At 33.2% G+C, this 265,862-nt stretch overlaps 6 protein-coding genes across 26 annotated transcripts; 2 read left to right on the top strand and 4 right to left on the bottom strand.

Moving 5' to 3' along the window:
• Positions 1 to 33,665: 33,665 nt before the first annotated feature.
• LOC148600678 (microfibril-associated glycoprotein 4-like) lies at positions 33,666 to 42,285 on the bottom strand. Of its 4 annotated transcripts, XM_088556012.1 has the most exons (9): positions 42,210 to 42,285; positions 41,754 to 41,804; positions 40,777 to 40,859; positions 39,466 to 39,537; positions 38,868 to 39,003; positions 36,599 to 36,741; positions 35,167 to 35,263; positions 34,505 to 34,672; positions 33,666 to 33,941 (listed from the first exon to the last, which is right to left on the bottom strand). In XM_088556012.1, the coding sequence occupies exons 1-9, from the start codon at positions 42,214 to 42,216 to the stop codon at positions 33,682 to 33,684; spliced, it is 1,017 nt and encodes a 338-aa protein (XP_088412138.1). In that variant the 5' UTR covers positions 42,217 to 42,285; the 3' UTR covers positions 33,666 to 33,681. The 4 variants fall into 4 exon arrangements, with proteins under 4 accessions (XP_088412138.1, XP_088412139.1, XP_088412140.1 ...); XM_088556013.1 differs by lacking the exon at positions 41,754 to 41,804 and having other exon boundaries at positions 42,210 to 42,252; XM_088556014.1 differs by lacking the exon at positions 40,777 to 40,859 and having other exon boundaries at positions 42,210 to 42,224.
• Positions 42,286 to 45,184: 2,899 nt separating this feature from the next.
• Positions 45,185 to 79,872, bottom strand: LOC148600677 (protein kinase C iota type-like). Of its 6 annotated transcripts, XM_088554187.1 has the most exons (20): positions 79,726 to 79,791; positions 77,339 to 77,496; positions 76,723 to 76,791; positions 68,886 to 69,007; positions 66,653 to 66,742; positions 66,029 to 66,079; positions 64,374 to 64,459; positions 63,476 to 63,610; positions 62,934 to 63,042; positions 62,056 to 62,087; positions 61,495 to 61,521; positions 59,326 to 59,490; positions 57,889 to 57,986; positions 56,734 to 56,870; positions 56,154 to 56,239; positions 55,296 to 55,383; positions 51,640 to 51,765; positions 50,994 to 51,073; positions 50,264 to 50,469; positions 45,185 to 49,798 (listed from the first exon to the last, which is right to left on the bottom strand). In XM_088554187.1, the coding sequence occupies exons 3-20, from the start codon at positions 76,782 to 76,784 to the stop codon at positions 49,711 to 49,713; spliced, it is 1,788 nt and encodes a 595-aa protein (XP_088410313.1). In that variant the 5' UTR covers positions 76,785 to 76,791; positions 77,339 to 77,496; positions 79,726 to 79,791; the 3' UTR covers positions 45,185 to 49,710. The 6 variants fall into 6 exon arrangements, with proteins under 6 accessions (XP_088410313.1, XP_088410310.1, XP_088410311.1 ...); XM_088554184.1 differs by lacking the exon at positions 77,339 to 77,496 and having other exon boundaries at positions 79,726 to 79,872; XM_088554185.1 differs by lacking the exons at positions 55,296 to 55,383; positions 77,339 to 77,496 and adding an exon at positions 53,995 to 54,082 and having other exon boundaries at positions 79,726 to 79,872.
• A 3,124-nt stretch (positions 79,873 to 82,996) lies between these two features.
• On the top strand, positions 82,997 to 96,084 carry LOC148600676 (F-actin-capping protein subunit beta-like). The gene is made up of 7 exons (XM_088554875.1): positions 82,997 to 83,077; positions 87,444 to 87,533; positions 88,055 to 88,176; positions 89,540 to 89,653; positions 92,531 to 92,672; positions 93,476 to 93,658; positions 94,264 to 96,084. Exons 1-7 carry the CDS (start codon positions 83,075 to 83,077, stop codon positions 94,429 to 94,431), a joined length of 822 nt encoding a protein of 273 aa, XP_088411001.1. The 5' UTR covers positions 82,997 to 83,074; the 3' UTR covers positions 94,432 to 96,084.
• Positions 96,085 to 100,491: 4,407 nt separating this feature from the next.
• LOC148600674 (ATP-dependent translocase ABCB1-like) lies at positions 100,492 to 177,910 on the bottom strand. Of its 2 annotated transcripts, none has more exons than XM_088554865.1 (28): positions 177,553 to 177,910; positions 166,368 to 166,407; positions 163,334 to 163,460; positions 161,190 to 161,335; positions 159,679 to 159,812; positions 158,711 to 158,882; positions 158,172 to 158,296; positions 156,219 to 156,335; positions 155,026 to 155,101; positions 152,966 to 153,079; positions 152,346 to 152,456; positions 151,555 to 151,680; positions 150,707 to 150,910; positions 148,883 to 149,053; positions 148,420 to 148,609; positions 147,135 to 147,328; positions 143,613 to 143,759; positions 142,864 to 142,953; positions 141,621 to 141,782; positions 137,613 to 137,745; positions 137,079 to 137,149; positions 134,776 to 134,876; positions 133,175 to 133,315; positions 105,970 to 106,126; positions 104,934 to 105,131; positions 103,549 to 103,752; positions 102,487 to 102,633; positions 100,492 to 102,243 (listed from the first exon to the last, which is right to left on the bottom strand). In XM_088554865.1, the coding sequence occupies exons 1-28, from the start codon at positions 177,654 to 177,656 to the stop codon at positions 102,043 to 102,045; spliced, it is 3,903 nt and encodes a 1,300-aa protein (XP_088410991.1). In that variant the 5' UTR covers positions 177,657 to 177,910; the 3' UTR covers positions 100,492 to 102,042. The 2 variants fall into 2 exon arrangements, with proteins under 2 accessions (XP_088410991.1, XP_088410990.1); XM_088554864.1 differs by lacking the exon at positions 177,553 to 177,910 and adding an exon at positions 166,941 to 167,455.
• Positions 111,099 to 131,918, top strand: LOC148600675 (uncharacterized). Of its 8 annotated transcripts, none has more exons than XM_088554867.1 (3): positions 111,099 to 111,373; positions 127,807 to 128,161; positions 128,559 to 131,918. In XM_088554867.1, the coding sequence occupies exons 2-3, from the start codon at positions 127,879 to 127,881 to the stop codon at positions 129,740 to 129,742; spliced, it is 1,467 nt and encodes a 488-aa protein (XP_088410993.1). In that variant the 5' UTR covers positions 111,099 to 111,373; positions 127,807 to 127,878; the 3' UTR covers positions 129,743 to 131,918. The 8 variants fall into 8 exon arrangements, with proteins under 8 accessions (XP_088410993.1, XP_088410999.1, XP_088410996.1 ...); XM_088554873.1 differs by lacking the exon at positions 111,099 to 111,373 and adding an exon at positions 116,952 to 117,083; XM_088554870.1 differs by lacking the exon at positions 111,099 to 111,373 and adding an exon at positions 119,848 to 120,044.
• Positions 177,911 to 211,386: 33,476 nt separating the features above from the next.
• On the bottom strand, positions 211,387 to 264,373 carry LOC148600673 (tripartite motif-containing protein 2-like). 5 transcript variants are annotated; one of them, XM_088556661.1, is made up of 7 exons: positions 264,292 to 264,373; positions 264,054 to 264,110; positions 249,132 to 249,299; positions 232,032 to 232,197; positions 228,871 to 229,171; positions 215,884 to 217,920; positions 211,387 to 215,024 (listed from the first exon to the last, which is right to left on the bottom strand). In XM_088556661.1, the coding sequence occupies exon 6, from the start codon at positions 217,916 to 217,918 to the stop codon at positions 215,885 to 215,887; it is 2,034 nt and encodes a 677-aa protein (XP_088412787.1). In that variant the 5' UTR covers positions 217,919 to 217,920; positions 228,871 to 229,171; positions 232,032 to 232,197; positions 249,132 to 249,299; positions 264,054 to 264,110; positions 264,292 to 264,373; the 3' UTR covers positions 211,387 to 215,024; position 215,884. The 5 variants fall into 5 exon arrangements, with proteins under 5 accessions (XP_088412787.1, XP_088412786.1, XP_088412785.1 ...); XM_088556660.1 differs by lacking the exon at positions 228,871 to 229,171 and adding an exon at positions 220,913 to 220,932; XM_088556659.1 differs by lacking the exon at positions 228,871 to 229,171.
• Between the last annotated feature and the right edge of the window lie 1,489 nt (positions 264,374 to 265,862).

The following is a 265,862-nucleotide window of genomic DNA, read 5'->3' as shown; positions in this document are numbered from 1 at the left end:
AATATTTATTTTGCTAACTATTATTATTTTAGGCTATACAATCTCTTGCTTTTTTTTATACAAACATGATTTAAAGAAACTAGAATAAAAACACTCTCAGGACACACCATCTGTTTCTTAAAGTATTTTCTTAAAACATTGTATAAAATTGTATTGTTTAGTAGTTGAAGAAATAAGCGTTTTGCACACATTCACCACTGGTAAATATTTTTGTCAGACTCTGAACAGTATTAACTGTATGTTTGGCTGATATAATACAATTAATCCATGCAATTAACCAAGTAACAGTCCGTCCATTAGGAAATGTCCACATAAACATCTAGATAGTGTTTTTGTAATAGGAAGATACGTCCCTGTTGTGGATAATTATTCTATATAAACCCAATTATTTATCTTCTAAAACATTCTGGTGACCATATAATAATAATGGGGTTCCAAGACGGGTTTTTATCAAGCTTTCTGTTCCTTCGTTTACTGTCAATGTGCAACAAAACTATAGCTTAATTACGCATTTTATGAAACTAAGTCAAATATCATGTTAGAGAAGATTACAAACCAGATGGAAAACATAATATATATATACTTCAAGAACCTCTTTTTGATAACCCCATAGGATATTGCAGTGTGAGTGACCATAAAAATATAGCGAGTAATTCGAAATTAATCCGTTACGATGTTATATTAGTTTACCAAGGAGAATAACATATTCTAGACCCATGGTGTAAAGACGGACGAGTCCAGAGAAATAATCAATAATTAACATCATATCGTTAATCCCATGATGTCATATTTCATTACAATATGAGACACCTTACTATGGATGTGATCACTTATACATGTATCATTTGTAGTTTTTGTTAAGGAGAGGTTCTTACGCTTTTTTTTTTAATAGATTTGGGCTTACCTTATATAATTTGATGAATTTGTTATTTAAGTCCTGAAATTTATGTTCTATTTCAAATGAGATTTAAGAGTTTTATTTTGGCAACAATTTGTGTGTAAATGCATTGCTTCGCATCAACCTTGCAAAATAACTAGTGTGCAAGAAGTGGCTACAAATTATGGGGTAAAAGAGAATCAGCCATTCAATGGACAAAGAATCTTAAAACCTAAGCTACACATGCAAAACATTTTCACTTCACGTGAAATTCATGTTAACTGCACTTCATATGAAATTAATGTGAACTTCATATGAAACTAACATGATTATCACATGAAATTCACTAAACACGAATTTCCTTTGAACAATCCATGTGAACTTCACGTGAAGGCTCGATTTACCCGAATTTCACGAGAACTCTGTCGCAAAGTTTATTTGCTCAATTCAGGTGAAAATCACATGGAATTCATATGAAAATTATGTGAAAAATTTGGCCGTGTAAGTGATAGAGTTCACGATTTTTACGGTCTGCACAATATATTTCAAAATGTAAAGAAAGAAATTTAAAGGATTAAATAGAAAATTCATGATTTTGTAACCACACATTTATAATTAAGAAATCAATTGCAAAACTAAAAGATTTTTTAAACAAAACAAACAAAAACAAAACTAAACTAAACAAAAAACAAAAAAACAAAAACAAAAAAAAAACAAAACTAAACAGAAGGAGAGTTAATGTTGAGATCAGTTTGACATTTAATGTAAGGGGAAAAATGTCAATGCTTTATGAGATGTATTCTGATAAAGTGTCATCAAACGTGTGTCAGTTTTTAGTGGAGTCCGAGTTGCCCATTTGCTTATATTACTGAGAGGACGCTTACTCTACCGGTGCACCTGGTCCATGCTTCCAGTTTTTAGCGGAGTCCGAGTTGCTCATTTGCATTTGTTACTTTGTATGTATGATTTTAGTTACTTTATGTTCTTTGTTGTGTATGTCTGTTTTCCATGTCTGGTCTTTGTCCCTGGATTACATTCTATTGATTACCGCAAGACTCTTGGTTCCATTGATTACTTTTTCAGAATGGCGGACATGTACACACATAAATAAGATATATAATATTTAGACATAGAGACAAATACCAATGATACAATGTTTTTTTTATGTGTTCCGGAAGAAAGAAGTTAGACTTTAATTTCTAAATAAGCCCGTTGTAGCCTAGTTATTTCGTGGCGACCATTTCTTTCGACAGGAAACGGAGTTTCAACTTCGGCGAACAAAAGAAACGAAGAACATCGTTTCAGTAAAATTTGATTTCCTTATCAAGTCAATTTGGTGAATTAAATTATATTGACGAGATAAAAAGACATAACATGGCCCCTTAGCACTTGGGAAATTCACACGTAAATGGAGAATTTGAATGATTTCTTTTAAATACATTTTCTGATAATTCTTTCGCCATAGTTATCTTGGATTTTAACATTAACCACCGGATAAATTGATTAGATTTCCGAGGAAACCATCTAAACGTTCGAAATGCTTTTAGAGCTCGTGCAGGTATAATATATGCTAGTGGTGAAAACGAGCAATTTGTCAGTTAAATATGTGTTCCTATCTGGATTACAAATTTGATAAAAATGTATTTGTTTTCTCCAATTCTATTCCAATTTGTGATTGATGAGAAAGCGTAATCTAAGAAAATCGGATTCTAAAAATAAATTATTTTCTTTTCGTTTTTCAAGAATGCCATTTTAAAATCTCAATTAGAAGATTGATTGTAAAATCGATGTAATACCTTAATAGAAGAAAACTTGTCGTGAGCCTAGAAAGTAGCTTATGTCTGTTGAAAGAACGTCTCCCCTGATGTTCAAATCTTTTACACAGCGGTGTTCTTTAGGACAAATAAAAAGGCATTAAGACAATACAGTGGTATAGAATATCAATAAGAAATTTATCTTTAATGAGTTTCTTTAACTTTTGTGTAATGAAACGTATTTTTCTAAAGGCAAAAGGAAATCGAGTGTGTTCTATGGAATTTTCATCATAAGAAATCCCCAGGCAATAATTTATTGTCTAAAAAGAAAAAGGAAGATTCTTTATAGTCTTTCATTTCAATATTGGATTTAATTTCTCGGTCTTTCATGGAAACATCGCAGACTTATCTATCAACTTGATCTTCTATAAACTGCTCAGGTGTTTGTGAGAAATTGATTGCTTGCTCCAGTCTAGCGTATATTATTGTCGTAAATAAGAAATTAATAAGAGCATAACTATATTTTAAAAAAAAATAACTGTTAAAAAGTCTTATTACTCTACTACCCCTTTTTGTTTCAATTATATGAAAATATTAAGCCACGTGTTTATGATGCGAAGGATCATATGACAATATATGGACCGGTCGGTCGCACAAAAATATCTTGACAAAAGCGTAGCTCAGCTTCATATATTTTATTTTATTTTTATTTATTTGAAGCTGAACCGGTTAGTATACTTCAATTTAAAATGAAGTATTATGACATATTCGTTATAATATACTTTTCTTATGTAGTTAACTCTTATGTGAGAGAAGGGAAAAATCAAATACCACTATTCAAACTCTGCTGTCACGTTCTAAACAGCTAGGCGGTGTATATATTTACCATTATACAGACAGGAAGATACATATAAGAAAGTGTGCAAAACGGTCTTGAAATATAATATTTATCCATTTAGTTTTTACAAAAATAAAGAAAATCAATTTATCGAACACCAGATGTTTCCAAATTGATGATAAATTACAACAATACCGAAATGAAATGTCCTTTATGATAAAAAATCGAAACTAATCTACGAGGTGAAGTTTGAACTGCAATTTAATCGTTTGGTTTCTCTTCTTTACCATTAGGTACGGTTTTCTTTCTGTTAAAGACACAATGCCGACAAGCTGCTATCTTTATGTTGGTATTTTTGTTTGCGTCAATTTCAACATTTGTGTGTTAAATAGTGGCAAAAATACCGAAGGCTGAAATAGAAAAATGATTCAGAGACATAGAAAGGAAAATATAAGACCAAAATGGTGAAAACAGAAATGAAAAATTATTTACATACACAATATAGATAATATAGATAATAGAATAAAATACAATTACATATATAAACTGACAGAAAAGACTGAAACAGCACACAAAAATATAATACATTCAGCTACCACCAATCAACAAAAACAGAACAAGAACAAAAAGAAAAACCAAAACAATACGAAGACAAAAACAGAAATAACCAAATAGAACAAACAAAAACAAAAAACAAAAAGGAAGAGTCATCAAGGACCAGCAAGTCAGAACAAATCGCTTGTTGTAAATCCGGTAAAACGCGAAATCTTATTGAAGATACGTCACTTATTTGTGAGATTAAAAACTTGATATCGTTCATCATCAAATTGTGATTGCGATAGTCTACTGTAGTTATGATATAATTAAAGGCTGAACATACTCAAAATTATCATTTGAATTAACTATCATGTGAGTTAAAGCACCATATGATTTAAATCATGGGATGATTATATATATTTTTAATTAACTGGTATTAAATTACTGGCAGTAATTGTTGAACCACACAGACAGTGCATAGAAGAAAATATCCAAGAACATAAAAACACAGACCCCCCCCTCCCCAGTCCCACATAAAACGGCATATAAAAACAAAACACGATCAACCGAAAAAAAACATACATAACGGTACACACAGAAAACCAACAGCATAGACCGTGCATAAATGGTGTACTCTAACTCGCGTGTTCTGGAAGGGTGAATAGTTTCTGTTTTGAAAGAAATCTGCTATGCAGCTCGGTAAAGGTTAAGCAAATGCAATTTGGTTACAGATTTCAAACGAAACTCATGCGAGTTAAGCTTTTACGTGAAATTGAGTGATTTTAATGAGTTCTATGTGAAAAACCTATTAACTGCATGTGGAGCTCGAAGTACATGAATTTCACGTGACAATATTTGCCTGTGTAACAGTCACTGATAAAAAGGTCAGTTTTTTTTAACTGTCTCCGTAGTATTTTAACTATATGTGACTCATTTAGAAATTGTTACAATGATTCGTATATAAAATTATTTCAATTCTCTGTATACTCATCGTTTTAGAAACTGCGAAAAAGTGGCCTTTCAAAAGGAATAGAAACGAAACCTTTCTAATTAATATTTATATTAATACATGCTAAACATTGACAATACCTGTAACAGATGTTCACTGAAGAAGTTGATATGCCATTTAATGTATTGAAATGACTGTTAAGTGAGTTATTAGCCGTAACTATGAGGCATAGAACTTTATGATAGATTTCATTGATCATCTATTTTTTATGTTTACTTATTTTTTGTGACATCCCTCAGTTATAACGGTATCTATTTTCCGTGTAACAATGATTTCAATGTCATCTTAACAACTAATAATACAATGTCACGTCTTCTTTTAAAACCTTGTACTTTTATTTTAAGATAGCTTCATAATAATGTTTCAGTAATTTCAGCAATGTGGTATAGCATCCCAATGTTAAGTTGAGACAGCCCGGCGAGTAGATTTAAAAACAGTTTGGATTTTGTGATTTGACTTAAATACTATGACAATCTATACATTTTTACTACAGAAAAGTCATATTAACAATTGCATATTGTTTCAATTAAAACGAAACATTTTTATATCATTATCTGTCAAACGACTTGCCGGACAGCCAAATTGGCGGTAAAATAACAAAAAATCAATTTACATAAGTTGGATGACGCCTGACAACAAGAATGACTTCTTTCGAGAACATGAAACATATATTTTACCTAAACTAATTCTATTGTATTGATACTTACAATCGAAAACATCTGCTGGATAAAAGATACAGTTATCTCCTAATTTACTGTAGTTAGAAGTTTGAATACGTATGTGCTTGCGTAAGAGATCTCCATACTAATATAATGTTGACCGGTGATATATTTAACCATTTACCATACATCTATAAGGAGAAAAAGCGATATGGAGTAATACGTCTTAATTGTTCAATATAATATTATAAGACAAAAAAGGAAAATAAAACAACAAACAATATACATCAATTTAAGGCCAGAATTTACAATCAAATTTCTAATTCGAGCTAAAACTGATTCGGCATGATAAGCGTCCTCTGTCTGTGACACTATAGACGACACTCTTGGATGTGATTATGTTACGTCTTTAAATATACATTCTAAAGCTTACATGGGGCACCAAGATAAATGATATAAACCCACAATAAAACATTTCTCCTACTACAATGGAATCCTGTCGTATCAGATCACGTACAATGAAAGTAGCAATCAATAATTTGATGAAATTAAACGTAATTGATATGATCCAGGAGTTGTCAGAGCTAAGTTGTTTCAGCATTGTACAATAACGGATGAGTTATTCCAAAGGGACGGATTACATCAACCGGGGCATGCTTGATTAATTAGCGGCACATCCGTTCCGTACTTCTGAGAAGAAACGCAATAACTTCATCCGACATCCTCAACACAATAGGGAGCGATAATGCCATTTTGATGGGAATCGTGAAACCAAATGAAATTCATCGTAAAATTAATTTATGTTTCCTTTTACTATTTTATACAATAAAGTGACATAAAATCTATAACACCAATATCGTATAGAACGTTCTCATATTGTAATGCAATTGTGTTGATGTTGTTATTTATTGCCAGGACTTAGGGTATCTGTGTTAATTGCAAACTGATACATAGTCAAGTTTGTCTCAAAGAAGATATATTATCGAACCTACACAACAACGATTATCACAGAGCGGGGTTTGTTTCCAGAGGGATATGTATATAAGTTAGCCTACTTAATCAGTAAAACTGAATGTCAAAGCTAATACTGACTTTGAAATTAAATATACATAGGGCAAGTTATTAGCACTTTGTGTGTTTCCTATTAAGAGTTTACACTGCGGCTAGGTTTTATAATGGATACAAACTTAAAATACTATTATAAAGTCGGCGAGGATTGGAAAAATTGATTGATTGATTGATTGTTGGGTTTAACGCCCGAGCAACAATATTTCAGCATATTCAGGCGATGAACATGAAATGGGATGGTAAAATGAACATTAAATGTTGGAAACATTGAAGCTTGCTGAAACCATTGGTCGGTCCTCCTTCGATGACGTAATCAAAATAATTAAATCAATAAGCCATACTTATTTAGAACATATATAAATTCTTACAAAATATTTTAAAAAGACTGATAGTCAGATATCACTTGCTTAAAGTTTAAGTAGAAAGACTCCTGATCTGTCTTTCGGCTACGCTTCAATTAGATAGAATAACAGGTGATTTCTTTAAACACTTATTGATAAAATTGCAAACGTCTAATTAAATGAAAAATATATAGGTCTATCTCGAGCCCTTATCGATAAACCGATAACAGGGTGGTTATCATTCACGTAAGAAGCAAATTTACAGATCAGATCGACCTCAACTGAGATAGTGGAGTAGAGCTAAAGCACTGTTCTTAGATGTATTGACCCCGTCTGATAAGTGTACGTTTGTGTTGGAGATGGAAAGTAATGATAAGCAATGAATCAGTTTAAAAAGTTACCCAATGACGCTAATGAAAGAAATGGGGATTTAAGTACATTAGAATAATCTATAATGTAGCTCAACAGTCAGAAGTACAATTCAAGGGACACGATAAATCATATTATAGCCACATTAAAAGGAAGAATTTTAAACGAAAGTCATATATTGAAGTGGAAAAAGGTAAAAATGATTATCAGATAACCATCTAATATGTACTAGTATATAAAAAACAACCAAAGCGTGTAACCTCAGGAGTTAACCAAGAAGCAGCGTGTAGCCTAAGGAGTCAACCAAGAAGCAGCGTGTAGCCTAAGGAGTCAACCAAGAAGCAGCGTGTCACCTAAAGAGTCAACCAAAAGGCAGGGTGAAGCCACAGGAGTCAACCAAGAAGCAGTGTATAGCCTCAGGAGTTAACCAAGAAGCATCGTGTAGCCTCAGGAGTATTCAAGCAGGGAAACCAGGAAAAACACTGGCAATATATATGAAATATGAAATTGTCAAAGTATGAAATCGGTATCTGTCCTTCAAAAATGCAAAGCAAAACAAAACGATAAGTAGATTTAACCAAATTTTATGTCGCGCGTCTTAAATGTTTATAAGAAAACCCGACAGGAAATTAAGTCTTAGTTTATCTTTTACTGAAAGCGCAACAAACTATCATACCCTACATTCGAATAATAATTCAGAATCAAGTTTCGAATGAACTTATTTAAATCTATATCCTACTCATAGAAAACATTTGTAGAGAGAAATGAGACAAATGCATAGATGCAGATTAAATTAAGTTAAAATGTAAGAACATCAATAAAATTCCATCGTGCGATGATCATGCTGGTGGTCTGTTATCAAGATGTTTCTTAACAAAAAATACTTTATTGGCATCCAAAACAAACACCTATCTTTACATTTATTTCCTATCTTTTCTTACCCAATCCATTTTACTGTTCCTTATCTGCTAGCATGCATTCCTAATTGGCCCCATGTTATAATGAATCTTTGTAACGTATGCATGTGATCTGCCAATATAAAGACGCCAAGTCATGGACGGAGACATAAAAAATATTATAAATTTTGTAAGACAGGGTTGAACAATATTGATTAATGGAACTTAAACTCGAAAAATGCTATTTCTATCAGAAAGGTCATCGACTTTTGAAAAACGCTGTTTCTGTTTCAACAAAAAATATTTGCGTAATCTTATACTTAGATACTTTTTCTGCTAGTTTATTTTAGTTATCTTTGAGGTATGAGCAGAAGAAAAAAAGCATGAATACAGAAGTGTAAAGAAAGAATTAATAGTTTGATGGTTCAATAAAAATCTGAGACGGCAAAACAAGAACAAATCCTAAATAACATAGACATGAGCTTTAATAAAACGATTGGATATAAGATGCTTTCCAAAGAATAATTACTCCATATTGGTCAGTAAAACTGTCGAAGTCTTTATTTTCTTTGTTCAGATATTAACGATCACGACGAATGATGGGGTAGAATTAGAACTACACAAAACAAAACACAAAACAAAAATATGGTGAATATGTCTAAGAGACAATAACCCCAAAGGGATGAAAACTTTCAGCTGTATATTTCACAAGGTGGGATTTGGGTCGGTCTTTTAATAATTACATATGTACATATACTCATGCTCATGTCATATGTAAAATGGTTAGTTTTAGTTAGCAGCTGATGCTGAATAGCAATAGAAAGAGGAAAACAATATTGTTTGTGTTCATTGTTTGTATCTCAATTATCGTCGAAATACAATTTCATATCGGTTTTTCTATGATAAAATTGTAATTGCTACCTTTTCTTATGTTTTTTTTATAAATAAAAGTCATGTATGTAGCAATTCAGCTAAAACAAAAATAGATCAGTAATTACTATTATAAGAACAAAACATTGGTTTATTTGATTTTTGAAATCAAACCTAAACTGCGAGTCTCATCTTCGAATGCGACTACATTAATGATTCACTGTTTTGCTAATTAATACATGTATCATGTTAAAATTCTGATTTCTGAAGTGAATTGTATAGAGCAGTTACTCAAATTGATCAGATAAAAAAATAGAAATACAAAATTTAATTAAGTGTGATTTGTGAAGTATCAATACTCAACTCATTTTATTTATTATTATGCCATTGTGTGAGTGAGTTCAGAGAGGTATACATGTTACTTCTTTTGAAATCTTCAAGTAAATTTATATTTGGCTCTGTGTTATTTTTAAAGTATCATAAAGTCCTAATTCGGGCTGTTTTACAAAGAAAAAAATTATAATGGTGTATGTTTATTATCTTTTGTTACCTTAATCTATTTTTTTTCAATTTCGAATATTTCCACCCAAAATCCAAGTTATTTACTTCGTTGACATCAATACTTAGTTGAAATGAACGATTTTGCCCTAATGTGATTAGTGTTTGACACATGTCTGGAGTTGCATTATTGTTGCTAATTTATATATTGCGGATGCTACCAGCTCAGTGGGACATGCTTACCCTAATAGAGCACCAGAAGCCAATCCCGGTTTTTTTTTTTTTTTTTTTTTTTTTTTTTTGTGGAAGTTCATATTGCTACAGATATTATTTTTGGATATTGGCGTATTTGAATCATCTCACTGCTGACTTTTTATTCTTTTTGCTGGCTATTCCAGCTTTTAAATCTTAATATATTTTGCATTGCATTAATATTCACTTTAGCATGTCTTTAATTAGAAGATGTGAAACACAAACTTAAATATTCAGTAGCGGTGTTTTATGTGCCATTATACCAGAAATTCTCTGTTTTCGTTATAAAAGAAAATCGGTTATCACCGTCATTGTACTTCTTACGCATACTACATATTTTTAAGTTTTGCGGTCATGCACACGCGAGAGAGAATTTCTACCGTTATTCTTTACGCAAAAACTACGATTTTCGTGCATATAAGTACCCGTGAATATATAAATAGGCCAAACATCGCGAAATAAGTACAATTACGGTATTTTTAGTACAGTGTACACATGGCTTTTTAAGAGGAACTGTTTATTTGTTCAGGACGTGTGAGTTTACTATTGTTTTACTTAGATTCTTGGTATTCAGTGTTGTTAGGATGCTTTTTTTTGTTATTTTGTATTATAATTTTTTATCCTTTGAATGTTGTATTTCTATTGCTTTGGCTTTGTTTTGTGGATGGTTTCCCTTTGTGTTTACATTATTATAAGATTATTTAATGGTTTTTCAACGAGAGGGAGTTTTTAAAAATATTTAATAATCTGTTTATCGTTGTTTTGCTGAATTGTAAGGTATTAGTTTTCTTTTATTTTTAGTTTCATGATCAATATGTAAGTTTTATAAGCGCTGCAAATTTCCTTTCTGGTCTATTTTTCGGTGACGTGCTACGTGACGTCACGTGTGTAGGGCAGCTGTGGTACACATCATTTGAAAAAAAATCGGTTAACTATGACGATCGCGTTTAAAATTTGTGGAATAATTTTGGAATTTATTCATTTTAATCGTTTTAAAAATTTTAAAAGTTACTGTATTTAATCATTATCCATTGTAGACTAGAAACTATTGCCACAAATTAGCCATTACCTCAAACGCAGTATACAAACGGCGGTTATTTAGGTCGTCAAATATTGCTACGCTGTTGCTTGTATGTCACACGACGACATTGAAACTGGAGATAATTTTCATTCAAACTCGACTGGTGTGAGATTGAAAATTATCGTATAGCAAGATCAAATAGTTTCACTTCGTAACAAACAATCACGCCCTAATTTTAAGACCTCTGATTTAGATGTCGGTAAACATATTGAATTAATGTTTTTTAAGATATATTTATACATAGATACCTCTGCAGAAATGGTGGGTAAATTATGTCTTTGCTGTATACCTGTCAGGAAGTTAAAAAATAATTGATATTAATGCACATTTAAACATATATACATATGCCTTCAAAGTAAGTTTTATCATTCTATTGCCGGCTTCTTAATCTGTAAAATGAAAATTTGAATACCTGTAATTAACATTCACCTGTTTATCAGCTGTTGTTAGTCTGAAAATGAATGTAAAAGTAATAAACTAACACTATGTTTTTGCTCACGTTTATATCATAATGCTCTTATTAACTTAGGCGTACATGTGATTTGGTTTTTGGAACAGAAAGTGATGGTTTAGTTTTATAAACCAATGACCTTACAAGTGCATTAAGTTTGTTAAGGTAAATTAAATTTTTTTAAGAAAAGATGAGACAAATAAAAAAAAAGGTATTTAGACAAGGGCAGTGAACAATTAAAAGAGACAACCAGTAAATCCCAGACAGTAATGGCAAATTTTAAATATGATATTATCATCTACACAGACAAAATAGACAGCTGCTAAGACAACTCGGCGGGTGTTTCTAGAAAAGCAGAGTACGCTTACCCTACCTGGTCCATGCTCCCGGTTTTGGTGGAGTCCGGGTTGCTCGTTTGCTTTTATTGCTTTGTGTGTTTTGTTTTGGTTGCTTTGTGTTCTTTGTTGTGTGTGTCTGTTTTCCATGTCTGGTCTTTGTCCCTTGGTTGCATTCTTTTGATTACCGCTATAACCTTGCTTTCCTTGATTACTCTTAGACTAGGGAAATTAGTCAAAAAGTATAAACAATGACTATGATTGCTTATACAGAGAAAAGGCGTAATTTACGTGTTCAAAACGGATGTCTAACCACACTTGTCCTATTATTAGGAGAAATGAAATGTGATTCTCGTGACCAAAGACAGGATATAATGCTTATTTCAAAACCTGACGATGCATACCATTACACACTCTTATCCAGTAACTTCTTTTAATATGAATGAAGTGAGAGTAATTAAAGGAACCAAGATTCTAGAGGACATAAAAAAACGCAACCCAAGGCTAAGTTCTGACAGGGAAGATAGACACACACAACAAAGAACATAAATGAATCAAAATAATACGTACAAAGCAACAAAAGTAAATGAGCAACTCAGATTTCACTAAACAAATTTGTTCTGATGGTGTAGATGGATACACCGCAACCATCCACGAGTTCATGATGACGAACTTAACAATTCTGTAGTAATAATTTCAATCTTGTAGCAACATAATCCTGTTCAAGAAGTCTAATTGTAAGAATTCTAGAGCGATACAAAAGGTCTTCGCAGTAACGGTAAGCCCTGGCATAATGTATTAGTTGTGATATGAAAACTCCATACGCAGGTGCTGAAGGGATGTTGCCCCAAATAACTTTAAATAATAGAGATGAAGGATACAACAGACAATGTTAAGTCAGCCTATTATATTGACCTACATTTATAGATTGATGGTGGAGGAAAAGTATTGACCAAACTATACAACAAACGCGATGACTTCATTCTGTATTGTCAGTTTTCCTTTTAACTTTGGTAACATTCCTTCAGCATCTGCGTATGAAAATGTTTCAGAATCAACATTGAGTTAATACCACCATGTTAGTAACAAGGGTTGTGGTAGGCAGCCGTGAGTATAGAAGTTAAAATCTTCGAAAGGGGTCATTTTGCAGAATCATCTATGTATCGTTGTTTTGTTTTTGTTGTTTTTTTAGTCTAGGAATCCAGTACGTAGACGGTAGATCACAACCGTCATCTTTAGTAAAGAGATCAAAAGAGGACAGCACTGAATTATGGTTTTCCACCCTCTATCTCTTCTTTGGACAGTGTTGTAGCAGTATAGATCTTAAAACTGTTATTATTTCTCACGTTTACCTCCTATGATAAGCATTAGATGTCCAAAACTATGTTGTTGGGGTTTTGACTGCTAATACGACTATATAGTCATGTATACTAGACAGTTTTGACTACATTGGGTTCCTTGAAAAATGATGTAGCATTGACACTACTTAAAACTTTCATTCGTTTTCAAATCAAAGACATCACAGCCTTTACACACTCTGACAGTGAAACAATGTCTTCTTATTTTCGTTTTATCTATTTTCTAGCATAGTCCTCCACAGCATCCATAAGAATGTTAAAGTTATAATTCCTATTTATGGAGAGCGGTTCACGGTAATTGGACCTTTAGGAAGGACCTTACGGAAAGATGTCTATGATTTTAAAATTAAAATTGATTTCACCATTTCTAGCGTTTGTTTGATATAAGAAGTACATATATATATTTCTAACAAATTATCATGAATTTTTAATATACAAACTAATTTTGTATTTTTCTTAATATTTCTTCTTATTAGATCCCAGTAAATACCAATTGTCTGGTTACCTTTGGTTTATGTCATATCAATTCTTTTTATATTATATTAAGAAAGATATCTGAACCGTTACAATCAGTTGAAGCCATAGTTAAATGTTATGTGAAACAATGTCTTGAGAGGATTTGCATATTAACCTAAATAAGATACTTCGAGGGTCGCAACTATATACGCTTGCGGAGGTTGAACTCTAAACAAAATGGGCAAATATTGACACAGAATTCAAGCTTGATACGTCTATGAATTTCATGAATGATTAAATATTTAAGACTGTACCATTAAAATCGCTTGAAAATAAATGGAGCAAATATGGGAACTCCCCTCCTTATACAAATAAAATATCAGAACTTGAGAATTGATAATAAGAATTTAAAACAATTCAAAGAAGCTTACAACAATACAAATCAACTAAAGGTAATTCTGCTATAGACTCCGCTTCTTAATGAATTTATTCCACATAATAGAATCGTAAATTGACAACTATTGATTATTTCATTAATATAGATAAACAATACACCTAAGGTTCATTGTCACTGCTGTAGTTACTTTTATAAAAAACAGAAAGATCAGAAATACATTCTAAAAATCGAAAAAGATCTCGCATCAACAACAATTAATAGGTAACCTGCTGTTATCTTTCGAGGATTGTCCCCCTTTTTAAAAGTGTTGAATGATATGATGTGTTCATTTACACACAGAGGAATTTCTGTTTACTGGTCAGTTTCAGGGTTATGGTGCTACAAGATTGAAGTCATCACTACAGAGGTTTTATGGTCGTCATCATGAACTCGTGGATCGTTATTGTGTATCCATCAGTACCATGAAAACTGATTTATTCAACGGGTCATAGTTTTCCTTTCCTCGTTTGTCTACCCCGGACTTGACTTTTTATGAGCAACTCGGCGGGTGTTTCTAGAAAAGCAGAGGACGCTTACCCTACCGGTGCACCTGATCCATGCTCCCAGTTTTTAGTGGAGTCCGAGTTGCTCATTTACTTTTGTTACTTTGTATGTATGATTTTAGTTACTTTATGTTCTTTGTTGTGTATGTCTGTTTTCCATGTCTGGTCTTTGTCCCTGGATTACATTCTTTTGATTACCGCTATAACCTTGGTTCCCTTGATTACTCTTCTACATGTACTTTGTTCGGGGAATAGTGGTGTTGTTCTTCCTTTGGATTGAATAATTCATATTTGACCGATTATTTGTTAAGTTGGAATTTAAATTTTGGTAACAAATGTCTATGTCATGGATTTCGCTTAATGGTTGTAGTCCAAATGAGCCGATTCATTTGTTAAGTTTGAACTTCAATGTTTAAAACAAATGTCTTTGTCATTTCGCTCATTGGCTAAAATCTAATACAATAAAACATCACACATAGTATAACTGTTCAATAAGTCTGACGAGCAAACGAACAGTTTAGTGTACTCTGTTCAAACTTGTTCAAACTTGACCAAAATAATGTTTTATCTTTAAAACCGTGATTTTGGAATTTTCATTTCATAAATAAATCTTTTATTACAATGGTTGCAAAGGAAGTCTGATTGTTTTAAATTTGAAATGTGAAACAATGAATCTTTGTAATATCACGTGCCTTTCTTGCAAAATGCTAAAATATTTACCGGAATTACTATTTGTTATTTATTCTAAAGTTTTAATTTAATGTGATTCTAAATACTTTATTGATTAGGAACATATGTGTAACTGTATACTCCATTGGTAATAAAACAAATGTGCATTAAAATATAAATTTATTTAATTCTGAGATGATGTTTATTTCAAATGAATTTATAGGTAAAATAACAAAAAAAACTGGATATTTGGCAACGTCGATGTATTTTAAACACCCTTGATTAGTTTTCATCTGGTAGTCATCTGTTTTGTATGCAAAAATTACATTTTTTCTTATTGTAATATTAAGTACTTCTCTGTCTAAGAATCAAACAAATCGTGTTTAAGGTATGGTGCATTATCCTGAAAAAATTATACCAATTAATGTTTTGATCAATAACAATCAAAATGTTTGTAAAGATTGCCTTTTTAAGATATTTAAATCAAGTAGAAATGTACTATTGAAAAATGGCGGGAAAATATACCACACTTTCCCCTACATCGGCACTCAAAAATATCTACGTCACAGATACTTCAGGATAGATTCAAATAGCTTTTTGGTTGTTTGCACCATTACAATTGATATTTTCAATGTGTTTTCCTTTCCTCTTTCGTCCATCATGGACTTTTTAGGAGATACTCAGTGGGTGTTACTAGAAAGGTAGAGAGGACGCTTACCCTACCGGTGCACCTGTCCATGCTCCAAGTTTGTAGCTAGAATCTTTGTTCCCTTAATTACTCCTTCTAAATGTATTTAATATATTTGAGGAAAAAAACTAAATTGAGACTAGATGATGTGCCACCCATTGCCTGATTCTTACACAGAATGGTACTTAAATATGTGTTGCCTTTTCTGTACTTAGTCGTCGCTTTAATTATTTTAAGCGATGCGATGAATTTGATAACATTTGAGCTGTGAAAATTCGTTTTCTTTTAGTCCTAGTATAAAATTGTGGGGATATCAGAAGATGTTTATACTTTACTCATAATGTTATAATGATCATAAAGACATACAAATATTGATTGTCAGAAGAGTTCTGAATTTCTTTATACCCCTAGATTGTCCATTATATACACAGTCCGTCTGACGTCTAGACGATAATAATAAAATCTTTGTTTACATATAGATCTGTAAAACTTCTCCATCTGCAAGTATCTGAAACCACATCACGAACTAATTATAAGATTTTAAAAAGACGAACACTTGCTAATAGGTACTCGCTATACAGAGGCAAGATCATTTCACACGAATTTCTCATAATTCTATACGAATCGATAGTTAATGACATTATTCACATCAAGGCTCCAAATAAATTACATGTCAAATCTTCACAACAATGCTTTCTGTATACATTATGGATGTAACTTACTACATGTTTTATATAATGTTCATTTATTTATTTGTCTTAATTATGTTTTACATGATAAATGTACAGTCGATACAATAGATCTCAATTAAAATCCAAATAAAAATTACATCTTTAAATAGAAAAAAAGACATCCGGTGTATTTTGTCATTGTTTTTTTCTTTACAAATTTCTTAGCCAATAATCTTTTATTTTCTTTGTGACGCCGAACAAAGGAATTCCTCATAAACTAGAATGTTGTGTAGAATTCTATTTCCTTTTATCAATTACCAACTCATCAAATATTCATAAAGACAATTGGCCAATAATGCAGTAAATTCCACTCAATCATAGCCACATCAGAGATAATTATTAGAGATACTGTGTTGTAATACTTATAGACCAATTTCGTGAACCTCATTTAGAATCTGTTAGTGCAGTCTAATGATTAATTATTTAGGAATACAATTGTAATACTGTCTTCTTTTGTTGTGAACATGGAATATTGGTTTCGTAAAATCAGTTATATATTAGTTTCGTAAAATCTATCATATGTTCGGACTGATCAGTCAGCAAGCGTTGTGCTAATATGAAGTTCTTGGACTCGCGATTCCCTCCCTTTGATTAGTGTCAAAATAATATAAGTCAAGAAAAAACTACACATAAAAGTCGCAAACTAAAAATATGTTTCTTTTAAATGGCATGACTTAACTGTACCGTCATTTCAACCGGAATATACTTAAATTGTCCTCAGCAATAAACGGAGTAATATGAACCCAAAAATGTCGTCAGTTTATGATACAAAAAATACCATACAATTTTGAATCAAATTTAAAGTTAATTTTGATATGCTGAACACGTGTTTCAAGGACTAATCTCTCATTAGCAGCATTAGAATCAAATATGCATGAAGCTCTTGAGTACTCAAAACAAATACTTTAGAAATAGGAAGCCAAATCCATCACCGAGTAATTCTACCATGCGCAATACAAGGAATGAAGCCTCAGTGTTTTTTTTATATTTTTAAATGTTTAATGCTGGACATGTTGATGAATATGATATATAAAAGGAACTTGTAGCTACATACCCCCCACCGCCGCAGAAGTCCTATAACCCCCTTAAAATTTGCTAAATCAGAATAAAGGTGCAATATGATCAAGTACTAATTGTGACTAACAATCCCAAAAAATTTAAACAAAATCAGTCTGGCGGTTTTCTATATTTGAATACAACGATGATTAACCACATTGTACTATATCAAAAAGTTGTATTAAAAATTGCAAGAGTAATCAAGGGAACCAAGGTTATAGCGGTAATCAAAAGAATGTAATCCAGGGACAAAGACCAGACATGGAAAACAGACATACACAACAAAGAACATAAAGTAACTAAAATCATACTTACAAAGTGACAAAAGTAAATGAGCAACTCGGACTCCACTAAAAACTGGGAGCATGGACCAGGTGCACTTGTAGGGTAAGCGTCCTCTGCTTTTCTAGAAACACCCGCCGAGTTGCTCATAAAAAGTCAAGTCCGGGGTAGACAAACGAGGAAAGGAAAACTATGACCCGTTGAATAAATCAGTTTTCATGGTGCTGATGGATACACCATAACGATCCACGAGTTCATTATAACGGCCATAAAACTTCTTTAGTGATGACTTCAATCTTGTAGCAGCATAACCCTGTTCCAGAAGCCTTTATGTTAGAGTTCTAGCGCGATACAAAAAGTCTGCGTAGTTTTGGCAAGCTCTGGCATAACGTATGAGTTGTGATATGAACACTCCATACGCAGGAGCCGAAGGGATGTTGCCACAGATGAAAGGAAAGTTGACAATTCTGAATGAAAAGTCATCACGTTTGTCGTAAAGTTTGGTCAATAGTTTTCCTTTACCATCGGTTTCAAAGTGTAGGTCAAGATATGATGCTGACTTCACAGTGTCTGTAGTATCCTTTATCTCAAGTTCATTTGGGTGGATGCAAAGTATCAAATCCCCGAAATTAGGATTGTTTAAAGATAATACGTCATCTATATAGCGGAAACTGAGATTGAAGGATCTAGCTTAACAATATTCTTTCTTTATGATCAGATCAGCTATAAAGTCAGCCTCATAAGAGTGAAGGAATAGTACAGCTAGTAAAGGGGCACAATTTGTTCCCATTGGAATGCCGACCGTTTGTTGAAAAACACGTCCACCACACTGGACAAATATTTTGTCGATTAAAAATTCCAGCATTTTGTAAACATCTTCCTCTGTATATTTGGAAGATGATTTGGAATTATTTCTTACAAAGTATGAGGAATCTCTACCAAGAACTATATATTTGTATCTAGGTGTACCATCTTTTTTGGAAAAACAACGATGTATAATGTTTTTAAGTCGGGATTTTAACTGAGTATGGGGAAAAGAAGTATACAGTGTTGAAAAATCATAGGTTTTAATGCTATTATATTCAGATAATAGTTTTGAACTGATTGTCTCCAAAAGATCTTTCGAATTTTTCAGGATCCACATTGAATTAATACCACTACGGGAGTAACAAGTGTTGTGGTAGGACTGTAGACCCTCTTTGACAGTTGTGAGTATAAAAACATGCAACATAATTATAAACGAATCTTACTTCTCTAGTTCTCTTACAAACAAAACCTTTCATGTAAGAAGTCACGATGACTTAAGTTGCAAATCAACAAACTTAATATATGGATTAGAATCCAACTTATGTGTTTTAGTATATGTCGGTGAAACACGAGAAAGATTAAAAATGAATGTGCGGTCATCGTTCGGGAATTAATACCACAAAATTCCCGACAGTTTATGACCATTATAATCAATAAGATCATTCAATCCTCTCAATGAAAGTTCGTATTTTAGAAAAAAAAATATCATCCAACGAACAGTCCCGTTCTAAGTAAAAACTATCGTAGGGAAAGAGAGGAGTACTGGATATGCAGACTAGGTACTGCAATATCTTAGGGATGCAATGACAATATCAAAAGTATAGGAAACCTTTCAAGCCAATATAACAATAGCATAACTGTGATGAATTTATTTGACAAAAATCCAAGACTGGAAAGGAGTCATGGCCATCGCCACTATACGTCACCGAAGTTATATGATGTCTCCATAGACGGTCTCCTTCCTTTCATACAAAAACCTCTTGGACTTCATCAAATTAGAAGCAAACTCTATTCTATACCTCTCACTCCACTACACTCCCTTCACAAAACAAGTCTTGACACTCCTGTTTCTGACCCCACCTCATCATTGTACAGACTTGTTGCCATCATTTTAGATATTGGTTTCCACAGACTCTTTAAACCAGTTTGTGTGAAAAGTCAAGATGAGGAAAAACGATTATTTCTTCCACTACCGTTTGTCAATAAAGCTATAGATGCAATTGATTTGGCTAAATTCCTCCATCACTAAAATGTTACCAACAAAATTCCTCCATATTTCATAGACAAATCCATACCAATTATTTCATATTCCTATACTTCACCCATTGCATTTGATGATGCTTCCCAACTTTATGTATATTGTCTTCATTGCAGATGTCTTTGAAAATCGGATATAAAACATTCGCAGTCTAGTTGGTATCAAGTTTGAATAGTTCTGCATTCAAGTTGTCGCTGCCTGGTGCTTTATCTTTCTTCAAACTTATTATGCGTAATATTATTTCAAGAATTTTAATGTTGATTTCATGAATGTTTGGTTCTTCAGGAGGTGTTGCTCTATTTAAAACTTCATTGAAGTGCTCCACTGAGCGTCTTTCCTGTTCATTCTCAAATGTTACCCAGGAAAATAATATAAGATACATAAATGTCAGTTTACATTTACAAGTGATGCTTTATTGTTTCGCTCACTGGGAATTAGAGCAAATCTAAACGGAGGCGGCAGGAACTATAACTGGGTTACAAAAATTGAAAAGATATAAAAAAAAATTATAAAATTTGGAGACACTAGAAAAACGTAAAAAAAACATGGGCTTGTTCAAATGCTCTTTAATATCGAACAAAAGTATGAGCCTGAATATTCAATTTGTGTAATCTTGTTCCTCCTAAGGTACACTCTATTTCCAACTAGGGGAGAGGACATTTTTTGCTGACCTGTAGATCGTTTGTTATGAGAGAATCTTTCATTCCAGCTCTACTTTTAAAGAATGGAATAATCTCGATATTTCAGTAAGAAAGATAGATTTAATATCCAGATTTTAGTCAGTTTTAACTAAGAATAAAGATCGATCCATCGCACCAAAATATTGTTCACACGGCTCTAGAAAGCGTACTATACTGATAACCCAAATACGATGTTCTGCATCTTTTCTAAATTATGACTTGCACAGAATAAACATCATCACAGATCCGATAAAAAGATATTGACCTCTACCTCTTCCTTGTCCTTTATATGTAATTGAAAGACAAACTTTGTTCAATAATTTAGGCCGGATCTGTGATACTTACAATGTACCCACTAACGAAAACATTTAAATAACTGAAGGCCCATAATTAACATATGAAGAAAATATTTATATTTTTCAGCGCGTTTTTTCAGAGGTTACTCTTTAAAACACGAGCAAAGTATATAGAAATTTGCAATATTATACGAATGGTACCTTTATATTTAAAAATCACCGGGTCGATCCCACTGCTTCTGGTCCAAAGGTCACAGAGGAATTCCACCAATTTAGTGGTCTAATTTGTCTGGCAACAAATTATTTAATGTAATATTTATTAATATTTGCAGTATTACAAACTTTAAAATGCATAAAACATTCAAGTCTTCATTCATTGTATTGCACAAAGAAGAGCTTCGTATTGATGTGTGTGGCTTTCTTTTTCGATACTTTTGGATTTGAGAACTTTATATACTTTTTCTTGGATTCAGATCTTTCTAAGTTTTTGATTCAAATGCTGCTGTTTAGAGGTAACTCATTGAAACACGTTTACATGTACAGCATATCAAAATTTTAAAAACTACATGATTTGTACTCTTTTATTTGTTAAAGCATGCTCTCTTGTTGTATTCTTCTGTATATTTATATATTGTATATAAGAAAGGACTAAATAAACATGATTTAGTTTTGGCCAATCCACTCTGTTTTGAGCATGTAAAACATTACTGAATCTAAAAACTAAATCTAAACCAACTGACAGTAGGAGTAACAAGTGTCGTTGTAAGACTTGAGACCATCTTTGACCAGTTGTGAGTATAGAAGTTAAAATTTCGAAAGAGGTTGGTTAGTACATTTTGCAAATCCAGCTATGAAGAGATTTTTTGTATGGATGCTTGTGGAGTTTTGAAATCCAGTACATAAATGGTAGATCAAAAGCATCATCCTTACTAGAGAGCACGGAATTATGGTTTTCCACTATCTCTTCTTTGAAAAGTCTAGTAACAGAATAGGTCTTTTATTTTCTACGTCTACCTGCATTTACAAGCAAATCAAATAAGGCTTTGTTACCAGAGCGGCCGGATCAAGCCTTGTACCAGTCGGAATTTTTCACCCTCTTTTTATAGCGGTGATTAATTTACCTGGTGTAAGATCTTGGTGTCTGTTTATAGGTATCGAACAGGGGAACTTTCGTTCTTGCACTTCCTAGCCGGATGTATGCTTATGTCAATTCACTTCTCGGTTGCAACCACCTTGGCAGATTTATCTCGTCTTTTGGCAAGGAAAACTATGACACGTTGAACAAATCAGTTTTCATGGCGCAGATGGGTACACCTTAACGATTCACGAGTTCATGATGACGACCATAAAACTTCTGTAGTGATGACTTCAATCTTGTAGAGTTGTGATATGAAAACTCCATACGCAGGTGCTGAAGTGATGTTGCCACAGATGAAAGGAAAGTTGACGATTCTGAATGAAAAGTCATCATGTTTGTCGTAAAGTTTGGTCCCTTACCATCGATTTCTAAGTGTAAGTCAAGATATGAGGCTGACTTCACAGTGTCTGTAGTATACTTTATCTTTATTTCGTTGGGTAGATGCGATGTGTCAAATCCTCGAAACTAGAATTGTTTAACGATAATACGTCATCTATATAGCGGAAACTGAGATTAGAGGATCTTGCTAAAGCATATTCTTTCTTTGTTTCGGATCAGATCAGCTATAAAGTCAGCCTCATAAAAGTGAAGGAATAAGTCAGCAGCAAGTAGAGAAGCACAATTTGTTCCCATTGGAATGACACTGCGTCCGCCACACAGGACAAGAAAACATCTTCTTCTGTATACTTGGAAGATGATTTGGTATTATTTCTACAAAGTATGAGGAATCTCTACCAAAAAGTACATATTTGTATCTAGGTGTAGCAACGAATAATATTACAAGGAAGTTTGTCGTTCATCGTAGCTTACCAGTGACCTGTAAGAAAGTGTCATCATTTGGGGTTTATGCTACTTTACCAATGTGTTTCAAACATATAAAGAGCTTTTCAGTTATCAGATGGCAGTCGTGTATACTCTCAAAATGAAACTGCTTCTCATAATTATAACATTTAGTCTCCAATTTACAACTGTGCAAAGTCATTGTGATTCCGAAAATGGACCTAGTGGAAGTATTGACTGTTTTCCTAGTGGATCAAAATATTATCATATGCATCAATGAGGGGACGTGTTTAACAGATAGCTATACACAGGCAAAAACAAGGGGCAAATAGCGTTGCTCGTACAGATCACGAACATTTTGCCACTTCCAGTGCATGGCAGATCATTTTGATTTGAATTCCGGTTTGGTAAAAGTTGATTGTATTTGCAGAGGTGGACAAAACATTCCCGAAAAAAACTTACTTTTCCCGGGCACTGTTATAGTCCTTCTGGAACTGACTGTGGATGGTACAAGGAATGTTTAGAAAAAAATCAGTGCATTGGAAAAGATGACGATTATGCAATAAATTTTGCAACACAATTTGGCAACTTAAATAAAGATAATTATCAAAACTTTACTTCTGAAGCACAGGCGTGGATCGGTGCATTTCGTAAATGCCTACAAGTATCGCTCGTTCCACTACTGAGGTCCTGGAGAACGCATACATGTGCCGAAGTGAAGTCAGCTGCGTTTGCTTCACATGTACCATGCTATATTTATCCTGATAAAACAAACATGTCAATCTCCATTTGCAGTTTAGATCTGTTTCAATGGATGAAGATATTTTGGACTATAAAAGTCTAGGTTCATTCAGCGAAGCAATTACAGATTTGTCAAAGCGTCGAAACTGTAACTCCTTCCAGTTATTTACATTCAATGAAACTAAGCAAATATGATTTAATGTTTCTCGACAGCAATCAACGAGAAAACGACGTTCGGCAATTCCAATGGCAAAGCTTTCTACTGAATATGTTGACCACATTGCCAAGGAATTAGATTGGAATTCAAAAGGTGTTATCTGGTATGCTGATTTGGCTGACAAAACGACTTCCATTGAAAATAACTTCGAAATAACGGTACGTCACACCAATAAGAACACATTCGATATATATGCAGTAAATTCTCACACAGCCGACATGAACCAGGTAATAGATGATTTTAAGGATAAATTCGCACACAGCCGACATGAACCAGGGACAATATTTTGAATGTTTATTTTAATAGTTATGGCGAACTCTTGACTTAAAACCTCGACGGTCGTCTTTTTATTTTTGGCATTTTATTTGAAACAGATGCTTATACCAGTCCCCATAAAAATGCCGAATAAGAGTATTTCAAAACACATTGTAAAAAGCAAATTAGCAAAGATTCACAAATAACAAAGAGTAATCAAGGGAACCAAGGTTATAGCGGTAATCAAAAGAATGTAATCCAGGGACAGATGGATACACCATAACGATCCACGAGTTCATGATGACGACCATAAAACTTCTGTAGTGATGACTTCAAAACATATATTAAAATCCATTGACGGAGATTCTTCATTCATGTTAGTTATTGGATACGTAAAGAAGCATGACTAGAATACATTTGCATACAGACTGGAGTAAGAATATAATTGTCTCCATCCAAACAAAATAAACAATCTTTGAAAGAAACTAACCTATCATTTCACCTTCTAAACATGTAATGATAAACCGAGCGCTCGATAGATTTTATCAACAAAATAAAAGTCGCGTTTAAAGTAAACCGATACTTCTGAATGAAATAAAACGGTTTTGAATTAAAACCAAACAGTCATGTACTATGAAGGTAGTTTTAATCCCAAAGACGGTAGTGAGAAGATAGTCGTTGATACAAGCCCTCACTGAAGCAACTTCAGTCCAAAACATTTACTATACACCTAAACTCAATACATTTTAGTAAAGCAGATCTTCTGTTCAAGACTATGCGGCTAGCACAGAAACACTTCAATCAAAAATATGCTGTTCTCCTTTCCTCACTATGATGTAATTGATCATTACAATTTATCACTCTATGACCTATGAACAGTATTTGTCATCGATTTTCTTCCACAACCAGAGCTGACCTTTATCTAGTAGCATGGTGGGTGTCTTGATCACCTTTGTCCATCCCCGATGTTTGTGTTCTTGCAGCTTATCTACATGTTTACTTTTTTGTCTTTTAGTTGTTTTCTTTGTCGAAATACTTACTTAAACGCGTTTATTGCCTCGTTTTAATTGGCAGTTCTGTATTTTCGATTTAATTTCCTTACAAAGGGTTGAAGCCCTTTTTAATGTGCATCTCGAGTCAACGTTAATCAATGTTAATCATAAGTTTAATACTGTACTACACCATTTTTTTAATTCTTTGATACCATTCTATTTATGGAGAGGACTGAAATCATTTTAAAAACGGTGGCGTTTTATGTTCTTAAACATAAGCTAAAGTCTAGAGGAACATTATACAATCATACAGATCGATCAATGCATTTATCAATAATGAAAATTCAGTTATAACTTGCTGGTTTGATCTGTAAATAGTTTCCTTCAGAGTCAAGTAATATGTTTATCTTAGTAAATTACCTTCTGATTAACATATTAGATAGTTATATAAATTATTAAATAATTTATTCAATTTCAGCAGTAGCATGCTTTCTAATTGGATAAAAGGAGTCATAATCGTCCTTGTACAGATATTAAATTTCAGGGAGAACGGTTAATATTTTCGTCTTCCTGATATAACATCTATAATAAAAACCTTTTAATCTACTTGACATTATATATAGTGTGCACCACGTGAATGTGGTTATTTCGTCGAAGCATAATTCTTTAAATGTACCCGTAAATAAATAATGGTAATGGAAAATTGGTGACCAACTATACGACAAACACGATGATTTTTCATTCCGTATTGTCAATTTTTCTTTCACCTGTGGCAAGATCCCTCTTGATCCTGCGTATGTAGTTTTCATATCACTACTCATACATCATGCCCGAGCATGGCGTATCTACGCAGACTTCTTGTACTGCGCTAGACTTCTTTCAATTAGGTTTCTGGAACAGGATTATGTTGCTATAATTTAGAAGACATCACTGCAGACGTTTTATTGACGTCATCATGAACTATTTGCTGTAATAATGCCCTGTTTTAATAATAATTTTTTAGTGTTTGAACTTTATGAATAGTGAAATGATGATTTCTATTCCTTTTTTTGTAGTAAAATGTACTTCACTTCATTCATTTAGTTCCTTTCATGTCATTGTAAAATTACTTTGGAAACATGCCATGGAAAATTATACTTAGCAACGTATGCAATACATCCTAAATGTTTTAACAGTAACTACGTGTAGCTGTTACCGTCTTACAGAACGCAAAATTTCTTATTTTAAATTTATTAAAATTAATGCTTTCTATATTTTGTCTCATTTCATTAATGTATAGAGTAGGATTCGACCGTTTCCGTAGTATGTAGCTAATGTTATCATACATTATGAGTGTACTGACGAAATTCTTAATTCAGACACTGCACTTAGGCTAAGCAGTTTGTGGGAAAAATGCACAGAAACATCTAAATATTATTGCAATGTTTAGAACTTATCAACATCTTCACAAATAAAAACATTCTTCCTGAACAAATCAAATGTTTTTATGTTCATCTTTAGGACTTTAAACTATGAATGCTATAGTTACTATTATGGGGAAAATATGTGAATGCTAATGATGATTATACAATTAATTATACTGCTATACAAAACAAACCAAGACATGCCAATAGTTTATATAAGTCTCTCATGTAGATAACAAATAAACTTATGATTACAAATGCTAGTAAAGATTAATGATTATATATTGAAGAGCCAATCTAATAAAAATAGAGCCTATTTGAAAATATATACATATTATTATATATCTATATAAAACTTTCCTCCCTTAATTTTGAATGTATGACAGATTTTGGCAGTGTAAAACGGGTATTTGTAAATAAAAATCGTCATCTGATTATTTCATTAACTCAACTTTAAAAGAACGAATTATTGTTTTTACATCGGGAAAATACACATGGCATTTTCTATGCACAATTATCTGATAAAACCTGCTCTTTCCTCAACAACTAACATAAAAATCGATGGTAAAGGGGAACTATTGACCACATTTTACGACAAACGTGATGACTTTTCATTCAGAATTGTCAACTTTCCCTTTATCTGTGGCAACATCTCTTTAGCACCTGCATATGGAGTGTTCATATTATAACGTATACAGAGCCAGAGCTTGCCACAACTACGCAGACTTTTTTGTATCGCGCTAGAATTCTAACAAATAGGCTTCTTAGACGGGGTAATGTTGCTGCTAGATTGAAGTCATCACTAGAAATTTTTTTATTGTCGTCATCGTGAACTCGTGGATCGTTCCGGTGTATTCATCTGCCCCATAAAAACTGATTCGTTCAACGTGTCATAGTTTTTTTCCTCTTTCCCCGGACTTGACTTTTTATGAGCAGCTCAGCGGGTGTTTCTAGAAAAGCAGAGGACTCTTACCCTACCTGGTCTATGCTCCCCGTTTTTAGTGGAGTCTGAGTTGCTCATTTGCTTTTGTTACTTTGTATGTATGATTTTAGTTACTTTATGTTCTATGTCGTGTATGTCTGTTTTCCGTGTCTGGTCTTTGTCCCTGGATTACATTCTTTTGGTTACCATTATAACATTGGTTCCCTTGATTATTCTTTTTAATACACATCGTATCTAAATTAGGCAAATGCAATCTGATTACAACATGGCGTGCTCAAGTCGTAGACAATGTTCTCGTTTTTTAATCCTTTAATAACTATACAACTATATAACTATGTGTTCAGATGTCAGGACAGATGTAGTTCGAAGTATCATGAACATGGGATGTTATACTTCATTGTATGTCATTCTCGATAAGAATTGAAAATTAAGAATTATGCTCAAATCTTTGTTACCTTGATTACTCTTTGAATAGTTAGTGTACTCTTGGTTTAATGAAAGAGGCGTATGTTAGTTCCGTTCGAGGAAAAGGCGACATAATAACTTAGTTTGAAGAAGCTTCACTTATCGAGTGTAACGAGTAGGAACCTTTGCGCTACGCCACACGAGGCTAAATTGCCCGACCCCACCCACCGCCTTTTTCTAGTGGCAATCAAAGTTTGTCGACCCTATTGTCCTTAGGTCCCATTCATTTTTTCATTTTGTCATCATCATTTCATGTTCATTTTATTATCCAATTCATTGCGTCGCCTAAATATAGCTGAAATATTGCTGCTCGGGCGTTAAACCCCAACAATTAATCAATCAATCAATCAATCAATCAATCAATCAAATTTCACATTGTTATGAGCTATCATCATAACAACATATTTTAGAGAGTTATGATTTCCGTGCCAAATATCGGTGTTTATTCCATCACCATACGAATCATGATCTCCAGCTAAATACTGACCATTAAGGTTTGAAACATAACAATTATTGTACCGCCATGCCCCTTTGTAACGTTGCGCACAATTGTGAGAATCATTGTCATGGTCGTTCGTGCTAAATTGTGTTCCACTCTGATGGGTTAACATATCCAAGTTACTATACATGCCGCTTTTGTAAAAGACATGCATGTAGATATGTATAAAATAATGAACTTGAAACAAACAATCCAAGAAAATAACGCGTTGCTTTGTAATTACAACACTCTCACATGATGGTAGCGTTATTTACAGTTTTAATTGTAATCGGTAGGTAATATCTCCCGAAGGACGTAAAATCTGATTGAAGATAATTGTTAAATATTGTCTCATCTGTGGGACAGAAACTTCATATCGGTCATATTGTGATGTTGACTAAAAACTTCTATAGTGATGATACTAAGAAAGGCTGAACATACCCCTGATTAATAGGCTTTTTTGGCAATATTCGCGCTCTATAGAGAAAGTCCATCTGCAGATCACTAACTCTACAGTTACGGATCAACTTGGTTTGATTAACCAGACGAGTGTGTATCTCTTTCATTTCAAGTTCATTGAGGTAGATGATATATAAAAGATATAAAACATAATAAGATAGATAGGACACTATTTACCACCAAAATGTCCACAATATCTGATACGTGCATCCGATATCTGTTACTTTCGTCGCTTCCTGAAAATGAACCATACTCTGCGTATTGATGTTCGCCGTCAAAGTCACTCACATCGATGCGGAGCATGTGAAGACTACTAGATTTTATCTAATGAATGACATCGTTTCCTGTAATACACGTTAAAATGTAAATCATTCTGTCGACATTTCACAAAAACGACATCACATAATAGATCGGCGGACATTTGTGACGGGTAATGTAAGAGAATCAAGAGAACCAGGAAAAGGTAATCAAAAAGTATTAAAATTGTCTCTATTAGGAAAACCGATGGAATCTGCAGGATTTTGAAAGTTATCAAATAAAACAAAATCCATGGATAATGTCTGGTCAAAGAAAGTAGGCATATCGAATTTGAGGTTATAGTTTGGCACGCGGATGTTCCGGGTCTCATTCGAAAAAAGAATATCGCCACATTTATAAAATACAAGGTTCTTGCAATGCATTCTTGGGCCAGCAAAATTATTTTATATTTTATATGAGTTTATACGTCAAATTTACTCAAAGGTATTTGCGATAATTGCACTACAGACACTATGAAGTCAGTCTCAAATCTTGACTTACTCTTCGAGAAGTATAGAATGGGGAAATCATCACAAACAAAAAAATTATGACAAATGCATTGACTTCTTATTCTTATTCCGTATAGCCACCTTTCCAGCAGCAGGTTTGACCATGAAAACGCGAAATTTAAACAGCTAAAATAACCCGTTTTACAGTATCACTACTCATACGTTTTGCCAGAGCTAGGGAAAACTATGCACACATTTTTGTGCCGGGCTAAAGTTCTTTCAATGAGGCTTCAGGAACATAGTTATATTACTACAAGAATAAAGTCATCATTTACAGACTGCCATCAAGAACGTTATGGTATGTCTATCTGCACCAAAATAACTGATTTGTTCACCGTGTTTAGTTTTTCTTCCATCTTTCTTCTATTCTGGATACAACATTATTAAGAAAAACTCACCAAATGGAAAAGAATAGGGAACATACTCTCCCGACGCAAATTTGCAGTTTCATCATTTCATATCCCTTTTTGCATTGAAACAAAGTCAATAAATATAAATAGTATGAATATAAGTTACGTTATCAAGCCAGTTTTCTCTATAAGGACTTCCGAATCCTTCTTTGTAACTGTTCCAACCACTATAGATGTTTACTGAACCGTTGTATCGTCTTTGGGTCACCAATAAATCAAAATCATATCTCTAACTTTCAATGATTATTATCACTCAGTGCCTTCAACAACGTAACAGTGTCAATTTTGTAATATTTCCTTTTAAATATATATAATTGAAAATAGGATGAGTTGACTTTGAGCTTGCGTTTTCTTTTGAGAATATATTCATGAGGTGGAAATGATAATACCTCCAATATTCCATTTCAAACAATATGTTCAATGAAATTCTTAGATATTCAAAAATGGTTATCTGTTACAAAATGGAAATTAAAACAGAACTTAACAATTATTTCAAACTAAATAAAACTAAAAATATTTAAGAAATGGTTGACTGTATTCCTCGTCACACTTTAAATATTATTTGACTATTTATAAATTAAAACAAAATATAAAATAGTCTTAGGATAATAGCCAGAAAAAAAATGACACGCACTAAAACATGCAAAAACCAAAATGATATGCACATAGACTTAGAGTAAACAAGCAGTCCGGACTCCACTCATGCTTGCAGCATGGAGCTTGCTAATTACTCTGATATATGCTCCATGCCATTGCAAACTGCAGTTTCAAAACTCTCTAATAATGTTTAGTTACTGTTCAAACCTTGTTAGCTATCTTGGTTTCACAGTACAATTAGAGGTGTACGAAACGGATAAATATTGTCAACACATATCTCCGGACAATCACTCGAACGAAAGATCTTGCATCGTTACAGAAAAACCGTCTTAACACTTTGGTTTTGGACAATTTGAACAAATTCATATTTTGAAGAGATAAATTATGTTCGACAAAGTATAATCCTTAATATTTTTTGTGAACATATTTTTTTTTTAATTTTGTGAAATGTTTGGGAATTTCAATTTTTGCTTTTTTCTACAAACGCTCACGATCAATTTGGTATTTGGTATGCCACGTATTGGAAGTCCCCTTTCATGAAATCGACATATTTAACAATCGGGAATACCATATACAAACATTAGGATATATGTTCATTTTATCAACACTTAATTGTAATTGTCTTCATTTAAATGTTCTAGACATTAAACGGTTTTTTTTCTTTATCCACAGCAGTGTCTGTTATATAGCGTTGATAAACATACCTTCAGTTGTAATGTTTGTTATCCGATTGGATAATAAAAGTCATCGGTAACAATGATGACATCAATAATGAAATTGTTGCATTCTCTTTAGATTATGGTAGTTTAATTGATCCTTTGTTGCAATATATTTTGATTCAGTGTATTAAAAATAACCTCAAATCGCGCGCGCCTTAAATACAATTGTTGATTATTAATAGGTTTTCAGCAGTCTATAACCTTTAAAAACAGTAAATAGTTACATAAATCACCAAAAGGTTTTCAACAAGTTTAAAAACACCTTTAAGCCTGGTAAAAAAAAAAACGATTACACGTCAAAATAAATTTAAAGTAGGGACAAATAACAGATATGGTGAAAGGCAACAGATGCATCAACGTATAACTTAACTAAAAAATAGTTAAGTAGCTGTCTTTGTAAGAATCATGCAAAATTTGACAAATGTAATACACCCCAAAAAGGCTACATATTTTTATTTTTAGTTGCTTTATGGGTCTATACCATGAAATGTGTAATTATTCATTCATGTCTGCCTGCTCTTAGGGGATAATCCACATTGAAAATCCAATGGATTCTATTGTATTTGAGTGTCATTTACAGTTATCTCCCTTAATTTTGAAATATACAGTGCATTCTATATAATTTTTATCTCCTATGAGCATGGGTTATATGAAAAACCACATGTTACTTTCTGTTTACTATTTCAAACAAAATATCAAAAATAAAAATATGTAGGCTTTTTACCCATGAATCACATTTTGCATGATTCTTAGCTGGAGTGCTACTTAACACTTTCAGAGATCACCAATAGATTTTCATCTAAGTCAGCTTTGGAAGGCCACGACAACAAAAGTAAAATTCACAGAACAAAGACAATTCTTCTTAATGACACTAAAAGTAATATATAACGACACAAATATACAGTAACGACAAACATCTTCTGACCGAGAACAGGGGCGTACAATATTGAATTGAAGGCGTTATCTTTTTATAATGCCTTAACCATCCCCCAATAATGCAAGGTAAAAAATAAACTGACACGACAAGAACAGAACAAATATTAAAAAAAAATAACACCATAAAATTCACTCAGTTACACATCCCATTCTCTCAATGTAAAACAAAACATACACCATATAGACAAATTGAGGTATCCGCTATAGTATGCTTGAAGTTACTGACACTTAGCTCAGGAACATATAAAAGAATGGCGATACCATAAAAAATATCAGCATTACAAATCATCAGTCACTACAATTCTAGTGGACAGGATTTGGAGTAGTAATATCAAGTACTTAAAAAGCAAGATTTGATGTATTGCTGTATTCAAACTGACGAAATGTGATAGAAGGGATGCGATTAAGGGTCGAATAGAGGTTCAGAGTACTAGTAATCAAGGAAACCAAGATTCTAGAATAGACAAAAAATTGAAAAACCTATCCTTTGGAAATAAATCTTTTAAGGACAGTTGATAAATCTGTAGTTTTTTTAAGAATGTGTTTCATAGACTGTATTTCCATTTCAACTAGGAAAGCAATATAATTTTTTACCTGCAAGTGTCATTATGTTTGCATCAAAGTTTTGTAACGTTGAAAGATTTATTAAATGTTCTAGAAGTTTATGATATCGATACCGCTTTTGTGAGGAATCTATTGCGTTCATTTTAATTTGAATATTTATTGCTAAACCAAGTAAATAGTCTAGTTGGGAAATGTGAAAACCTTAGGAGGAGGGTTCAGGAATATCACCATCTAGGAATGGAAAATTAACAATAGTAAAATCGAAATTATCTCTTTTGTCCTAAATTTCAGTATGTAGGCTGCCCTTTTCTAGTGTAATATCTAAGTCACGAAAAGGAGTACTATTATTGTTAGACTTGGTTAAGCCACGTATGTTGAACAAGCATGGATTACTAACGGCCAAAATATAATCAAAATTCAAAACGTATTATTCAAATTATGCAACTGATCATGTTAAGGAGACTCTTGAAAGAGTTTAGTCTTGAACTAAGCCTATACAGTAGGGAAACAAATAAGATATAAAAAGAGCACAGTTAGCATCCATAAGGAAGTCTGGGTGAGAATGATCCACGTTTATCCCCTTCAAGGCATAAACATCAATATAGGATATCTAAAGTCGCTATTAGCCACTAAGCATTCAAGCTACAGATATTTAAACTTGCGGCTATGAGAGTATGGCAAAAAAAAAGTTTGTGTCGCCAAACAAAGAGAATTCATCATCGTTCATTTATTATTATTATGTGCTATCATCATTGTGACAGATCTGAGTGAATAGTAATAACCGTGCCAGATCGAGAGATCTATCCCATCGGCGAAAGAGTCATGATGCCCAGCTAAATATTGTCCATTTAGGTTAGAGACGTGGCAATCATTATACCACCATGCTCCTTTGTAATATGTTGCACAATCCATGCTTTTAGACAAATCGTTGTCACGATCGTATGTTGAAAACTTCATTCCACTGTGGCCATTGAAAATGTCTCCTTTAATAAAAGTATGATAAAAGATAATACAGGTAAGCAGACTGTTTATGTTCCTGCTCTACTTTCAGGCAATAGCAGTTTTGCTTTAATACCGAAAAAAAGTTGAGAATTCTCTTCTCTTTCCCTTTTTTAATGGCCTTTTCAATACCCAGTAGAGAGAGGCTGCCAAAATGTATTGATATATGATTTCACGCTTACATTACCAGCGCATCTTTCCATGCTCCTGTTTTTTTTTTCTTTGCGGAGTCCTGGTTGATTATTTACATTTCTTTCTGTGCGCATTATTTGTGTTCTTTGTTGTGCGTGGTCCTTACCCTTGGATAATGTTCTCTTTTTCTATAATCATTCGAAAACTGGTTCTCATGATTTCCTTTCCACTAAATTAGAAACACCTTATTGTTTATCTTTTTTGTACTTAAAGAACACTTAATCATATATTCGTCAAAATGATAATAATAGTAAAGTATATAACTTTTCATAAAAAATGTCCACATTTTTAAGAAGACTATATTAATCGATTAAGATATAAAATATTTTCCTTGTTTACATATGTTGTTACTTACCACCGACGTTTCCAGTGTACCCATTCACATGCAGTCGGTATCCGTTTCTTTCGTCACTGACGGAGAATGAGTCATACTCAGCGTAACGATGGTTTCCGTCAAAATCATCCATATTTACACGTAGTTTGTGATTACCACTCGATGTTATCTGATGAATGATATCGTTACCTGAATAATATATTAAATACAATGTTATGTGTCTACAGTTAAAGTATCCCGGGAAAGTCATATAGCAAATGTATCAGGCAGGGCCTTTAGTAAAAGTTTGAGGTGGAGTCTCAAGTAAAAGTACCAAGCAGGGTTTATAGGGACCATTAAATCAATTTGTAAAAAGTCTTTCCGTTTGAAAGACAGTCTCTCGGGTATTTCAATTCTAATGGCAACAATCAGTTCATATGATATCAGGCATCGTCAGTGAGCGGCAGAGTACTTAACAATGAAAAAAAAAGGTTGATGATGCAATAAAGGTATATTATTACGGACAATTATTACTGTCTTGAGCAAATAGTACATGCGAGACTTTCTGAAGCACCATTTCTACGCCTGCGATAAAAGTTTGACCAATTACTTCTGAACTACGTATGCTATTTCCAACAGAACGGAAATATAAAGGGCATCATTCCTTCCCTATTATCTGATATTTTGAAGCTTCTTCATTTTACCTAACCAGTATTCTCCATAAGGACTACCAAAACCTTCTTTGTAACTGTTCCAATCTCGAAAGAAGTTTTCTGAACCGTTGTATCGTCTCTGAATGATCTGGACAAAATCAAATTAGTTCACTTTATCCTGTCGCATTTTTATTGTTTTATATAATACAGAATCTTCCTGTAGGGAAGTGTGTCTTATTTTAAAAATTCCAAAAATATCTCGAACTGTCAAAGATTGTTTTCCTCTTTCACCGGACGTAATCGTTGCTAGTTACTACACACCCTGACGAACCACCTATTAAAGACAAAGAATAATCGAGGGAACCTGGGTTATAGCGGTAATCAAAAGAATGTAATCCAGAGACAAAAAACAATGTGACACATTCACAATACAATCAATGGTAAAGGCGAGGTTTTTTGTATCACTTTCTCGTATCACATTAATACACTGACTAAGAAGTGGACAAAACGACCAAATCACAAAGAATCATAGATATATAATGCTTTAGTTTTTAGTGGAGTCCGAGTTGCTTATTTACTTTTGTTACATTGTATGTATTGTTCTGTTTTGGTGATTTTATATTCTTTGTTGTTTGTGTCTGTTTTCCATGTCCGGTCTTTATCCCTGGATTACATCATTTTGAAATCAACCTCAAAGTTGGTACATAAGTGGTAAAGGGGGGGTACCTTTTTCAAATTTCTTCGACGACAGAGGAAGATATGGAAATTCCCAATATTCTTGGAATCGAGAGTCTTAAGTAGGCCTAAAATCTCATCCCAGTCCCAAGATGAACTAATGGACCCTGGTCCCAGCCACCCACCTCGAAGTTAGTACATAAGTGGTTAGGTGGGTGTCATTGAGAACACTTTTAAAAGGAGGCTCCCCTTAAGACTCTTAATATTGGTTCTTTTAATTACCCTTTAATGGGAAATCAAAGGAACCGGGATTCTGAAAGGAATTAAGTACCATTCTGTGTACGAATAAGTCAATGGGTGGCACATCATTTTCCTCAGTTTAATCTTTTTGCATCAAATATACCTAATACATCTAGAAAAACACCCAAAACATTATAGAAGTTCATGTTGATCCATCTGTGAAGTACATATTTTTACTGGTTATATAAGAAATATATTCGTTGGTTAGAACGAACCAATAAGCTGTTGGTGTAGCCACGAATCAAATTTTAATTCATGACTTCGTTTGCACGGGATCGGTATCTTAAATTACATTTTACTAACGGAAAGTCTTGCAAGCAAACACAAATAACTAAATCGCAACAAAAATGTAATAAGCAAGTAACAAATCACACATTGAAATATTACAAAATTACTCCACGTTAACTTCATACTCTACAATATCAAATATTAATATTTGTTTTTTATTTTATTTTCACCCAAAAGTCTTAGTCTTGTGACTTAATTTATTAGTAGATAATAATTCTACCGTCCAGATTGTACTTTCTGTCTTGGGATCACAAAATACAGGAATAGTCAAAGGTGTTCCGAAAGGATAGATATTATATACATCACTCGTCTTGACTTCAGGTCTAAGTTCAGAACAATCTCTCGGAAGGTCAAAGTTCGTTACTAAAGTAAAAAACATAACGATATGAAACAACAGACTTACTGAAAATAATAATTATGATAGTGCTTGTTGCAAGTAACATTCAACAAAAGGATTTTCTTATTCTGTTCAAGAAATAATTTTTCCTAGCTGTTAATAGCAGGACTATAGTTGTTTTCCATGTCACAAACGTGTTCTATAGTATATATATTGCAGCAGCTTGGAAGTAACTTGCAATATACATTTTATCCTTTTTAGACTTGAGAGAGTACACATATTTTTCATTTTATCCTATTTTAGACTTGAGTGAGTACACATACTTTTCATTTTATCCTTTTTTAGACTTGAGTGAGTACACATACTTTTCATTTTATCCTTTTATTTTTTAGACTTGAGTGAGTACACATACTTTTCATGAATGACAAATAAGTAAAAATGTAGCCACTTAAAAGGGTAAAACAAAACATTAAATAAAAACAAAAATAAAATGTAGTCTATGGGGGAATATAAACAGACACAACGTGACAAAACGAAACAAGATGTTCCCAGGAGTCTGAATCGATCAAATCAAATTATGCCTTTCAAGTGCAATGAATTAAACAAGGAGTTGTCCAACAATTTTGACTCAATACGACGTTGATAGAATATATTATAAGGATAATTTCTTCAACTGAAAGTTTTTTTCTATCCATCATATTTTGGAAAACTATTGACCAAACTTTACGACAAACGTGACGACTTTTCATTCAGAATTGTCAACTTTCCTTTCATCTGTGGCAACATTCCTTCGGTACCTGCGTATGGAGTATTCATATCACAACTCATACGCTATGCCAGAGCTTGCCGAAACTACGCAGACTTTTTGTATCGCGCTAGAACTCTAACAAAAAGGCTTCTGGAACAGGGTTATGTTGCTACAAGATTGAAGTCATCACTACAGAAGTTTTATGGTCGTCATCATGAACTCGTGGATCGTTATTGTGTATCCATCTGCACCATGAAAACTGATTTATTCAACGGGTCATAGTTTTCCTTTTCTCGTTTGTCTACCCCGGACTTGACTTTTTATGAGCATCTCGGCGGGTCTTTCTAGAAAAGCAGAGGGCCCTTACCCTACCTGGTCTATGCTCCCAATTTTTAGTGGAGTCCGAGTTGCTCATTTGCTTTTGTTACTTTGTATGTTTTCCATGTCTGGTCTTTGTCCCTGAATTACATTCTTTTGATTACCGTTATAATCTTGGTTCCCTTGATTACTCTTTCAAAATAATAATTTTCAAGGGCAATAAGTCTAACAAGGAGATGTCTGACAACTTTAATCCCTGCAGATGTTTTGGCCTTATCATAAGGATAATTTTAGCAGTGGAAAGAATTTAGTTAAACCTAACAGTTTTGGAGATATACATGTATGCACAAAACTACTGTCTGACCCCTACATTCTATTTCTTTTTTGTAAAAGCGGCCTAGTTTCTTTGCCGGATCAATATCTCTACATCAGTTTTATGCAGGATAACCCAAGGAACATTCATACAAAGTTTAGTTCAAATTGGTCAGGAAGTGTCAGATGAAAAGATTTTTGAAAAATTGTTAACGACGGCGACGACGGACACCAAGTGATAGCAATAGCTCACATGACCTTCGGCCGGCAAACGTCAGGGTCCAATATTGCTGGTCAAGAAAAAAGACACCAACTGCAAATTCGAACTTAAGAAAATCAAATGAACACTTAAGTAGCACTCCAGCTAAGAATCATGAAAAATGTGATACATGGTTGGAAAGCCTACATACTTTCATTTTTGATATTTTGCTTAAAATGCTTTAGTAAACAGAAATTAACATTTGGTTTTTCATATAACCCGTGCTCATTGGAGATTAAAATTGTATAGAATGCACTGTAGAATTCGAAAGTAAGGGAGATAACTCTGTAAATGACACTCAAATACAATAGAATCTATTGGATTTTCAATGTTTATTATCTCCTAAGAGCAGGCAGAATTGAATGAATAATTACACATTTCATGGTATAGACCCATAAAACAACTTAATTACAAAAATAAATATATGAAGCCTTTTTTCGGGTGTATCACATTTGTCAGATTTTGCATGATTCTTACAAAGACAGCTACTTAATATCAACTATTTAATAACTTACCATTTGGTATATGTTGCATGGAGTTGCACATGACATCTTGATTACACAGTTTAGTGTTGTTACAGCATGACTCACAGATAATGTGACGACTATCTGAACGCCTTCCAAATATCGTTCCGATTGAGTGTTGACAAAACTGAAAGAACATCTTTTTGGTTGATCGACGATTAAAGAAATATTGTATTTGTATTTCAGAATGTTCTTTTTATAATAAAACCTTTACATATCTAACATATATATTAAATCCCATTATCAGTCATACAGCTTTGACAACTGAGAAAAAACAACATTTATTCTATTTGACGAATCAGCGTTCTTCATAAATGAATTTTCAAATGAGAAACACGAATATACACATTTTGTAATGTTTTAAGAATATATTGCCGAAGATTCCACTATTCGTCAACAATAAAAGTAGATTTGTTTATCTTTTAGTCTTATTCTTCTTCTGCTCTTAAGTGAAAAAAAAACAGGATTGTTCCCACTTTTCTAATATTGCGCGCAATAAAACAATTGCTTTTTTTAATAAACTCAAATACCTTGTCTATTTTTAACAGCTTTTAAAAGTGTTTCACTCTTTATCATATTGGATGTATACCTGTGATTTAGAACATCCGAGGTCAAACATAGTGTATCCAGGGTTAGTTCTATATTGCATTTTAAAACACACCTGGAAACATACAAAATAAAAACACAAAATTTACAAAAATAATAAAAGGATTACACAGATTTCTCTTTAATTTTTATTCTGTGATAATCAAGCAGACATAACAATTTGAAGGGATACTGCTGTCATTAGACGACAAAATGTAACTTTAGGTAGATGTCTGCTCTATATTATACAAACACAATTATTTTCTACTTTAGTAACACAAATCTTTTGGACACTCTCTTTTAATTAATTGTCATAATTTTGTCATCGTTGATTGTGTAACTGACGGCAATTCAAATTTGAAAGACGGTGTGTCTCAAATTTCACACATGTATTATGGGGTATTAAAATGGAGCAAAATATAATAGAATGGAAGGCAGATTTCTACCTGGAGTGATGGTAACCTAGCTTGATTTGAGATTTCTACCTGGTGTGATGGTAGCCTAGCTAAATTTGAGATTTCTACCTTGTGTGATGGTAGCCTCGCTAAATTTGAGATTTCTACCTGGAGTAATGGTAGCCTAGCTTGATTTAAGGTTCCTGCCTGGAGTGATGATAGCCTAGCTAGATTTGAGATTACTACCTGGTGTGGTGGTAGCTTAGCTTGATTTGAGATTTCTACCTGGAGTGATGGTAGCCTAACTAGATTTGAGATTTCTACCTGGAGTGATGGTGCATATCTTGATTTGAGATTTCTACCTGGTGTGATGGTAGTCTAGCTAGATTTGAGATTTCTACCTGGAGTGATCGAGGGTGGCCTAGCTAGATTTGAGATTTCTACCTGGTGTGATGGTAGCCTAACTAGATTTGAGATTTCTACCTGGAGTGATGGTGCATATCTTGATTTGAGATTTCTACCTGGTGTGATGGTAGTCTAGCTAGATTTGAGATTTCTACCTGGAGTGATCGAGGGTGGCCTAGCTAGATTTGAGATTTCTACCTGGTGTGATGGTAGCCTAGCTAGATTTGAGATTTCTACCTGGAGTAATGATAGCCTAGCTTGATTTAAGGTTCCTCCCTGGAGTGATGGTAGCCTAGCTAGATTTGAGATTACTACCTGGTGTGATGGTGCCTATCTTGATTTGAGATTTCTACCTGGAGTGATGGTAGCCTAACTAGATTTGAGATTTCTACCTGGAGTGATGGTAGTCTAGCTAGATTTGTATTGATATCGGTATCACTATATGACAATGTGTTGTAAAACTGTTTTTGTCATTAAGCAGCATTTGCTCATTTATGAAAAAAGAAAATCCGCACCTCGTCGTCAGCACATATTTCATGGCTTGAACAGTCACTAGGGTTGTCAACGCTGGTACACGATAAACACGTTTGTCCACATTCTGAAATAACTCAGAGAGAGCATACGATGATTTAGAGACGGAAATCATGTGAACCAGGCTAAGAACGTCAATGAAAAGGAACACAAACCAGACACATCGACCAGAACTATGAAATGGAATTAAATTCGACGCTTGACTAATTAGTTCACGTGAATCATACCCCTCCATAAAGAAAAATTTTTTTTATGAAATAAGAAAATACAACCTATACTTTGAATTTTGTAAATACCTATTTAAAAAGTAACAAATTATAGATTAGTTTTAGTTATTGAAGTTACAAATGTACAAAAGGATCGCTGGATTATCTTTGATAAATCCAGTTTTATCTGCTTAACATTAAATAAGAATAAAGTATATAATTTTCAATAGAACATTAAGAGTAATCAAGGGAACCAAAGTTATAGCGGTAATCAAAATAATGTAATACAGGAACAAAGGCCAGACATGGAAACCGACATAGACAACAAACAACATAAAGTACCTAAAATCATGCATACAAAGTAACAAAAGCAAATGAGCAACTCGGACTCCACTAATAACTGGGTGCACGAACCAGGTGCACCGGTAGGGTAAGTGTCCTGAAGGCTTTGATACATTATGTCAAACAATGTCCTAGACAAGGTACTCTCATAAAATATTTAAAAAAAAACTATAATCCAACAATTATTCAAAGGTTTCAAAATTAAACTTTCAAATGTTTTTTTCTGTTCAACGGCATTTATCATGTATACGCAAATCCTTTTTTGCTCAAGGGGGTATGCTTGACAAAGGTTTACAAGGATCATTGGTGATATATAGGATAAACTTCCTAAAAGAGGAGAATGACGTTCGTCATGATGGTCTTTTGTCTCTATTTTGTCTTTATTCAAAATTGTATAAATGCTGTGAACTCACCAATGTAGACAACAAGAGGTAACGAAACAATCAAATGTTGCCAAAATGAACCTGAAACGACATCAAGTTTCAACTCGAACGGACCTATATTAATTTAGATATCTGTCTTTTTGTATTATTCGTACTGTTCTTTTTCTATATTTATTTTTTAGCTCTCATGTGGTGAAAGATTCATATTTTTCATATATCTGTCCTCTATAGCTATGATGTGTCTGTAATTTTATGTTATATTGACATTTCTTCGATATTACCTAACAGAACCTTTTAATAAAAATATGTTTCGCTTACTTTCCAGTGCACCGTTACCTTTTTGTCTTCATTTCTATCATTTCTGCTCAGTAAACAACATAGTAATTTATTCTCATTTGTTTAACATGAAAATGTTCTTCCGAAATTATGATACTTTACCGGCTAAATCATATGAATTATATTTGTGAAACATTAAGTCGTACCTACCGATCATGATTTCACGATAGTATCTGCAATTGTCCTGGTTGTTTTCTTATCATGTCTTTATGGTCCTATTTATCATGAAATTTAATCGTAAAATTCATTTGTATATTTAATCATTCATGATATACAATGTAGTTGTGGATTGTGGTTTTCACCTTTATTCTTATTCATTTTGTATCTCAAATAGCAATACAACAAAATCTTTAGGTCACTAAAGATAAAAAAGAATCTTGATATAATTCTTGTTTTCTAAATATGATGAAAAAAATTCAAACGCAAAACCAAATATGAATTGTTTTGATGGTACCTCCTTTGTGACTAAAGTCAGTAGCTGTATTGTTGTTGCTAGACTATCCCTGGAAATTGACGGGTGACGCTGGTGGTGCAGAAAATGTTTACCCTTCCGGAACACCTGATGCCGTTCCTGTTATTTTAAGGTGGTTCATCTTGCTTATGCTTTATTGTTATGTGTCCCTTTAAAGTGACCTATTTTATTCGGTCAAGTACCATGATTCTTGACATATTTTAATGGTCCCATTACTGTCACTTCTGTATTATTTTTTGTCAATATATTCTCTTGATTTCCCAATCAAGACATCTATCCTCGTGGCGCATGATCAAACAATGTCAGTAGAAAGTTGATGAGGACAGCTTTAAGATTCTATTGGTGTAACCTGGTCCCAGCCATACAAATCTTGAAAAAAAAATTCTTGTCAGAAATTCTCAACTGCTTGGGATATCATTAATTTCAATATGGTCGATGGTTATGTAAATGAAAGTTAAAAATATAAAATACTTAAATATTTTTTTCCTCAGTTTTATAGGGCTCAGTCCTGGCTCTGATAGATGGTCTTCACAGGTTTGTTAAGAAAAACAGTTGTACATTCCCATGTCTACCAATATGATGATGAAAATCGTCTCACTCAGTATAAGAAAACTGAATGGTATATGCTAATTTTATGTAGCATAAAAATAGGAAATGTGGTATGATTGCCATGCAGTGAGATAGCCATCCAACAAATGCCAAGCAACGAACAATTTACTTCTACGGGTCCCTTACGGTCTTCAATGATTTACATAACCCATACCATAAAGAAATTGTGAAAGCCCAACCAAAATAAATGTGAAAATATTTATAAAAGACGAAAATAGACCTAATCTATACAAAAAAATAAACCGTATAACAATGAACATAAAAAAAAAACACTGCACTACAGGTTCCTGGCTTGAGACAGTAGTATTGATATCTCATATAATTGGTAATATCTGTTTCGTTTATGGTTGTCTTTTGACATAGTTTAATTGAGTTCTTCCTATATATCTGATCTCAGTTTTCGGTACATAGTTCCTGAGATTTTATACATCTCATCAAGCCCAAAGAACTTGAGATAAGGGATAATATGGACGCTGCGAAGTCATCCTCATATCGTGACCTATACTTAGAGATCGGTGGAAAGGGAAACTTTTGACCAAACTATACAACAAACGCGATAACTTTTCATTCTGTATTGTCAACTTTCCATTCACCTGTGGATACATCCCTTCAGCACCTGTGTATGGAGTTTTCAGATCACAACCCATACATTATGCTAGAGTTTTCCGGAATTGCGCAGACTTTTTTGTACCTCCCTATACTTCTTTCAGTTAAGCTATTTGGTTATGTTACTACAAATTTGAAGTCATCACTACAGAAGTTTACTGATTGTCATCATGAATTAGTGGATTGTAAAGGTGTATTCATCTGCAACATGAAAACCAATTGGTTCAACGTGCCATGATTTCCCCTTTCCTTTCGTCTACCCTGGACTTGACCTTTTATGAGCAATTTGAGGGAGGTGTTCCTAGAAAAGCAGTGGACGCTTACCCTATCAATGCACCTGGCCCATGCTCTTTTACTTCTGTTACTTTGTACACATTATTTTGTCTATTTTTTGCTCTTTGTTGTGTGTGTCTGTTTTCCCTGTCTGGTCTTTGTTCCTGGATTTTTCTGATATTTTCTGAATTGATAACAGTACTTTATGATGATAACTGGTGAACATGTGAAGTAAGAATAAATCTGTACCTTATAATAACATAAAAGTTAGAATTAAATGTGTTTTCTAAAAACAAAATGACACAGATATTTTGTGCATTTCAGGATTTTTTTACCAATTAATTCCTACTTTGTACTAGTCTGACATTTTTGATGCAGTAGTATCCAGATTCTTTGATTTGTTTTTAATTTTAGGTTTCCAAGAAAAACCTGAATGAAGATTAACTTTACCACAATTAAAGTCAGCTTTACAAATTTTAAAAAAGTTTTCTTTTGATTTCTACTTTTCAAGAGTAATCAAGGGAACCAAGGTTATAGCGGTAATCAAAAGAATGTATTCCAGGGACAAAGACCAGACATGGAAAACAGACATACACAACAAAGAACATAAAGTAACTAAAATCATACATAGAAAGTAACAAAAGTAAATGAGCAACTCGGACTCCACTAAAAACTAGGAGTATGGACCAGGTGCACCGGTAGGGTAAGCGTCCTCTGCTTTTCTAGAAACACCCGCCGAGTTGCTCATAAAAAGTCAAGTCCAGGGTAGACAAACGAGGAAAGGAAAACTATGACCCGTTGAATAAATCAGTTTTCATGGTGCTGATGGATACACCATAACGATCCACGAGTTCATGATGACGCCCATAAAACATCAGTAGTGATGACTTCAATCTTGTAGCAACATAACCCTGTTCCAGAAGCCTATTTGTTAGAGTTCTAGAGGAGAAAATAATAAACAACTCTTCCACATCAAAACTGCACTTGCTCCAGGTGATGGGAAAGACATTCTAGAACGCTGCAAAAGTTACAGTTCACGGGAAGTTGTCACCCAAATCTTATTCTGTCTCAAGCTAACACGTTTTACTCCATCTCCTATATGTGTAGATAGTGGACAAACATTGACTACACATTTTACCATCAAAACAATAATAAGTCCAAGATCTGTAGTTAATATTTTTATCATTTAGAAAGAGATTCTCACAGTATCATGTGACTATCTACATTATTATACATAATTATGGACTAGAATATGATTTACACATGAATTACATCGTGGTATGTAGATGGATAGCCTGTTTAAGACCCTTAATGTGTCAGATTAATTTGTTTATTGTTCAAACTTTTCTCTTTTCTTATATAATATTTGAATCAAAATCTTTAAAGATGAAAAAGACAAAGTTCTGAATACTGTTATAATGTGCTTCATGTGTAAAGTATATTAGATATTGCTATATTAATATTATATCATGATTTCTGAACAGTTAAGTGATTAAAAGTTGTAAGACCAAAACACCTTAAAGTTTATCTATTAAAACAAGCAGACATGTAATCATTTTAATCTATTCAAAGTAACTTAAAGGTTATTTTCGAAAAAAAAAATATTTGCAAAATGAAGCAGTCCCAAATTTACCTCTACATAAAAGTAAATATTAACTGTGATATTTTTTGCAGTATTACAGCAATTAACAAAACTGTACACTAACACGTAAACACTACATGTATGAAAGACCAATTAATTACATTTGATATGTTGCAATGAGTTTTAACAAAATATTTGATCTAGAATAAATTTATTGTAATTAAAAATGAATAATAAGAGAATTTCAATATTGGCTTTAGAAATGACTGCATTGATTATTACAAGGAATTCATTTAACAACTGAACTCCTAATTATATAGTGCCTTTCAATTCCAATTAGTTCATACAAAGTGGTCAAAAATTGATGTTTCATTTAATTGATTAATTTAATCAAAAGAATAGATTAAACATTTCAAATATGACCAACAAATTACCTACATGTACAATGATGGTTATTTACAGAACAAAATTATAATGTCCCCTTAATGTAACAAGCATCTATTGGTGTAATTAAGACTACCAAAGTTGTCTTCCTTTCCACAATTTTATCTCTTATCAATAAGCACTATTGTAAATTTAAAAAAGGAGTATTCTGTATGTACTGAACTTTACAAATGTAAAATGTAAATGTCAAATGTTAGATGTAAAGGAATAAAGGAATGATTTAATACTTGTAAATTACACAGAAACCTGTCTAAACTGAACACCTGTACGACTGTAAACAGGAGTTGGGTTTACTAAGGTGATATGAAGGACCTTCAAAAATATCTGCACATGACAGGGTCGGATTATCTTGATTGGGTCAAAACAGGTGTTTGGATTATTGTCTTCAACAACATTTGATTTTGACTGCATTTGGATTATACAGGGTTTGGTAAAGACATATTTTTGGTCTTTAAAATATCTGCTTTAAACAGGGTTTTGGATTATTCTGTTTTAGGTTCAGACAGATGTTAGGATAATTTAGTTTTCAGTAATATCTGCTTTAGACTGGGTTTGGATTATACAGGGGTCAGTAAAGACAGGTCATTCAGTTTATTCAAGGCTCAGTTTAGAAAGGTTTTACTGAATATCATTGTCTTAATGGTGTTAACGTGGAATACAATTTATATATAGAATCAATACCCTTTCAACATAATATTACAAAATATTGCATCAATTTATAAAAAAATGATCAAATGTTCTCCGAAATATCAGTAGGTTTCATAGAATTTACATGTACAGGAAGCTCTAGGTCATATTTTGACCCCAGTTTTTCGACAGCACATCCTAAATATAAATTTAGTTGATCTTATGAATACATTTTCTATAATGAAAATTGGATCCTCTTAAAAAAAGATTTTTTAAAAAAAGCCTAACTTCTTTGCATTATGAAAACTAGTCATAAACTTTAATACGAAAACTTCAAAGTTTTCATAAAGTTTAGGAATGTATAAAGTTATGACCCATTACTGATGCCCACATAACACTTTCTCTATTGAACTGTCGAGTGATAAGCATATTTCAATTTTTTTATAATTCTGTACATATACAATCTATTCTCAATTTTTAATGTATAATGTTAAAAATGTTATGATCCAAACATTAATGTGCTGGTAAGTCAAGTACGACCATAAGTGTTACACACAGGAGAATCATTTGAAATGAAACATGATTATCAAATGAAAAAGTGATATGATCAAAATGTTTCAATATTCATATGATTATTGTATAATTATCACATTACAACTATACCTTTTTCATTAATAGATGACAATCATATGTAAGTAAGCCAATACTTACATACAAAAGTCAGATGATTATCATGTGGTATGTATCTCATTATTACCATATGACTATCAGGTGATATATTTTTCATATGATTATCATGTGGTATTTATCATATGATTATCACATGTGGCACTTATGGCTTTGATATTGCCAAGCAGAGAGTACTGGCATTATGTGGTCTTCTACAAACATCATTTGATCATTGGAGTTAGAAAACATAATAATTCTATAGACCTTTAAAACTACACAGGGATAAATGTTAGAATTATAAAAATAGGAATATTATTACACTGGGATATGAGTAAAGCTGATGTCCAATAAAAACTACGGTGGAAATTTATACATCACAGAAATGAAATTCATGAGCAAAAAAAAGTGCAGTTCTGACAGCTATTTCTTAATTACATCTGTAATTAACACGGTATAATACACAAGTCCATTCAAAGTTTCAATAAAGTTCTGTTAGTCACACTCCTAACTAATGTCATCCAAACAAAAAATATGATGACAAAGTTAAAATTTACACCCACAAGTTACATATTAGAAAAAGCTTCAATTCTCTCTTTACAAACTTCTAAGGTAAAGCTAACTATAGAACTTCTCACCATTAACTTACAGTCAAAACAACTGGTATTATTTGGAAGACAGATTCGTGCAATAAAAATCTTGAAATGAATTATAATGATACAAAGAAGGAAAAATACAATAAAAATCATAAAAACTATAACAAGAATAATGTACAATAGAACCACACACCAATGATCAACCTAATTTCTGTGAAATCCAATCCATGAATTCTGTAACTCTCAATATATAATAAATACCAGTTAGTTTATCTAAATAGTTTGATCTTCTAAATATGATTAACAAAGAAAACAAGTGTCCTCTTCTCCTGCATAAAAATCTATAATTACATATAAATACTAACTCAGGGTTAAATAAATATGTTTTCATTGCACCAGAAACTGTTTGGAATAAATAAAGCACTGCACCAAAATGTTTCTTATAAATAACTCATCTTCTCAATGTTTCATGAGTGGCACTTAGAGCTAACTTAAAAATATTCTTTCCATAAATAGTTTTTATATGCAAACATATTGTATTTTTTCTTTTCCAATCCGTAAAACCCTTAGTAAGAATCAGTTAGAAATTAAGCAGACAATTTTTTTTGTAACAAAATTCATGAAAATCTTTTATACACAAAATGATATTTTATAAACCTAATGAGTAAAATTAAGAAATTCTAACATTTTTTTTATGCAACATGTAAGTACATGTACTACTAATGTCACTGAGGATTTGTGCAAGAATTAAATGTAATCTATTTCATTTTTTTATAGAAGCTAATTAACAATGCAGGCAAACACATTAATATAAAATGACATAGCTATGAAATACATGCAACAGACTGGCATTATAAAAAGTCATTAATAAAAAATATTAAGTTAATTCTCACAACCTATAAACAAGTGGTTGATCCACAACCAAAATGAACACCGAGAACTATTAAAGGCCAAAGTAAGAAAATATATCTGGTTCCACTTGATTTTACATGTAATTTGTATTTGAATAAAAAGTTAAACAATTTACTAAGTCAGTGACAGAGATATAAAATGAATATATTCAATGAAGAATGAAAATGTGAAAACATTTATGGCAGGTCACAACAGTCAGACATTTAAAAAAAATCAATGGTCAGACATCTAAAACAAAGAAAAGGATGAAAATTAGAGGAATTTACATGGGTAATTTCTGACTGAAAATGTTTTTATACATTTAAACATAACTAAACTTTTACTAAAAACATATGATACAGAAAACTTGGAATTGCTAGGTAAAATTAATAGAAAAAAAAAACTATTTGAAGTGACAACCACATATATTTTCTCTTTGGCCTCCTGAAAGACCACACCCATAGTGGTATATTACACCTTAGTTATATAATCTGTCCATGTCAGAAATCTATCAGTATAGCAGTGGAATACATTTATAATACTGGATTCTAAAGATAGAAAAAATCTGTGCTGAAAGCTGATAGTCTTTCTAGGGTTTATGAAAGTAATACTTTTTTCAATTTCTTTTTTCCTCAGGTAACAGATTTCCCAATGGTAATTATGTATTTATAATGATTCTCTTAATATTTTCCATTAATAGCAGATCTTCCATGATATATATATACCCATTTTCCAAGATAAATGACTCAATTTTTTCCAGGGATTTAAAGCTGTTCCGAGTAATCAATAGATCTTCCCAGTGATAACAGAATTTCCTAGAAAATTACACAGTTTTTCCAAGTAGAAAATATATTTTCCCAGTAATCAACAGTTCTTCTTAGTAGTCTATACAGTTTCTTCCATTGACATCAGTAGTGGGTTCACATACTCAAATCCATCAAATTCTGTCTGGTCTATTTCTGATATTACTTTCCTGTAATGTATAAATGTATTTTGATTAGATAAAAAAAGATTATTAGGGTTTAGTTTTTAGCACATCTAAACTTCTACGATAATCAATTATATATCTATTTTATCCAGATTTTCCTGAAAGCTACTATTATTTAAATGTAACTGGTTCACTGTTTGAATATGAATGGTGTAACAAAAGCCATTGTGTCTGCTGTGTGTTGTGATTTGTGTACGTTTTAAAATTAAATAATTTTTTTTTCTATGCAGTATCTGATAAAAGTAAGAATGACTTCCTGAATATAAAGGAATAATAACATGGACCTCAACCTCATACTACTGAGACACAACTTTTGGATCAACCATAGTTTGTTATGTGTGACTGAACCTTGGCAGAGAAGCCGCCCTTAATGATCGATGGAGGGGAGGGTAGAAGTCACTATTTATGACACAGCTTTATCTATGACTATGTGTAATGTTTTATACTTACGGGTCATCTGGAGTTAATTGTACTGGTTCATCAGTGAAGGCCTTATCGAAGTGTTCTAGATCCCTGTCTGACTTCAGTTCTGGCTTATAGGGTGGTTTGATCTGTTTTTGTTCTAACTGGTCCCAGTTTATTGATCGGTAGAACGGATGTGACATGATGTCATTGAATCCAGTCTGAGGGTGACAACCTAATCTCTCTACTGGGTTCTGAAAAAAATACATGACGAAAAGGTTCGAGGTGGATACTGTAAGATAAAGTATCAATTTCCATTTGCTTTACGTGACCTACAGCCCTCCTCTTTTATACTTGGATAATGATATGTGGGGCTTGCAGGTTCAGAGGAAATTCAGACAATATGTGTGATACTGTAAAATGTCACAAAATCAATAATTATACACAAAAAAATTAAAAATTTAATTTGTTAGATACTTTTCATAAAAACCTCACTAAAATACCCATACTAAACATGAGGCAATGATACTACATGTGTCAATAAAGTTTACCTTATTCAAGAAATCTTTGAGTATAGATGCCGTAAAACCTCATTCAGGAAACATTTGAGTACAGCTGCTGCCTTACCTTATTCAGAAAACCTTTGAGTACAGCTGCTGCCTTACCTTATTCAGGAAACCCTTGAGTATAGATGCTGCCTTACCTTATTCAGAAAACCTTTGAGTACAGCTGCTGCCTTACCTTATTCAGGAAATCCTTGAGTATAGGTGTCACTTACCTTATTCAGGAAACCTTTGAGTATAGATGCTGCCTTGACAGATAATGATCTTGGAATTCTTATAGTCTTCTCCAATATGACTGAAAAAAAGGAAAAGTAGTTTCAACATATAGAATAGAATTTAAGGCCACTCAACCTCTTTTTTTATTAAAATAAAATAAAAGATATTTCATAGCAAATAGTTCCTGCTTTAAACATAAAATTTTTAATTGACATGAAAGAACTACTTTTCTTGAGTACAAAATCGGGATCATTTCATTAGTGAAATCAAAATTTGCCATAGTCCATGAAAAATTGTTTTTCTATAAGCAAATTGATAATGCAATTTTATTTGAACATACTCAGCTAAAAACAACTTTTCTTAAAATCAGGTGACTCAAAATATAAACAGAGAATACCAAAATTAAATGAATGACATTGCACACCAATACAAAATAACATATATGTCATATTACTCAGAATTTTCTTTTTTCCATAGTCTCTAGAACATTTGAAATTTTCTGCTTTCCGTGGGGATGTTTGATATGAAAATTAAATTCCAAACAACAAAACTTCAAATACAAAATTTACAAATTTTACTTTTTCCTCCGTTTAACTTCCCCTGCCCCAAAGTACAGTAAATGAAAAATTTAAGATCTTGCTTTACCTTGGAATAAATAATCTTCTGTATTTTGGTCAGGGTTTTCTGCTCCTCCTACGACATCAAATGGTGATCGTCCCGCCAACATCTCAAACATGAGTACTCCTAATGCCCACCAATCAACACTGTAATCTGTAGAGACAAGTATTTCATTATTAATCACATAATTAGTCAACATGAGTTTTTTTTACTGCTATAGTTACTCTAATCAAAGTCTTGGACTTTTTATGTTGTCATAAACTGTAAAGAAAATTCTCAGACTTAAGCAGTTTTCAAGTTTTGAGGCATCAGAGCATATTGAACATAACCTTTATTTCTTACATAAGCTGAAGGTTCATATTTTTAACTTCATGAACTTAATTTTTAACTTTCTGATTTTTACATTTACTTTACCACTCAAGCTTTACTTTATCTTTTACAAAAAATATCTAAAGAGATTTTAACTTTCAAATACTTAGTTGGGTTGGATGTTATAACATTAATTTTCACATGCCAATTAACTTGAATGTATATCAGTAAACATATAATGTAAAACATGCACGTATCTGGTCTATATTTTGTACATGAATATTTTTCCCATTACTGAAGTATTTAGTAAAACAATCAAATTAATTTTTGAAACATAAATTATATTAAATAGTTTCACTAGAGATGATATGTACTGCAAAGCCTAATAAAAAAACCCAATCTAAACAAATGGCGTAAATAATGATAATTTATATTTTGTAGGTATTCCAACATTTTTCACATTTCTGAATAAAAATATCATTAACTTACTATTAATTGATTAATTAAATGTATAAATTATGCCTCCATATCCTGATTTCAAACAGAGGCTCATTCACATTAAAGCAGCTGTTATAAGTCAGTGATTGGTTAATTATACAAAAAATGCATTCAATTCAAGAGTTTCAGGAAGGATCCAATAAATATGTTCCATAAATTTAAATACCACTTGAAAATAATAACAGTGATTTAAAAAAAATGTTAATGTTCATTTAATCATCAGTTTGAGTGAAGAGAAAAAGTTAGAGTAGTTACAAATAATTGACATTGACAGAAATTATATCTCTAATAATTTTTTTCTAGAAATATTTTTTTTAAGCTGGAAGGCTTAGGTGCAAAGGATTTGACTTTAGAATAAGTGTAAGATATCTGCAAAAGTGAACGAATAGAGTAATGAATTGATGCCAAGGAAGAAACTTGATCTGTACAAAATTCAATATGATATATTTACAACAGATTACATGGTACATCAAATTATATCCTAATGTATGAATATTTACAAACATCTCCTATATAACAGAAATTAAAATCAAAGGACTTGTGAACTTGCATTCCTATTGTAAGAATAAGGGTTAAATGAGATCTGCCTACTCTTAAAATATAGAATAAAATTATCAAGTTAAGGTGCACAATTGGTGCCCACTGGTCTACCTATTGTCTGTCAGATATCAGACTATAGAAGCAATGCCATATGTTAGTTTCTAATAAGACTGACAAAAATACTACTATACATGACACAAATGCAGTGTAACACATGTTTTATTATCATATTCAGAACAAGTGTCAATATCTTAGAAAGTCCCACAAGTCAATGATAATCATAAAAATTATCTTTACATGTGACCCCATTATCATTAAAGCAGAAAATGTTAATTCTTAACCTGGGGAATGAAATAAAACAGAGAGATTAGAATAGTAAATGACCTCTGACTTTTGATAAACCTATATATATCTATACTACTCCAATCAGGATGCATCACAAGCAAGGTGTATATAGATAGTGAAAAGCAAGGCATGCAACAAATAAAAATGAATTTATATGTTCTTCATCTTGATACTGGATACTCATACACAACAAATACATATGTTCTAAGTTCTCCAAATCTCTCTCTTGAAAAAAAAAAGAAATATAAATGTATCTCTAATTGTTAGTTTTGTATTGTTGTAAATTTGAGAAATAAAAAGATACATCAAAGATAAAAAATGCCAACAACACATAATTTTCTATAAATGTTTTCATAAATAAATTTAATAAAAATTTCCTTATTCAACAGAGAAGAAATATGCTTGCATTCTAAAGAGAAGAGAAAATCAGAATTTCCAAATTGATATACATGTAGTAAGACTCTATGAACATGTACATGTAATAAGACTAGAGAAAGTGTTTACTTTTACGCTACATTGTAAATCAATGATTGTAAACTCAGTTGCTTGATAATTTCTTGAAAAACTTAATAATTGGGAAGATAATTTCAATTCAAATGTAAAATTATACAGAAATTTCTAAATCATGAAATATATTTTTTCAAGAATTAAGAGATTTGGAAAACACCAGTCAATATGTCATGTGTATACCATATTCTTCTCCCCTCAACACTTCCGGGGCGATGTAATTTGGTGTCCCACAAAACGTGTTTGTCCGATCACCAGGAACTAAACCTTCCTTTTAAAGCAAAATTTATTGGTTAACAAAGGCTATGTTATATTTAAGAAACTCAATGTTGGAGAACTGGGATGAAATATCTTTAGTTGGGATAATATGATTCCAATATGGCCAACTTCAGTAAACAAACAAGGTTCCAAGGATTTTGTTTAATAAACATTTTCAAGATTATTAAAATGATTTGTTTCTGAGGGCTATGAATCAATTTTGCTGGTGCTTGTTTGTTAACAGTAAATGCTGATGATATAGCATCCTCATTCTCCAATTATAGAAGCTAAAATCTACAAAGCCATGTTCATATTATATATATAATAATGTAGTAAGCAGATCAATTTTTTTCTAGTTTATAGATTCTTTCCACAAAATAATCAACATAAAAGTTCTATATAGACAGGAGAACATGACTTTGTATACTACATTTAAAGTCTATGGATGCCTCATTCCAAGAAAACTATTTTTAGTGTACTGTGAAAATACTATTATTAAGTTGCCAAATTTTTTGTTGAAAAGTGAATTCATGGGTAGTCCTAACTATGAAATTGATATCCCATGAACAAAAATTATTTCACATTTTTTTGCTAAATTGTGTTAATCTTGACCTGAAAAAACAAACGATAACCCTAGTTTGTCTGGAATGAAGCTTTCTTAAGAATAACAAGATGATAGAATTTTAATGATAATCAAAATATTGTCATGTGATGATGTCACATGATTTAATACTCATCATTTGAGTTTGATCCTTTGGCAAAACAAGGAATTTTTTTTCAGAAATGGTGAAATTCTATCATCCTGTTGACTTCAGATATTAGTACAACATTAAGCTGGTAGATTATAAATAAAGTAGAAATAAATTAGGGGTTCCCAGAGGGGAAATTTAGAAACCATCAAACAAATACAGTTCTCCAAGTCAATCATTTCATCTTTTAACACATTATCCAAAAACAAATACAAAATATGAAACAGTAAGCAGAATTAATGGTCATTTAATGCTTGATTTTAGAACAATATGAAAATGATTTGTCATTCAACAACAAACTTATGTTTGTAAGCAGTATTTATGCAAAATATGTTTTGTTTTTTAAACATTTGTATAGCTTCATCTCCTCTGTAATTTCAAATTACAGACAAAATTGACCTTCAAATTTTACAGTGACCTTGATCTGTATTTGATTGTCAGTTAATGACCACATCCATATTTGTTTGATTGACATACCATATTCTTCACCCCTGAGAATTTCTGGGGCTATATAATTAGGGGTACCACAAAAAGTACATGTTGTATCACCAGGCCTAAGCCCCTCCTACATTCCAAAAATAGATATTTGAATATTTATACAAAGTTACATATTATGCAAGGTGAAAATTTCATTCACATTTCATGTCTGTAACGAAAACATTTTACTTTTTCTCATTTTAATATGCATTGTGTAATACAGATGTTTTTATTCTTTTTTCTGTTATTTTTTTCTTGTTACTACTGTGTTTAATTCTAGTAATTGTGACACTGATGTGCATGCAGCAATGTTTCCAAAGCAAAAACTCAGTGTGCATGGTTTTTCAAGTTCCCTACTGTCAGAAGCCACTGAATTCCAAACAAAATTACAAAAACGGTATTAAACTTTCAGCAATGAACAAAGCAAACACTGTGGCTCAACACAATGGTCTAAATTCCCAAATTACATCACTAACATTTACAGGTACATTTCTATTTGTAAAAGTAAATCAGTCCAAAAATAAAAAAATATTCATCAAGTAATACAATGTGTAAGAATTGTGTCTTGTTGTTGTTGTTTACTTTACATATATCTGACAATTTGAAGCAGAATAAAGGTACTGAAGGCAGAATCAATCCCAGTGACCTCAAAAGGGGAGATATGTAATGTTCTGTGGAGATGTTCAACGCTGAAGTTATTCTGTTTATCTGTGATGTCACAGTCAAGTTTGATGTCATGTTCTCGTGGGAAATTGCCGATAATTTTTGTATTGTGGCTGTAGCCTGTGATAAGAAATATATCAGGCAGCCAGAACAATAGAAAAACAATAAAGATCCCAATACAAGATGTGTATATACCTTGCACATTCCATAATCTGTAAGTTTGATATGACCTTCATGGTCTAACAATACATTGTCTAACTTTAAATCTCTATATACAATTCCTGGAAAAAAATATATCACAATAAAAATACATTGTTTAAGTTAAATAAGATTTATATAAGTAGCATGGTATTACTGGTACAATATTTAAGGAGTCTAATCTTTCTAAATAATTGTAGTAAAACTGATTACATTTAACTTTTCCAATCACAATTGTTTTAAATCTTTTTTTTTTAATTTGTTCAATACAAAGGACTATGGAAATTTTGAGCTTCATTGATCTGAACAGAGCGTCATGTACATCCTAATTTAAGCAGGGTGTATAAATCATGGATTGCTCGTGATGGGCCTGTTGGAAATGACGTATGTATTTCAGAAATGATCCATTGAACCTTCAATGTAGGTGCAAATTGGTGAAAGTCTTCTATAGTCTTGTTGGCCGAGACCATATCCACTAAATCTTTATTTTAGCAAAAAAAAAGCTATGTCCTTTGTAAACAAAGACTAAATTCTTTTATTTCATAACTGTAAGCTTAAACCCGTTTGCGCAATATACCTCGTTCATGAAGGAAATTTAAGGCAAGACAAATTTCTGCAGCATAAAACCGAGCATGCTCCTCATGTAATTTCCGTTGTCTTTGCATATGGAACATCAGGTCACCTCCACTGACAAATTCTATCACAAAAAATAACCTGGAAAATAGGAATTGGAATAGAGATGTATTATTAAAGTGGTTTATTAGTTAAAAACGCACATTATTCCCCCATCTACAAATTTTCAGCTCAATTGTAACTGGATTTCAAAGAATACAAGATTATACATTCTTTTCTCTATTATATTTTTTACAGATATCCCTTGTCATTTGGAAACAGGAATGTAGACTGACATGGATTGGAAACTCACCAATTGACAGTTTCAACAAAGGAATGTAGACCTACAAGGATTAGGTACTCACCATTTAATGGAATGGAAACAGGAACATAAACCAACAAGAGATGAATACCCATGACTGTCAGTTCATAAATAGGAATTTAGACAGACAAGAAATGGATACTCACCCACTGACAGTTTGGAAACAGATATGGATACTCATCGATTATCAGTTTGGAAATAGGAACAAAGACTGACATGAACCAGATACTTACTGACTCTTAGTTTGAACAAAGGAATGTAAAGCAACAAGGAACAGATATTCACTTCAGTTTGGAATGAGGAATGTAAACTGACAAGTAACTGATACTCACTGACTGTCAGTTTGGAATGAGGAATGTAGACTGACAAGTAAATGATACTCACTGACAGTCAGTTTGGAATGAGGAATGTAGACTGACAAGTAACTGATACTCATCGACTGTCAGTTTGGAATGAGGAATGTAGACTGATAAGTAACTGATACTCACTGACTGTCAGTTTGGAATGAGGAACGTAGACTGACAAGTAACTCATACTCACTGACTGTCAGTTTGGAATGAAGAATGTAGACTGACAATAACAGATATTCATCGACTGTCAGTTTGGAATGAGGAATGTAGACTGACAAGTAACTAATACTCACTGACTGTCAGTTTGGAATGAGGAATGTAGACTGACAAGTAACTGATACTCACTGACTGTCAGTTTGGAATGAGGAATGTAGACCGACAATAACAGATATTCACCAACTGTCAGTGTGGAAACAGGAATTTAGTCAGACCAAGATTGGATACTCACCGACTGTCTGTTTGGAAACAGGAATGTAGACCAACAAGGAATGGATAATTTGTTGCGGTTTCAAACACATGTTTCTCTGTCTGTACCCAATCTATATCCTACAAAGACAAATGAACATTCCATACTTGAATTAAATTTTCCTACATGCTAACCACTAACAAATATCTTGTGTCTATGTTAAGTGTAAAAAAAAAATCCATAACAGATTTCTCTAAAAGAGATTTGGAGTATATCTGGTGACTGATCAGAACATTTGGATTCATTCTTAAAGATGCAATGAAGGTTTTTGTGACAATACTAAATATTGTATGTACTGACATTGAATTAAAGTGTTGGCAGTGCTTACCTACATGTATAAAATAACCATCTCAAAATAAAGATGTGGTAAGGGTTGATTAATGAATTGATGAACTGATTGTTTGTTGGCACCTTTACATCCTCAAGACAGATAAAACAAAACATTTGATCATTCAAGCAGTCCCTGGTTCAACATGTTGAGCCAGATGGTCACCTCTGTACAGTATATTTATTTACTTGCAGCAAGGCCCAATAAAGTAATTTTCTTGTTTCTCAGGCCATTTATCATGAAGAACAATAAGGGATGGAGTTCATTTAACTTTTTATAGCTCCACAAACAAGTTGCTCCCAGGAGCATGAATCGCTCACCTGGTGATAGTTTGTCTTTCACGGGCAAAATAACAAGGAGTTGTCCAACAAGTTTGACTCGAGACGACTTTGGTAGGACTATCATCAGGATAATTTCAGAGATAAGAAGTTTCTTTCTACCTATTAAAGTTATCAAGATATTGGCTGAAAACTGTAAAAAAAAACCCTGTCATTTTCATCTTTCAAGGGCAATAACTCTTACAAGAAGTTGCCTGACAACTTTGATTCCTGAAGACTTTGGAAGGCCTTATAATAAGGGTCATTTCAGCTATAGAAATAATTTTGCTAAATCTAACTGTTTTGGAGATATATGCGAAAAACTACTGTCTGACCCAGTTCTTTTTTTAGTAATGGTGGCCATGTTTTTCGACGGATCAAAAATCCCCACCACAGTTCTATGCACGATACCCCAAGAAACATACATACCAAGTTTGGTCATTATTGGGCTATTAGTTTCAGAAGAGAAGAGTTATGGAAAATTGTTAACGACGACGATAATGACAGACACCAAGTGATGGCAATAGCTCAGATGGCCTATGTCCAGGTGAGCTAAAAAGAGAAGGGATCTTTTAACATTTATCGTAGGCCTAATAAAATGATGAACAAGGTAATTTTTCAATTAAAATTTATTGAAATGGTTTTAAAATGGGTTTTGAGGCACAACAATAATTTAATAAAGTATTCGTCTTGTCTACTTTGTTTTGTCTTGTCTCCCGATCAGAAATGATGAGCTAAATAAATAACTTTGTATGGCCTAAGTATGATACTAACCTCATCATCATTAACTAACTCTTTCTTAATAACTTTCATGGCATACACTCTCTGTGTTGTCTTTTGTTCTACCATCAAGACCTTGGCGTAACTTCCTCTACCGATAACTCTCAGCAGATGAAATTGGTCCAGCGATACTCGACTTCCGTCATTATCATTGTGTGTCTGTAATATGTCCAAATCATACATATGTTATATGCATTCTATACATTACCTAACCACTACTTAGTTGTTTATAAAAAAGTCTGAAGTCCCTATCACAAAAAAATTCTATGTATATAATATATAGTCGGATGTCATATTGTGTTTCCATAACTTACAACTAATTCTACACTAACAATTTTTTTGTAAAATTGACCACTGGGTTTCAATTTCCAGTAACTGTGACATTGCTTTTCTGTTTCTGTTTCTTGTTTTACTTCATCTCTTTTTGCTTTTTCAATTTACATGAAAGGAACAAATTGTGCAAGGGGAAACAACTCAAATATTATAGTCAAGAATGATAAGTTTTAAAGAATGAGAGAATTTGTATTAGTCAATAGTGACATACAATTTGTCAAGGTTTACCCAAGCTCATGAATTTACACAATTGCAGACTTTAAACATTAAAAAAAATTATGTGCACTCCTATATTCAACTATGTTGTATTCCATGTGAATGCACACAACATTATTTCATGAAAAGCACCCAGACAATATCGACACAACTAAGCAGGAACACTCACATATACAATCACTGTTAGTGCAAAAACATTCCTTTATCATTTTTTTCTGATATCCATGTATTGAAGAAACTTAACCATGTTTTAATTTTATTTTAAGGATAGAATTAGAGAAATTATTGGTGTAAACAACCTCATATCATAATTTTGTTCAGTAAATATGGTTAGAAAAATATAAATGAATCCAGGTTTAATGATTTGAAAAGACTAAAAAAAAATAATATTAAGATAATAAAAATATTTCAGCTAACGAAACTGTAACATCAATAGTTTAAAGAAGGAGATATGATCATCAGTGGGTTAGCAACTCAAATGTTAAAACTTGTAATTGAAATATGACAATAAAAAGAAAAAAAATCCTTGGAGATACAGAAAAAAAAATGAAATTGTACATGTAGATATACAAAGCAATAATTGAAACAATAATTCTAATTATCTGAAATAAAATATTAATCAAAACATAAATATCAAACAAGCCCTTCTGCCATGCAACAACACAACCTTAATAGAAAGGGGTCACAAGTTCAGGTATTATAGTACAGGTGATAATTTTGGTGGGGTGCTAATTTTGGCATATTTTAGTGGTCAGTCTAAAACTGCAAAAATAAATTCAGCAAAATTTTACTCTAGCCTTACATACTAAGTGTATCACTTAGTAGCTGCCAAAATTTTTTGAATACCTTTTTGCCTTAAAATCACAAAATCTTACACTCACCAAAATAACCTGCCATAAGGTATAACATGGAGATACTATATTTTCCCAAACTTTTAAAGGCTAAAGTTCAACATGTATTGACTTTTTGGCCTTGTGCTTTAATGTCAAGAGACATTCTGCACTTTCTGGTGTCTCAAATAATTTACAACTCAAAAGAAATCCAACAATGTTTCTGAGAATATCATTTTGATGAGAGGCTTTCAATATCTTATCTTTTGAAGTTTCTATCCTGCCTCAGAAAGTAAGGAGTCTGTTTTGTTTTCTTAAATAGTTTTACAGTTCAATGTAAAAATTTTTGAAGGTACCATTTCATTTATACCTGAAGTAGACAAATGCCTCACCCTACCTATTATTTCAAGTCTTGCTTGAAGTGCAGGGGTTCAATCTATAAATCATTGGACATACAGAATGATGTCAGTTTTAAAGTCACATGGAGTCCAATAGGTAAGACCTTCAATGTCATAATTCTGTTAATTGGCAATGATTAAGTCAATTTATTGTTATGTTGTCATTGGCAATGACTAAGTCAATTTATTGTTATGTTGTCATTGGCAATGACTAAGTCAATTTATTGTTATGTTGTCATTGGCAATGACTAAGTCAATTTATTGTTATATGGTCATTGGACTATGCTGATATTTTTATAAGGCAGAAAAACAATACAGTTGTCAATAAAATATAGTATTTCCATAAATACCACCTGACAAGTGAAGCTATGTTTATACAGATATACCTCACTGAATACTTCACTTTCTTCCATCTATACCAAGAAAATGTTTAAAATACGGTTATTAACTTATTTTTCATTCATCAGGAGAAATATTTGAAAATATTTTATAAGAAAATCAAACAAGTAGATTCTAAGCTTTAAGTGGTCTTGGGTTATTTAGGATACATAATAGCAAGTAAAAGAATATAAGTATCATTTCAAAATGTGATCATACATGCATATTCATGTTTTACATTTCTAACAGGAAAAATATCCACATGTACCATGCCAAAGGAGAAATGGTTTATCAGAGACAATTTTTCTTGTTTGATAAGTACTTTGATGTAAGTTTCAGATAACAAATAAAACATAGACAGTAGACAACTAAACAGATGAAATAAATACCTGAATCCCTAGAATGAATCAACCATTATTATCATACAACAGATGAAATAAATACCTGAATCCCTAGAGTGAATCAACCATTATTATCAAACAACAGATGAAATTAAATAGTCCCGAATAAATAATTCTCAGGTTTCCTATAAATTGTGACATATAATATGTATAATGGTGTATACGTACCCCTGTATTAACTTCTATGGAGGCTACATGATCTGTAATGAAGAGAAATCAATCATAACTTTCTGTTTCAATGGTGTATGCTTATTCAGCTATATTGAACTATCGCAATTCAATTGTAAGGGAGACAACTGTTTTCATCATTGTTGAAGTATCTTAGATTAAGAAATTGTATCGTATGCCTGAGCATAAACATAATATCTAGTTGATAAACTGTTGAATCAATTTAAAAGAAATATTTCCCAATGAAACTTATCTACAGATATAGTTAAAGCATAATTTACAAATGGTGTCTATATTGAACAGTTTTATCATTTGTGCAGAGAACTGTTTTAATTCCAGATCTGACTGATCTGTTTCAGAATTTTCTCTCTGCATTCTACACTTATTGTCCTTGTTTACGTGTTAAGAGAAATCTGCTGGTTTAATACATCATGAAAGATTTTTCCATTAACAAGGCCACATCTACTTTGTCTGGATTACTTTTCAGATTACTCCACGAGACCTTCTAAAATTTTGTGGTTCAGTATAGAGAAAATATCAATTTCATGTTCAAAATTTATCTATATGTAAGGACTATGATAAATATTTTTTTTCATTGGTGTATAGACTTAATTTCTGTTTTTCATTTTTTAATATACATGTAATTAGCTAGCTACACTTATTTTGCTGTATAAAATGAACATTAAATTCATACCATTGAAAAAATACTTAAAATATTCCCTACATATTAACCAACATATCTTATTGACATAATAAAACTTCCATAGTTCAAAGGGCAACAGATCCTGACCTCCAAATCTGTATTATCCATAGGAAAGATTGATGAACAAACATTTGTTTGTATAAGCATTTTGGAACAAAGAAGAGATGATCTTTACCTGTTGATTCCCCATTCTCCTTCAGGCCAACATAATCTTGTGATTCTCGTATCTTGGGTGGTGGGCGCTGGTATTTGGCAGAATCAGGTCTTTGACCTTCATTTTGATTCTGAAATTATGAGTTGCTTCTAACGATTTATAGTGATAAGAGCAAATGAACCATTATAATGTATTTATCTTCAACCAAAGTATTGGTCACTGATTTGCCACACAGAAAGAATGCACTGATTTAAAATTTGGTTTTCTAGGAAAAAGATTACAATATAAGCTGAATAAGCTATCCTGCAGGCCAAATCTGTAAAGTGAAAAATGGCTATAACTTCTGAATGGTAAATACAAAATACACAACAACAAAACTTCGATCAGCATTTTTCAGCTCATAACACTGTTTTAAATTGAAAAAGTATAGTCCAGCAGTACTTTTAAAATGTCATGGTAAGAAAGTTAAATGTACTTCTAACATGGCAATATTACCATACATGCACAAATGTACACATTCATAGAGAAAAGGATGCTTATTTTATTAAACATTAAGAGCATACCATTATTGGAGCACCACATACAACTTTGAGCAGCTTGTGACATCGTTTGTGTACTGTCAATTTACATTGGATACATTTGTAACCTTGACGACCAAGTCCCCATATTCTGTCAGAGCAAAATGAACAGAATGCTTTCTGAAAGTATAAAGAAATTTTCATCAGTTAAACAAAGTAAACAGTTGACTAAAATCAATCTAAAATTGTCAATAGAAATTTATAACTTTATGGATTTACAAGTCTTGTGTTATACAATCTCCAATACACAAGACAACTTAACATAAACATCACAACCAGGTGTCTATACTTTGACAGCATTGCAAAACTTTGGCAGAGGGTAACAGCACATGTTTTGGATTTTGCCATTAATAACTTTCTATAAACATGCCAGAGCTTTAACCATTTAAAAAAAATCATTGCTATGACTGTATTTTAGTGGGGTTTGTGCTGTTCTGTGTGTACTTTGTTGCTCTTTAGTGTTGTAAGATTTTTTCTTTAACGTGTCAACAGATTTCCCCACATTTGTACCTTCAGTATTGCCATTTTGTCAGTCACTAACAACTTTCTCTTTCCATCACTATAACAATACATGTACTGTGAAAGTACCAATTTTTGTGTTTTTGAGGATATGCAAAACCACGAAATTTGGTTCCCAAAGAAAATGAGATTTCCATGGATTTGTAAACCGAAAACCTCAAAACCACAAATTCAAGAATCCACGAACTTGTATTTCTTCCCTAATCCATGAAAATTGGTCACCACAAATTAAGTACTTTCACGGTATCTCATGATTTTAATTCATAGGCCAAAAGACGAAAAAAAATTTCACTGACCTTTTGATAAAGAAGCCAGTGTCATAAAAAATAATATTTTGTATGTAAAACTAGTACAGGTAATATACCTTAGAAAATCGTTTAGCTTGGAACAAGTGACCATTCATTCTATATAGTTTCCTCCATCGTCTTGCTCCTTTTCTGTACATATTTTCTGAAGACAGAAATACACTGATAAGACATCTTACACTTCTAAAACTTTCCAATGTTTTGTACAATCACACCTGACAACACCCTATAATACGTTTTTACTTAGTATAAGTCCCCACAGTTTCACTGAAACAGTTATTTTTCCTTGAACCCCAAAGTTTCAATTTGGTTTATTTATTAATTTCCTTATTCCTGTACATAAGAACAATGAAGCATAGTATATATGTATAAAAAAACTGTTTTAAATAGGTTAAGTACTAGTGAGTACTTGGATATAAATGGAGTAAAGATTCATTTTTTCAGCCTATAGTACAGGTGTATATTTTCATGATAATTAATAGTACATGGGCAATAGTTGCATGTTTAAGATAGGCATATTTTGATTTAGTCATTGTACTATTAGTCCTATTTCCAGAAGTTTATCTTTATTATGATTTTAAGTGGTTTACTATAGGAAAGGTGATGAAGTATAGTACCATGTTACCCATATAAGATGTTGTTTAGTGGAGTCCGAGTTGCTCATTTATGTTTGTTACTTTGTATGTATGATTTTAGTTACCTTATGTTCTTTGTTGTGTGTGTCTGTTTACCATGTCTGATCTTTGTCCCTGGATTACATTCTTTTGATTACCGCTATAACCTTGGTTCCCTTGATTACTCTTTTTAAGTAGTTGTCAAAGTTTTTGATTAATATGAAATTGGTACTAAGTTGGTGCTTAATTTAGGTCAGTTATGCAAGATATGATAATTAAAATAGTTGGTGCATAGTTGGTGTAATATTGGTGTTGAACCGAATATAAGGGCTTTGATTTTCAGTTTAAGAAAAGATTGGAGATTGAAATTTAGTAGTGGAATAGAATGGGATAGCCGATCAAACTTGATGTTCATGGATATATGGTTGCAGACTGAATGTAAGATTGGAATTTATTTGATGTGGCTAAGGGATGTGTTTTTGGAGACAGGTGATGCAATATTGTTTTTGAGAGTCGTCCCTTGCTGTAACTGGAAGTTAACTCATTATTGTTGATGATATTTCTCCGAGGTTTTGACGTATACTTGCCTTAACAGGAAGTATTTGTATTCCAAACAATATGTTCCGTGGTTCCGGACAATGATCAGAGGTTATTGTGAATTATTAATGTCAGTATAACTTGTCTTAACAGAAAGTTATCATGTTCCGGACAATGGTCCAAGGTTCCGGACAGTGGTCCGAGGTTATAGATTGTATATTGTTGACAATAGTGTAACTTGCCTTAACACAAAGTTATTGCTATATGGAGAATTCCTTGCCTGTTGTTGTCTGTTATGTTGTTCCCCTGTGCCATGTGGATCCAATCCGTATTAAGGAATTTGAGAACTTTTGGATAATAATATGATTGAGCGCACCGTATATGTGAGTTTGTGAAATTTCCTGATGTCAAAATAACTTTACATCCTGTAACATGTATTTTCTGTATAATCGTAACAAACTGTAGATTAGTGACAATTCTCTTTACTTTGTGACCCGCCTGGAATTGTGAGCTTACTCGGCCGCCATGGCACTGTAAAACCTACACAGTATAACAATACTTACTGTCTTCACCAACACATGGCATTCCAGGTCTTTGAGGTACATTTGGAAAAACTAAAAATTAATAAGATTCCTCAATAATGCCAAGAAAAAATAGAGCAAAGATCACTTAGTGATACCCCAAGCCCCCTAGAAACCATATAAGAAACCCCATTAGTAATTTAAGGCATTTAGACATAAAAACAAAATAGAAGGTGCATAATGGCATCATGTAATAAAGTATTTGTGAAAGTTTTGTCAAATTTCATAAAGTAGTTTTAGAGGAGTTGCGAATAAGAAAATAGCTGCCAGCTATCTGGTTGAACAATGACAAAGTCCATGTTTTGCACCTGGAAACATTTGTTATAATCATTGCTTAAGTTACACAAATTAATTTTTTTATTGACTTCTGTACAAATCTTTACCTTACCAGTGCTTTAAAGTAAATAAGGACATTTTAGTGTTAAGACCTTAACATAATGACCACTGAATGCATTCTTTTGTCTGTTTTACAGGACAGATTATCTCTTCTATTTGTATTTAACATGTTTTTTTTTTGTTTTGAGTCATTGATAGTTAACCACTTTCTATTTTCACCATTTTCCTCTGGTTGCATGTAAAATGTTTGACAGGGAAGCTAGTCTATACCATGTAATGTCAGTTCAGAGTCCTTGTTAATTTCATAAAGTCTGATAGCTTCATCTAATTCTATCTGTGAAGATATTGTACATGGATCACCTGAAAAATAAATTCAGTAATTTAGCTTCATCAACAGTCAAACCTGTCTACAGTGACCGATCAAGGGGGAACACAACAAAGGTAACATACATGTAAGAACAGGTGGTCTTTATACATAGGTTAATTTTATATAGAAGGCACAACAAAGGAATATTTTAATTATATTGTTTTTAAATACAGGTTAAGTCAATTAGACTGCTTTGACTGTATAATATCTGTGAAGATATTGCACATGGGTGAATTGTCTGAAAAAAAAATTCAGTCTGTTGGCTTCATCTAACTCTTCCTGCAAAGATACTGAACATAGGTTACTTGAAAATAAATTCAAACTGTTAACTTCACCTACATGTACTGGTCTCTAAAGATAAAAAAAAAATAATAAAAGTGAACTTATTGGGTTGCCTCATCACAGCAATAATTTCTATCAGTTCTCACTTATGAATTTAATTATTTCATTCAAGTACGTCTTAAAAGTAAATTTTAATCAGTCAAAATATATTTCCTAGAAACAAAGACAAAATCACCACTTGAACTTCTACAACATAAAACAAATGTTTCTTCCCTATAGCTATTTATAGTAACATATAATAATGTTCTGTCAAATTGTTATAATCAGAAGATAACTCAGCAATAAACTGTCCATCATCCAATGATCATATTACATGTACATGTACACAAGACAAGTTTTGAATATTCTGAAACAGACAAAACATGATGTGTTTTCTTTATTATTTCACTAAAAAATATACTGAGATCAAACAGACAAATTTACATAGGACCAAGTGACTAAACTTTTGACAGAAAAACTAACTACAATACTTCATAAAATCTTAGGATTCATTAAAATATAACAATTTACAATGTACACTATGCCTTTTGAAGATCTAAAATGCAAGAGACCTTATTCTTACAGGATAGGTACCAAAAAAATGTACCTTACTGAAGGAAATAATCCAAGGACTTAGTGATTAGGATTAAAGAGTAACACATTCCAGCTGAAAGTGTCCATGAAAAGCAGAAACTTTTTCAGTGAATGTTGGAAAATCTGAACAGGAAAAAAATAAAATGACCCATTTTCAAAATGTTAATTCCAATCACTGAGAACTTCAAACCTACAACAATTTACCCATTACTAGTTGTAAGAAAAAAAACATATACATGTATATCCAGATCCAATAACACTCTTTGTTAAAGTACAATTATCTCCACATGATGACGTCAACAAATAATAAAAAATGGACAAAAACAATGGTTATATCAAGTTATCATCCATGTAACACTGACCTAAAATTCCTTGATAAGTTATACAAACAATCATAGAATGAAAGAGAAGATGGTCAATGGATTGAATGTCTGGATCACTGTACTCGGACGATAGCAGATATCCTGACTACTAGGTCACATACCAAATTTCAATGCATTTTGATCAGTATAGTTACTGTATATAGTAAAAGTGAGATACATGTAATATAGATATTGGGAAATGTCAACAAGACAATGTCTCCCATAGAAAAGAACAGATTAGAAACACAATAAAAGAGCATATTTCAGCTCTTACATGGAGTAGGCCAAATGACAAGTTTTAAATAGTTCAAATACTCACACTTCTTCTGAATTTTTAATGTAAGGGGTCCAAATTAGCAGTAGTCTAAGGTCTCAGACTTTCAAGTTAACTCAAGTGGACCATTAATTAGGAACATTAAAAAGTCCAGGGCCTTCCACTCTTTAAACTTGGACTGCTGTTTGTATAAATTACCAGGAGAGTTGACCATCTCTATTTCACCATGGTAAGTTAGTTCATGTACCAACAAAGATATCTACCAGGGCAAACATTCAGATTAACTTGACTGGTAGACAAACTTTTAGATGGACAAGGTCATTCTTAAAAGTAGAGTTTTATAACTTTGTTATAAATAAACAGAAAAAAGATACAGTCTGTATTTCAGAAAAATGGGGTCGTCAATGCAGGAAAAAAATCCATGTTGTACAAGAGTTTTATACTTTCAAATTCTCTTTCCTTTAGCTGTAAATGTGAAGTTAAGTGTGCTAAAGATAAGATAGCTATCTTAAGTTAGGAAGGGTAACAACTAATATCTTTTTATGGTGGGAGGGGGTCGACAATACATCATATTTCACTTCTTACCTTCCTCATCAAGCCATTTCATAGTAAATGGCTGCTGGTCATCAAATTTACAAATGTCTTTGATCTCAGCACAGAAATCTTCATAGAGTACATCATGCTGAAGGTTAGAGATAAATATATTCCTGGAAAAAAAAGAACATGATTAATTGATTGATTGATTGATTGTAATCAAATTTAATATTTTACAGGACTTTGTTATTAAAACAGTGAATTAAAGATGTGGTGGAAATATCCATGACAACAAAATAAGAGTTAAGAGACTTCCAGTTAGTCAATTTGACCTATTTCACCTGCCAAAGGTGGCAAATTCTAGAACCTTACTAATTGGGGAAAAGTTATTTGACACTACATTGAACTAAACAACACTTATTATAAATATATTTACATTGAAGTTTTGTTGTTTCATGGTTACTTTTCTTATAAATATTAATAGGCACTTCCCTACACATCTCTCACTCCTCACCAACAAAATAAACCCGTTTTATATCCAGTGCAAGTGTAGAACACTATTGAAATAATTTACAGACTATTCAGTAGATTACATGTAAAATTCATGACACTCAGTAAAAACCTAGAGGGTTTCTCATCAACACTGTAACCTGTCTACCACTAAATTCAGATAACACATTTAGTAAATGTGTTGCCATTGTGCCTGACTCCCAATGCAGGAGTGGAGAAGAGGTTTCTGCGATCTAAGTTTACAAGTGCTAGGGAATTTAATATGTAGTTAAATGTCATCATTAATTTGCTCAAAATGTAACTTAAATATGTAACTGTCACTAGAGATGACACTAATTAGAAAAGAACATCATATTTAGATTATAAAATGAACCTACCATACCAGTTAACACTATCCTTTAGTCAGTTGGAATCGGTTCAAAACACTGATTAATTTAACATTAAAATGGAGATAAAATATAGGAAAGCAATCTGTAGAGTGATAGTTACTATTTATTTGTTTTTGTCTTCAGATTTTGATTAAGTATAGTACCATAGCAGAGGTGATTAAACAAATTAAATGATGCTATGCTGCAAAGGCCTTTTTTGTATTTTAATCTGCATTTTTGATAAAACAATACTTTTCTCGTGATATTTCTTTATTTATTTTGCGTTTTTACTATACAGATTAGGTTGATTTTTATCTTTTATGAAAAGTAGGCCAGTGCACCTGGTCCATGCTCCCAGTTTTTAGTGGAGTCCGAGTTGCTAATTTGCTTTTGTTACTATGTATGTATGATTTTAGTTACTTTATGTTCTTTGTTGTGTATGTCTGTTTTCCACGTCTGGCCTTTGTCCCTGTATAACAGTCCTTTGATTATCGCTATAACATTGGTTCCCTTGATTACTCTTTCACTTCATTTGTTTTGGGGGTGTTTTACAGCTTGCTTTATGGTATGGGTTTTGCCCATCATTAAAGACTGTGGTGACCTGTAGAAGTTTAATTGTTCGCTGCTTACTATTTGGTGGATGACTGTCTCATTGGCAATCATACCACATCTTCTACTTTTATATTTTATTTTCAACCCAATCAAGAATAACAAATCCTGTAAAGTGCCTATTTCATACACAATCTATATTAATTTTATCGCCATAGCGCAACAACCAAATGATGAACTTAGGCTTGTTAGGTAGTCTGTAACTATTTTTCGGAATTAGAACTAAAAGTGACTTTGGTGGGTTTATTTTTAATAAAGACGGCTACTTAATAAAAACAGCTAATGTATACAAGTACTCTCATTCCTAATGAAAACATGAAACAAATAACAAGAAGTAAAGTTAACAATACAGCAATGAGTGAATTCAAAACATTTAAAATAACATTGGTTATTTCACTACACTGTTGTTACTCAGATACTATGTACATGTAGTTGAAGACCCCTTTACCATTAATCCTACTCATGCAAAGCAAATGTAACTCAGTGCTCTAGATTTCAGAAATACTCTTTTGTACATCAAAACTAACTTCCCACAGCAGAAATTGTAATGGAAAATGTGAATTTTATAGCAATGTATAACCTCCCCTTAAAAGCCTTGTACCTAAAACATACCCTCCCTTAACTTCAATCACCCTGTATAACCCTACTAGTACCTGGTTCATACAGAATTAACATCCACCGCTTACTGAGAAACCACAGACATGTTAAAACAGATAGCTGTATCTTAATGTGATAGAAATAAATCCCTTGAGTCTACTCTGCTAGGATGGAGATTGATCAGCACAATTCACAGATTATTTGTCAGAATTGGTTTGACATAACTAATATAATGTGAGAGAAAAATATTCCTAATGTTCGATTTATTTGTGTTACAACAGATGGTATCTACAAATAAATTACATGTAACTGACCAACTTATAGAGGACCCTGAAACTTACATCCAGTAGAACTTTTAGGTACTTCTGGAATCAGTAAACAAATAGTTATGAGCAGGTCGGCAGGTGTTTCTAGAAAAGCAGAGGACGCTTACCCTACCAGTGCACCTGGTCCATGCTCCCAGTTTTTAGTGGAGTCGGAGCTGCTCATTTGCTTTTGTTACTTTGTGTATGTTTTTAGTTACTATGTGTTCTTTACTGTGTATGTCCATTGTGTTTTCCATGTCTGGTCTTTGTACTGGATTGCTGTAACTTTGGTTCTCTTGATTACTCTTTCCGACTGAGAAAGCAAACTGAATACAGAGTAAGTTAGTTACATTTCTTTTTTCACAAGTCCACACTAGAACATTAGACATCATCAGTAATTTGGTTTAAAACCATCCCTACAAGTCAATACTAGAACTGAAGACGTCATCAGCAATTTACTTTAATATCATCTTCACAAGTCTGTATTAGAACCTAAGACATCATCCGTAAGTTAGCTTAATATCTTCTTCACAAGTCCGTACTAGAATGTAAGTCATCATCAGTAAATTAGTTTAATATTTCTTCACAAGTCCTCCGTGCGGGTCCAGGTGTGAAAAGAATAGGCCCGCAGCAGCACTTAGCTTGTTGTAAGAGGTGACTAAATAGTGCTCAGAACCCTGGCTTGGGGCTAGGGCACTCTGCCCACAGAGCAACTGGGTTGTGTGCCCCAGGTGGTGGAATGGGATACTCCTGGCATGTTACATGCTGGGGTTGTCAGACCATAATAGGAAAATCCTGACCAAAAACCATAGTGGTGCACCATGTTGGGAAAGATACCACATTCCTCACACGTTAAAGAACCCTTCTGAGGTATTCTCTCAGAGTAGGAACCTTTTGACTCCTCCACAGGAGGCTAAATTGCCCGACTCTACCCACCTCTCCATATTTCCAGTGGCAATCAAAATCTGTCAACCCCATTGTCCTTGTGTCCCATCCCACTCACATTTCTCCATCATTACATGTTCATTTTATCATCCATTTCAAGTTCATCACCTGGATATAGCTGAAATATTGCTGCTTGGGCATTAAACCCCAACAATCAATCAATCAATCAATCACAAGCCTGCACTAGAACCTAAGACTTCATCAGCAAGTTAGTTTGATATCATCTTTACAAGTCGTTAACATTTAAACCAAACTTTACTATCATGTTTTATTAAAATCAATTGAAATGAATTACAAAAGGAGCTACCTTAACAAGCTTTAGAACATGAAATCCCATAGCATTACTTCATATTAAGATAGCAAAAGTCATTTATATAATGTAGCTGGTCATGTTAACTTTTGTGGGAAAACAAAAAGCCCAAAGCCTGAGATTCAAAACTGATAAAATACATGTGAACATGTACTGCATAGATAAAACTATTGTATCGATAGAACTAAGGGGTTGTTCAATAATAAATATTTTAATTTTTCACCTTATTGAATCTATATTTAATTAAATGTACATTTGTACACACACACACACACAAATACATTGTATAAATATATGTTGATGAAAACAAATTTTGTTACTGTAACCAGAATAAAAACTACACATTTTCTGTGAGAAATTCTACAACATAATTGATTTTACTTGATTAGATTTCAAGACAATGCTTAAACAGAAAATAATGTCATTTAATCTAGTGGATAAAACAGCCTTAGAGGAAAGTGTGGCATTGTAATTCAGTGATCAAAGTGATCAATCGCTAATCAAATGTATAGCCATGTTCATTGTATGGCTCATTACCACTGTTTTCACAAAGAGCCTAAAATTAATAAATTTGACAGTGTAGTTTACTATTAAGTTACCTGTCAATGGTGGTAGTGCTGCTAGGTAGAGTCAGGACAGATGGGGAAGGTTTGGTGGTTACCACTACCTGTCAATGGTGGTAGTGCTGCTAGGTAGAGTCAAGACAGGTGGGGAAGGTTTGGTGGTTACCACTACCTGTCAATGGTGGTAGTGCTGCTAGGTAGAGTCAGGATAGGTGGGGAAGGTTTGGTGGTTACCACTACCTGTCAATGGTGGTAGTGCTGCTAGGTAGAGTCAGGACAGATGGGGAAGGTTTGATGGTTACCACTACCTGTCAATGGTGGTAGTGCTGCTAGGTAGAGTCAGGACAGATGGGGAAGGTTTGATGGTTACCACTACTTGTCAATGGTGGTAGTGCTGCTAGGTAGAGTCAGGACAGATGGGGAAGGGTTGGTGGTTACCACTACCTGTCAATGGTGGTAGTGCTGCTAGGTAGAGTCAGGACAGATGGGGAAGGTTTGGTGGTTACAAATACTTGTCAATGGTGGTAGTGCTGCTAGGTAGAGTCAGGACAGATGGGGAAGGGTTGGTGGTTACCACTACCTGTCAATGGTGGTAGTGCTGCTAGGTAGAGTCAGGACAGATGGGGAAGGGTTGGTGGTTACCACTACCTTCAGGGTTGTTTCATTAAAAGAAATGAGGTAACCAGTGAAGGCACTTTTTAACCAGAGGAGTCACCAATAGAGACCGGAACACCCACCCATATATAAAGAATAAAAGTGCCTTGTCCCTCATATGTTTTACTGGAACACCCCTAAGTACCTGAATAACTACTCAACCATTAAAGTACTTCTAAGGTAGGTCAGGGTAAGGTTGTCTAGGAAAGGAAAAGAAAGAAAGAAACATGTATTACATGTTTAAGGTCTGTGTCCTAACTGACTGCTTAAATATATCTAAATTCCATAGCATTTTAAAGGTTTAGGTGATACTACATGTACATGTACATGTATGTACAGTAAAAAAATAAATTCCATGTTTGGTGCCAACTGTTTTGACATTTATCTGGTATACATGTACAACATATAGTCATACATGTACCTGTCTTACGTGACTTCCAAGGAAAGCAAAATCATGGTCACATTGGAAGGTAATCTTTAAATACAGGTTATTCACATAGAATGCACAACTTTTTCTGTATTACTGAATAAAGATGGTCAGTAAGACAGGTTAGACTGTACATGTACATTGTATAAATGCATATATAAATATACATGTACATTACAAATTATGGGTTGGTATACAATGCTTTTAACTAAAGCTGGAATATTTTTACAATCACACATATTTGAAAGGAAGGCATCAGCGATTATGATATATGTAAGGCCAAAATAAGATATTGTCTGTTTCTCGTTTTCCATCCAAGCAAGAGAAAATGGGCCTACCTGAAGGACAATGATATATTTCAATGAAAAAATTACTTTTAGGGGGAAAATGATCAAGCTCCAGCTGATGGCATATATCTTACCACATCCATCCTTTAAGTAAGAGTACAAATATTCTCTTACTGAAAATATATTTCTAATTTCATGTACCCACTGACATTTAGGTCAAAACAGAGAAAACAAATATACCTTTGTATTTTAAATTTTGGTCTAATAAAAAACTAGTACTATCTTAAAAAAAAAGATAGTCGATGCAGTAAAATTTGTTCTTCTTACTTATAACGTTATACATTTCAATCAGGAACTTACACATTGCACACAATTTCAATTTTGATACAAGTTTTTTTTTAACGCCAGTAAGTTATCAGTATTTGGCCAATCAGGAAACAGAATTACGATCAGGTGACTTGAATTCTATGGAATAGGGTCTTTAATGTCAAGCGGTAAAAAGCTAAACTATACTGACAAAAAAAGTTTACCAATATGGCATTGACTTCATTTTATTATGTACTATTGGCTTAGTTTATAATGAAACATGACAAGAAGATTGAAACTTGGCCTTTAAGTGTTTTTAGGTTCTCAGCCTGTTGTAAAGGTCTGTGCCTTCGATCCAATAATCACCAGGTATTTTTATAATATTACATTTTGTATTTTGAACTTTATATTTTTTAAACAAATATAACAATTCCTAAGCATTACACAATATCAAATAAAAAAAAATGTTATTTACATGTGAAGAAATAAGTTATCAGTGACATTATAAAAATTGGCAAATGTCTTATCTTATCAAAGACAAATACTTCAATACATATATCTGTACTGACAAAATGTAGAATGAGGGGGTCGTTTTATCAGTGTAGTATTGGGGTATCAAGGACTTATCACCTCTTAACAACAGTAAAATAGGGGTTTCAAGGAGTCTGTTATCATATTGTGGAAAAGATAGGCATTATCATACATGTAGCATACAACTTACAGAGGGCCTAATCAAGTCATCAATGGCAAGAAGTTTTAGTCAATTCTGTTTGAATAATTACAATATTAATAGTTTTGTCTATGTAATCTGTAACAAAAACTTCTGTTAAAGGCAAATGGGAGAAGCGATCATGAATAAGGAGAAGTCTATGCTCACAAATATCTCTCTCTAAATTATGCTCTGCTTACATGTATCACAGAACTAATAAAAGATAAAAAATGATTCATCTTATATAAAGTTTATCATTAATACTGTCTGAAGTGTCTATAACAAACCAGTTAATGTGTACATATAACACTATCTGACCTGTCTATTACAAACCAGTTAATGTATACAGCCTTACAGGAAACACTGTCTGACCTGTCTATAACCAACCAGTTAATGTGTACAGGTAACACTGTCTGACCTGTCTATGACAAACCAGTTAATGTGTACAAGTAAGTTGATATTTTTGGGCAATATCCTTTACCCATAGCCTAAAGCCCTTACTCCTTTTGTCAGTTACATCTGATAGACCAGCACAATTCAAAGACTTATTTAAGTAGACATGTACAACGAATATACGGTATTTGTGCATATACTAACTAGTTTATATTGACAGTTTACTTTCTAATAAAAGATATCAGACATGTTGCTTAAATTGTAAGTAGTACATGTACATTAGGCCAAAAAAAATAATTTTCCTGTTACCAGCAGGAAAAAAAGGGTAGGTAGGAAAATTATTTTACTTTTCCAAAACATTTTACATTTAGTTAATAGGAAAAAATCTAGGCTTTAAGGGTGCTTTAGCCAAAATAGTCATAAAATATTTAGTACAAACAGTATTTTATTAAGAAATGTAACATGACAAATACATGTACATGCACAGGTGGATATAAACAATAATGAGATTGGAAAACAAGTGTTGAACACTTTTATAAATTCCTCTCCCATAAAATTAATTAGGGTAGGCACAAAAAACTAGGGCAGGTTGGGTATCAGGAAACAGACATATTACTTTTTCTGGCCTTATATTGACATTTTTTATACAAACTTTCCTTTTTGACTATTGCCTTGAGTTTAACAGTTTGGTAATTTTGTTATTACCTTCATTAGTATAATTTATTATTACCATCATGATACAGTGCACCACTGGTCATAAACCCAAGGCCACAAATATCTACTTGTACATGTACATTGTATACAGAAAAATTAAAAAAAAATGGTTTTAGCATGCTTTATGATGCTTACCAGTAAGTTCACAATGAAGACAGGTATCTGTACATGTATATGCAGCTAAGACTTACCCACTGTATCCAACTTTCATACGAATTCCATTTTCATCATCCATTCTTTCCTGAGTTGGCATGATTCTCCTGGAAAATGTTTCACAATTAGTTTTACTGCATAACAAAAGAAATTTATCACAACATTCTTAATTTTCTCTTAAATCACCAAGACCATGCAGCATTGCAAAAAAAATTTATTGTTTATAGTGGATTTATAATTTTGTATAATTGGTAAATTTACATGTAATACTCTAGAATACATTTTGTACATGAAAATTTTTTTTGATAGCAGTGATTCATCGAATGTTGCCTATGTAATAGTTTTCAAAAATGATATATGTATATCCACTGATAACAAAATTAAAACTTTATGTTCAAAACAATCAATTTTCTAGAAAATCTATTCAACAGATATACATGTACATGGCATGGAAGGGTATTAGTAAAAAATATCAGACGTGGGAAAATTATTCTTGAGACTGGAATTATTTGCAAATACCTTTCCTGCCATGATATATCCATTAATTACAATGAATATCTAATAAAAAAAGTGGATGATTGTTTTGTTCTTTCATGGTCTTCTAGTTTTGCTATTTGCCAAATACTATCTTTTGGCTGAGTTACTGATACTCACTTCCTTTTTCAAAATCAATAAATCATGTTATGTTACTTTGTACAATGACACAAAAGAACTTCTGAATGAATATTGGTGATATGGTGGTTCCCAAGGGTACATATACCTTTATGGCAAATAAATGTACCACAGCAACATGCAAGAGTATACCCTGGCAGCTAAAAAAATGACAAAAATTTTAAAACTATGTCTTAAATACACGTTATCCACCAATTAGAAACTAGGTTTCTTATGTAAGGTGTAATTAAATGTATAAATACATTTATAGGATATCAATAACCAAACTATAATTACAGATGTACTAATGCCAATAACCATAATAACTACTGAAGTTATCACTCAAGAAGGGAAACAAGTTCCGCACACTTGTTAAATCTAGGCATTCTCCAGCACTCATGATTATTTTTCAAACAATTATCATATTAAGTATAGTTGTATGAATGTATTTCTACCATATATTCATCATGTTTCGCAATAAAATCTGATTTTGTCCAGGTAAAACTGCAGAATTGTTGAACACCATCAGACCTTTGGACCAGAAATTTGAAGGGCCGGCAAAAACTGGTTTTATGCCAGACCGAATGTCCGACAAAGTATTTAGGCATTTGGGGCTGTCAAAATCAAATTTGTGTCAGTCCTTAATCAATTCTTGCTTCGATTTATCCTCAATGAACACTTATCATAACTTTAAAACTTTGAAATTTTCCCAATAAACAAAATGGGTAAACAACATTCTGTTCTAATTTACTGATAGCTTCTTGCCAAGCTTGAAAATCATCAACCAGTCAATTTCCGCATTTCAAGTCCTCACAGGAAATATTTATAATTATTGTATTGTTTATGAAAAACAGCATGGCTTCCGTGGCCAATATAGTTTGTATCTGATGCAAAACCAGGTTAAAAAAGGCCTCTACCGAAAACCCATGATGCCAATGACAAAGCAACAAATGCTTGTCTTATCTCAAAATACTCTACAGAGGAGTGATAAAGGTGTTTGAATTTTAAATAGTGATTTTTTTAAAAAATAAAACGTCAGTTAGTATTCAATGAAGTATTAATAAGGTGTTGGTGTTCATAATTTAAAGATGAATGTAAGAGTTATTTGTGAAGTAGGTTAAATAACAGAGGTAGGCAAGTGGCTACTCTTTGTATTAGTGCTTTTCTGTTGATGTCAGTCGACAGTGCTGTTACTTCATATTTTTACGCGGAAATAATTCAAATTTGATGAAAAAAGGCAGGTCTGGCAAAGATGGCTTTCTTGCTGGACCAAATGTCCGACAAAAAAAAAATTAATTTTAAAATCTCTGAAACTGTGTATTCCAAGCTCATATTTGGACCTCTTTGCAGTTCTACAAAAATACCACAGGTGCTACAACACATTGTAATAACAAGTTCCAGTGACAAGTTCATACAATGATGTGTTGTGTACAATATACATTGTATATCTATACATGTACATCTACTGCAGATTCTGTATTAAACCTGTGTACCTCCGAAAACACGATGAACGTTTCTGTGGATCCTGTACACAAAACATTAATTAAGTCGAAATATAAATTATCCAAGTATACTCTACAGAGGAGTGATAAAGGTGTTTGAATTTTAAATAGTGATTTTTTTTAAAAATAAAATGTCAGTTAGTATTCAATAAAGTATTAATAAGGTGTTGGTGTTCATAATTTAAAGATGAATGTAAGAGTTACTTGTGAAGTAGGTTAAATAACAGAGGTAGGCAAGTGGCTACTCTTTGTATTAGTGCTTTTCTGTTGATGTCAGTCGACAGTGCTGTTACTTCATATTTTTACGCGGAAATAATTCAAATTTGATGAAAAAAGGCAGGTCTGGCAAAGATGGCTTTCTTGCTGGACCAAATGTCCGACAAAAAAAAATTAATTTTAAAATCTCTGAAACTGTGTATTCCAAGCTCATATTTGGACCTCTTTGCAGTTCTACAAAAATACCACAGGTGCTACAACACATTGTAATAACAAGTTCCAGTGACAAGTTCATACAATGATGTGTTGTGTACAATATACATTGTATATCTATACATGTACATCTACTGCAGATTCTGTATTAAACCTGTGTACCTCCAAAAACACGATGAACGTTTCTGTGGATCCTGTACACAAAACATTAATTAAGTCGAAATATAAATTATTCAAGTACAAGACATAGTCCTGAAGTAGATAACACAAAGAAGACAGGGGCACTATCTTTCTCTTCCGGGCGGTCACAGGTGTCACACCCGGGCGACACTCCACCTTGGATCAGGTGCTTCTTTTGCTTGGGGCATTTTCATAAATATATAATTGGTACAAGCGACTTTCTATTACTAAAAAAAATTACCCTGTTTAAAAAATCTAGTCTATAAATAGTCTGCTTACTTATAACAAATGGTTCATTCATAAATTTCTGAAGTTTTCAATGTTCATCCATGTTTACAAAGAAACCGGAAATCACGTGACCTATACTTGACAAGGTATTCCCCGCATAATCTGTTCAGGTTATTTTAATCGCCATTTCACGCCATTTGTACTACAAGAACAATTATACTGCTATATATATGTCAGTCGATAATTTTCATACAGATAAATAAACATTTAAATTTGAATGTTTCATTTTATCTGAAGTATGGTATTTCCCCAAATTTAAATATGACCAAAAATGGAAATGTTAAAAACTAAATTTTTATTGGCTGACTCAGCAAAGGAATTCCATTTATGGGCTAACCGTTTTGCAAACACTGATTTGTGTGATCATGCATTTTTTTAAGTCACCTTTTTAAGATTTTCTTAAATTGCGTTTGCCATTGTCAATACCATTTTATTGTAAATGTGAATATATTCAACAAGTGTTTATAAAATTGAATTTTACCTGTCCCTATTAAGTACACGTATTCAACAATTTTTTAAACAATTAAATGGAGGGAAATTTCCTATAATTTTGAACCCTTGATCGGCACTTTAAAATCCGCGATAAAATTAACCTTTTTTTGAGGGGGAGCATATTTTGTCTCATCCATGCAGACATTTGTTTAATATTGTATTGAAAGTATATGAATTAATTTAATTAATTCAACTTGTCAAAGAGTAATCAAGGGAACCAAGGTTACAAGGTTATAGCGGTAATCAAAAGAATGTAATCCAGGGACAAAGACCCGACATGGAAAACAGACACACACAACAAAGAACATAAAGTAACTAAAATCATACATACAAAGTAACAAAAGCAAATGAGCAACTCGGACTCCCCTAAAAACTGGGAACATGGACCAGGTGCGCCGGTAGGGTAAGCGTCCTCTGCTTTTCTAGAAACACCCGCCGAGTTGCTCAAAATTATATAAAACTGTATTCAATGAGTACATTTTTTGTAAGCCGTATTGGGTCAAAACAAAACATCATCTCAAAAGACAGTTGAATCTACAGTCCTTACAAATTTCATATTAGAAAACTATTATAAAAATAGAATCATAAATCAACAAGCGCACGATTATCGAATCTAATGGGAAAAAAATACACGCTACACGCTTTTATAGCAACATTTGCTCATCTTTATTTAAAGTTCAATATATATCTAAATTTAACCAAGATGTTACTTCCGGTTATAATTATTATTATTATTTTATTTGTTTTGTTTTGTTTTGTTTTGTTTTGTTTTGTTTGTTTGTTTTTTTTGGGGGGGGGGTTCACAATTACTAATGCTTTAGTTTTTTTTTGTTTTTGTTTTTGTTTTTGTTTTGTTTTGTTTTGTTTTGTTTTGTTTTGTTTTGTTTTTTTTTTTTTGGGGGGGGGGGTCACAATTACTAATGCTTTAGTTTTTTTTTGTTTTTGTTTTTGTTTTGTTTTGTTTTGTTTTGTTTTGTTTTTTTTTTTTGCTTTAGAGTAGGTTATGGATAGAATATATGGATAAGGGTTGGTTCTCTGACCAGCGCCTTGAATCCCTCTCATCTATTGGCTGAAGTGTACTACACTGGTAGTATTATATTAAATTGTGTAATTGTGTGGGGAAAGAACGGGTATTTGTGGCAGTCTTTTTAGGTCTGAATGTGCTTAAAGTTGTATGGGTTGCTGTGTCTTGTTCTACGATCTGATAGAATAAGTTAATTTGATGTTGGTACCGCTACAATATTATAAAAATTTTATAAAAGCAGACGTCTGACTGGTAAAGAATATCAGTTTAAATTTGCAAGCATGCATGCATGTGACTGAACTTATGTTGTGACACTGACTGCAGGTGAAACGGGCTGCTCGCCTTTGGACTTATTCTATGTGTGCTATTTGCTGTTTTTGATGAGGGTCCCAAATGGTTGAACTGTATTCTAATTTTGGTTGTGCTAGAGCTTTGAATATATGTGCTTTAACTTTTTATTTTGAGATTTCTTCTGAGGAAGCCTAATGATTGATTTGCTTTTGTAGTCATGTTGTTGATATGTTTATCTCATTTCAAATTTGATTGTACAGTGATGCCTAAATTATTAATGTGGAGTCAAATTTTTCCAGAGAACGGCCGTAGAGTATATAAATAAATGCTATGGGTTTTTATTTTTGAGTGTCACTGAGAACATTATATTTGTCAGGGTGGAAATGCATGAGCCAATCCTGCTCCTACCTGCCAGCGGAGTTCAAGTAGTTTTTGACAATATTCATGTTTTTTTTTTAAATTCTTTATAGTTCATGCTGTCATATGCGAATAATCTCAGTTTACTATATTGTATGTATTCTGATTAGTCACTTATATAAATTAAAAATAATACTGTATCAAGTACAATGCATTGAGGGACTCCAGATATGTTAATGGCATATTACTTGATGTTTCTCCCTCAAGGACTACATTTTGTGTAATTCTGTCGTATATATAAGAAATATTTAATCCAGTTTAAAGCATTACAATTAATTCCATAGTGACTGATTTTACAGAGGAGATGTCGATGTGAGACTTTGTCGTACGCCTTGGCGAAATCCACTATAATAATAATATATGTTTGAATGTTGTTCTTTGAGGCTTTTGATAGGTCTTGAATAAATGAAGTTAGTTGTGCTTTGAGCCATGCTGAAAGTCATAGAGAATGTTGTTATCTTCAAAGTGTTTCATGGCGTTACTTGTAATTACATACTCTAGTAGCTTACAACAAATTCATGTCAATAATATAGGCCTGAAGTTTATTGGGTAATGTTCGGCACCCTTTTTATAAATGCTGGACATATACTTGCGTTGTTTCTAGCGCCATGCAGCGGTAGTCGTCCGTTTCCTCTCTTACGAACTAGTAAGAATAGAAGAAATTTCGAACGTCAGACGCTGTTTTGGAGTTTGGCGTGATTTGTGATTTGGACAACGTCTTTTTAAAAAAAATAATTGTGCTTTTTGAATTGTGTAAATTTGATTTGATCTGGACGTCGGACAGGGAGTTAAGCTTAAAATTTTAGAAATTGAACTACGTTAAAATATCTTATTCGTGGTTAGAATATACCATGATATATTGCATACTTTCAGTTTGGTCAGTTAAATTATTTTAAAAAAATCAAGTTTCCGTAACGAAGACGTTCTAACCCAACTAGCCTTTTTCTATTCAAATCCGTGTTTGTAATCTATGTCAATTTGACTGGATCCCTTTCAGTCAGATTTCTGCACTGCTCAGTCTCCCATCAAATTCCAGTCGAAGGCTGTCCCGGATGTCAAGTCCATAATACGAGTACTTGCTTCCTGAAACGAAAAAAAGAAGTTTACAGCCGCAAAATGGTTTGCATAGTCTTTGTATACTTTTAGTACCATTCTCCTGTTTAATAATATTCTTGCTAACATGACGTGTACTAAATTCTGATGGGTTTTACATCGATTTTTGTCTGAATTCAGCAATTTCAGGGGAGGGGAGTGTGTTGACAAACTCCGCCGACACTCGGCTTAGTAATATTTATAGATCACTTTTATATTGTCTCGATGTATTTTTTTGCGTAAATGGTTTCTTTTTTTTTCTTCCAACAGTCATAATGGCATAAATTTCTGATCAAGGATTGGCATGGTATAAAACTAAAATTTCTCACACAAATTGATACATGTAGTCCAGATAATAATGCCATCTTGGGAGGCTAATTTTTATTTGGAAAAAAAAGAAAAACAATGGATCATCAGATTTGTTCACACTGCAAGGTTCTTGAGGACTTCTGGATTCTCTGACCTTCAAAATTCATTGGGGACCCTTGATAATCACAACAGGGGAGTCCAGGGGACTCGTGAAAACTCTCAATCAAAATCTAAATTAGTAATATGACTACTTGACATGAGGTTAATTTGTTTGTTAATTTGTCCAACTTTAATTCAAGAAATTGGCACAATAAAACAGCAGTTCAGACAATTATTGTGTGGTTTTAATAATCGAGAAATAAAACATGTGAAAAGATAATGAGAAAATCATAAAATCTGACTCCTGTACTGCGCAAAAATTAACTGAAGCCCCATTTGATGATGACACACACCTCAGTGACATTGTATGCAATAGGCGCATTTAAATTTCTAATAATAGATAACTATGCAAAAGCTTTGTCAAGGGTTGTTTTAATATGGGAGTAAGTGTTGGTTGGCACCCATTAAAGATCAAAATCGTATAACAAATAAAGAAATGTGTAGGTTATATATGAGACATACTTCATACATGTGAACCTACCGGGGGTAGTTCAATTCTACCGGAATTAGAACCTTCCTACCGTTCTACCGTAGAAACAGAGAATCTACTGCTTTCCGAACATTATTCCGTAAAGAAATTCTGGACGCCATTTGTTTTTTATTTACTGAAAGAAAAAACCAGAGGGTATCGAATAACGACATTTCTGGTTGATCTCAGGTAGACAGGTGAACTGAATTAGTGTCATAAACAGTAATTTAGGGCTTTAGTGGTTATCGACGAGACGTAATTTAAAAGATATGTGATGATTTTATAACAACAGGAGATGCTTGACAATTATCCAAAGTTTTAGTGGCACACGCTTAATTGATTAAATGATGTTGCTACAAGATTGAAGTCATCACTATAGAAGTTTTATGGTCGTCATCATGAACTCGTGGATCGTTATGGTGTATCCATCAGCACCATGAAAACTGATTTATTCAACGGGTCATAGTTTTCCTTTCCTCGTTTGTCTACCCCGGACTTGACTTTTTATGAGCAACTCGGCAGGTGTTTCTAGAAAAGCAGAGAACACTTACCCTACCGGTGCACCTGGTCTATGCTCCCAGTTTTTAGTGGAGTCTGAGTTGCTCATTTACTTTTGTTACTTTGTATGTATGATTTTAGTTACTGTATGTTCTTTGTTGTGTATTTCTGTTTTCCATGTCTGGTCTTTGTCCCTGGATTACATTCTTTTGATTACCGCTATAACCTTGGTTCCCTTGATTACTCTTTATTACCGACGATTGGGACTGGTGTAAATATTGATGAGGGATATATGATGTTTTGATGGTTATGGAAACGTTGACCATGCATTCAGTGAAAATGACTCGAAGTGTGGCTTGTTTTTTATCCAAGTCAATGGAGAAACTAAGTGAATTTTTCTTTTTGGAGCACTCTCACGATTATTAAACATGAAAGTGCCGAAATGTAGTATTTGATCTTCACCACCTTCTGCCAAGAAAGCAAATTACTTTTCCAAATTCAGTGCTGGGTGGAAGTCGCAATTGCACGTAGTGACAATTTTTAAATGAAAATTATTTAATTAATTATAGTAGAAATATCCAAGGAGCTATATATAAATCCTTGATATATTGAATTGTCAATAATCAATAAAAATCATTAAAATGTCCAAGTGTTACTTCATCAAACAGGTCTTTCCAACTATTCAAATAGAGTTTTCTGCATTTTGTATCATAGAAACAGACATAAAACAAGGTTTTCCATAAGTTTCACACATATTTGACTTGTTACACCGCGAAAAAAAACACTGATAAAAAACCTCCATTTTTCAAACCAAATCTCCAGTTTTGAAGGAATGACTTTATCACATGTATGCATACTTTAAATCAGAAATCAGAGTTGTCTGGAAGCTTTTTTGGCGGGCAAAACAACCAGCTTGAGAAGACTTAACAAAGTTGACAAGGTTGCTTTCTCATCCTCGTTTGGACTACTCAGATGAAGTATTTTGTTCTTGTACAGCCAGTATACCAAAGAAAATTAGAATATTCTGTATGCAATGGCTGAAAACCTTTGTTGTGGTTGGGGAAAGTGGAAGAAGGTGAACATACACAGGTTACCTGTATGTGATGCAAAGATGCTAAAATGAAAAATCTGTTCACTACCATTGGCAGTACAGGGGTCAAGATTTACTTTTTGAGGCTAGTTGCCACCTGGGCTACTTAACTATAAAATCAATTAGCCCTGAAAAAAATTCCACACTTAACGTAATACTGGATGCGGAAATTGATAAGCAATTCCAAATTATACAAAAAAAATGTAAGAAACCGACATCGGTTTTGAACAATTTCCATATTATTCGAACTGGTTACCGATAAGATTTAACTACAGATGCTACAGTTCCGATCGAATGGTAACCTGTTAAAACTCCGACTGCAACTTTTGTTGACAATAATAATAAGCTGGGGTACTTAAATAGAAAAAATGGTCACCCAGGCACATTTCTGGTCACTATTGGCAAGTGGGTGACGGTTAATCTTTTCCCCCGGCAGTACAAATCTTTGCAAGACGCGAGATCAAGGCTCCATAATTTTTGACAGCCCATGTCGTTCATTTTATTGGACTTCAGATGAAGAAATGGGATATATGTGTAAGTCTTCTACATGCTCAGATTGAGAATAAACTTTAAAAAAAAAAATTTTTTTAGTCCTTAAAAGATAGATATTAGAATTTGTGTTTTTTCATCACATGCTGTGGCTGTTACAAAATATCTGAACTGAACGTGTCAAAAGTAAACAAGGTTGGTTTGGACCACACATAGACATTGTAACAAGTAAACAAAACATTGTATCTTTCTAACTTTTTCATCACAAAGGAAAACAGTCAAGAAGTTTCGAATGATGAACATGATGGTTAACTGATTTGTTATACTTGATAGACGATTTCAGTACCACATGCTTTCATTACCACTGAAATATTGGCAGGAAAATGAAGTTCGTAGAACTTTTGTAAATTTTAATTTCATGAATGTATGAAAATTCACCAAGTCACTTCGATTCATTTGTATACGCAGTGGTGCTTGGGGGAGGTATGTGTACCATAATATAATTATGCAATCAACTAATCAGTTACAGATTAATCAAGATCACAGGTGGCTGCACATAGGGTAATATATTGATGCACACCTGTCAATTAATATCGAATGAACAGTTAGGAGCCTGGTAGAAAGGATGTTTGAACACTGATAAAACCCACACAGTCTGTAATGTACATGTATAAGGGTTGACAATTTTTTTATGTATATTGGAAAATGGTCTCCAGTCATTAGAAAAATTTGTCGGTCAATAACCAACATTTTTTACCATTTCTGGAGCCTTCCATAAGATCAACCCTGAGGATTCATTAATGTCCAGTGCATGCCCTACATTGTATTTTGCTTGTTGAAATTTGCAGGTATTAAATATATTTATAACTGCTTTTAGTTCTTCAAAAAACTTAGATATGTACCAGTAAGCCATTTGACAAATAAGTAATTGTACATGTACATGCTTAACAAACAAACAAAACATTCACTCTTCTTGGGACCCACTAAATTCTTTACAGGACTTGTCATTTTTGTGGAAGGGGAGTCCTGGGACCTGCCATTTTTGAGAGAAGTGAGATCCCTGGACTTCCCAACCCTTTGGAATGAATGTCAACACTGGCATTATTTAATTGTCATAGCATGGTTTTCATTTGAATTTAATATTGATAATAACACATTAAAATTCAAAATTTCTTCAGTACCGGTGTGTCTGAAGTATACAGAGCGGGTTTTGTTTAATTTATCAACTTCTTATCCTAAAATGCATGAAACAGGATGTAAAACTACAACCAATGGATCGATAGACTGGCAATTTAGATAAATTATTGCACGATGGTTTTTGTCAGGTAAGTGTGTCAGGATTATTAGAATTGTGAATAAGAAATTGTCATGTATTTCAGGCGGATCAACAGCTTGATTGTGCATTAGACTTGATGAGAAGATTACCGCCACAACAGATAGAGAAAAATCTTACAGATTTGATAGACTTAGTAAGTTTATGTCATGTTCTAATATGATTAATACCAAAAAACTTGAACAAATTCACACTGATACACGTAGAAGTTCAATGAAGATAGTGAAAATTCATTGAAGATTAGTTTGCTTAATAACATGTAGATTTCAATCATAGTTCCTTTGAAGGTTTAACTACTGCATCAGGATATGACGTTAAGTCATTATTTTTTATGAACCTTGTCCTGTTGGGCAAGTTGATGAAAATTCTACGTGCCCAAAATGAGATCTAGGTTGTCCTTTTGTAAATGCATGTTAATAAAAACAATTTGATTGTCCTCTTGGCAAGTACAAGTGTATGATATAACCTTGACCTGTCCAGTGGGTGATTTCACTTGTCCCAGGCATTAGGACAACAGTAGTGTTATTCCCTGTGCATTGATGTATATATTGTCAATTTCTTCTGGAGAAAAAAAAAAAAATTTGTCCTTATCTAAATTGTGTTAACAGATAATTTTTTTATATTAGTTTAGATTCATTTAGCTTGAATTATCTGTAGGTTCCTAATTTATGTGAAGATTTGTTGTCATCAGTTGACCAGCCATTGAAAATAGCCAGAGATAAAAATGTAGGAAAAGATTATCTACTATGTGATTACAACAGAGATGGTGATTCATATAGGTAATTTAACTTGATTACAACAGAGATGACCTGTGCAGGTCGGGGTGTCAGAAGAATAGACCTTCAGCAGCACTAAGCTTGTTGTAAAAGGCGACTAAATAGTGCTCAGAACCTAAGCTGGGGGCTAGGGCGCTCTGCCCACAGAGCAACTGGGTTGTGTGCCCCAGGTGGTGGAATGGGATATCCCTGGCATGTTACATGCTGGGGTTGTCAGGCTATAATATTGAAAACCTGACCGCAAACCATAGTGGTGCACCGTGTTTGGAAAGATGCCACGTTCCTTGCACGTTAAAAAACTGTGGTATTCTCCTATACAGTGTAGTAGGAACCATAGGGCTCCGCCACAGGAGGCTAAATTGCCGACCCTACCCACCTCTCCCTATTTCCAGTGGCAATCAAAATTTGTCAACCCCATTATCCTCGTGTCCCATCCCATTTTTCATTTCATCATCATTTCATGTTCATTTTATCATCCACTTCATGTTCATCGCCTGAATATAGCTGAAATATTGCTGCACAGGCGTTAAATCCCAACAAACAAACAAAAACAAGCAACATAGATGGTGATTCATATAGGTAATTTAACTTGACTACAATAGAGATGGTGATTCATATAGGTAATTTAACTTGAAATAATTATATTTACCATGCATATTATTCAGTAATGGGCTTTTCATGTGATGTTTCATGAGTTGATGAAACACCTTTACAGCTATTTATGTAGGCAGTGGCCAATATTACCATATTATTTTTTTTTATAAATGCTAATGTGACCATTGATGTACTGATTATGACCCAGTAGTATGTAAATGCTATTTAATTACCATATTCATGCCGTAAGGGAAGTGGGAGGTTTAGCACGCTGTACCATTCTGTTTGAAATGCCTGTACTAAGTCAGGACCATTGCAGTACCTTCTGCTCCGTGGCGTAATATCTATTTTGCCAGATATGTTTTGAATTGATTTGATTATGGATCAGTTACATGTATATTCTGTTTATTTCTATAAATGAAGTAAAAATAACTGGTGTTGAAATTAGTGCCATCAGTAACCTTCAATACAAATACTTTACAGAAGAAACAAAAAAAGTGAAGCATGTAATATCTAATTATAAGAACTGAATGTTCCATTTATTAATGTTTCCTTGGCATGGAAAAGGGTTGATCTGTTACACATTGTTGACATGTGGCCCAAATATACTGCATTGAAAATATATAAGCGGTAGATGAGACCTCAATCCTTTAAAAAAAATGTTTGTAACCCCTCTTCCCTTATGAACTTGTGACACAGATAACTTCAGATCACCAATACATACATGTACTTACATGTACCTCCCCTTAATGATTATGCTATATTAATTCAGATCACCTTGGAGCAATACATATTTCCCTCCCCTTGATGATGGTGCTATGCCTTCAGAACGACTGAGAAGACTGGAGCAAGAGGCTAACAACTCATTCGACAGATACAGAGAAATGTATGTAATTTGTTAAATTGTACTCTTTTCCTTTGATCTTGTTTAAAGATATTTTTCTATCTCTCTTTCATGACAAGATATTCAAAAACATTGGTAGTGATTGTGACATCACCAGACCTTCAGAGTTTTAAATGAAAATGACGTCATACAGCAACAGTTTGTATTCACACTACTAGATGTATTGCTAGAAGTTACATTAAAATGATCAAAAATGCAATTATTAGATTACCTATAAACAGAATAATAGTTACTTTCGATTTCAATAAAGTGAAATTCTCCGAACCAGACACTGCGTGGACAAGAGTAAATGGATGGTTTATAGGGGTGGCCAGTTTGGTGAAAAATAGCAATGCATTCTAAGAGTTGTCAACCTTTATGTGTTTTATAACCCTGCATGTTGTCAGTTTGCTGGTCGAGACATGTTTTATGCCAATTCTAAACTTTGGGCCTTTTTATTACATTTCAAAGCTTGCATCAATTGTAAATGGTTTGATTAAAATTGAATGTTACTGCCAAAAAATAATGTTCACGGTTTAGAAAGAATGTGTATTAAAGCAGGGTTTTAGCTAGGATTTTGAGGGCTTAAGTCACTTTTGCGTAAAGCACGAATGACATATTATGGGCAGCAGAATTTTGTAAATAGTCAATAGTATCATAAACTAAAGACATAAACACTCTTAATATATTCATTTTAAGTTTACAGATACAAGCGTAACAATAAATTTCATACCTGGTTGACTAGGTAATTACCAAGCGTGGGATCATAAACGTGTCAGAGCGTAAGGCCAGGTGAAATTATGTAACTTTCGATTGACAGTTTTTACCAACATTTATATTTAAGGTGACGAAAATTTATCAGAAATACTTTTTCAGTGGAATTTTTTATACACTTTTTAAATTTTAAGTGATGAAAACGATCTAAAATATTTTTGTCATTTATGAAATCCTTTCGTAAATGGCAAAAATTACAAGCACTAGCTAAATCATTGATTAAAGATCGAAGGGCTATTTATGATAACCATTTGTTCAGTTTTATTAAACAACCTTTTAACAAAGTTTGATAATTTCACCTCTTTATTGTTTTGGCTTGGGTACAGATCACATTAACTGACAGTTTAAAGTTTGCACTATTAAATGACCCCAATTGCCTTATGTGTGTACACACCAATTGACAACCATCCAGTGACTAACGGTGATGTCTGGATTAAATTATTTAAACAACAAAAGGTATATTGGCCGAGACTTTTGATCGGCCGGTTTTAAGGGAAGACCTGGGTTTTTAGGGTCCCGTTTGGAGAAGTTTCACTGTACTGACAATATTATGTAGAACATCTCAATTCGCACTCATGGGCTCGTCGTAATATTTCACATGATATTGTCAGTATCAAAATCTAAAGTTACTATTATTCTATATATATATATATATATCTCAATGGAAAAAATAAGATAGACTTCTGCAGAGAATGTAGGTCTATAGCAAAGATAAACCTCTGCAGAGAATGTAGGTCTAAAGCAAAGATAGACCTCTGCAGAGTATGTAGGTATATAGCAAAGATAGACCACTGAAGAGTATGTAGGTCTGTAGCAAAGATAGACCACTCCAGAGTATGTATGTGTATAGCAAAGATAGACCACTGCAGATTATGTAGGTCTACAGCAAAGATAGACCTCTGCAGAGTATGTAGGTCTATAGACCTCTGCAGAGAACGTAGGTCTGTAGCAAAGAAATCTAATGCAGGTTTTAGGGACTTCTTTTTGGCCTTGAAAGATGTCAGGTAATATATTTGCTTTAAGGAATTTTTTTTTTTTTCAAAATGTGTCCGGAATCATTGAATGTGTTAAGTGAGTTCTATTTAACATGTACTTATCAGTCAGAATCCTTTTATTGATAAACAGGAAGTGAAGAGCAGTAATTTTAACCAAGTAAATTGGCAGGAAAATTCAAATTGATAGAAAGTGACTTTTTTTTTTAAATCTTATGTACATCTAGGAAATTATTTTCTTAAGCAGAAATTTTAAATGTAATTGCAATTTAATTGTGGACAGGTTTAAAAAATTGTTAAAAAGGTGAAATGAAACAAAATTTGTAAATGTGTATTAAGTTAGATACTGTTTAACTATTGATCTACAAGTTATATCCATACTTGTTCACCCTCCATGTTAGAATAAGACTCCCACAAAATCAATGAAAAAATTACAATCTCCCACAAATGTATATATTAAAATTACTATATTTTCGGTGAAAAATAGAGAATAACTGAATTTATACATAATAACTTTGCTTTTACATTAAAATCTCCCACATGTGACAGTGTCAGTGGGGGAGAATCTCCCACATGAATTGTTCAATAGGTATGCATGTCTCTGAAATCAATAGTAGTACTAATTCTTTCTCATAAGTGTAGTTAAGGGTACTCTGTACATTTTTTGTTCGATCTTATTGATAGAATTTTTCTGTATGTACATGAAAAGATATTCCAAAATATATGTCAAAACATTGGGACCAATTGTGATGTCATTAGACCTTCTAAAGAGTTTTCAATAAAAATGACAACACGCATCAATAGTTCGTAGTTGCAATACAAGAATATTTCCTTAAAGTACTTTAAAATGATCAAAAATGCAATTATTAGATTACCTGTATTATAGTACATGTAACTTTCAGTTTGGATACGTGTATTGACAATATTATGTGGAATATGTCAACTTGGGCTCACACGCTTGTAGAGATATTCTACATGATATTGTGAGTCTGAAAATGGAACAACGATAGAAATTCTGGATAAAAAATAAAAAAGGAAACTGACAAATCTTATAATGTGATAAATGCACTCGAAAAAAAACTTGACGGTTTGTTTGTTTGTTTTTTTTTTTCAGGTATTTTGAAGGAGGTGTATCGTCAGTTTACCTATGGGATTTAGACCATGGTTTTGCAGGTGTTATTTTAATAAAGAAAGCAGGAGACGGATCCAAGAAAATAAAGGGCTGCTGGGATTCTATACATGTAATAGAAGTACAGGTAATGATTACATTAGATCTATTTATAATTAATAGTATAGTAACACATTCAGGTTGTGAAACAGTTCAAAACATGTTTTATTTACTTACATTAGAAAAACAAGAATTGGTCTTATCTTAAACCATTTAGGAATAAGGGGCCAAAAAAGACCATGACTCTAAAACTTGGTACATCTTGTATAAAAAACTTTAGCTATATTAAACATTAACCTGCAGTCTAAATTTACAGTTGTATTCAGCTTGAATGTTGTGTCTATAATTGTTCAGTGGTATAGGGTCAAATCAAACTATGCTCTGTAAAGCCTTAAACTGAATTAAAACTAAAAAAAAATCAATAGTTTATTGCCATTTTACTTAAAGAATACATTACTTGTACATAACATATAGGAAACAAAACTGTACATGATGTGTGTACTAGTACATAACAATGTACATGTAACAGAAACAACTAACAATACAATGAAATACTAAAAATGCTTAAAATCTCTCATTGATGAAACCTTTCACGAGAGGCCACCTCTCTTATGTGACCAGATTTGGATTGCAGTATGGGTGGCCATTTCAAATCCACCCCATTGACCAAACTTCTCACAAGAGGCCACCTCTCTTATGTGGTCAGATTTGAATTGCAGTATGGGTTGCCACATTAGAGAGTAGCTACTGTACTTTTGAAGTAATTTGTTTATTTTTAGTTTTCTTTTTTTTTAATTCCAAGCATTGATAAATCTAGAAAAAATTTGTCATTGGTCTTGTCATTACATTTATACTGTGTGACATTATGTAACTAAGATTGTTTCTTTACAGGAAAAGTCAAGTGGTAAGAGTGCTCACTACAAACTTACATCTACAGCTATGTTGTGGCTACAGACATCTAAGGAAGGATCAGGAATCATGAACCTTGGTGGTTCTTTGACACGACAAGGCGAGCAGGACTGTAATGTTAATGACAGTTCACCACACATTGTCAATATAGGTAGAATGGTAGAGGTAAGTTTGTTCTTATTTAATGACAATAACTTCATATCAGTCTTCAGGCTGTCTGAGGAGCAGTTTGAGGGTAATATCATTGTTTAAAAAATATTCTCATTCTTTTTACTATTAGAATACAAAGTGTATTCAATTGTTAATAGATATCAACTGTCAAATTAAAATTGACTAAAACTAATCCCAAAATACTTAGCAACTATTGAAAGAATATTAAGATACAATTAAAAATCTGAAATCAATATGTGCTCGTGTTGTGAACAAATTAAGAGGGTCAGCCAAGGAATTGATGTGGTCATTTTAAATTCAACATCAACTTTATCAAATTTAAGTACTATATTTAGCTATTGATAAGGCTAAAAGAAACCCTGATAACGTAGCAGCTGTAACAAATTCTTGTATCCTAATCCTATATACAAAATATTTTGCAGTGGGATCTTGTACTTCTTGCTGGAGGAGACTTAAAATTTAGTCACACTGTACTTTTGAATTTATATTTAGCATTTTAGCACTTGAGGAAATATACTGGTTGTAATTGAATACTGGTTATATGTATTATTATTATTATATATATATGTGTGTGTGTGTGTAATGTGAATATTTTTCAGGAAATGGAGAACAAAATTAGGCACACGCTGAATGAGATTTACTTTGGAAAAACAAGGGACATAATCATGGGATTAAGATCACTTAACTCACTTGAAGACGAGAAAAACCAGCGAGCAGTGATTAGTGATCTTCAAGAAATGTTGAGTAAACGTGGAGAGAAAAACTGATGTATCATGACTCATTAGTATGTTTAATTTTTGTGGAGAACTGTATATTACAGACACCAGATGGCGTGTTGAGCTCTGTAGTGAATGAAACAAATGGTGCAGATATTTAAACTTTTATTTAATGCTTCATTGATTTGACAATTTTTGAGAGAATCATGTCTTTAGTAAAATTCATACCAGGAATAAGGCAGAGTACATGGATTATATGGGTCAGAATGTTTACTTTTAAATCATTTTACAGTCATGCTGTATGTATCAAAATGTATTATGCATAAATTTTTGATGACGGCTGATTGAAAAGCACTAAATACAATAAAATGCTATGCAAATATCTGGCTTCTGCTTTTAATCTGTAAGTCAATGACTTTTTGAACTATCATAATTTTCTAAATTTTCCTAATGGATTTCCAAATAAAAGAAAAAAGAAAAAGTCATTTTTGGTATTTTTTTAATGACAATGAAACTCAGTGTTATACTTTATTTAATAAAAAACCACAATAATCAAAGAATTTTTTTATATTTCTGTTTTGTGCTATGAAGATTATTGTAGCTGGTTTACACATGTCTGTTGTATTGTAAATGTGTATCTTTGCTATGACCTACTCAATCAAAAACACTGTTTATAAAGATTATATATATTTTGGTAGCTGAATATCTTCAAAACTTTGTTTTTTAATTACTACTTACTTATCTGGGTAGTAACGAGGTAAATATTTTTATTAGGATGGCCTCACACTATATGCTATGGTTATTTTTTTTTTAAATGGCCTTGCACTATATACTGTGGCCATCTATTAAGGTGGCCTCACACTATATATGCTGTGGTTATACTTTAATTACAATATTTAGTACTGGATATATTTCACATCTATCTTTACAGAGTTGTTCACATTCAGTAATCATTAACCCTAGTCTGCAAGTTGTTAGAGGCATTTATTGTGGTGGGGCTACTTCCCTTTACCCATACTTGCCACTAGCACTACACTTCATCATTTTAAACATTCAGTTGGTTGCTGCCTTTTTTTGTCTCCAGATTTTCTACAAATTGGTGAGGGTTTTGATTTCTTGCCCATTTACTACTGAGCTTAGATGATTTTAGCATTTAATATTTTAAGAAAAATATAATTGATTTAGGCCATAATACAAAAGTTCTGGATTATCATCCATAATTTTATATTGTGGGTGGATAGGAGGGTGAATTTATTCATGAGTGACTGAAAAACAACAATATAAGGGTTTGAAATCTTAAAAAGTGAGATATTTTTTTCAACTGAGTGTCAAAAAACTCACCCATTTTATTACATGCTAAGTATACTTGATTGGCAAAAAGTTCCAACCCTGGTTTATTGTATCTGGTTGTAGGTAAATCTCTTCTGGTCATATACTAAATTAATTTGAGTTTTTCAAATACTGCATACAAAAAAACTGGTTGATAAACAATAATTTTTTTATTATGGCCTCCTTGATGTACATCAGTTAATGCATGATGTCTCAGAACATTGTTACTGCCTTATTATTATAATGAGTGATTGTTTATACTAACGAGCTACAGCATAATTATGATAAAAATGATTTTATGTATATATAATATTATGTCATTTTCGTGTACCTTTCATAGAACATGAAATAACATTGTAATAAAAATTGTATGAACATGAAGTTTTCTTATTTGTGGATGCTCTATTATGCAGTTTAACTGTTCTAACATCTGCATGCTTCATCTTGTAGTTCAGTTGTCACATACATTTACTTGATGAGTGGAAAGTTAAGTTTGATGTAATTTTTTCGTGGATTTGCAGATTTCCACTTCTACAAATATGTGTTTTACTGTTAGACTTTTTACTTTACTGTTTATTATTGATGAATGGAGGCTATATTGTAATCACCTTGTCGTCTGTCTGTCTGAGACTTTTCGTAACAAATTTCTATGCTTCTATAGGAGGAAATACCAAGATATTTGATCTATTACTTTTACATAAGGACTTGTGTTTCTCCTTTCCTTTATTGAAATCACCTTGTCCATCTGACTGTTACACTTTTCTGTAACAAATTTCTCAGGTTCTATTGGAGGGAATGTTTAGGTATTTGATACATTGTTTTCACATAATGATGACTTTTCAGGTTCCTCGCTCATCCACTTCTTGTTTACTTATGGACGACTTTAACTGTGTCTCTACTTACGATGGTTCCTCATTTATCTACGTCCTGTTTACTTGGTATTAACTTCCCTGTTGTTCCTTGTATCGCATCTCTGTTGATTGTAAAGGTTTATCTTTTATCAGATTCAGTATAATTACAGGAAGTTTTTTCTCAAAGATTCTACCTCAGTAATGAAGTTAATTGCATATTGATTTTTATACAACCCTATAAAAATTTGCTGTCCTATAATGGTATGGTGCTGTCACCGTCTTCTGTAGACACTTGGTTTTTGTGTGATAACTTGAAAATTAGTTCGTTAATCTATGAAACTTTATAACAAAGGTCTTAACCACAAAAGGAAGGTTGGTATTGATTTTGGGGGTTATGGCTCCAACAATTTTAGAATTAGGGGTTAAAAGCAAGCATTTCATAGAATTTAACTATACAACTTCAATAAAAGCATACGCATGTCCATGATATTGTTTCACAATATTCTACACCACAATAGTCAGACTGTGATTGATTTTGGGGGTTACGACTTGATCATACCAGAAATTAGTGGTCAAAAGCATGCTTTTCCCGATGTCCAGATTGATTTTGGTGTCAAGACTTGAAACTTTGGAATTAAGGGCCTAAACAGGCATTTTCCTGATGTTTAAACAATAATTTTTGTAGAAAAGAATAAATCTCATATGAATTTTACTACAATGTGCCATAGCAGTAAAGAAAGACTGGAGTTTATATTTTGGTTGTGAGTGAAGCCAAGTAAGAGTAAGGGGCCAGAAACTACAAAGCGCTACACCCCAAAAGAAGGTTGGGAATGATTTGGGGTTTTGACTAGAACCATTTAGGAATAAGGGCAAAAAAGGAACCACTTAGACTCTTGTCCAATATTTATCCTGTGACAAATATCTAATCGTAATCCAAATTTAAAGTTGAATCAAGTTTAATGGTGTTTCCATACTTGTCCTAACTATTCAAGGTTCAACATCTGTGGTCATATCAACTGAAGGTTTTCTAGTAGTTAAGTTTGCAAATGGATATTTCATTCATTATTGTCTCTCTTGTGGTGGAAGTCGCAGATGAAGAGAATTACGAATGCTTTTTGGGCTCAACATAATGATTTCTAATAAGGTCAGTTTTAACGTACAACTGGCACTAGGAAAATGGTATTTAGTGTATAGTTGCATTATCATCACCACAATGTCACTTTGAAATTTTGAATAAAAGGGACCACATGCATTGGGTTGGAAATATCTGTGGTAACAGTTTATATGACAAAACCAATGGATCAACAAAACTCACACAACTTTGTCCATATTCCAGATTTTAACTGAAAATGAAAAATGAACAGGTTTAATGGCTGTAAATCTTTCAGTTTATAGAAATTCTGTCCACAATCTGTGAGTTAATAGAGATAGTATATTCATCCATCCATCAGTCTGTCAGTTTATAGAAATGGTCTATCTGTCTATTTAGAGCTGGTCTATCCATACATCAGTGTCCACAATCTGTCAGTTTATGGAGATGGTCTGTCTATCCATCCACCAGTCTTGCCACAATCTGTCAGTTTATAAAGATGGTCTGTCTATTTATCCACCAGTCTTGCCACAATCTGCTAGTTTATAGAGATGGTCCATCCATCCATCAGTTTGTCTACAAACTGTCAATTAAAAGAGATGGTCTATCTTTACATCCATCAGTGTCCACAATCTGTCAGTTTATAGAGATGGTCCATCAATCCATCAGTGTCCGCGATCTGCCAGTTTATTGAGATGGTCTATCAATCCATCAGTGTCCATTATCTGTCAGTTTAAGGTTTGGTATATTTTTCCATCCATCAGTGTCCACAATCTGTCAGTTTATAGAGATGGTCTTTCTATCAATCTACCAGTCTGTCTACAGTGGCATGTTATCTTTATGCTTGTGTTTTTATATTAGGACAGTATTTAGTAAGGTGTAAAATAGTTCACATTATGTGTCCTATTTTAAACACTTTGTTTTTGATAACAGGAAAAATACTTCCTGACCGTAAATGCCTGTGGTTGAATTTGTATATATTTATAGAACACCGGTACTTGACATGCATGACCAATGTTATCTCCACTTTCTAAGGATAAATGATTGACTTGTTAGATCTAATAGCAAAAATGATGTTTCACTGCATGATATGACTGCAGAGTTTGAACCCTGAACAGTTGTTGCAACTATCCACAAGCTTGATACAGCTCTGAATTGAAACTGGGATTAAACATTTGACACAGTATAAGAATTTTACTAGAATCCTAATGGCTCCTTTTTTACCATAAATTCCATAATTCCTAAACAGTTTGTTGTTGTTCCCTTCTGGACCCTTTTTCCTGAATGGTTCAAGTCACAAATCCCTGTAGCCTTGAAGCCTTCCTTTGTTGTATGACTCGTTGTGGTACAATTTCATAAATCAAAGTGCTGATAGCACTGAAGGTTTTTGATTCTTGTGAAAATTGTAGCATGAACAAAGTTTCAAAGATTACATGATTTTCAATAAAATTGTAATCATTCATTAACATTTTAAATATTATCAAGAACTGTTTATCTTAATATGTATAAACTGAATGACAATCCATACTACTCATCCAACTTCACACACATTTACAAATTTTGTTCCATTTCACCATTTCTCCCAAATTTTTAAACCTGTCCAAAAGTTAATGTGCATTAACATTCAAAAACCCATATTGACAGAGTATTATCTTACACTGTAATTATAGGTTACAGACCACCAATTCAACCAATGAGCATTTGGAACGTACGCAAAAATAGTCCTACGCAGAAATTACCCCTGTTCCTCATAGTGCTGTGAAAAAAGTTCTCATCTTATTTAAAAACTTTAAACAGTTTCTGAAAGGAAAAACATTTCTGTACATTTTATAGGTGCATTTTGCTTCTTGTGATGTGAAGCCTAATCTCCATAATGATTTTTAAATATACCCCTATCTTGTGAAAACACTGGGATTTCCCATGCTATTTATAGACCCTTCACTTCCAGTGACCAGTACTGCACTGCAAGTCTGCTAACCCCACATGCCATTCTGAGGATTGTGAGCTGACATATGTAGAATCATGCTGATATATAGTCCTCTGCAGGTTAAAGTTAAGGTAAAGTCCAGAGAAGCCATTGAATATTGTGAAATTAGCATAGAAGCCTATGGAAAGTGGAATTAGTGGTTTTTAGCCTATACTCCAATAAAACCAATTCAGCTTAAGAAAATAATTTCCTTGATTAACACAAGATTTTCAAAAACTAGACACCTTTATCAATTTGAATTTTCCTGCTAATTTTACTTGGTTAAAATCACTGCTCTTCACTTCCTGTTTATTAATGGTAAAATATTACTGATAGGATGAGAATTTGACTGGTAAGTGTGTTAAATGGAACATGTTTAACACATTTTATGCTTCTTGACACATTACTGCAAGAAATAAATTTGTCAAATGTAAATAAATCACTAAATGTCTTTCAAGGCCAAAAAGGTGTCCCTCAAATCTTCAGTTGATTTAAAAATTAGATTTTATTTGAAAAAATAATACAATATTATTGAAATGAATATTTGCAAGAAACATATTTCCTGGTTATAAAAAAGGACATTGGGACTATATTTTTGTGTAGTGTTCAGAAATATTTCCAGTGATGGTCCTGTGACATTTTGATCCTGGAGGATCAATAACCCCCCAAAAATGATACCTCTCTGTAGGACACTAGGTTCTCAGTTCACCAGCTGAATTCTATAAATCATGCACATTCAGTTGTTCTGATAAATCATAAATGGGGAGATAATTTAATAGAACTAAACATTCAAAATACCCCTGCTTACTTCGGCTTAATAGATGCAGGTTTATACAGGTAATACAGTCCTTGCTAACACAGTAGTGGAACACATATTCAAATGATCTTTATTTATCAAAATATGAAAGCAAAAATACAACATATTTTTAAAATACAACGATTAAACAAGGTAATGTCTGAATTTAGAAAATGATAAAATAATTTGTCAAACTAACTGTTACTAAGAGGGTTAGTAATGCCTGCATGGAGATGGGGTTTGGTTAAGTAGGTAACAGAAAGTAAGGAAAAGTACCCCTTAATCATGAAGGCATGCCTACCCTCTTAGTATGGGTAATTTTTTTTTCTTAAATCCAAAGTAATTCCAGATTGAAATAAAATCATGTTTAAAACATATCTCTTTAAATATTGATACTAGAATAATTTCCAGTACAATGTATGAGAATTTTTCAATGGAGATTAATTAATGATTCAAATGTCCTTTACACAAAGAAATTAAGCACCATGGATAATTTTACATACCTGTTAACCCTCCCTCTTTTTTGGTCAATCTCCCTCTTTGAGAAAGTCTCCCATGTGGGATACACCAATCTCGCTAAATCACAAATCCCCTCCCCCTCAAATCTCCCTCTTAGAAGAAATATTGCACAATTTATGTTCTAAATGGCTTATTAATTTGATATAAATACAATGTGTATGTAGTATAATAATCATTGAGAAACAATCAACAAGTAATTTATCCTTTTGTTTTACTAATAACTCAAATTTGGATTAGAAACCCTTAGTAGGTTAACAAGATTATCATAGATTATATATCTATGTACATTTAAGTTCTAGCACAATTACCCTTTTTTGTTGTGAAAAAAGTTGTCACACTTAATCTCCTTCTTAGAAAAGCTGAAAAAAGGGAGATCTCATTCTTTGAGCATTCGAAAGGTTAACAGGTATGTTTTTTACCGAAGACTAACTTGACCCAGCAAGCAAATGCATGACCATGTAAAATTAATAACAGAATTATATACATTTTACGTAAAAAGAAATTTGAACTCTGGCTTTCAAATTACATGTATGTTTTCTATAATGCCACAAAATTTCCAGCCAATGAAACATTTTGACAAAAAATAAAATCAACTGTACAGAGATTTAAAATCTAATGGAATACTGAACAATTACCATAAAAAAAGATGAAGTCATGAAAATAAATGTAAAGCACTTGAACTGGGAACATTTATCATACAGTTATTGAAAATAAATCATCTTTCCCCTAAAAAGCTTGACTTACAAAGGGAAAAAGACATTTGGCATTTGTTCATATAATGACAAATAATCATGCAATTTCATTCTATATGTTTTCACACAATTAAGTAATCAATCATAAAGTTATCAACAAAATTAAACCACAAAATTTCTGAATGGGAAAAGGGCAATAACTCCAAAATTATTTTCCACTATACACAACCAAATGGTAAATTATAATTCATGTGAATACAAAGATTAAAAGTGTGTTCCCTGATCCCATATACACTTTACTGGAACAGCCCTTATCACAATTTAACAAAATCTTTATTAAAAAAACTACCGGCAATAATACATTGTCATAAATATATATAAAGTACAACAATTTTAAAAATCCTACATAAAACTGTGTACTATTTTATAAATTGTTGGGCACTAACTAAGGAATGATATACTCCTTTTTTAGCTAACAATGACTGGTGTGTCCCACTTTCTACAATAACTCCCATGTCCATTACAAATATAACATCAGCGTTCTGTATGGTAGACAGACGATGAGCTATAACAATACAAGTCCTTCCTTCCTGGGCCTTGTCCAATGCCTCTTGTACTAACTGCAATAGATAATAGGACAATGAATATTTCTTGTGTTAAGAATGGTTAAACTAGCTCCATGTATTGGATCTGTCTTTAAAAATCTGAATCTACAGCAGACTTTGTTAAAGGACAGTTAGTAATATTAGTAAATCTATGAATTGACAGTACAACAGTTATCTACATGGTTGCTGACTTATATCACTTTGCATCACTATATCAATATTTTACTAATTAAAAGATAAATTTAATGTAATTATTACCTTTTCACTTTCAGTGTCCAAAGCTGATGTTGCTTCATCTAACAAAAGAATTTTAGGATTTCTGATCAAAGCTCTTGCTATGGCTACACGTTGTTTCTGACCTCCAGAGAGTTGTGTCCCCTTCTCACCTACCACAGTTTCATAACCCTAGAAAATATCATCAAATGAATACTGTAAAGACACCTAAAAGTGGGGAACTATTGCCAAACTCTGACCTGTTTCTAAAACTCACACAAAAATAACTGATATTTTCCAGCAATATACATGTTTTGTACTATATACTTTTTAAAGTACCTTACATACACAAATGTGACAAAAAAAGGTCAAGATATGATAAATCTAATATTATTCTATGATAAAAACACTTAAAGTTAAGATACACATCTTTAATGTGTTCAAACATTTAATCCTAAGTGTGAAGGACAGACATACATATCTGATTCTAAGAATAACTGTCTCCTTAGGCAATACAGGTAAAATTGTGAAACGTTTCTCGACAAAATAACATCACATTTGACAAAAATCATATTTAGCTCAAATTTACTACAATCACAATGATTATTAGGCACAAAATAGTTTCTGATATCCATTTAATGTTTCTTTTATGTAAGCATAATCAAGGGAACCAAGGTTATAGCAGTAATCAAAAGAATGCAATCCAGGGACAAAGACCAGACATGCAAAACAGACATACACAACAAAGAACACAGGATAACTAAAATCATACATACAAAGTAACAAAAACAAATGAGCAACTTGAACTCCACTTAAAACTGGAAGCATGGACCAGGTGCACCGGTAGGGTAAGTGTCTAAGATTACTGAAGCTGGGCATTCATTAACAAAGCCTAGGTAAGGCTTATGTGCATGTAAGTTCCATTGGTTTGTAAAGGATTTACATGTATGGTGCCGGGCATCATTTCACAAAGCACTTGTGAGACTTATGTAACACTTAAATTCTTAATAAACTGATAGGACTTACGTGCATATAAACCTTCAACATAAGCTTTGTGAAACGATAACCTGCACCATCAAATCTATTTAAAAATAAAAGTGTAGGAACCTGAGGTTGACTTGTTATAAACTCATGTATATTGGCATTCCTGGCAGCCTGAATAACTTCATCCATTCCAGGTCTTTCTTCCAAGCCATATGCTATGTTGTCATGGATACTACAGTTAAATAGAACTGGTTCCTGACTGACTACACTGATAAATGACCTCATTCTGTGCAGATTTAAATCTTTAATGTTTTGGTTGTCTATAAACTGAAAAAAAAATAAAATTATTGTATTCAATAAGTATCTTTTTCTTTGTAAAAGAGTAGGTGTACGTCAAAACATGGATGCTATGAAAATATAATGCATTTTCTTTTTGCCTCTACAAACTAATGTTTTGTCAAAAGATATGAACAATGACTTATAAAATAGAGCAAATATCACACTGTAAGATGAAGAACTTTTTTAAAAGAAAATCAAACATAATTCCACTGAAAAGGTTGGTTTGGTGAGTGCAAAACGGAAGTGAAAGTAGGAAAAATGGCTATTTATAGTTCAAGACTACTTTTCTGTCTGATCTTTGTGGACCCTATTTTCCTTGTGGGAAAATATTTGTTCACACATCCTTGGAAATGCTACATAAGTTTTATTGAATCAATTTACGTATTTTTTTTTAAATCCTAAGTATGCACTTCACTATAGAAGTCTATGGGAAAATTAATACAATACTGAGACCTATAATAAACAGTTAACCCTCACAGTTATCTCCTTTTGTACATTTCAAGTTGATCTGTATACATGTGCAAAGCAAACTTACAATGCTAACAATACAAAAATATTATAATTAGTTGAGTACAAGCTTATTTTGGTTTACATGTATATTTAAACATTAATAATAATATAGGTGATTTGACATAAGAGCCTATTGTTTTCCTTACTTCTTCTGTCTATCCTGAACATGACATTTTAGGAGCAACTTGGAGGTTGTTTCTAGAAAAGCAGAGAACTCTTACCCTACCAGTGCACCTGGTCCATGCTTCTATTTTTTCGTGGAGTCCTAGCACCTGTGCCACACAACTTGAAAAAATTACTTAAGTCTGAGAAAATTCTCAACTGTTTGTGACATCATCAATTTCAAGGACTCTGTTCAGAGGTACCATGGAAGTAATGAATATTCTCAGAATTAAGTATTTTTAAACTGTTGTGGCGCTGGGGCCAGCTTGCTCATTTACTTATGTTACTTCTTACATGTTATTTTGACTGTTTCATGTTGTTTGTTGTGTGTGTCTATTTTCCCTGTCTAGTCGTTAACCTTGGATTATATTCTTCCAATTACCACTGGAATCTTGGTTCCCTTGATTACTCTATCTATCATTTGTTTAGGTAGTGTAGTTATCTGGGGTAATAGTACACGTACATAGTACTCAGGAAGTGAGTGATTGTAAACTTACAATGTTGCCAGTTTCAGGATCATAGAACCTTTGTAACAATGAGACAATGGTAGATTTGCCACACCCACTCTGTCCCACAAGGGCAACTGTTTGACCTGGTTCTACCTTCATTTTGACTCCTTTTAAAACTGGAACATCAGGTCTGGATGGATAGTTGAAGCTGACATCTCTAAACTCTACTAAACCTCCTACTTTTTGCTGAAAGAAAAAAGAAATATTTTAAAAATAACCTTATCTTATGCATATCTACATGTGATACCCAATAATTAAACAAAATTTCACTGAAATTCTTTAGCAGCTTTGAGGTAGCTGTACTTACAAACAGGCATACAGACAGTGTGATATTGGAATGTTTTTATACTGAGTACATTTTTCTACTCAAAATAGCTATTGATTAAGCACGACTATTACAAATTATCGGATGAGTTCCTCTACTGGAGTATATATTGATAGAGTTGGGTACTTAAAACACTTCAAGGTTACATACAAGATATGTCTCAGTATTGGAGTAAATATATTGACAGGGTGAGGATATTTATAATACTTACCAGATATGTCCCTCTATTGGAGTGTATATATTGACAGGGTGGAGATATTTATAATACTTACCAGATACGTCCCTCTATTGGAGTGTATATATTGACAGGGTGGAGATATTTATAATACTTACCAGATATGTCCCTCTATTGGAGTGTATATATTGACAGGGTGGAGATATTTATAATACTTACCAGATATGTCCCTCTATTGGAGTGTATATATTGACAGGGTGGAGATATTTATAATACTTACCAGATATGTCCCTCTATTGGAGTGTATATATTGACAGGGTGGGGATATTTATAATACTTACCAGATATGTCCCTCTATTGGAGTGTATATATTGACAGGGTGGGGATATTTATAATACTTACCAGATATGTCCCTCTATTGGAGTGTATATATTGACAGGGTGGGGATATTTATAATACTTACCAGATATGTCCCTCTATTGGAGTGTATATATTGACAGGGTGGGGATATTTATTATACTTACCAGATATGTCCCTCTATTGGAGTATATGTCAATGGGTGGAACTGTGTCTAAAGCTTTGAATATCAGACCTGCAGCATGCTTGGCTTTAGAATACTCTGGTAAGAAAGATGTAGACTGACCAATAACCATGGCAGTAAAAGCAATGGCAAAGAAAACCCTGAAATCCAAGAAAATTATGAATAATAAGAAATCTGTTAGCAATGGCTCTATAATGAAATAAGAAAGTAAAAAAATCCTCGATAAACAGAAAGTTGTTGTTTAATTTTTTCTGAAAATGGATCCTACTACATGGCATTCCTACAGGAATAATGTCTTAAAATTTCAAGCTGCTGTGACAAGTAGTTGCTGAGAAAAGTGATGGAAAAAATTGTATCGTATGGGAACATGGACAAAGATAAAACACTCCTACTTTTGTTCGGTGAATTCAACTTTTGTTCTGAAAAACAATTTCACTTTTTAGCTTATAAAAACTCACAGTATGCAGTGTACCTTTAGAATAAGACTGCAACCTCCCAAAAATTCAAGAATTCACTCATACAATTCTTAGAATTCCACGATATCATTTTTGTCATAATTGCCTAATGGTATACTAATGTGTGTAGTACTGAGAAATAATTTAACAGAAATAACCTCTGCCTTCAGGAATATTTCTTCTGGTTCACATGACATCATAAGAAATGTATGTTTTCTAATAGTTCTGGTTCACTTGATGTTAAGTTAATGTTAAGGCTGTTAGTAAAATATCAGAAAACCTGTCTAAACAAAACCCTAAATAATTAGAAAACCTGTCTAAACCAAACCCTGAATAATCAGAAAACCAGTCTAAACCAAATCCCAAATAACCCCAAAAATCCTGTCTAAATCAAACCCTGAATAATCAGAAAACCTGTCTTAAGCAAACTCTGAATAATCAGAAAACCTGTCTGAAGCAAACTTAAAATAATCAGAGAACCTGTCTAAACCAAATTCCATATAACCCCAAAAAAACCTGTCTAAACCAAATCCTGAATAATCAGAAAACATGTCTGAAGCAAACCCTGGATAATCAGTAAACCTGTCTAAACCAAACCCTGAAAGTTTTGTTTAGGTTAAAGCAGATGTTTGGTTTACACAGGTTGTAAATGCATTGAAAGGAACTTTAAATGATGTCAGGAAATGAACTGATCTTTCTTTTTTTTGTTTCACTTTTTCTTATTATCAAAAGAATGATTTCTCACTCTAAACAAACAGACCAGCAAAAGTGGCAAACATTCAACATTTCAACATTGCTTGATTTGATGAATATTAGTCTTCTGAGTATACAAGACATGTCATATTGATTGGTAGCTTCAGATTATGGTCAAAAGCAACTATTTTCAGTGGCTGACCCCCTTTTTTATAATTTTGTCAATGATTTGGACAAAAATAAGGAAATTATGGCCTGGAACCCCTTTTTTGGTAAATTTCTGGATAAGTCCATGGTGACTTCAATTTTTCAATTTTTAAAAGGAGGTAGACCTAGGGTAAGGAACATAACTCATGAAATCAGTGATATGTTTGCATCATATACAGTTTCACAAAAAGCCTCTCAAGCTTTGGTTTGAAGCAGAATAAAATAAATCCAAGTTAAGTAGATGCTTACATAAGATTGATGTAAAATGCTGAATACAAACATTCCAATGATTTTTAAGAGTTATGTCCCTTACCCTAGGTCTACCTCCTTAAAATACAATTAAAAGTTTTTTTGGGAGGTTTACATTATACAATTGTTACAAGCAACAGAACTAGAGTTATCTCCTAGCAATATTCCTCTTCCTCCATTGAAATATCAAAATTATCTTACAGTCAGACAAATCCCAGAAAATCCTCCCTCTGATGTAACATTCCTAAGATGACAAGAGAATTGACATTTTTTCCCACAGATGGCATAAGTACATTGATTACAGTAATCCATTAAGTCATAACATTATCTACCAGATGTTCATTGTCAGGGCAGATAGATACATCACAGTCAAGTAATTACCTACTCCTCATTGTCTGAGAGGAATAGGTACATCAATACATCAGTATGGTACAGGTGTAATCTTCTGTACAAAATTCTTTACAGTAACAGTATTGAAGGTACAAGTGAGGGAGTTCCCTGGATGGATGAAACAAAGCTGAGAAAACCAAAAGGATAATTTCCATTCAAAAATACGATGGTTTAGTGAAATCCGTAGATTCAAAAAATAAAAAATAATAATAAAAAACTTTACAGAGTGCAGCATGATACAACCACAGCCAGTTGAACTCTGTTCACTTGGGGCAAGTGTGGACACAGTATTAGTTTTTGACACACTTAAACATAGGGACTTACAGTTCAGAATGGACACTGTGAATTTAACAACTAGTTTGCATACAATATTGTACAATATTTTGAAATTCAATTTAAGTAAAAAGTTCTGGGTGCTTTCATGAATCACTTTGTACCCCATTATCTCAAAAAACAATTTAAGATAGAGAAATTTGCTAGTACACTATTTAAGACCCTTGTAAAAGGAACAATTTACCAAAAATATTTCGTTAAAATCAGATGAAAAATGTAAAAAAAATACAGTCTTCCTAAAAATGACATTTTTGGCCCCTTCTGAGAAATATTTAACTACTGAATGAACAATTTTTTGGAGCATGATCCCATTATAGGCCACTTATAACATGACAACTTTTTAAACTAGCAAGCTTCCTCTACTGGCAAGTAGCAATTGATATATCAAAATTTGATGACATTTGGTTCACTACAACTTCAAAAGTTATTGCATGGAAACGAAAAATATTTAAAAAAAAACACCAACAATGACTATGACACCGATGAGGAGGACAACAACAACAGCATCATAACATAATTATATGATAATTTTTGAGAAATATAAAATAACACACAAAAAACTATTTTCCTCACAATTTTAATCATTATACAGAAAAAGATAGAAAAAAAACTTTTTAAAGCATTCATTTGCCTGCAACCAACAAAAATTTAAGAAATAACAATATTTGTGTAGGAATAAAAAACATGAAAAATTAATGACAAATGACAGTACAGTATGTTTCCTCTCTTTAAAGAATAAAAAGGGGGTAATTTCTACTTTTCATAGTTTTTTTTTATTATTAAATCCAGTGTTCTGTACACAACAAAAACCCAAATAACTGTATCAGCAATAGTTAGGTAGGTATTAAACATTAATTATCAACCAGATGTTCACTTACAAAACAACAGATCTCAGTATTTTTTTTTCTAGAGTTAAGAGGAAGAGCTAATATCACACATGGTTTAGGAATACAGATATTTTCTATTATGTATTGTACAAACGTTTCCTTCAAATCAATCAGCACTTGGTAAGTTCATGTAATAAGGTAATATTTTAGTCTCCAAGTATAGATCGGAACAAGTAAATCACCAATAACTCAACTTTACAGAAATATTATAGAGAGTAAAGAATATTATCTACCATAAGGAGTTACCCCCCCTCTCTGTTTTATATAATCTTTCCCCATTCTCTGATTTGAATATTTTCTAGTTGACTTCTGATTATTGTTTAACTTTTTTTCTATCTTTCCTTTTCACAATTAATAGTTGTTCTATCTATTTTTTCTCTGTTTACATGTATGCCATACAAAATAACTTGTCAGGTAGAACTAAAAGTTGCACTCCTTATCATGCTAGGCATATCCACACTTGTACAGGAAGTTGATATCTAGAGCAACAAAAGTCTCTTACAACATATGCCCAATCTTTTTAAAGCCAAATACCAAATTTGAAACAAATCCATCCACTGAGAGCGGTGATTATTGTGACAAAAACATCCCTATCATTTAATATAGTAAAAAGCAGCTAAGTAAAAAAAACAGGAAGTTGATATCAGACAGCACCCAAAATGACTTACAACTTATGCCCCACCTATATGAAACTTCACACTAAATTTGAGATCAATCCATCCATTGGGAGCTGAGACAACTGCAATGAAATTCAGACAGACAAACAGACATACAGAATGACAGACAGAAAATGTGATTTTAATATACCACCCTCTTGTTGAGGGTGGTATAAAAATAACCCCTCCCCACTATAAAAAATCTTATTCATTTATTGGGGATTTTCAATGAATATACAAAGTATAAATTCCATAAAACATTTCTATATGCTTATCTTTCCAAGAGATGAACTATAATTTACATAGGTGTAATGTTTTGTGAAGTTACTCTGAACCTTTTGGTCAATCATTGTATTTTTTACATCTACTTTTGTTGCCTTTTAGTAGTTGCACCTTCATGTATCAAACTTGTCGGTGTTTTTCTCTTCTCTTAATTTCCCCTATCTCCAACTGAAATCTTCCTACAGCTAATTCACCCTGTTTCAGACCTTAATTATATATAATTCCTATCACAAAGTACATCTCTATCACGTCAAACCTGAAACTTCACAGCTTGAGTTATCTTGGTTAAAAATACGTAGTATAGGGTGTATATATAAAACTATCTATCACCTATAGATAATACCATACAGTTAGATCAAACTCAGGGGAATCGGTGAAAAATGATTTCTATCAAACAACAAGTTGGAGATTGTTAAACAGGTTGCATTCAATAAACAAAAGTGAGAATCCAAAACTTACTTTATCATGTACCTCTATTTCTGTGAGTTGTGTTTGTATCTTTATTGACAGAATTATTGCTTATTCAAACATGGCTTGTTACAATTGATATCACTAAAAAATCAAGTCCTGTACATTCCACTGACTACCAAGGGAAGTATGGTAGCCAGAGTTGTAATATGAAACAATTTCTGTAAAATTTTATGGATACTTACTATAATAACTCAAGCTTTATTGTACCAGTTCCCTGAGGTAATGATAAAATAAAATAATGAAATTACGGAATTGGTAAATTAATTGTCTTTATCCCCTGAAGGAGTCAGTTTACATCTTAGTCCATCTTAAATCAATAATATTTAACTTTATATATCATCATAAATATAAAGGAAACAATTTGTAAGTGTTATTATCCTGTTATTTAACAAGCCATGTGTTTTTTCTAAAAATAACCTTTTATGTATCAGGTGACCAATGTTTGTATATTTCATCCCTATCATGTGACCTGCCCAACCAGTCAATCAAAATACATTAAAATAAGGCCAGCCAGCAATTCAAATTACAAAACATGTGAAACATAAAGATGTAAGATGTTCCTAGGGGCATACTATCTACAAGATAACATGAAAGACATTTGTAAACAAGTCAGGTTTGTAGAGATCAGGAGATAAGATTGAGTGGTTTAAGGAATTCTCTGGCAGTTCTATAATCATGAATGGATGACAAGTCAATGTGTAAAGGATTATAAAGAGAAAATCAATATAGTAACAGCTGATGTAACAACAAACATCTTCCAGCAGGTAGTTAGCATTTTTTTTAACAATTTCATAGAATTTTTATTCCATTTTTTAATGGTAGGTTTTATGTGAAAGCATGTTTAATGGGATAACTGGTATTATATCAGAATATATGTTTTTACACCTAACTTGTACATAAATTGAAAAATGTTCATCAAATATGATACAAATTTAGTTGATAGCATATTTTGCATTTATAAAAATTGTAGAGGGGAATCAATTGATAGGTTACATTCAAACTTTATCAAAGGAAGAGGTACATAATGCTGTAATAGATGGTTATCTAACAGCATGGTAAATTTACCATCCACACTTTCCTCTTTGGCATGCATCGATTCAATACACAGTCTACATTTCTTGATAATGTTTAGTTGAAATCAATTGTATGAATTGTCATTATATTCCGTCTTGATTCCCATATCACTGGTGGCCCTCCTTTTCAGACCAGATGATTGACCCCCTTTTGGAATTTCAGGATTTCTCACTGAGTTGGTTTGATTAATAGTAGGGGTAGGAAGGATCACATATAAGATGAGGGAACATGGGTATATTCTGTGATAAATCAGTCAACAGTCATCGATCCGTCAAATCATTGCGTGGATCGGTTCAAGGACTGTAAGATGAGGGAACATGGGCATACTCTATGATAAAAAAAAGTAATTACATTCCTAAATGAACAGTACGGATCCAAACAAGGTATACCAGGCAAATGCCCCTAAATATGGGGCTTCACCCTGCTTTTAATTCTATTAATGCCCCTTAATCTGAAATCCTGGATCTGTCCAATATGTTAACAACATTAACATAGATTTACATCATATCTTTCAGCCCCCCCCTCTGATTTTTTCAGTATAATATCTACCAGCCCCTCTCTGATTTCTTCAGTTTGAATGTATTTACAACATAATCAATTTACAAACAGTGAATCTAGAGCCAAAGGAACTTACATGAAAACTAAGAAGAAAAATTTCCCAAGGTCATGGGTATTTATTCTGAACATTGAAATAGGAAGACCTGTGAATATTCTATTACAGAAATATCAATAAATAGTGAATGTTGTGAGACATCAAACTGTCTGGTAAATCAGATCAGCTGATATCACAGCTAATTATTCACCATCAGGACCATCTGTTTTAATATGCTCAAGTTTACTGTGGATAATATGAAATTAGGGACAATTAGTGTCTGGAAGGGCAGGTTAAGACAGAGCTTTAAAAGTGAGGAGAAAAGATATGAAAATGGCCTAAGTCACCATTAGTAATGGTCAGAGAATTAAAATTGTCATAGCCATCAGTTTAAATTTGCTCAAGTTAACTGTAGATATCAAGGAATTAGGGGCAATTAGTTTTTGGTAGAGCAAGTTGAGACATTATATAGGGGGGTCTGAATGCCTTGAGAGGGGAATAACTAGTAGGGTTGACTCAGCTTTATCATGGAACAACCGTGAGGACAGCTTTATCATGGAACAACCGTGAGGACTCTGCTTTATCATGGAACAACCGTGAGGATTCTGCTTTATCATGGAACAAGATATTTCTACTACCCTTATTTTTCACCAAATATATATCATGTTGTTATTCTATAGAACCTGAAGAATTCTACAGTTCACAAAAAAATAATGTATTTATAATGGAATGTGAAAATAACAGTGGCAGTACTGAATCATCACTTATTCATGCTTCAACGATTGCTGCATGAAATCGCTCACTTGATTTAATTCATTTTGAATGATCAATAACTCGCCGTGTTGTGTTTTGCAACAATTCAATTACAAAGCATCAAGATCATCCATAATTGATGATTTTTGTTCAGTTACTTTTTATTTTCATAATTTTCAAGTGCTGATTGAATTGAAAGGTTAACAGCTTCTTAGTAGATTAAAAGATTTAAAAAATAAAGTTTTTGCTAGGGCTTACATCAAGGGGCCTCCAACATTTACAGAACAAAATATAACCTATTTGTAAGATGTAATTATTCTGCACAAAAGAAGTTTAGAAAAACATGATCTACAAACATCAATGATTAAACAAAAGAACAAATTAACTAAACCAACAAACAGACCAATTGACTAGGACTGTTGCATTATAGCCCACATCTGACAAATGGAGCCAAGATATTCTTTTTAACCTAATATTTCTAAAATTCTCAAATACAAGTATTATTATATAAATAAAGTTTACGTAAGTAAAATTAGCTTTGTCAATTAGCTCTGTACAGTATACCATTTTTTTCCTCATTTTGACCACAAATCATAAGTATACAAAGACTGAGTCACACTGGGTGGACACCACAAAGGCCTGACAAAACATATACAACATCAAGTCAATATCACCAAAATTCATTTGTTATCATCCATAGTCTTATGCATGCAAGATTATTTGTAGGAATTGACAAGAAAAATATGCAAAGCTGTTAGGCATGTAAATCTATGATGATATGCTAACTATGTATGTAAGAGGTTTACATTCGACATGGCAAACCTGGTGCATGTTATGTATTGAAATGATACAAGTCAATGACCTGTAATGTATGGTACCAGTTAACAGGGGGTTTTAAGTATATCCCCATTTGTAATGCTTCTGTAAAAAAATACATATTGTCGGGGTGGGTTTGTTGATATATTTTTATAAATACCACATTTACTGTCCTATTTTCAATCATTCAGGGTAAATCTGGGTAAAAATTATCCCCCCCCCAAAAAAAAAAAAAAATTAGCATGGAGGTACAAGTGGGGTCAAAAATGAGCTTGCCAAACAAAAATGCTCAAATAACAACAGAATTTTCAACAGGGGGTTACAACTGCTGGATCCCCCACCCCACCAACCACCCCACATTTGGATCTACCAATGATTAAGAAACATATACTTTTCAAGCTTTTTTTATCATTCAGGAATATGAAATAAAATGAATATTTTTTTCTCTATTTTTTCTATCATTATTTGACTTTAAAACATCACAAATAATTTATATTTCATCACAAAAATGTTCATTGCATGCAATATCAATAAGATAAAATGCTAGCATTACATTCCCCTTTCTATAATGTTCCCACAAACAATTGATCATTTGTACCATCTTACAAGAGAAATTTGCACAGCTCTTGTGCATGTTCTATACAATCTACACTGACATGCAGCTTTAAGGCTGATAAGAAAAAAAACATGTTTTAATTAGAGATGTGGAAGGTCACAGGGTCAAACTCTTAAACAAAACAGATACTTTATTACAGATTAATAGGTTTTGTTGGGCGTTTGATGTATAAAGGCAATGGGAGAATATTGATGTGTGGTATTTATCACACTGGGGTGATAAAAAAGAAGAACATGATGAAAGGGTTAGAAAAAAAAAGGTGTCAGAGCAACTTCAAAACTAGAAATTATATACCCACAATAATTTAATCATGTTAATGTAGCTGAGATTAATTAGGGACATTAAGATAGAGCTATGACATAAGTATTCCTTGTAAGAATGATTGGACGCTATGATCGATCATATAATCTCTAACCTTTTCATGATTAATAATTAAATTCATTTACTCTTTCAAGCTCTCCCTTTTCAGTCCTATTTTCCTGAATGCCTGAATCTAATTACAGTGGCGGATCCAGAGTTTTTTGGTGGGGGGGGGGGGGGGAGGTTGGGTGCCCAAAAAAATTTGCTAGGGAGAAAATTTTGAAATATTAAGCCTCAAATCCTACATTCTGAGAATATCTTGAACAATTCCTCAACAATTTTAAAAATTGCAAGTTTCTAAGGGGGCCCTAGGCATCCCGGGGTCCCCTGGATCCGCCACTGAATTAAATAAAAAACCTTTTTTCTAACTTGAAACTCTCCCAATTATGTTTTAAAGTATACATTTATCTTTTATATAATTAACATATTAACATGCACTTGATCATTTCTGTAAACATTTATCAAAACCAAATACATCTATCTTTTATAAAATTCACTTTATTCTTTTCAAACTCCCCCTCCCCTTCCCATGCCACAACAACCTTCCTTTTACAGCCTTTTTCACTCGTCTCAAGCTTTCTAGCCTTCCATCCACATTGCCCTTCCCTGTTTTCAGCTTTTCCCACAACATCCTTCTCTCCTTTCTGACTACCCCCTCTCCAAAGCTTTCTAGCCTTCATTCTAAACATGCATCCCCCTTAATTGACTTTTCTACCCATCCAAAGGTTTCTAGCCTTCTATCCATTAAACTCTTTCCCTTCTTTCTGCCTTTGCCACCAATCCCAAGCTTTCAAACCTTAGATCCACAACAACTTTCCATCATTCTACTTTTCCACTTATCCCAAGTTTTCTAAAGCCTCCCATTCAAAACAACCCTTTCCACTTGTCCAGAGCAATCATTACAACTCTTACATGTAATTCAAATGACAGTTGTGACAGTATGATCAATGCTTTACATTTCCTTTATAACACTAAAATCAATTCTTAAGCTTTACTGAATCCTGTAGCACAACAATGTATACATAAAAGTACACAAAGTATCTCCCAAGATAATTGTATAATATATTTAATCTTTTTAAGACTTTTCAATCTCTTAAATTGTTCGAGAGATATTTTTTTTCAATTTTTTATCACATCTAAAATCCTTTTTTCCGGAACCCCTAATTAAAAGTTCATTGTGAATAATGATTATAAGTTGTGATATTTATAGTGTCTCATACACATTGACTCAATCTTTTTAACTAGATGTTTTAAAATATCTGTGCAGAAGACCTTTCTTTTATAATTTTTGTCATATAAAAAAATCCCCTTTCCTGAACCCCTCATAAAAAGCTCAGTGAGAGTAAATAGCAAGCTCAGCATCAGTTGCCCTGAAGACAGAACTGTCAGAATAATTAATCACTTAAATCATTACACATTTGTAATCAATATAACACAGCATTCCCAATAGACCTGTCCTCACATCACCCAACCATCAAACCAAGGGAGATAACTCTAAGCATTTTAGACATCTTTTTTTTCCTTTGTTGTGGAGAAGCTAGTCTCACTACAGTTGGATCATTTCCCCACTTTTTAAAGTCCCAAATGTTGTGATGGCAGATCAAGGGGGAGGGTTTCGAGGGTTGGAATCCCATCTCAGTTTGGAAACATTTGCAAAAAATGAGCAAATTATAGCCCCTTCTTCTTAAGTTTCTGGTCTGACAACTGATTAAATTGAAAAGCATTACAATCAAAACATTTAGAGGACTGAAACCTTACATCACAGTACACATTTAGAGGACTGAAACCTTACATCACAGTACACATATAAAGGACTGAAACCTTACATCACAGTACACATCTAAAGGACTGAAACCTTACATCACAGTACATATATAAAGGACTGAAACCTTACATCACAGTACACATCTAAAGGACTGAAACCTTACATCACAGTACAAATATAAAGGACTGGAACCTTACATCACAGTACACATATGAAGGATTGAAACCTTACATCATAGTACACATTTAAATATTAATCTTATGACTTTAAACTTTAGAGACCCTTCTATTGTGTGTAAGCTGCTTTAAAAGTTAAATTGAATTTTAACAAACAATTGTTATTTACAAAGGGTGGAGATATCATAAATATTGTCTATTGACGAGGATCTCTATTGATCTGCCCAGCGATTGATTCGTAAATTAAATCATTGTAGACATTTCCTTACTGGAGGAATTTAAAGTTGTTGTCTTATGGCATCATTTTTGGAATTCCTCACATGTAAGTAGTAAGTTTTAATTTTGTTCCCAGTTCTTGTCATTTTAGATTTTTTTTATATTATACTACCCCTTAGTCTTGTCAATGTAGAAATCTCAGCATAGACATGAAAGAGGAAAACTAGTCATAATACAATAGACTACTACATGTATGCCTTTATTTTTTTTTAATTTCAAATTAAAAGCTAAAATAGCTACAACCAATAGATGGAGTGAAAGATTAAAGGAAGTAATTAAGCAAGGAGATTCCAATTTTTCAGAAACTTTATCCTTTTTTTTTTTCATTACTACATAAACCTGATATTTTCTATCTCAGGCTAAAGCTGTGATACTATAAAATATCAGCAATATTGACATCTATACATTAAATCATCTGTGACTTATAATAATATTACCAGTTTTGAATGTCTTGACAGAACATCACATCTTCCCCTGTTGGGCTTATTGTGATACTCTCTGTCTCAACTTCGAAACTGCCATAAATCTGTTCATGACCAACCACTTGCTGAAAGGGAGTAAATGATCATTCTGACTGTTAAAGAACTGTTATCAAGAGTAGAATTTTATTCTTTCTAGTAAATTAGAAGAGGTTATATTAATTAAGAATTGGTTATGAATTTTGTAGTTAGCCTATCTCTGTGTACTAAATATATGACATGGTCTAGACTCATGTGTAGTATCTCTAATTATAACATTTGCAGAAGATGGTCCTCAGAAATAAACATTCCTCTGACAAGGAAAAACATTTCTTTACATAAATGTCAAGGCTTTTAATTGGTAGGCCTTTACACAAACTTTTAATAGCCATTTTACCATTCTGAAAGCATGTTATCAACTTTCTGACCTTCTTAATAACATTATTCTTTAGATCAAAGTACAAGCTCAGGTAAAACTCAGGCAAACCAGAGACATGCAGGGAAATTCACTAGGATAAGTTGGAACAGAAAACTATTATAATTTTTGTTAATAATTAATAATAAAGAGGACTTGACTGGGTTTAGAGGAAGAAGGGATAGATATCATCTAATATGATTTCCACAAAGCACAAACCCCTCTCCTAGCTATGATGATTTTGATCAATAATTCCAGATAAACAATATTCATGTGTAGAAGTAAAGTTAATTATTTTTACCATCTGCTTTTTTCCTTCAATTTATTTCCATATTTGAATGTTTAATATCAAATTTCAGTTGAAGAGGCTGATCACTGATAATTACAATCTGCCTTACCAGCTCTTATATGGTCACTTCGTTCAAAGTTAAAAAAAAAAAAAGAATTGTTTTGCCATCTGCCTACCCCTAAATTGAAGTACTACTCTAAGGTTTGGGTGCCAAATAGTATGACCCTAAGTCTGACCCTTTATTGACTCTGTCAGCACTACATGTCAATATTTATCTTAAACAATGTTAAAGTCATTATAAATGATAACCTCTGATGTAAGATACAGTAGAAGTCAGTCAGGCTAAGATTATTATTTATATAATTATGGTAAGAAAAAATAATACATTAAAAAAAAATTGTAAATAAGCCAACACATGTAGACATTTCAATCAACAAGAACGAAAAAAGTAACAGGAAAAAAACATCATTAAAAGTAGACCAGATTTCACAGGTAGAATATGTATGCATAAGCATGAAAAACATGTTTACTATTCCAAGGCTAAATAACTTATGTAATACTTTAAAATTCACAGACTGTCAAATGAAATATAAACCTACTTCTGTACATGCATACTAATTGAGAAACAAATATCATTTTATATCTATCAATTAAGATAACTTCATAAAAAGTATGATCAGTGGCAGATCCTTAAATTCTGAAAAAGGGGGAGGCTGACTCCAGTGATTTCCAATTAGCTAAGCTTTTGGAGTATATGAGTGTTGGGGCAGGACTTGCTCTGCCTATGAGTATTCTATGTGCATGGGGGGTAGACTTTGCTAAGCAATTTTGGGCAAAGCATGGGCATATAGCATCTTGTGATATTTGAAAAATGTCAACAGTTTTAAAACTACTCTGACAACAAACATATCTGTGTTTACTTTTTTAGTTATTTTTTGTTTTAAGCTTTGCTCTTCATGTTTAGCCATTTTTGATGTTTTCAGCCTAGTTTTGTCCAAGCATCTCCCTAAGTTTGTACTTTAAGTAATGCTATTCTTTCAATTGAGAATAATTTTTTGTCAAACTGTTGGTACAAAAAAAGGTAGTCTGTTTGATGACAACATGAACTATACCAGGTGCCAAGACCAAATGTTTCGAAGGGTAATAACAAAATTATCGAACTGATATGGCAGTTAGACATAGGTACTGTAAATGTAATAATTGGACTTAGGTACTGTAAATCTAATTGGACTTAGGTACTGTAAATATAATTATTTTGGAAGTAGATTTTTTTTTTCTCCTTATTTTGTTTATTTTGCAAGTAAGATACAATGACTGACAAAAATCACTTCTAATAAGTCCCTTCATTTATATAATGCAACATATGTTTAAACTGAGCATAAATTGTGATATTTTAAAAATAGTAGTGGAATCGAGGTGATATCCTGAAATGCAACAAGTCGGTTTATAGTACATTCTTTGAAATGTAAAATCTAATATCCAGTTTTCTGGTAAAAATAAAGATTAAAAAGGGAATAAAATCTAAAATAAGATTTCTGGAATTTCCAGCTATCCAAAGAACAATCAATAATGAATTGATACCATCTGATCAAAGGTCATGGTTTATTGAACTTTCATACCTGTCATTTATACCTGTATACTTCAAAGGTAAAATACAAGGATTTAGTCATGTCCATTTTTATGGTGAATTAAAACTGTTGGTTTTATCAGACATTTACTTACTGATTGAGGATAAAGGATTAACTTGAAGGAGACCTATAAAGCTGGTCATGTCAATATCATAATTAACTTAGTTTTAAAACTTAATGTTGGATGTCACATCAGAGATTACCTCCATTCTTTCAGGTATAGTCTGTTAGTCTTTTAATATTAAGACATAATTATCAATTTAAATGGTGGCTTTTTTAGGTAAGCATACTTCAATTAAGGAAGATTTTGTTAAGGCTTCAATTGTGACAATGTCAACAATATGGATAGTTTAAGATTTGTAGAGTGCCTTGTCACTGTATGCTGTTGTGAAATAGGACTTACCTGGTAATTTCTTAACTTATATCTTTTTTATATTATAAAAGTATTATGAATATTTCTGATAATATGATGAAGGTGAAACCTTTTAACGCTCCTTAAGAAACATTAATTAAAAACAACTTTGATAACTGTTGTCAGCTCAGATTTGATATTTTATACTTATAACCTTCAAATATGGTAATTTTTGTAATGATATATGTCCTAACGCATTATACTTATTGTTATGGTCTGATATGTCTATTGGCCGAAATGGCCGGCATTCATAAGGAATTATTGGTTTTCATTGTCCAAAATGACTTTGGGTCAAATTGTCCGGCACGGATATACATTATGGTTCTTGAAATTTAAAATATTTCTTTTATTCAATTTAGTTCCGCTTTATTCTCTTTCGATTTATATCGTTTACTTATGTTTCTATTACGATTTGATTCATTTTATCGAATTGGTTTGTTTCGATTCTTTCTTTTATCGATTAGTTTCGTTTTGTTTTGGTTCATTTTCATTTCACAAGTTTTATGACCAGAGAATTATGGGTAATATTGATTACATAATTTTCGTAAACATCTGAGTGCCATACTGCAGACTATAAGGCCAACCCTATCTTGGAAAAGCTATGATTCGATTTGTATTTAATTATCGAAACTAGCAAATATTTTCCGAGACTGGTTTGGCTCTCTGAATCGCACATATACAAGTATATGCAAATGAAGCTGCCATTATGCTGTTTTTCAGCTCCTGAAAATGCAGGTACAAACTGGACATTGATGCTTTTTCTTGCCATAAGTATACAGAACCAAGTTGATAATACAACCATAAACACTCCCTTCGGGAGTGTATAAAATGTACAATGTTAGGTGAATTAAGGTATTTTATAATTCAAGTAGAAACATGAGAGATTGGATACAAGAATTTACAGAAGATTTGTAGTTTCAATATGGATGTCTCTTTACCCATGCCATCAGTCATATGTATCAAATGTAATTATGTAAGTTATTCATCACTATGTGTATTTTTATTTTTGTCTGTCTCTTTGTTTGTTCATGTCAGTTTACATGTTCTCAAACATATTTTTTTCTATGGTGTTTCCCTCTTTAATACTCTTCTTTTCATTGGCACTTTTGTACTTTTTCTTTTCTTTTTTTATAGTTATAGACAAAGTTAGGAGTCTTGAAGTCTTCTGGAAAGCTTTTCTTTTTTAAACTTCTACATCTTACTAAATCTTTAATCCTCAGAGTAGTAACTGGTTAACCAAAAGCTAAAACTTGATACCTTAGTATCAAATGTCATCACAAAAATATCTGGTGATATTTCTGAATTAAGTTCTGATTCTATTTAGATTTGCATTTTTTTTAATAATTACTATTTTGTTATGTACAAAAACAAATGTTTTCAAAAACTTTTAAATGTAAATTTAAAACCTGAGACCATTTTGGCTTAATTACTTCTCAATGTCACCTAAAACTCTTTCTATTTTAGTACCCTTATTTCAAATTCTAATGACATGACAATGGGTACCAATTATAAGTGTGATAATTACATTTATCATCCAAATCATTAGTAATTATTACACAATCATGATTATGATTAGTTCAGTAGGTGTTAATATTAATTGTTTCTTATGCTGCCCCAGGGAAAGAAAAAAATTACACTTAACAAAGTCAACTGTTGGATACTTGTGTAATGTCGTGTAACACCATAATTTCAGGTTAGTTTTTTTTTATTTAGCAGGAACTTTTTCCTCATAATATGATTTTTCATCTACCGGTATCAACTGTATTCATGTTGATCAGACATAAAGATTCATGATTTCAGTTTTCTTTCAAATATCTTTTTCACTCATTGTTTTTGTCATAAATTTTCTCATACTGTATTCCTTAAGCCTTAAGACCAAAATGGATTATTGTTAGTTTTTTTGGCAATATCTACACACCACCCTATCTTAATTTATCAAATTTTCACTCAATGCACTGCAATATTTTTCCAACATCATTACCATCAGGAATCCTACTAATTTTTACTCTTTCTACATCTCAAGTTACCCCAATCCAAGCCAGCTTTTCAAGCTCTCCAATTACCTGATGATTTATGCTTAGTTTAACATGTTCTCACACCCTTAGTTTATGGCAGCACACCTTCAGATCTACTCATTTACACAAGAAGAGTATGACTGTATGCTGTCTAGTGAGCAGTAACCCCTATCTCACTTACATTTCCCTTATAATCCTTATCCCCTACCTCTATTGCTATTAGGTCCAGACTGGGAAATACTGTTAACTGTTAACAGAATAATATTCAAGGTTGCTTATTCTCACAAATTCTGTCAAGTGAACATGGTTGCAGGTATCAATATTTTGCAGTTTCAAAAAAATGATGGGCACTACATAGTGTAAAAAATCAATTTTGTTGGTACTGTTTACCATGCATTCCTGTCCATTGCTTAAATAAATATGTTTACAGGATTTCACTTTGCCAGATGTCCCCTTTTTCCAAATCAGTGTTAACTACTGTTAACCAAACCTCAATCTTTAAATCATTTTCCCCATGCAGTATAAACCAAGAGTTTAAGTAGTTTTTGATTGCCACCCCCAATAATCTATGTAAACAGTCTAGATCATTAGGGAAGTGATACAAGTAGGAATTACATGTAGTTATCAATTTCTTCTTCCCCCATTTGAGATGAATCCCCCCCATGCCTCCAGGCCACCCTCCAAAAATGTATGTGAACAGTCTAGACCATTATGGAAGTTATACATATAGGAGTTACATGTAGTTATCAATTTCTACCCCCCCCCCCCATTTGCATGAATCCCCCCCATGCCCCTAGGCCACCCTCCAAAAATCTATGTAAACAATCTAGAAGATTGGGGAAGTGTTTTATGTAGGAGTTACATGTAGTTATTGATTTCTCATGATTACATCTTACTAATGTGTTACTGCATGTGAGGCAGTGAACAGCGACATTATTGATCTTAAGGTAATTTTATTCCTTTTTGTTTCCTGAAGATATTTGATACTGTTATTAGTAATTTAACAACTGTTTTTTTGTATTTCTAGATCTTCTATTGACATGAAAAGTTCATTAAAGTTTATACATCGTGATTTTAATGTATTGATACATCGGCCATTCAGTTCATAGTGGTATAGTCAGGAAATTACAACACTCAGACTTTGTTCATTTAGAGCTTGCTATTTGAATTCTTGTTTTTTTTTTCAATGCATTAATGAAAACAGTGCTGTATATGAGTCTTACACATTTTGATTGAATACTTTTATCAATAGATTTATTCTGTATATCTCTTAGTTGGATACAATACTTAAGTTAGACTAGGTTCTAATATATAGGGTCATAACCCTTTCTTATGACAAATTTTTACTATGATAGTGGTAGTATCATGAGTATATCATTCTGAATTAAAGGCAGGATGGTTTTCTCAAAGAAATATAGAGACTTTTCCAACAAGCATTTCTACACAACCTTTCTCTATCATAAAGTTCCTTGAAACCAACTTCGATTCAAATTGCGGAAGTTAAGAAAGATAAAAAGTTCAAAAAATGAAATGCATATATCAAATATTGGAAGAAAAATTTCAGAAGTGTAGAGGGGTAATTCTATCTATTTAGGTTCAATCAAAGAGTTGCCTTCCTTCTAACCATCTATTTTACACTACCCTCCATATTCATCCCTTTAATATCCTTTATCCATACCATTCCTCAGTTACACTCCATATTCACCCCTTTAATATCCTTCATCCATTCCAATCCTCAGTTACCCTCCATACTTGACCCTTTATTATCCTTTATCCATTCCATTCCTCAGTTACCCTCCTTATTCGATGCTTTAACATCCTCCTCCTTCCCTAATTGACCCTCTCTATCCACCCATTTAGTACACCACTTCCCAGTACATTTTACATCAGTACAATCTGTTAAGTTGTTGCCATGAAAATAAGGACAACAGTATTTGCAGTACATCTCAGACGTCATTTAATATCTCAAAATAAATATTCTATCAGGTATTTTTCCAATCTAATGATATACAATGATTATATAACTTACTGATAGAAAAACATAACAACACAGTGTATCCTCTATAGGAACGATCACCCTAATGTAGGTAGGTGGCTGTTTAATGAAACTGATATAAATTGATTTCAGAACATATGCATGTCTGTCAAACTATCAAGATTGAAATGCATGAGATTTGGTCAGATTTTGAAAGATCAAAGGAAAATAGCTTGAAAATATTTGAGTCTCATGAGAATTCAAGAAGACTTAATATGTCAGCATAATGGCAAGACCAATCTAGTACTAGAAAGATGTTAAATATCCATGGCTGTCAAACTTAAGTTCCATGGTTTCACTATAAAGACTGTCAAAAATAAGTTCCATGGTTTGACCATAGACTGTCAAAAATAAGTTCCATGGTTTTACCATAGACTGTCATACTTAAGTTCCATGGTTTCACCATAGACTGTTAAAATTAAATTCCCGAGTTTCTCCTAAGGAAGGTTACAATTCACAGTCTCAAGCACAGAGGTTATGTTTTATTGTTTCTAGCCAGTATATAGGGAAAGTATCTGCAATAAATGTATAGGGATCTCACACTGCTCTCCTGGTACAATAGTCTATTGATATACTAAATCTCTAATGACGAGTCAATGTAAAAAAGTATATTTACCCAACCTACTTTTATTTCAAAACTACATTTAAATGTCTACAAGTGACATCACATTTTTTAAACTGTATAAACATCTTACTGACATCTCAATGCATCCTGTGACTATTTTTCTTTTGTTGAACATCAAATAAATGAAATAAAAGAAGGTGAATAAAAGAAATGAAAGTTTTCAATCTAATATTCAGTTTGACAAAGTTAAATTTGTACATAGTCTATATAACCAGCTGTACAATCAACAGACTTCCAATTACAACCTCTACCCCCTACCACTAGGGTAATTGTGGGTCTTACAAGTACATGTAACAGGTGCTGGTACCCCCTACCACTAGGGTAATACTGGGTCTTACAACAGGTGCTTGTATCCCTACCACTAGGGTAATACTGGGTCTTACAAGTGCATCTAACAGGTGCTTGTACCCCCTATCAATAGGGTAATACTGGGTCTTACAAGTGCATCTAATAGGTGCTTGTACCCCAACCACTAGGGTAATACTGGGTCTTACAAGTACATGTAACAGGTGCTTGTATCCTACCACTAGGGTAATACTGGGTCTTACAAGTACATGTAACAGGTGCTTGTACCTTCTACCACTAGGGGAATACTGGGTCTTACAAGTGCATCTATAAGGTGCTTGTACCCACTATCAATAGGGTAATACTGGGTTTTACAAGTACATCTAACAGATGCTTGTACCCCTACCACCAGGGTAATACTGGGTCTTACAAGTACATGTAACAGGTGCTTGTTTCCTACCATTAGGGTAATACTGGGTCTTACAAGTACATGTAACAGGTGCTTCTACCTTCTACCACTAGGGGAATACTGGGTCTTACAAGTACATGTAACAGGTGCTTGTTTCCTACCACTAGGGTAATACTGGGTCTTACAAGTCCATGTAACAGGTGCTTGTACATTCTACCACTTGGGGAATACTGGGTCTTACAAGTACGTCTAACAGGTGCTTGTACCCCCTACCACTAGGGTAATACTGGGTCTTACAACAGGTGCTTGTACCCCTACCACTAGGGTAATACTGGGTCTTACAAGTGCATCTAACAGGTGCTTGTACCCCCTATCAACAGGGTAACACTGGGTCTTACAAGTGCATCTAACAGGTGCTTGTACCCCCTATCAATAGGGTAATACTGGGTCTTACAAGTACATGTAACAGGTGCTTGTATCCTACCACTAGGGTAATACTGGGTCTTACAAGTACAAGTAACAGGTGCTTGTGCCTTCTACCACTAGGGGAATACTGGGTCTTACTTGTACATGTAACAGGTGCTTGTACCCCTACCACTAGGGGAATACTGGTTCTTACAAGTACATGTAACAGGTGCTCTAGGGTAATACTGGGTCTTACAAGTACATGTAACAGGTGCTTGTACCCTACCGCTAGGGTAATACTGGGTCTTATAAGTACATGTATCAGGTGCTTGTACCCCTACCGCCAGGATAAAACTGGGTCCTTCAAGTCCATGTAACAGGTGCTTGTACCCTTACCACTAGGGTAATACTGGGTCTTACAAGCACATGTAATAGGAGCTTGTCAGATTGATATTGTACTGGTAGGGGGAAAATGTAGATAAATTGTCTTTTAATTTAGTTGATTTGAGAACTTTTGGTCCTGTAATATATTTAATGTTTTAGACTGGTGTCTGTCCAATAAGATTCACCCCATCAATGTTGAGTTAAATTAAATTCTTCAGAATATATGAACATGCCCCTCAGTTTGAGCACATGCACATAAATGAACATTTTCTCTGTGGATGATCTATGCAATCTGTCCGACATTAGAATCAACAGTTCATGATAAAATGACTTTTGTTATTATATGTTTGAACTTCAGACATATCAAAGATAAATCTGGACCATATTAAATATTGGACATGATGATATACATATAAATGGCCAAAGCTTTTCTTAAAGAGCCTTATAATCAAGGGGGGTTACTCAGTATCATTCACCATGATTTATAATGGTGTGAAATTCCCAAATCACACACAGAATGCTAGGGAAATGACATTGTCAGATTATGACAAACCAGGTCTTGTGACAACTATATTATCTATGGATGTTTACTCAGGGTATCTCTTAGCTTGTGATTAAATTTTACAAATTATAGATTATATTTAGTGTATTGGGATGTAATTTGTGTATTGGCATATATACTCTGATAGACAGGTAATGTAATTAATTGTTATAATTATCATTCATTAATCTTAATTGGTCATAATATGTACATGAAAGAAGAAAAAGGATAGTTTGGTAGCATTATTACATGTAGTTAACTAGGTCAGTTCTTCAAGGTAGAGCTTTATCACACTACTAGGTGTTTCATAATACAAAACCCATCTCCTGGGTGGCTTTGAACTTGACAGACATAGTAGTTACATAACACTGAGGTTCTTGATGTGGTGAACCTCTTGACATATATTAACAAAGCTTTCTGGCACCTACTGAACATTCATGAGGTAAAATATAACTCATTAAGGCCAATTCAATCTAAATATTTGTTTCACAGATTGAAGATAAGTTTTTTTTTTTTTTTCATTTATTCACTGCACAAGTACAATGAAAGTTGTTTATTAAAAGTCTATTTGATATACCATTATTTAGCATTTCCTTACAATGTGGAGAAGGCTAACCAAAGAGGGTTAATCCATTCTATTACTATCAGATTATCCTATAAACTGTAATGGTTTAATCCTATTTTAGGATCACAAGGTTTTAGTAGTACTACAAGAAGATCATGTCCTAAGTAAAGTTTGTATATTCTCAATGGTTCAGTTTCATGTTATGGATTTTTATGGTCACATCCTTGTAAACTTCTGACTGAAAATAATACTGTTCATATTTCTTCAATTTCTAATAAAATGAAATTACTTCTTATTTTTCAGGTCACATTCACACAGGATCCTCTTTCTAGTCATATTTTCCTGATGTTTGATGTCACCTGACAATCTGTTGCCATGCTAACAGAACAATTGACCAATAGACAAGACTTAATCCAGTCACTTGATTCAGAAGCCATCTTAGACTACCTGATTCAACATGGTGCCCTGGATGACCAAACATGTGACAACATCTTACAAGAGAATAACCGTGAACAGAGGAATACTGCCCTGCTCAATCACCTTGAATCTACAGGAAGTTCGGCAATTGGCCTCTTCATCAATGCCTTGCGACAGTCGGGACAACTGACACTAGCGAGTTCTCTTGACAAGCATAGGATAAAACCTACTTACGGAAAAGGTCAGTTCATTTAAACGAATGCTATAAATTAACTTTGGTTCGTGAGAAATTAATGACAATGACAAAAAAATTCAATGGTAAGAAAAAAACTATTCTAAACAGCAGATACTGACTCTGCACACAATACACACATCAAGTATTTCATTGTACAACACATCAGTAATTGTTTTAACAAAAAGTTAGAAATTATTCTGAACAATTATTATTCTAGTTGTTTCATCTTTACAAAAAATAGCATTCATTGTTGTAACCTTTACAGAAAATCCCACCAAAATAGATATTTTAGAATTCTTCAATAAATGTTTCAATGTGTTTATATTTCTGTACCACAATCTGCAATGATAAAAAGAACTGGACTTGCAAAACTAAAAGACTAATTGGTTTATCTCCATTGCAGGTTACTTGGAAAAACAAAGGCACAAAGGGCAAATAACTCTAAGTATACAAGTGGATGCTATCAAAGCAGTTTTCCCAAAATGGGAGGAAGGAGATTCATTTGAGGAGAAACATGGTGACACTCCTGAAAAGGAAAGAAAAAGTTCATGTTTTGATGGAATCTTACGAACCCCACGACGTATGCACAAATCTTATGCAGATATGACTTTAATTGATGATCCTGAAAATTTTTTGTCACCAAAAAGTCGTAGAAAGTTGAACTATTCATATGAAAGTGAGGCAGAAACCGATGATGAAAGACCTAGAGGATTTTGTTTTTGTCTTTGTGTTCCTCGTAAAAAGAAGAAGCGGAAACAGTTAGATAAGACACAAAGTAAATATGTTGAGCGAAGGAAAAGGAATGACACTTCTGAGGACTTGCTAATGAAGGTATTACAACCCCCAAAACCAATCACATCTACCCCAAGTAATTCTAACATTTATACAGACTATCGTCTGGTCAGTGCTGATAAAAAATCCAACAATAGTGCTAAAACTACTCAACCCTCCAAATCTACTTGCGATCATTCTCGGACTAAATCACCATTGAGGGACATTTCTAATGAAAGACTTAGTGATTCCACAAATAAACATGATTCTCCTTCTAAAGGTAAACAGGAAGTGCATAAAGGTCAAAAGAAACAACAAAATGGTGCAAAGCATGCTGGGAAGAAACCAAATAATAAGGAGAATTCCAAAAATCGGACTAAAACTGGAGTGAATTCTGATAGGTCATCAAATGTTACTGCATCATGTGACTCTCTTAAGCTTGAAAACTTGGAACCAATTGAACACTGTGTCATGTGGAAAAGTCGAGGGCCAACATTTGAAAGTTACGAACAAAAATTTTATGAAATACTTAAATCCAAGCAACATTTAGATATAGTGAAGTATTTTGAGCAAGAACGTGGAACACTGGTGCTGCATATTTTTACAGAACACGGTCTTGTAATTGGGACTATTTCTATGTCGATAGCACAACTTAAATCCTTAAAAACAGACATACAGAATGGGCAAATTGTGTCATTGGTTGAGAAATGGGTTCTTTCTCAGCAAGTTTTTGATGAAATTGGTGTGAGCGATATGAAACTTAAAGTTGTTGTAGATGACAGTGAGTTTGAAATGGCTTATGAGGAGTTACAATAGTATCATGTTTAAATGTCTTAAACACAGATTTTGTGATTTTTGTGAGTATGAATTTATGTCACAAATAATTCGTGGAGTTCTACAAAAACTCTGAATTCATGGAATGAAGTAAAAACTTTAATTAGACAATTGGAATTTTACACTGATTTGGAAATTTAAATTCCTTGTTTGACCAAACTGATAAAAATCCACCAAAAACTGGTACCCCACAAACAATGGTTCTTCAACAAAGTCAAGTACAATGTAACCATGGTAACAGATATTATTTATGTTGCTGAATCTTTTGTTAAAACTGAGTTAATGGGATTATGTGGTTAATTGTTTTTGTACCTCCAAATTAACACCAATAAATAAGCTTAATTTTAATGTTATTCAAGATGATGTTGGTGTTTGATGTAGTGACTTAATCATTAAAAGATGACATACATAAATGCAGAACTGGGTTTCATCAGTACTTTTATATATCGGGTGGTAACATTTTTTGTGATTAATCATAAAATGATTTGATACCTAAATCATCCATTAGTTCCCAATGTTTTATATTGTCTTACTGTCAATGACTGGAGTACTTTTGACAAAAATGTAAAACATTTTACTTGTAACATTTAAATGTGAATTTTCTAGTCATCTTAACAGTGTCCTTTGGACAAATAAAAGTTTTTTATTTTTACGACACATAGCTGAACCAAGCAAAACATTCCTAGGTATGTTTACAGAAGTTTTATACTGTTTTTAAATCATAATTATACAACTAAATTTTGTAAAACAAGATTCTGATCTGTTTTTTTTAAATCACATTCTTATCAACGAAACCATATCTTTATATTTTTTTTCATGGATCACTTCTTTTATCTTCATACAGGTCACAATCATAACAATTCTGACCTGATTAAAATTATATGATTTTATGGGCATTTCATCATGATAGAAATAATTGAATTACCTCCCTTTTACCATAGCTTTTCTCTGTTGTATTTTACAATAAAAAAGATTCATTTACTGTTATTGTGATTATCATGTTTTAAAAGAAAAATATCATTATTGTTTGTTCTTTCAATGTTTTAATATACAAAAAAAATGTTTGTCATTTTAGTCCAGGTATATTCCATGTTAAGTGTGATTTAAATGGCACGAAATATATGGAGTGAAATGTATGCCTAAAGAGAGTATTTATGCCAAGCAGCGATATTTTAGACTACCATATTATTCATCCCCCTTCAAATGTACCACCCCTTTGGATTGATATTATTTCATACCGTGGGTTGATTTGATTTCTACCCTTTGGGTTAATATATTTATATTTCATGGTGCTTTAGTATTATCTGTCCATGTTCAAATCAATGCAACTTTTTAACATATGTGCATACATATATATAGATATATCATGGTTGTCAGTTGCAACAGGAACAATGTAAGCCAATTTTTGCTGATGTGCAATGCAAATTCTTAGTTCATATTTATCATATCAGCCATTCCGCTTTCCCAAGACTCTAAATATAAGCTGTCATGCAAAGACAATTCATGTGCATATTTATTAAATCATATTGACCCAAAGAACAGCATCTTACAATTCCATGTGGTCATTTTCTCTGTAAACGTTGTCTTCTTAATTAACTCTGACATATGTTAATGATTTGGTAACAAGTCTAAAGTTTTACTATTTTATATAATCCATATGTTCAATGTAACCAGAGTCCAGCTTTATGAAAACCCTCAGATTGAGATTCACAACTCAATCAATTAGATCCCTTGAAATTGAAGATATGAGGACAAGTTCAAGGATTTGATGAATTTTATAGGAGACCCAGGTTTGATCTCATGATGATGTATCTATATTTTTTTTAAGAAATCAATTTTATGGTTTTAGAAAAAAAATGATTCTAGAAATAGATCTATCACAGTTTCCTTCTATTAATACATGCATATACTATAAATGTTTTAGTAAGATAACCAAATTCTGATTTAATTTTTTTCAATAATCAATAACTCTGATTAACATGTGAAATCCAATAAGTTCATAATTACATTAATCGAAACAAAATTTGACTGGAAAGCCAAGAACTACTTCTTCTGAATATTTTATGTTTAAAAGTATAGATATAAAATTATATGAATTGTGCAATTTTTTGTGCTAATGCCTGGAGCATTATCTGAAAATAAAATTTATCAATATGAAGTATTGTTGTTTTTTATGCCTCACCACAGAGTGATTTATCCCTTTCCTTTAGTTAAAGTCTGTAGAGTTCAGATTTGATTGTTTCTTGAAGTGTTTCATACAATTTAAGATTATTTTCAGCAGCTACATCAATGTCAACTAAAGGGAGGTAATTCATAGAAGAATATTAGTCAATACAATTACAAATAGTTAATAAAAAAAGGAGTTATAAAGTTACCTAGTCAATAGTCAAAAAAGGAGTTATAAAGTTACCTAGTCAATAGTCAAAAAGGAGTTATGAAGTTACCTAGTCAATAGTCAAAAAAGGATTTATAAAGCTACCTAGTCAATAGTCAAAAAAGGAGTTATAAAGTTACCTAGTCAACAGTCAAAAAAGAAAGCCCATATAACAAATGACATCAAAAGCATAAACCAAAGTTGGAAATAACCATAATGGTCCTGACTTAGTAAAGGCATTTGTGATTGAAATGCAGATCTGTGTATACTACTTGATGACAATTTGTATTTTTACCTTAATCTATGGAAATGATCCGTAAAATCCTGAACTTTGTGAAATTTCAACAAAGGGACTATGGAGATATTCACAATCTGTAGAGTGTGATTTGCAGTCATAATTTGTAGAAAATACGGAAAATCTGTGTAAGTAAACACCTATGGAAATGATGAGTTAAACAAATTTTACACCATTTTCATTATGTTACATCTTTTACGGTGAATTGTAATACAACAGTCAGGTCAAACTAGGCAAAGTTGATAAATTAGTTCAATACCATAAAACTAGACACAAGAAAATAAAAATGTAAAAAATAATAAATAAATAGCATACAAACATCATAGTATGGTTATCATGTATAACAAATGTATAACCTATTTGACATTATCCCATCATATTCAAACTTTCTTGTCAACCACAAAAAACTAAAAAAATAACATCTAATGGGACAATAAATGATACCCTGCCAGGTTGTAAAACATTTTTGGGAGTAAAAATAACTTAAAATTCCAATAACTTACGTGCAAATAACTGAAATTCAACCATAATATGTATTTTATATACTCATTGAGTATAGAAAGTTTGAAAAAGACCCATCAATATCTGTTATCATTTGGAAACTGTCAAGGGATGGACACACAACTTTTTGAAGGTATCAAACAAAACTTTGCTACTTCATGTGGGACAGTAGAAAAAAGTATGCTAGGAAAATACTATGTATAAGGTACAAACTTAGAATTAGGACGGTGATATATCTACTTACTTGAATACATTATCTGCTGTCATCTCTCCAATCTCAACCTGCCATGCACCAAATCTAAATGCCCCAGCATATGTCATAAATATTACACCCTGCCCTAAACCAAATGCTATACCATACCAGTGAGCTTGCTTAAGCATAGACCTAGAAAAATAAAAGTGTACAATATAATATTAACCTTATAACCAAAAGGTATTTTATACATGTTAGTTATATTAACATACATCAGGAAAACAAATTTGTTCACACAAACTTTCAATGACCTATATACTATACTAATATTATAATAGTGAGTTAATTTTGACACTGAATACAACAAACTACTGTGAAACCTGTCTAAACCAAACACCTTTTAGAACATTGGTTTGGTTAAGATAGGTGTCAAGTTTGGACAGGTGTTTAGATAAGACAGGTGATTAGATTAGACATGCATTTGGTTAAGACAGGTGATTGGATTAGACATGCATTTGGTTAAGACAGGTGATTGGATTAGAAAGGTGTTTTGATACAAGTGTTTGGATCAGATAGGTGTTTGGATTAAACATGTTTGCTAAAGACAGGTAATTGGATTAGATAGGTGTTTGAATAAGACAGGTGTTTGGATTAAATAGGTGTTTTTGATATGACAAGTGTTTGAATTAGACATGTGTTTGGTTTAGATAGGTGTTTTGATTAGACATGTTTGCTTAAGACAGGTGTTTGGATTAGATATGTGTTTGGATTAGACAGGTGTTTGATTAAGACAGATGTTTGGACTAGATAGGTGTTTGGTTAAGACAGATGTTTGGATAAGATAGGTGTTTGGATAAGACAGGTGTTTGGATTAAATATGTGTTTTGTTTAGACAGATGTTTGGATTAAATATGTGTTTGGATTAGACAGTTGTTTGGTTTAGGCAGATGTTTGGATTAGATAGGTGTTTGGATAAGACAGGTGTTTGGATTAGATATGTGTTTGGATTAGACAGATGTTTGAATTAGATAGGTGTTTGGATGTGACAAGTGTTTGGATTAGACAGGTGTTTGGTTTAGACAGATGTTTGGATTAGACATGCATTTGATTAAGATGTGTTATGATTATACAGGTTTTTGGTTACCAAGCTTCAAATATGAAGTGGACCAACTGAACAAAGAGAATTCCCTTTATAAAAATGTCTAATTAGACCAACTGAACAAAGAGAAGTCCCTTTATAACAATGCCTAATTAGACCTAATGAACAAAGTAAATTCCCTTTTTAACAATGCCTAATTAGACCTACTGAACAAAGAGAATTCCCTTTTTAACAATGCCTAATTAGACTTACTGAACAAAGAGAACTCCCTTTATAACAATGCCTAATTAGACCTGCTGAACAAAGAGAATTCCCTTTATAACAATACCTAAATGGATCAGCTGAACAAAGAGAATTCCCTTTATAACAATGCCTAAAAGGACCAACTGAACAAAGAGAATTCCCTTTATAACAATGCCTAAAAGGACCAACTGAACAAAGAGAATTCACTTTATAACAATACCTAAATGGACCAACTGAACAAAGAGAATTCCCTTTATAACAATACCTAAATGGACCAACTGAACAAAGAGAATTTTCTTTATAACCATACCTGAGTGGGCCAGTAAGATAATTAGAATATTCTTTATAAAAATGGTCTCCTCTTGACAGAGCCTGGACCGTTCTAATGTTCTCAATAGTTTCAGCTGCAGTCTGAAAAAGACAAAAAGAAATACATGCAGATAATTGAAAGACCGTCTAATTAAGTTATAAATTATATTATTCTGGATCAGTAATATTACTAGTAAATTTTAAACAAGATGCACTCATTGTATTCACAAAAGGAACTGTCCATGTAGATCCCAAGGAGATCCTTTGATTTGTCATTGTATTCAATGAAGGATCTGTCCATGTAGATCCCAGGGAGATCCTTTGATTTGTCATTGTATTCACTGAAGGATCTGTCCATGTAGATCCCAGGGAGATCCTTTGATTTGTCATTGTATTCACAAAAGGAACTGTCCATGTAGATCCCAGGGAGATCCTTTGATTTGTCATTGTATTCACTGAAAGAACTGTCCATGTAGATCCCAGGGAGATCCTTTGATTTGTCATTGTATTCACTGAAGAAAATGTCCATGTAGATCCCAGGGAGATCCTTTGATTTGTCATTGTATTCACTGAAAGAACTGTCCATGTAGATCCCAGGGAGATCCTTTTAATTGTCATTGTATTCACTGACAGAAATGTCCATGTAGATCCCAGGGAGATCCTTTGATTTGTCATTGTATTCACAAAAGGAACTGTCCATGTAGATCCCATGGAGATTCTTTGACTTGTCATTGTATTCACAAAAGGAACTGTCCATGTAGATCCCAGGGAGATCCTTTGATTTGTCATTGTATTCACAAAAGGAACTGTCCATGTAGATCCCAGGGAGATCCTTTGATTTGTCATTATATTCACAAAAGGAACTGTCCATGTAGATCCCATGGAGGTTCTTTGATTTGTCATTGTATTCACAAAAGGAACTGTCCATGTAGATCCCAGGGAGATCCTTTGATTTGTCATTATATTCACAAAAGGAACTGTCCATGTAGATCCCATGGAGATCCTTTGATTTGTCATTGTATTCACTGAAGGAACTGTCAATGTAGATCCCATGGAGGTTCTTTGATTTGTCATTGTATTTACTCAAGAAACTGTCCATGTAGATCAAGGGAGATTCTTTGATTTGTCATTGAATTTACTCAAGAAACTGTCCATGTAGATCCCAGGGAGATTCTTTGATTTGCAGAGCGCAGAGTTAATCATATCCCACCAATTTGTTTGTTTCAATGTTTTATTTAACTGTTATAATGTCAGAAAAACAAGGAATTTTCTGTATCAGAAGTGGATGACTCAGAATATACTGTGAAGGTGGATTGGTATTCGTGGATACCAATTTTCGTGGATCAGAGAAGAAACACAGGTTCGTGGATTCTTGAATTTGTTGTTTAAAAGTTTTCAGTTTCTAAAAAAATGGAAATTTACTACTAGTTGGGAAGCATATTTGCTTGGCCTACCCATGAAAACCACAAAAATTGGTACCCCACGATCAAAGAGTTATTTCCCTTTATTATATAGTTTTTAGTGCTTTCTATGTAATTTGTTTCATTACCAGTAAATTACAAACCATCATTCAATTTTTAGAAAACAATGGTTCTGGATGAAAGTGTTTAAGAAACCAATATTTGGCATGAACCACCCACTGCCTAGGTCTTTGATGGACACTGACAGGCAGGACACCCACTTGCAGTTCTGACTTGTAATGAGGGTAAGGAATAATATAATATGAGAAAGACATCCTCTCAAATGTCAAGGAAAGACATATTTACTCTTTATCTTTATTCATTGTGCCAAAATGGAAATGCATTAGGTTGTTCCTAGCCACATTGTCGGGGACAAATAACACTGGCCGAGTGGTCTGTCTTAACCAGACGATAACAGTCAATTTACTTTGAGAGATTGACTAATTTGGATGAGAAATTTCTTTGAGAAGATATGGTCACAACAGTATAAGGTCAAATAAAAAATTGGTTCACAATGAAGTATAGCTGCCATCAATCAAAATGTACAACAAAAATTTTTGGAACCTGTTTATCAATAAGCTCATTGAAACCATAAGTTCAATGAATATAATGGAACCCAAAATATAATCTTATTTTTCAAGCATCTTCTAATTTAAAACATTGTGAGACCGAAATATGACCTTACCTTCCAAGCATCCTCTTGTTTATCTCGTGATGAGACCTAACCATAACCATTACCTTCCCAGCACCCTCTGGTTTATCTCATGGTGAGACCTAAACATGACCATTACCTTCCCAATATGCTCTAGTTTATCTCATGGTGAGACTTTGACATGACCTTTACCTTTCCAGCATCCTCTAGTTTATCCTTATCCTGTTTGTGTCTTGACTGAAGAGCTTTCATCTGTAAACTTCCTGTTGAGAAAGAAAAAAAATATAAAGTAAAAGAATATGATGGAGTTATTCTTTTTTCCTAATTTTTTATTTATCACAAGCTTAGAGAGTAAAAAAATATGGAAGTCATAAAGTTAGCTTGAAGTAAAAGGAAACTTGATAAAAATATCCCATTGCTAAAATGTCTTAAACAGAATTTCCCCTAAACTAAAATCTCCCACAATACTCAGAAGTGATTTCTTTTATATTTTAAGAGGATTTAAATTGAGCTAACTTAACTGGACACAGACACACAAACAGGTACATTTTACATTAACTATATATTTTAGTGGGATTCAGGTTGTTATTTTCGTTTCTTTTTTGTTAATTTATTTCTTCATCATATCTTGTCCTCTTGGTGTTTCTTGGTGAGGTTTTGTCCAAAAGATTTTCTATTGTTTTAACCTTCCTTCTTTGTACTTTTTGTAATATAAAGTATAATTACCAGCAAACCCTATAATAGGTACAATTCCTAGAACAACCAGAGCCAAGGCCCATCCATAGTAAAAGGCTATAACTAATGCAGCAACAAATCCAAACAGAGCTTGGAATACTGTCCCTATCCTCATACCAGTGGCCTGTAGGGAGAAAAAAAACTACATCAATCAGGCAGACAAGCTTGGAATACTGTCTCTATCCTCATACTAGTGGCCTGTAGGGAGAAAAAAACTAAATCAAGCAGGCAGACAAAGCTTGGAATACTGTCTCTATCCTCATACTAGTGGCCTGTAGGGAGAAAAAAACTAAATCAAGCAGGCAGACAAAGCCTGGAATACTGTCCCTATCCTCATACCAGTGGCCTGTAGGGAGGAAAAAAAACTAAATCAAGCAGGCAGACAAAGCTTGGAATACTGTCTCTATCCTCATACCAGTGGCCTGTAGGGAGGAAAAACTAAATCAAGCAGGCAGACAAAGCTTGGAATACTGTTCCTATCCTCATACCAGTGGCCTGTAGGGAGAAAAAACTAAATCAAGCAGGCAGACAAAGCTTGGAATACTGTTCCTATCCTCATACCAGTGGCCTGTAGGGAGAAAAAAACTACATCAATCAGGCAGACAAAGCTTGGAATACTGTTCCTATCCTCATACCAGTGGCCTGTAGGGAGAAAAAAACTAAATCAAGCAGGCAGACAAAGCTTGGAATACTGTCCCTATCCTCATACCAGTGGCCTGTAGGGAGAAAAAAACTACATCAATCAGGCAGACAAAGCTAGGAATACTGTTCCTATCCTCATACCAGTGGCCTGTAGGGAGAAAAGAAACTAAATCAAGCAGGCAAACAAAGCTTGGAATACTGTTCCTATCCTCATACCAGTGGCCTGTAGGGAGAAAAAAACTAAATCAAGCAGGCAGACAAAGCTTGGAATACTGTCCCTATCCTCATACCAGTGGCCTGTAGGAAGAAAAAAACTAAATCAATCAGGCAGACAGAGCTTGGAATACTGTTCCTATCCTCATACCAGTGGCCTGTAGGGAGGAAAAAACTAAATCAAGCAGGCTGACAAAGCTTGGAATACTGTCCCTATCCTCATACCAGTGGCCTGTAGGGAGAAAAAAACTAAATCAAGCAGGCAGACAAAGCTTGGAATACTGTTCCTATCCTCATACCAGTGGCCTGTAGGGAGAAAAAAACTAAATCAAGCAGGCAGACAAAGCTTGGAATACTGTTCCTATCCTCATACCAGTGGCCTGTAGGGAGAAAAAAACTAAATCAAGCAGGCAGACAAAGCTTGGAATACTGTTCCTATCCTCATACCAGTGGCCTGTAGGGAGAAAAAAACTAAATCAAGCAGGCAGACAAAGCTTGGAATACTGTCTCTATCCTCATACCAGTGGCCTGTAGGGAGGAAAAAACTAAATCAAGCAGGCAGACAAAGCTTGGAATACTGTCCCTATCCTCATACCAGTGGCCTGTAGGGAGAAAAAAAACTAAATCAAGCAGGCAGACAAAGCTTGGAATACTGTTCCTATCCTCATACCAGTGGCCTGTAGGGAGAAAAAAACTAAATCAAGCAGGCAGACAAAGCTTGGAATACTGTCCCTATCCTCATACCAGTGGCCTGTAGGGAGAAAAAAAACTAAATCAAGCAGGCAGACAAAGCTTGGAATACTGTCCCTATCCTCATACCAGTGGCCTGTAGGGAGAAAAAAAACTAAATCAAGCAGGCAGACAAAGCTTGGAATACTGTTCCTATCCTCAAACCAGTGGCCTGCAGGGAGAAAAAAACTAAATCAAGCAGGCAGACAAAGCTTGGAATACTGTTCCTATCCTCATACCAGTGGCCTGTAGGGAGAAAAAAACTAAATCAAGCAGGCAGACAAAGCTTGGAATACTGTCCCTATCCTCATACCAGTGGCCTGTAGGGAGAAAAAAACTACATCAATCAGGCAGACAAAGCTTGGAATACTGTTCATATCCTCATACCAGTGGCCTGTAGGGAGAAAAAAAACTTAATCAGGCAGACAAAGCTTGGAATACTGTCCCTATCCTCATACCAGTGACCTGTAAGGAGAAAAAAAAACTAAATCAAGCAGGCAGACAAAGCTTGGAACACTGTTCCTATCTTCATACCAGTGGCCTGTAGGGAGAAAAGAAACTAAATCAAGCAGGCAGACAAAGCTTGGAATACTGTCTCTATCCTCATACCAGTGGCCTGTAGGAAGGAAAAAAACTAAATAAAGCAGGCAGACAAAGCTAGGAACACTGTTTCTATCCTAATACCAGTGGCATGTAGGGAGGAAAAAAAACTAAATCAAGCAGGCAAACAAAGCTTGGAACACTGTCCCTATCCTCATACCAGTGGCCTGTAGGGAGAAAAGAAACTAAATCAAGCAGGCAGACAAAGCTTGGAATACTGTCCCTATCCTCATACCAGTGGCCTGTAGGGAGAAAAGAAACTAAATCAAGCAGGCAGACAAAGCTTGGAATACTGTCTCTATCCTCATACCAGTGGCCTGTAGGGAGGAAAAAAACTACATCAAGCAGGCAGACGAAGCTAGGAACACTGTTCCTATCCTCATACTAGTGGCCTGTAGGGAGGAAAAAAACTAAATCAAGCAGGCAGACAAAGCTAGGAACACTGTTCCTATCCTCATACTAGTGGCCTGTAGGGAGGAAAAAAACTAAATAAAGCAGGCAGACAAAGCTTGGAATACTGTCCCTATCCTCATACCAGTGGCCTGTAGGGAGGAAAGAAACTAAATCAAGCAGGCAGACAAAGCTTGGAATACTGTTCCTATCCTCATACCAGTGGCATGTAGGGAGGGAAAAAAACTAAATAAAGCAGGCCAACAAAGCTTAGAATACTGTGCCTACCCTCATACCAGTGGCATGTAGGGAGGAAAAAAACTAAATCAAGCAGGCAGACAAAGCTTGGAATACTGTCCCTATCCTCATACCAGTGGCCTGTAAGGAGAAAAAAAAACTAAATCAAGCAGGCAGACAAAGCTTGGAACACTGTTCCTATCTTCATACCAGTGGCCTGTAAGGAGAAAAAAAACTAAATCAAGCAGGCAGACAAAGCTTGGAACACTGTTCCTATCCTAATACCAGTGGCCTGTAGGGAGAAAATAAACTAAATCAAGCAGGCAAACAAAGCTTGGAACACTGTTCCTATCCTCATACCAGTGACCTGTAGGGAGAAAAAAAACTTAAATCAATCAGGCAGACAAAGCTTGGAATACTGTCCCTATCCTCATACCAGTGGCCTGTAGGGAGGAAAAAAAACTAAATCAAGCAGGCAGACAAAGCTTGGAATACTGTCTCTATCCTCATACCAGTGGCCTGTAGGGAGGAAAAAAACTAAATCAAGCAGGCAGACAAAGCTAGGAACACTGTTCCTATCCTCATACCAGTGGCCTGTAGGGAGGAAAAAAACTAAATCAAGCAGGCAGACACAGCTTGGAATACTGTCCCTATTCTCATACCAGTGTCATGTTGGGAGAAAAAAAATCAATCAGGCAGAAGCTTTGGTACATAAGGTTAAATAAGTATACAGAGATGTACCCAGATCTTAATTGGTATGGCAGGAAGGAGCCTTGCTCTGTTTAAATTTATTTTATGATGTATTTCAAAACTACATGTGTAAGTAATATACTTTCTGTATTGTTTTGACTACTAACTAAACCACATGGCTAATTCATACTGTCTGTTTTATTGGAAAGACTATCCATAATAAAAGGGGGAGGTTTAAAATGCTATAAAATATGGCTTAACCTACCATTCAATTCCTTCAGAAATGCCTGAACCAAGACTGTTGCCTAGAGTTTATCAATTTGGTAATTTTGTTACTATCTTTTATTTACACTAGTTACCAAGTAAAATTCACAATAGGCCTGAATAGACAGATGGACAAACAAACAAATTAATAGATGAACAGATGGACGCACACCAGAATCACTATATACTTTCTTATTACTTTCATATGCTATTATTTCCATAGTTAGTACTCACAGCCTTAATTAATGAAGCATCGGTGGCCAGTCTGGTAGTTAAAGCACCTGTAGAATGGAATTTGTCATCAAAGAAAGCAACATCTTGTCTCATATAGGCTTTAAAAGTGCTCAAACGGAGTCTTTCTGTCAATCTTTCTCCTGAGTTTCCAAAACTTGCTGACTAGAATGAACAAAAAATGTAATTCAATTATAAGGTAATTAAATACTTAAAGTTAAAATGATAGCAAATTGTACAATAGTATATGTGACATTTAGTAGAATAAAATTGAAATACTGTAAGTAGCTCAGTAAAGGAAACCCTATATCTTTGTACACCCTTGGTTATTTCCCCTTTAAAGTATCAACAGTCCAATAATTACACACAGCTACATATGATACCAAAAAAGGAACATTTCATGTAAATAAATTAGAGGTTCTAAAGAGCCTGAAAGTCTCACATGGTCTGATAAGCAATATTCTATTTTTCTGTAAAAGAGGCTATGTTTTCCTTTGATAAAAACACCTCTAGCTCCTACCTAAGAAATTTTCGTTGAATTCTGCCCTGTAGCTTCTAAGGAGAAATTTTTGAAGTTTTAAATCACATTTAAAATAGCATAAAATGATGAAAAAGGGCAGTAACTCCAACATGGCTTAACAGATTTCATCCTACTGAACACTTTTACCCCCACCTCAGAATTTTGCTAAATTGAGATTTTGGAGAAAAAATCTGTCTAACCCCTATGCCCTATTATTAGTAACCCCAGCCTTGCTCTTCAATGGGTCAAAAAACATCCACGTAAAAATACCCTAAAGAACTAATTTCATACCAAGTTTGGTCAAGTTGTGTCAGAGGAGAAGATTTTTTTGAAAGTTATCACATAAAAATAGCAAAAAAAATGTTGAAAAAGGGCAATATCTTCAACATAGCTTAAGAGATTTAAACCAAAACTAGATCACTCATAGATCTCACCGTACTAATGGATATGGAGATATATGCAAAAAAATTCTGTCTGACCCCTATGTTCTATTTATTAGTAACAGCGTACTAAATTCCAACATCAGTTCTAGGCAGAATACCCTAAGAAATATTCATACTAAGTTTGGTTCTAATTGGTACAGTAGTTTCAGAGGAAAAGTGTTTTGAAAAATTGTTTATGACGATGACAACGGAAGCATTTTTACCTTATGCACATCATACTATGATGCGTTACCATTATAAAGTTTTATATAAAACAATTATATAAGTTTCTGAAGAAACTTACCTGTACTAAAAAGACCAAGAAGTTTGTACCACCAAGAGCCAGAAACATCATACTCCATAATAATCCATTGTTTCCTTCTTCAATAAACACCTGCAATATATAAACATATACTTCATATTGGAAGAGTAACCAAGGGAACCAAGGTTATAGCGGTAATCAAAAGAATGTATTCCAGGAACAAAGACCAGACATGGAAAACAGACATACACAACAAAGAACATAAAGTAACTAAAATCATACATACAAAGTAACAAAAGTAAATGAGCAACTTGGACTCCACTAAAAACTAGGAGCATGGACCAGGTGCACCAGTAGGGTAAGCGTCCTCTGCTTTTCTAGAAACACCCGCAGAGTTGTTCATAAAAAGTCAAGTCCGGACTAATACATGTAATACACCTGACCCCAGATTAACACTCAAATCTCGACTGATACTGCAGGGTTAACAAACATATATGTTTGAACTTGTTTTAATTAGTTACAGAGTAAAATACCCTGTTTTGGTTTTTTTTCACAAGAATTTTTTAGGTACTGTATGCTGTACTGCCCCTGAACTCAGCCTGTTTAGTATGAGTTGACACTAAAACTTGATTTGTTATTTAGTATTTGTTATGGCTATTTTAAATTCTGTTTGAAGTGTACTTAATGTAATGATTGTTATTTTATTTTACACAGTAGTTACACTGCCTAACCTCATAATACCTACCTTGATCAATTAATTATACCTTCCTTGATCAGTTGATTATACCTACCTTGATCATTTGACCAAAGAACAAAGCAAAGGCTGGCATTGTACACCCAGCAACACAAGAGCTCATGCTCCCTAGGACAATAAATCCCCATTCTGGTTTGTTAGCCTGTAACATTCTACAGTACTTGGGGGCATCATACTCCTCTTGCTGAAATAGAAAATGAAATAAAGAACAATAAGGTCTCTTATCATCTGTTACAATTAAAAATTTTGTTGTCTAGGATCATAAACATTTACATATCTTTAAACAAAATGTTAGTTTACAAACTCATAATGGAAAGCTTTGCTGAGCAAAGCATGATACAACCACAGTGCTCAAACCCTGACAAGTTTGAGGAAGTGTGGACATAACACTAGTTTTTGACAAACTTAAGTACAATTTATTAAAGACACAACAACTGGTTTGGACACAATACAGCACAAAATTTTAAAATTCAATTAAAAATTTTCAAAATCAGACCAAAAATTAAAATATTGAATTTTTCCGGTGTGGCCCATTCGACCCCTTATTACTTGAAAATCATAACAAATATCTGAAATCTGATTTACTAATGCAGGCAGGGATTTTCATAAGGAATCCAATAAAAAAAATTTTGAAATCAGACAAAAAATAAAAAGTCTATTTCTGGGCATGCAGCCCCTATGACCCCTCTGAAATCTGATTAAAAATGCAGGAAGGAATTTTCGTAAGAAATCCAATAAAACAAAATACTCAAAACCAGACCAAAAATAAACAATTTACTTTCTTCACCTCAGGAAAATGCATGTTTCTGGCCCCTTTTTGGCCCTTAATTTCTTAAAAGGTCCAGATCAATCCAAATCTGACCATTGTGGTATAGAATATAGTGAAACAATATCATTGACATTCCTATGCATTTACTGGAGGTTTATAAATGAATGCTATGAAATGCTTGTTTTAGACAACTTTTTGAACCCTAATTTTTTAAACAGTTGGGGCTATAAACCAAAAAATCAATACAAACCCCCCTTTCGTGGTTTGAAACCTTGTTATAAAATTTTATAAAGATCATCCAACTAAGACTCAAGTTATCACACAAATATGAAGTGCCTAGTGACGATGACAGTGATGACGATGACAAGGATGACAATGACGACGTCGACAAGGACAGGGATGACAATGATGACGATGACAAGGATGACAATGATGACAGGGCCATACCAATATATGACTGCAAATTTTTTGAGGTTGTATGAAAAGCATGTCAACAAAGTAACCATGCATAGATTATTCAACAGCAGTATTTGATTAAGTGACTAGTAATGTATGTATGTAGAAGGTCTGAATTGTTCTGTGATCAGGGAAAGGCATTTCATATGTATGTAGAGGGTCTGAATTGTTCTGTGATAGGGAAAGGCATTTCATATGTATGTAGAGGGTCTGAATTGTTCTGTGATCAGGGAAAGGCATTTCATATGTATGTAGAAGGTCTGAATTGTTCTATGATCAGGGAAAGGCATTTCATATGTATGTAGAGGGTCTGAATTGTTCTGTGATCAGGGAAAGGCATTTCATATGTATGTAGAAGGTCTGAATTGTTCTGTGATCAGGGAAAGGCATTTCATATGTATGTAGAGGCTCTGAATTGTTCTGTGATCAGGGAAAGGCATTTCATATGTATGTAGAAGGTCTGAATTGTTCTGTGATCAGGGAAAGGCATTTCATATGTATGTAGAGGGTCTGAATTGTTCTGTGATCAGGGAAAGGCATTTCATATGTATGTAGAGGCTCTAAATTGTTCTGTGATAGGGAAAGGCATTTCATATGTATGTAGAAGGTCTGAATTGTTCTGTGATCAGGGAAAGGCATTTCATATATATGTAGAGGGTCTGAATTGTTCTGTGATAGGGAAAGGCATTTCATATGTATGTAGAAGGTCTGAATTGTTCTGTGATCAGGGAAAGGCATTTCATATGTATGTAGAAGGTCTGAATTGTTCTGTGATAGGGAAAGGCATTTCATATGTATGTAGAAGGTCTGAATTGTTCTGTGATCAGGGAAAGGCATTTCATATGTATGTAGAGGCTCTAAATTGTTCTGTGATAGGGAAAGGCATTTCATATGTATGTAGAAGGTCTGAATTGTTCTGTGATAGGGAAAGGCATTTCATATGTATGTAGAAGGTCTGAATTGTTCTGTGATCAGGGAAAGGCATTTCATATGTATGTAGAGGCTCTAAATTGTTCTGTGATAGGGAAAGGCATTTCATATGTATGTAGAAGGTCTGAATTGTTCTGTGATCAGGGAAAGGCATTTCATATGTATGTAGAAGGTCTGAATTGTTCTGTGATCAGGGAAAGGCATTTCATATGTATGTAGAAGGTCTGAATTGTTCTGTGATAGGGAAAGGCATTTCATATGTATGTAGAAGGTCTGAATTGTTCTGTGATCAGGGAAAGGCATTTCATATGTATGTATAGGCTCTAAATTGTTCTGTGATAGGGAAAGGCATTTCATATGTATGTAGAAGGTCTGAATTGTTCTGTGATCAGGGAAAGGCATTTCATATGTATGTAGAAGGTCTGAATTGTTCTGTGATCAGGGAAAGGCATTTCATATGTATGTAGAGGGTCTGAATTGTTCTGTGATCAGGGAAAGGCATTTCATATGTATGTAGAGGGTCTGAATTGTTCTGTGATAGGGAAAGGCATTTCATATGTATGTAGAAGGTCTGAATTGTTCTGTGATCAGGGAAAGGCATTTCATATGTATGTAGAAGGTCTGAATTGTTCTGTGATAGGGAAAGGCATTTCATATGTATGTAGAAGGTCTGAATTGTTCTGTGATCAGGGAAAGGCATTTCATATGTATGTAGAGGCTCTAAATTGTTCTGTGATAGGGAAAGGCATTTCATATGTATGTAGAAGGTCTGAATTGTTCTGTGATCAGGGAAAGGCATTTCATATGTATGTAGAAGGTCTGAATTGTTCTGTGATCAGGGAAAGGCATTTCATATGTATGTAGAAGGTCTGAATTGTTCTGTGATCAGGGAAAGGCATTTCATATGTATGTAGGTCTGAATTGTCCTGTGATAGGGAAAGGCATTTCATATGTATGTAGAGGGTCTGAATTGTTCTGTGATCAGGGAAAGGCATTGCATATGTATGTAGAAGGTCTGAATTGTTCTGTGATCAGGGAAAGGCATTTCATATGTATGTAGAGGGTCTGAATTGTTCTGTGATCAGGGAAAGGCATTTGATATGTATGTAGAGGGTCTGAATTGTTCTGTGATTGTATTAAAGCAGGAATAGAGTGTGTGTTAAGTAAGTCTTGCATAGTCCTGTGGGTTTGGACATTACCCATTTCAAATCACTGGTACATATTCAACATAATCATGTTTTTTGAGCATAATTAACTCTGTACCTCATAGGCAAAGCTTTAAATTGTATTACTTTATAAATATGACTACTTACATTATGTTTACAACAGAAAATTTACATTTGTGAGTTTGTCCTTTGATTGTCTCATAAATTCATGCATATGTTACCAAACAAGCATAATTACCTCCTCTGGTTCCTCAACATCCCCAGGCTTTGCCTTCCCATCTCCTGAGAACTGGCGTGAGACCTGTCGTGACACCTGGTGACCTAATTTCTGTGGTGATTTTCCCCCATCTGATGATGTAGACCGCAGTCGTCTTCTGGTTAGGTTAGTTGTCTGATCAGCTGATTCTTTCAGTTCTACATCATCAAAATCAACTGTCCAATGAGAAAAACAGAATTTTATTTAAACTTAAAAAGTATACAGCTTCATGCGCTATAGATGAAATTGACACTTTATCAAAACGAATGCTACATGTGAAACAAATTACTTATTTTGTAAAGGATTCCGTGCTAAATATAAAAAAAATCCTTTAATATCAACAGACAAATTTCACATACCCCATTTTTTTAAACTGGTTTACAGTTCTATACTTGACAATTATAGAATATTTGTGCTTAGAAATATAAGACCAGTTCCAGCAGGATGGAAATAATTCTCTGATCTAGTACTTTAAATTCATCAAAGACATCACAATTGTTCCAATATCAAAGTCCCATGCTAAACTTTTCAGAAAAATATCAATTCAAATTTCTGTTCCCTGCGCTAACATTGCAATTTCTCCTATCTAATGCTAGTTGACCTCTGTTGACCTCAATGTAAATGAAGAACTTTTCAAGAAAGAAGTAAAAGTCGTCTGCACACAGAATAATTTTACTTTACAGTAAACATTGGAGTTATTTTCCTTTGAAGAAGTCCTCTAGAGTGCTCTTTACAATATTAAACCTGTATGGTAATGATGATGAATTGAATATTATAAATCATTGTTTTCAGATAGGCCTTTTAACCATTCCAACAAGTACTTCAAATTCATTTTCCTCATAAATATACATAAAAAAAAAACTTTTTAAGCCAGCACTTTTACAAAACAACTATTTTAACAATAAGACCAACTGATGTTCTTAAAGTACATATTCTCTTTTCTGAACATCCAGGCACCTCTAGATCTAGGATGACTTGTAAATCAATGCTTTATAAGGGCCTTTGGTTAACTTATGTAGAATCTCGAAAGCTAGTTCAAAATCTGTTGCAGCTTATTTCTTTTTTAATAAAGAAATTTCTTTTAAAACAGAAAATCAAGAGCATTTTAAATTATTGTTTCTTTATTTGAAAATAATTACTATTGAAAAATAAAGGATTTTTTTTCATCTCTACACATGGACTTGGTAGTTCTAAAAGGCTTCCAGTCAATTTAAATTCATTCAGTTAACCAATCAAACTAAAGCATCACGATCAGAATTCATCTTACCTCTATCTTCATCTTCATCAACAAGAGTCTGTGCTGTTACTAGGGAGTGATAAAGTCCTTGTTTGTCCATCAAGTCTGAATGTGTTCCACTCTCAATTACCTCCCCTTTATCTACTACATATATTACATCAGCTTTCTGGATAGTGGATAATCTATGGGCTATTACAAGAGTAGTTCTTCCTTGCCTAGCCTAAAAATCATGAAAAAAAAAAATTTCATTTATGTAGATGACAATGGAAAAAAAAACAGTTAAAAAAAGAACTAAACATAAAATCCCGTTTATTCCTGGAATGCAATATTTTTTCTATCCATGAGGAAACAACTTCAATAACCTGGTGCTTGTGATAGGTTATGTCACTAAGCATATCGTAACCAAATTTGACATCTATTCCATATTTCCATCGTGCATATAAAAGTTTTACATCAGTGAAATCAGTGAGCTCTAAATAACAATATTTCCTACCGTTTCTAAAGCATCCTGAACAACTTTTTCACTCTCTGAGTCCAGAGCTGATGTAGCCTCATCCAGCAGTAAGATCCTGGGATCTCTGACCAGGGCTCTAGCAATGGCAACCCTTTGTTTCTGACCTCCAGACAACTGGGCACCTCTCTCTCCTACAAGGGTGTTATATCCCTGAAATAATAATGGAAAGGTTAAATTAATGCTTTCAAGAAGTAATTTTTTGGTTGAAATATATAAAGTATATATACTCACATAAGAAAGTTAGTGAAATGCCCTTATATATATAGTTGACTTCAGTTTGAATACTTTATGGCTTGCCCAAAGGCTCTAGTGATAAATTCTTTGTCATTAACACAATTTATAATACTCTGATAATCTTAAAATGAGAAAATTAAAAAAAAAAATTTCTAGTACATTTAAACAAGAAATTACATTGTAAGTATATTATTATCATCATTATCATTATCATCATCATCATTATTATTATTATTATTATCATTATCATTATCATTATTATTATTAACAGTATAGTATGTTATCCAATTAAAAGTTACTCTAAGCCCTTTACAATAATAAACACAAAATTGTTGACACAATATGTACATTTAACTATATAAAATTCTGAAAGATGTTAGAACTCCCTCTGCGGGACTCGAACTCATACCGCTGTGACATCTATGGTAACACCGCCTGCACCAAGTCCAGCACTCTAGACCACTCGGCCAGCTAGGCTATAAAATTATAGCTTTCGCTGGCCCAGTCATTCCTCCTCATAGGATTAATCTAGGGCTCTAACTTAGTACACGATGTATGGTAGTACAGGACAGCCTTTTCTTATGTAGGATAGAGGATCAAATTAATGATTGCATGTCACAACAAATCAATACTATACAATACTGTCTCAGAATGTGACAACTCTATTCGCTACACTGCTCCATCAGATCAAATTGACACAGGGAAGATAACATCAACTTATAGAAGGGTCTGAAAAATTCCCAACAATGTTAGCATTGTCTTTGTGCAGGCAGTGTTGCCATAGATGTCACAGCGGTATGAGTCCGAGTCCCGCGGAGGGAACGACCAAAAATCTGCATCGCAAATTTGACATTTCTAACATCGTTGGGTATTTCATACATATACAATGGGTTCTTAAAAAGAATCATGCAAAATGTAATTCATGGTTGGAAAGCCTACATATTATTATTTTTAATATTTTATTTAAAATACGAAAGTAAACAGACAGAAACATGTGGCTTTTCATCAAACACTTGCCCATAAGAGGTATGAATAAAATAGAATGTACTGTAGAATTCAAAATTATGGGAGATAACTCTGTAAATGACACTTAAATACAATAGAAACTGTTGGATTTTCAAAGTGAATTATCTCCAAAGGGCAGACAGATTTATTTGAATAGTTATACCTTTAATCATAAAGACCTATAATGCAACTCATTAACAAAAAAAAATATGCAGCCTTTTTAGGGTGTATTGCATATTACATAATTGGCATGATTCTTACAAAGACTGTTACTTAAAACTTGTACAAAACTAACATGTGAGATGGGGACACAAAGAGCTATGAAAGTATAAAATATGAAAGTAAACATGTATTGTTGCGGTTTAAAGCATGAGCAGCAATAATTCATCCACATCAAGGCGGGAATTTAAAACAAAAACAAATACTTCTGCTGACAATTTCATCCTGGTGGGTTTGTTGTCTCTTTGACATATACACCATACCTGTTCTCGTTATATAAATATCTATATACATCAAGAGTAGACTATCTTTTTTTAATATTAGGTTAAAAAAATGTATATGTACCTGTGGCAAAGATTTGATGAAGTTGTGAGCATTAGCCTTTATGGCCGCATTCTCTATGTCAGTTGATGAAGCTGTAGGATTTCCAAGACGAATGTTCTCAGCAATACTACAACCAAACAGTATTGGCTCCTGCGATACTACACCAATGTTCTGACGAAGCCATTTCAAGTTCAAATCCTTCAAATTATTGCCGTCCAAGAGGACCTAAAATTAAATTAATAAAGAATAAAACCTAAGTCAAACAATACTGACCTCATTATTAGTTTTCTACGGTAAAAACAACAGAACATCATTTATTTTATGACTTCAAAAGTAACATCTCATGACACCCGACAGTAAACTAGGTCAATGTATCCTAAGTATCACCTGTAGAGGATTTTAAATTCCTAAGAGATGCAGTATGTATACCCACAAACATGGTGACAAGTCTTAACACTCATAACTTGCCAGCTATAAGGGTAAATAGTCAGCAAGCCTACGTAGGCAACCTGGCACAGGCAAACTGTCCTAGGCAACCTGTCCAGAAGTGTAAACTCTGATATAAAACTATGATGTGTGGCAGAAAAGTCACATGAGATCAAGCTAAAGCTAGAGGGCCAATCCAAGGGCTATTGTAATAAACAAACACACAGATTATATAATTTATTTGTCTCAAAAGGGGCATAACAATTGATTCAACAATCACCATCCACATGAATCATAGGCAACCAGTTTACTTCTATTCAATATTTGGGCTATTAGCATTATTGATAAAGGTTAAACAAGACGCACTCTTTCATAAAATAAAATACATTGTGATTCATTTACAAAGGCAACAATAATGGTGTTAGTTTTCTACACAATATTACCTGTCCAGCTGATGGATCATAAAATCTCTGTATTAGGTTAACAACCGTTGACTTTCCACATCCACTAGAGCCCACCAACGCTACCGTCTGACCTGGTTTTACCGACAGATTAAAGTTCTTTAACACCTACATTCACAAGAACACCGAACAACAACATTAGTGTCACATAAATAATTTTTTCATTTCAAGTTACTTTGAGAAGGAGAATAATCATGAAAATCAGACTAATATTTTTTTCATTCTTTTAAGAATTATATTATATTAAAGACATTAAAACTCATATCTGGTGAATTTTAACCTTAATCTCATCTCTTCATAAAAAATCCTGGCCACTGAATTACCTGGACATCTTTTTTGTAGGATATGTAAAGTTTATATTATAAAAATCAAGCACACTCAGACTATACTTTTACCTGGCCCCAGCACCGCAAAATGTGAAAAATTACTTCAGTCAGAGAAAATTCTTAGCTGTTTGTGATATCATAAAGAATTTTAGTTGGAATTACCATTGAAGTTTAGAATTTTCTTAAACATAGGTATTTTTCAAATTATGTGGTGCTTGGGCCTGCACTAATTCCAATGTAGCACATGTGAAGTCTACATCATAGATATCAAGTGTACCCTGGCTCAATTGCTCAAGATAGATTCAATTATCAAAATATCATGTTAGAAATGTAAAGTCTACTCAAAAGAAATCATGTGCACCCTGTCTATTGTATTACCTGTATATCTTCCCTTGAAGGATATATGTAAAGTCTACATCATAGAAATCAAGCAAACCCCAGTATTACCTGTACTTCTTCCCTTGTAGGATATGTAAAGTCTACACCATAGAAATCAAGCAAACCCTGGACTGAGAGTGGTTTCTTCCCTTCATCTGAACTGGCATCTATAACTGGCTTCTGTAAAAGAAACAAAGTATACTACTAAGAGAAGACTGGCTGACAAAATTTTGATACTCAAAAAACAAAATTCTTTAAATCCTTTATAATGAATATTGGAGCATAAACTTAGTTTCCATTTCTTTGATAGCTTTACATCAATTATATTTGCCTTTAGAAACTGTTATAAATCAGTCTGGTCATTGAATCTGAACTTTAATGAAGTATCATAAGAAGCAGTATTAATAAATCAAATTGTAATTCAAGTTTGTTTTCCCTACAAAAACGTATGCCTCCAAACCATTCCAAAAATTCAAAGGGATATAACACAAAATTCAGTAGATCATAAATTGTAAGCACAAATACATATCATGCTGGAAATACCTACAAAGTTTCATGGAATTTGGTGAAGTATTTTCTGAGGAGTTTTGCTTAAAAAAGTGACAGACAGGACAAAAACAAAGTAAGGGGTGACATATAAATACAGAAAGATGATATCATGTTGCCATAAATAAGAATAATAACTTTACCCTCTCAATGATTTCATACACCACTGCAGCAGCACCTTTAGCACCCATGACGTTTCCAATGTTAGGTGCAGCATTACCTAATGAGAAACTTCCTATCATCACACAGAAGAAAACCTAAAAGGGAGATAAATATTATACATTTATACCACAATTTAGGCCTCACTTACCACTTCCAGGTCAAATAGCGACCCTCTATTTAGTACCAAAAACACACTGAACCTAGATCTATTGGTATGTATGTTGGTCAAAAGCCGTCAAGATAAAGCTTATAATGTGTACTTTAAAATCATACCAAAATTGTATTAATATTGTTTACGTGTCTGAATAATTTTCTTCCATGCTGTTAGTTAGCAGAAAAAGTAAAGATGTGGATTGTCAGTATTATTTATTCCAGTAAATTTTGTAAAAAAAACTTCTATGATCATTGTACCTTTAGTATAATAACATGAAAGCCTTATTTTTCAAGCTTTGCAATGGTATGCAACTTTAAGATGTCTTTTGTCCTTGGAATTTACAATGAAAATTTAAAAATTACATTTTTAACATATTAAGTAATGGAAAGAAGTGGTAAATGAGACCTTACATGAGAAAACCTTTTCAAAACTATTTAAATAAATGATATGTTTTCTAACCAATAATACATATTTGAAATGAGCATGTATATATCTGCTATTAAGTTTCAGACTATATTTAATTTGGTACGGAAGAAGACAAACTTAGACAATATGTACTGTAGTGAAGTCTGGGGGTATAGATATTGATACATATACTTTTAATAACTCAGTTGTAGAAAAATTTCATTTAAAATTCATCAAGGAAATTCTTGGTGTACACTGCAAAGCTACAAACGCTGCATGTCGTTCTGAACTTGGACAACTCCCACTTCACTAAAAAATTATGTTTTTCTGCATCAAATTTTTAAATCATCTTCTTTCCTCAAAAAACACTTTGGCTTTTAAAATATTTCAAGCTACAGAAAACAATAACACTTGGACAAAGAGAATGTATTCTATTATCAATAAACTTGGTTTTTCACACATAATCTATCAAAAATGTAGCTTTAAACCTATTTTATCAAATATAAAACAACAAATAACCGATCAATTTATGCAAGAGCAACATTCCCAAATCCAAAATTCAAATAAACTAACATTTTATCAAAATTTACACATTGGATACAAACGAGCAAGCTTTGTTGATATTTTACAAAAAAAGATCAGAAAGATCCTCTCTTTGCAATATTAGAATCAGTAGCCATAATTTGGAAATAGAAAAAGGCCGTCATCTATCAATTCCTACAAACGAGAGATTATGTAAAGTTTGCAACTCTGGGGAGGTTGAAGATGAATTACATTTTTTGCTAAAATGTGAAAAATACTCCAGAGTTAGAAGTCAATTTATATCCAAATTATCAAATATCCCCAAAAAAGATATTGATTTAATTAATTACTACACACTGAAACAATGTATACTCCGTGATTCGTATACTATACTAAAGATTATCACTAATTTTTTTAGATATTATTTTTTCTATCAGAAAAAATTTTATTTCATAACAAATATCTCTTCTCATAACATTTGATTAATATTCTATTTACATGTATACTGCTACTATATAAGTTACACTTTTATGTATGAATTATATGGGCCTTTGCCAATTATTGTAATTGTGTTTGTGCCAATAAAGAATAAATAAATAAATAAATATAAAAGAGTGCATAATAGGAACTGTTTTAGTGAGCTTCCACATAATTATACAAGTATCTCCTGATTTTATTCTTCAATAAACACTCTTCACTTAGAGATCAAAGGCTGAGGTCACATTACAGTTCATCATGGCTCATCATCTCATGGTGTTAAAGGTTGAGGTCACATTACAGTTCATCGTGGCTCATCATCTCATGGTGTTCAAGGTTGAGGTCACATTACAGTTCATCATGGCTCATCATCTCATGGTGTTAAAGGTTGAGGTCACATTACAGTTCATCATGGCTCGTCATCTCATTCTGATATTGACTAAAGCCTTCATCTCACAGTTTTTATCACTACAATAGACTTACTGTTAGAACTGTTCCAGGTGTAATACCTTCTGCTCCCATAGTCCTTAAATATTCCTTCACTTGTTCATTTCCATACCTAAAGTACAAGAAAAAAATATAAAGAACTTTTCTTTGTATGTAATTTAACATATAGTGAAGATTGTTTACTTTAGAATAAAGCATCAGACAGTAAACATGTTTCTACATTTCATGGACTCCAGTCTATTTCTCACTTATTTTTTATGTTATGTATGCTCTATTTCAGTTTCAAATTGTTGTTTGAGTTTCAGTTCCCATTTATTTTTGCTTGGCCTTAGTTCCTTGTCTGTGTCTGTCTACGTTTTTTTACTGCCTTTTGCCTAGCCTAATTCCTTGTCTTTGTCTCCACTGTTTTTACTGTTTTTTGCTTGTCCTTAGTTTGTCTGTGTTAGTCTCCATTGTTTTTACTGCTTTTTGCTTAGCCTTAGTTCCTTGCCTTTATCTGTCTCCATTTTTCCGACGCAGTCAGTTTGTTTTGCTTTTTACCCTTTGACCTTAAAGACGCTCCTCCGTGAAAACGCAAGTCACCCGATAGCAAGTCTGCTTCCAGATTGGCCAAATACTGGTAACTTAGTAGTGTTCGAAAAACTGTATCGAAAATTGAAATTGCGTGCCATATGTGTTATTTCCTGAATGAAATGCAGAAAATTATAAGTTCAAAGAACAAATTTTACTACGTCGGCTATCTTTTTTTTAAGATAGTACTTGTTTTACTGTGTTTTGCTCAGCCTCAAGTCCCTTGTCTGTTTCTGTCCCCATTTTTATCCTTGGCCATGGTCTCCCACCTCTTCAGTATTCTATGATAAGGCAATGTCCCTCAACTTTTGTGTTTTGAATTTTGCTTTGACAAAAGAAGAAAACCATGAATATCTTACCAGAATGCCAGAGCACAGTCTCTAAACTTAACCAATTAGAGAAAACTATGAATATCTTACCAGAATGCCAGAGCACAGTCACTAAACTTAACCAATTAGAGAAAACCATGAATATTTTACCAGAATGCAAGAGCACAGTCACTGAATATAACCAAGTAGAGAAAACTATGAATATCTTACCAGAATGCCAGAGCATAGTCACTGAACATAACCAAGTAGAGAAAACTATGAATATCTTACCAGAATGCCAAAGCATAGTCACTGAACATAACCAAGTAGAGAAAACCATGAATATCTTACCAGAATGCCAAAGCATAGTCACTGAACATAACCAAGTAGAGAAAACCCATCATCAACCCTGTAGTAACAGATTTCTTGATTCCAATTTTCTTACTCTGTTCTAAAGCTTGTCCATATCTGAAAATAACAATCAAATATAACGAGAATGGACATGGTGAATATGTCATAGACAACATCCCTACAGGGATGACAAATGGCAGCTCAAGGCCTCCATTGGGTCTACAATGAATGAAGAATAGAACCCTCAGACCACATCACATGGCAGGCTGCACCTGGTCCCGTTTAATATAAAGTTACATTCCAGATGTGAAATCAATCTGCTCAGTGAAAGTTAAGATTTTTGTGATGAAAAATTTTCCTTTTCATTCCATATAGTGAAAAATGACTAAATAACCAAAAAAAACAAGAAGTTGATATTGGACATTTGCCAAAATCAGTAACAAAGTACGGCCCATCAATATAAAGTCACACATCAAATTTGAAATAAATCAATTGGGAGTAAAGACAATTACAACAGAATACATCTAGACAGATGGAGGACAAGTTGATAAAAATATACTGTCCACTCTTTGAGTGGGTATATAGATAAATGTCACTTGTTTGGTAACTGTATTGCTGTTTTCACACTTGTATACATGGGTAGAGATATTTTACAGAATTTCATATGCATCAATGCATGTTAATTTTCAGTTTTATTGTTATGCAATTCTTGAGATCTGGCTGCCAAAAAATCTGTCTCCAGTGCCAATTAACTTGAAAAAATTACTTAAGTCTGAAAAGGATATTACTTACTGTGACATCATCAATTTCAAAGACTTTGATTAGCGTTACCATGGAAGTTAAGATGTTTCTCAAACTTAATTTTTTAAGTTTTGTGGCAATGAAGTCCAATTCTAAAAATCTTTGATTTTGCAGAAAACAAATGAAGCTTTACAAAAATATAAATACCACATTGAATATGCATAATTATACACATACAAAGCTTCAGTTCAGCAATATGTATAGTGATTTTATTAAAAAAGTCTAACAAAATCTAAATTGCGGACGCCTCTTAATATACATTTCAAATTGCCTACAGAATTAACATTGGAAAGGAGAGATAACTCTGTTAAAATAATGTTTTTTTTACTCAGATTTTTGTTCTTTTCTATCAATTTCATGTAAAGTATTACATTTTGATGATTTTTTTTCATATCAACTATCCCTATATTATGCTGTACATAATATGCAACAACTTAAATTAGGATAGGTATACTTAAATTTTTTAATTACAGAAAATACCTATTTTCAGGCACTTTCTTTTTTGAATTAAAAAAAAATTGTATACCGGGTAGTTTATTTCTAAAAGCTATTTATCAGCAATGTTGACCACAAAAAGTAGAACATTTACTACATCATTTTCATCAAAATTGGAATTCTTTAACTCCATTATCTCATAAAAAGAACACTTGGCTTATATTAAGTTTCTTAACCTGTAGTAGTTTGATAAAGGATATGTTGTTGATGATCCTTGTTGTATATTATTTACACATTTTATTTATCAGATAAAGCATAATAATGATTCTGTATAATTTGTTACTGTTGTTTCAGCCATTTTAACAGAGTTATCTCCCACTTGCAATGGTAATTTCCATAGAAAATTTGAAATGCTTATTTTGAGGTTTCTACATATTAGATTTAATTAAGACTTTTTGTTTGTTCTTATTTTGGTCATGCAATAACTTAGAACTTAAATACTTTTCTGTTGCAATTTGTTTAGATTAAGGGCAAAATATTGCTAGATTGACTGGATTTAAGTTGGATTTTTCCCAATTTATTTCAAAAATTAAAATTGCAAAAAACTAAAGCACACATAAGTTTCTCAATTTAAAGTATATGCTAAGTATGGAAAACAAAACAAGTGCTTTGCTCCCTTATCTCTGAGAACAACTGGTTCACTGGTTCATTCATTACCTTTGAACTTCCTGTTTTTGACCATTAAATGATGTAACAGTCCTCACACAAGATATCACCTCTTCAGCCACACTACCAGCATCAGCATACATGGCCTGCTCTCGCTTAGTGAAGGTTCCAATCAACTGTAAAATACAAGGAAAATACTTGACAGGGCCTGCTCTCGGTTAGTAAAAGTTCTGATCAACTAAAAATTACAATTGTGGTATATACACAGGGCCTGCTCTTGCTTAACAAATGTTCTTATCAACTGAAAATTACAATGGTGGTATTATACACAGGCCTGCTCTTGCTTGGATAAAGCTCTGATCAACTGGAAATTACAGTGGTGGTATTATACACAGGGCCTGGCCTCACTCGGTGAAGGTTCCAATCCACTAAAAATTACAAGGATGATACTATACCAGACCTCTCAATTCTTACTGATATTATTCACTGAAGTCATAACTGTTTCCACACATTCACACTATCAATACATGTACTATAAAAAATTTACATAAACATTATGTGAAAAAAAATCCAGAAAAAGAATGACTCACTGAAGCAAAATAAGCTGATACTATGGCTAATATAGGGGTCAAGGACATCATCACAAGGGTCATTTTCCAACTCTTCCAGAACCCGATAGCAAACCCTGCAGCAAACTGAGCTGTGAACTGTATCAACAGGCTGAGCTTATCTCCAATACCTTCTCTTATTCTCTCTAAATCACTGCAAAAAAGTAGAATACAATAACATGTTTTTTTTTTTAAATTTCATGGTATTGCCCACTTTTATTTGGTTCTCATGGACCAATCTATATTCTCAAAGCTATCTGAGCCACACATAAGTTGGGGTGTTTGTAGAGGGCATCTGGGTTAACAACCTTATTAAGTTCCAAAACATTGGCATTTGTGATTTCAAAGTTGTTAATCTTTAAAAGATGGCCAACCAGAAGTGTAGATACTCTCTGGCACCCATCTAGTTCAATCCAGTGGATCTAAAATTCACTTTCAGAAGCCCTTCTCATCTAAATTGTTTCTTGTTTGGTTAGTATTAGCAGATACCCCAGTACATTGATTGGCCAGAATGTGTTTCTCCTATAATAACTTAAAGTAGCTACAACACACAACACCTAGGTTGTTTGTAGCAATCATTCAGGTTAAGGACCTTGCCAAGTTTCAAAACATTGGCACCTGTGCTTCTTTGAAAACTGACTAATCAGCAGCATAGAATCTGATGGCAATTTTGTTTGCCATCAGAGTTTTTGCTGCTGAATAGCCAATTGCTTTAAGTTGAGCAAAATAAGAAAAGTTTACCGACAGCACAATGTGATGACAAAAGCTCACTAAAACTTTTGGTCACAGTGAGCTAAAATGTGATATAGTATTAAATTTACCTCCCAAGTGCTGTAGCAGTTAGGAATAAGTGGTAAGACCTAAATACAGAACCAAGTGCTTTGAAAAAGAGCTATGACACTGAACATGTGGTATGGTCTGGATTGTACCAGGTGATATCGGTGACTTACTCAGATAATCTGGTTGTCAGCTCTCCACTTTGATGTTTATCAAACCATCCTATTTCCTGTTTGATGATAGCTTTGAAGAACTGTTTTCTGATCTTGTTTACTTGTCTCTCACAAGCGGCCATGAATAAAGTTATCTGAAACAAAAAAGTACTGATGAGAAAAGGCATACGATATGGCTGGTTATTTTGGTGGGTATAAAACTATTTTGAGCATGCAGAAACAAATGCCTATTACAATTTTTGGAGATGGTCATTGGTGCAATAAAATCTCAAAATCAGAGTTAATATTTTGGACTTTTTATTTTGGCATTTCATGACAGACTACAAAAATATGCCAACATAAGCAACTTGGGAAAATTACCAACTACACAGTATGATTTTATAAATGGACCACAGGAAGATGACACTTCATACATACACAATTACAACTCAGCAAACAAAACAAAGTGCTCTTTTTAACAAGGGTATATTATCACAAATTCTAACTGTTAATTATCTCCCTTTACAATAATTTATCTTTGCTTTTAAAATGGCCAAAAATAATAAGTCTATTCTAGGTATAACTCCCCTCCCCCTTATTTTATAGTAATTTTTTGTTTCTCATGTTTGTAAATGTATAGTGAAAAAGATTATTGTAAGCAGTTGACTTGTATTTCTACTGTTGAGAGAGCAGCAGGCCTCTGGAATGAAATTTTAAAAACTTTAGTGCCTGTATAAATGTGAAAATTACCTGCTAACACAATGAGATTCTCTTCCTCTATAGTCTTGTTTTGACAGAGAGATTCACCCTTACTATATATTTACTCAGACAAATATCGTTTATGAAAAATTCATGTAAATCAATCTTCATATGAAATTTATGCCTACTTCACATGACTTAAAGTAATTTTCATATGAAATTTACGCTTACTTCACATGACTTTTAAGTGATTTTCACATAAAATTAGTGCTTACTTCACATGACTTAAGTGATTTTCACATGAAATTAATGTCTACTTCACATGATCATAAAGTGATTTTCACATTAATTTAATGCTGACTTTGCGACTTTAAAGTAATTTTCACATTAAATTCACTTAAGGATGTTCACTGGTCATGTTCAGCCATTTTATGTCATTTTTTTTTTACTCCTCTGCTTTTATCCATTTTATATCATTATCCAGTGACCCCCCACTGTTCTTTTCATAATTTCAGTAAACTCACCTTAAAATGTCATTAAGGAAGTTTTTTTATGAAATCCTTGTTATTTCTTCAATGGTTTTAGTAGATAAAGCCAACTAAGACAAAAACATGTGGAAAATCTAGAGAAATCATTCACCCACAAAAATTTCAAATGATTATAATCTCAAAAACCAGCACACTGACCAAGCTAATTTGTCTTATATTGTTCTAGTATGAAGGAAATATTTCACAACCCTTTGAAATCCTTGTTATTCTTAAATACGACATCAAACATTCTTAATCCTCAGTGACAATGGTATTAAGGTAAATCATACTTTCCTGTTTTATTACCTGTAAATATCCAGAGAACAGTACAGCACAACCAATGATAAGATAGTAGATAGAATATCTTGTCATCTTCTCTGAGAAAGACTCAGTGTCAGTGGAGTTTGACAGAGTAGAATTGGGTCCTGGTGGTAATAATGTGCCATTTGGTCCTGACAAAAAAAAAAAACTTATCAAATTAGGTCTTGGTGGTAATAAGAAGCCATTTGATCCTGAAAAAAATATCAAATTGGGTCCTGGTGGTAATAATGAGCCATTTGGTCCTGACCAAAAAAAACACATCAAATTGGGTCCTTTTGGTAATGTGCCATTTGGTCCTGAAAAAAAAAACCATCAAATTGGGTCCCATTGGTAATAATGTGCTGTTTGGTCCTGGAAAAAAATACATTTCATATTGGGTCCTGGTGGTTATAATGTTTCATTTGGGCCTGAAAAAAAATTCATATCAAATTGGGTCCTGGTGGTAATAATGTTTCATTTGGTCCTGAAAAAAATTCACATCAGATTGGGTCCTGGTGGTAATAAGGTGCCATTTGGTCCTGAAAAAAAAATATCAAATTTGGTCCTAGTGGTAATAATGTGCCATTTGGTCCTAAAAAAAATATGAAACTGGGTCCTGGTGGTAATAATGTGCCATTTGGTCCTGAAAATAAAACATATCAAACTGGGTCCCATTGGTAATAATGTGCCATTTTGTCCAGAAAAAAATATCAAATGTGTCTCGGTGGTAGTCATGAGGAATTGAATATAAAAGAAACAGAAATGGAGATGGTGATACTTTAAAAAGACCACAACACTACCAAACAGGAAAACACATTTTAAAAGCTACAGACAACCCATGTGCCTTCAATGAATGATGAAAACTCACAGACTACCTTTAACTGGTCTCTAAAACAACAAATATAAATATAAACTTGTACAGTCAAACAGGAATCACACTACACCAGAAATTTAATATAAAAGTATATTGTGTCAGTAGCCATTATACTCTCCATGTGACTAGTAAGAGCTCGCCTTTCAGTCTTTGTCTAGCTCCTTTTTATCTTTTGATCAGGATATATATTTGGTTACTGTTTTTAAGTAAACAAATAACAAAAACATCAAAATTTCTCCTTCAGTTTTTTCATAATTTATATAATCAAAACTTGTCAAGATTCTGTAATGAGAATAAAAACACTGTAGTTCATTATAAAGCTGTTGTTTAATAAACAAATAAAATACAGACATAATAATAAATAGAAAGGGAGGCCTAGATTTTCTGTATAATGGCCTTCATCTATAGCGAATAGCAATAATGGACAAGAGGAGAAACAGTTAACCCGAACGAAAGAAAATCAAATGACCTTCAGTAGATAAAAATTAAAGATCCTGAACTTTGTGCAGAAGATGTGACGTTATGTTTGTTAAGTGATTAATGCCTTCAATATTTTGTTTCTTTGTAAGTTTCAGGCTGGGTTGAGAATATTTTGTTCATTTGTGGCTTTTAGGTTGGGTTGAGAATATTTTGTTCATTTGTGGGTTTTAGGCTGGGTTTGAGAAAATTTTGTTCACTTGTGGGTTCTGGGCTGGGTTGAGAATATTTTGTTCATTTGTGGGTTTTAGGCTGGGTTGATTTGTGGGTTTTGGGCTGGGTTGAGAATATTTTGTTCATTTGCCAGTTTCAGGCTGGGTTGAGAATATTTTGTTCATTTGTAAGTTTTGGGCTGGGTTGAGAATATTTTGTTCATTTGTGGGTTTTGGGCTGGGTTGAGAATATTTTGTTCATTTGCAAGTTTCAGGCTGGGTTGAGAATATCTTGTTCATTTGTGGGTTTTGGGCTGGGTTGATTTGTGAGTTTTGGGCTGGGTTGAGAATATTTTGTTCATTTGTAAGTTTCAGGCTGGGTTGAGAATATTTTGTTCATTTGTGGGTTTTGGGCTGGGTTGAGAATATTTTGTTCATTTGCAAGTTTCAGGCTGGGTTGAGAATATTTTGTTCATTTGTGGGTTTTGGGCTGGGTTGAGAATATTGATTTTTTTTATGTTGTTTCATTAGCAGTTTCGCAACATATGTGTTTCACTACAAGTAAATTTATGCCCTTTATTCAATTTTTTAACTGAAAGTGAAAACAAAAGTCTGAAAATAACATGGTGAATATTTCCTATACCAACCTGCAACGAAGGTGTCTGTCATCTGTCCCATGACAATAGATAAAACAGGCCATCCCGCTCCATGGACCAGTGAGAATACTGATCCCAGGAATATAAAAAACTTGTCCAATCCTGTGGAATATCTGAACTACAAAAAAAGAAAAAAAACACATGAAAAATATGTAAGGCTAACTATATTACACTGCCTCATTTTTGTAATCATAACTGTGTTCAGATTCACATTAGAGGTAACCCCAATTACATTGAAACACTTCACATATAAAACTTTTGTGAGATAGAAAAAAATCATTTTTAAAAATATAGATCTGTGAAACTGCTAATAATCAGCTGAGTGGAACAATTAATGCAAGCTGTACTGTTTCATACCAGAGAGGAATGAGCTATTCTCATTAGTGAAAACATGTGTGTTAAAATTTCAAGATTATCACTTTAGATTCTTCAATGAAATAGATGCTGATGTTGATAAATTGACTTCCTTGAGAAACCGACTCCCTTGGGAAGTGATATTGCCTTCAAAAAAGATAATACCCTCACAGGCAGCCTGAGGCATTATCAAGATTTCATTTGGACACCTAATTATAACAATGCTCTCTACATAAGAAACTGCAGTATAAACACATCATGATAAATCTTATACCATAATGAAGAACACAGGTAAACTATACTGCCCCACCTCCTGGCTCAGGGACAAAAGAAAGACAATTGAAGCCATACCAGCTAATAATGGTGACTTAAATCAGCCCAAGGTCAATATCTGAATAAAAATTATCAAATAAAATTTACTGTTAGGTCTTATGTATGTGCATAATATTTCTTAGGCATTAACCATGTTCATACTGATGGAGATAGGGACTAGAATTTAAAAAAAAAAAACATCTATGAAATGTTGATAAAACTTTAAAGGTTGTAGAAACCCTGTACTGATATGAACTAAGTGTGACCTAACAGATACCACTGACTTGAAAGTGCAAAACTGATAAAGAATGTGATTCATATATTAACTGGACCATAATGATATCTAATTCTAATTTTAGAAATTACACCATCTTAATAAGTCATAACAATCCCTAAATTGAATTTATCTGGGTCAGACTTGGTATATGAGTAATTCTTTATTCATACTTGGTCCTGTCCCATTTCTTGACATGTCACAAACTAGATACAACTAAATATTTTTAGTACAGTTTAGATTTTTTTTAGTGTTTGACACTACAATTTAAAATACAGGAAGTAACAAACTATTTTTAAGGTCAAGCCTTTCATATCACAAATGCATCCTTTCTCAACATTGATTGTTGGTTTTTGATTAACTGCAATGGTTAAAGAGATAAAAATTACATAGTGAGCATAGAAATTCATTGAACAAGGGAGATAACTCATTAATTTAGTGCAAAATTGGTTGCTTAAATGTTAGGGAACTTTAAAAAAAATATTTTATGAGCCATCCATCGTTGCTCTAAAAAATCTGTTTACTTTTCAACATACATATATGATATAAACATTACATTGGAGCAAAATTATTCAGTCAGATAAAATTTACCCTGTGTCAACCATATCATAGGAACTACCTGATTTTTAAATGGACAGTCTCTTCAGGGTCAATCTGTTTTTTTTTTATTAAAGTAAACCTCTAAGATAGCAAATAAAATCTGCATGATGATGTAATTATATCTACCTGGCTTGAAAGTAATATTTACAAGCTGTTTACCCTACTGCAAGTGTCCCTATTTGTTTTGAAAATACCCACAAAATTCCTTTAAGGAGGTAATTATTTTCTATGTGGGGATCCAAGTGCTGGATATGGTGTTTCTGTTAAAACTCTCAGACTTCTTCTGTTTTTAAAATTCCGAAAAATAATACCAACTTCTAATTCTGTGTTCTGTATTGTTAATCCAGATTTTCCAATTTTTAAAAATGAATATTTTCCCAATTGAAATAGGATTGGGTAATATGACAAGAAGTATAATCATATTGTATTTCTTCTGGAAAATTGCAAAAGGTCTGTTAAATAAGTTGTGACAGCTTTCAAACACTACAGGAGTATCTAGCTGTAAATTCAATACCAGGGAACTTCTATACTTCAATGAAAAGTTTGGTAAAGTTGCTGGCAAATTGAACATGAAGGAGGTGATAATTGCCACCTATATTGCCTATATTTTAAAGCACTGTGAAGTGAAAACTCTAGTTAAAATCCACTGGCAAAAGACATCTGTTTAATGTAGCTGAATCTTTTTTTTACTTCCTTTTTTTTTTGTTGTTACAGTCCCTGAACCAATCCATGCAACTATTTGATGGATCCATGACTGCTGACTGATTGATCAATAACCTATGACTGGTGACCGATCTGATCACAGATTTCTTATATGAAATGACGGATGATCGGTTCACGTAAATTTAAGAATTTTCATTGGAAAGAATCCAAAATACTACCATATGAAATTACCTTAAATTTAAGATTTTAAATCCACAAATTGTATTTTGTTAAAAATAAAACATGTGTGAAATAAAAGTAATCAACTGACATTTGAATTTATTGCATTATGTAGATATGTGTAAAAATTGACAAACTAAACAATGGAATGTGTAAAATATATTGAAACTGGTCTGTGATCAATGATTGGTCGCAATTTTAGTTGCACAGATCGGTTCAGGTACTGTAAAAGCACATAATTTTGTATTTTTAGAAGCAAACCATCAAAATATTTGTATACAAGGCAATTTTCAGTTAACATCTGCAATAATAAACACACATCTTTATTTTCTTGACTTTGCATTGGTTGCTTTGTCAACTTCTCAGACAGATAGATAATTACACTCAACAGAAAAGGAAAGGGTTTTTAACTCATGAAAGTTAAGTACTGCAAAATATCAATTAACTTTATTTAATTTCAACATTATATCAAACTCACCAATGCTTATTTATTATGATATTGAAATTTAATAACTTGAGTGAATATTTTGTGATTTTCAGCTTTCACTCATTATTATTCATATAACTCTTACATAATTATAATATCTCTCTGGTATAACTTACCAGCTGACCAAGTGAAGCTGGAGGGGGGCCATCAGGTTTCCTGAAAATATATCCATAGCATATTGTATTGTTGATATTAAAAATATAAGAAAATTCATTTTTTATAATCAGACCAAAATTTAAACTTCTTTCATGCTTGTGTTTTGCTGAAAAGTTCAAACAGTTCATCAACAATTGGGCAATGCAAATGCCTGAAATAATAGATGGATAAAAGGTTGAATAAACTTCCTCAATTTACACTTCAGACCTCAGTACAAAATACAGAGGTTTATATATAGAGATTGTCCTTCAGTAATGGGTGATTTTAATTATTTCTCCACTCAAAATGGTAAAATTCAGATTTTCAACACAATCAAATGCATTAGAATATTTATATCTTGATTTCTTCACAAAGAGTATTGAATTAGTTTAAATCAAGACAGAGAGATAATCAGGTGTTCCCATGAAACCAGCAGAAAACATGGTAAATGTAAAATGGTGGGAAATCTTTTCCTGAAATTTAATTGCCACCCACAGGTTAAAAAGTCTTGTGCATTTCAAATCTCTGGCTTAGAATGGGAGAATTATAATTACCCATCTTTTTTCTCTGAAGATTCATTTCCAGCATCCAGTTTTGAACTTGTATCATTTTTATCTGATTTTTTATCAGTATTTACTACTTTGTTTAAATGAACTCCATTTTCTGGATTGGTTTTCTTCACACTTTGTAACTGAACTCCGTTTTCCATAATTCTACTCCAAAAGCAATATCACTAATGATACAGATTGATAATGTCACAAGTATTCCACTTCTGTGGAAAGGATGTCACTGAATGAAGTAATATTTTGTGTATTCCAAAGTTCTTTGTTACCAAATAAAGCAAGTATATAACACTGAACATGAATAGAATAAATGCATAGAACAATCTATGATTGCAGCAGACTTGTATAAAAAAAACATAAATCTCAAAGCCTCTATATTAATCCTGGTTAAGATTCCAAAACTTTCACTCCTTATTTGGTTATTTCTATCCAGTGTTATAACCTCTACTATATGTAATGGTAGGAGTTTTCAGAAGGTATTATTGACAAACTGATATCATAGACTAAATATGGTCAAGTATTTACAGATAAGGGAACTAAACGCTTGAGATATTTTGTGACGGTGAATATTGATCTGGGTACACACAGAGGAATAAGTAAGACTGTAAATATCTTTATTTAATAAATGAAATTATCTGAAATGGGGGCTAACTCTTACTTCTGATGTTCCATTTACATATCAAATTCATCCTTGAAAACAATCTTAGTCAAATCAGTATTAATTTTGTATGATATTCAGTAATATGCTTCATGGTATGCAGCTAAATGCATCCTCAGAGGTTGAACCCTTAATAGATGGGCAAATATGCATAGACATGAAACTAAAGCTTAATTGTGATTAAATATATGACACATGATCATATTTTGACCAGAATCATCAGGAAGCAGTCAAATAACTTAAATATTTGCATTTAGACTTTTAAAAGATAACATGAACGGTCAAACAAACAAAGTGTTTTCTACAGAATTTTTCCTGTATGTGTTGGGTATGATAAGAATAATTTCAAAAGCCTAGAAAAAAACAATTCATAATGCTATATCATTTGATAGAACAACTTTTGAAGTGAAGTCCAAAAATGGGAAATTGCCCCATCTTTGTATGAATTTAGAAACACATTAATTTGTTGCTCAAAAATCAAAACCCAAAATATATTAAAAAAAACAAAAGGAACCTTACACTAATAGAAATATATGTAGACTATTCAACAAAGTTTCAAGCAAATTGCTGGAAGCATTTTCAGGTATATGCACAACTATGGGAAATCCACACCTTTTTTATGAATTAAGTCCCATAACTCAAAGATCAAAAATCAGAAGTTTAAAAAAAAGGGAACAGGAGCTCTCATTAACCAAAAGAAAGAATTCACCAAAGTTTCATAAAAATAAGTGCAACTTACAATGAGTTATAGTCTGAAAAGTGCTAAATTCACCCCTTTTTTACAAATTAAGTCCTATAATTTAAAAATTGTAAAATCACAAATTTTCAATAATTGAAAGGAAGCTGTCATCAATATAAATATAAATTAATATAAATAATTCACCACAGATTTATAGAAATTGCTGGATAGGTTTTTGAGCTGTTTTCTGGGTTAAACGACCTCAAATATTTCTCCAAAAGGACCTTTAAGATAATGACTACCATCATTTATTCAGATGCTTCCTACAGGATTTCTACTATATAAGAGTTTGGCTTTAATGCACCATAAATTTCTGTTATATAGATTTGTTCTTTCTTCAGGTAAGCTTTTGGATGCAGGAAGTGCATATACTACAATGTAGTTTTTTTTTGTTTTTTTTTTAAGAATTGGTACTTTAGCCAATTTTAATAAATTTTGGCAGAAAATTTAGGCTACGAAAGTATCTGATGAGCTTTCAACTGAAAGATTATAAAGGGACCTAACACGTAATATGCAGAAAAATATAATAGATTCTACAACTTTTGATAGTATTTGCAGTCAAAACCATTGACAAAGCAGTTTTTAGATTTTTCTCTAATGCAAGATGTAGGACTCCACACTTTGATTTTTTTTAATTTAAAAAGGCAAAGCGAAAGGCGTACAAAGGACATTGAAATTCTAAAATTAGATAAATACAATTGTTAAAAACCAGCCAATATACGCACAAAATATATTAGGACTGAATTTATTTAGGTTGAGGATTAAATCCTCTATATGAGCCTTTGGAATGGCAATAGATGAATCAAATACAATATGGCCACTATACAAATTAGTAAACTGCCATTAATTCTGCCAGGTGATTTTTTTTCCAATTCATTGGCTTATTTACACACAATGTGAACGTGCTTTATTTTGTTCCTTTCTGCCAGGTGATTTTTTTTCCAATTCCATGGCTTGTTTACACACAATGTGAATGTACATAATTTAGATACATCTCTTTGAATTGACACATGATAAACATAGTGGCCCCTGTTTGGCACCTTATTTATGAATGGTTTCACCCACAAAATCAATGCCTGCATTCTTTTGAAAATGGCACTTCATACTACAATTTCACAGAAATCCTGTCCAGATACAAAGAATAATCAAGGGAATCAAGAAACTTCTGTAGTGATGAGTTCAATCTTGTACACCATAATCCTGTTTTAGAAGACTAATTGTAAATCTAAGAAGTCTAGCGTAATACAAAAAGTTTGCAAAAAGATAATGCTTGTTTCTGACCCTTTTTCTGAAATTTTCATCCAATTCCCTTGCAGATTACTGAACAATGAAAGGTCTTTTATGATATATTAGATAAAATCAAAGTGGTGAGGCACTGAGTCAAGGAAGACCTCAAAGTAATCAAAAATATTCATGTAACCAACTTGTAAGCTAGATAAACCGATCAAAACTTAGTCCTTTTAAAGAATAACCATTTGTTTTAACGCAGTGTATATTTATACAGTCCGTTTATCAATATATATTTTTGGGCCTTCTTTTGGATTACTGCTTTTGTATTATTGGCTGTACACGTACATTGATTTCTTCAAATTTCCTAACACTTAAAATACTCAGCATTTCTTACAAAATATGAATTCCACTGAGAATCACTGACTATCAACATTCAATGAATTTTCAAAGTAAGATTGGACCCACGCCTTGAAATTTCAGTTTGGAGATGGATGAAGTAGAAATGAATCCTACAGACTGGAGGAAGTTGAACAAAGGCCCAATCTCAAGGAAGAAATGAGCAAAAAACTTTTCTTTGCTTGTGCTCACTTTGATGTAGAATTTTTTTGTAATAAATTAAAACTAAAATTTGTCCTTGTCATTGTTGTCTAGATTAGGCTATGGTATCTACAATAAATGATCACTTTTCTCTACGAATTTTTCAGTTCAAACAAGGATAAAAACTCTTTTTGTAAAAACTACTATGTAGTTTAAAGATCATTAAACTAAAAGCAACTTTGTAGCTCATAGATTTGAGCAATTTAAGATTCCAATTAAGTTGTAAAGTCAATGGTATGTGGTGAATACAGGGAATATGATGTCTTAATCACACATACACTTTTGAGTATAAATCCATCTTTTTTTTTCTCCATAACAAAAAAGTTACAAGTGAACCCATACCTCATGAGTACCACATTTTTATGATGAATAACTATTTTCTGAACGTTTTATACCTGTCTGCCTTCAATAATGTATGTGCATTTCTTTCAAGTTTCAGAATTGTCAACTTTCCTTTCATCTGTGGCAACATCCCTTCAGCACCCGCGTATGGAGTGTTCATATCACAATTCATACATTATGCCAGAGCTTGCCGAAACTATGCAGACTTTTTGTATCGCACTAGAACTCTAACAAATAGACTTCTGGAACAGGGTTATGTTGCTACAAGATTGAAGTCATCATTACAGAAGTTTTATGGTCTTCATCATGAAGTGGTGGATCGTTAAGGTGTATCCATCTGCACCATGAAAACTGATTTATTCAGTGGGTCATAGTTTTCCTTTCCTCGTTTGTCTACCCCGGACTTGACTTTTTTATGAGCAACTCGGCGGGTGTTTCTAGAAAAGCAGAGGACGCTTACCCTACCTGTGCACCTGGTCCATGCTCCCAGTTTTTAGTGGAGTCCGAGTTACTCATTTGCTTTTGTTACTTTGTATGTATGTTTTTCGTTACTTTATGTTCTTTGTTGTGTATGTCTGTTTTCCATGTCTGGTCTTTGTCTCTAGATTGTATTCTTTTGATTACCGCTATAACCTTGGTTCCTTTTATTACTCTTTTTTCTGCATGATTGTTTCACAAATATGTACAAAATTACAATTCAAGTAACTCTCATGTTTTGCAAATATATAAGAGCTGTTTTTTTTTGTAGTTCTTTATTAAGAGATGTTGACATATACATTTAGAGCTGCTCCATGCTACACATACATGTACCAGACTTGACAATCATGAACTTTGTTTCATGCTTAAATAGTGTCCCAGGACAGAAATGGTCTGTTTTACTTTTGCTCTCTTCTCACTTCATCTAGTGAAACTTCTAAGTGATAACAACTGAAAAGAAATCAAGGAAAAAAATCATAACAGTGTCTGATATATGCAAAATGTTACAATGTAAATTCATGAAAATATACATGTATTTAACCATATGATATGGAGAAACCTCCTATTGTTGGGAAATATTGTTACATGTACATATAATTTCGTGTAAATCAGGCAAAATAAAGGTTGTGTAGTTATAACAGTACCAGGTTTTTACTGGTTTTTAAACCACCTGGTCAATATTCCCAAAGTGATCAATACTGCTCGGTTGAAAATTTGCAAACAATATTTCTGTCATTTTTCATAGTTTTTGTCCTACATTAAAAATATTAATAAATGTTATGACTTACATATTACTATTTCTTTAAATTCCATACTGAATAGTGCATGCCAAAATACATGCTGTATCAACAGGAGACTCCTATATCAACTCAAGGGCCACTGGCCAATGGGGTGATATAGGTCGAGGGTTGATACTGCATATCAAACAGATTTTCTTGTCATGTTCATTCATTCTCATATTTTATCTATACAAAATGTACTTCAATTGTGTTCTGTGCAAGGTGTGACATAGGGCATGCAATATAGGTCTATGGGTGTGATTTAGAGAATGCGATATAAGTCCATGGGTATGATATACAGTATACGATATAGGTCTAGGCTTGTAATATAAGGTAGGCAATATATGCCTGTGGATGTGATATATTATATGTTAATAAATATGTAATTTCATATTGGCCCTGTTATAGATCTGAGGTCTGTCATATTGGTCGAGGCGGTCGTATTGGTCCCAATGCATCGCCGAGGGCAGATACGACTGTCCAGGCCAATATGATTGACCAAAACCTATAACAGGGCCAATATGAAATTACATATTTATTGACAATTTTATTAACCAACTCAATTAGATGATTTGTAGAACAATTGTTTTTGTGTTTCACCAAGAAAATGTAGGTTAACTTATTTGCATTTATAAGTCTTAAATATTCTCTTTATATAAAATGGACAATTTTTTTGTGTTCCTGCAGCTTTTAGTCCTTGTGATCAAAATTCATGAAACTCAATTCTAACTCAAAATGGCGGTGTCAAACGACCAGTAGTTATGATGCCGTATTGGTCCTGTTTTCATCCATATCGGCCCCGTATAGATTCCCGTTTGAATTCGTATCGATTGGCCAGTTTTTGCCATATTTTAACATATTTTGGGTAGTTGGTTAATAAAGGGTACTTGAAATGGGTTTAGGGGTGTAAAATAGGGTATGGGTCTATGGGTGTGATTTAGAGAATGCGATACAGGTCCTATACAGTATGTGATATAGGTCGAGGCGTGTGATATATGGTATGCAATATATGTCTGTGGGTGTGATACATAGGGTACTTGAAATGGGTTTAGGGATGTGATATACAGTATGCGATATTGGTCTAGGGGTGTATGATAGAAGTCTAGGGGTGTGATATACAGAAGGCAATAAAGGTCATGGGGTGTTATATAGAATGCAATATAGGTCTAGGGGTGTAATATACAGTATGAAATATGTCTAGGAGTGTGATATATGGTATGTGATACAGGTCTGGGCATGTGAAATAGGATATGTGACATAGGTCTATGAACGTGATATAGGGTATGCTATAAAGGTCTATGGTCGTTTGGATTTTATAAACATGTACATGTACATGTATATGTGTAATGTCATGGCTCATGTGTCCTCTGCTTTGTCTCTGCTTTGAAATCATAATAATTTAACAATTCTGTTTATTTTCTATTTTAAATACTTCATTGTTTGCTACATGTATGTACACGTGTGTTTACCATTTTATATTATTTATGTACATGTAGTAATTAACATATATGTACAGTGCTTGCATTTTATGTACAGAAGTTAAATTCCTGGGATCAAATTAATCACACATGAAATTTTTCAATAAAAGGAAACCCATGCACCCTCCCCTGGATCCGCCACTTTAATCTATACTTACTGCACAAAGAGGTTACATTGCAGCTCCAAAAATCCATCATTAGAAGCTCCCAATATCTTCATTAAAAGCGTCAGATCGAGAGAAATAAATTGACAAATCTCAATTGAGCTTTCCTCCCTGCAAATGTTCAGGTCAATTTGACAAAATAGTCCAGCTCTCTGCGTCAAAATAGTTAATATCATATAATCATTGAAATCTTGCAGTTCTACCCATATTAAATAGCCTTAATATTGTTACATGCCCATGTCGTACATAGTCAACATTACATATTTGACATGGAGTATGATTGGAGGCGGAGCGATATCTTAATGCAAACTTTGCAAGGAGAATAACCCGTGGAGTGTTATTTTGATAGTTATATGTTGAAATGTCTACCTTGGTTACGTAATTTGGTTGCCGACGATGTCTAAGTCATGTTCAGTTTATAAATAGACTGCCTTGACAAAAACCGTAATTTAAATACCTGCAATAATACTGAAGCATCAAAATTGAAGACAATGCAATTACCAAATTGTAATTGGCAAAAACTTGAGAGATGAAGCCTTGTGCTATGGCATTACACACTTTCATATTCAACATAATTATATAAAAACGTGCTTTGTCAGTACATGAAGTATACATACAACATTTATATTTGTAGTCAACTAAAACTTACTATTTACAGTGTTGCGGACAGGTTTACAAAAGGCTAAAAACCACTAATTCCACTTTCCATAGGCTTCTATGCTAATTTCACAATATTCAATGGCTTCTCTGGACTTTACCTTAACTTTAACCTGCAGAGGACTATATATCAGCATGATTCTACATATGTCAGATCACAATCCTCAGAATGGCATGTGGGGTTAGCAGACTTGCAGTGCAGTACTGGTCACCGGAAGTGAAGGGTCTATAAATAGCATGGGAAATCCCAGTGTTTTCACAAGACAGGGGTATATTTAAAAATCATTATGGAGATTAGGCTTCACATCACAAGAAGCAAAATGCACCTATAAAATGTACAGAAATGTTTTTCCTTTCAGAAACTGTTTAAATTTTTTAAATAAGATGAGAACTTTTTTCACAGCACTATGAGGAACAGGGGTAATTTCTGTGTAGGACTATTTTTGCGTACGTTCCAAATGCTCATTGGTTTAATTGGTGGTCTGTAACCTAAACAGTCACTTTTTGTCTTAGAAAAAATAAATAACTATACAGGTATCTTCCTACACACATACTGAATGCATTTGCAAAGTTTCAGTGAAATGTGACAAGCACTTTTTTAAATATTTGATTTTTAAATATAGGGTAACCAAGTTGTACGAGCAAAACAGTGACAATATTCTACCATACTTAAATGCATTAAATATTTGCAAAGAACTTTTTCTGACTTTTCAAATAAAAAATATCAATCACAACTTGTTTTTTAACAATATTAATGAAGAAATAGTTTTAAAAGTAATCATTTTCTGAGAAATTGGTCTATTTTTAAAAATTTATTTCTGACATGCCTCCCCCTTTTTCTTGATCACATGTCAAAAATCCTAAATCTTTAAATTTTCACAAAAGGTGATATATTTGGCTTTAAATTTGTAAATACAGTGTTTTCACATTAAAACATGACCAGTAAAGGGCACCTAAAGCAAAAAAAGTACTCAATAATGGATTTTCCATGTTGCCATAGGGGAATGCTGATATGGCCTTAACCGCAGTAATGAAAGCGAGTTTTTCCTCATTTCTAACCTAATTTTTGCTCAAATCTACACAAAACTTGATTTCAAGTGCTTATTACCACCATATTTAGGTAAATATAGCCCTCAAAGTTTAATATTTGATATTTTTACTAAATTTTCTACACTTTTTACAAGATAGGACATAAAAATCAGCCAAAAAGACCAATTTTCCATAATTTGGACCTATAACTTAACAAAATGCATATTTTGAAGGATTTTTGTAGTATATTCCTCTCATGGCAAAGTTAACAAGATCTTCAAGTAGTTTAAAGCTATTTCAAGAAACTGTTCATTTTGCCATGGCTTCATCTTAAGGCTAAAAACCACTAATTCCACTTTCCATAGGCTTCTATGCTAATTTCACAATATTCAATGGCTTCTCTGGACTTTACCTTAACTTTAACCTGCAGAGGACTATATATCAGAATGATTCTACATATGTCAGCTCACAATCCTCAGAATGGCATGTGGGGTTAGCAGACTTGCAGTGCAGTACTGGTCACTGGAAGTGAAGGGTCTATAAATAGCATGGGAAATTCCAGTGTTTTCACAAGACAGGGGTATATTTAAAAATCATTATGGAGATTAGGCTTCACATCACAAGAAGCAAAATGCACCTATAAAATGTACAGAAATGTTTTTCCTTTCAGAAACTGTTTAAATTTTTTAAATAAGATGAGAACTTTTTTCACAGCACTATGAGGAACAGGGGTAATTTCTGCGTAGGACTATTTTTGCGTACGTTCCAAATGCTCATTGGTTGAATTGGTGGTCTGTAACCAAAAGTGCTTTCGTTTTCGAGTTCAATGGGCCTAGAGGGTATACAGCTATATCATATGTCAATGGAAAGATAAATCAATGTAGTTTTTGAATATTGTACTTATCAAACTGAAAAACGGTAAAGTTTTCTGCTATTTTGCATTAACTAGAGGAGGGATCAATTGACACCAATACACTTTGATAAATAATTCAAGAGAAATCGTTCATTGTAGGTATCAGAAAATAAGTAACATGTAAAGATCACATGTATAGAATTTCATAAATGTAAAAAAGAACTTTTTCTGACAAAAGTTGACTATTTAATCACAGAACAAAATTGCCTCTATAAATGGTTGCATTTTAGTGAATTTTCAATGATTAAGAGATAATAAGACACCGTAGAATATTACAATGTATATCTAAATATTCTTTACTGAATAACAAATGATATAAACACAACTCAACGCACTGTTAAACATACATGTATGCTTCCATGCAAAGTTCAAAGTTCGCAGTTTATGTATTGTCAAATTTATTACCAAATCCAGCCTCATCATGAATCCTGAGTCGCATTTTTTGTTTGAGAATCCCTGATTTATGGTTAAAACTTAAACGTTTTATTTGAAGTCCAAGCATATAAAGACAAATGCAAAAAATATGTATGATTTTGTATATACAAAAATATATCCCAAAACCTTAAATCTTTTCGTCAAAACGTAAGGTAGACTCGATACTTTACATGTGTCTCTGTTCTTAAAACAGCCCAGAAACTAAACAAATTGTCCAGAAACGAATCCTGTTATACAATTTTAGTACTACTAATAGTTTAAATATGTGAACATTTGCAACTTCAAACTCATTTTACAAAGTCTATATTGCAGATAAACACATCGAGAGTGTTGTGTTTATTTTATTTGTTATTCAGCAAAGAATATTTAGATATACATTGTAATATTCTACCGTGTCATATTATTAATTATTGAATGCACTAAAATGCAACCAAATTTAGGGGCATTTTATTCTGTGATTAATTAGTCAACTTTTGTTAGAAAAAGTTCATTATAACATTTATGAAATTATATACATATGATCTTTACAAGTTACTTGTCTTCCAATACCTACAATAAACGATTTCACTTAAATTACTTATCAAAGTGTATTGGGGTCGATTGATCTTTGACCCCTCCTCTAATTAATGCAAAATAGCAGAAAACTTTATCACTTTTCAGTTAGAAAAGAAACTATCCAAAAACTTCATTGATTTATCTTTCCATTGACAGATATAGCCATACACCCTCCAGGCCAATTAAAGTTCGAAAAATCTTTAGCCGTCCGCAGCACTATTACTGTCTACACATCAGAAATTTGCAGACAATGGTGGGAGACGATAGGCCAGGGGAGCGAAGCGAAAATTTCAATAGTGCAAATCATTGTAACTTGAACCAGAGATTTTTTAAAAAAGGGTTGGGGTCTGGGATAAAGTGGATTTCAATTTTATATTACATATAACAATTTTTCGATTTTACATGTAAGAACCAAAATTTCCAACAAAAAGAGGTTCCGACCCCTGTTGAACACCCTTTAGGATCAATCAACACGGGGAAGTGTACCAATATTAGCAGTGATCATTAGTGACCCAATTGTACAACAACATAATGAAATAATTAAGCTTACTTTTTTGTGTTTTCTTCTTTGTCTCCTTTGATTTTTCGCTCTGAATAAGAATCATTTTGGACACTGTCAGAAAGCAGGGGTTGTCTTTCATCGTTAGAAGCCATTACAAGTATTAAAGTTAGTTAACAGCATGCAGTTCGTGAAAACACAATAATTAAGAATGTACTACTCTTCTGCAGAAGGTTAAGCCAACAGTGCTTATGTTTATGACTATAAACGGAAATCCATCAGCAAGCTCTGCTGTGGATCATTGATCCTGAATTATAAATTTCATATATTTATATTTCATTAACTTAGATTATTTTAATCATTGCATAAGATATGTTGTCCTTTGCACTTAAACGTCATATAGAAATACAACATGAAGAGAGATACAGATTTTGTTTGTTTTACCTTATACATACATTCACTCATCTATATTTAGACATTACACATATCAGGTACATATTTTTTTCTTGTTTATCGATAATTCACTATAAGAACTTTAACTAGTAATATTTACACAGACTGGCCAGAATTGAGGATAAATTATGTCAATTCTACAACAATATATATGAACATTTATAATCGATAGTCCTTGCTAAAATTAAGCTTTCTAGTTCCAATAGCAAAACAAATAAAACAAACAAAAAAGTTTAAACTACATAAAACAAGAATACAAACAAAAACAGGCACCTCACCCAATTTAAGCACAAAAAACGTATATATTTCAAGACCTCCACCACCGGCATTAAATGTAACTATTCCGCGATATTATCATGATGCATCAATAATATTTTTGGACTGTCAACGTTACAAGACAAAAAAAATTAATAGAAAAGTCTGGTTATATAACAATTTAGATGGAGAAAAGTTTAATGACCTAATGACCTAATGGATTGGCACTTATTGTTAAATGACCTTGAGATTGATGAAATGTGTAAACTATTTACAGGCACTTTTCTTTCAATAATTAAAGAATGCGTGCGATCAAAAAAAGTAAATATAAGAGGTAAAGATAAACCTTGGTTTAATAGTGAAATATAAAGGCTATACGTGTTGTGATAGAATCCGGAAAAAAGTTCAAAAATATAAGAGACCCGGTGATAAAGAAAAATATAAGAAACAAAGAAATAAGGTTAATAACTTGAGAAGAACAGCAACAGAAAAAAATATGAAGAAAATCTAGATAACTTTATTCTCGAAAATACGTCTTATCCAAATTTAAAGTTTATTGGAATTTTATGCAGATGCTTTTAAAATCTGAAAAAGGTTCTTACGATATTCTCCCGTTACCAAATGTCTCAGATATTCAGTCACTGGTGAGTACGGGTGTACGAAGACGATGAAAGGTGCATCGTCTTAATTGAATACTTGTGTTCTATATATCAAACACTAAAGAAGCAAATGATCCTTTACCAAACATGGAGCGAAAATCAAAAAAATGAAATATTTACTATAAATATAGAACGTTCCGAAATAATAGATGTTATCAAAATTTTAAACCCAAATAAGGCATCCTGTCCTGATAAAATAAGCCATAGAATGCTAAAATCAGCCCTGAAAAAAATCTCAACCCCTTTACAAAGAAAATTTAATAAATCCATTCAATATTGCAAATCTCCCTCCAGCTGGAAGACTGCAAACGTAACTTCTATTTTTAATCAAAGACTGAAGTCTTCAAAGTCGCTAATCGTCAAATATTCACTGTCATTGATTTTGTCATGCTTTAAACATCCGAAATTTGCGATATATACGCTGAAATCGGGTACCTATAAAATGAGAAACGAAATCGAAACGAAACGAAACAGTCATTCAAAACGAGACGAAACTGTAAAATGCGAAACGAAACGAACAGAACGGAGAAAATAAATGTAACTTTATACACATATATATACTTGAAATAAATCTTTAGATGTATACAGCGATAAATATTCAAAAAGGACTAACCAAGTTTAAAGTACGTATATGTATGTATGTAAGAATGTACAGTACTCTTATTCATGTCCATAGCGGAGTGAATGTCTTCTTCTTCTTCTCATTTAGAATGTAAATTCAATGTAGCACCCGGGACACAGCTAAAAGCCTCGTATTTACAACTTTAAAACCAAATTATGTACGGGTTAAAAACATGGCCTCTTGCTGTCTGTGGCTGGTGAGATGCAGCTATGGTGTTGGTTAACTGCCTCTTGAATGCCTCGATGGTACTGGCATGTTTGGCACTGTCTGGAAGGCTATTCCAGTCCCTGATGGTTTGGAAAGAATTAGAATTTGTAAGTGTCTCGGTTGGTGTACAATTGTCTATAGTTGCTGTTTCCCCGAGTTCTGGCATCACTTCAGTGTTGTTAAGTAGCTGGTATATCTACCATGTCATGGCTGATTTTATACATCATGACTAGCATAGATCTTAGTCGGCGTTCTTCTACTAGGTTTCCCACATAGCTCCTTTACCTTTGATGTCACAAAGCCAGGAGTTCTGTCGTAGTAATTGCCCTTGACGATTCTTGCTGTATGTTCTCAGGTGACTGTATGTGAGACTGTTAATAGGGATCCCAAACTGTGACTGCATATTCAAGTGTGGGTCTAACCATAGTTCTGTAAGCAGAAGCTTTCATGTTTGGTCCACATCCACATATATTGCGGCGTAGGAACCCTAACCCTAATGTCGTCCATAATTCTGGATGTCACATGTAAATACCCAAGATCAATGATAAACAATTGACTGAGTATTCCTAGTGATGGTGTTTTTTTTTTTTCAGTGTAGATTTTCCATTCCGATCTCTCAAGACTAGCTATTACCGTGGAATTTGGAAAGTAACTGGATTAAACATTGGAGCATCATTGAATAAACCTACCATTTAAGCTTCAAACGAACGACCTGTGTAAACACCAAAATTGTAATTTCCAGCAGTTGATATTTTAAGATATTATATGGTCTTACATTATGCCTACGGCCTTTAGATTTTCCCAGATTAAATACAGTTGATTTCATTTGAAATTGTTTCTTTACAACAGGAACCCCCTCACAGTTCACACCTAGCAAATATTACAATATGCACACTTCGAAGATAATTTCTTTGAGGTCGTCATTAGATATCTTTTGAATTTTGTTTTGAATGAATGAAAATGTATTTATGGCTATCACAGTATTTTATTAAGTAGCCATCCGTATGTCCGTTCGTGACTTCACCCATGGCTATTAATCAACCTAAGTTGTGTATTACGTCACATGCGGTGACTAAAATTGTTGAAAAGCATATCAAAATGTCTTCTGTTACTGATTAAAGATTATTTATCATTGATCCTGGATATTTACATGTAACATTCAGAATTATGGACTACATTAGGGCTAGTGTTCCTACGCCGCAATATATGTGAATGCGATCGAGCTCACTATAGAGCAAAAAACACAGATAACCTAAATCATTGGGCCTCGTTTTGACAACAGCGAAATGACGTCATTAAACTTGTAAGAGATGCTGAGACATTATATAAGCAAAAATTAACATCGCAATCGACTGATAGAAATATTCCACCAGGCAAATGGTGGCGTATTGCGAAGTCTGTATGTAAACTTAACAAGTGTGATAACACTAATCCACCATTAGTAAACATAGGATGAATAATTATACACCCATCTGAAAATTTCACAAATTGAAGATGAGCCGGAACTCCAAGCTGAAATTCAGGAACCGGTTAATGAATTGCCGGTTTTTGTAATTGCTGAGCAGGAAGTTAGAGATCAACAAGTCTCTACATTGTGGTCAGTTATCTTATCTTTGGAAACGATCTCATGTTACACCCATTTATAAGAATAAGGGGTTTATATCGGATGTTTCCAATTTCCGTCCTATTTCTTTAACATGTGTTCTTTGTAAGATGATGGAAAATATCTTTGTTAAACATATGCATAATCTAGAATTCTAGAACATCAAATTATGGGAGAACATCAGTACGGATTCCTGCCAAAAGACTCAACTGTTTATTAATTGTTAAATATTTATAACACGATACTCAGTAACTTAGATGTGGGTAAGGATGTTAGATTTGTATTTTGTGATATATTTAAGGCTTTTGATCGGGTTTGGCATCAGGGACTTTTACTCAAATTACAAAAAAGGGTTTTCTGGGAATTTACTTAATTGGATTACCGATTATCTGAATGAGAGAAAGCAGAGAGTGGTATTGGATGGATATAATTCTGGATAGGGAGATATTAATGCAGGGGTCCCCCAGGGTTCTGTTTTAGGACCTCTCCTCTTTCTTATCTATATAAACGAAATTATAGATGGTGTAGACTGTTATATAAAACTTTTTGCAGACGATACATCACTATTTGTTATTGTTGGTGATCAAAATTACATAGATGTGCAGACAGACTTATCACATATACATAATTGGTCTCGAAATTAAATTTAATCTGCCCAAGACTGAGTCTTTGCTGTTCTCTCGAAGAAATGTAGACGACCATCCTGTATATTTTGGGGGTCCGGAAAACCAGCTAAACGATGTCAATGCACGTAAACATCTGGGTCTTGACTTTAAGAATAATGCAAAATGGAATAGCCATGTAGATCTACAATAGATCTACAAAAAGGCATGTGACAGACTAAAATTGCTTAGAATGTTGAAGTATCAGGTCTCCAGGAAATCTTTGATAAATATATACTTTTCCTTTATTAGACCAGTATTGGAATATGGGGTTATTGTTTGGGATAACTGTACACTATATGAATCGAATTTACTCGAGAATGTCCAAGTAGAGGTCGGTAGAATTATTACTGGTCTGCGGATCAATCCCCCAAATCAAAGATGTATAAAGAACTAGTGTGGGAACCATGATGTAATCCCCTTGAGAAGCATAGGCTAATATTGATGTACAAGATAGTTAACGGCCTTGCCCCAGAGTATTTATCAAACATTATACAGCCATATATCTTAAACAGTCCGTTCTAAGTAAAAACTATCGTAGGGTAAGAGAGGAGTACTGGATACGCAGACTAGGTACTGTAATACCTTTCGGGTGAAATGACAACATCAACAGTATAGGAAACCTTTCAAGCCAATATAACAATAGCATAAATGTGATGAATTTATTTGACAAAAATCCAAGACGGGAAAGGAGTCATGGCCATCGCCACTATACGTCACCTAAGTTACATGATGTCTCCATAGTTGGTCTCCTTCATTTCATACAAAGACCTCTTGGACTTCATCACATTAGAACCAAACTTTATTCTACACCTCTCACTCTACTACACTCCCTTCACAAAACAAGTCTTGACAGTCCTGTTTATGACCCCACCTCATCATTATACAGACTTGTTGCCATCATTTTGGATATTGGTTTCCACAGACTCTTTAAACCAGTTTGTGTGAAAAGTCAAGATCAAGGAAAACGATCATTTCTTCCACTACCGTTTGTCAACAAAGGTATAGATGCAATTAATTTGGCTAACATCCTCCATCACAAAAACGTTACCAACAAAATCCCCCCATATTTCAAATACAAATCCATACCAATTTTTTCATATTCCTATACTTCACCCATTGCAGAACCTCGAGATTGAGGACTTCAAGGCTAAACCACCTGACTGTTCTTCATCTGGGTATAATAGCATTAAAACCTATGGTTTTTCAACACTGTATACTTCTATTCCCCATACTCAGTTAAAATCCCGACTTACAAACATTATACATCGTTGTTTTTCCAAAAAGGGTAGTACCCCTAGATACAAATATATAATTCTTGGTAGAGATTCCTCATATTTTGTAAGAAATAATTCCAAATCATCTTCCAAATATACAGAGGAAGATGTTTACAAAATGCTTGAATTTTTAATAGACAACATTATTGTCCAGTGTGGTGGACGTGTTTTTCAACAAACGGTCGGCATTCCAATGGGAACAAATTGTGCTCCTTTACTTGCTGACCTATTCCTTCACTCTTATGAGGCTGACTTTATAGCTGATTTGACCAAAAAGAAAGAATGTCGTTTGGCTAGATCCTTCAATCTCAGTTTCCGCTATATAGATGACGTATTATCTTTAAACAACCCTGATTTCGAGGATTTGATACATCGCATCTACCCAAAAGAACTTGAGATAAAGGATACTACAGACACTGTGAAGTCAGCCTCATATCTTGACCTATACTTAGAAATCGATGGTAAAGGAAAACTATTGACCAAACTTTACGACAAACGTGATGACTTTTCATTCAGAATTGTCAACTTTTCTTTCATCTGTGGCAACATCCATTCGGCTCCTGCATATGGAGTATTCATATCACAACTCATACGTTATTCCAGAGGTTGCCGAAACTACGCAGACTTTTTGTATCGCGCTAGAACTCTAACAAATAGGCTTCTGGAACAGAGTTATGTTGCTACAAGATTGAAGTCATCACTACAGAAGTTTCATGGTCTTCATCATGAACTCGTGGATCGTTATGGCGTATCCATCAGCGTCATGAAAACTGATTTATTCAACGGGCTATAGTTTTCATTTCCTCGTTTGTCTTACCCGGACTTGACTTTTTATGAGCAACTCGGCAGGTGTTTCTACAAAAAAACATAGGACGCTTACCCTACCGTTGCACCTGGTCCATGCTCCAAGCTTTTAGTGGAGTCCGAGTTGCTCATTTGCTTGTGTTACTTTGTATGTATGATTTTAGTTACTTCATGTTCTTTGTTGTGTATGTCTGTTTTTCATGTGCGGTCTTTGTCCCTAGATTTCATTTTATTGATTACCGCTATAACCTTGGTTCCCTTGATTACTCTTACCCTACCAGTGCACCTGGTCCATGCTCCCAATTTTTAGTGGAGTCCGAGTTGCTCATTTGCTTTTGTTACTTTGTATGTATGATTTTAGTTACTATATGTTCTTTGTTATGTATGTCTGTTTTCCATGACTGGTCTTTGTCCCTGAATTACATTCTTTTGATTACCGCTATAACCTTGGTTCCCTTGATTACTATTTTATGGCATGTACTGTGTTACTTTTAATTGCATTTTATTCTTTATGTTGTATATACTATGTACATATATACATGTTTGTTTGTTGGGGTTTAACGTCCGAGCAGCAATATTTCAGCTATATTCAGACAATGAACATGAAATGGAGGATAAAATGAACATGAAATGAAGAAAAAAAAGGATGGGTCACAAGGATAATAGGGTCGACAAATTTTGATTGCCACTAGAACAAGGGGGATGGGTAAGGTAGGGCAATTTAGCCTCCTGTGGCGGAGCGCAAAGGTTCTACTCCTATCGAATACCACAGCAGGGTTCTTTAACGTGCGAGGAACGTGGCATCTTTCCCAACACGGTGCACCACTATGGTTTGTGGTCAGGTTTTCCGTATTATAGCCTGACAACCCCAGCATGTAACATGCCAGGGGTACCCCATTCCACCACCTGGGGCACACATCCCAGTTGCTCTGTGGGCAGAGCGCCTAGCCCCCGGCTAGGTTTCTGAGCACTATTTAGTCGCCTTTTACGACAAGCTTAGCGCTGCTCCAGGCCTATTCTTTTAACACCCGGACCTGCACGGGGCTACATATATACAAGACCACATTGTAAACTAATCTACGGACTAAATATGTTATTATGTTTAAATTAAGCAGATTATTGTTCATAGAAAATACGTAGAAAATAATAACAGTGATAAGACCTATACTGCTACCACTCTTTCCAAAGAAGAGATTGTGGAAAACCATAAATCTGTGCTATTCTCTTTTGGTCTCTCTACCAAGGACGATGATTGTGACTTACCGTCTATGTACTGGATTCCTAAACTCCACGAGAATCCCTACAGACAACGTTATGTAGCTGGATCTGCAAGTGTTGTGGTAAGACTGGAGACCCTCTTTGACAGTTGTGAGTATAGAAGTTAAAAGTTTTGAAAGAGGTTTGGTGGTACATTTTGCAGATCCAGCTATGAAACGTTGTTTTGTATGGATTCTTGTGAAGTTTAGGAATCCAGTACATAGACGGTAAATCAGAATCATCGTCCTTAGTAGAGAGACCAAAAGAGGATAGCAGAGGACGCTTACCATACCGATGCACCTGGTCATGGTCCCAGTTTTTAGTGGAGTCCGAGTTGCTCATTTACTTTTGTTACTTTGTATGTATGATTTTAGTTACTTTATGTTCTTTGTTGTGTTTGTCTGTTTTCCATGTCTGGTCTTTGTCCCTGGATCACCGTACATTCTTTTAATTGCCGCTATAACCTTGGTTACCTTGATTATTCATTCAGTACCAGTCCATATAAAGTTCAGACACTAAAGTGATTCTTGGCGAAAAAAACCAATCGATCAAATTGGGCTCTTTTGGTGTATATATATGTCATACATTTATGTATTTCCTTTCTGTGTGTAGATCTGTACTTTCGAGAAAACTACAATTCATCCTTCCTAAAAATCACCAATGCAAATCAAACGAAATCAAGAAGGATAATTCATACAAAGTGCCAATTTCATACACAATCTATATATCCCTTTTTTCAATCTCAAAAGTGCAAAACTGGTTATGGGGTCTGTTACTGTTCCTAAAGTAGAGATCAATGTAAAATCGGTGAGTTTTTGACATTCATGAATCCCAGCCTGATTTTTATAAAGACTGCTACTAAACTCTTGACCAAAGAGTCCCCGTGCAGGTCCGGGTGTTAAAAGAATACGTCTGCAGCAGCGCTAAGCTTGTCGTAAAAGGCGACTAAATAGTACTCAGAACCTTAGTCGGGGGCTAGGGCACTCTGCCCACAGAGCAACTGGGATGTGTACCCCAGGTGGTGGAATGAGGTACCCCTGGCGTGTTACATGCTGGGGTTGTCAGGCTATAATACGGAAAACCTGACCGCAAACCATCGTGGTGCACCGTGTTGGGAAAGATGCCACTTTCCTCGCACGTTAAAGAACCCGACTGTGGTATTCTCCCGGAGTAGGAACCATAGGGCTCCGCCACAGGAGGCTAAATTGCCCGACCCTACCCATCTCTCCCTATTTAAGTGGCAATCAAAATTTGTTGACCCCATTGTCCTTGTGTCCCATCCTTTTTTCATTTCATCACCATTTCATGTTCATTTTATCATCAATTTCATGTTCATTGTCTGAATATAGCTGAATTATGTTCTTTGTTTTGTGTCTGTTTTCCATGTCTGGTCTTCGTCCCTGGATTAAATTATTTTGATTTCCGCTAGAATCTTGGTTCCCGTGATTACTCGTAGACAATCTCAATCATCATATACTGTGTCTTTTTTACATGGTAAACGTATTGTTGACCTTCAGATATCCTGTTATAGTTTTAATTTTAGTAAATCAACAGATCTATATGTAGCATCTTGTGAGGTGTCTTCAGGATATATAGTTGTCCTTGGATATTGTAGCAATCTAGTAAAGTCATACAAACTATAAATTATTAGTTGTTTTTACACGGTAGTTAGGTTTTTAAAAAAGGAAAGCACATTACGTATCAGACAAAAAAACACTTCATATCAATGTATTTTTCACTTTAATTCGTTATACTTTTGTAAAGTATGACGGTACATGAGACGCTGTAGCGCCTACTATAAGAAGTGAGATTATCTCCCTTTAATAAACTCAAAATCGTTTCAATTTTTAAAAATTAAAACAATTTGTTTCATCTTTGATTTAAAAAAAATCAAAAGAGAAAGTTTATTTTCACTTATAAACGAAATGAATAAAGCTTAAATCATATTAAATGAGTATATGTTGAATAAAGTAAAAACAATTACACCTAAGTGTTATGTTTTACGATATCTACTAGACATATAGTAACACGTACAATGGGAAAACTTCGTCATAGAGGCACATAATTTTTCTTGTCGGCTTACTTTAGATCTGTTGTGTGTCTTTTTTTAAGGACTTTCCCTATCAGAAAGACCTTATTGTTTTTCTAATGTTTTTTTATATTCTTCCGTTAAATGCAAAATTTTCTTTGACATGCTCTCCCCTATTCAGCTTTCAAGATATCATTACCAAATTTGGACCATCGATAGAGCTCATTAAGGACTTTTACCAGATGACCCTGTGAAGAATTCCATTATCCATTGTAGAAGTTATCTCCCTTTTATTGGCGTTTTTTTCAGCATGGTCCCCCGACCTCATTTTTTCTGGATATCATGACCATATTTGGTGAACATGTAGATGTCTTCAGGTTCAATTAGGAAATTACCCTGCAAAGGATTTCATTACCATCTTTAAGACTTATGTCCCTTTTAAACAGTTTCTTTTAATCGCTCATATCTTAAAAAACCATAAGAGATAGAATAATTCTGGAAACGGTTTCATGCACACAAGCAGACGGCCTAATTAATAAACATAAATTTGTATTTTGTCATTAAACCATACAGAAGTTATATTCTTTGAAATATCATACTTAAGTTTGAAAAAAAATATATTTCGAGAACCGGAAATTGTAGGGACGTGGGACCTTCATCAATGAGCTTTGATCCATGTGACCTTTCATTTGCACCCAAGGTCAAAGGTCACAGAGTGCTAGTTTTTTCCCCTTTCAATATTTACTTTGGCATGGCCCTATTGTGTCATCTTTCACGATATCATTACAAAATTTGGGCCATCGATACACCTTTCTTAGGACATTACAGGATAATCCCATGAGGAATTTCATTATCCATTGTAGAAGTTATCTCCCGTTTATTAGCATCTTATCAATATTGTTATTAGGTCCCCCGAACTAATTTTTCAGGATATCATTATCATACTCGGTGAACATGTAGATGTCAACATGTTATATTAGAAAATGACCCTGCTAAGGATTTCATTATCATCTTTAAGAGTTGTGTCCCCTTAAACAATTTATTTCAATCCCTCATATCTTGAAAATCATAATAGATAAAATCAATCTAAAAACTGTTCCATGTACACAAGATGAATACCTAATGACTAAACATAAACATGTATTTTATTATCAAACCATACAGGAGTTATATCCCTTGAAATATCATAATTAAGTTTTTCAAATTTATATTTCGAGAACCAGAAGTTGTAGAAACATGGGACCTTCATCAATGATCTTTGGTCTATACGGCCTTTCATTTGCATCTAAGGTCAAAGTTTATAGAGTGCTAGAAAGCCTTCTCACTGCAATCTACAGGCCTTGATATTGAGAAAACAATAAGAGATAAGTGCATACATACAGCAAATGAAATGACCCTCTCGATAAGCCCTACATTTTGAGACAAAATTTACAACTGTCAGACCGTCTGTTCAAGTTATGACAATTTAAATGTTTTACAGAATCTGGTGTGTGACCTTGACATAAACGTATGACCTTGACCTTGTAAGTTTTTTAAGGTCAGGTAATCCTAAGATGTATGGTGGTAGTTTTATGTCTCAACGACTTCCGGTTCTGGAGTTTGTTGTTGCATCATATTTTGATAATCACTGGGCTCAAAATTAGCTCCAAAATTGCCCAAATTATTTTGTAATTTTGATGTATATGTTCTGCAAATTATCATACAGTTTTCTTGTCTAGTTTTGGATCCATTGTAATTTTAAGTTTTAAGAGCGGGGGTATATATTTTAAAATTCACAGCAGACACACAAATGGTCATTCCACAGAATGAAAGATCTGCACAAGTACAAATGTTTCACCAAGAACCAATATAAAAAACCAATGATACTACAACAACTTAAACTTAAAATTTTCATATTTTACAATGGTTTGATATATTTCATCAATACCTATTTATAGATTTGATATTGCATCACTCTTTCAACTTTGTCGAAGAGAGTCATGTGATATATCATTTTGAAAGTCTAAATGAACACATTTCAAAAATCAGAGTTTCAACCATGATAATTAATACATGTTCAAATAGTAGGGTCATTAAGTGCATAAAATTAAAGTTCTTAGAGGGTAAGGTTGTTACATATCAAATGAAAGGTCTTAAAGCGTACATCCGAAATATCGATGTTTTGTCTCGAAATAAATGACTTGGGTGAGGTCAATGAGTGCAAAACTTAAGTTGTATATATAGTTAGGTTGTCGCATATCAAATTAAAGGTCATAATGTGTACATCTCAAATTTCAATTTATTTATATAGAAAAAGAACCCAGTTGGGGTTAATAAGTGCAAAATTCTAAAGTTCACAGAAAGTAGGGTTGTTGTATATCTAACGAAAGGTCGTCGAGTTGACATTACAAAAGTCATGATGGGAACATCTACAATTGCATTTGACAAGGTCACCAACATAGTTTCGAATTGGTGCAGTCGCGCACTTAGCCCTGTAAAGAATATCTGCATTCGGACCTTTACTTCTACATTTTATAGAACTTGAATCAAACTTGTATAAAATTCGGTGATCATCGCGCCTCCGAGTAGAGTATATTCCGCTGAAAACAGAACCAACATAGATGAGGCAGATATACAATTCATATGTTACCGTGTCCTCGTCAACTACATGTTAACACTGCATGAGTGACTATATATATCTTCAGAACCAGTTAAAACTCACTAATATTTCTTATGCTTAACTATAGACAGACAGACCGACAGATCCCTGAGCAATGTGTTAAATGTTGTCTGAGTACAATAGCTGAAACATAATAAGCACGTACATGCACAAATCATTGTTGAAAAACTTACATTACTTTTAGTTAAATCAACAATTCCTGTCGTATTTGCAAAGTTTTAAAATATATACGTGAGAAAAGTAAAAGTGGAACTTTTTCATTAAAATTTATGATTACGAATAGTAGTAAATTAAGAATGGAAAGTTTGAAATAAATGGATCTATGTAGGTAACCTTCTGGCTTTGGGCTGCTTTCGGCTGGAGCCTTCCGACATCTCATCATACATTCCGTAATCGCCAGCGGTCTTGTCCGTCTCCCGGAGGGATCTTAAAACTTGCCGCTTTCGAAATTCTCGCTATTCATCAGTCGTAATGATGGGGATGAAAGGGAAGTTAAGAAGCCCAGAAGTGACAAACATAAATTCAAATCGTATCTCCGCTAAAATGCATGAAAGTCTGGCATATCTTAAATTCAGGTTCGAAAATAGTTTCAATAAATGTCACGTGGATATCCATACCACTATACTTCAGATGGTTCACGATCAGGCCATGCTTATAAAACTTGACAACCTATAAAGTATTGTCGTACTCCATCAAATCCACCATCCGGGACGCGCCTGCTTTCGTTTTTTTTTTCAAGATTTTCAAAGGGGCGAATAACAAAATTTTTAGACACGGATTGAATACCAAAGTAACACAGGACGCCGCTGACTAAAATACAAGGCAACTTCTTTCACACAAAATATAGACGCTTAAATTTGCATTAAATATTCGAAAAGACGCCAAAAAGCTGAATGGCAGACAATAATTAGCACGACAGGACCGCTTAGCACAAATATTATATTAGGCCTGTCATAACAAATACTAAAACTACATGTAGGCTATTAAGCACAGATACTTACAATGAACATGAAAAATTTACATGTACATCCATGTTCCCCCTGAGGGGAGCATCAAAGTACTTAATCGGAAAAGTTTTGAATAGTGGCGGATCCAGAGTTTTAGGTAACGGGGGGGGGGGGACAAGAAAATTTCTTGACAGGATCATCGGTGAGGGTCACGAAATGAGTGTTTTTAATGATTTAACACAGACAATTTTTCAAATTTTTTTTCTAAGGGTGGAGGGCAGGGTCCCTTGGCCCCCTGGATCCGCCACTGTTAATATGAATGCGGGTATTTTAATTAAGTGTTTACATGTTTTTTGGCGTATTGTGAAGGTGTACATAAATACGAAAGATATGTTGGAAAATTTACTTTATATTCAAGAAACTTAAGTAGCAGGATTTTATACACACAAAACTGCGTAAAACTGAACAAACATTTTGCATATATTAACTTTGCAATATCGAATACATGTAGGCTCATGTTTGATACCTGCACATTGTTTAATGTATATGTATTGAAGATTTTTCCCCGGATAGTGAAGCAGTCTTGTAATTTTTTTATACAGAACTGTGCTTAATCATTTGAATAGAAAAATACCCTAAAGCTGGATTTTTTGCAGGCAAACAAAGAAAATGGTTTTTAATTTTCCTACTTTCAAAATAAAAGTAGGAGAGAGTAAAACAACTTTATTCGCGCGTGATATTATAACAGTGTGTTCAACTATGCCGGGTCGCATAAGGGAATGAAATGCGTTGAGAAATTTATTATAAAATTATCTTTAGATAGCGTGCTGCAGGTTTCTATATAAACACTTATGCTTATACGAGCTTATTTAAGGCATCTCAATTTCTACATTCAACGCAAAGGTAAGTCTTTTATCGAGGAGATTTATACGGATATTAGCGCCAACGAATATTGAAAACTATTACATTCAAGTATTAAATCCATAGAAAAAATTCCACCTAAAGGACAATGACGCGGTTCAAAGTAAGTGAATTCACGTTCATGCGTGCATCTTCATAGCAGTGGCTATAGCAAAATCGACATCTGATCAAAGATTATTTCACATTTTAAATCATTCTTTGGCATAAAATTGAGATAAAGGCTCCTTAATTAATATATCTACTCTACTTGCTAAAGTGTATTTAGGGTCTAAGTTTATATCATGTGCTTAATCATGTGACAGTGAGCTAGATCACATGATACATGTACAGGTCAAGTTGGACATTTTTAAAGCGATTTTAAGTGTGATTTTTTAAAGGTTTTTTGTTAAATGCACATAGAGATCCAACGTTAACCAAAAATTCCTTTTTCATGTTGAAAGAATGAATAAATGCACAGTTTCACTTTCAATTTTTTTTGGTTAACGCTGGATCTCACTATAAAATAAGTGGCAAAAGAATGGAAAAATACTATTTTATTTACAGAATAGCCTTCCAGGCGGTTTTTGTGCATTCGTTTCTCAATCGTTACTTTTTAAATTACGAACTTAAAGCATAAAATTGAAAATTTACAATATCAATTACATAATTATTTAGCTTTCTTCCGAATTTATGATAATTGTTTTTACAAATTATTTCAGTAGGCAGAACGAGGCCTCATCCTTTTCGATTGCATTTTTAGAATGAAACATAATTGGGTGAAAAAATGGAGACTAATCCCTCCGTATACTAAGAATATTCATACCATATTTGATCTAGGTTATACCCGGTGCATTTTTTGCGTTTCACCATATCCGTTCTTTGTCCATGCTATTCAACTTTGTTGTCCATTGGTGATTGAGTTTAATGGTCAGTTATTACATTTATCGATGGCTGTATTGGCATTTTTCTTAAAACAATAATCATTTAATACATTCACAATGTTTGTAGTATTCAAGCGGCTAATTCATTGTATATACATGGACATACAGTTATATTTTAAAATGATATTCTACTGTCCTCTTACAGTTTCTGCAAGATGTTATTATCCATGTTCAAGACAGGAAAGCGGGACATATGAAAGTTTAATGAACGTCAAAGGTGGAGCTAAATTTTCCTGCGCAGATCCAACAGTACTGAGTAGGTCTAATGGTGACGTATTAGAGCGTTTTGAAAGAAATGGCCCTTTTCTCGTTCACAGGTGCTACTTGTATTAACAAATATTAATTTTGTTAACGATTTCAAATCTCGACGAAAAGGAAATAGTATTGTAGGTCTCACCGCTAAACATTATAACCCAAAAGGAAAAAAAAACAAACATCAAACAAAACAACAACAAAATGCCAATGATAAACATAGCAATATTAATTGTTAAGATTGATTTGAATTGATGTTTAAGAATCAGGTTGATGCCTTCCAAAATGTAAATTCATCTGATATCGATTTTTATATTTTGACCAACCGACAATTATGCCTGAAACAATATAGTTTGTGCTATTTATTGGTTTATTCAGGCACAAGTTACCTGAATTCAGTTTTACCTATGAATACCAATGTGTTAAGATTGTATATACTGGCGAAAAGGGGAGTGCTGTGGCATGGTACTTTACACCATTTAGTAAGTTGATTTGTTTTCTTCTATTTTGATTGGATATGAATCTTAATATCGTTCGAATTTTTTTTCAAAAATTACTTTATTTTAGCAGATGTGTGGGGTATAGTATTGTTATAAGCAATCGATTTTCGTGACTTCAATGTTCTAATTTTTTTACGAACGAACGAGTTATTCAAATTAACCATTATCAAACATCGTATAGATCAATACTTATCTGTTTTACGATCCTTGAATTGTCATGTCGTTCTACTGAATATATATACTTTGGTCCGTGGGATGAACTTCATTCATAATTTTCTGGGCTAACAGTAGCCACAACTGTCGAAATGACTCACGATTACTCGAGTCTCAGATAACTCGAGCATTTTCAACTGATCCAATTTAAACTCGACTCCTTGAAGTTTCAGTTTCTAATGCATATCGAAAAATAGGGAAAAAAACGACAGATTTGTATCGAAATAACGTTCCCGATTTTTTAAATGAAGGATGTTTCGATTTTTCAAAATTGATTTAACTGAAATGTCTTTTGTTCTTCCATGATAAAATCCATTGATAACTTCGATATACAGTTACTTCATTTGCAAAGTTTGGCAAATAAAACAAGCACACGACGCAAAATAAAACAAACAAATCAAAACAAAACAATTAAAAAAAACCAATTAAAACACCCCAAGAAAACAACAAAAACAAACAAAACAGAACAGAACAGAACAAAAACAGAACAAATGACAATTCAGAAGCACCACAGTCGTGGCAAAACGTGAACTGACGAGCATACTTTCTTGTCCTGTGTGTGTGTGTGTGTTTTTTTTTTTTTTTTAAATAGAAACCTTGATGCAGAACTGACTTCAGCTAACATCATAAAGTTAGAAAAACCGACATGCTTACGCCTCATATAAAGTAGGCTATATCCCATTAACTCTTGAGTCCACCTTTCACAGCTATTAATTAAGTGGCAAAGAGTCTTGAAAAGAACTTGTGCACTTGACAGACTCCATTATATACTTGTCTGGGAACAATGTGAAGTTTTGGTATCAAATTAATAGGAAGTGAATCATAATATACCTACCATTAGACTTTTCTGAGAACCCTGTGACACTGTGAAGTTTCGGTATTCTATAAAAAGATGGTGAAGCATACTTGATAGATCCAATATTATATATCTCTAAGAACACTGTGAGGTTTCGGTATTCAGTAAAAAGATAATGAAGCATACTTGATAGATCCAATATTATATATCTCTAAGAACACTGTGAGGTTTCGGTATTCAATAAAAAGATGATGAAGCATACTTGATAGACCTTATATCATAACTTTCTGGGAACACAGTGAAGTTGTGGTAACCAATTAAAAGATGGAGAATTATACTTGATAGACCCAACATTATACCTCAGAGGGAACACTGTGAATTTTCGGTATTCAGCTGATAGATGAAGCATACTTGATAGACCAAATGTTACGCCCGTCCGGTATCCCGTAAATAGAGAGTGAAACACACTTAATAGACAAAACATTATACCTCTCTTGGAACGCAGAAATTTCGGTTTCCTATAAATAGATGGTGAAGCATAATTGATAGATTCAACATTATGCCTTTCCGTGAATATTGTGAAGTTTCGGTATCCAATAAATAGATGATGAAATATACTTGTTAGACCCAACATTATACCTCTCTGAGAACAATTTGAAGTTTCAGTATTCTATAAATAGATGATGAAGCATACTTGTTTAACCAAACATTATACCTCTCCGTGAACACTGCGGGGTCTCGGTATTCTATAAATAGATATTTAAACATGTGATACCAACAGAAGTTAAAAGAGACATGTGTTGTCCTCATTAGGTATATTGTTTAGTGGATAGGTTGCCATGTCAAAATTCATCTCCTTAAACATACAATTATTGCAGTATAAAATACATATAAAAACGATGCTGTGAGGAGCTTTGTCTGCTAAAATCACGACAAATGTGTCTTGCAGATGTAACATTTTTAAGTCTTCCTATCCTGGAGATCATCAAAAATAGAGCGCTTTTCCGAATTCATTGCCGTTCTAAGGCGCCGAATTCGTATTTTTGAATTGAAATTAAAGGTGTATCGACCTCTTATCTCTTCTTTATGCCCATTTTCTTGCATAGCCCGCAACTGTGTCTATCAAAATATTCTGTTTCAATATTGTCAGTTAACATGCTTGAACTCGTGGGCCTGCTGCTCGCAGTATTTAAGTCAAGAATGCAAATAATAGATATTGTGAAAAAATCACATTGTTATGATGATCGTCTTGAACTAAATTTGGCATAATAGATATTACACTATCGGAGCAGCTTTTACCGCAATAGGCGTGACTAAATACACGCATTTCGAACGAAATAGTGGGTTAAATCTAGGTTTTACAGCGCGCTAAGCCTCCCTCTTCCATTACGGTGTGTATATACCGGTGATGGATTAAATAACATCTGCATGCTGTTGCGTCATAATCTGGAAATCAACGGTCAAATCAGTACAAAAAAAATTACAATTAAGGACTGATATCTAAAATGGAATTTGGTAAGAGACCTTTTGAGACGCATTTCCTCATGCCCCTGATTCAGGAGTATATTACACAGATATTTATGGCGTTCAAGGAAATGAGAGTAGTACGTGCTCTAGCGTAGCCAATAAATTGTGAAATATAAACACCATATGCAGGAGATGAAGGTATATTGCTGCAAAGGTAAGGACAATTTATGATAGTTAAATTGAAGTCATAAATCTTTGTGTTGAGATGACCACTGTTGTCAACTTTGAGATGTAGGTCCACAAAAGATGCAGAACAAGCTGTTTCTGTAGTTTCGTTTATCTCGAGCTCTGGTGGATATATTGAAGGTAAACATTTACCAAATGATGGGTTGTTAATGGAAAATACATCATCAATATATCTATATGTAAAGTCAAAGGATTTAGCATTTTTTTATATTTGTTCTTTACGAGATTCTGTAGAAATACAGTCTCGTATGAATATAAAAACAAATCGGCTAGAAGTGATATATTTTGCAATGTCGAAGTAGACTTTTAGCTATTATAGTTGCACGTTAATACATGGCGTTATAGTAATGTGTATTTTTAGTATGACAGAAGTGGAGAAATGAACTATATACTATTCAATAAAAGGAAAGCAATCAACTGGTAATACAAAATATAACAATTAACTGTTCATATACAACATATTTAATGAAAATCTCTAAATTTGCTGAACAGCTGGGAAAATGGAATGTAAGTTTTTTTTGTAAAGCAATCTTCTGTGGTTATAACTTTACCTACGAATATATTCTTCATTATTTATTAACTATTAAGTAATACAACCGAAAGTACCCTTATAAAATAAAGCCGCTAATCCGGCCGATATATGTATGTGAAGAATTTATTTGACAAAAATCCTAGACGGATAAGAAGTTATGGCTATCGCCACTATGCATCACATAAGATGCATGATGTCTCCATAGATGGCCTTCTTCCTCTCATACATCAGCCTTCCGGACTTCATCCGAACTAAAATCACTCAAACACATTCCTTTTACAAAACCAGTATTGACACTTCTGAACCTACATCATCATTATACAGATTTATGGCCATCAATTTGGATATTTGTTTCCAGAGACTCTTTTAACCAGTTTGTGTTAAAGGTCAAGATGAAGAAAAACGATCATTTCTTCCGCTACCTTTTGTCAACAAAGCTATAGATGCAATCAATTTGTCTTATAATCACCGTATATCCGCCGTATATCAAAGATAAATTAGTACCGATTATTTCATATTCCAATACTTCACCAATTGCATCCAAACTTTCCAATTGTAAAATGCTATTGCAGAACGTCGAGACTGAGGACTTGAAGCTAAACCACCTGACTGTTCTTGCAAAAACTATCCATTTAAATATGGTCCTTCTGGTCACGTCATTATGGGGATTTAATCATCATCGAAAATGAATTGCTCCGTACGTTCATTTTTAAAGGTCCATAAATAAGAATTATAACTTTGAAGTTCCTATGGATGCCTTGGAGGACTACGCAAGAAAATGGATAAAAGGAGAACAAGAAGACATTGATTCTCTGTCTGAGTGGGTAAAGCCTGTGAGGTCTTTAATTTTTAAACGTATGAAAGTTTTAAGAAGGTCAATTTGTGTCAATGCTGTACTAGTTTTTAAAGACCCCGAAGTAGCAAAAACAGTGTCTACTATACATGACAAATATGTTGTCGTTCCAGCTGACAAAGCCCAAAGCAACATTGTTTTGTCTGTAAAAAGTTTTACATACAATGTTTATTATCAGCATTAGACACAGATAATGATAGCAGTAATAAAACCTATACTGTCACTATATTCTCCAAAGAAGAGATAGTAGAAAACCATAAATCTGTGCTATCCTTTTTTGGTCTCTCTACCAAAGACTATGATTGTGATCTACCGTCTATGTACTGGATTCCTAAACTTCACAAGAATCTGTACAAACTGCGTTATATAGCTTGATCTGCAAAATGTACCACCAAACCTCTTTCAAAACTTCTATACTCACATCTGTCAAAAAAGGTCTCCAGTATTACAACAACACTTGTTACTCCCGTAGTGGTATTTAATGAGGATCCTGAAAAAAGTCGAAAGATCCCCTGGAAACCCTCAATTCAAGATTATTATCAGAATACAAGCATTAGAACCAATGATTTTTCAACACTTTATACTTCTATATCCCATACTAACACATTATACATCGTTATAAGATTCAGATATGTAGTCCTTGAAGAGGCTCCTCATACTTTGCAAAAAATATTTTCAAATCATCTTCCAAAAATGCAGAAGACGATGTTTTCAAAATGCTGGAATTTTTTATCGACAACATATTTGTCCAGTGTAGTGGACGCGTTTTTCTACAAACGGTTGGCATTTCAATGGGAACAAGTTGTGGTCCTCTGCTTGCTGACCTATTATTCCTTCACTCTTATGAGGCCTTATAGCTGGTCCATGCTCCCATGTAGTTTTTAGTGGAGTCCGAGTTGCTCATTTACTTTTGTTACTTTGTATGTATTATGTTTTCCGGTCATGTCTGGTCTTTGTCCCTGCATTACATTCTTTTGATTTCCAGTAAATCAATATTGATTTTCAAATAATGACCGGGTTCCGATCAGTTTCTTTCGGAAATGATTGACTTCAACGTAATTTGTAACGTTCGGAATTTTCGGGTCATATCGTAAACGAAAAAAAAAGTTGCAAAAGATTTGTGGAAATGTTAACACACGATAAAAACTACATAATTTTCAAGAATTGTGTGAATGAGGGGATGGAAATAGGTTATTTAAAATGAAATAAAAAGAAAGATCAACCAAAACTTTATATCGTTGCATTATGCTAAGTATTCATGGCCATCGTGAAACAGGTCGAGTTAATCTTATTAGTGTACTTCATTTTCTTAAATGACTTTGGCTGTAAAGGCTACGTAAAATAAAGGTATCATTACGTAGTGATTTCATATTGGCTTAGCTATTTGTCCTCGGCCCGTCATATTGGCCTATGGCGTTGCCTCGGGCCAATATGACCATCCTTGGACATTAAACTAAGTGTATATAAAATATTTATATAATAATGCCATATTATTTTAAGTGCGCAACAATCAGGCGTCGTTTTTTGTAGAACATAAGGTTCCATACCGTGAACGTGTAGCAAGGATTAATTGTTTGGAAAGTTACCTTACCTATTTTAGAACGACAGCTTAAAATCGCATTGTGCTAAATTTTACTTCAATATTCATTTGTCATGAACTATTACCTGAACTAATACCGACATTGATTTTCTGTCTGAGTGGGTAAAGTCTGTGAGGTCTTTAATTTTGAAACGTATGAAAGTTTTAAGAAGGTCAATTTGTGTCAATGCTGTACTAGTTTTTAAAGACCCCGAAGTAGCAAAAACAGTGTCTACTATACATGACAAATGTGTTGTCGTTCCAGCTGACAAAGCCCAAAGCAACATTGTTTTGTCTGTAAAAAGTTTTACATACAATGTTTATTATCAGCATTAGACACAGATAATGATAGCAGTAATAAAACCTATACTGTCACTACATTCTCCAAAGAAGAGATAGTAGAAAACCATAAATCTGTGCTATCCTTTTTTGGTCTCTCTACCAAAGACTATGATTGTGATCTACCGTCTATGTACTGGATTCCTAAACTTCACAAGAATCTGTACAAACTGCGTTATATAGCTTGATCTGCAAAATGTACCACCAAACCTCTTTCAAAACTTCTATACTCACATCTGTCAAAAAGGGTCTCCAGTATTACAACAACACTTGTTACTCCCGTAGTGGTATTTAATGAGGATCCTGAAAAAAGTCGAAAGATCCCCTGGAAACCCTCAATTCAAGATTATTATCAGAATACAAGCATTAGAACCAATGATTTTTCAACACTTTATACTTCTATATCCCATACTAACACATTATACATCGTTATAAGATTCAGATATGTAGTCCTTGAAGAGGCTCCTCATACTTTGCAAAAAAATATTTTCAAATCATCTTCCAAAAATGCAGAAGACGATGTTTTCAAAATGCTGGAATTTTTTATCGACAACATATTTGTCCAGTGTAGTGGACGCGTTTTTCTACAAACGGTTTGCATTTCAATGGGAACAAGTTGTGGTCCTCTGCTTGCTGACCTATTATTCCTTCACTCTTATGAGGCCTTATAGCTGGTCCATGCTCCCATGTAGTTTTTAGTGGAGTCCGAGTTGCTCATTTACTTATGTTACTTTGTATGTATTATGTTTTCCGGTCATGTCTGGTCTTTGTCCCTGCATTACATTCTTTTGATTTCCAGTAAATCAATATTGATTTTCAAATAATGACCGGGTTCCGATCAGTTTCTTTCGGAAATGATTGACTTCAATGTAATTTGTAACGTTCGGAATTTTCGGGTCATATCATAAACGAAAAAAAAGTTGCAAAAGATTTGTGGAAATGTTAACACACGATAAAAACTACATAATTTTCAAGAATTGTGTGAATGAGGGGATGGAAATAGGTTATTTCAAATGAAATAAAAAGACAGATCAACCAAAACTTTACATCGTTGCATTATGCTAAGTATTCATGGCCATCGTGAAACACGTCGAGTTAATCTTATTAGTGTACTTCATTTTCTTAAATGACTTTGGCTGTAAAGGCTACGTAAAATAAAGGTATCATTACGTAGTAATTTCATATTGGCTTAGATATTTGTCCTCGGCCCGTCATATTGGCCCACGGCGTTGCCTCGGGCCAATATGACCATCCTTGGACATTAAACTAAGTGTATATAAAATAATTATATAATACTGCCATATTATTTTAAGTGCGCAACAATCAGGCGTCGTTTTTTGTAGAACACAAGGTTCCATACCGTGAACGTGTAGCAAGGATTAATTGTTTGGAAAGTTACCTTAGCTATTTTAGAACGATAGCTTAAAATCACATTGTGCTAAATTTTACTTCAATATTCATTTGTCATGAACTATTACCTGAACTAATACCGAAAGTTATAGCTGGTAACGAATGATAAAAATGATGTTATTTACTGAAAAGTAATGATGTTGATAATCCAGAAGCGAAGTGCGCGACCATAATTACACAGTATATTTGGTTTAAACGTTGTTCAAGGTATAAACCCCGAAAATATCTGAACTTTGGTTAGCCAATGAAAATCAACGCGAAAATTCCGTGAAATATGAGTATCCCGCAATTAGCCCGGATAAATAAAGAAATTGTTGACCAATGCAAAGAGGAATACAAGCGTTTCAAAATGTTTCAGAGCATTATTCATTGAAATAATGGAATTATTGACAATTTTAAGTGTCTGTGTGTACGCCCTTGGGAAGAACCCTAAATGTATTCTTTGGACATTCTCGGTTGTCGTAAACAACAAAGCAGTGATTTATTATTATTATTTTTTTATCAAAGTTCCAACACAAATTTTAGCATTGATACGCTGAATCTAAATGATGCTTATCAAGCTGAATCTAACAATGCTTAATGCGCTGAATCTATGCTTGTCCCAATCCAACAACCTGTAGTCCTGTGATATTTTAAATTTGTAAAAGTAGGGCTGATGGCTTTTGGTTTATTCTAATGCACGTGGAAGTGTTTTTAAACTGTTCCTCAAGCATTTTCGCGTCTTACCACGTGTTTTCATAAATAAAAAACCTGGTACATACATAGTTTCACTGTGTAATTTTGATTCAGGAATCTACTTTTTGACTTTATAAGCTATGTGATATACCATTATGCGGCTTTAGTATCGACTGCATGCTACCGTCATTTGCAAGCTATTTGATTGGGTATTATCGCAAGGTAAAAATGCTCGGTTTGTGCATATTTAGAAACGTGCAACTCTAGCTCGCTACAATAACAATGATTTGATTCGCAGATTCAAAATATGCTTTTACATACATTTACATGCATAATGCTTTTATATTATGAGTCTTAAAAGTATCATTGGTGATGCTGAACTAACCATGTTTCTATTTACTGAAATAAGTTTGGACATGTTTTTGAATTTGTATTGGCTGAGGTTTGAATGGTCTAATATTGAACTTAAGTTGATTTCAAGAAGTATATATATATATATATATATATATATATATTCTTATTTTAAGCTGAATATAAGACAAATTTTGATTTCGGGCAAAAGACAAAGTGTGCAAATGTATAGTAAGAGTATGGATATATTGTATCTTGATATTTGTATATACCATCAATTGAAATGGTTAGGTATAATATGTATTTCACAATCTACCAATAAATGATGAAATTAGTTACAATTATCCATGCTTAATTATTTGAGATCTTATTTGTTCAGAACTTTATTTGATAGCACAGGAAATGAATCTTTCCATCTGTAAGGCACTCATCATTTTATTTTCTCATTGGTTGCTTTCATACATGATATGAAAAATAAATGATTGTTGTTGATTTTGTGTATAAAACATTTTTAACTCGTATATCTTCGAATGTCTTCTCAATGATCATTTACTTGTTTAAGTGAAAAAGAAATAGTGATGTGCTGTGAATATTTAAGTCAATATGCTACATCAATTTGTGAATATATTGTTATCTACTTGCAGATAAATGCATTAGAGCCGACAAATTAAGTAATTGTTTGTTTTGTTCTTTTTTATCCATTTCAGCAAGTTCTTTTTGTTTTTTTTTAATAAATAATTTAAATGTTCACTTTTATTTACAAGAAACCATCCTGACTATATTTGATAAGATAGTTTTAATTATTACTTTAGTTTTCCCATAGCAAATGAGTTGTTTCTAGCTACCTTGAAACTTTAATTGATTATAACCTACACGTAACAATGGTTTAATATAAAGCGTATAAGAGGAAACAATGTTTTGGCTTACCACATATTGTTCATATTGTGATAAAAGCAATATACATTTTAAGTTCAGAAGTTGCGTTTACTGTAGGTTAATATAATGAGTATAAGTTGATGGAAGCTTTTTTGTTCAGTCCAAGCACTTTTGGAAAGAGGGTATTATCAGAGAATTATCAATGGAACCAAAATTCTAGCGGAAATCAAAAGAATGTAATCCAGGAACAAAGACCAGACATGGAAAACAGACACACACAACTAAGAACACAAGATAACCGAAATAATACATACAAAGTAAATGAGCAACTCGGACTCAACTAAGAACTGCGAGCATGAACCAGGTGCACCGATAGTGTAAGCGTCGTCTGCTTTTCTAGAAACACCCGCCGAGTTGCTCATAAAAATTCAGGTAAACAAAAGAAGAAAGGAAAACTTTGACACAATGAACAAATCAGTTTTCACGATACAAATGGATACACCGTAACGATCCACGAGTTCATGATGACGACCATAAAACTTCTGTAGTGATGACTTCGGTCTTGTAGCAATCAGTCAAGCGGTCTGTTTATTTTATTACATTTCAGTCAGGTCGAAGTCATAAATTCGACATCCAGAAACAAAGTCAAAATAAATTAAAATATAATTAGAACACGTTTAACATGTCTTGTATGTATGATCATATTACTAGTATTACACCCATTTTTTCACACATATAGAAGTCGAAATCGTTACTTTTGTTATTTTTTATATTTCAAACATTCTGTATCATTTACATATTGGTTTGAGTCTAGGTATGAAGCAAACTGAACCATTTAACTTTACACAAATCTTAATTTTAGCCCAAGGCCTTAATATTGTGTACATATTATCCGGCTTCATCAATATGTTTCCGTTTTCTTTGCATTTTACTTTAATATTTTTGTTCTCATTACCAGCGAGCCCAAGTTGTCTCATTTCCCCCCTTTCAACATCGAATAAAAAAAATTGAACTTAAAGTGAACATCTCCAAGGGTTCTTGCAGAAAGGAATGTCAGGGGTGTTTTAGAAGGACCAAGGTCTCTTTCCGACATTCATATCCTTTTCCAACATGAATTTCAATATTGCCCATTTTTGGTCACGCAGAATTAGGAAAGGTCACAACTAACAAAGAAGATGGGTAGAGGTCATATTTTAACAGCCATCTTACTGCAATATTCGTCATTTCAGTTTTCACGGAGTTAGGAATGGTCGCAATTGACACAGAAGGCATGGGAGGTGTAATTTCAACATTCATGTACATTAAGATGACATTGTATCCTTAGCCTTAAAATAATTACCTCAATATGAATGGAATGTAACGCATCTTTCCTTTCCTCCTACGCAGACTTTACTTTTTATGAGCAACACGGCGAGTGTTTCTAGGAAAGTAGACGACGGTTATCATACCGGTGCACCTAGTCCATGCTCCCAGTTTTTAGTGTAGTCCGAGTTTCTCATTTACTTTTGTTACTTTGTATGTATTAATTTGGTTACTTTATGTTCTTTGTGGTGATTGTCTGCTTTCCATGTCTGGTCTTTGTCCCTGGATTACATTCTTTTGATTACCGCTAGAATCTTGGTTCCCTTGATTACTCTTTCACAGAATTAATACTACATATTAACACTACAAACTCGTGTTATACATTTTGATCCACATCAAGTAAGGGGTTTCAAATAGCAAAAACATGGACTTCGCCTGTTATAAATAAGGGGACATAGTGCATCTCTTATTCATTACTCCTACATATCAGCAAAAACAAAATACCGAAGCGTCAACAGTTGGATGATTCAAATACGTCAAAATAAAACAAACATAGCCTAAACTTAAAAGAGTAATCAGGGAAACCAAGATTCTATCAGAAATCAAAACACATGAATCAAAGACAATCTACACACACTATGTAGCGAACCAAATAAAATAAATAACACTTAAAAAATTAGGAAAACTACACAACTGAATGGAATTTAATGAAACTTTTACAGAACCTTTATTACATAAACAGTGTTCACCTCCTTAGCTATAATTTGATCCAAATCAATTTGGAAATCAAAAGGTGCATGCTATCTATCGAAATCGGAGTGGGATGTCAATTGAGTGCATTGTTCACCGTTCTTCTAGTAATTCTTGTAATGTTTTCAGAGTACATTTACTTTTTTCAATATTTCTACCAACATTAAGATGTTTAAATATGCCTTGCTTCTGAAATTTTAAAAAACAAAGAAATAATAATATTCTAAGAATTATTCATTTATCATTTTCTTTTTAATTGACTGAAAAAAACAGAAATAGATTTTGTAGCATGACAAATCATATTTCTCATTGGGTAGCGATGTTTTTTGTACCTACATGACATATAGGTATGACAAATAACCATCATGTGTGTGTGTGTGTGTGTGCGTATTTGAAACCAAAGGACTATCAATGCGAATTAATCGCTAACAATCATGTTTAAACAATGATATCAGAAGACACAAATTTATATCTCCATCATACATGCTAAATTGGTATTATTCACAGTTTATGTAGGCCATAAATGAGCATTTTTTTTTCATATTAACACTCACGATGATGCCATTTTTAGCATTTTCCTTCATTTTGAGGTACTTTCTAGGGTAGGGTGTCAATTTTTCACTTAAATGGACATGAAATGATAACTTTATTAATTTAATAAATTATTATTTTGGTAATTTGAAAGCTAAGAAACTGTATAAATGTATGCAGTAGAAGAGGAATGGTTGATAAAAGATTCTCGAACAATTTCATCAACTTAGTTTTTTTTTGTTTTTTTTTTTATTCGTTGCCGATATTTAAAATCGTTGTAAACAATTATAGCAATAAATGACTTAAAAATGGAATAAACTATATTGGACATATTTAGACATGCTTTGCATTGTTTACTGGACAATATTTATATTTGATTTGGCAATGCTCTATACAGACAGGTTGTTGTTAGTCTTATGTGTACTAGTTTAGCTCCCCTCATAGCCGATTTGTTTCTCTACTGTTATGAATCACAGTCCATTGCTTATTTCTCAAAGGTCCTTCTGAACATGATCAGTTGCATTAATTTTGCATACTTTTATATTTGTTAATAATATTTTGGCCATTAGTAGTCCTAATTTCGAAATCCATTCAAAATGAATTTAAGTTGACCAAGGTTAACAATAATCGTATTCCTTTTCTGAATTCAGATATTACACCGGATATATATCCATAATATTTCTAATGATGGTAGTTTTGATGTTATTTGATGTCAATTATTATTGTGTTCCGAGCTAGTTTTCAGTAACTGTGAGCATTCTTTAAGTGAATGTATCATTTTGTTTTATGGTGTATCATAATGTGTTCCATTTGTTGCGTTTCATCTTTTCAGTTTTCCCCATTATACATACAAAAGCTTGTTTTTACTGTTGTGTCTTACAGAATTTACAACAACGGATGAAATTATTTCGAAAATACCCCTTCTACGATTTTCAAGAAACTGAAACCACAAATCGAAAACGTAGGTATCAAAATTTTGCAGATTTGTGGGTCCATCATTTCGTTATTTTTCGATAATCTAAATATGAGTGTTGGTTTGCTGAAAATTGAGTATTTTGCTTGCTGGTGTGAACTGTCTTGCAGGGTATATCAAGTTTTATAAGTTTTGTAGAAAATGCTTCGTTTCAAGTTAGTTTTGTTTAATCCCATGATGTGCATCATTGATATTTCTTTCGAATAATGCTGAATTTGAAACATTTTCGTGGTGCTATGAGTTGCAGAGTAGGATTTGTGCAATTTTTTGGAAAATTCTAAATTTCCCTTTTAGCATTTTTAAAATAAATTATGACAAATAACAACAAGGCATAGAAATGACATAAACAGCATCAGTTGTGATACTGTCAAAAAGAGAATAGAATACAAATAAGCCATATTTAAGTGAAGCAGAAATATTTTGGATTTTTTAACATTGAACATATGCTAATTTAACCGATTGGTCGGTGGGGTAGGAGTATGCATTTAGCTAACACACCGCAACTTTCTTGATACAAATGCACAGCTGAGATATCGACCTACCTGATGATTATTACAAATGTTATTTGAATCACTTTATTTGCAGTATCAAATGATGGCCAAGACGCTCGAACAATTCAACCGTCTGATTTGTTTTAGCCGGTAATACATAGAGGTAGACTTTTAGACGAATTGATCTAAGGCATATAAAGGTACCAGAAAACAATCGTGTGTTAAGGACTAGAGGGGGTGGATAATGGACTCACCCAGTCCATTTAACACCAGAAGATATAAGGAAATGAATGTTTAAATGAGACCTGTGAAACAAGCCGATTCGATAGCAATCATTAAATGCAACAAGATAGTTAGAACAAAAATATATTATTTATATATATATAAAAAAAAACCCAAAAAACTTTGAGATATTTCTGATTTTTTTTTCTCGTTTATTCGAATGTTGAAAAAGGTGGAAAAGGACAAAAAGAGACCGCTTGAACTAAATATCACCATGTATGTAAAAAAACTACCATCTGCTTGACTGCTATTATTTTTAATAGTTTCTGACCCCACTTCATCATTATACAGACTTGTTGCCATCATTTTGGATATTGGTTTCCACAGACTCTTTAAACCAGTTTGTGTGAAAAGTCAAGATGAAGAAAAACGATCATTTCGTCCACTACCGTTTGTCAACAAAGGTGGCTAACATCCTCCATCACAAAAACGTTACCAACAAAATTCCCCTATATTTCAAAGACAAATCCATACCAATTATTTCATATTCCTATAATTCACCCATCGCATCCAAAATTTTCAATTATAAAAGGCTATTGCAGAACCTCGAGATTAAGGACTTCAAGGCTAAACCACCCGACTGTTCTTGCAAAACCTCTCCATTCAAATATGGTCCTTCTGGTCACGTCGTTACGGGATATTTAACCATGATCGAAAACGAATCTCTGCGTAATATCCTTTCTAAAGGTCCCAAGAATCGTGAACCACGCTCCATAAATTGGAATTGTAACTTTAAAGTTCTTATGGATGCCGTCGAGGACTATGCAAGAAAATGGATAAAACGAGAACAAGAAGACATTGATTCTCTGTCACAGTGGTTAAAGGCTGTGAGGTCTTTAATTTTGAAACGAATGAAAGTTTTAAGTAGGTCAATGAGTGCCAAGGCTACATCAGTTTTCAAAGACCCCGATGTAGCAAAAACATTGTCTACTATACATGACAAATATGTTGTCGTACCAGCAGACAAAGCCCAAAACAACATTGTTTTTGTCTGCAAAACGTTATATATCCAATGTTTATTATCAGAGGTAGACGTAGAAAATAATAGCAGTGATAAGACCTACACTGCTACCACTCTTTCCAAAGAAGAGATTGTGGAAAACCATAAATCTGTGCTATCCTCTTTTGGTCTCTCTACCAAAGACGATGATTGTGATTTACCGTCTATGTACTGGATTCCTAAACTTCACAAGAATCCATACAAACAACGTTTCATAGCTGAATCTGCAAAATGTACCACCAAACCTCTTTCAAAACTTTTAACATCTATACTCACAACTGTCAAAGAGGGTCTACAGTCCTACCACAACACTTGTTACTCCCATAGTGGTTTTAATTCAATGTGGATCCTAAAAAATTCAAAAGATCTTTTGGAGACAATCATTTCAAGACTATTATCTGAATAAAATAGCATTAAACCTATGATTTTTCAACACTGTATATTTCTATTCCCCATACTCAGTTAAAATCCCGACTTAAAAACATTATACATCGTTGTTTTTCCAAAAAAGATGGTACACCTAGATACAAATATATAGTTCTTGGTAGAGATTCCTCATACTTTGTAAGAAATAATTCCAAATCATCTTCCAAATATACAGAGGAAGATGTTTTCAAAATGCTGGAATTTTTAATCGACAACATATTTGTCCAGTGTGGTGGACGTGTTTTTCAACAAACTGCCGGCATTCCAATGGGAACAAATTGTGCTCCTTTACTAGCTGACCTATTCCTTCACTCTTATGAGGCTGACTTTATAGCTGATCTGACCATAAAGAAAGAACATTGTTTGGATAGATCCTTCAATCTCAGTTTCCGCTATATAGATGACGTGTTATCTTTAAACAATCCTAATTTCGGGGATTTGATACATCGCATCTACCCAAAAGAACTTGAGATAAAAGATACTACAGACACTGTGAAGTCAGCCTCATATCTTGACCTACACTTAGAAATCGATGGTAAAGGAAAACTATTGACCAAACTTTACGACAAACGTGATGACTTTTCATTCAGAATTGTCAACTTTCCTTTCATCTGTGGCAACATCCCTTCGGCTCCTGCGTATGGAGTGTTCATATCACAACTCATACGTTATGCCAGAGCTTGCCGAAACTACGCAGACTTTTTGTATCGCGCTAGAACTCTAGCAAATAGGCTTCTGGAACAGAGTTATGTTGCTACAAGATTGAAGTCATCAATACAGAAGTTTTATGGTCGTCATCATGAACTCGTGCATCGTTATGGTGTATCCATCAGCACCATGAAAACTGATTTATTCAACGGGTCATAGTTTTCCTTTCCTCGTTTGTCTACCCCGGACTTGACTTTTTATGAGCAACTCGACGAGTGTTTCTAGAAAAACAGAGGACGCTTACCCTACCGGTGCATCTGGTCCATGCTCCCAGTTTTTAGTGGAGTCCGAGTTGCTCATTTATTTTTGTTACTTTGTATGTATGATTTTAGTTACTTTATGTTCTTTGTTGTGTATGTCTGTTTTCCGTGTCTGGTCTTTGTCCCTGGATTACATTCTTTTGATTACCGCTATAACCTTGGTTCCCTTGATTACTCTTATACGTTTTAACGATCTTGACTCTCTTTTCGGGTCTCTTACGGTCGGAGTCATATTAAGGTAGGTCATACTTTTTCAATTGAGAATGTTTCTGTTATCTAGTTCATCACACAGAAGTATGTAATCAATGAGCATTATTACCCAACTCAAAATTTTGCTAAATTGAACGGTTTTTTAATTATTTAAAAAAAATGTATTTTGACCCCTATGTTTTATTTTTAGTGACAGCGGCTATTTTTCGAAGTTTAAAAAAAAATTTAAACGATCAGTCTGCGCAGAATACTCTAACGAACAATTTTAACAAGTTTGATTTGATTCTGAGAAGATTATTGAAATAATAACATAAAATAGCCAAAAGTTTCCAAAAGGGCAATAACTCAAACATGGGTGACAGATTTTCACCAAAATTTGACCTTAGATAGATCTCATCGTCATCATAAACACTTTTACCTATGTCAGAATTTGGCTGAACATAACGGTTTTGAGATGTATGCAAAAAACTGCTGTCTGTGCTCTGTTCTATTTTTAGTAATAACATCCATTTTTTTCGACGGATGAAAATTCGAAGCATAGACTTTGTACATGATACTTTAAGGAACAATCAAGCTAAGTTTCATCCAAATCCATTCAGTAGTGTCTGAGAAAATGTAATAATTGTTAACCACGATGATGACGGATGCCAGTGATGCAATAGCTCACGTGGTCTATGGCCAGAAGTCCAAAAGCTCACCTGGCCTATTGACAGAAGTCTAATAAAATGACTCGCAGGGTACAGCTTGTTATGACTGCAGAGGTTGAGCCTTGGAGCAAGTATTAACACACCATTCAAACTTGATATAACTCTGAATATTTTAGCAATTTAGAAAAGAAATTGACCAGAATGGCAGAAGCCCATTTTTATTTCCAAATACCGTAAGCAAAACCCAAAACATGTAAGAAATCCAAGTTTTTTAGGACATCATGAAAATGCTGTTTCAGGTCACTTAACCCTAAATGGTTAAATTCACAATCCCAACAATCAACACCAGCCTTCTTTTTGTGGTACTGAACCCTGTGGTTACAATTCCATAAAGATCTTTACACTTAATACTCACGTTATTGTCAGGACAGGACGTGTCTATGGATTACTCTGGGTTTGTCCGGACGATTATCAGTAGGACCCCATTAGGTTCAATGTACCAAAAACATGCCAAACTTTTGTCTTGTGAATAATGTTGAAATATTTGATAGTGTATGTTATCAATGGTCAACATATTACACTGGCTCAATAGATTATGATGTAAGAAAGGATGTGCAATTTTGACATTTTCTTAAATAACATAAAAAGTTCATTGCTAGAGGTATATTTATATACATATGCAGACATGATCATAATAATACCTAAAATAAATGGACAATTGACAACATACAATGAGAACATTGATTTCTAAGAGTGTGTAATATTCATTTCTTAAGTTAAATTGTTAAAACCATGTATAAAATATAAGATTTTGCATCATTGAGGTGTTGTAAACAATAGGTATACAAAAATGAAGATAGAGGAATGCAATGACCAGCTGGATGCTAGGTAACCATAAACAGAACAATAACTGGATGATATCAATAATAAAATGTCAGGTCTTGTTTACAAGTTTTTATTGCTGATAACATATCAAAATCCTCAAAATATCACAAAACAAGAAAATGTCTAAACTAAGTATGACATTAGTAAGCTAATATTGAAAAGGTTTGCTGAATTCTTACTGTAATACTGAAATAAAACTGTATGAGGATGAAATACCTGCCTTCACTGTACCCTATCAATAAATCATGGCCCATACACATTACTCTATTTGGATTTTTAATCATATAGACTATAAAGTATACTGGTATGAACATTTGTAAGTTTGAAATCTTTCTACTTCTGCTCTTTATTTTGTTGTAAGGACAGCTGAATTAATGAACGTTTTACAAGGAGTAAAATAGATCAAGGAATAAGTTGAGCCTCTTTTATCAAATGACCATTATCTGATGAAAGGTCTTATGTTATTAGCTTAGCAAGAAACAGGAGATTAAAACATGCTAACTTAATCCAAATTAGATAGAAGTTTACTAAGGAATTTCAACAGGTAAATGTCAGGTAAAGACTAACCCTATACTCCGAAGTTAACCATACTACTCCAAAAGAAAATTTATCAAAGGATCTCACTATTCTGTAGAATCACTTCTGGAATATTGAAAAATTACAACTTTGCTTTTCCATATAAAAATACTACATTTACAGAAATTCCAAAGCAATGCTTACATGACAATGCAACAATAAATCTAAATTCAGCCAAATAATTTCTTTCTATGTTCTTATTTCCATAAATCATTTTAATACAAAGCTAAATTCTTCTTAAAACAAATTACCACTCTTGTACAAAACTTATACCAAAACACCTATTTCCACCATTAATGGAATTCTACTACAAATAAATAAAGGACATTCCAATAGCCTACATTCACACAGTGCATGATAATGGGTTATAAATATGTGAATACAAACGGAACACTTACTTCCTGTTCAATCTACAAAAATTCAACATTTAGATCCAAAACCCATTACTGAACGTTTACTTTCTACTCAAATGGCCGTAACTAAATGTTATCTTCCAAAATAAATGATAGTAACTTAAATATTTACTTCCAACTCAAAACTTCCATTCTGAGCTGTGGAAAACTTGCCCCCCTCATAAAAAAATATAAATATAGCATGTGACCAGGAGTTAAAAAGCTGTTTCTCTCTTTACATTAAAACACACAAAAATATATGAAGAGTAGATTATTACTTTTCTAAAGAAACAGAACCAGGTAACACACACTAAAAAGTCCAACAATTTCATGATTATATCATATAAAACAGAGCTATTTTACTTAAAACAGTAAAATCATAAACTTGATAAGAGCAACTTTCATGATCTCTAACACACAAGTAATGCATAAATGTTATTATTATCCTATAAGGCAAAAAAATGTGGAAATAGCTTGATATAAATGTTTGAAAGCTGGCATGTTCTGTCATGTTACATGGTAAATTAAACAATTCTTAATCGGGAAAAACAATTTACTTCTGCAATGGAATAGATGTCTTGTCATGTGACCCTGTTAATTCACTAGAATGGGTCCCTTACTCACTTCTTAACCAAAGAAACTGATTGTTTCAACAATCTTATCAATGAGGACTTCCTTTAGCATAAATTACAAGAAAAAATATGACCATTAACTATTTCCACAATAAATTAAGTTTGGTAATACCATCAAATAGAAAATTGTTATAACTACAATGTATGCATCATATCGATGTACCCAGAAATACGGAAGTAAATACATGATGGTCTTCAGTTTAGAATGTTTTCAAAAGTAGAAATTTTGGAGAAAAAAATGGAAAATGAGACTTACAAGCCTTATTAGTTACTATAGCATATTGTATCACTTGACAACACTGACTGGCCATAAATGATTTAACAGGATGTTTGCCAACATCCATGGCAATTAGTAAGCTGAATTTCTGAACCAATTAAATTAAGAGTAATGTGAATTATTGGTGGGTGTCAATATTCAGGGTTTCTTGAAATTTCAGATTTTCAAATTTAAAATTCATGGATTTTGGTAGAACCTTAAAGGTTTTAATAAAAAAAAATCATTTTATTTCATAAAGAACTTGAATTTGTGGTTTGACCAAACAAAAACCATGAGATTTGCACCCTATGAACATCAGGCCTTCCACAGTATAATCCTTACAATTGTATTATGGGTTTGTCTCTTTAATGTGAATGTATAAGAATTTCAAAATGTAAAATAAACCCATTAAAAAATTTAAAATCCTTTTCAATTTTTCTTCGATAAGCAAATGTTTCTTTATAAAATGTTAAAAAATAATTGTTTTATGTACTTACTAAATCAGTTTTTTTTAAACTAAGATACTTTATTTTTTATGTAGAAGTGCGTTAACATGAGAATATCCATAATTTTGGTATAAAACTAAATCTGATCTAAACCAGATACTATTCAACACAGTCAGTATTGAGTCCGCTTTGACAGCTTGTGATAGCCACGGTGCTTAACCACGGCAACCAAACCACTATACAATGTTGCTTACAACCTGACATTTGTGATCGCAACCATGAAATTTAAGCCTCCATTGGTGTCTTGAATAATTTCAATCAATTTTATATATATTAAAAAGTCTTTTATAAATTGAATAGAAGGATATAGTTTACTTGAACCGATGAAATAACTGAAATATGAGACACAGTACAGTGATCACACAGTTATCCAAATAAAATCTCAACCAGATTCTAGTATCAACAAAGCGAGAATATGTGTCGGATATCTTTTTTAAAGATAGTACTTGTTTTAAAGAACATTAAAATAAATGTATTTTGAATTTTGGTACACCAAATTCCTGTCAGAACAAAATGGTGTTTAGTAAGGACATACTAATTATTGTAGTTACAACAATCAATAACAACTCAAATGTGTTAAACCAAAATAAAACAAAAAAACAAAAAGTTTTAAGAGACACATGAGTATCAATCCTTACATACATTCATGTCTTTGCATAACATTAATTTGACTCATTGCTATTTAAAAAAAAAAAAAGACAAAAAATCCACCTTTGACCTGGATGTGAGTGTCATGGTGATCACAGAATGGCTAAATATATAGAAGTCCACAAATACAATGTATGTAACTATTCTTATGTTGGTCAAAACAATCACATGTACTGATTTTACTAAACATCATGCACAAGGATACTTAATTAAAAAAATAATTTTTATGCGTCTGAACTCATTTATCATACATTGATTTTAAAATGTTTTTCTTAATACATGAAAATTGGATGTAAATTTGAGACTTAAAAAATTAGAAAACACTTGGCCAGCATAACTGCCAATTGTAGAGGGGAGGTCTGAGAAAAAAATTTTAAGAAGTGCCAAAATCTACAACATTTTTTCATGTTAATAATTTTTGTTTTAATACAGAAGTTCCTTGTAGTGCATATGAAACGACTACTGTGTAAGACACATGTAAAACAATTATATAAATAATAAAAGCCCTCATGCATGACTCTTATTGGGGCCAATAGTTTAAAACAATGTATGATGATTTTACAGACAGATGTATCATTGCACATTAGTAGTCTAAAGTTATTTTGATTATGACTTTGGTTGGTCTCTCTCTTCCTCTATCTAGCCTTCTTTACTCTTGTCAGTCTTTTATAACCTTCCAAGAACCTAAAAAAAAAGCAGGAGAAAAATATCATTTTAAGAATTTTTAGTTTTAAGAAAATTACAGACACATGTATGGTTTTTAACAAATTTATATACTTTTTACGAGATTTACGTTGACCCCGCAGGAATCTAAAGCCAGGCACGGAGCCAAGGACTGGTGTGCCAGGCATACGCCCCCCCCCCCCACCCCAAAATCGGTAAGAAAAAAAATTTTCACAACTTTCACCCCATAATATATTTTGCCTTGCTTGCTTTGCATGGCATTTTTCAGTTAATGCCTGCCCAAACTCAAATCCCCTGAAAGCTGACCATTTCAGAATACTGTAGATCACGTCAGACTAAAATTTCTATAACATCTTTCTATGTGTTACATTCCTGAATCCAAGGTATTTCTTATAAAGCAGGTTTCAAATCACCAATGTCTTTTTTTCTTTGAAACTCAAAAATGTTAAGTTATAACATATTAGATTTGTCCCCCTTTGTCCATAGTAATGCTGTATACTTGTCCTGAGTATTATTGGTAAACACATGATAACAATGTTTTTCAATGTTAATTTTTTTCCATACAAGTTTTCCTTTTTTTTTTATTCATGTGCAATTGAAATGATTTAATGATACCTGTAGATTTTTGTTTAGTTTCATTTTTCTCCATTAGCATAGAAAGACTTAAGTAAAAGCTGTTGCATGTATTTTCCCCATGAAAGACCTCACATTATTTAACAAATGATTGCCATGCCAAGTTTTTTTGTAGTTGATAATGGTAAAATAGCTACATGTACATGTATCTAACATTCTTTGGAGTTTTAGTTTTTTAAAGTGTTCCTTTATTATTTGGCTTCTATAAGGATTACATCTGACTTACCTTACTTATACCTGTACTTTTTGACACAGTGATTTCCCAAGTCCACCACATAAACATGGTGGTCAATTGTCGTGGCAAGTCCACTCGGCCGTTTTAACTTGTCAAAGTGACTATCTATACAGAACATGAGTTTACCGCTGGAGTTTAACACCTGTACGTAACTCTTGGATTTTTCCGTTTTGGTGGCAAGGATCAGGCCACCTGCATCAACATTTAGACCACAGAACTGACCTTTGCCCTGGTCAGGAATCACACGAGAAAATTTCCCATCACGACTGAAAATTTGAACTCTATGATCTGCAACAAGGATTTCATCACATTTTCCTACTACTATGGCACATATAAACTTGAATTGTCCTTCCTTACTTCCCTTGCCTCCGAAAGTTGTCAAAAGACGGCCGTTAGGATCAAACATAAATACCCTACTGGCACCATTGTCTGCTACTATGATTTCTCCACGACTATTCACTGCAATGTCTATTGGCTCTATAAAGTCTTGGTGAGTAAACTTAGTTCTCACCTCGCCTTCTTTGTTTATAACAGTAACAAACTTACTTCTCCAGTTAATAACAGCTAAATTTTTATCAGGTGTAAGTGCCAGACCCGTGCCTCCTTGGTTTTCTAATCCTATCGGTCCTATATGGTTCTTGAGGTTAAATGAACTATCAAGACATTTAATTCTACTGTTCCCAGTGTCAAGGACATATACAATATTGTCCTCTGTGTTTGTGACAACCCTGACTGGCTGCATTAAATTATCATCTCCAGAACCACGGGAGCCAAACTTGGCAACAGGGTTGTTGTGTTCTGAAACATCAATAACAAAAGGACTTCCTTTTACAGGACGATTGAATATACTGACAAACATTTTCACTTTGCCTGGTTTTGTTGGTACATACTGAATTTCATAAGTACCATCACTTTTGTCACGGATTTTAGATTCAACTATATCACCCTTTTCAGTTCTAACTTCTGCAGCAATAGGATCAGACCCACTTGTCCGTGGGTTTCCATGGTAATCCACGGTTGTCAAGGTGACTGAAGACTTTAAATGTGTAACAGCCTCACCAGTTTTCCCTGAGCAAAGTGCTGGGAATGTGGTACTTGTTTTAATCCTACCATAATCATTCAATAACTTTGTAATATCCTTTAAAGCTGAATTATGTTTGTGTTCATATTTAAGGAATGAATTTTCTCTTGGTTCTGATAAACTAGAAGTGGCATCCAATTTCTCATTAAGATCTCCAATTTTCTTTGTTATATTTCTAACTTCTACTTGGTACTGCAAGCCATCACATTCTGATTGTACTTTCTCTTTTTCTGATTGTATAATGTCTAATTGCTCCCGTAAATTCTTGCGTTTTTCTTCCCGTATTTTCCTCACCCACTGTAAACACTCATGCCTCCTCTTGTCCACTAATGCTATGAGATCCTGAAAAGACCTGTTAATGCTCTCAACTGTTTTTTCCACAGAGGATTCTAAATTTTGCATCTCAGACGAAACTGTGTCATATGCATGGTTCAAATTTTTTATACATAGATGCGCCTTGTATAGAAGGATCTCTGACATTCTTTTTATAGCTATTGAAAATGGAATAACAGTGTGTTCACTAGCCCCTCTCCCATTGTGTTCTCCACCAGCACATTGTGTACAGAATACTGAATCACAAGTTTCACAAAATAATAGTTCCTGGTTATTATGAGTCGAACACTTGGGTATAACGTCTCGTCTTTGGCGTGACATGAGATCTAACAACTGATTGACCAGAAAACTTGGTGGAAAAGATGCTACTCCAGAACGAGGGATTCCTATGTGTTCTCGGCAGATTGGGCAACGAAAGTAGCCAGTGTCATGAATCTGTGACTCAACTATACGATCCAGGCAACTTCTGCAGACAGTGTGTGAGCAGGGTAATAGCTTAGGAGTATGTTCTGTATTGTCATACACACATAAACATGTTCCACAGGTCAGAAAACTGTCATTAAAATCTTCATAGTTAATGGACACAGTTTCAACTAGGGTTGATGACATCATAGCTGAAAAAGAAAATTAACTTATAAAATCATGTAACTTCACACACTTGTTAAAATGTTGACACCTATGGAACGTAAATCTAATCATAGCTTAAATGTTTACACTGTCAATTTACAGCTTTGGTAACAAACTCTTGAACCTTTCACGCAATAAAATGTATCTTAATATCCAAATGAATTCTCCTTAAATCCTACAACAATGAGTTTTTCCTGGAGAGACATCCAATCATCTGATTATTTATGATAATCCTGAGTATCTTCAAAGTTTCCTTCGGTTTAAAATCGTCATCTCTTAAAATATAACATAAACATTAATCTACTTGGTTTTATTTTGTATTATTTGTTATTTAAGAAATGTTTTGTTTTTGTGTTATTGATTAATTCAACTACATGTAGTTCCCATTGCCTACAGTTTTGTTGCAGTGTGCAAAAGCTTTATATTCTTGTCATCAAACTGGCAAGTTGCTTTCCATATTAACTCATCAAAATAAAATTTAACTAACCAGCATTTAACATTGAGCCTGATGTATCAGTTTGACAGAAATTATTTGGGATGTTAAAGATAATTAAAATTGTATTGTCCAAAGATATTAAAATACTACTTTGAAAAATATCACTTGTCACCTTAGCAAGTTAGTGCTCAATAATCAGGATTAAGATGCCTTGGTTGCATTGGTGAGTGGAGGTTACATCATGGTAATAAGTACTAATTTAATATGCCTTTGTCAGGTTGGCCAGTGGGGGTTCCACATACTGTTTACAACTTGTTCAGATTTTTTTCTGACAGAAAATATTAATGGTGGAGGAAGGATCTTGTAACAATATTAATAAATCACTAACATTAATGAATATCTCATATTAAAAGTCATCACATACAATGTTGATAATGACCTTGGTAAAACACTAAGTGACCTTATACATTTACAAATTATTTACTTTCAAAGAGTTAAAACTTGTAAATGTAAAGTTACTAGAACAATGACCTTCATTCAAAAATAAATAACTGTCATAGAAAATAACCAAAGAATTTTATTATCAAAGGGAGGAAACTAGCCTACTCTACAAGTTAATTAAGACAAACAATTCCAATCATACCATGCATCTCAGGAGAGTATTTATATCACTGATTAGATTTTCTCATTAACTAGTAGATATTAGATTTACACATAGTAAGTATACCTGTTCCAACCACTTGTTAATTAACACATGGCAGTCTAAAGAGATAGCACACAATACAAGCACACATTGTCTATAATACTAGACACCGGTGTGCAGGACAATCCACTTGACAAGCACAACAAGCACTCCATACTAGAATAGAAGGCACTCAAAACTAGCACAATGACAACTCCATACTAGAATAGAAGGCACTCAAAACTAGCACAACAAGCACTCCATACTAGAAAAGAAGGCACTCAAAACTAGCACAAACACTCCATACTAGCACAGAAGGCACTTAACACAACTAGTACTCCATACTAGCATAGAAGGCACTAAAAACTAGTACAAAATGTACAACAAATCAGTTATTAATAAAGCAAATACCTTACCAATTATTTGAAACTAAATCCCCAAAAAACTACATGTGTTAAACAAAAAGCTGACTAATTGTAAACCAGAGGTCTATGTCCTGTTATATATCAGTATAAAGTCAGTTTTCCTGTTAGGAAGGAAACCAATGTATAACTAATTGTTTACGTTCATATCTTACTTCCTCCATTAGGAAATGCTGATATAGTGATACACCTATTGAAAGTTGAGAAAATTTCTGTTGTCACTGGATTCTGCATGATGTATACTTGTCAGAAAGGGTAACAATGTTGGTATAGTGATACACCTATTGAATATTGGTATCAATAGTGATACGCCTATTGAATGTGAAGTATACTTGTCAGAAGGTACCAAAACAGATACAGTTATACAGACTGAATGTCGACAATTTTCATGGGAGTCATGGTCTAGCCTAAACCATAAATTGCATAGTCAACAAAATGTAAATATATGTTTATTAAGAAAGTAATTTCTAGGTCCCAAATTTAATCTCCTCAAGAAGGGATCAAACAGTCATTGCACAATTTTTTTTATTACTAGCCTAAATGACACATTTTGTAGGTAATATTTTTACTAATAAAATCAAATAAATTTCACTTAATGTACAGAAGCTGGGTCCAGCTTTAACTATTTTTTTTTTACTTTAAGCTGTGTGAACTTAAAAGCACAGGCTAGGATTCTTCTAAAGTTTGTAAAATCATTAACAAATCACCCTAATATGATTGTGTAAGTACCCAAGCACCCACAAACAACCCTGCCACAACCTCCATAATCTATAGAAAAAACATTCAGTCCATGGAACCTTTATGCCATTAATAAATCATGGTATTAAAGTTTCCTATTCAGTACTGTTACTGAGACAGCAAAACAAACACAGAGCTGATCAAATGAACTCAGATCAATACAATCTACTATAATATAGAAATTGCTTTGGAAAATAGAGTTCCAATACCAGATATTAAAAACATGCATGCTAAGGAAATGTAAATAAGTTTAAAAAAATTCAGTTCAATATTTGAAAGAACCTGGAAAAAAGTAAGAAGTTTGTTGTTTAATAAAAAGAAGGACAGAAGGACACTGGTAAAACTTTATATGGCCAATTTACATGTAGGGGCAAGGGCATAACCAGTATGTATGAAATATGATCAGATGCCAAAGGTATTTTGGAAGGTTTCTCCATAGACTACTTATCTAAAAGACTCTTGTTAGTAAGTTGTATCTACATGTACAAGGAAGAAAGAAAAAAAAAGTTAAGTAGATGAACTTTTATTCAGTTTTTCTTGAAATAGAATCTATTCTCTACCTACCTGAATCACCAGCAAAAACTAAATGGATTATAAGTGCCCACAAACCAACATGCACAGACAGTGAGGTTATATTCTTGTGTTAGAGACCACAACAGTGAAAATAACTCTGATTAAATACATGTACATGTAGTACTTACAACCAGCCACAAATGACAACCTGTTGTAGTAAAGTTATAGCTTTATACATTTGGTGTACAAATCCTGAACAAGTATACTGAAACCTCCTCTTGTTAAATACCAGCTGCCTTGTAACATATCATTTGGAATACATTGTATAAGATCTTTAGTTTGGACCAGCTATCCTGTTATTACACTTGACAGTAGCCATAAAGGAAAGTCCTCACCAGAAGGTAAGAATTTCCATACTTTTGATTGATTGAATTTTAAATGTAGAATATGTTAACTGACTTTAGTTGGTAAAACTAACAAGCCGTTTGTTGGTTTGTATCCAGTGAACGTAATAACTATTGTAGTGTACTAATTTTTGCTATTTTCACAGGACAAATAAGCAAGAAAAGTACAAATGCAGGTAACCCAGGAAATTGGTCTTCTACACTAAGAAACACTTACTAATTCTTTTTACCATATAATGTAATACCTGCAAAAATACTTACATATATGTTAATTTTTTTTAGAATCCCCTGAAACTGATATGTTTATGATAATCAATTCAAAACTGTTACAATTAATTAATATCTCTGTACAACCTCTCAACTATCAAACTCTGTATACAACTTACAATATCATATAGCTAGAACATCAAAGTCACATGGATAAACAACACTACAAAATCCATAAACAAGTGGGCCAACTCTCCATAGCAGTAGTACATTGGTGCTACATAAACAGGTGGGCCAACTCTCCATAGCAGTAGTACATTGGTGCTACATAAAGTCCCAACTGCAAGTTATTTAATGAATTTGTCTCATTTGTTGACAAATAAATATGAATGTACATAAACTGGCCTCAGGGAAAAATATGATCATTTTATTAAATAAGGATAAAATCAGCTGATTTATGTTGCCAAGGGGAATAATCCTTCTAAATATGACAGATGCACTCTTCAACAAGTTTAAGGTTAATCACTTATAGGACAGTTTGTCCAATGCTGTTCCTAGTCATGAACAGTATCTGATGGAAACATCCAGCCATATTGTATCACATATGTCTGATAAAAATCTGAAGTGTGGAAAACAAAAGTTAAAAAGATCATAATTGCTCATATTAGATATTTTGTGATCTGGACAATGTTCAAAAGAATATCAGACAGACAGAGACTGAAGTATAAACTATAACATTACTAACCTTCCTCTGGTGAAAATGCAGCCATTTTCTGGCAAAACACACATTACATTTCAGTAAATCCAAAAATATACTGTCTTTATTCCAACTTTTTCAGAATCAGTATTTTTAGAACTCTGTTATATGTATATTTGTAAACACTTCCTAGACTGAAGTGAAGATGTAACAAGTTTCATATTTTAGTCTATAAGTATAGCTTTACATCCTGGGATAAAAACATGTCTTAACTTATTAAGAAGTCAAACTTGCCAGACAGTAAAACATTAAATATGACGGGTAAGAGAGAGAAAATTGCCGACAGCGAATAATAGCAAACTGTAATATGTGGGAGACCTGGAAAAGTCAATATCCCCTTGGAAAGCGCTATGTACTTGTTCGACTCGTTGCATAATTCTAAAGGCTGTGCTGTCATTCAGTGGAACTTAATTGATCTATTAGGGCTTGTATTTACGCAATTCCTAAAGAAACCAGAGAAAACAATTTAACCAACACAAAAGGAAAAACATAAACTTATATTAACACTAGATAATTAATACCATTTCATGTCTGCAGAAGCAAAGGTTGAATTCCACAAGTGGAAATATTGGTAAATAGAAGCTTCTGGACCATGACCAGAGATCGGCAGTTATGATGTCATCATCATCAACACCACATTTCTAATCAGTGTAAATATGGACATATGATCATTCCTACTTGCAGACAGGGAGTCTTGTTTTGTCTATGTTGAGTGGCTAAAATTTTTAAACAACTGCTCTCTATCATACTCAAATTCTTAAGTAACAGTACTTGAATAAACTCTAATAAAATCAGAAGTCTAGAATAACAGTACTCCAGCAAATTCTCTCCTAAAACTAAGTAATCCTAATTGATGTAATATTTACATAATTGTTTAACATACAACATCCAGTCTAAGCTTTCAAAGAGCAAATTTCTCCATTTAGCTGCTATCAGGAGAATGATTATGCAATCACAAAACAATTATGATAAACATTAAGACAAAGATAAAACATGGAATACCTTGGTAGCCAAGAAAGTCGGCAGAAAATCAATTAAAAATTCCCATCTGTTACTATTCAAAATGGAAATTAAAAAAAGGAAAAGATTGTCTAGTGAAAAAAAACCCTTTCTGAGCATCTTAAGAACTTGGAGAGTATTTAAATTCCAAACAATACATTGACCTGTTCAAGAGGACGGTGTACAATATTCAGTGTAATTGGCCATATATATATTGACATTCATTTTTTCAAGCTATGACTCAATTTATTGGGTCTGTACCTCAAGCCTTTTAATGATAAGTGTCAAAATTAGAATCATGAATCAATTTATAATAAAAACTTCATTAAATAAACCTTGAAACTTGCACTTCAGGTTCCATTCTAAAATAATTATATTGAGTATACATTTTTTGTCAAGCATCCCACAGATTTTAAAGTTTCTAATATACTTCAATCTGAGTAATTAATGTAACTGAGTAATTAATGTAACTGAGTAATTAATGTAACTGCTGTTCTTACAAGACATTCAAGTATTGGTTGGAATTTAAGTGTCTGTCCAGTATCAGTTGAAATTTAGTGTCTGTCCAGTATCAGTTGGAATTTAAGTGTCTGTCCAGTATCAGTTGAAATTTAGTGTCTGTCCAGTAACAGTTGGAATTTAATGTCCCGCCAGTATCAGTTGGAATTTAATGTCTGTCTGGTATTAGTTGAAATTTAGTGTGTGTCCAGTATCAGTTGGAATTAAGTGTCTGTCCAGTATCAGTTGGAATTTAATGTCTGTCCACTATCAGTTGAAATTAAGTGTCTGTCCAGTATCAGTTAGAATTTAGTGTCTGTCCATTATCAGTTGAAGTTTAGTGTCTGTCCAGTATCAGTTAAAATTAAGTGTCTGTCCAGCATCAGTTGGAATTTAATGTCTGTCCAGTATCAGTTGAAATTAAGTGTCCGTCCAGTATCAGTTGAAACTAAGTGTCTGTCCAGTATTAGTTGAAATTAAGTGTCCATCCAGTATCAGTTGAAATTATGTGTCTGTCCTGTATCAGTTGAAATTAAGTGTCTGTCCAGTATCAGTTGGAATTTAGTGTCCATCCAGTATCAGTTGGAATTTAATGTCTGCCCAGTATTAGTTGAAATTTAGTGTCTGTCTAGTATCAGTTGAAATTAAGTGTCTGTCCAGTATCAGTTGGAATTTAATGTGTGTCCGGTATCAGTTGAAATTAAGTGTCTGTTCAGTATCAGTTGAAACTAAGTGTCTGTCCAGTATTAGTTAGAATTTAGTGTCTGTCCATTATCAGTTGAAATTTAGGGTCTGTCCAGTATCAGTTGAAATTAAGTGTCTGTTCAGTATCAGTTGAAATTTAGTGTCTGTCCATTATCAGTTGAAATTTAGTGTCTGTCCATTATCAGTTGAAATTAAGTGTCTGTCAAGTATCAGTTCAATTTAGTGTCTGTGCAGTATCAATTAGAATGTAACGTCTGTCCAGTATCAGTTGAAATTAGTTGTCTATTCAGAATCAGATTAAATTTTTTGTCTGTCCAGTATCAGTTGGAATATGGTGTCTGTCCAGTATCAGTTGAAATTAAGTGTCTGTCCAGTATCAGTTAGAATTAAGTGTTTGTCCAGTATCAGTTGCAATTAAATGTCTGTCCAGTATCAGTTGAAATTTAGTGTCTGTCCAGTATCAGTTGGAATTTAGTGTCCCTCCAGTATCAGTTGGAATTTAATGTCTGTCTGGTATTAGTTGAAATTTAGTGTGTGTCCAGTATCAGTTTAAATTTAGTGTCTGTCCAGTATCAGTTGGATTTTAATGTCTGTCCAGTATTAGCTGAAATTAAGTGTCCATCCAGCATCAGTTGAAATTAAGCGTCTGTCCACTATCAGTTGAAATTAAGTGTCTGTCCAGTATCAGTTAGAATTTAGTGTCTGTCCATTATTAGTTGAAGTTTAGTGTCTGTCCAGTATCAGTTAAAATTAAGTGTCTGTCCAGTATCAGTTGAAATTAAGTGTCCGTCCAGTATCAGTTGAAATTAAGTGTCCGTCCAGTATCAGTTGAAATTAAGTGTCTGTCCAGTATCAGTTGAAACTAAGTGTCTGTCCAGTATTAGTTGAAATTAAGTGTCCATCCAGTATCAGTTGAAATTAGGTGTCTGTCCTGTATCAGTTGAAATTTAGTGTCTGTCCAGTATTAGTTAGAATTTAATGTCTGCCCGGTATTAGTTGAAACTAAGTGTCTGTCCAGTTGTAGTTGAAATTAAGTGTCCATCCAGTATCAGTTGAAATTAGGTGTCTGTCCTGTATCAGTTGAAATTTAGTGTCTGTCCAGTATCAGTTGGAATTTAATGTCTGCCCAGTATTAGTTGAAATTAAGTGTCCGTCCAGTATCAGTTGAAATTAAGTGTCTGTCCAGTATCAGTTGAAATTAGGTGTCTGTCCTGTATCAGTTGAAATTTAGTGTCTGTCTAGTATCAGTTGAAATTAAGTATCTGTCCAGTATCAGTTGGAATTATATGTGTGTCCGGTATCAGTTGAAATTAAGTGTCTGTCCAGTATCAGTTGAAATTTAGTGTCTGTCCAGTATTAGTTAGAATTTAGTGTCTGTCCATTATCAGTTGGAATTTAATGTCTGCCCAGTATTAGTTGAAATTAAGTGTCTGTCCAGTATCAGTTGAAATTAAGTGTCTGTTCAGTATCAGTTGAAATTAGGTGTCTGTCCTGTATCAGTTGAAATTTAGTGTCTGTCCAGTATCAGTTGAAATTAAGTGTCTGTCCAGTATCAGTTAGAATTAAGTGTTTGTCCAGTATCAGTTGAAATTAAGTGTCTGTCCAGTATCAGTTGAAATTTAGTGTCTCTCCAATATCAGTTGGAATTTAGTGTCTGTCCAGTATCAGTTGAAATTAAGTGTCTGTCCAGTATCAGTTGAAATTAAGTGTCTGTCCAGTACCAGTTGATATTAAGTGTCTGTCCAGTATCAGTTGAAATTAAGTGTCTGTTCAGTATCAGTTAGAATTTAGTGTCTGTCCAGTATCAGCTGAAATTAAGTGTCTGTCCAGTATCAGTTGAAATTAAGTGTCTGTCCAGTACCAGTTGATATTTAGTGTCTGTCCATTATCAGTTGAATTTAAGTGTCTGTCCAGTATCAGTTGTAATTAAATGTCTCTCCAATATCAGTTGATATTAAGTGTCTGTCCAGTATCAATTGAAATTAAGTGTCTGTTCAGTATCAGTTAGAATTTAGTGTCTGTCCATTATCAGTTGAAATTAAGTGTCTGTCCAGTATCAGTTGAAATTTAGCGTCTGTCCAGTATCAGTTGGAATTTAGTGTCTCTTCAGTATCAGTTGGAGTTTTGTGTCTGTCCAGTACAACTTTTTTTTCTAAATTTGTAACGAATACTTTGCCAAATAGACTTAGAAGAAGCTGATTTATAGTTTACTTTATTATCTCAAAATAAAGTTGGACCAAAAGACATTTTACATATATCTTCTTGTGTGTTATCTCCCATTTACAGTTATCTTTTCTTTCTTGAAAATATTCAGTAATGACTTCTGTGGACAAATCACATTTTTTTAACTAAAATAATTATATTGTACATCAGACATATTATACTGTTCGGCATGTTAAGTATTCTGTCATCAGTAGGAAAAAAGCTCTTTTCACTCAATAAAAATGATAACTGCTTCAATGAAAGAAAACTTGGGAATAAAAGTAAGATATTTTTTTGCAGTCCAATAGGGAATGCATGTATGATACTCCTTCTAAAGTAGGTCAAAATTACCAATTTAAAAACTGACTCTGTTTATATGAATTTTTCAGGGTATCTTCATATACCATTTATATAATATTTTATTGAATATCAACAATAAATCAAAATTACCCAAGCTGTGGTACACTGGGCAACCTCAACATTCCTAAATCATCAATTTTAGACTGATAATACATTTTACAGCTAAGAAAAAATCCACCTCAGATATATCACCTTGACTTATGACCTTTCATCTACATGAATAAGCAGAATAGTAGAATGCACTATATCAAAGTCTTCAAAATAAATAAAAAAACATTACAAAAAAGAACAGAATACCATTGATTTCTACGAACAATAGAACTCCAAACCTTCCTATTAAAACATAATAGATAAAATTTTAATTATTAACGAATAACCTATCCCATGTAAAGTACTCCAAGCTATTAACTTGCTACAAAGCATTGATTTTCTGACCTTACATGGAAAACCCTGTATCATAAACTGTTTCATCAATATTTCTACCATAATATAATGTTTTACATAAGGCCAAATTGAATAAAAATCTGTTTTTAATTGACTCAAAGTAAAGCAACTAAAACATTTATCAACAAAGTAGGGATAGATCTAACCAAGTAGAAAGAGGATAATGTCAGGATCTTAATTTTATGAGCAAATTGATATACAATGTAGAGGACCAGGAGGCTTTATAACATCTCTGTAATAACTCGATATACAATAAAGAGGACCATGAGGCTTTATAACGTCTCTGTAATAACTTGATATACAATGTAGGGGACCAGGAGGCTTCATAAGGTCTCTGCAATAACTTGATAATAAACACAGACTTTAAATAGTTCATTTTACTGTTTGATTGATACAAGTACATGTATGTATATCTCTTAACTGTCTGGTGTTAGGTACTTGATTTTTTACAAAACCAGGATCACTCACATATCACTATACTTTAGCACCATTCTGTGGAATAATTAGGTTTCATAAAGAACCTACAATTTTCACTGTTGTCATGATTTTTCTGGTTCAATTAAACCATGAATTAAAGTTTACAAACAACATGCTTAGAGGTTCTATGTATTTTAAACATATTTAAAACTTGACAAACTGACAGTTCGAACAAACCACAAAATATTAAACTACTTTCACAAAATAAAGGTGTTTTGAAAAGTGCAGAATAGGAATGTGGTTTAAATGATAAAAAGTAAGTAGAACCATCACAACAGAGGCAGAGATTATTTTGATCTCTATATATCTCTTACTAATGTCAAATCTTGATCTCAATATATCTCTTACTAAGGTCAAATCTAAGTTTTTATTAGCTCACTGAAACTTTTCTGTAAAATCTATATAAATAAAACCATGTACATACATGACATACTTATACATTATCATTATCTTTCAATGAAAATGTAGTAAAAGTAAAGCTTATAAATGGACCATGGTAAAAAAAAAAACAGTTGTTAAAAGTTTTTAGGTATCTGTATAATCAAATATCACAGAAGGCTATAGAGCATTCAGTATTATTAACAAATTATACAGATATATAAATATTGGCAAAAAATACAGGAACATCAGCAGTATCTGACCGTTTGTGTCTAGCACAATGATTTTCACAGAAAATGAAGAAATCTAAGAACTTGCCAAAATGATCCTATAACTCTTCTGACAGCATAGTCATGTAAACAATGGCTAACTGTTCCAAACCAATACCATATTTTTCATTAATGTTTCCAGAGATAAATATTTCTCAAAAATTTAAACCCAAACATAAAACTACCTTATCCAGTTTTCATTCAAATTATATTAAAAAGAAAGACCAACAAGAAAAGCAATTCAATTCTTCTTTCAATTAAATCGGACAGAAATAATTTTCTAACATTAAAAACTTTTATCATCTTGATCACTTACATAGTTTTTAAATTTAGAAAGTAATTTGAAAGATCAATTAATTTTTTTCATAACAAACAACTATATACTTACATTACAACCCATCAAGTAAAATTTTAAAATGCAATTAGTTTTATAGTAGATAACTTACACTTTCTAGAACATTACATCCTTGCTATGATCATTGACTGTTACCTTCCAGTAATAATTAGCTCTCCTATAGTCTTATTAACCTAATAATATTTATTGATTCATCAAAACGCTCAAATGATCTGAACAAATAATCCACATATTGACCACTACGGTACTAAATTCTGTCCAAACAAGTCATATGTTGACTAACAGTAAACATAAGTTGGATAATATTTCTAACAAATCGGCAACAAATTTGTTTTCACTTCCTCCATTTGGTGTTGTTTCTATTGTTCTGCAGCAGAATGATTCCTTTATCCCTACAGTGAATGGTGAGAGAGTTTGTTGGTAAATAAACAAAATGATATAAACATCACTTCTATGAACATCTATCAAAAATTTCATTACTTTATCACGTAAATACAACAACTTTATCATATCAATAAAGAAAAATACTTGAGCCAATTTAATCCCACTGACCACCCAGAATATCTCCTGATCTGATAAGGTTGACTATAAACACTTTTACCCAGTTTAAATATAATACTAATTAATCACATGAGAAGTCAAAACCAGGGAAAACATCAAGAAATTAACCTCAATACCTGTTAACAACAAGAATGGACAAGTTCTCAAATAAATGGACTTATCTATTATCAAGATTTAAAGTTGTTAGGGTACCAGGTTATTGCTGTAATACAAAAGTTCCTGCAGCAAGAGTCAACCTTTATTCTTATTACAATGTCAAAACTCCTAGCAACTTCCAATAGAATTGGAATCTAAAAACAGTAAATACTGAAATTCAGTATCTGAATATTCATTGGATAATGTATCTTTATTATATGTTTGAGGAACAAATTAGGTCAGTCTGGAAGAAAAGTTCTTAGAGTTAGCTGTGTTTGGAAACAGACAAGTCAGAATGACAAGTTTTTAGAGCTTTGCTTATTTAGAACTGGAAGCCAAGTTTTTAGAGTAAGCCTTATTTTAAAGAAAAGCAGGCCAGTCAGGTTTTCAAGACAAGTTTTTAGAACATGCCTTGTTTAGAAACTATGACAGCTAGTCAAAAAGAAAAATTTTTAGAGCTTGCCTTATTTGGAAACTAAGACGTCTAGTCAAAAAGAAAACTTTTTAGAACATGCCTTATTTGTAAACTAAGACGTCTAGTCAAAAAGAAAATTTTTTAGAGCTTGCCTTATTTGGAAACTAAGACATCTAGCCAAAAAGAAAAATTTTTAGAGCTTGCCTTATTTGGAAACTAAAACGGCTAGTCAAGAAGACAAGTTTTTACAACCTGTCTTATTTGGAAACTAAGACATGTAGTCAAGAAGACAAGTTTTTAGATCCTTATTATGTTCTGTGGAGCCTGGTCCTGCAGTCCCCTATAATTCTAGTGATTAACTTTGATCACCATAGAAAAGGGGCAAAGGAAAAGTAAAGAATAAGAACTTTTAAGTAATGATTAATTGCAATTGCAAACATTTTTTAGGCAATTTTTTGGCGGGTGGGGCATTAAAATAAAGAAAAGAACAATGGGCAAATAAGCTAATCATTGATTCCTCCAACACCTACTGATGGGAAACATTGCTCAAATAAATTGGATAAAAAAAATAGTGATCTTTTACCAAAAAAATAACCATACAGACTGTTACCCCTAAATAATTTCACTTTAGAAGGAATGTGTTCTGCCCACTCATCATATCTTATGCTTTCATGATCTTACTTTGGTTATTCAAGCTTCCAATTAACTCCTATAATCATAGGACCATAGGTATTATTAATCTATATTTCCTTTGTATATAAGGGTTAATGCTGTGAAGGTTCAAGCCTTTATTTCATGGCTGTGTATGGATTCCTAGGAGGAAATATCTCAAGAGTTACTTATTCCTTTGATAACCATCTACAAATGTTAGAAAAAGTTCTAAGCAATAATTACTAAATTAATGGTTGCATGTTATGTCAATTGTCATGCTAAGAATATCAAAACATGCTAACAACAAGTCCTTAATTTTCAGAGAATCTTAAAGCATATGGATGATAAAATACTTTGCAAGGACAACTTGATACATCCGCAAACAGTTGGAGTAGGTATAGACACACCAATTAAACTTGATATAGATTTGAACTTTGATTACATTTAGATATTTGACACAGGATAAGAATCTGACCAGAATGAAAGTGGTAAATTTTTGACCCCTTATTTCTAAATAATTCCAGTCAATACCTCCAAACCAATGACACAGCCTTCCTTTTGTGGTATTATATGTTGGAATACAATTTCAGAGAGATCAATTCACTTAATAGTCAAGTCATTGTCTGGACATCAGGAAAGTGCATGTTTCTGGCCTCCTTTAGGTCCCCAATTTCTGAAATGTTCAAAGTCTTAATCCCCAAAATCTATCCCAGTCTGATCATGACCATAGTAGTATATTTTGGAACAATATCATACCATTCATATGCTCTTACTAAAGATATATACCCTCCTTTTTTTCAATTGGGGTTATATAAACCCTAAATCCTTTTGTAGTTTGGAGCCTTGTCATAAACCTGCCAACCTACTAATTATCAAGTTATCACATGAAAACCACTAGTGTCTTTAGGTGATAACAAACCATTACTTCACCACCACATGAAAACCACTAGTGTCTTTAGGTGATAACAAACCATTACTCCACCACAATTTGTTTGGCCTTCCTACAACAATCAGCTGGATTAAAGGTAAATACATTCCCTCATTGTTTGGTCCCCCAATATGTAATACTTTTAAAAGATCGGCCAGTAGTAAAAACATTCTAGTAACAGGAGGATGAACACTATTTTGTAAATACCACAATGCACAATGCATAAAAAATTTCAAAAAAAAAAGGACTATCAGGGTTAAACAGCTAACAAATAAACCTTAATCCAATACAATATAAGAGGATCTACCAGAAATATACCTATAAAATCAAAAATATCTGACCAATATTTGGATAGTTTGTACTTTACACCTACAGATCCAAATATAACAACTAAATCACATCAACATTTATTCTATGGCCATTTGAAGCCAAAATCAATTTCCAATTTGCAATTAGTAACATTTTCATCAGGGAAAATCATGTAAAATCTTCAGATTTTTATTATCTTTTGAAAATTATCTTTTCCCATTATAAAAACAACAACAGGAAACCATAAGCTTACCTGAAGCTTTACAAGTAAGGCTACAATGCCTTGTCCCTAAGAGTTCTTGTGAAGTTGAAGACCATCTGCCAGGGTCACATTGGAGCTTAAATCATGGTAACCAAGCAAATAATTGGAGTCTGTAGGAACATTTTCTTTTCCATTTAAATCAATAAGGATGCTGCATCTGAAAGGAGAAATAAAAGAAATGTACATTATTTTGAAACATGACGTAACTTCTACATAATAAATGCTGAAATCCATTTATTCCATTACCACCAATCTGATTCTGATAGAGAAAGTATAATGTATGGTATCATCTTAACCAATCTAACCCAGTGATTAAAAATGCATGTGATTTTTTTTTAACCGCCTGCCACTTATACAATCTCTGCTAGAGATTTCTGACCATTTTATATTTTCTACATTTTCTATCGATTTCATGGGAGAAACTGATTCCCATTCAGCTTATTCTTGATGTAGACTATTTCCCCACTCTATAATAATAAAATTAAGATTTCAGCATGCTTGCTAAAGCCCATTTGCTGAAAACCTTAATTTTACCAGCTCAAGTGGAGAAATAATTTAAATAATTCATTTTTAAAGGAGAATCTATATTTGCAAGACAGTACCATTAAAGTCCACTTTCTCCCATCATGTATAAAGAAAAAAATAACACAAACAACAAATAATATAAAGAGTCACAAGAGCAGCTCACAAGAAACTTACAATCTGGTAGTATTACTGCCAATGAAGGATATACAGTATTGGAGCAGATTGCTTTTTATCATGTACTTTTCTTATCTTGTCATGTCTGAAGTTTATTGCCATTAAACATTCCTAGATTTGTAAAATCTGATGTAATGTCAAGCTTTAGAGATGTTTACTCTGTGCTCCATGTTTGTCAGATAAATGATAAAAGTTATTTTTATGGTTTTATAAACACTGTTACATAACAGCTAAAACAGAATCAAACTGTTACTATGTCAATGACTTTCTATACAAAGATTTCACGGGGCTATTCAGTCTTAGTCTCTGAAATCTTCTAAGAATTTTTTTAAAATGCCAAAGAACAACAATCAGCATTGTCATGACAATCTAAAAGGGCCTAAGTATTGTTGTGCTTATATAAATGTCATCAATATCAGATTGTTACTGCATGTCAATAACATTCCATACAGTGGTTAGAAGGCACATTTAGTTTTCAAAAAAAATTAAAAATGTCAAGGTAATTTAATCTTTACAAAATTTTTTGTTTTGATGCTCCCATTATTAGCCATTTTACTACTGCAAGTTTCCAACCTTTACACAGGTGATTTAAGCAGGCTTCCAACCTTTATACAGGTGCTTTAAGCAAGCTACCATACTTTATACAGGTGCTTTAAGAAAACTTCCATAATTTATAAAGGTGCTTTAAGCAAGCTTCCAACCTTTATACAGGTGCTTTAAGCAAGCTACCATACTTTATACAGGTGCTTTAAGAAAACTTCCATAATTTATAAAGGTGCTTTTAGCAAGCTTCCATACTTTATACTGGGAATTTAAGCAAGCTTCCAACCTTTATACAGGTGATTTAAGCAAGCTTCCATAATTTATACAGGTAATTTAAGCAAGCTACCATACTACACACAGGTGCTTTAAGCAAGTTTCCATCCTTTATACAGGTGCTTTAAGCAAGCTACTATACTTTATACTGGTGATTTAAGCAAGCTTCCATACTTTACACAGGTGATTTAAGCAAGCTACCATACTTTATACAGGTGATTTAAGCAAGCTTCCATACTTTACACAGGTGCTTTAAGCAAGCTACCATACTTTATACAGGTGCTTTAAGCAAGCTACCATACTTTATACAGGTTTTGGACCTTTTATTTAAAGCAGCTCCCTCTCCCCCATCAACTGATCTATAATACAGACACAGATGCCAGGGTCAAAATAATTCCAATCTTAATAGAGAATACTGAAAGCCCTTTCACCTTGGAGATAAATCCAATCACAATTTCCAAGTAAAGAAATGATTGAACTCCAAAGAATAATCTGGCTCAGTCACTTCATGATTGACTTTTATACAGCTGACTAATCCAAGGTCATTAAGCTGACTAATTCAAGGTCAATAATAAGCAACAAATATACTTCAACTGAAAGGAAGTGAATAGAGATAGAGACATGTGTGTTATTACTAAGAAAACAAGCATATATTACATCTACAATATTGGTATATTGTTTTTTTACACATAGCATTATATAGAATGAATTCATTTCGGAAGATTGAGTTTTTCTCAGGTTTAATTAATTGTAGTCATACATTTCGTTGAGATTTGTATTTCAATGGAAATCTGTTTTTTAAAACTTTCACTGGAGTCATTCAGAATAAATGAAAAATCTTTTCAGTAGATCTGTCAATATTCTACTGGACATGTTGCTGAGTTAACCTTTACTAGTACAAGCCACCTGTCATCATAATAAACCACTCTGAGGTAGGTATCCTGACCAGCCTTGACCTTTTTGTACTTATAATAGCTTAATCAAATAAATCTCTCTTTCCTTGTCTTGAATAACACTTCATGATTAACAAAGTGCCAAAATAAAAACTTATCTCCATAATATCATAATACACAGCTGAATTAAGAAGATAACTTATTGAAAAGTTATGCAAATTTTGACCTTTGACAGATAAAATATTGATAACATTTATCCTATTAATTTCTATGATGATTTATGACCCTGCACCTGCAAAATGGTGCACAAATCATGAGTTTAAGTGTTAGTCACTTCAAGTATTAACATGATGTCAATTCAAACTTTATGTAACTTATTTAAATTCAGAATTATTTTGGAATTTAGAAAAGGAGTAACAAAAAATGTTAAACTAACCTCTACTAAGGGGATTAGTCATGCCAGCATTATAGTTAATTTCAACATCATCACAAACTCGACAAGGCTCATTTGCAGACCTGTTATTACTATTTGATGACAATCCATATTTTTCACTGTATTTTATGAAAATGATCTTTAAAATCCTGAACTTTATGAAATTTCAACATAGGTACTATGGAGATATTCACAATCCATAGAGCAAAGTCATAGAAAATACAGAGAATCCCCATAAGTAAATACCTCTGTGTTGGTTATGGTGATTTGAAATTGAGTTAATTTCTGGCTAATATTTTATTTACTTTAGGAAGTTGTTCAATCTATGAAGATTCAAACTAGAATGCAAACAACATAAAGAGAAGGCGGGAAAAGAAGGTTATGAACCTGTGCATAATGAGGGCCAGCTACAGTTTGTACCTGTGTAATGATAGGGCCAGCTGCAGTCTGCCCTGTGGCATAAGGCTGAATAAGACAGATTATGTACCTGTGAATAATGATGGCCAGCTACAATCTGCCCTGTGGTATGAGGCTGGATAAGACAGGTTATGTACCTGTGTATAATGATGGGGCAAGCTGCAGCCTGCCCTGTGGCATTTTCTTGTTGTTCAATAAAGACCAATTGGTGGCCTTTGGCTGACATTTTCATCCTGGTGAAGTTGCTGTTCCTTTGACATATTCACCATACATACTTGTGTGATATATTCACCATACATACTTGTGTTTATATACACACCATTCATACTTGTGTGATATACACACCATACATACTTGTGTGATATACACACCATACATACTTGTGTGATATATACACCATACATACTTGTGTGATATATACACCATTCATACTTGTGTGATATATACACCATACATACTTGTGTGATATATACACCATACATACTTGTGTGATATATACACCATTCATACTTGTGTGATATATACACCATACATACTTGTGTGATATATACACCATACATACTTGTGTGATATATACACCATTCATACTTGTGTGATATATACACCATACATACTTGTGTGATATATACACCATACATACTTGTGTGATATATACACCATACCTATTCTTGTTATATAGTAGGTTCAGACATGTCTCGCCATACTCATCAACAATTCACAGGGTTACAGTTCACAACTGCATTCTACTATAACTGGACAACTTTTTACTTTAAATGAGACAAAACAATACAGAAAAAAGCATCAATTAATCAAAGTGTATTATTACTTCTGCCAAATTAAACATTACAAGCTGCCAGTCACTTCTATGATGTAATTACTAACAGTGGTAATCAAAAACCACTCTACTACATAATTAGGTATTGTTTTTTTGATGTTTTTCCAAAGTACACATTATTAACTAATGAATTGCTATTTTTGCAAATCCCATGTGAACTAATTTCAATAGCAAATATATTTTTGATTTTCCAATTTTAAGCTGATCCAGATTGGGAGAGGCAAACATATTCTTGGTTCATTCACTGATATCTTCCAATTATTCTAAATCAAACTTAGAAAAAATTTTGATACACAAAAACTTCAAAGTAAACCAAGATTAAACTAGACATACATTTAGCAAGCTCACAAAGAGAGTATCCCCCAATCTTCAAATGCAATTGAATGTATAACCAATATCTTCTTCCTTTGCAGTCCTTCTACAGTAACTATATTCCTTCATGCACATCTAAATATATTGAAAAACTTTCTTGTAAAGTTTCATCAAAATACCTTGAGCAGTTTAGGAAGAGTACTGCTTACAAGGCTTTAACAAGTTAAACCCTTATTTGGATTATCACCCTTTGGAGTCCCTTGACAGTTATTATATTGCTTCATGCACATCTACATATGATATCCAACCTTACTAAAAAGTTTCATCAAAATCCCTTCAGTGGTTCAGGAGGAGTTGTGCTTACTAGAAATGTGAACTGATAGATGGTCAGACAGACAGAGCCTTTATATAAATGGTTTACTGTAATTATAAATGACCACATTCCTGTACCTGACAGAATGCATTACATTAAACATGATTTGATTGGTTTTAGACTAATAAAACCTACTGGATGAATTGATTTTAGCTAAAATAAAATTTGTAAGACTTGGTTTTAATTGATTACACTGTCTAAATGTTGTATATTCCTTGGACTTGGTGAGTCAGTACTGAAAGGGTTTGGAAAGGCAAGGGGCCATGAACCATTTGCCCCTTCTGTCAGGAAATGACCCCTTCACATAAAAGAAATCTATATGGTTTGTTAACAAGTGGCACTTCAGATTTTGAATATCTTTGAAATAAGCCTGAAAATGGCCCCTTCTTAAAATTTCCTTCCCAATCCCTGAGTGCAAAAAAATTTGTCCCACTATAAAAACTTTCTTCTCTGGTAAAGCAATACTAGTTGTTTTTTTTTTTAGCCAGATCATTTAACTTGAACCTCCATAAACAAAAGGTCCTGTTGCGATAAAAAAAAGAAGGGAGGGAAACAACAGCAAGAATTCCAAACCCCACCATGAAGAGAAAGACCCCAGGGACAGAGAGGAAATAGATAACATCTCAATAGAAACACATAAGAAGACAAAATCTCAACATCTAGAGGGACAGAGACGGACCAGAGAAAATCTCAACATCTAGAGGGACAGAGATGGAGCAGAGAAAATTTCGACATCTAGAGGGACATAGATGGATCAAAGAATATCTCAACATCTAGAGGGACAGAGAAGGAGCAAAGATTCTCAATATCTAGAGAGACAGAGATGGAGCAGAGAAAATTTCGACATCTAGAGGGAGAGAGATGGAGCAGAGAAAATCTCAACATCTAGAGGAACAGCAGGGATGGCAGTCAATAGATGCCATCAACTGGCAAAATTGGATGGCTACTTGCAATCTTTTGACAGCTACTTTATTTTCAAAAATGGGTCAACTCTTGCAAAATTTTCATCAGTCTACCTGCTACCTTTTCTTTTTCTCCTACTACTTAAAATACTACTGACATCCCTGGACAGAAATGGGATAGAGAAAATCTCAACATCTGGAGAGACAAATATGGAGCAGAGAAAATCTCAATATATCTAGAGGCAAGGTGCCCCAAAGGGACAGAGATGGAGCAGAGAAAATTAACATTAATAACATTTAAAACACAGAACTATCAAGAAATTAATTATCATCAGAGAAACTCATGACTAAGAACTAAAAAAAGGTTTCAGGAGGCATTTGTGTTGTACATTTAATTTATATCGATTACTCAGATTATGCAAGTTTTTCTATAGCATGCCAACACACTGTCAGCCCAGAGTCACTGGATCACTGTAGTTGAAGGTCAATCAAATACTCTTTGAATAAAGATATAGGCTATAGATAACTATGTTAATAAATAATATTACTCATTAACATAATCTAATAAATAAAATTAAAGTTCAAAGGATATGGCTATATCTTTTATTCCATAGAATGTAGAAATAGGGATAGCTAACTAAACTATGAATACTGGGACTTCCTTAAGCTGGATAATTTCCACATGCAGTGACCTGACATAAAAAATCCTTGGTTAATGGACGTATTACATATATGAGTCCTGACATTTGTGAAGGTGTTTTGTATACAGGGTTATCACCCTTTGCAGACAATTTCTTCTTCCACAACTACAAACTTTCCAAGAAATTTCATCAAAATCCAAGATGCTGAGTTATGGAGGAGTTGCACTTACAAATTTTAAACATGAATATTAAATCCTCATATTGGATTACCTTTGCAGACATATGGTCTCAGTATTGTATTAATTTTCCCATAGACTTCTATAGTGAAGTGCATATTTTTATGATTTTTTTTTAAATATGTAAATTAATTAAATAAAACTTTCACTTATGTAGCATTTCTAAAGACATGTCAAAAAATAATTCCACGCAAAAAAAGTAGGGTTAGTCCTCGAAGATCATACAAAAAAGTAGTCTTGAAATGTAAATAGCCATTTTCTCTTCTTTTACTTTCGTGTTGCACTCATCAAACCAACCTTTTCAGTGGAACATTTTTATGTGAAAATGTTAAATTTTCTTCACAAAAAGTGTGTCATCTTACAGTGTGATGTTTGCTCTATTTTATAAGTCATTGTTCATATCTTTTGACAAAACATTAGTTTGAAGAAAGGCAAAAAGAAAACGCACTATATATTAATAGCCTCCATGTTTTGACGTACACCGCTCAGGGATATGCAATGCAATACTGGTACCATATAACAATGGCAATCTTCATCAAGGTAACTTTTGTATAAAATATCCTCAAAACACACTGAACAGCTGGGTGAGTTACAAATTCCTATATACACCAAATACTGTTAGCAGGGGATACACTTAAAGTCATGCTGCATTAACTTATAATTTAACCAAACCAGACATATATGTAAAGACATACCACTACCAAAAATTAATATTCGACCAAAAAGACTAGAGATAACCTGGAAGCATATCTCTCTTACACACTGAAATCTCCTTACAGCGTGCCACATAAAAGATCATTTTCAACATTTCAAAAGATAATATATTGAACCATGGTGATATATATACAGCCATGGGTATTCATAAAGTATTCACTATATTTATCACATAATCATGATTATCTCATATGATATGTGGAGAATTACAACATGCATGTATAGACTAATACTGTTTAAAATCCTTGTGTATATTTTTTTACATTTTTAATGACCTCTATAGCGTACTGCAGATGCTATACTAAAACATCTTTAAAAATCAAAACCTAACTTAAAACAAAAACACTCACCAACTTCTCTATAATCCTTTGTTTATGTTTGAAATCAGCTGATTGTGCAGATCTTGTTTCTGTCATATTTAATGACCCATAACCTTAGCCTACTGTTAACAGGATACAACCAAACAATTATAGGGGTGTCCAACAAGTGCCCCTTGGGTAGGGACATTTAACAAACAAACACCCCTGTAATCACAGACTACTTGTATTATCAACATGATTATTGTCAACAAAAGGTAGATGTATAATAGGGCAAGTTAATACCCCTCCAGTCTAATAACTTTATTGAATGACATTTACTCCAATTTAGCTGTTATGAAATGAACTGATCATAATTATTGTATGTGGTGTTCAGAAATGGTATTTTTTTTAATGAAAAATTCCTCACATCAAAATTGCCAAAAGAATCCTTGATCTTGTTACATAGAATTTTAAAAGGTTCAGAAAATGTTACATGATTTTCACCTGATTTTTACTGAGCAAATAAAATCTGTGACAGAGTATTCACATGAAATCAAGCCATCACCTGAATTCCATGTAAATTTTTGTATCAAGTTCATGTGAAGCGAATTTCATGTAAAGCTACATGTGAACAAAATTTGCCTGCATAGAATTGTCTTGCCTTCACCAAATGAATCTATAAGACTGACATAATGATATAACAACAATTCTCCACCTTATAAAACCATACTGAAGGAAAGAAGATAAAAAGGGGGTGTTCACAGTGGACAATACAAATCAGTGTGAATGTGGTATATTATGTAATAAAATCTGGTTTTATTCTGGAGATTCAGGCTTAGTTATAGGTTTATGTCTAAATCTTTGCAACATTTAAATCCCGACTTGACAATCCTCTAATGGATTTCAGACATTAAATACCATACAAAGTGTTAACTCTTACTGTGTATTACCATGTATTGTTATAAAAGGTGTTTATCTTCATACCAATCTAGTGACTGACCTTTTTGTAGTGTCCTCACCCTTAAATAGCAGAATGCCAAACAAGGAAGTAAGATAGCTACATGTGAACTAGTATAATGTTTTATATTATTGCTGCCTGCATACTACTGTGTGTAAATGCAGATGAGAGGAAGATAATGCTCAAATATCAGAAATCCTGATTATTTTTTATAGATTTGTGTCTACATCCTGAATTCCACATGTTGAAGCCAGGATTCTTTGGTCAATAGTGTATAGTATTGACATGGTCTTGTAAAGAATATACCAATAAAGTAACTAACATTTACCTGGATCTGTCTACCTGAAATGAACATCAATATGGTCATTTTGAAGTGTTTATAAATTAATTTCTGATTAAAACCCAGACCATCTGAACCTTGAATTAAGACACCCATAATCAATTGGAGTGCAGCATGCTATGTATAGGTACCCCCTATATATGAAATCTATGAAATCTTTTCAAGTTCTTGCTTTATTGTTGTTTTTTTTGTTTTTTTTTATTGCTGGTTTTTAAATATCAAAATTCTGGGTATTGATGTAATTGACAGAACACAAATTAAGTTTGAAAGAAAGCAGTCTGCCTAAAAAAAACAAAAGACCTGCACATTAATCATACATATCTGTATATATCTTTTAATATTAAATTTCAGATTTAACATGCTTTCAGATCGGACTGAAAAATTAGTCCATTATCTCATAAACCAAATTTTGTAATGTAACTGTGATGTCACCAACCTTTTTTGGTGATTTACTCCTTAAATTTTGATACTTACACAAAATTATAAGGAATGACAGTTATATTTCTTTCTGCCTATTTAAAATAACCCAAATGCCTGTGGTGCACACTTACATAGTTTATTTAGTGTGCACCATGTGAAATATAACAGTAATTCCTTCAATAATTTACTGTTAACAAAATTAAAGTTAAATTCACTGGGAACCCTTTAATCTGTCTTAATGTTCCTTCTCCTTTTGAAGTGGGGGAGTTGAAATGAGACCAATCATGGATAATTTATTGGCCCATAAATTCCACACTGAAAGACCTTATTTACCTGATCCAGCCCTGAAGGTCATCTAGAGGTCATGCCTGTGATCACTACATTTCCTGGGTTTTATGAGGTATTACCTAGGATTTTATCTATAAGCAATGACCACATACCTTCACTAGTTATAGAATGGTCATTCAAATAGTCATAATCAATTCATTTTTATGTATTAGTTTAGTTTTGCACCTATAAATTCAGAGGTTCAAAGAAACTAATAAGCAGAGACAGATACAGGGTTGATAATGTGTTCAGAATACAAATAAGTAATAGTACATAGAGCATGCCCTTGTTGGCCTCGTTTATTTTGGAATTGGCTAGTCAAGGCCATCATGAAAAAAGGTTTTTTCTTTGGCATTCATCTCCATAAAAAAATTAAAAACTTGAGAATACTTATTATTTAATTTGCAAATTAACTGTTTCATGGTAAGCTAATTTACCTAAAATTTAATCATAGGGCTTAAAATAATGTCTCATTTGCAATTTGCCTAGACTTGGAGTACTAAATCACAGAAATTTATTTCACCAACAAAAACCACACAAAAACACAAGTGATCAAACAAGGACAATGACAGAACACTTATATTCTCTATACCTGCTGGTTATTCTCAAAGAAGCTAGATCTTTACAGAATGACTTCTATCAAGGAAATGAAGTTCTCTGCAAAATTTTTATTCTAAAGTTAATTGACAAAAGGCTTAACATGCATTGTTTAATCATTAACTGAGTCTCATTATACCATGTAACAAACAGTCCAGATTATGACCTAGATCATTGACCACAAATGCCAAGCTATGTCTGTTCCATATGGTACATACATTACACACAGAAAACCATGTTGATTTCACCAGAGATTATTCATTTCATTAGCAGTTTCTGCCAATTACTTTCATTCATTAAGACCAACATCTGTGTGGTCTGGTTAGAAGACAGTTCAAAGGGCATAACCAATCAAAATAAATTTATGATGCAGCCTTTGTTCAGGTTGCAATTATCATTAAAAAAATGATTTTCTGAAGAAGAAAAAACTTTTTCTTTTTCTTCAGCATTTGGGAAAGGGGGGCATTAATAAAATTAAAATAATAAAATTCATTCAGAATCCAAATATATTTTGCAAAGGACAGAATCCGTGATGTGAAGTTTAGCAAAACCAAAACATTTTGCCAAATACTAATAAGAAATATTTGATATCTAAGTTAGATATATTCAAGAAGTATGGAACTACAATTAGTTTAAAGCAATCTAACTGAGTAGACCTCCCTAACTACACTCAAAACTTTTAACAATAAACCCACAATATTCATGACACTTTAAGAAGCAGTATGATGCAACTCGGCCTATTCTCATCATTGACCGACTTACTGTCAAACATTAAAACCTAATAATACATTTCAATTATTCATGAAGCTACATTAACTAATTGGCCTAGAGCTTTGTCCTGGGAGCTATATAGGTACTTAGTTTCTATCAGAGAACTATAAAAGTCAGATAGTAGTTAACCTGTACATATATTAATTAAATCCATTAAGTGTCAATTTCCAGCCCATGTACATCAATATACACACACCCCCTGGGTTAATATTAAGTCCAAATGCATACAAGTATATAGTCATCATGGTGATACTATATGCAACCTAATTAATTCATATGTAGCCTGAGTGTATCAGGCCACAGTGTCTACACGGTATATATGGAGCCTTATAGTCCAACTTTCCTCTGACCTTGCAACCCCGCTCTTTTTTTTTTATTTTGATATTGATATGTTTGGTTGGGGTCAGAACAATGTGCCATAAAAAAAGTTGGAGATTCAGCGGTACCACGGAGTACCGCCCTTCAACCACTTTTAATGACTTTCCAGTTGAAATTGTTCATGTCACACCTACCTAGTTCTGGAATCATTTTCCTGTTTGCTGATAACATATTTGCTACAAAAATTACATTTTTTATTAAGTTTTGATCATTTTCAAAGAGAAACCCTGTTTTGATGACATTTTAAATCGTAATAAAATGAAGAGCTGCAGTTTCAGCGCATGATAAACCTGTTGCCCTTTTAACTTGTCCTCATGCATTTAATGAATTTATATGATCATTTAGAAAACAATTAGGCACTATCAAGGCTACACAAATGGTCCGTTTTCAATGATTTTTCAACAAATAAATTTCCTTGGCTGTTTCCGCCATTTCTTAAGTATAAAAATTCATAACATGGAAACGATATATCTGAAATTTATAAAAATCGAAAGGGAACATATGTCAATAGATATGAACATTTCATCAAAGTTTCATAAAAGTTGGTGAAAGTATTTTTGAGTTATTGTCTGAAGAGTTGACCACGGATGGACAATGATATACAATAATACGTTCCGTCTTAGACGGATGTATAAAAACTGGGCCTCTCCTTTAGGGTTGCATGGTCAGAGGAAATCGGACAAGGACACTGAGTGTATGTGATCATGGTGTCCACACAATGTACAACCTCTTTGGTTTATATGAATCCTGAATGTATGTGATCATGGTATCCACACTATGTACAACCTTTTGGGTTAATATGAACCCTGATTGTATGTGATCATAGTGTCCACACTATGTATAACCTTTTGGGTTAATATTAACCCTGATTGTATGTGATCATGGTGTCCACACTATGTACAACCTTTTGGGTTTATATGAATTCTGATTGTATGTGATTATGGTGTCCACATTATGTACAACCTCTTTGGTTTATATGAATCCTGATTGTATGTGATCATGGTCTCCACACTATGTACAGCTTTTTTGGTTAATATGAACCCTGATTGTATAAGATCATGGTGTCCACACAATGTACAACCTTATAAGTAAGTATCCATTATTTTTTTTCTACTTTTAATTCAAAAACATAATTGTGTTGGCATGGATGTTAGGAGAAACAATTCTGATTAAGAGATTTTCAGTAGATTAAAAAACTTGAAAGCTGACCAAGATTTTAAAGCAGTAATCAATACCTTTCTTTGTTTTTTCATTAGTAAGAGTCCATTGTAAGATAAACCAAAGTATCAGAGTGAGTAATCAAGGGAACTAAGGTTCCAGCGGTAATCAAAAGAATGTAATCCAGGGACATAGACCAGACATGGAAAACAGACACACAACAAAGGACATTTAGTAACTAAAATAATACATACAAAGTAACAAAAGCAAATGAGCAACTCGGACTCCACTAAAAACTGGGAGCATGGACCAAGTGCATTGGTAGGGTAAGCATCCTCTGCTTTTCTAGAAACTACAGCCGAGTTGCTAATAAAGACTCAAGTCCAGGGTAGACAAGAGGAAAGGAAAACTTATGACACGATGAACAAATCAGTTTTCATGGCTCAGATGGAAATATGGCCAGCCTTAGAAACATCTGATCAAATCAATGCTGACTGGTATAGCAAGTATAAATTATCATACATAATGTAAGGATGGAGTGTTAATGTGTAGGGATATGGTGTTAGTGTGTAGGGATAGGGTGTTAGTGTGTAGGGATATGGTGTTAGTGTGTAGGGATATGGTGTTAGTTTGGTATACACTTCTTATAATAAAGCAATTCAGGTTTTTATGTTTATTCTGACTGAATAAGAATAAGCACTGAGTTATCTAACCTAAAAATGAATATGATATTCTCAGGCATCTTATCCATGCCTGATGTTCATAATGCTGTCCACTGTACATTTCTTCTTCACTTTGAACCAAATGTCCTGCATTTGTTCCGTAGACAAAAATATCTTCATTCATAACAGAGTGAGCATTATTTAGGTTATTACCATTTAAGCAAAGGAAGACAAAATCTATTCCTTGACCATCATCATTGTACTTGCAGTATCTCAAGGGAAGACAAAATCTATCCCTTGAACATCATCATTGTACTTGCTGTAACTCAAGGGAAGACAAAATATACATGTATCCCTTGAACATCATCATTGTACTTGTTGTAATTCAAGGCAAGACAAAATTAATCCCTTCACTTTCATCATTGTAGTTGCTGTAATTCATTCAGTCATAAAAAAAAAATACCAATTGTAAATATTGCAAGTTATGATATGCTCTTTACACATGTTTCAAGGAGTAACCTTTAACAAGCAGCATTAGAATCAAAGATCTTAATCCTAACATTAATTGTATACACAAAACTATTTAACAATCATAACAGATCAAGTATCATCAATAATAAAAAATATTAAGTTCAGTTCACACTATGTTAGTTACTTTGCAAGACCCAATACTAGTTGCCCTTTTTTCTGATTTCCAGAATTTTTTTCATCATAGTTTTCATTACCATATTGAGGATAACTAGGGTAGATTTGTTATGGAGTATTAAACTAAATATTCAAATAAAATTTGGCCTCTACAGTTATATGTAGAATTTTCTGCCCCAAAATCAAGGAATCATTTCTGATTGGAACTATATGCTATCACTATGATATATTTAAATAACATTGAGTAATCTTGGCTGTTATCTAAATGTTGACTAACAATAATCAACCATTTGTCACTTTACACAACAAAAGAATCATAAAAACATTTAAATCTGATAATTGGTTATTTCATACCATAAGTTTTATATTTCTTGTATGGGTGTAAAATGCTATGTGAAACAATATATACAATTGTTATAATCTTAATGCTATGATTCTAAAACATGCTGATTGACAATTTTTCCCCACTGTGTGAAGTCATATAGGGTCTAATTACTCTGCCCACTTCAGGCATGAATTGACATTTCCAACTTGATTAGGATAAGAAATCTTATCTGTTCATTTGATAACTTATAGTTTTATTATGTTTATAATTTTTGACACATCAACATCAGAACTATCAAAAAATTAGCCAGTAATTACAGGGGGTCATCTGATATTCGAATATCAGTAAGTCGTGACCTTCAATGAGAAATATATAGTTCAATATCTATACTACTTTTCTGAATATGTTTTTTATTTAAAAGTCAAAGTTTGCAATGACTGAAAGTCAAGAATTGAAGCATACATATAAGATACAATATATTAAAAATTAAAAATATTGATAAAATAGCTTGTCCTCTACAGAGTATTATGGGCCATCATAGTGCCATGATCTGCCAAAAATAGTCAAATTTCCAAATTGTAATGCATTTACTTGACCCATGCTTGACAAAATCAAATGATGACAAAATTGCTTAAAACATATTACCCATCTATTCAAAAGTCACATCACCAATTTTTGAAATAATTCCATCCATTGCTGATTGGCAGCCGAGATTTTCGGAACAAAAATTTGTGTATTAAAAAATGGCAATGTCCCATGAAACATGAAGCTGATATAGAAGATCACCCAAAATCAATCACAATGTATGCTGCATCTAAATAAAGCCACACAACCATCTGAAATCAGTTTATCCATTGGAAGCCTAAATAATAATGTTGAAATTCAGATGGAGGTAACCCGCAGCAGGAGATTCCAAACTTTTAGGTCGGAAACTTAAGTATAGAGTATTCTGACTTTTCCAAACTGAAAATGAATTTTCAGCCCAAAATTAAGGGTTTGGATGAAAATTTCAAGCTGAATTTGGAATAATATTCGGAATTCTGCTGTCTATTTGGAAAAATAATTAGGAATTCCAGGCTTCAGACAGAGGTATAAATAACAGGATAGACAATATGATTCCAATACACCATCCATTTGTTGGGTGGGGTATTGATAATTCCAATATATCATCCACTTGTCGAGTAGGGGTATTATAACTATATAGTACTATATATAATATGAGGGAAGTTGTAAAGTGTTTGTTATACACTGCTATCTTTTATTCAGAATTGTCAACTTTCCTTTCATCTGTGGCAACATCCCTTTGGCTTCTGCATATGGAGTGTTCATATTACAACTCATATGTTATGTCAGAGCTTGCCGAAACTACGCAGACTTTTTGTATCGCACTAGAACTCTAACAAATAGGCTTCTGGAACAGGGTTATGTTGCTACAAGATTGAAGTCATCACTACAGAAGTTTTATGGTCGTCATCATGAACTCATGGATCATTATGGTGTATCCATCAGCACCATGAAAACTGATTTATTCAACGGGTCATAGTTTTCCTTTCCACATTTGTCTACCCCGGACTTGACTTTTTATGAGCAACTCGGCGGGTGTTTCTAGAAAAGCAGAGGACGCTTACCCTACTGGTGCACCTGGTCCATGCTCCCAATTTTTAGTGGAGTCCGAGTTGCTCATTTACTTTTGTTAGTTTGTACATATGATGTTAGCTACTTTATGTTCTTTGTTGTGTATGTCTCTTTTCCATGTCTGGTCTTTGTACCTGGATTACATTCTTTTGATTACCGCTATAACCTTGGTTCCCTTGATTATTCTTTAAAATAAATTTGTCATTATACATTAATATTGTTGGCTTTATTTCAAAACTACCCCATCTTCTTTAAATTGGGAACATATAAGTCATTCTTTTAGATTGAGAAATTTGAATATAAATGTTACAAATCTTGAATTTGCAGTTAGAAAAAGGACAAGTAATAAATAGATAATCAGTGTAATATTTAACAGAAACACTATATCCGGTATCTTACCTATCTATTGAGAAATAATTTATCTTATTTGGGATAATTTGAACAAATTGTGAAACTTTCATTATGGAAAGCCCTTAATATTTCAGTCAAACAATATCACTGGAAACTTATTAGCTGTATCAGGAAATGTGCAAAGATAAATAACTCTGAATGAAATTCAATTATGAAAGTAAGAATCCATTAACATAATCTTATCCAAGTGCAATGAGAGTCCTGTTCACCCTGGAAATACCTCAAATACAGGAGCACCATTTTTGTTTTAAACTAAATTTGAAAGACTTTTCAAATGGATTATTCGTACAAGCTCCAGTCCAGCATTAAAATTTCTTTGTACAATTTTGCGCTGTGTTGAGTACTCGTGATTGGATAAAACTGTTCGCCAAATAACCAAAGCAGCAATTTGCAAATGAGGGTGACAGTTTAGAAAAAAAATATCTGCCATTGATGAAAATGTTTGTATGAACAATATTAAAATCAGCTTAAAAGGAAAAATCTATCATCCAATGAGAATGTAGTTCAGACTAATAAACTTCTAGCAATTTCCAACAATTTGACCTGAATGACTTGACAAAGATAGTTCAATTACACCACTAGCCAGTGTGTATATTTGACCTGGACGTCAAGAGGAAAACAGATTTTACCTAGAAACTACAGAATGATTCCCAAAAAACATTCAAAGAAATACAGTTTGATACAAAGATTAATTTATTTCCCCATAATATAGAAAAGCAAAATTGTACAAAAATGTTATAGCTCCTGTAACAGTCTATGATTATTTAGACAGTCAGTAGACCTGTTGGAGGGATTCGGCTCCACCTGGAAGCTTATACCTTGTAATATCAATTTTTGATTCTATTTGTTGTTTTTCCAGTATAATTTAATGAATACATGGAATAGTAGTCCTACCTTCCTGTCGAAATGAAGATCTTTGATGTCAGGCTTTGGTCTGTTGTGTTAACACTGCAATGTCAGGCTTTGGTCTGTTAAGTTAACACTGTAATGTCAGGTTATGGTCTATTGTGTTAACACTCAAATGTCAGGTTTAAGTCTATAAAATGAACACTACTTTTCAGCCTGAAAATAAAAAAGCCAGAATCAGAAATACCTGAATAATCACTCAACTGTTATTCTTAAATAAGTTAGCTTGAATTTAACTTTCTGAGAACAAAAATCCACCCAACCCTTTAAATTCTTATAAGGTACTTACAACACATGTAATTAGGACTATTTAAAGCCAAAGAAAGATATTTAAAATCACAAGAGACACTATTAAATATGCAGAGATACAAACTTAGACAATGTCATAAAATCAACCTAGACAAACTGCCCACAACCAAAGCTACAAACTCAACTGAGTACTATACAACTCCTTTGTATTTCACAAGTCAACATAGTCACAGATTAATGAGCTTAAAAGGTCAAACAAGGTGACAAATTAAAATGTTTTATGACCCTTTAATTACAGTGACCAAATCAGCTGAAGTTGGCCATGTTAATTGTTATTCATAAAATAGATGGTTCATTTAACAGCACCATTGATAAAATGTCTTCTACATTTCACAAGTGTCAAAAGTCAACCATTATAGCATTAAACAGATTAAAGGACAAAATCTTATACTCTTAACATATATGGCAAGTAATAGTTTGATATTACACTACAGTGTATTTTCTTAGAGAAATTCTCTATACTCTGAAGTACCATTAATTTTCATGGGTTTAGATTTTAGAATTTTTTTTTTGAGTGATTTTGTGGGGATTAATTTTCATGGTTTTAAACTGAGACAAATTACGTTATTTTTTATTGGGGTTCTAAGGTTGTTGATATTTCTTGCATGTATCAGACTATCTACAAAATACACAAAATTCAATCATCAACAAAAATATCTGCTTTTATATCTATTTGTTAAACATAAAACTATTACGAAAAGAACAGGTTTTCTGAAACTCATTCCCTGCAGAATTCAAATTTGTCTATGATCAGAAGTTGTGAGCAGTTGCATATTCCTCACTATTTAAAAATGGTAAATAACTGTCACAATTCCACTGGTTATTTGTATATACTAATTTTTATTTCCCTGACCTCATTATAGTAATCATGATGTCACTAAAGAGCAATTTGATTAAGGTCAGTTCTTATGCTGAAACTAATTAGGAAGCAAATAGTATAGATTGGTTTTAATTGCTAACAAAGTTCTGATTTAGGGTTGTTTCAAACTGCTATGCCACACAAGATGAAAAAAAATGAATACGGTGAAATGCAACAAATGCAGCAGTCTATTACTTAAATCCAAAATAGTAAATACTTTCAGAGATCACAGTATGAAATGCCTGGAGTTGGATTTATATGAACATTCATTAACTTGTTTAATACATAGACAATAAACCTTATGTAAATAGGCTGTTAACCAGTACCTCGATACATCAAAACGATTAATAAATATTTATTATGTTTCTGTTTTTTGTCAACTGATTTCCAGAATGTCAGGTGACATGACAAAGTTACCATACTTTGACTTACTTACCTAACTGAAAGTGACTTTCTTTAATCTACATCTGATTAAATTACAATTAGCCAACAATATAGGGTTCAATGCTATGGTGTATAAAGGTGTAACAATCATTCAACACCAAGATATAAACTTTAAATAACATGAACATTAATGTAGGTGTTAAAATAAGCAATTACCAACTGGCCTAGGGAGCAAATTGCAAACAGAGCTTGTCCTCCGTGCCATTTTTTCGTTTAATACATTAATTGTAATGGCAAGTAAACTTCATTGTACGGGTTAGTTCTGTTTCAGTTAACTACACTGTACAGGTTAGTTCTGTTTCAGTTAACTTCACTGTATGGGCTTAGTTCTGTTTCAGTAAACTTCACTGTACGGGCTAGTTCTGTTTCAGTAAACTTCACTGTATGGGCTAGTTCTGTTTCAGTTAACTTCACTGTATGGGCTTAGTTCTGTTTCAGTTAACTACACTGTACGGGTTAGTTCTGTTTCAGTAAACTTCACTGTACAGGCTAGTTCTGTTTCAGTTAACTACACTGTACGGGTTAGTTCTGTTTCAGTAAACTTCACTGTACGGGCTAGTTCTGTTTCAGTTAACTACACTGTACGGGTTAGTTCTGTTTCAGTAAACTTCACTGTACAGGCTAGTTCTGTTTCAGTTAACTACACTGTACGGGTTAGTTCTGTTTCAGTTAACTTCACTGTATGGGCTTAGTTCTGTTTCAATAAACTTCACTGTATGGGCTAGTTCTGTTTCAGTTAACTACACTGTACGGGTTAGTTCTGTTTCAGTAAACTTCACTGTACAGGCTAGTTCTGTTTCAGTTAACTTCACTATAAAGGCTTCACTGTACGGGTTAGTTCTGTTTCAGTAAACTTCACTGTACGGGTTAGTTCTGTTTCAGTTAACTTCACTGTATGGGCTAGTTCTGTTTCAGTTAACTTCACTGTATGGGCTTAGTTCTGTTTCAGTAAACTTCACTGTACGGGCTAGTTCTGTTTCAGTAAACTTCACTGTACGGGCTAGTTCTGTTTCAGTTAACTACACTGTACAGGTTAGTTCTGTTTCAGTAAACTTCACTGTACGGGCTAGTTCTGTTTCAGTTAACTACACTGTACGGGTTAGTTCTGTTTCAGTTAACTTCACTGTATGGGCTTAGTTCTGTTTCAGTAAACTTCACTGTATGGGCTAGTTCTGTTTCAGTTAACTACACTGTATGGGTTAGTTCTGTTTCAGTAAACTTCACTGTACAGGCTAGTTCTGTTTCAGTAAACTTCACTGTACGGGCTAGTTCTGTTTCAGTTAACTTCACTGTACGGGCTAGTTCTGTTTCAGTAAACTTCACTGTACGGGCTAGTTCTGTTTCAGTAAACTTCACTGTATGGGCTTAGTTCTGTTTCAGTACACTTCACTGTACGGGTTAGTTCTGTTTCAGTAAACTTCACTGTATGGGCTAGTTCTGTTTCAGTTAACTTCACTGTATGGGCTTAGTTCTGTTTCAGTAAACTTCACTGTACGGGCTAGTTCTGTTTCAGTAAACTTCACTGTACGGGCTAGTTCTGTTTCAGTTAACTTCACTGTACGGGCTTAGTTGTTTCAGTAAATGTTGCCTACCTGACCAGTTTCAAAAACTTTCTTATTTCAACCACTATCAACAGTGGTCCTCTAAAGACGTGGCGGAAATATTGGTGAGATGTTTAGGGCACAGAATTTTCTTACAAAAGTGTTTTGTAAAAGGGATTGGTTTCCCTGATGTATTTGTGCTGCTTCATTTGTCAATTTTACTCTTGTTTAATAAGATACTTGAAGAACAACAGTTTCTGAAAATTAACTTGTAGTCTATATAAAAAAAATAGTTATCTATGATGTACCATTAAATAAAGTGAAGAGAATGTGGTGACCACGAATACAATAACATAAAGTGAATAGAAGAGAATGTGGTGACAACGAATACAATAACATAAAGTGAAAAGAATGTGGTGACCAAGAATACAATAACATAAAGTGAAGTGAAGAAAATATGGTGACAATGACTACAATAACATAAAGTGAAAAGAATGTGGTGGCCAAGAATACAATGACATAAAGTGAAGTGAAGAAAATATGGTCACAACGAATACAATAACATAAAGTGAAAAGAACGTGGTGACCAAGAATACAATAACATAAAGTGAAGTGAACAGAACATGGTGACAATGAATACAATAACATAAAGTGAAAAGAATGTGGTGACCAAGAATACAATAACATAAAGTGAAAAGAATGTGGTGACCAAGAATACAATAACATAAAAAGAAGAGAATGTGGTGACCAAGAATACAATGACATAAAGTAAAGAGAATGTGGTGACCATGAATACAATGAGATAAAGTGAAAAGAATGTGGTGACCAAGAATACAATAACATAAAGTGAAGAGAATGTGGTGACCACGAATACAATGAGATAAAGTGAAAAGAACATGGTAACCAAGAATACATTAACATAAAGTGAAGAGAACATGGTGACAACGAATACAATGACATGAAGTGAAAAGAATGTGGTGACCAAGAATACAATAACATAAAGTGAAGAGAATGTGGTGACCACGAATACAATGAGATAAAGTGAAAAGAACATGGTAACCAAGAATACATTAACATAAAGTGAAGAGAACATGGTGACAACGAATACAATGACATGAAGTGAAAAGAATGTGGTGACCAAGAATACAATAACATTAAGTGAAGAGAATGTGGTGACCAAGAATACAATCATATAAATTGAAGAGAATGTGGTGACCAGGAATACAATGACATAAAGTCAAGAGAATGTGGTGACCAAGAATACAATGACATAAAGTGAAGAAAAGGTGGTGACCAAGAATACAATGACATAAAGTAAAGAGAAGGTAGTGATCAAGAATACAACAACAAAGTAAAGAGAACATGGTGGCCATGAATATAATGACATGAAGTGAAGAGAAGGCAGTGACCAAGAATACAATGACATAAAGTGAAGAGAAGGTTGTGACCAGTATACTCAGTTTATTACTGACCAAAACATCAGCTAAATCCTACCATGTATAACTTTAATCTGTGGCAACATTCCTTCAGCACATGGAGTGTTCATATCACAACTCAAACATTATGCCAAATCTTGCCCTTATTCTGGAATAGGGTTATGTTGTTACATGATTAGTCATCACTACAGAAGTTTCATGGCTGTCATCATGAATATGTGGATTGTTACAGCATATCCATCTGCACCATGTACTGGTTTATTCAACCTGTCATAGTTTTCCTTTCCTCTATCGTCTAACCAGGACTTGACTTTTTATGAGCAATACGGTGGGTGTTTCTAGAAAACCAGAGGTCACTTACCCTACTAGCGCACCTGGTCTATGCTCCCAGTTTTTAGTGGAGTTTAAGTTGCTCATTTACTTTTGTTATATTGTATGTATTATTTGGATTATTTTATGTTCTTTGTTGTGTGTGTTTGTTTTCCATGTCTGGTCTTTGTCCCTTGATAACATTCTTTTGATTTCTGCTAGAATCTTGGTTCCCTTGACTACTCTTTAAATTGACCCATTCATCCCAGATGGTATTCCTGTCCCATTCTGATCAGCCTGTTCATCCCTAATAGTGTTCTTGTCCCATTATGATCTGCTAGCCATCCCATCTAACATTCCTGTCCCATTCTCAACAGGTTGTCTATCCTAGATAGCATTCATGTCTCATTCTATTAGCTCTCCCTGATGCCTTTAAAGTCACATTATAATAAACATGCCAAATGCTTATAGTGTTCCTGTCCCATTCTGATCAGCCTGTCCATCACTGATAGTGTTCCTCTCCCATTCTGATCAGCCTGCACATCCCTGATAGTCTTCCTGTCCCATTCTGCCTGTCCATCCCTTCTAATGTTCCTGTACCATTCTGATCAGCGTGTTTATCCCTGATAGTGTTCCTGTCCCTTTCTGATCAGCCTGTCCATCCCTTATAGTGTTCCTGTCCCATTCTGATCAGCCTGTCCATCCCTTATAATGTTCCTGTCCTATTCTGATTAGCCCAGATCCATTTCTGGTATTATTCCTATACGATTCTGTATCTAGAATTTCAGTTTGAGCACTTGAGAGCATTTTGGATATGAATTTTAAAATCTAAGATCAATTTGAAACAAGCAACATGATTCTTTGAATTATATTTGATCACACTTTGACTAGACTTAAGGAAACATGTACAAAGTTTATATTCACAGCTCCCTACCTCTTGTTCCATCTCTTTTCCATCCAATATACCTCTGCACTGCCCATTCTTTCATCAATATATCAATATGAGAAGTCAAAATTCCTTAGGAATCATTACCAGTGGTTGAGACAAATATTTCAATCAAGAAAGGCAAGGACAATAAAGAGTTATATATAATTCACCATAATAAGTACCGACATGCCTTTGAATGCAGTTAACCACTACAATCAATACTCATACATGTTATTTAACTTCCTTATAGCTTTCACACAAATATTAGATATTGTATCCGCAATGATCGCTAACAATGATAAATAACTCCATATCCAGACTAACATAAATTATTCATCAAATCAATAAGCATATCACTTTAAATTATTATATTTAAAAAAAAATATTCTCTTAACTACTGTGGTACCTAAGAAATGAACCAAAATAACAATAGTTACCTAATACCACTACTAGTCCATCTACACCGAAAGTAAACCTACAAAATATGTTGACCTAAAAATTCCAATACATGCAACCTGTTGCATATGAACACATGGATAACACACCTACATACGCCAATGTAAACAAAATTACCTGAATGCACTTTTACCTGTGTTTACAAATAAACCACAAGGTATTACCTATGTAACCTCTGTGGTTGCGTCATAGTATGATAATCCATCAGCTTATATATGTAATATCATATTGTGTGATCAGTATTTTTTTGTCGATTGATAATAGATCATTTTTAATCAATAATGAACTGAGTTGTGTATTTGTGAAAATTTCTGTATTTAGATTGTATATGTCATTAACCAAATTTTTATATGACTCATGCAGTGCCTTCATATTTGTAAAACTTTAAGGCATGTGACCACTAGGATGAGGTCCGAAAACATCATTCTTGATAAATTATAAGATAATAATTGTTTTGATGTGTGATCTGTAATTCTTTATAAATCAATAGAATGTCACCTAACAGAGAAAAATAAAGTCAGTCAAGGTCACCATAGACAGCCTCAGTTAACATGTACATGGAGGTCGTGGATTTTCAGGTTAGAGGTGGAAATAAGTATAATCAAATTATTTTAGGGGTTAAATGACCCTGCAAAAGTATTCTTCTTATTTTGATAAAGGATTTTAGGCGAAAAGGGGGTACAATATGTAAAAAATCAAGATTTCATGCAAAAACATATATATTTTTTGAATTCCCAGGGAATGACAAATGTGTCCTCCATCCTACTCTGAATCCATCATATGAAATCAGAAGAGGTTGACCTCAGTATACTCAAGGGAAGTACATTTATACATTTAATCAGAAGAGGGAGACCTCAGTATAGACTTGAGGGAAGTACATGTACATTTGTACATGAAATCAGAAGGAGACCCCAGTATAAACTTGAGGGTAGTTCATTTGTACATGTTATCAGAAAAGGGAGATATCAGTATAAACTCGAGGGAAGTACATTTGTACATGTTATCAGAAGGAGACCTCAGTATAGACTATTGGGAAGTACATTTGTACATGTTATCAGAGAAGGAAGATATCAGTATAGACTCGAGGGAAGCACATTTGTACATGTTATCAGAAAAGGGAGATATCAGTATAGACTCGAGGGAAGCACATTTGTACATGCTATCAGAATAGGGAGACCTCAGTATAAACTTGAGGGAAGTACATTTGTACATGTAATCAGAAGAAGACCTCAGTATAAACTCGAGGGAAGTTCATTTGAACATGTTATCAGAAAAGGGAGATATTAGTATAGACTTGAGGGAAGTACATTCGTACATGCTTTCAGAAAAGGGAGATATCAGTATAGACTCGAGGGAAGTAACATTTGTACATGTAATCAGAAGAAGACCTCAGTATAAACTAGAGGGAAGTTCATTTGAACATGTTATCAGAAAAGGGAGATATCAGTATAGACTTGAGGGAAGTACATTCGTACATGCTTTCAGAAAAGGGAGATATCAGTATAGACTTGAGAGAAATAACATTTGTACATGTTATCAGAAAAGGGAGACATCAGTATAGACTCCAGGGAAGTAACATTTGTACATGTTATCAGAAAAGGGATATATCAGTACAGACTTGAGGGAAGTAACATTTGTACATGTAACTCATTCATCGATAGTTTGTCAAATCAGTACCATTTTACATGATAAAAATACATCAATATATCATGCCATTAAAAGATGAACACATTTATTTCCATATACTTCGATTAGCATTGCAAGGAAGTTAGAATGGGTGTTTGCATTTCAATTTCAAAATACATGTACATATATTGATGAGCCATAAATTTGAAGCTAAGTCAGCCCATAAAACTTCAAGTCAAATCCCCATTTTTGTCTTGGGTACATTATACATACTGTACCAAGAAGATCCAGAATATTATGATTAAATAGAGAGGCAGGTATTGACTGCACACAAAACACACTAGGTAGTTCTTTACTTTAAACATGTGTCTAAAAAGTCCAAGTTAATCTTGGATAAAATGTAATTGTCAATTAGAATCCTATTTTTAGTCTATAAAGTACTTGCATGACATTAGACATAGTAATAAAAATGTTGACCCTATCTAGTCCACAGATGATTAAATAATACATCGTAATTTGGCCTTCCTAACTTAGGTCTGCATAGGGTATATTTATACTCTGTTAGGCCAGCCTAGCCAATGAATAACTGGAGATGATTCATTCTGTGACAGAAAAAGGGAAGTTAAATCATTTACCTTGTAAAATATTACCTTAAATCAACTATAAATGTTAACAGCTGATATATCAAATTGTCCATGGGAATTTATGCACTCATTAGTGGAACTACAGGTATATTGATTCTCATACAATCCAATACTGGAACTGTTAACAAAGACAATCTAACAAGCATACTGAAAGTATTGCATGGCAATTCAAAATCCCCTACCAGAATAGAACAGAATGCAAACTTCATTCATAATTTGTTCACATGAAAAGTGCTGAAAACTGAGCTTTTTGTATGAATTATTTGAGATTTTCAAAATGAATCCAATAAAAAGATTTTTTTTCAAAATTGGAACATAAATAAAGAAGTTGATTTTTTGGGGTGTGTCCCTTCAACCCCTTATTACTTAGAAACAGAAAGATATATCTGAAATCTGATTGTAAACTGCTGGCAGGGAATTTCATAAAGAATCAATAAGAAAATAATTTTTCCAAATTGGACAAAAATTAAATTTAAAGTAGACTTTTTGGGTGTGGCCCCTTAAACCCCTTATATCAAGAAACAGTAAGTGATATCTGAAATCTGATTGAAAAATGTAGGCAGAGATTTTATAATGGGATGGATTTGAAAAAAAAAACTGAAATTGGACCAAAAATAAAAAAAGTTGATTTTTTTTTAGGCCAGGATGAATTTTGTACCCTTTACATGTAACTCCAACACTGTTTAGAATAAGCCTACCCTTTAAAGAATTTCAAAAGGAACAGATTGAAATCTTAATCATAAAAATTAGGTCATCAATTAACTTTTTCTATCAATTCTAAAAATAAGGCCTATTTTCCCCCTTTCAGCCCCTTATTTCCATATGGGGTGAAGCAAAAACCTACAAAAACTATAGGGCCCTCCCCCATGTTCCTAGGAACAATATGTAAAAATTTCAAAAAGATTGGATAAGTTTTACTTGTGTTTAAAACTAAAATAAAAGGTCTATTGACATTGACAAGGTGGTACCATTAACAACCAGGGGTGGGATGGGAAGAGGTAGTAAAGTCATTGCCTCTGGACTGAAATTCCATAGAAACCTCTATATATTAATGTGACATGTAAATTCCTAAATAGTAAAGATGTCCAATGATGGGAATGAGTTTTATGTGTATCATTCATTTTACTGAGATATGGGGTTGGTCTGAAAAAGAATACAGTACAGAATATTATTATACCTCAGTATACATTTTCTTTACAAAATTTATGTGAATAAATTTACTGTTCTGACAAGTTACGCACCATAAGACAATTGACTGGTCAAAAGTTACCTAACTATTGCCCTCCCTGAAACTATTTAACCACAACTGTAATTATATTTCACTGAATTTGCATTGCATTTACGGGACTGGCTACGTTTTTAACACTCCATTCGAAATTCTCTACATTGATGGTTATTCAAAACTTAATCCAGAGATTTCAAATTTCAGTCAAACTTCAGAAACATCATGAACGGTGCAAATCAGCAGGTGGATTTGCGTACCTATTGTCTCCTTAAGGTAAAACGAAATATGACTGTGTGTGACTACTGGTCCTGAGATACAGTATGTTGTCTCTTTCAGTATACAAATGGCATAATAAAATACTTACTGACTATACATGTATATTCAGGGAATATTAAGTTTATAGCAATAGTTGTACCTCCTGGAAAATAACTTTTAGTATCTTCCTCATACCCAGTCAACTAGTAAAAACTTTATAATTAAAGTAGATTCAATCTGAAGTGAATATGTTGTACCTTTTAATCTGGCTTGGCATGATCCATGTAAAGTTTAGTATGATTTGTGACATCAAACATTTATTTTAGGGTACCACCACCCAAATTCAATTACAAACTTCTCAGGTTATAAATACATTTGTATATCTGGTCTCACCCTAAATTTACATAAACAAAATAACAGCTGGTAACAGTTAGAAATAGGTGGATAGGAAATTTTCTGTTGGAGATTTTCACATCTTTTAACTTATCTGTACTTAAATTCAATTACACATTTGCTGTTTCTTTGGAGTATAAGACATTTTAAATACTGAAGCTAAGGAAATATTTGCATGTCTAAAATGCTGGACAGATTTAGAACTACATTGTACAATAGATGTTCATTACTTACTTTTCAAAAGACCATACATAAGTCTTTACAACAAAAGATCAAATAATTTCCATGAAGGGTTCTTTAAGATTTAAAGCTGAGATTTTATACATGTATGTGTAAGATCTTATAAATATATGTAAAGCTACACTACCTACAATCATTTTTTTTAAATTCTTCAAGCAATGCTGTGTTGGAGGAGAGTGTGTTGTCACTCTTTCTCAACTAAACAATGAGGACACATGGTGAGGTCTTCGTGGCATATCAGTGTATTAATTTTCAGGTTGCTAATTTTAGCAGATTCTATCATTCAGTCAAGTGGACACATGACTAACTTTTCAACAGGCCAAACATTACAACTAAAGATCAAATAGTTTCTATGAAGGGCTCCCTAAGATTAAAAGCTGAAATTTAATAGGTTTTATACATGTACATGTATCTCTAAGACCTTGTAAAGCTACATGGCTCACAATCATTTTCTAAAATTTTCCACACAATGCTATATTGGTGAAGATTGTGTTGTCACTCTTTCTCAACTAAACAATAAGGAGATATGGTGAGGTCTTCATGGCATATCAGTGTATTAATTTTTGGGGTTGTAATTTTAGTGGATTCAGTCAAGTGGACACAATTGCAGGTATCAACGTTCGCAGTTTAAAAAAAATTAGTGTTACATGTACTTAGTGTTAAAAATTAATTTTGCAAGTACTATTTTTCACGCTTAGTACACAGCAAAAATTAATACATTTACAGAGTCAGTATTATATTTTCAAGAGTTTTACTTGTTTACTTTCTGGAATATAACTGTCAGACCATATAAGGTCGTAACTTATATGGACCTGTAGGAAACTATATGGACCTCTCATTTTCAAATTAAGAACATGACCTCATAATTTAAGTTTGTGTTTTATTCTACACTGATGATCCAGAGTAAACTATATGAAAAAGGGATAATATAGCAAATAGTTCATGTTACTTTGGGTCAAATTACAATTAATAATATGGACCTGTTGATCGCCCTACAAAATTCAACTGTGCTTCTGTCCATATTATTTTTTGAGGGAGACAAATCGACTTTCACATCCTCCTGTTGTGGCCCTTAAGGTGAGGTCCAGCTAAAGCACTTTTAGCAATCACACCAATGTCTACCAAAAACGGTTATTTAATATTCCACAATATTATATATCTGTGTTTTCTCCAAAAATTTGAACTTGTTTCAATTAGTTACAAAGTAAAACTCTCCTTTCAAAAAAAATTTGAGAATAACTTAAGATACAGCATGCTATACCAACAATATCTGTGTACATGCAAGTCTACATCCTGCAGTAAGGAATTGACCCATTAAGGTCAGTACTTTCTTGACCTGTACAAATATTTTTTTATGTGATGTAAGTGTTATTATGGAAATATGGAAACTATTCATTTTAATATTGAATAAATAACTTGATTTCAACTACAATAATTCTGATATTCCATAGGATGTACATGTATCTAAGTTAAAGTGAAAAGGCCAAAGGTCATACCAAGGCCAAGTTCCATTTGACTTCCCTTGGTGAATTTTGCTATTAATATTTTACTTTCTGACAAAGAATTATAAATTCATGGGCCATTAACAGTTTTTAAAATTAAATTTTTGATTAAATCTTTCATGATTTTACAATATAGAAAATATAATGACCTTGTCATGCTGATTCTTACATTTATATTCATGTTATCATTGGAACACTCAACTGTAAAATATGATATAAAATTTTTGCATGATAAATATAACACAAAGCAGTGAACTTCTTTATAAACCCAAGAACACGTAAAGCCTTCAAATTTAATGTTTTGATTGTTATATATATGTTTTTTGTGAAAAGCTGATATTCATGACTCAAATATCAACCTTAAAATCAACCTTACATGTGCCTGTCCAAAGATGTTGGTCATTACTCTGTCTGTGTTGACTTTTTGTGGAAGAAGTGTTATTATTCTGTTTACTTTTGTTGTCAGGGCCTTTCAGAGTTTACACTTACTGAAGACCTTTTGGTGATCTCTGTATTTACTTTTTTATTGATATGATAGTGTTTCACCATATCTGTTCATTTTTTCTATTAAATAATAATAATAATAATAAAATCTTATTTCAAGAGGGTTACACAGTTAGTTTACCAGCTAATCTTCCCTGAGGCCCTCACACACAAAAACTTTATCTACTAGAAATTAAAAATAAACAACACAACACATAAACAAAAGCTGATTTGACAATACCAAATCACTTTAAGATAATACAATATAGAACATTAAAAAAAACAGTGTAAGTAGCAACAATTTTCAATTAAATACATACAATTGTTCATTTATATATGTACAGGTGTATATGTAACATTGAAAATACATGTAATCATACAAATACATGTACTGCACCATGTAAAAACTTGTCAGGAACAAGATATGTGGACAGACAGACAGGGGGATTTCTACTTATGTTATACAATGTACCTTAGAATGAACTTTGAAATATAAAGAATACTCATACATTGTACCATGTAAAAACTGGTCATTCTTACTATTTCCTGTTCTATGATGACTTTACATGTACATGTTTACAAAGATACTAATGTTTACCTTGTACAAATCTTTTTTTCAAGTTTTCAGGTCAGAATGAATATTTCTGATACAAAAATAGAATGACATTATTTATTATTTATATAACTTAGTTAATATTTTTGTGGTAAATTTATATTGCTCATGCAACTGCTTCAAAAAATGTTTAAATGACCAAGTGGTGACTAAACACTATACATATTGTATAGGACCTTAAACATCTGCTGAACTTTGACAAGAACAAATTATGAATTACATGTACATGTAATCAAGGAATTGTTGTGTTGAAGTTGACCTTCTTAAGCGATAATGGAAGACTTAAATATCAAGTCAACATGGATTAAGAATTAGGGGGTGAGTTTAGGAATTGTAAGACTCCAGCATAATTCAATGTCAATGCTTGATGGAAACACAAAAACCTTTCACTTAAACAGTACATACATATATCTACATTGTACATGTATATAGACCAAAAAACCAACACGCGTACAAAATGTACATACATGTATGTACCAAAGAATGCACACATGTGCAAAATGTACAAAGTACAAAAAGTATTACTAATGAACAAAATATTGTTCAGATAAATTTAGCAAGCAGTCAACATATCTTTAACCTCATGCTGAAAGTCTGAGAATGAGAAAAACTTGACAGGTACATGTACATGTAACTTTCTACTGAAAATGTGGATGATGATTTTGCAGATTACTATTTACCAGGACTATTTATCATGTTTCATTGTTATGTAAATCTGTATCATCTTATTCATTATTATATGTAATACAAGATGTACATGTACTTGCATTTAAACTACATGTGCTTTCCATGATATACATATAGGGGCAAGAAGGCACAATAGTTAAGGTGCTGGACTTAAAATCAAAAGGTTGACCCCACTGTGGGTTAGAGCCCCAGATACAATTTACTGATTTTCCAGCCTGGAATAGTGACCATGGAAGAATATCTGGGATTTTCAAATATTATGTCTTCCACAAACAAATGGAACATGACATCACACATACATTGTGTATCTGACATTTAGGTCTGATACATGTATCTCATTCAAAATACTTGTAAAAATTACTAATAAATTGGTAGCAAACACGATTTAGAAGACCAGAATCTAACTGAATTCTTCAAATTGTTCACATGAACACGCCTGCTAATGTTTTATTCCCGAAATAACTCTTGCCAATTTCATATGTAAAGTGTTATCACATAGAATGATTGAAACTCTATTAAAAAAATAAAATCTCTGTACTGAATATGGTATACGTCTGTCTACATGTATATAATGGTACCCATGTGCTTATAACCATGCAGGAAATTGAATCTAAAATCAAATCTGGTCAGACATGCATGGTTTCAACTGGAAATTTGCTTGAACAGGTTGAAGCATTTGAAGTGTATTAATCCACATTACCACAAAAAAAATCCATTTTTTGTACATGGATGGCAAAATCCTCTGATCCAAAGTCAACATATTGTAAGGCTTCAGTTTCTGGAGCTATTTTCTTATTTGACTGTGTCAATGTATGGGCGGCCAAATCATAAACAGCTCCAGACACTGTACATGTATCCTAAAAGGGATAATAGCGAGGCCTGAGGAAATTCGGACGAAACATTGTAGACAGTGGTTCATATTTAATATTTGGACCTTAAAATGAAACTTCATCAACTTACCGAATTCCAGAGGAAAACAGACTTCTTTGTGTATTTCCCAATATCATCCACTGATTTCTAAAAAAAAAACAATCAAAATATTTTCATGTTTTGGTGGCTACTGGCAATCAATAAACTAAGCAATGAGTCATTTTGAAGTTGACCAAGAAGACGGTGGAATACGCCGATGGAAAAAGAAATCGATTCGTGAAAATAGAAAAATAAAGAATCATATATTCCCCTATTATCCGATACAGACCTTGCTTGAACTCTCATTCAAAATTCCCAACTCCCAAGAAGGTGAAGAAAAAGTGATATTTTTAGACCAAGTTTTATTTGTGACGTGAAATCCGATTGGATAATGCCGTGACCTAACTTGAGGTCAAACATCAGCTGATTGTGTATCGAAATGTGCATGTCGGACCTGGTACCTGTTGCTTACAAGTTCTTTTTTTTTATTTTTCATTGATTCTTATAACATCCACATGGAAGTATAAGAAAATCAGTAAAACTATTCAAGTTAGAAATTTTCTGTAAGAGTAATCAAGGGAACCAAGGTTAAAGCTCTAAATGCAAACCAACCCCAAGAAGGGTAACTCTAATTCTAACTCATTACAAAGAGTAATCCACTGAACCAAGGTTTTGAACGTAATCAGGGACAAAGATCTGACATGAAAAACTGACACATACAACAAAGAATTTAAAAAAAAACCAAAATAATGCATACCAAGTAACAAAAGTAAATGAGCAACACGGACTGCACTAAAAACTGCATGGGAGCATGGACCAAGTGTACCGGCAGGTGAAGTGTCCTCTGCTTTAAATACCGAGTTGCTCATAAAAGTCAAGTCCATGGTAGACGAAAGAGGAAAGGATCACTATGACACGCAGAAAAAAAATCAGTTTTCATGGTGCAGATGGATACACCGCAACGATCCACGAGTTCATGATGACGACCATACAATTTCTGTAGTGATGACTTCAATCATGTAGCAACATAAGCCTGCTACAGAGGCTAATTGTGAGAAGTCTAGTGCGAAAAAAAAGTCTGCGTAGTTACGGCAAGCTGTGGCATAACGTATGAGTTGTGACATGAAAACTTCATATGCAGGTGTTGAAGGAATGTTGCCACAAATGAAAGGAAAATTGACATGAATGAAGAGTCATCGCGTTTGTCGGACCTAGCACATGTGTAAATGAGTACAACACCATACTCCCCATCAATTACATCTTAATTAATTCAGGACCGTGGCGGATCACAGGAGGGCAGGGGTTAGCACCACGTTTTTTAATAATTAAATAGACAAAAACAATAGCAAATAATGTCCTCGCACCCCACTTTCTGAGGAACATTGGCTGGCACCCTCCCATTCAAATGGTCTGCATCCGGCCTTTCCGGGACTTCGTAATATACTACACTGATTAACTTCATGCATGCGAATTTCGCTTAAAGTTCAAGTGTGACAACTATTTTGAATGTAAATTTATGTAAGAAACTACAACAAACAAATGACGCATTATGCATAATAACTGACTCTACACCATTCCTTAATAAGTGTCGAAGTTGAAACATAGTGCATAACTGAAACACCCTCCCGCCCCCCCCCCAAAAAAAAAATAAGCGATCCAAGTCTTACTTTGTATTCCAATAGGGACTCAATGTGCCTCTTTCATATCTGATGCGTGACAATCAGTGTTCATGGCTAGACTCTTTAAATTCATTCTAAACATGTCCAGTTGTGAGAATTTAAGGATACTTTCTGATACCTTGATTATATATCTAGACCGTAAATAATCCAAACTTCGAACAGTATGTTCAAGATATATACT

The sequence above is a fragment of the Perna viridis genome, chromosome 12, assembly GCF_037379345.1.
Source record: "Perna viridis isolate PV_CMFRI_1.1 ecotype Kerala chromosome 12, ASM3737934v1, whole genome shotgun sequence".
In the NCBI taxonomy this organism is placed as follows: Eukaryota; Metazoa; Mollusca; class Bivalvia; order Mytilida; family Mytilidae; genus Perna; species Perna viridis.
This window is presented reverse-complemented; position numbering and strand designations above follow the sequence as displayed.

Bases quoted from the DNA above. Each gene is read 5' to 3' on its own strand.
- LOC148600678 (XM_088556012.1), bottom strand. The intron at 36,742-38,867 runs GTAAGTTATTAA...TTTTTACTTTAG, and splicing joins CATGCAACATATACCAAATG to TAACGAACTTTGACCTTCCG. The intron at 33,942-34,504 runs GTAAGTAACAAC...CTTTTATTAAAG, and splicing joins GTACACTGGAAACGTCGGTG to GAGACATTTTCAATGGCCAC.
- LOC148600677 (XM_088554184.1), bottom strand. From the start codon at position 76,784: ATGCCAACTCAGGAAAGAATGGATGATGAAAATGGAATTCGTATGAAA. The intron at 62,088-62,933 runs GTAAAGATCATC...TCTTCATTACAG, and splicing joins GGAGAATGGGGAATCAACAG to ATCATGTAGCCTCCATAGAA. The intron at 50,470-50,993 runs GTAAGTGACACC...TATTTTTTTCAG, and splicing joins TCAAAGGTTTCCTGAATAAG to AACCCAGTAGAGAGATTAGG.
- LOC148600676 (XM_088554875.1), top strand. The intron at 89,654-92,530 runs GTATGTAATTTG...TTTTTTTTTCAG, and splicing joins TTCGACAGATACAGAGAAAT to GTATTTTGAAGGAGGTGTAT. The intron at 93,659-94,263 runs GTAAGTTTGTTC...AATATTTTTCAG, and splicing joins ATATAGGTAGAATGGTAGAG to GAAATGGAGAACAAAATTAG.
- LOC148600675 (XM_088554867.1), top strand. From the start codon at position 127,879: ATGCTAACAGAACAATTGACCAATAGACAAGACTTAATCCAGTCACTT. The intron at 128,162-128,558 runs GTCAGTTCATTT...TCTCCATTGCAG, and splicing joins AAAACCTACTTACGGAAAAG to GTTACTTGGAAAAACAAAGG.
- LOC148600674 (XM_088554864.1), bottom strand. From the start codon at position 167,095: ATGGAAAACGGAGTTCAGTTACAAAGTGTGAAGAAAACCAATCCAGAA. The intron at 147,329-148,419 runs GTAAGATGAATT...CTCATTGGACAG, and splicing joins TGATGAAGATGAAGATAGAG to TTGATTTTGATGATGTAGAA. The intron at 141,783-142,863 runs GTAAGTTTCTTC...TGTTCATTCTAG, and splicing joins TCTTGGTCTTTTTAGTACAG to TCAGCAAGTTTTGGAAACTC.
- LOC148600673 (XM_088556658.1), bottom strand. From the start codon at position 222,105: ATGGCTGCATTTTCACCAGAGGAAG. The intron at 217,921-222,080 runs GTTAGTAATGTT...TTTCTTTTTCAG, and splicing joins TGCATTTTCACCAGAGGAAG to CTATGATGTCATCAACCCTA.